The following is a 288,358-nucleotide window of genomic DNA, read 5'->3' as shown; positions in this document are numbered from 1 at the left end:
TCCCCTTTGAGCTGCCCCTCCCCCACACCCAGACTCACCCTCCCATCTTCCCCTGGCTGAGTGTCCTCCCTCTATTCCCCTTCCCTAAGTTCTCCCTGTTCCCTCAAGGACAGTGTGCTTCTTCTAAGAAGCCAGCCGCAGTCCATTCCCCGGCTGGCAGGGATTCCCCCACTCCTCTGAACCCTCTCAGCCTTGTGTTGTACCTCTCCTTCCTGGACCAGGAAACTCTTGGTGGAGAGGACTGGGGTTTGTTTGTGAGTTTCCCATGATACCTCGTCTACTGGTGCGTCCAGAGGAGATGCTCCGTAAATGCTTGCAGAATGGATGGATGGATTGGCGGATAGCTGGATAGATTTCATGATGCTGAATCCAATCCACAAATTACTGTGTGCCAGGTACTCTTCTAGACACTGGGGATGCCACACGGAACAAAAGAGACAAAGGATCCCTGCCTGCATGGAACTTATGCTCTAGTTGGGGGAGACGATGAACAAAATACAATACATGGTACATTACATGGTAATAAGAGCTAAGGAGAAAACAAATCAGGGAAGGAGACAGGACAGGTGAGGGCTATAGCAAGTGTAGATGGGACAGCCATGGAAGACTTTCTGCGAGGGCGAGGTTTGAGCAAAGTCACAAGCGAGAGGAAACATATGGGGGCAGAGCCTCCCAGGCTGAGGGAAGAGCAAGAGCAAAGGCCCGGAGGTGGGAGCACACCTGTTGTGTTTCAGGAACACCAAGGAGGCCATTGTGGCTGGAGCCGGGGGAGTGAACGGGGAGGGGAGAGGGGACAGCTCCACAGAGTCTTTGCCATAGGTTGGGCTCCCCAGGAAGCAGACCCTGAGATGGAGATTGAGTGCAGAAGGTTTGTCAGGGGGTGCTCATGCGATCGATCGATCGATCGCACAGGTGGAAGTGAAGGGAGTGGGAAGGAGAGGGGCAGGCCGGGCCGAGGTGGGCGGTGAGCGCGGCGCCGTCTCAGCGGAGGCCTCAGCGGACCCCGCAGCGAGCTCTCTGGGTGCGCTAACCTTCACGGGTGGCCTGGGTTGGGGTGAGACATCTGGACCTCACACCGCAGTGTTGACCAGGCCTTAGAGGCAGGCTGCTCTGGGAAGGGGGTGTGACCTTAGGTGAGGGGACTTTCTTCAGTGCAGGAGTCCCTGCGGGGGTGAGGGCAGTGCGCTGCGGGCGGCGCCTCTCCCAGCCTCCGCGCAGGATGAGCCCCTTCTTCCCGACGGGAGCTTGGGGGCCACGCCCTGCAGACACAGGGACACCGGAGGGTTTTGAGAAGAGGATGACATTACTGGACCTATGTTTTTAAAGTATCGTTCAGGCTGCTGTGTGGAGAAGAAACTGTAGGAAGCAGGCTCTTCGGGTGAGAGACGGTGGGAGCAGTGGTCGGATTCTGGACAGATTTTGAAAGCAGAGCTGATAGGATTTGCCAACAGATCCCATGTGGGGTTTGAGGGAATTGAAGGAAGCCAGAGCGATTCTGGGGATTTTTGCGTGAGCTACTCAAAGGGCAGAGTTGTGATGACCTGCGGTGACCTGAGATGAGGAAGCGGAGGTATTAGCGGCGCCGGGGGAGGAGGTCAGGTGCTCCGCTCCGCCGTACACGTTAAGTCGGAGACCCCGTTAGCTCTCCAAGCAGGCAATGCCAGTTGTCATGGACACCGAGGTGTGGATTGATCGATTTGGGGGTCGTTAGCACTGGATTCTCCCCTGGTGTGCGTGTGCGCGCGCGTGTGCATGCACGTGTGACAGATAAGGAAGGGCGGTTGGCATAGCCTATGCGTCGCGGTCCCACCCAGCGCTGCCCTTTCCTGGACTGGGCGGGTGCTGAGGGAACATTCTAGGAGCTGCCCACACCCCCTAGAATGCCACAGTGGCCTTCTATTGTGGCCACTGTGACGAGTCCCTGTCCCTGAGCTGGGGGCCTGAGGACTGGGGACTTGATATTGGGGGGCTGGACTAGTTGTCCCTCAGGTCCCTTCTCACTGTGATTCGGGGACTTTGCCGAACGGGGTTCACGCACCTTGCCCTCGCCTGCTTCCTGACAGTTTGTCCTAATCTTGAGACGCGCTCCTGGTGCTTCTCTCATTGTATTCTCAGTCTCCTCAAACTTTTGAAAGATATTAGTTGCGAGCAACCTAAAGAAGAGAGGGGCATTGACAAAATGAATTCTGACAAAGATAATTGCGTGAATCCTTTGTAGCTCAGCCCTGGATATGGCTCCACACTGTCAGCTTTTATTTTATTCAAACCTTGGGGTCGACCGTCTGCTTGCAGGTGAGGGAGCAGGGGGAGATGAGGAGCCTGGGAGAGGGGTCCAGCCGAAGGTAAGACTTTACCTCCTGCTGCGGCAGCCTCCCGGGGATAGGGACACGGGCGGTGTCCCAGGGCCTCCTTGGGTCTGGGGACGGAGGCAGTCTCTGGGAGGGCGGATAGACAGACATGTGAAAGGCTTAGGGGAGCACCGCGCTGGCACTGCCTGCCAGGCTGGGAAATTGCAGCCTTAATGAACATTGAGCTTCTTGATGAGGCAGGCACGGGCTTGTCCCCCTGGGTGAGAAGAGGGAGCCACTGGCAGGAGAGGGGGGCACTGTGACCTTGCAGATTTGCTCTGCAGCCGGCTCTCCTCAGGGTTCTGTGCCATCACAACTGACAGGGGTCTATGAGCCACCACTGCCTTCAAAACATGCCCCTCATGTCCAAATGCTCTCACTCCAAATTTTCTCCGCTGTTGTTTACTGGACTCTTGGAGCGACTGGGGGGATGTTCCCCCAGATGGACCTTGTGGCTGAGCTTCTGCTTGTCCTGCCCCTTTGCCTGGACTCACCCTCCTCAGTGTCCCAGTTTTTACTCAGTGAAATCCAAGTCATTCATCCGCACTGACTCTGGACCTCAGAACCCTTCTCAACACAGGCTCTAAGCAACTACCACCAAACAGTGAGCATTGGCAAGAGAGATGAAATGCATTTACCATCTCTGATCTAGGAAAGGGAGCCAAAGTTTTATCAGCATTAGTGTTTCAATGATATTGGAATTTAGTTAACATGTAACCCATGCTATAGGTATCAGAAGCTGGTCTGGCCCCATTATCACCAAGTTTTTCACAATTGTTTGGTAATTAACGTTTGACCGTTGTGCGTCATGTTCTTAGTTAGGAAAGCTTGGGCCTCGTCCTCAGCTTCTGAACACCATGAAAAAATGCATATGGACAAATATCTGCATTCCTCACACTAGCGGTCTAAACATGTCCTATCAATCACTTCAGTGAGCAAATCAGTCAAACCAGTGAAACTGGCCAAACTGGCCTCATCAAGCAATCTCCACAGAGCCTGCCACCCAAAGCTACCTGAGGCTTCTCCTTACTTCTATTTGGGAGCAGGCCTGCCCCCTGCTCCAGCCACTGTTGCTCAGAATAACATCTCCAAGAGGGTGGGGTGTGTTGGGATGGGGGAAACATTTATTACAACAGCAGGACTGTGAGATTTCTTTCTGGAAAAGTAAGATTAGTTAGCCTGGGCAGTGAAGGTGCATCCATCAATTACTTTTCTCAGCTACAGTGTCCTCTTTTTTTTTTTAATAATAATATTTCTTTAAAAACATTTTATTTATTTATTTTTAGAGAGCAGGGAAGGAAGGGAGAAAGAGAGGGAGAGAAATAGCAATATGTGGTTGCCTCTCGAGCGTCCCCTACTGGGAACCTGGCCTGCAACCCAGGCATGTGTCCTGACTGGGAATCTAACCGGCGACCTTTGGTTCGCAGGCTGGTGCTCAATCCACTGAGCCACACCAGCCAGGGCCACAGTGTTCTCTTTTGTAAAATCAGGAATTGTGCCCAATCACACTCCAGAGCATTCTCAAGACCCAGGTTTGGACTCTACAGCTTTGGAAGAACCCACTAGAGAGGTTAGACATGTTGAAGACCATAAGTGTGATCTAAATGTCTATCTAGTAATCCAACCCAAACTAGTTATCACCTGCTGGGTTCTGGGCACTGGGCAGGTTAGTTAGGTGACCAAGAATCACCTTCTACCCCCAGGGACCTCACATATTAGTAAGGGATGAGCTCAGGGTGCGTACAACTCTAATATAGGCAGGGAGTAAGCCTGCCCAAAAAGAGGTGCAGAGGCTCTCCTGTAGGAGTCTGGGAGAGGGTGTGCATGTGTGCGTGCGTGCGTGTGCACATGCACAGGAATCTGAGAAGGCTTCAAGGAAGTGGTGGCCCTGAGCAGAGCCCTGCTAGGATTTGGAAATGGGAGGAAAAGAACACTTCTCTATCCTTTACCCAGGGCTTGGCACATTGGAGAAACCCAGGAAATGCTTGGTAACCAACCGCTGAGTCCCTGTCTATCGAATTTTCTCCTTTGGGTCCCTCAGGCCATCATATGGTGTTTACAAAAATTAATCCTGGGAGCAGGATGGCAGAGACAAGCTCAATTTATCATGCTGTCAGAGCTCTGTTTCAAGACACTGAAAGCCTGGTTAGAAATCACTTCAAGGCAAGGTACAGAAATCCACTTGGAGCTCCGGTAAAAAGGAGGAGTCGTGAGTGCAGTGAGGACTGTCAGGACACCCAGTTACAAAAAGTACAGGTGGGCCCCATGGAACCAGAAAGGCCGTAGGCCTCTATCTTTCCCACTTGGCCACCCACCCCTCACCCCTGACCACAGAATGCTTGATTTCTTATTGTATGTCTTCAGGGCTTTTGTCTCGTTCTTTTGGCTCTGTAGGCTGGCTTTTCTGCACATTCACCTGTTTGCATATGACCCCTTAATGGTAGCTCCAGTCCTGGCTGGGTGGTTCAGTTGGTTGGAGTGTCATCCAGTAGCAGCAAAAGGTTGCAGGTTTGATCCCTGGTCAGGGTGCGTACAGGAGGCAACTGAGCGACGTTTTTCTCTCACATCAAGGTCTCTCCTTCTCCACTCTCTCCCCCTCTCCTCTCTCCCTTCCTCTTTCTCTAAAATCAATAAAAACATATCCTCAGGTGAAGATTAAAAAAAAAAAGAAAAGTAGCCTCAAGGCTCCATGACCTTCTTACTCCATTCCCTTGGCTATTGGCCAGTGTCTGAATGCCCTGATTCTGAAGTCTCAGGGGAGAGAGTCTGCTGGGTCAGCGTACCTAAGGTCTGCACCCCCGCACTGAGAGCTGGGAGCAGGGGCAGGGTGGGCCTGCACACAGTATCTGCCCCCTTTCCAGCTGTTTTGCCAAGAAAAAGCTGGAGAGGAAACGATGGGCTTCTCCAGCAAGAAGAGTGTCCATCTGCTGGGTGTTGTGTATAGTATGGGCACCTACACCAACCTTTTAAGGTCTTGGACTATGCAGAATAAGGACTCTATTCCTGCCATTATCAGTGTAATTAACATAACATACCACGAATAACTTAACAAGCAAAAGAACAGTTGCTTGAGAAAAAGCAGGTTAAATTAGATGACAGGTGATTGTTAGATACCTTCATAAAGTTCCAAAGGGCTTCTGAATACCATACACCTTTAAAAGGGGTTAAGGTTATAATGCACGAGCCCTGCCCCCACCCCCTCCACCACCAGATACAGGGGTGGGCAAAAGTAGGTTTACAGTTGTGAGTACATGAGACAGAGAATTTATTCATGTATTACTTATTATTATATTATTTTCCATATGAACAACTATAACCCTACTTTTTCCCACCCAGTATTGTATAAAATATATACAAAAAAACAGATGGATAGGTACCCCTGAATTATATAAAATATACAGAGATGCAGATAGGCAGATAACTGTATCTAACATTTTGTATATGTGTACGTGTATGTGTATATGTATGTGTATATATGCAGTTGACCCTTGAACAATGCAGGTGTTAAGGGTACTGACCCTCCTCACAATCAGAAATTCACATCAAACTTTTGATCTCGCAAAAACTTAACACTAATAGCCCACTATTGACCAAAACCTTATTGATTACATAAACATTTGATTATGATACATATTTTCTGTATTATATGTATTATATGCTGGATTCTTACAGTAAAGTAAGCTAGAGACAAAATTTTATTAAAGAAATACATTTACAGTGTTTATTGAAAACCTCTGTAGTTCAAACTCACATTGTTCAAGGATTAACTATGTATATATCTAACATATATGTATGAGTGTGCATGCATGATATAGTATATATATACACACACACAGATAAGTGTACAACTAGTTCTTTATATGCCTGTTATTTTCAGAAGTTGAAATTATGTTTCTTATTTAGAGGAATGTAGAGCAGTGCTGTATAATAGAACTTTCTGCAAATTATAGAAATGTTCTGTGAGTATATCTAATATAGTAACCACAAGCCACATGTAGCTATTGAACACTTCAAGTGTGGGTAGTGCAACAGAGGAACTGAATTTTTAATGTTATTTGATTTTAATGAAATTAAATGTAAATGTAAATAGCCACTTGTGGTTAGGGGCTAGCATATTGGACAGTGCAGTGTAGCATTACTATTAAGCTTATCATCCAAAACACACTTGGGGTTCTCAGGTGGAACAAAATGGGGTAGGATGGCAATAAAAAAGGGATAATAGAGACAAAGGAAGAAGTTTAATTAACGGCAGCTGGACAGAAGTTAGAGATGATGCTATTTATGTATAAGAGGGCATCTGAGGTGACGTAAGCTGAGTTGTGAACAGTAAGAGGCAAGGAGAAGCAGGTACTTGCTATAGTCAATATTTTCACCTGGAGTTAAATATGGAGGGAGGTGATGAAGCTGCAGTGGTGAGACAGTTCCATGTTTTAACCACCAGGGGTCCTCATGGCCTAGCATAGCTTGGTTACTGAGGTGAGAGGTGAGGTAAGTGGTGGGAGAGGGAGGAAGAGACAGAGAAAAGCCAGACCTCCAGTGGGTCAGAGAGAAGAGTGGAGGTAATGGCTCATCACACTGTGCTAAGCCCCGCTCTGAGTACCTTACAAGTAACAATTCCATGAGGTATGAAAGTACTATTTTATCATTCTCATCTTATAGATGGGCAACTAAGGCCCAGAGAAGATAGATAACCTAGCCAAAGTCACAGAGCTGAATTCATGATTAGGAAATAAACTAGACAGTCTGGCTCCAGAGTCTGAGTTACTGCTTACGCTCTACTACTTCCATGGGGAGCCTGCTTCTACATGGTTCCAGATCCCTGCCTAGAACAAGTAAGTATATTGGCACTACACTCAGTTGTCTTCATTCATCTCTTAGAATTAAGCTGTTGGGAAGGTTTACATGAGATATTGTGTTCTTTTTACATTTTTCCCCCCTACAGCCACTTTTCATTCATTTGTGTGTTCATGTATGCAACAAGGAAGCATGAAACACAGTATGTGCTGAGTCTGGGAATACAAAGGGTCCAAGGAGCCTGCCCATAGCGGGACTTAGAGTTCAGCAGGGGAGATATGAACTGCATGGAAATGCCTGCTTTACAGGGTATGAAGGGCTGACTGTTTTGGGATAGGAACAGAAACAGAGGAGAGAGAGGACCCTGGCCAGCTGGGGTGTCCCAAAAGGCTTTTTGGAGGAGCTGAACCTTGAGGACTCGGCAGCATTAGAATATGCCCGGCAGCACATATCTCCATTTTGGGGTTCAGTGCCTTCCTGCCATATGCTAACAAGATTCATTGCCACTAGGAAATTCAGAACTCGAATTGCCCAATGTCTACCCACTTGGTGCTGAGTCCCTCTGTGGTCACAGCCTGGCATGCTGGGGAGAAGCAGGCTGTTCAGGTTCCTCTTCCCCCTCCACACACAAGCCTCCTTCAGACTCGCACAAACAGAGAGAACGTCCCTCCAAGGCCCAAGGCCCAACTTCAGCACCTGCCTTGCCCACGCTCCAGGTGCCTGGAATCCTGGGAAGCTGGCTCCCAGGGCCTGTCCAGCAAGGCTTGGAAGCCCAAGTCCCCACAGACCTGCTAGTTAATGAGTTCTGCAAAAACTAGGTCTGTCTGTAATCGAAATGGGAGTACAAGGCTCGCGAGGTCCCCAAATTAATTCAGTCCTGTTAGAAAAGGAGCAAGGCAGAGTGTCTGCTGCTGCTGGCAGGATCCATGGAGAGGTTCTGTGAGGCATTACTTCCGTTTTGGGACTCGTTGTTTTTCATCACTTCAGCACAATCTGGAAAACATTCTCCAAGTCTGTTATTCCTGTCTCCAGCTGCCACACCGAGGCAGTTGTTAACAATGCCCCTTTGCCCACCCCAGACCCCTCCTCCAGTCTGATGAGCAATGAGAGCATTTAATGGCTGTTCCAGACTAAAAAGTTCTTATTATTTTATTCCCTTCTTACTCTTGCTCAGTTTCCTTTCAGGTGGGGACAGGTGGGTGTAAAATAAATGAAGCTGGAATTACATTGCAAGAAGACATGTCTGGATGTAGTGGGCAAATTGAATGCAGCTGGAAAATTTGTCCAGGTCCTCATGTGCGTGTCCCCTGAGAGCTCTCAGGCCACTACGACTACCACCCTCAGTTCAGCGGTCCTCCCAATAGTAAGGGGATGGGGAATTAGGGTAACTGAAACTTCCCCTCTCAGGGGAGAGGTCTGAGTATCCTGACTTAGCAAAGGAGAAATTCAACTGGGATCTTATCATGGCAGGCTTCAAGAGACACGAGCAATGCCAGTCTCAGGCTACCTGGTCAACATACCTTGGACTCCGTGTATAACAGCACATAGCCTTTGTACCATTCTTCTGGGTATTTTTTCTCTCCTGTCTATATTCAAATGCCATCACCTCTGGGAAGCCTTCCTTGATTACCCTTCCTCTGTGCTTTCCCCAAACTCTGCTTATGTCCTCATTAAATGTGTTATTGGTCTGTGGTACCCTTCTGCATGGCTGGCCTGTTTTCCACTTTCCAAGGATGTGACTTCCTGTACAGAGAAGGCTTTGGCAACACACATGCTTGAGAATGACTTTTCTTTCCTTGCTTGTTTGCTATGTGTTCTCGCACATATTCCTTGCATCTTGGTCCTCAGCAAGTCCACCTGTAACTTTGGGTGAAAAGACCTACTTTACAAGATTGTCACAAGGAGAAAATGAGATCCCACCTCCCCTTTCTCTGCCTCTCAACCCTTGTATCTACTACTGTTAGGACACTGGGGTTCTGGAGCCAGACCAACCTAGATTTGAACTCTGACTCCACTGCTTTCTAGCTGTGTCTTTGGTTTTGTTACAATCTTTCCATGCCTTAGCTTCTCCATCTGTAAAATAATGGCGATAACCCTAGCCTTCATCTCATACACCTCTGGGGAAGATAAAATGGGATAATGTATGTAAAGTGCTTAGCATAGGCCTGGCACAGAATAAACATTCAAAAGTTTAGCTAGTATTATTACTGTTGTTACTAAAATTGTGAGTTGGTTAGGGCAGCAATATCAGCCTAGTATAGAGGCCAGTAAGTGTTGAATATATAAAGAAAAGAAAAACGTTTCATTCTAGAATGGGGGAGCATTGTACAAATGTAACCCTCGATGACATTATCTTTTGCCAATCGGGAATGATTAGGACATTATGCAGGTGATCAGAGAATGTGGGCCTGGGAATGTGCGCATGGGTACCTGCCCCTTCCTGGTTGTCAGCCTCCCTCAGCCTCTCAGCAGTCCTGAGCTCTGCCAGATGCAGGTGTGCTGGAGGTGACAGACACTCACCCACTGGTGGCCAGAAGTTTAACCCAGAAGGAAAGAAAATCCATGGCTGCCACCTCACAGGAACAATTGCTAGTGAGTCAAGGTCGATGGCCAGACAGACTAGAAGAACCGAGGGAAGTGCTGGCATTTTCTGAGGCTGCTAATTTCCAAGCGCCAGCCTGTGATGGAGCCAAAGAAATGTGCTTGTGGAGATCTGGACCTTCCTTCTAAGCTGTGATGAACCAGGGTTGCCCTGAGTCATACTCTGGACTTACTGGCCCAGAGCCATGTCCATATTTCTACCTGTGCCTATGTCTGCATGTCTCATAGCTAGGACTCAATAAGGGCGTATCGTGTGCCAATGTACATGGGCCAGCTTATGCAATATTCAATCTTACCCATGATACAGATACTACAGTTTCCTTAGTATGATATGAGGACAATAAAACGCCCCATGGGCATCGGTCAAGATCAGCCAAGTTATGCTGCAGTAATGAGCACCTCCCAGATCTCATTGACCTAAAGTAGCTTCAATCACATTACAAAGTCTCTTTTGGATCAGCTAAGGGCACAGGTCTGTGCCATTGTCATTGTCACTCTGGTCTTTTGACAGAGGAATAGAGAGAATGGCAAATCACGCACTGACTCCTGGAAGTGGTAGACCATCATAACTGCTCACTTTCATTGGCCAAAGCAAGTCATGTGGCCACATTTAACTCCAAGGAAGTAGACAATTATAACCCAACTACGTGCCTGAAGGGGCAACTGGAAATATTTGGTCAATAACAAGGCTCTAATGTCACCTACTGGTGTACATGAATGAGTTCCTGTGCATTATGCACTTAAAAAAGTGTCTGGCATCCAGTAAGTTCTGCATGGATATTAACTAGGACCACCACTACTATTTTTATTATTTGTTTTAAAGATGAGTAAACAGAACACAGAGAGGCCAAGTAACGCACCCAAGGTGACAAAGGATGGCAGCGGGAATTCTCTAGAAGTTGCACTCCTAACCAGTGCACTATATGACCCTACCCATGGCGCACCAGGCCCTCTCCAAGAGCTGAGGCTGGGTCCAGCTGGACATGATGTGCCCTTCAGGGATACCCAGTCTATCGGGGGAAGGAAAAGGGAGATATTCAGTGAGTGTTGCATCCATGGTCTCACTGATTTCTCACAACAGTCCTGAAACAGGGATTATTATTTCCATGGCTAGGATGGCTAAACCAGAAGTGCAGAGACAGAGCAAAGGCAGATCTTCTGCCTTTTTCAAGGCTCCCGGCACTAAGAGCACCCCATGAATGTGTTGTGCTGAGATGAGTTGAATTCTGCAAGCTGGAGCAGGAAAGGCAGGGGCTCAGGACGGTGGTAACGGTGACTTGTGGGTGCTCGTCCCTCACTGCTCGCACCTGCAGTCTTCCCTTACACAGTGATCAGATGGTGTGCCCCTCGAAGGCAAGCTGGGCCTGTCGCATCTCAGTCTCTGCCAGCAGAGCCGGGTGGGAGTAGACAGGGAAAGTGACCCAAGCTGACCCGAGCTGGGCTGGCTTGAGTTCACCTGAACACCTCGTTTTTGGGCAGACCCCCGGCTTCCGTGGCAAGGTGCCCCTGACTATATTAGGGAGGAGTCAGACCTAAAAAGATTTTAGAGAACACCAGTTTATTCTTTTTCAAAATGTACGGCAGGTAATCAAGAACATTCCTCCTGAGTCCAGTGCTATTTCCTCTCCAGTTCACTGCCCCTCAAGCCAAATCCCAAGCCTGGTTTAATGAATATAGAAAACTCACTTGCCATTAGTTGGACAAAAGCTAATGGACTGGAGTCCTTGAGGACAGTGGGCCTCTTGAGCAAATTAAACACTCCCCTTGCAATCTTGAAGTCTATGTTAAATTGTTTATCAAACCCTTCCTTCCCAGGGAGCAAGCATTAAGGTGAAATTTCCCAAGATCTGACCATTAGGTCAGGAAATCTTATTGAGCCGGAGACAGAAAGAAGGAGGTAATTTCAAAAATAGTTTTGTCTTGAAGAGGAAAAGGCATATTAGTTAGGGTCTGGGGAAGGATCCATAAATATGCTTCACCTCTGGTGTCACTCTTACCTTTGCTCATGGCAGACATTACTAATCAATCATATACTCTTTCCTATTAGCTCAAAACAAAACCTACTTACAAACCAGGGCCGAGGATAAGTGGGTCTCCGTGACTTTGGTAGACAGGAAAGACGTGCTGTGGGGCAGAGGAATGAGAACAGGGTGGGGCCCAGGTTCGGCTGTGACCTCCCTCTTTGAATCTGGTCGCCTCTTTGCTCCACCAGGACCCCTCCCCAGCCTGCCAGCTGAGGCTATGGTGAGGATGGTCAAAGTCACGGCTAGAAAAGCTTGCCAAGGCTGCAGAGCACTGCCATTGCGGTTGGGCTGTCACAGTTTTCCTGGGCACTGCCATTCCACACACTCAGAAATGAGCTCTACAGGGAGTTGAGAGAGTTCTTCAGAGGTTTCCACCTCATAGAGCCATTGATGTTTGGGCCCCGCATGCTTCATAACCACATGGGCCGCGGGGCAAGGGATATGACTTGGGAGGATGTCTTGGGTCTTGGGCTCCCAGAGCAGGGTCAGAGAAACATAATGATGGAGCAAATACAAGAGGATATGGGAACCTTGTTCTGAGTGGCAAGGATTCACTCAATGGTTCATTCATTTATTTTTGCATTCATTCATAAACGTTTTCTACCAGGACTCAACATCGGCTCAGTTCGGAGCTGGCTAACTCCCTTAAATGGCCAGGGGTCTCATGGGTGACGGGGGCCATAGAAGAGGAAATAGCTTTGGAAGCAGGTCCTCCACGGACTAGCTGTGTGTCTTTGGGCAAAAGCCATTTCACCTCTCTAAGTCTCAGTTTCCTCATCTGTGAAGTGGGGGTAATACCACCATCTGAATTCTCATGGGGTATAATTGAGATGTACATGTAAAGATACCTGGCAAATAGTAAGCACTCAAGGAATGTTTACCAACTGCTGGGTATCAGGACCAATAATGCCTCAGCAAATGCTTACAGAAATGGAATTCAGTGCAAATACCCACAAGAGGGGCTTTCAGCGTGCCGGAAGGGTTTTTGTATTTGATCAGGGAAAAAGCAAATATTATTGGCCCTAAAACTATGAGGAGTATGTTAAAGGCTCAGAATGAGGCTGGAAAATTGAATAACTTCACTTGCAGACGTTACATCAATTTCATTCAATTTGTAAGCACTTGTCTCTGTATTCAGCAGGAAAAATGAATTCAGCTCAATCAATCAGCCTGTTCCTGGGTGGGTTGGGGGAAGCCACCCTCTCGCAAAGGCCCAGGAGGCTCAGTGCTGCCTGGAGCAGAGTAACTGGAACTTGGTTGTTTTTGTGGTGAGTTAAGACTAGTACATGCTTAATAAGTGCTTTGCTCTTTTTCTGTACTTGCAAATCGGGTCCCTGGAAAGGAGCAGCTTTGAGGTGTCTCAGTCCCATGTTTGGGTGGGTGGGGCATTTACAGAGGGTCAACGATGGCATCTGATGGCTACTCCTGGAGCCACAGGTCAATGGCTTGGGAGTAACATACAAGCAGAATGGGGGCATGTCCACCCCAAAAAGGCAAAGGGAAGATGGAGTGGGATTCCAGGAAGCAGCCACTGTTTCTCTTCGTCCTTCCTTCTTAACTGTGTCTCACAACGCTTAACCTGAGCATACCCTTGGTCATGGTCAAGTACAGAAACACCATTTCTTTGGACATGGATATCACCATAAAGGAATCTATAACTGGATTTCCAATACTTGCCTTGTCATTCCTGCTCTGGCCCGTAAATAAAGGTTTGAAACCAGCAACTTGAAAGGAAAGGAGATTCTAAACATAGATGCCATTTGACTGGCACCTAAATGACTTTAGGTATCTTCTTTTGAGCTTCTTTCTTCTTCCCCTCCAATTTTTCAAAAGTGCCGGTCTACCTGAAGTTCCACTGGGAACTTTGAGTTCAGCTTTTTCACCGTGAAATGTATATACTTCGGTAAATGCAGTGTTCACGTGCCACAGTTGCTACCAAAGGCAGGAAGGAGTGTCAATGACCTATATTCCCCAGTCCCTGGCCACCGACTGCTGTGGGGTGATGGGTAGGTAAGACCACTTAAATGAGGCCAAGACATATGGCCAGGGCAGGGGAGGTGAGCGCTCTGCTAGACCCAAGGCCCTGCCCCACCTCCTTGATAAAAGGAAAATAGGAAAGGAGGAAGGAGGAGGAGAGTCTCATGAGAGAATCCCTCCCATCTGTAGGCGTTTGTGCTCGCTGAGAAGACGAGTGCTCAGCCCTTCCAGCCTCCTGCCCCACCTCCCCCACAATGGAACAAGCTCTGATTGTGTTAAATGTTGACTATTCTCGTGCCACAGCCCCACAGGGACAGATTCTGGTGAAGATGATAGATAGACCTTGGAGGGGAGAGCAGATGATGTTTGAAAGCACAGCGCAGGGGGAGAACCAGTCTGGGGCTGAGAGAAAAGAACACGTTTGTTTGTTTTTGTTTGTTTCAGCTGGATCTTGTTCAAGGGAAGCAGAGGGGATGTTGCAAAATGCCCTTTTTGGTCGGCTGTAGAAGCGCAGGCCTAAGGTGGCTGCCAGTTAGCGTCCTGTGCCGCAACGCCAAAAGCCCTCGCTCCGGGTCAGCCTTGTGGGACCCCCCGGGAGGCGGAAAAAAGTCAGATGTGCTCTCTGCCCTGAGCACCTCAGCCCGGGAGGAGACCGAGCATGGAAAGACAAGGATGATAATGCAGTGTGTCTCAGGCTGTGATGGCAGGGGCACAAGGGTGATGGAGGGGAGGGGGCGACTGATGTGAGCATGTGCATGTGTCTGCATGAACATGCCTGCATTATATGTGCACATGTATGTGTGACAGGCAGAAGAAGATGGGAAGGATCTGGGAGGAGGGGATTCCTATATGCTTGTGCTTGGAAGGTCTGGGTGGTAAGTATTTCTTCTGGATGGTAGCCAGTGCAAGGGTCTCATGAAGAGGGAAGACAGGAATGAAAACTGGAGAGGAAGCAGGCACCGGTTCTTGGTGGGTCTCGAGTGCCAGGTCTGTCTTCTGAGGGCAATGGGGAGACATGAAACTATTTTAATAGGTGAGCCACCAGGGACATCGGAATTTTGGGGAAATGGCTCCCCAGGATGAGCACAGAGGACAGTCAGAGAACTGTGGGAGAGAGGGCTCCATTCACTCCATCCCCCACCCTTGGGGCCCAGGCTATCTTTGTAAGCAGACAAACACACAAACCAATAGGAGCCCAGGAGGATTTCCAGAGATCAAGGAAGTGCTTCCTACTAGAGAGAGTGGAGTGGGGACCATTTTACCCTTGGAGCATCATTTTCCACTCTGCAGGCTGGGGTGGGGAAGAGTGAGGCCAAGAACCAGAGAAATAGGAAGAAAGGAGGAAGTATAATCATACAGTGGTTGGAGAACAAGCTCTGAAACCAGACAAACCTGGCTTCCAATTCCAACTCCACAGCTGTGTAACATTAAGTATGTTGTTTAACATTTCTACATCAGCCAGGATAAGTCTAGGTTATGCTGCAGCGACAAACAGCTCCAAAAATCAAAGTGGCTTTAAATGACAGAGGTTTATCTCTTGCTCACACTACATGTTCTTAAAGGTTTGCTGGAGGCCCTGCTCATAATAGTAATTCCAGAACCCAGGTGGGTGGAGGCTTCTTTTCATCACTGCTTCTGCAATGACTAAGGTGATATGGAGAGAACATATGGCGACTCACTAATTCTTAAAATGAGCCACCTCTCTTCCACTCTCATTTCATTGGCCAAAGTTTGTCTGGCTGTGCCTATTTTCACAGGGTGTAAGGAACAGTTTACACACACACACACACATACACACACACACACCCGAGCCTCAATTTCCTTCCCTGTTAAATGGGAATAAAACCACCAACCTCAGGTGGGCATTGTGAGTCTACTGAGAGAATGCCTAGGAAGATCTAGGTGTAATACAGTCCAACTGAATAAGAGCTGGGAGTGGGGAAGGCGTGGGTAAAAAGGGGGAATAAAATGTAGCATTTATGGGTTTTGGAGTTTACTAGACAGCATGTTTGATTTGCCCAGAAAAAGCTGCTGTGGTGGAACAGCTGTATCTGGAGCTCTTGCTCTGCTTGTGACCCCAGGAGTCCCTGGTGCTCCCGGAACCCCCGTGTGTGAGAGGCATTGCCATCCTCCCTGAGTCTCAGGGCTGAGCTGGGTGTTCTCCAAGGCAGCCTCAGGCTCCTCTCCAAGACGGCATTTCAAACACCAACCTAGTGCCTTGCTGCTGCCGCAGAGGACCTGAGGAAATGGCATTTCCATGCCAAGAATCAGTTCCCATTCATCACCGTGAAGCGCGATACCTGGGGGGAACCAGTAACTGAGACTGTGTGAGTCTCCAAAGACGGGAATGTGTCTGCGTGAGCTGAGTAATTAGAGCAGTTTTCTGCACACATGCCTAATCTTTATTTAAGACATTTCACTTAGGTACACAGTGAAGTTATTCAAAAATCAGTTAGATTTGAGACGTGTATCATCCAAACATCTCTCCTCTCTATTTTAGAATAGTCAAATAAGCACCCATAACCATAATTGCAAATATTTATTGAGGTTATGTGCTAAGCCACTGTACTCTGCACTTTACTTGATATAACTCGCTTCATTTTCGTAACAACTCTATATTCTTTCTTGTATCTGATCTGAGAAACTCTTAGGATTCCTATTTTGTTTCCATATGAAGGAGATATAAGTAATCTTTAAAGGGAAAGTGGTGAATAAATGGAGAGTATTTGGTCTGTAAGACTGAAGAAATAATGGCAGCTAACAGGTATATAAGGCTAATTATGTGCCAGGTACTGTCCTGATGTCTCTTGTGTACCAGCTCATTAATCCCCTCAATAACCCTGTGAGGTAACTACTATCATCCCCATTGTACAGTTGAGGTAACTGAGGCCTAGAGAGGTTACATAACTCTCTCAACATAACAGTAGCCAATGGGAGGTGGAACCAGTACTGTAACCCAAATATTTAGAGTCTCAACCACAATCCCATACTGCCTCTTGGGATCCAGCAATTGCAATGTCTGAAACTATTGGAGGGACTGTCATGTGGCAGATGATGACAGGAAGGTTAACTAATTTTTAGATCAACAGAACCAGGACTAAGGGTATAAAACACAAAGAGGCAGCTCTCGACTCTACCGGAGAAAGAACTTTCCTCAACTAGTGTTGCTCAAAGATCCAACAGAGTTCCTTGTAGGTAGTAAGCTCCCCATCACCAAAAATCCTTCAGAACAGACGGGATGACTGCTCTCTGAGAGGCATGGCTGGGATTCCTTCCTGAGCTTGGGGTCGACCTAAGTGGCCTCTGTAATCCTTTGGCACAAGGACTTTATGAACATAACAACTGTTGCAACATCTGAATTTGGCAACAAATTTTTAAGCTATATTCTCTCCCTACTTAAAACTGGGAGCAGAGCCCCAGCTGTGGGGCTCAGTCAGTTGGAGTGTTGTGGTCTCATGCACGTAAAGGTTGTGGGTTTGATCCCCAGTCAGGGCACAAACTACCTAGGTTGCAGGTTCCATCCCTGGTCAGGTTGTATACAGGAGGCAACAGGTATACAGGATGTGATATTTCTCTCACATCGATGTTTCTCTCTCTCTTCTCCCTTCCTCTTTCTCTAAAATCAATAAAAATATATCCTTGAGTGGGATTTTAAAAAAATGGCAGCAGGTGACATAGCTGCATGAGTGGCCAATGTGAAGGCCCAGGACAGGTTTCCAGAGCTCAGTGGTATCATTCAATTAAACTCATAGCAAAGCTACTCTGACACATGATAATGATGCAAATAATTATTGATCAATTAACCTAAGTTCTCTTCATTGGCTCTAAGTAATATAATTTTCATTAGTCAAATCCACGTTTTTATGTTTTTCTTTTGTAGCTTTATTTATTTACCTGACTTTTAAAGCAATGCTAATTTGATGGCTTTTCTTGATGCTCTCTTTAGGGTTTCATCCTTCTTTGGTGCAGCCATTAGAGAATGAGAAGTCGGGGGTGAGGTGAGTGGTCACTCTCATTGGGCCAGAAGACCCGAAAAGATCACAGCTCAGGAGTCTGGAGGGAGCAGACAGGTTGGCTGAAGAAACTGCAGTGACCCCACAAAAGGACCCAGCCCTTGGGGCGGAAGCCCAGGGCCTGGGCAAAGAATTTTTCAGAGGCTTTAAAAGAGGGAAAAAGAGGAGGCACAGGATGGACGAGAGGAGGCCCCTGCCTCAATGTCTGGGCTTTTAGTTGGGTCCTCTGGGGCAGGCATCAGTTTCGGGTGGGTGGGGATAGGTTCTGGATGCAAGGACAAGAAATCAGTGGTAATAACGAGGAGAAGGGCCCAGCACAGGGGTCTCAGGAGCTCCTGGTAGCAAGTTCTGGCCAGTGTTCACAGACAAGCCTTCTCCCTCCCCACCTCCTACCCGACAGGAGTGTGGGGCAGGAGGTCGGGCCTCCACTCCCAGCGCTGCCCAGACGCAGCCTGTTGCCTTGACAGCATCCTTTCCTTCTCTGGCTCCGCCCCACAGTGGGGGGGCTGGTCTAGGTATTCCCGAAGGACCTTCCAGTTACAAATCACATTGGGGGCGGCTCTCAAACCTCTTCTTCTCCTTCAAAAAGGCTGTCAGGGAGCTTAAACCAGCTGTGAGTCTCTCCCTCTTCTGCTCTGGAGTTGAGGATTTCTATGAACTGGACTTTTTGATTTACAGTCCCAAGGGCAAAGTGGTGCAGGAGGGAATAATAAGCTCTTTAGACTTGGAAGCTCCTGCAAGAAATGATAGATGTCCCCAAGGGAAGGTACATCTAGGAAGATGTGCCCAACACCACCCCGCCCCCCGCAAGCAGGAATCAGTCTCCCTGTCCCTTGAACTCCCAACACCTGCCCCATAGCATTTTCCATCTGATATTCTGAGCAGCTACTCATGTGTCTGATATCCCCCAACCAGGTCCAAAGGCCCCTGAGGTCAGAGACTGTGTCCCTAGAAGGCTCTCAAGTGAGCTTCGTGGTGTGGCTGCTGGCTGGCTGGAAGATAAGACTTCTCTGATTTTCATCCAAATGCCCCACCCATCTTGCTGGGGAGATGTACTAAAATGTATGCTGCTTAAATGCACAGAAGCATTGCTACTGTGGAGTTTTTATCGATAGACAAAGGGTGATGGTGAGTTGGTAGACGGCGCCCAGTCTTCTTCTGCAGTGCACACCTTGGGACGGTGTTTCTCCGCCTACGGCCCTGACTCATTGACACTACAGAGTGGACCCCTGGGGAGATGGGCCCAGTTCCGGCCTGAAGACCTCCTGACTGCCCACATGTGGCAGAGCATCCAAGAGCCCAGGAGGAACTGACCCACCACATCGTCAGCCTGTCTGGGTCTGCAGGGGCTGCGTAGACCGAGCCCAGGAGGCCCAGGCGCCATCTAACCGGGAAGGATGGCTGACGCATTGGGATCCTCGGCTGTGTGTTGATGCGCACAGCCTTGTAGATGCTTCCTCCAAAAGAGGAAGGCAGGAGAGAGAAGGAAGACAAAAAGAAGAGAATAAAAGCACATTGCTCACTGTGCTTCTCTTTGGCAAACTAAATGCTTATTGAAATTAAGATAAGCTTGACAGAATTTTGCTAGCAGTGTTGGGGCCTATCTGAGAATATCTTGCCTTGAGAGACTTCCATTAGAACTGACTCCACAACTAATAATGTGGTCTCTGTCACTTAACTCAAAAGTCCCTCCTGGACCTGCACAGTGAAGCGTTAAGGAAATAAAATCCTTTTTTTTTTTTTTTTTTTAAACATATACAGCTAAGTTTGATTTGTTGAGAAGATTTCTTCAACTGACAAGTTACAAGCCATGTCTGAGAGGCCCACTGGGAACTTTCAAAATTTGAGCAGCAGTTTCTAATCACTGATGATCATTAGCATTTTAGTGAATAGATTTTTGATAAGAAAAATCTTTGCTCTGTGGGAAGGAAAAAAAAAAAACACCCTGACATTTGATAATGCAAACAGAGTAGCAATTTTAATTGGGTCTTCAGTCCTCCTTGGCATGGTAAACATTGCACAAGATCCAGATGTTTTCCATCTACAGGGTGTGACCTGAAGGCTGTGTCAAGCCATCGGTGCCGGGTACTATACCACTGGTTGGATCTCCAGGATGAACAGTAATAACTGCTATTTACTGAGCACTTACTATGCGCCAGATGCTGTGCCATTTCTTATACATCATCTCAGTTAGTCCTCAAATCAATCTGATGAGATAGCTATTATTATTATTATTCCCATTGTACAGATGAGAAAACTAAAGTCCAGAAAGGTTCACTAACCCAAAGTCACCCAACTTGGTCGTGGTGAAGACACTAACCCAGGTCTGTGTGGTTCCAGAGTCTCCGTGTTTACCTACTGAGCCTACTGCCTCCCACCTCCCAGATGCTATTCAAATGGGGACAGATAAAGTAGACAGGGAGTCACTCTGGCTCTGTCACTGTGTGATGAGTTATGTGCCCTCTCCCAGCCTCAATCTCCCAGTCCGTGGAATGGAGATGTCATCGGTCCTATCTCCTGCACCAGACTTTGGAGGGGCTTGAGGAAGGAGTGGCTGTGCTTAGGAGAATGATTTTTCCTTTGAGGGAACTGGACCCTGACACTTTGTATTTCCTTTCTATTGATCCTAGACTTACCCTTTGGGATTATCCAGAAAAACTCTTATCCCCTTCGATGATATTCAGAAACTGGTAACCAGACCTTGGGTTTTTCTCAATTTTATATTCTCCAGACTAAACACCTCTAAAATAGAAAGGAGGGTAGTCTAAATTAAAATGCTGAACTAGACTATTTTTAAAGAAAACGTGGTGGCTTAGTTGGTTGGAGAATCGTCCCATGCACCAAGAGTTTGCTGGTTCTATTCCCGATTAGAGCACATACCTAGTCTGTGGATTCGATCCTTGGTTGGGGTACATGCAGGAGATAGTAGATCAATGTTTTTCTCTCCCCCAACCCTAAGATAAATAAACATATCTTCTAGGATGAGGATTTAAAAAAAAAAAGATCTTTAGGTCACAAAGGTATTTTTCTGTTTTCTTGTTTTCACTTTTATCTTTAGGGCTATAATCTATCAATCTTGAATTTATTTTTGTGTATAGAGCTGACACAGGGTCAAGGTTCTTTGTCATTTTATATGGATGTCTATTTGTTCCTGCCCCATCTGTCAAAAATATTTTCCTTTCCCCATTTAATGGCTTTGTCATCTTTGTTAAAAATCAAGTGACAGTATATGTCTGGACTTTTCTCTGGGCCTTCTATTTTGCTCCATGGATTTATCTGTCTACCCTTTTACCAAAACCATACTGTTTTGATTTTCATAGTTTTATAGTAAATCTTAAAATCTGGTAAGTTAAGTCTTCTCATTTTGTAATTCATTTTCAAAGTTGTTTCAACTATTATTGTTCCTTTGCCTTCCCAATAAATTTGAAAATCATCTTAATTGAGATAACAACAGATTTTTAGATCAATTTAGGGAAAATGACATTATAATAATATTGAGTCTACCAATCCACAATTTTTTAAATTCAATTTTTAGTTTACCCAATTTATTTCGGTATTTTTCATTCCTTTTGACATTATTTTACCATTTTGGCAAAGAAGTTCACATCTTTTGTTAAATTTACCCTTAAGCGTCTGTTGCTTTTGAATGCTATTATAAATGGTATTTATTTTTAATATTACTTTCTAATTGTTCACTCCTAATGTATAGACTACAAATAATTTTTATATTGATTTTATATACTACAATGTTTTAAATTCATTTATTAGTTGTAATAGTTTTCCTAACATTCCTCAGGATCTCTTATGTCATATCATCTGCAGAGACAATTTTAGTTCTTTTGCAGTTTGTATGCCTTTTATTTATTTTTCTTGTCTTTTAATTTTTTTCCTTTTTTAAAATTGATTCTAGATGGAGGGGAAGGGAAGGAGAAAGAGAGGGAGAGAAACATCGATGCAAGAGTGAAAGATCGATTGGTTGCCTCTTGTACACCCCCAACTGGGACCAAATTTTCAATCCAGGCATGTGCCCTGACTGGGAATTGAACCAGTGACCCCTCAGTTTGCAGAACGATGCCCAACAAACTGAACCACACTTACTGCACTAGGTAGACTTTTTCTCTTTAATGTATCCCAAAAAACTCTTGATTTTGGTAAAAGTCAGGTTTTTGCCTTCATTAAAAAGTACAAATAATCAGTTGCAAAAATCCCTTCTACCCACAGGATTGGTATTTTTCCACACTTAAGAACAAACTCAATAATTTGGCTTTACCTTTTCTTCTTGGCATGGATAAAATTTAACTTGCATGGTAGTTATTAGTGCTCTTTGCCAAAAACTTCTAGTCCTCCCCTCTTTTAGACACAGGGTAGCATTGCACTTCCTTGAGACCCCATGGTTAGGTGGCTGGTTTCAGCCAATAAGTGAGTACTGAAATAATACGTGTCACTTCTGCACCAGGGCACTGAGCTACTATTAATGTTAATGTCTCCAGAACTCTTTTTTACTCTAGTACATTAACCAATAATGTTTGATCTGAAGGCTACCCCATCTGCCTGAATCACTGAGTGCCCTCTGCTGACCTACATATGGCTTGAGGGAGAAATAAAATTTTGTTTTAAGACACTGAAATTTGGGGACTGTTCATTACAGCAGCATTACCTATCCTGACTGATACAACTTGCATGAAGTTTTAAAAGAGAGATGGTTGAACAAAGTGATAGGTGTAAGACAGCGGATTGTTTTCCTCTCTGGGTGAGGAAAAGGACATATATTTGCAGAGAAACCAGCAGTGAGCCAGAGCCCTGAATCTTACGTGGGTCTCATATACGATCAGACTCCCAGTGCCTAGCATGTTATAGAATTTTTTTGTTTTAAGTGCTTGCTTACATCCAGTTAAGCCAGAGTTCTCCTTTTAGCTTGTGCTTTGCAAGTAGAAACACAGCATTTCCCTTCACTGTTTCTCACTACCTTCTGCTTGCCTGCAAATGGGAATGGAAAAACAACTTGTCCTCAAGAATTGTTGGGAGAATTTGTGCTGATTACAAAAACGCTTCGCGAAATGTAAAATCCTAAGTGGAAATTTTCTCCATTGCTCTGCCAATTGTAATAAATAAATATTGTTTTTAAAGCTGGCTCCTGGTTTGCTTTCCCGTGGCCATCCCATCAAATACTCCAATATGCTCGAGGTTATTGTCCACCCTGGATTTGCATATGTGTGCATGGCGCCTGTGTAATGTTGTTTACTGAGGAGTTGAGTAAGTCCATCTTGTAACAATAAAACTTGAGAACAATGTCATACTCCATTGGAGAGGTGATGGGTCAGAACAACTCACTCAAGACAATTGCACTCTGTGCTCCCCAGGCATAGGGGGGTTTGTTTCAGTCATTTCTGCAGCCCTAGTGTGCCTGGATTAGGGAATGTTCTCTGTGGTTCTTAAAAATTTTCAATTCTCAGCCCAGCTTGGATTGAGGCCCTAGGTCCCTGGCTCATGTTTTCAACATGGGTAGAACCACTATACCCGCTAATGGCTAAGTTCATGTTCACTGACCACTCACTGTTGACCACATGCTGGGAACTACAAGGAATGTAAAGATTGCTGACGTGGTTCCTGACCCCAGCGAGCTGCCAGTTAGCACAGGGCGAAGGAAGACATTCATTTATTCATTCATTCCCTTATTCAGTCATTGATTCTACCAATTCTAATTCCACTAATATGGATTGATGTTCCATTTACCATTCTAGCTACAAAACAAAGTCTCAGGTCTCATAGGAACATATGTCCTAATAAGCATACAGGTATTCATCAAATAATTACAGTAACAAAATTTTTGTTACGAACTATGATATACACTGAAAAAAGAGTCTAGAGTTACGTGAGCATAAGAAAACAGAAACTTTTTGTCAGGGTGAAGCAGCTAAGGAAGACTTCTTTGAGCAAGTGAGCTTCAAGTTGACGCTTAAAGGATGAATTAAGAGTTACCCGGTCTGGACATGGGTAGGGTGCACAGTGACAAGTTAGGGAAAAGAAACAATACATTTAATACAAGACAAACTGTATGATGGCCACAAAAGAGGGGCAGGTAACATGCTGGAGGAGGTCCCAGATCAAGTTTCATTATTCCTAGGGGGATGAGACAGGCTGTCTATAAGAGGTGGGGCTTGGGCTGGGCCTAGAAGGACAGGAAAGACTTTCTGGAGGAAAGAGGAGAAACAGTACAAGCAAAGACCCAGCAGGAGGAAGGAGTCGAGGATGAGGAAGCTTGGGCAGGCTAAGAAGAGTCTTGGATGCCAGGCTAAGGAGTCTGGACTCCTCCTGCCAGTGAAGGAGAGTCACTGAAGTTTTGGGACCACGTCAGTGATGTGATCAGAGCACTGGAGTGAGAGAAGTTGCTTCATTCACCCCAGGAGACAGCCTTGTATGTAACCCAAAAGGATCTGAGAGCCTCTGGCAAACCTGAAGCCCAGAGAAGGGTTTCAGTGGTTAGCTCTTCTCTGCCCACAAGGAGACACCCCAAGTTTTGAGAAGACAGTGCAGGAGAGGCAGGAGGGTAAGGGGAACAGGGTCCCGCAGCTGGGATCTTCTTCCCTAGTGGCAAGAGAATGGACATGTGAGCACTCTATCCCAAGTGGTCCAGAGTGGAGGGCTGTGTGTGTACCAGCTGTTGTGTGAAACAGACTGACACAGTAAAGGGCCTTGTATTAGTCTTAGACTTCATTAAGGTGCAGGGAAAAGAATCTGAAGTCAATCTAAAATAAAAATTAAAGAGAATTGATTGAGTCATGGGGCTGGGTATCCCCAGGACATGACTGAATTCAGAGTTTAAACCAAGACATTAGAATTCTCTTTCTCCATCTCTTGGGTTTGCATCCTTCTATATATTGACCTCATTACCTCTCACTGCAGCTGGACTTCCTCTAAGCAGATGGAGAAAAGAGCTGTTGAGAGCTCTAGCCTTACACTGAAGTAGAAAGAAGTATCTATGTCAGTGTATAAATCTCAGGGAAGCACTCTGATTGGTCCTGATGTGTCACATGCTCATCTTTTGGACCAATCACTGTTGCCAGAGGGAAGAGGTGCTACTGTTTGTCAGTCCTGTCCTGAGACTGACTGGCAGCCCCAGGCAAATCACACACAGTGAAGAACAGAGCTCCAAAGGGAGCAAAACTGAGCTAACAAAAACCACCATGGTCCTTTTCTCAGGCTGTCTATTGTAGGCAAATGATCCATGAAGAGTGTTTGTATTCATCCTAGTAACCTGGCGGGGGGCTAGGTCATTTAAGGAGAGAGTAATAATAATGTATAATTTTTAATGAGCTTTTGAAGACAGACATGGTCAATAATTTCCATATGACAAGATTAATTAAAGCTGTGGAGTTCTGCTTTCAGCAGCTGTCTCATTGCTCCTCCAAGGCCTTTCCATGCCAAAGGGTCAGTGGTTATGCTATTTTGGAGGAAGAGCCTTGGAGAGGGGTCAGGTGACCTGGGCTCTGGCTCTGGACCTGTTCTCAGCTCACTCTGTGATCTTAGATAAGTCCCTTCTTCTCCCTGGACCTCAGTTTACCGATCTTTACAATGAGAGGGATGATGTCTGCTAGGCCGAAAGGCTGACTGAGCAGTATCTGGTGACCCGTAGACACGGGATTACACCCAAGCCGGAGGACAGAAGCAGCAATGTCCTTGGCTGGGATGGGGCCGCCGGGAGGCAGCTTGGGAGAAGGAGCTAAGTTCGTTTGTAAATGTGGAGCATGTGTGATGGGGGCGGGGGGCGGGGGGAGCCATCTGGGGACTCTGGGGATAGCAGTGGAGGTGGGAGGCTCAGACCCATGCCTCAGATTCATGCCAGCCCTTGCAGGCCCCCACCTGGGGCCTCTGAGAGAAGCAGTCCACCTCCAGCCAGAGCCACCATTTCTGGGCAGGCATTCTGTTTGGGGCAGGGATTTCGCTGCTTTTCTTCTTGTGGGAGAGCTCTTGGTCACTGGGTTCTTGAGGGGTCCCTGACTCTTTGGGAACCCGGAAATGCCCCTGCAGTTTCTCCTTCTTCATGGCAGCTCCCGGGGCTTGGAAGGCGTGTGGACGTTGGGAAGAAGCAGGAGGGGGAGGCCAGGCAGGTGCACAGGTTGGGGGGGGAGGGGGCCGGCGGGGGGTGGGTGGGGGGGGCAGGGCTTGCACTAACACCATAAGTGAGTGTGTGTTCACTAAACACTAAACATTTCACTAAATAGTTCACTAAACGTTCCTGGTGAACCATTTCTCAGTCAGCAAGGGACCGCACAAGACGGTATTAGCATTCACCTTTGCTTAAACGTGGAGACTAGCTCCTTGGGCCTGACTTGAAAGAAACTTAGGATCAAGGCCATTTTAAAAGGCTTAGGAACTGCTGAGGAGGGAAAAGGGTGGATCAAAAGGCTGTAAAAATGAGTTAAGGTAAAAGAAAAAAAAGACACACGATTAGTATGCCAGCAATATGTGAGATTATATTTGTGAAACAGAAGGGGTAACGTGTACTAAAGAAAAGGAGAGTGTCGTTCCAGGCCTCGCCTCTTTCTTTTAGGCGGTGGGGGCTCGAAGGACAGGGCCCGGCCCGGCCTGGCTCCCCGTCCCTAGACGTGCTGCCCCGCGGGGCCGCGGGAGCGTGGGGGGCGGTAGGGCCGGGGAGGCGGGCCCTCTAGCTGCCGGCGGAGCCCGGGAGCTGAGCCCGCTCGGCGCCAGGCTCGGCCGGCGCCCCGCTCTGGCCTTGGCCGCCTCCTCTGGAAAATGGGGCGAGGCGCCTGCGGGGCCCGCAGCCGGGGGGCCGCGCTGCTGATGGGCGCGAGGCAGGGGACGCGGGAGCCGGCTGGAAGCTGGTAATTAATAAATGAACCGCCCTGGGACGGCTGCCGAGCCGCCGCAGATGACATATCTGTCGCGGGCTCGGCAAACCATTAAATGACCATTTTCTGACAGAACGACTTCTCCCGCTGCCTCTGCCGAGCTGCCTTGACTTTCGGGGGCATATTTTCTCCGCGCGCCCGCGTGGCTCCTGCGCCCCTCCCCCACCGCGGCTCTGCCGCCCTGCCGCGAGGCTGTCCCGGCGTCTCCTCGGTCCCTCCGCGTCTCCCCGCCTCTGCGCGCGAGCGTGTCTGTTTCTGCCCTCGCCGTGTCTCGCCGAGTCTCGCCGTCCCTGTCCGTCTCTGTGCGTCGCTGTCTCTCTCTCCCTCCCCTCCCACCCTGGCATCTCTCCCCTTTGTAGCCACCTCTCTTTTTCCCCGTCTCTGGCCCCCCTCTCGCTTCCCCCGAACCCCCAGTCCCTGGCCCACGCCACCCGCCCCCTCTCTCTGTTTCTCCCGTCCGCGTAAGGTAACTAGCACCCCCCCTTGTCTGGCTCAGTCGCCCCCCTCCCCGCCTCCCCCTCCCCGGCTGCCTGACGGCTCCAGTTCATTTCTGCCTGTTTAATTGGGCCCCGGATGAGTTTGGTCGACAGGGCCATTCATCATGTGGCCGCGGCTGGCGGCGGAGCCCGGGGGAGCGGGGCTGACAGCTCCGCCAGGCTGGGATGCGGCCTGCGTCGGGAAGTTCACATATTTGGGCATTAGTGCAGCTATTAGTTTAACAAGCTTCGTTTATCCTTGTCACTACCACTTCAGCTTCCCATGTAATCATTTGAAATGTAGATTACAGCCAGACAAATGGGACAGCGCGAGACTCGCAGGGTGGAGGCAGTGACACGCGCTCGTTAGGGCCGCCTTCCCAGCCCCATCCCTTCCCAGGAAAGCCTCTGATTAGCTTAATATTCCAATGATTTCGGTGGGAAGCACCAGTCACCTGGGCTGAGCCCCTGGTGCCGGGCGGAGGTGCCCGGGGCGCGCCCAGGTGAGGGTCCAGGCCCTGCCACGGTGGGGCCCCTCTGGTCCAAAGACCACCCAGCCTTGCAAGGAAACACGTGGGTGACCAGGGCCTCAGACCTGCCCCTGAAGCCCTACCAACGGAGTCTTCTCCCAGGAGGAGGCGGCTTCCGGCCCCTGGCTGCTCCCTCCGGCTCTGGCTGCCCTGGGTCACTATCTCCCTGTGTGACCTGAGCAGGGTCAGGCCTTCTCCGGGCCTCATGTCTCCCCCCCCCCCCGCCCCGCGCCCCCGCCCCCCGCGTCCGGAAAGTGGCGGGGCGGCGGGCGGGGGGTGGGGTGCGGTTTCAAATTACATCCTGTGAACTCACTTTTCTCCATTCCCCTGTCAAGGCCCCTCTCACCTTGGTTCCCAGCTTGGAGTCTCTCAGCTTCTAGTCATTTCTACCCTTCACCTGGTAGAATGGGGTCTGGTTTCAAAATGTAAATTTGGCTGTGCCTGTGGCCTGCTCCAAAGGCTCTGGCGGCCCTCAGAATAGAGTTAGGGCGCTGGGGCCAGTTAGGGGAGGGGCGGGAAGGGCAGGGCAGCGGGATCTACCTAAGCTCTCCCTCTGCTTTACCTCTGGCTGCCTGCCCCTCGTTCATGCTCTTCAGCTCCTCGTACCCTTGGCCATTGTCAAATGCCCCGCTGCCTGTCACCTCTGGCGTTTTCTGCCTGCTGTCTACTCAGCCAGGAACGCCACTCTCCCCGTGGCCCTCCTCCAACGCCTTCCCTCAGACATCTTTCTCATCCTTGGGATCCACAGTTTAGATGTTTGTTGCTCCGGGAAATCTTCCCTCCCCAGCCCCCCTGCGCCCTCCTCGGCCCGTGGTCTCCTAGGCGCATCCCAGAGCCCTGAGCCCCCTACAATAGCACTAATAGGCTCAAACGGGTTATTTGTGCTCCCCACTGGACTGTAAACTCCACAAGGGCAGGATCTCCTCAGCACAGAACCTGGGCCCTGGGAGCTTCCCAACCAATGTTTGTTGAGTGAGGAGAAAGGGGGCAAGCAGTGAGGTACCCGACAAGCCTCAGATGGAGAGGCTGCCACACGCCAATGCTCCTCACGTGACGACCGCGTTATGCCAAGGCGCCTTCTCCCTGGCTCCCTTCTCCCTATCCTGCTGACTCACCCTGACCCCCGCCCAATCCCCCCCCCGCCGCCCCCCCCCCCCCCCCGCCACTCCCAACTCACACAGCTCCAGGAGTCAGAGTCTGGTTTTCTGAAACAGAAGTCTCCTCTGAAACAGTCAGGGTCCCAGCAGAAAATGGTTGGCCACTCACCGAGTTCAACTGAGAGGAGTTTAACGATGAGACTGTCTGAGGAGGCGTGAGCAGCACTAGGAAGACCCCCATGGGATGGTGAGGTGTCAGTGGGGAGCCCTTACACCCCTGGGCTGAGGGGCAAAGGGGAGGGAGCGAGGCTGCCAGACTCATTCCTGCCAGGGGAGGAGAAAGAGCAGGAGCCGCGGAGGAGGGACTGCAGGGTGATGGACCCTCTCGAAGGCAGCCCCTGTGGAACTGGAATTGGGGTGCGGCAAGGAGGGGGTGGGGGAGGAACCCTCTAATCTCTCGCTCCCTCCCCCTCCTGTCTCCGGCTCCGGTCTCCAGAGGTGAGGGGTCTGGCTGAGGAGGTCCACAGAGATCAGCCTCCTGGGATCCACAGCAGGGCAGGGGAAAGGGATGGTCTGGTGGGGGGGGGGGGACAAGTGGAGAATACCCCCGCATACCTGCCCCCCACCAACTTTGCCTCAGACTGACCCCCCCCCAAGGGACCGAGGACCACCCCAGCGAACATATCCAAGTGGCTTTCCCCTAGAGAGGGCTCCACAAGGAGCGTGCACAATCGATCAGTTGTCAGTCGCCTTATATTGCACATCATCTTTTCACTGTCACGTCTCCCTGCCCGGCTCAGCTGGGCCCCGGCCCTCCTAAACTCTGTTTCTTTTTCCACCTCTCCCCCTGCTGCGGAGCTTGTCTGCGGTTTTCTTCCTGACACCTTCTGAATAATGACACCAGACCTTGAAGCCAACGAGTCGTGAATCAAAGTGGCTTCTCGATATCATAAAAGAGATGTTCTAAACCCCAAACATAAAGATCGTTTTATCTTTATTAATAGTTTAATGCATCTGAGAAAGCTATTTGACATTTTTTACACCTCCAACTCTTTCCTTCATGCATTGCTGGTCAGATTACACCAGGGTTCAGCCACTTAAATCCACTTAATAACTGACTAAATTCTACACTGAATTTACATTGAGCTACAAGCTGATTCTAGGATACAGATGAATTTTCTAGTGGGGGAAAAAAATCCCTCACCAATGCCCTGACTCCAAAGTTGTAAATCTGCTTTAATAATGAAAAAGAAATTAGTAAAAGTATTGGGATTGATGTCATGTTTAACGGAGCAGCACAGAGTGAAGGAATGTAACTTGATTAATAAGTGGGAGTATTTTCTTCACATATTCCATTAAAGCACCACACCTGCAAACACACTTGTGAAACTAATTGAAAACACATGCAAAGCAGTGGCACTCGTCCGCACTGCCGGCAAGCCCCATGCGCATCAATCAGTGCGCGATATGGGCGGGAAAAGGCTGCTTACTAGTGACCTCTGAATTGGAATAACATCTAATTGGTGAATTGCATCTACTGCAGATACGCATACAACACGACCACCACTTCACAAAAATATAGCCAAACACATATGACCGCATTTAACATATACGTTTACACACACTGCAGCCCAGCATACAACACACACACAGACGCACAACCCCACACAACAGGCACATTTATGCAAAAATTCTCTCAACAATGGACACACATGCATATGTCTGTAAATCGCACACAGATACTCCCAAGCTAGACTTAGTGGAGAAAGGGGAAAACCTGTTTTCCGCTTCTCCCTAACTTCCCAGAAAGAAAAAAAATAATGTAACTGTCAGAAATGTGATAGGACTGTCGAAGACATATGGAAAAAACTCAAACAAACCATGTAAGTTGTACGACATAAATCCCATTTCGATTTGTTCCGCGACAGTGTGTAAACCACACATTTTTCATCAAGATAGAAAATTAAAACCTTCCCCAGGTTTAAAATTGCTGGGGAAGTTGGATGGCAACCCTAGTGTCCTGGCAGCAGAAGCGGCTGCCGGCGGCCCCAGGCCGAAGGGCGCTGCGGGGCCTCCCTTCCTCTGCACCTCAGAGCTGCTGTGACTGTCCGCACACCAGGACTGCGATGAGCCAAACATTCCACGGGCATGTTCCTCAACACGTTTCTTGGTGAAGCATAAGATCAACTTCAGAGGAGCCCTCAGGCAGCCCTGATTGCCACCTACCTGCTGGGGCTGGGTCTTCCACTCCCCCAGGCTGTGGGCAGTGCTTTTGCTCCTAGAAGCTCATCTGAAACACCTCGAGCCTCCTCATAGCCCCGGAGCTCTTCCAGCGCTTTAGTTCTAAGGGGCTAACTTCTTCCTCATGAGGAATTCTGAATAATGCTCAAATATTAATTAAAGTCAGCTCATTCCATTCCCTAGAGAATTAGATAATGTTCCCATATTCCATTCATAGACATGTCTATTTATCCTGATACTTGTTTCTCCCTCCTAAGCCAGTTTGTTTATCATAAGGAAATGTCTTAAGACTTGAAAAGCGCAGTGTTTTTAGTGGGTTTGTTGTGGAACGTCTCCAAAGCCTTTTGAAGACAAAATAATAGCATCCTTTGGTTCGTTCTTATCCAGACATCATTCTTCTTCAAAAAGCCTCCTAGGGCAGGCAGGCAGGCTTCTCTTGGCTGAAGCCTCACTCCTCCTTCTCCATGGCTTGTCCCTCATGGACCCCCAAGCCACCATTTTTAATAGCAACCCCCGACACCTGCTGACAGGCAGTCTACTGCCAGGGGCAGCCTAACACTTCTTTGACTTGAGGGTAATTTCCAATGACAGGTGCCTCATTGTGGCCAGAGCTCTGCAATTTCATCTCCACTTTCTTCCCAGCAGTTGGGTGGATGCCAGTGTTGATATAGATCCAGCTCATTGGTCAAGCAGGATCAAGTGCCTGGGGCTTCCACCTGGGGTTTTTTTTGTTGTTGTTGTTGTTTATTATTATTTATTTATTTATTTTAGAATAAAGATCACCACAAGGAATGCCAGACGCAAAGAGCTCTCAGCATCTTTGATCTCTCCTCTTTAACTCTGAGTCCTCCTGGCCAATGTCTGGTCTCTTATCTTTGACTCGTTTAAGACCACAGACTCACTGAGCTTTTGAGATGGAAGCACTAGGGGGCATAGATTCGACCTGATGTCTCCTTCCCCACTGCACAGATGGAGAGATGGGGCCCCGGGGCAGGGGGGAGATCTGACAGGGGGGTGAGAGGAATCAGGCAGGAAGATGGCATTCTCTCTGGGAGTGGGGGTGGGGGTCTCAGCTGGTACCTCTTTTGAGTTTCTGAAGCAGAAACTCTGGGTCCTTTTCTATCTTCACCTAAATCTGTGCCCCTTCTCCCACCTCCTTTCAACTGAATTCAACAAGCATTTATCCAATAACAATCAGTTGAATAAATAGTGGAACGAGTGTCTACTCTGAAGCGGGCAGCGTGCCACAGGTGATGGAGACATGGCAGTGCGGCGGGGAGTATTGCTCGTGGTCCAATACCCACTCCCTCCTCTCCCCGTAGTAGTAAAATTTGTAGTTGGACACATTGGGCCACTTAACAGATAGGTCACTTCCTCAGTCTCTCCGCAGGTCAGAGTGGCCATGTGCTTCAGTTCTGGATGTAAGCAGAAGTGTTGCGGGCCAGCTTCCTGGAACCTTACTCGAGAGACAGCTGGTTGTCTTTCCTTTGTTTCCTCTGACCTGCTGCCTGAAATCCTCGTGCTGCCGCCTTAGACCTTGAGGCCGAGGCACAGGGCCTCTGGAGGGCCAAGGACAACTCAAAAATCTGGCCCTGGTGGGCCTCCTGCAGCTAAGTTGCCATTTCAGCCCAGGATCACTGACCTCCAGGCTCCATATATGGGAGAAAGGGTAATCTTCTCTCTTGTTTAAGCCATTGTCATTCTGGATTTTTTCCCATCATTTGTAGTTGATCTGTTTTATTATAGGCAGTAAAATAAATACTTGGCAAGCATTTGAAAAAAATTCCTATTCTTTCCAGGTTTGCAAAAAAGAAAAAGAAAAAGAAAGAAAAGAAAAGAAAAAAAGAAAGAAAGACAGACCCATTGGACTTCCTCAAAAGAAATTGTATTAAAAAACTAGGTTCTCTGGCTGAAAATACTTTAAATAAAGAGCTCTCTCTCTCTATATATACACAATCTCTCTATATGCATGTATGCTTATATGATATAAGCGTAAATTATCTTTGGAAGAATAAGGAGAGACAAGTCATGGGAAAGAGAACAGGGAGCGCTGGGCTTGGGATAGGAGTGAGACTCGCTGCCTACTTTATTCTGCTTGAATTTTTTAACCCCATGTATATGTTATCTTTTTTAATGCAAAAATTTTTAAGTGAATGAAACTCTATTTAACACCGTCAAGGCCCCCAGTCCAGTCACTCTTGTATGAGTCTTCCCAATGTTGCCAAATGGGCGCCCAGTTCCGCCTGGGCGTCTGACGAGAGGCCCGCCTCCTTCCCAGACAGCTTAATCTGTCCGTGGAAACGAAGAATAACAACAGGCCCCTCTATGCCGGTCTCTTCTTCTGGGGAAAACTGCCCTCCTCATGGGGCTCTGGTGACTGCCCCTGGCAAGCTGGGACATCCTAACTGCTCTGCAAAGGCGCTGATTACTGGCGTCACACCCCTGGGCTTGCCTGTCCTTCTGGCCGGTCCCCGCAGCACCGCCTAGATGCTGCTTGCTGGCTCGCTTGCTCGTATAGGAAGTCCTCATTTAATATGTCATTGGTAGGTTCTGTCACGTTCAGCAAAATGACTTTCACCATTATTAGGAAAGCAATTTTACCATAAGCAAGAGTTAAGTTCCCATGGCATTTCATCAACATTATAACGAAACAGTGTTATTCAACATGTAACTATTGTCCCGCTGGGCTTGCATCCCTGCCAGCAGTTGGGACACAGCCTGAGGGCAGGGACCATGCTCAGTGCACCTTGGTGCCCCCTGCCCCCAGCATGCCACCCAGACCCTGGCATGGAGCACAGATCAAGCACCACTGACTGGCTGAAGAAAGGAGAAAACAACTGGCAATTAATTTTAAAATACAGAGCCTGACAGCACACAGTTGATTGATGATTTTTATTGTAGTTTTAGTTTTTCCTGGTTTCAAATTCCAGCTGCCTCGAGGAGCGCCAAGGGGAGGCATGGGAGAAGGGCCCTGGGGACCCTGTCTGCAGGCGGTGCACAGCGAGTGCCTCTCTTAGGAGGAGGAAGATCCCCTTGACCTCTCCACCAGGACTCCACTGCCTGCTGCTGGGCCAGGAGCCAAGCCACAGCCAGAGGCAGCGACACCCGGGGACTCCGCTCCAGGCTCACACAGCCTGGCTGCGCCTCCCGGTCCCCCCTGTTTATCAGCCGTATGAGCTGGGGCAAGACATCAGAGCCCCCCAGGCTTAGTTTCCTCATCTGTAAACATGAGAATGATAATAACTGTACTGATCTCACTGGGTTTGTGTAAGGATTAAATGAGATAATGCATTTGAAATCAATTTATTAAGGAGTCACAACTCTATGAGGTATAAACATGACATGATTTAATTTTTCCAAAGCTCCTTCCAGCTTTGCTGTGTAGAACTATCCCCTCCTCCTCTTCTGGTAGGGAAGAAGGACCTTTATTAACCTCTTGGTTATATCTAGAACTGTCTAATAAATTTCCATTACATATTTAACAGTTGTGTGAGAGAAAAACAGAATTCCATTGTGGTAAGACATTGAAGTCATAGGTTATGCGTTACATCGGCTGGCATCGTCTTAACACATTCACCGGCTCACACAGTAAATGAGGAAATTAGTCTGCACCCACATCCTACATGCTTTAGGAACTTCTAGGGCTTTCAGGAGTTGGTCTGCTATGCTCTATAAAGTATGCACCATGTTTTAATTCCACTTTACGGAAAGGTTTTCTTTCCAATTCCTCTTCAGGGGCCTTCCCTATTAAAAAGGCCCACTTATAGAAACTACTACTTAGCATTTTTGGAACTTGTTATCCTATTCAGCAAAGTCTAAGTCAGGAGGCTTTGAACTCGGACAATTACTGCTCTTGATTAACAACAAGAACTGATGAGTTGGCCTTTCCAGTATGCTAAGCAAACTCAGCCAAGCAGAAAATATCACTGAAGGGGAAACAACGGGAAGTGATTTTCTTGGTTACATTACGAGCCGTCGCGATATTTACACATGTTTGTGGATAATGGGGGAACCTCTGCCGCTTGCGTGCCCTCCCAGATGACATGGTTGGGCTGGAAACGCCGTGTTTCCCACTTGACCTGGGCTGGAAATGTCATTCTGTGACTGCAGGCAGCCAGCCTAGCGGAAAAAAACACAGGCGCTGGGTGCAGCATCCCTACTGTGTCCCTCTGGAGCACCTGCTCCTTCAGGGGGCCCCGGGGCCAGCACCCCACCTAGGGACACCTGGGCAGCTTTGGCTACGCATTGTCAGAGGTAAGCGGCAACGCAGAGGGCGCTCAGTGCCTCCCATCCTCGCCAGAACTGGGTATTTTCAAAACATATCTTTATAAAGTTGAGTCATGTTGTTTTAAATCTTAAAAAGAAGTAGTTGAGTTAAAATGAGATCATTAGGGCAGGGCCCAATCCAATAGAACAGTAAGAGGAGACTGGACAAGGACAGAGGGAAGTTCATGTGAAAATGCAGGGAGAAGACAGCCATTTGTAAGCCAAGCAGAGAGGCCTCAGAAGAAACCAATTCTGCAGACACCTTGATCTTGGACATCCAGTTTTTGGAATTGTGAGAAAATCTACTTCTGTTGCTTAAGCTGGGGGGCTTAAAGAAGTGGGGGGCATCATTAATGGCAGCCCTAGCACACACAGGTGGGCTCTCAGGTAAATGCCCCCAGAGCTGGTCTGAAGTGGGACCTGCAAAAGCTCCCATCACAGTCTTCTGGTGAGACAATTCAAGACAACAACTTTAATTTTTTAAAGTTATTTTAAAATTGTGTGTAATACATTTTCTTTCTTTAAAAAAAATATTTTATTTATTTATTTTTAGAGAGAGAGAAAGGGAGGGAGAAAGAAAGGGAGAGAAACATCAATGTGTGGTTGCCACTGGTGCACACCCTCAACTGGAGACCTGGCCTGCGACCCAGGCACGTGCCCTGACTGGAATCGAACCGGCAATCTTTTGGTTCACAGGCCTGCACTCAATCCATTGAGCCACACCAGCCAGGGTTATAATGCATTTTCACTGAAGAAAAATCAGGACATAGAGATCAGCCAAAGAAATAAGATCATCTGGGGAGCGAATGCCTCCAATGGTTTTAACTTACAATGGCTGTGTGTACCTCCTCTTAATTTGCTCCCTGGGATGGCCACTTCCTTCTCCCTGGAGGGTGTGGACCACGTGCCTTTCCCAGAAACAGTCATTGTGGCATGTGTTGTGGCAGCTAGAATAGCCTCCTTACCCCATCCCCAAAGAGCTCGCCAGGAGGTCCAGAAGCCGCTTGATCTGTGGGGCTGGAAATCCATATACTGCCAGCCCCTCTGCAGCCTCCAAGAAGGATCTGCAGCTTCCGCTTGCACCTGCCGCTACCCCTTGCTCCTCAAGCAACCAACCCCATTTTCTAGGGAATGACTTGAGCCCAAGCCTGCCCTCATCTTGGACCCAGAGCCCCGGTTAGCCCTTACCTTTGATCCAGTGACACCCACAGAGCCTCAGAAGGCAGACTTAAGGAGAAGGCTGCAGTGTCTGGTTACGTCAGTAGTAAGCTGTCCATTGTATCCTCCTGACACAATCCTTTCCTCACCTCCGGAGCTTTCTGAACACTGTTCCCTCTGCCTGGAATGTCTTTCTGTCCTACTTTCTCTAAAATCTTCTAATAGAATCCTGACCATCCTTCATGGTCAAAAGCCACCTCTTCCAGGAAGACTTCCTGAATCATTCCTCCTCCAACTGAATGGAATCATCTCTGAGAGCCCACCTGTCTCTGTCTGCCCCACCGTAGGGCTCTGGTTATGGATTGCCTGGAATTAAAATATGTACTTCATCTGCCCCAGATGTAGGCTCCTTGTAGGTTCATTTCTGCATTCTAGCCTTACTTTGGTCTGTTTGGGCCACTGTAACAAAAATACCATAAACTGGGAGGCTTAAACAACGTACATTTATCTCTCACAGCTCTGGAGGCTGAGAAGTCCAAGATCAAGGCACCTGCAAATTCAGTGTCCGGAGAGATCCTGTGTCCTATTTCCTCACCTGGTGGAAGGCATGAGGGAGCTCTCTGGAGCCTCTTTTATCAGGACACTAATCCCACTCATGAGGGCTCCACCCTCGTGACCTAAGCACCTCCCAAGGCTCCACCTGCAAATATCACCGCATTGGGGATTCAGTTTCAATGTATGAATCCTGAAGGGACATAAACATTCTGCCCATAGCAACCATCCTCCTGCCCCTTACACTGAGCCCACCTCAGAGGAAGAGGGTCCAACTAGAGTTTGACCTTTGGATGTAAAATTTTGATTTCCTTACAGCAGGGGAAATATCTTGGCAAAACTCATTGTCATTTCAGAACACTTTCACACAATGCATAACATTTGTTCCTCAAAACACCTTCTAAGTATATGTTACGTGGTTTATACCCATTGTATAGATGAAGGAAACGAGGCTCCTGGAAGTTGATTGCTTGTATCAGCAAACTGGCCAGCAAGAGCCACAGCTGAGGCTCCCAGCCAAGGCTGTTAGGTGACTTTGTCCCTCTGCCTTTTTCACAGCCCTGGTACAGTCCATCCCCTCATGGGTCACCTCTGTACCCATGACCTAGCTTGGGGCCTGGCTCCAGCAAGAGTGTGAGGAAGGATGGGCCTGAAACCGAAGCCTCCCGTGGCAGGCCTCAGGCACCACCCTCCCCCCGCCGTGATGGCCACCGAGGGCAGGGTGCTGCTGGAGGCTGCCTGCATGTGTTCAAGGGTGGCATTTCCACGTCTTCTGGAGGACTCGCCCGTGGACTCCGATCTGCTGTCGCGCGGGAGCCGCACACACCCTGCTTACTGGTGCCCCCCGACCAGAAGAGAGCAGGCATGAGGCCCTTGTCCCGGGAGACCCAGGGACAAGAGCTGTAACATCAGATCAGGGGTGGAGGCACCGGCTCTGTCTCGTCAGTTCCCAAATGCCACCACTTCTCTTTGAAGTATGTGCCTTTAAGCCATGAGCCCTGGGAAGCAAGGGGCTTGGCCAGGGCTCCGCTGTGGCAGTATCTCTCTCTCTCTTTCCCTCAGGAATCACCTTCGTCACCATCCATTGCCAAAATGAATGGAGGCTGTGCAGCCAGCTTTATTAAATATGAATGAGTCGCAGCCCACGGCCCCCACACGGTCACTCGCCTACTCCATCTCTGGCAATTACGGCGTCGCACACACTGTGCCAAGGGGCGCAGCGGTCCCTGCCTGCCCTTGCAGACTGACACCACCCAGCAGGGGCAGGCCTCGGGTCTAGAGTTGCCCTGGCCCTGCTGGAAAGACACCTCTGGGCTCCTGTGCAGCCAAAATGCTCAGCTCTGAAGGCATAGGGACAGGGCACCTCCCACAGAAGGATCGTGGATTGTTGAGCTCTGAGCTCTGGCCAGATAAGGCCTGCAGCGTTGGAGCCCAAAGACAAGGTCTCCAGGCTTCTGAGCTCCGTCTGTGTTTTAGAGGCATGTGGGAGAACCCAGATTTTAAGATCCAGCCTAGATCAGGGCTAAGAGCTTGTGTGTGTGCACACACTATTACTGAGCACAGATTTGATGTGTGTTCACTTAAACCTCACAAGAAGCCCCTAGATTGTAAGCTTCCTGTTAGCAGGGTCCTTGTTAGCCCTGTTCACTGCTGTGCCTCCAGTGATGAGGACAGAGTAGATGTTCAGTCGCTATTTATTGAACAAATGAATGAATGAATGAATGAATGAATGAAGTGGATGTTACTGACCATTTAGAGCTAATGTTAATGTTAATTAACATTACACAATGTTAACAGAACGCAACCAAGGTTCCCCAGCCAGTAAGGGCCAGAGCCAGGGGTCAGATCCAGGGTGGGGGTTCCACCATGGCTCCGTTCGGCCGAGCCGGCTGGCAGCTTGCCTGGGGCTTCTCCAGGGCAAGGCTCTATCTCTCCCTCCCCTGCCCAGGCCACAGTCCGCCATTCTAGTTGTTTGGATTTGTTTTGACCCCAATTTCATCAGGAGAGCCACTAAAATCCCCCACAACTCCATGTGCCTTTGTCAAAGTTGCCAAAGACCATCTATGAGGCGATTAAAGCAAATGTGCTCAAACTCTTATTCTGAACTTAAAAAATTACTTTTATTTTAGGAACCAATAAAATTATGGCAAATATTTACAAATAATTATCTCACATAAAGGTTACATAAAACCAATTCTTCACAAGTTACAGTCACTCATGAAAAGACACACAGATATTGAAACTACCCAATCTTATTGCAAGTTTTTCCAACTAATCTAAAATAAAAGTCTTGCAGTTAACCATTTAACTTAGAATAAAATCACAAATTTCAGGTTTGACCAGAAAAAAAAAGTTAAAAAATTAAACCAAAATCACACCCATTTCCTCCCAAATCCCACCCCCAGCCCCTGCCCTCTTCCCAACAAAAGAAAAATATGTCCAACATCTTTGGCAAATTGGCACTGCTGTAATTACATTCAAATATTATTACGCACAAAAGCAACACACATCACTAAGAACCAATATTTCAGTTATTTTCTACTAGAAAAAAAATACAAAACATACGCATTTTTAAGAAGCATTTTTTTTTCAATCTGTTGGAGAAAGATCATCTCCTACTTTCAAAGGCAATTTAATTGTGGTTTTTTTTGTTGTTGGTTTTTTTTTGTACTTTTTTTTTCTTTTTTTACAAGTAAGCTTGTATGCAGGCATCACAAACTTTGGCGGGTACAGTAGATACATATTTCTTTGATGTCTTCCTGGCAAAGAGTTCCATGGCAATGTAACCTGCATTTCTACAAATACTCAATGTCCAAAGGCCACTAGAGGGTGAAACACCAGGGCAGCATCTTCCAGTAAGAGTCGGGGCAAAACCCTAATCGGATTTCTCCCCTCAGCCCGAACTTGGAGGCCCAGCGGCTGGGGCCAAGAACTGGGGCCCTCAGTGCCCACTACCCCACACTGTGCTGGTGGCCTGGGGGCGGGGGATGGGCCTGCCTCTTCCTGAGCCCCAGGACCAGCTGCTGCCAGGTCTGCTCGCCTTCTCTAACCAAAGGCAGAGGACAGCAGGCAAGAACCGGCAGGAGGAGACTCAGTGCTCTGAGTTTCAAGTACGTCTGAGATGTGGTGGGTGTGCACGCGTGCAGGTACACACGCTCATGTGCACGTATGGAGGGGAAGGCCAGATCTGGAGACTTGGAGCTTTGCAGGGAGTTTCAAATACACTCAGGACTTATTTATTTTATTTTTAGTTTTATAGCAATTAATTGGCTATTGATTGGTTGGAATATTCAACTCTCCATTTCCTTGAGTACAATAAAATAGTTTCATTAAAATGTACTCATGCTTGAAAATAAGGGAGCCATTAAATGGTTTCCTTTCTGTTCCACTCCAAGGGAAATGTGCCGTTTGTAAATCAAAAATCCATCATCCCAAATCACTTGTTCTTAATGGTGCTTTTGGAGACAATGAGGGACATGGTGACAAGTGTGATTTAGGAATCCCCAGTTGCGGGACGGAGTGAGCAGGACTGGGGAGACTGCAGCTTGGCCTCCTCCAGACAGGCCATGGAGTCAGGGAAGGGGCACAAAACTCCCCTGCTGTTCCCTGTGCTTCCCTACCTGGGCCTTGACCAGAGCTGTCCCAAAATGAAGGGCCGACTCCTGCCCTCTCCCTCCTGCCCAAAGGCTAAGCACACGGCCTGAGACCCGCATCGTTGTAGAACACATGGAGAGTCCCTCAGGAAACAGATAAACAGCTGTATTTTCTCCTTGAGCCTCTCAGGAGTCTAAGATGTGAGAAGAAGAATATCGAGACTCACTGAATGGTGGTGATTCTAACCCCCACTTGAGATGGACCCCTTGGGAACACATGGCCTGAAACTCTCAAACCCTGCGGTCCCCTTTGATTCTGGGGGGTGGTCTAGGACCAGGACCCCAATGCTGAGAAGTTACAGTAGATGAAAGGAAGTCTGGTGCCGGCCTGCTCCCAGTAAGCAGACATGTCAGAGAAGCAGAGCCCCCTGGTCAGGGAAGCAGGCAAGGGACTTGCTTCCAGCCCTCTGCCTCACCTCTGGGGACATGGCCACCACTCCGGAGGTGGGAGTTGACAGTGGGGAAGTGCAGATCAACACTGTGTCTCCACCGTGAATATGCAAGAGGGGATCCTGAGGTACGGGGACATAAGGGGACAAGGGGCTGCAGGGGCTGCAGGAGGTGCGGCAGGCCGCTGGCTAGGAGTCATGGCCTGACTGTCCAACTTTCCAATAATGCATTTTGTTACTTTTTAAGAAAAGCATTTGCCTTGGACCTCTCCCAGGCCAAAAGAACTAAAGGAATAAATGCTCCAGGAGCACTGCTGTGCGTGCCTGGAAACCATCAGGGGCAGGTTCCTTGATGGACGACAAGTCCGAGACTGCCAAGCTGGCCTCTTAGTAGGGCCCCCGGGGAGCTGGTCCAGCTCAGAGAGCGGTGGGAGCCACCCACTCCAGCCTGGGCCTGGATTTTCCTCTACCCCGGGGGCAGCTGTGCCTCGGACATGTCAGGAGTGCTTGGTTTGTTTAAGATTTGCTCCTCATGGCTAGGAGCTAAAGTCTAGCTGAAATGTCATCCAGAAGGGGGTGGCTGGTGCCAGGGGCTGCCAAAAGCAAGGCAGTTGCTCTGGGAGGTGACTTTTCATAAAGAGATTTCACCCCTCAGTGCCCCGTGGTCACATCTGGGGCTCTTCTCTGCACATGTGAAAGGCCCCAGCAGCACTGACCTACAATGTCAAAGTCAACAGTCCTCCTGCTCTGTCACCTCTGACATTTGACATCACCTACCTTCAAAGCCCAAACTGTCCACGAGAGCCCAGGATGGGGAAGGAGGAAGACAGGGACCAGGGGCTGGACAATCTGAAGTTCATCAATCTGGGTTCCCATCGCCCCCAAATTTGCAATGAAGGGTAAGGAGGCGAAGAAGAAAGGGGGCTTTGGACAAAGATCTAGGGTGAACAGCTAGTGACCAGTGGCCCATAGGCATATGATTTTTGGTGGACAGAGCATTTTAAAAGCTTTCACACTTGAATGCCATTGGAAGGGGCAAGCAGTCATTGAATCTCGACTCCCACTGCCCATGCTGCCCCGTGTCCTGCCCAAGTTGCAAGCTTACTCCACTTGCCTGGCCTGGGAAGCAGTTAACGCAGGGCCCTTGAGGTTCTGATCTGTTTCCCGGGACTGTGAGCATCCTGATGGCCCCGATGACTCTGCCTGGGGACTCCTGCATATTGTCACAGCCAGGCCTGGAGTCTGACCCACAGCAGAAAGGATAAAGAAAAGTAAGCAGACTTCTAATGACATTGGAGGCCTAGCCCCCTGGGAGCTAGAGCTGGGCCCATGCCCAGGCCCTGTCACGCCTGTGGTGCGGCCTTGGACAAGCTCTTGTCAATCCCTCTGAGCCCCGGGGCATGGTGGGAAAGGAGTCTGGATGAGTCCGCAGGGTTGGTGTGAATCTGGGCAAAGGCTTTTCGAGTTGGTTTTGGTGTCAGTGAGAATCAGGTTGAACTGGCAACACCTCCAACCCCCAGGCTCCTCCATCAGGCCAGCCTCTGGCTCCCTGTCCTTTCTTTGCTCGTTGAGGGTCCACAGGATTTCTAGGGGACTGAGGGAGTCCATACTCTCCCATAACAGGAGCACAATTCTGTTGAGAGAGAATGGGGCCCAGAGATCTAAGAATTCACTTTCCCTCTATTTTGCCCTATGAGCCCCGAAACGCACATTTCTCATCTGTAAAATGAGCACTGTCATGGCCCCAGGGGATGGTCAGAGATCTCAAAGCACCATACGAACGTCAGTTAAGAAAGGGCTAACCCCCACTAAGGCGCCTTGGGAAAGGGGTGCCGGGTTTGATATGTCATCAGAATTTTCCAAGTTGGAGCTAGACTAAGGTACGAAAAATTTTCATAAAATCCACGATGTCCTTTTCAAAAAGTCAGAGCTAGAACATGGGACTAAAGGCCTATGGAGAAACACCCCAGACCTCTTGCCATGATGCTGGTGAAAGCCCTGGCCTTGTGCTTTCCACCTAGAATCCTCTGGCGTCAACGACTCTGTCCTTTGGAACCCTCCTCTCCAAGCTCCCAGGCAGCTCCGCTGGGCAGCGCGGGAACTCCGTGGGTGAGAGCAGTGATGAGTGTAAGAGCATGTGTGTGCATCGTGTGCTCCTGTGCTTCTGCCTGGCAGCCAAGTAATAAGTGGCTGTCTAATAAATACAAATGCAATCTGAGGACCAGCAGAGCCTCAGGGGAGAGAGGAGAGGCGTGGAAGGAGCTCATCACAGAGCTGAGGGGGAACAGGGTGGGGAGAGGGGCACTGGTGGGGCCAGGGGGCTTTGCCGAGGAAGGGCAGCTGTGCCTTAGGCAGCGAGTTCAGGGAAATCTGATCTCCTATTAACAGGCTGAGACCACGGGAGGGACTAGAATCCAAGGAGGCAAGAGGTCAAGAGGTCTGCGCAGCAGACCCCTGACCCCAGCACTTCCTTCAGAAGGGAGGAGGAACAGGTAACATACTTTCTTCTATCTTGCCCGACAGGTGGAGGCTGCAGCTGTTTTATCTGGCAGCTTCCAAGGGGGGGGGGGGGTGCCTGCGCTGAGCTCAGGGGCTCCACCTCCACCCTGGGAGGCTAGGCCCTCCTCCCAGCAGTCCTAACAGCCCTAGCGCGCCCCACCCGGGGCAGCAGACTGAGAGCCATCTCCTACTGCCCTCGCCAGCAACTTCCTTCCCCAGGGATGGGAGGATCACCATGTGCCAGGGGTCAGGAGCCAAGTCCCAGCCCCACCTCTGCCAGTCACTGCCTGGGGACCCTACTTTACTGAGCCTCGATTTCCTCTGTCCCACCACTTTGCAGGGGAACTGGCGAGAAAGCACTTGTGGTGGCCAGAGGAGGTCTGCTCTGCCTCCTTGCATGGTCCCGGGCTTCCTCCTGCTGGGCCTCAGTTTCCCTTAGGGGAGCTGGACTAGCTCTTCCTCAACACTGATTTCCACCCCTCTGGGAGTTCTTGTTTTCCACTCGGTCTGAATATTGGTGGGACTCAGGTGCCTGCCTGTATGTGCTTGCTCAGTGTGAAGGGCCTGTCCCACCTCCCTACGAGAGAGGAAGGAAGGAGAGCGTTGTTTGAGGACCCTGCAAGCGAGGCTCAGAGAGGCGAAGAGTCTTGTATGAGGTCCCACAGCAAGGAGTGCAGCCAGGACAAGACCGCTGAGGGCCAATAACCTCAAGTGCGGATTCTCTCTGTCCCAGCTCTCTGCCAACCTGGTGACATGCAGACATTGGGGACACTATCCCATGACATGCAAAGTCTGCTGTCATTGCTATAATTCAGCCTAGACTTGGACAGAGCCTCCATCTGGCTGTTCTGAGTTGGCAGGGGAGACTATGCAAGGGACTAGGGCCCAGGGCAAAGAGCTTGTGCTTCCTGGCACCTCCATCTCAAAACCGTTCCCAGTCATCTGCCAGTTCCTCACTGCCCGTCTTGCCCCCCCCCCCGGAGGCCTTCCTCTGTACCCCTAACCCTCCCAGCTGCCTTTTTCTGACCACTCCAGCCCACAGTGAGTTCTTCAACTCCCCCTCCAAGTTCCCATGGCCCTTGGCCATGGCCCTGCCCATTATGGCACCTTGGATCAACAGGTAAATACCCACTCTTTGAAGGTAGGCACCTGCCCCGACCCCAGCTCCTTCAATCCCAGCAGCATGCTCGGCGGCACGAGGGCGAGGGAGAGCTGCTCAGGAAGTTGTGGCTGACTGCTGCAGGTGTTTGGGGTCTTCAGTGCAGGCAAAGTCCTTTTTCTTCATCATTGTTTATATGGCAGAACATGACTGGGGTCCTGGAGGGTGAGGGCAGTGTCCATGGTGGGTGTCCAAACTGATCGGAGCCTGGGAATGCCTCGGAAAACACATCCTAGTTCAGGTCGACGGTGCCAGGGGCTGGGGGGTCAGGAGCTGGGGCCTCAGGCCCCACCTTGGACCATGATCCCCTGGGTCCCCTCCAGCCCTAACTGTTAAGGTCCACAATGCAATCGGGACCTGGGGCACCTTACTTTAGAAGAATAGTTGAGGGATCTCCCAGATGGTTCTCCCAGACGGTTCTTTGAGTCGTTCGATATATGGAAAAGAGCTGTTCACACTGCACAGGCCCAGGGAAATGGAGCAGGAAGCCAGGGTATCTCCCCAAAGTGTGTTTCTCCTGGGGAGGGGTCGCAGCGGGGTGGGGGGCTTCGAGCATAACCAGTCTGACGAGACTCCTAGTCCAGACGTTAAAGAAGTAGAGATGGGTAGGAGGCTGGGGCCCCAGGGAGGGTGTCCTCAGTCTCAAGGACAGCTCCATGCCCACCCTGTGGGGGCACCCAAGGCAGAGGGGATGCTCTGCGCACAGGTCCAAGACATCCTGTGACGCACTGGGAACGCCGAATGCATAACAGCGGGCAGTCTGCTCAGGTGGACCCTTGGGCCCACATAAAAAGCGAGAAGGTATTTACACAGGTGCTGTTGAAATGACAAAAGCAAGCTCTCCTTCCCAGGCCTGGGGCAGGAAGACGGGCAGATGGTCAGACAGCTAGGGGGCTGGCAGGCTGGGCGGGGCTGCAGTAATGTGCGGAACAGTCTGTTGATTTGTGGAGATCTCATCTGATTTGTTGGGAGAAGCTCATCGATTGACTGTTAGAAATGGACAAGTGTCTAGAAGTCCGGTACCCATACCATAGAACCCCAAAGTCTTGGCAGGAAAAGAGGGGGCAGAGTTTCGGGACAGTGGGGGTTTGCTGGAGGATGGTCTCGCTGGGCCCCTCTGTCTGTCTTTGGAGGGGGCCGGGAGGTTCTCATCCTCAGTGATATGTGTCATAAGTGCTTGGCATGTGCCTGGCTCCGAGGGTCAGTGACGGTCGTAGGCAGTGGCGGCTGCCGGCGGGGCAGCTCCTCGGGCAGCAGCGCTGTAATAGTATGGGGAGCCTGGAAGAGAGAGAAGAGGGCGTGGAGGTTGGAGAGTGACCTTGTGTCTGCAGCCCCATGCCTGAGGCCGATGTTCAGAAGAAGGAAGGGGATCGAAGCTCTGAGAAAAGAACTCTGGGGAACGCAAGATAATCCTGTCAGGTCAGGCTTCCTGGAGGGAGCAAGTCAGGCTGGGCTTGGAGGACAAGAGAATTTGGACATGGGGAGACTGCCTGCCTCCTGTGATCTCAGGCAGGGCCAGGGTGAAGGCCCTGTACCCTCCCACCGTCTCTGTGGGTGGCGTTATTTGACTACGTGCTTTGGGTGAGGCTCCAGGAGCCCAGCTCTGTGTGCACACTGCTCCCCGGGGATGAAAGAGCACGAGGGGCTCTGGAGACCAGCAGATTCTTAGAACCACCGAGGTTAGAGAGTGAGGTCATCTCTTCCTTCTACAGATAGGGGAACTGAGGCTCAACAAACCGAAGTCATGCGCCCAAAGCCACAGGGCCTCTCGGTGCCAGAGCCTGGCCCGGAGTTCAGGCTGCCCGCGCCTGGCTCAGTTCATGGCCTGTGCCCCCTCTGCTGGACTGTTTATCAAAGTGGACAGCAGCTGGGAACCTGGGAGCCCCCCTAGACCACACGTCTGCTGGGGTGGGAATAGTAAGCTTCTTAATTTCCCAGGGGAGGTGACATGAATTGATTCTGAAATCTCACCCAAATCCAAACCAATCCTGGCAATTCTCCCAGATATCACAACTGGGCACCAGCGCCTGGAGGTTGCCAGTCAGGTCCTATCGCTCTTGCCTGAGGGACCCTGAGCACGTAGCTTCACTCCCCTGAGCCTCAGTGGCCTCATCTGTAAAAGGAGGTCACAGTAGTGCTGTTAGAGGGCACTATGAAATAAGGACATGAAAGCGCTTTTAGAAGGGCTCTATATCCATTAACTCTTTGAATTTCCACAATTCTATCAGGTAGAAACTAGTATTGTCCCCATTTAGCAGCAGAGGAAACTGAGGCACAGAGAGTAAGTAGCTTGCGCAGGGGTTATATAGCGGGTGACACTTTAGCACCTGCCACCACCACTCCAAACCCAGCCCTGATGAGCAGGGACACTACTCCCTCCCCCACCCCCGACAAAGGCAGGTGGTTCAGGCAGCAGTGACTGTGGAGGAGCGGGCAGTGCCTTGCTGTGCTCTTCCCAAAGGCATGGGCACCAATCCCATGCCTAGGTGTTCCCAGAGAGGGAGTATTTTGCTGCTTCCTCTGTCACCTCCCTGGCCAGAGCCCTGACTCAGGGACACCCATCGGCCTCCTCTGCTCTCTCATCATCTCTCTTCTGTGCAACGGGGACAGTGTTAGGACATGCGGGCCATCCCTACAGTCCTGGGCACCACCCAGGGGCGGGGGCCGCCCCCCACGAATGGGCCTTGGGGACAGGAAATGGAAGTAAGCCTGCTCAGAAGACCCTGACTCGCCCTCTGCGCCGCCCGCCCCCGGCCTCTCGCCTCCGCTCTGACTCACTCCGCTCTCACTCTTGGAGCCTAATCTCTCAGCCAGGCTGCCCGGAGCCCAGCATGAGGTTCGACGGCAAAATAAAAAACGCTTGCATTTACTGTGAGAAATGAAAACATCACTTCACAAAGCACTCTGTCTTCCTGGTGCCCATTAGACCTTCATCTAGAATAAACTTGTCCTTTCTTCTGTCATTTTTCCTCTCTAATTCACATTATCATCAATTTACTTCTTGACACAGTCATTCCAGGCTCCCACTCACTCTCTAATCCCTTTACATCGGCCACGGGCACTCCCATTCTAATCCTAATTGACCGCTGCTGCCCTTATTTCCACCTCCTGCCCTGCCTCCCTCGCCACCCCCCACCCGCTGGCCTAGCCTGCCTGGGGGCCCCCATGATGCTGGGTCACACTGCCCGGACTGGACATGCAGCTCCTGAGGAGAAGGCTCCGCAGAGAGGGAAGTCCTCCTGAGAAGTGAGCGTGCAACTTCATTAGGTGGCATTGCCCATCCTTACTTTGGTGGTGTTTCTGTGAAGGAGGCTTTGGCCAGGCCAGCCGAGGGGCGGGCTGTGTGCGTGAGGGCATGAGCACCTGGGAGTGTGTATGCGGAGGGTCTCACCTGTTTCCACAGCTCCCACTGATCTAGCAGGAGCACCAAGGAGCCTCAGAGCATCCATACCATGGCACCCTCCCTGGACAGCGGGAATCAGTCTACTTCCCCTGATAAAGCCCTGAAGATACTCCACGGGAAAGGCAGGCTGGTAGATGTGAACAGCCTGGGACTTATTTGCAAGACTATGGCAGAGGGAGCCTGGCACCTCACTCATCTTCAGGAAAGTGAGCCTCCAGAGCCATCGTGTTCAGCTCCTCCTTAAATAAAGCTGCCAGAGGTAATTATCCTTATTGCATACCTGAGGCCCAGCCTGGCTGATGACCTGGCCGCGATTTCCCAGGTTATAGACTTGGGCAGGGCAGCGGCCATTTCTCACATTTGCAACTGCTCAGCGTTGTTTGAACCTTTTCTGTTTTCCTGTAGTATGAGGCTCACCTCTTTGAGCTCCAGGTCAGGACTCACTCTCCCAGCTTCCCTTGTCGCTAGGGTACAGATGTGTCACCTGGGCTTTGCCAGTATGACCTCGATTGGAAAGGGAGCAACTTGAGGAAAAGGACTGAGAGACCCCATCTGCTGGGAGTGGGTGGAGAGGCATCTCAAGCGCCCCGGCAACTGTGTGGAGCGGGCAGCTTGGGGGTGCCAACCGGCAACAGCAGGTGTGTTTACACTAGAACAGCCCTGGTGGGGTGGCTAGGCGGGTCCCACGCCTGTCTCTTTGGTCCTCCCAGAGATTTTGAGGGCCCCCAATATCCCTTAATAGAGATGTTTTCTGCTTAAACCAGCCAAAGTGGATTGTGGTGTTTGCACCTGAAAGCCTGACAGATAAATACAATAACCTGGCTTCCAAAAAACAGACCAGAGCTGTTCTCATCATGTACATGGTTTGAGCATTTAGAATTCTCAAGGCTCCTTCCTGTGGAGGGATGAGGCCTCTCTTCCTGGCTGTAGCACTGTTCTGACTGAATTGGTCAGGGACAGAAAGAGTCCCATGTCACACACCGGTTACGAATATAGGCTTGGGAGTCAAGGTGACCTGAGTTTGGGCCCCCATTCTGCTGTCTGCATGCTGTGTGACCTCAGGTAAGTTAATTAACCTTTCTGAGTCTCACTTTCTTCTTCTGTATAATAGAGATAATAGCATATGCCTCATAGGGCTGTTGAAAGGATGAAGCGAGATAAGCCGCAGGAAGTGTCCTGCCCAGTGCCAGCACAACGAGCAAGTGCTCCTTTAGAGGAACAGAATTTTGATTCTTCTTCCTCTCCAGGTTGGCCCTCTTCAAGGCTCTGGGCACCTCCCAGGACAGACACACTTGCCCAAGGCTCCCTCACCCCCAGCCTGTGAGCTCCCTGGGACAGAGTCCACCTCTTCTACACCAGGCACGAGGCCCACGCGTAGCAACAGGATGTGAACTAGATTTCACTCCGGCTTGAGCAGCAAAGACCTCAGATGCCGACCTCTCCTCACCATCCCTTTGGGCTCCTTGCTGCCCACACAATCAGGTCAAGCCTCTCGGTCTCAGGGTACCCCACCCATGGCCCCACAGACCACCTACCTTCTACTCCATCCCTTTGCCGCACCTTCCTGACTCGCTCCTTTGCCACTCCTCTGCCTCTGGGACCCCCAGGCAAGTGAGCCTATGGGACACCTCATGAGGATTAGAAAAAGGTGCCCACTGGGCAGCTGTGGCCTTGCACCAGGACTTGGGGCTTTGTGTCATGTATGGGCTTGATTTCAGCTCTTGCTTGTCCCCGTGGGCAGGACATAGCCATATATAAATGTCCTAGGTCAACATGACCTTTTTGGGGTCACATCCCTATCACCAGGAGCCTCTCCCACAGTCTGGCGCAGGCCTCCTTCGCGCCACATCCCCTGCGGGTCTTAGAGCAGCTCTGGGAGCAGGACTCTGACTGAGGCTGCTTTGCAGGGAGGAGTTCCCAAGCTCAGGTCACCAGACCTGTCCCTGCACCCTCACCCCTGCTGGAAGACACTGGTTCAGGGAAATCATGGCCAGCCTTTGCCTCCTGAGACTGATGGCTGGGCCACCGCAAAGCTCAGGGTCTCTTGGCGAAGTAAGTTTAAGATAAAGCATTAAGTAAGTGATTCAATACTTAGAAGGAATTTTTACCAAAACCAAAAAGGAAGTCTGAGAGATCAGTCCATAAATTCAGCCTCTCTAGGAAGCCACCACTAGTAAGAGCCTAGTTGTCTATAAAACTGGAAATCTCTAGGCACAGGGACCTGGAGCACTAACTGGCGTTGTTCCTTATTTCACCAGCAATGGTGCAAAATACACCAAAATGCTTTGGGCAGCCCAAGGCCCAAGTGCATGGAAGGTGGTAGGCAGCAAATGATGGTGTGCATGTCATGTGTCTGTCCTAAGCAGCCCTGTTAAGCTGGACAGACAAACCTGGATGGTCTCAGAGGCACGTCCGTGTCTGGCCTTTTTTCCAAAAGGATCAGTGCTCTGCCTGCAGGGTGATCGGCTGGCCCTGCCCCGAGATGGTGAGTGACGTTTATGATCCCTGGGCTCCTGCTTCATGCTCCAGAACCTTCAGCTCCAGCTGGCACACTGGCTTTATGTAAGTTCATTTCAATGAAACAGAAGACCCTTTGAGGATCGAGCAGCCCAGCTTGGGCTCTGGGATGGCCAAGGTATCTCGATGATGTTCACAGAGCGGGCTGGCCCCAGCCACGGACAATCTGCCAGGCTGAGGACTGGGCAGAGGTTAGCCACCGGCTGAGCGTGGAATGGCATGCCTTGGAAGGTCTTCAGCCACAAGGTAACCAGTTTCCAATGGAGCTGGCTATGGTGATGGCCACAGCAGACATCACTAATCAATCTCTGGGCTTCAGAGTCCTCATCAAGATAGGTACCCATTAACGCTGCCTTTTTTGTCTTTGTTCCCATTTTGTGCCATTTTCCTTTATCCATCAAAACATCTGGGGAAGGCATCAGGGCCTAAGTAGGCCTGGAGTGGTATTTACTGTCCTAAGGCCCGACCATGAATCCCACATTGCATGTTTCTGGGTAAGCTACCCACCCCACCTCAGTGACCAGGCCTCAGGATGTTGAGGGATCTCGGCCCACCTAGAGGACCCAGTGGGGCAGCTGATGGCCCAAGGGCCTCACAGAGCCCCTCCGCCAGTACTCACCGAGCAGCCCTGGGTTGGGGAACCTCCAGGAGTCGTTGTAGGAGGGATACTGAGGGTGGCTGTAGGGGCTCCCGGAAAACTCACTCCCTGCATGTGGTCGGTGGGAGAGAAACAGAACCAAATGTCAGAACAAGTTCGGAAAATGCCAATGGCACTCATCTCGTACACAAATTGCAGGTATTTTCGTAACCAACAAAGGCAGGTCCAGTCCACGCCCTTTCGAAGAGGGCAGCTGTCGTTGGCATTGTCTAGATTGCCCCCTATAACTTTTTCCTATTAGCGGAAGTGACTATGAGCCTCTCACATAGGCACAATGAAACTACCACGTGCCAGGCGTTCGTTCCCTGGGGTTATCGGCTCATTTTGCAGGTGAGGAGACTGGTGCACAGGTCCTCTCACAGAATGGCCTCAATACACCAACCCAAGTCCAAATCCCCAGGCTGGCCCTCAGCCCTGCATGAGGCCACTCCAGGACACCCACGTCCTACGTGTTTCCTGAGTGGCTCCAGACTGAGAAAGCAAAGGTAACCTCAACTCTGGTCCAGCCTTCTGTGCTGAGAATCCAGAGGTGGCTGCCCACCGAGGCCTCAGCCAATGGGGAAGATGGGGCATAAAGTCAGGCCCTCTGCCAGGAGGAAGCAGATGGCACTTTGCTGAGATGACGAGACAAACCGAAAGTCTAGGGGAGCACAGAAGAAGGAGTAGGTGGGGGCTCCGGGCACTGGGGGAAGGACAGCTGCCAGTGGCTCAGGCAGGAACGGCAGCTGTGCCGGGGTGGGGACAGCATGGGGTGTGTGAGGAGGCGTGGTGGGGACTGGGCTCCCTCTTGCCCAGCCGCTCATGGCACCGTGAGGCTTGTGCTTGGTGCTTCCCCGGCCTCTCGCGCCCAGCCCGGGGAGAACCTCTATACCACCAGCCAGTCACAAGGAGAGGAGTTCAAAATTCCTTCCCTTACAGCCTTGCTGTCTGTCTCCTCCCTGTGGCTGGCGGCTCCCGGAGGGCAGGGTTTGGGCCTGGCTCACTGCAGAGTGCCCCAGTGCCTGGCCCAGGCTGTGTCGGAAGCTGGCTGCTGAGTGGCTTTGGAAGCCACTGGTTGCAGAACATGTGGGCCCCTCCCTGGCAGGGGCAACAGGGGTTATGCTACCCATGGGGCCACCCTCAACCCAAACAAGCTCCCACGGATTTTTCCTAAGGATGCCAAATGCTTAAAGGGCAGGAGCCCCCAGAAGGGACGAGCCAGATGCTGGAATAGGAGCACTGGTCTTGCTGTGCCAGCCTAGGCCCAAATGGAGGGCCTGTGGGACTTAGCCAGATGTGGCCGGAACAATAAAGCAGACCTGAGGGGCCAGCTGCTCCTGCCCCCTGGACCCAGCCGGCCTCCGCTCTCCCTCCCTGCTGGCACAGGAGGAGCGTGCACGCGCACGTGCACTCCTCCCGAGACCTCTCTGGGGGCCACTCCCAGCCTGACAGGCTGAGCCTTCCAATTCTCTGTTTTTTATGCCTCAGTGGTCAGGGTGTCAGGCTCCGGCGTACAGAGGGAGAGCATGGTGACAGGGCTGGGCTGCAGCAGCCCAGCCCCGGCGTGTCCATCAGAGCCACGGCACCTCCTCCTCCTCGTTAGGGGCTGGGTAGGGGGGCAGAGAGACAGAGCAGCCTGGAGACGGGGGACAGCCGCCCTCTCATCCAGGCTCCTGGCGCCCGTGACGCCACCCCATCAGAGGCACTTCCTGACAGCGCTGCACCTGGGCCCAGGGCATCGGGCTGCGTTGGCTGAGGCCGTCTCTCCACCTTCATCTGACAGCACTGTGCCTGTCTGCCAGGCCAGGCTCCAAGGCCACCTCTTTGAGGAAGCCTCCCTGATCTCCAGCCCCTGAAAGTGCATCTTGGGTCCATTTAGCTAAAGTTAATTAGTTAATCATGTCTGTGCTGTCCATCCCACATTCCCACCTTGTCCCCAAATTAGCAAAGAGCCATAATTGGCTCCCACTCCTATGGAAGATGTACTCAAGTGAGTGTTGTCCTCCACCCTCCACCCCTTCCCACCTGGTGGGCTTCTGGAGTGCTACGCAGACACCTCTTCCTCGGAGAAGTCCCCTGCTGCCCTCCCCAGGTGCACTCAGTCTCCCTCAGCGTCCCACAGCGTCCCACAGTGTCCCACAGCGCTGGCTGCGCCCTGACTGCACAGGAGCCTCCTAGGAGCCGGAGCGTCTGCCCTGCAGGTCAGTGTCTGACCCCTCTGTGCACCTGTGTGCTGCCCGCCCCCGGTGCACAGCGGACAGGTGGCACTTGGTAAAGCACCGACCGCCTGCCTGCCTCCGCCTCTAGCACGGCGCTCTAGCACAGATGCCCCTGGCACTCTCCCTCACCGCCCTCCCGGCTTTGCTCCCACACCGCCCTCGCTGTGAGGCTCTCCAGACCATCACATTTAAGATGGAATCTCCTTCCCCCACCGCTCTTTCCTGATTTGTTTTTCTCCATAGAACTGGTCACAATCTAACATATCTTGTTTACTGTCCTTAAATAGATTTCAGTGCCTGCCAGATGCCAGGCCCCGTGCTAGATGGGCATTGGGATAGAGACATTAACTCAACAGACAGAACTCCCTGCCTCCATGGACCTTACATCCTGGTGGAGGAGGCAGAATTAACAAGAGAAGCACAAGGCCCACCCTGGGCCTCTGTCTCCCACTTGTAAAAGGGCAGAGGAGACCAAATGGTGTCTACAGCCCTTCTTGTCTGCTGAGCCTGACACTCGCCTCCCAGGGGTCTTGCCGGGAGGGAGGTCCCCTCCTTGGGGCTCGGTGGGCTCCACCTCATGCTGACTTCGGTTGGGTCTGGAGCCTCCATTTCCCTGGCTGAATTCACCACCAGTGTGACACCCAAGGAACATTCACTGGCTTTCCTCAAAGCCTACAAAAGCAGCTTAGAAAAGTGAGTCTTGTCCAGCCAAGAAAAGGCCCTGGGAAAGCCCTGGGAATACTTTCAGCGTAGAGGGGAGGAATATGTGAGCCAAGATTGATAGGATTTGATAGGAAGAGGGAGGCAAGGCATCCCAGGCACAAGCAAAGGTCTGGGGGTGGACAGCCAGAGCACAAGCTCTGCTTGGCCGCTTCTTCATGAGGCCCCGGCACAGGCAAGCCACGGAGCGGACTGCGGCGGGACAGGGAGGGCAACCCTACGGTCAGGTCAGGGGGTCAGCCCGGGGGCTGCTGCCGCAGTGCAAGTGAAAGGGAGCCTGAGTCTACGTAGCTACAGTATCCAAAGACACAAAATGTGTTCCTCAAGTACAGCAATGATATTCTCAGGGCAAAAAATGGAAGCCCGCGCTTCTGGCTCTTTGTCGGGGCCCCTAGCGGTGCGGCCAGCCGATGCAGGGCAAAGGTCACACAAGAAACACCTTCTCTACGACTGCCCAGCACAAAGAACACCATGGTCCCTTTACCTCTTTCCACTAAGTCACCTGTGTTGGGCACTATAACCCCCCTTCCCCCACCTCCTATACATTTAGTAAAGCCTGCTACACGCTCAAATGCCCGCCTTGCACAACTGAGTTGGTGTTTTCTCCCCCCATGGAAATCGAGGAGAGTGGCTAAGTGCCATGTTTGGGTGGTCAGCGGGGCTGAGATGCAAGAATGTGGTCCAACAGCAGCGCAGATCAGAGCCCAAGAATTCAGTGACGTCTGGCAGCCTGAGACAGCGATGAGCAAGCGAAAGTGAGCCTCCCCTGGCAAATCCTAGAGATCTTGGGGAGGACATGGCACTCTTCCACGAGGTGGGGTATGGGGGTTTGAGCCAAGCTTGTCTTGATGTCGAGGTGCCAGAAGCCAGCCGGCCGGCCGGTGCTGGTATCCTTCGCCCAGAAAGGAGTGGTGGGGCCAGAGCGGGCAGCTGCACACGTAAAAGCAGGGAGGTGGGACCAGACAGAGGGTACACGATGGCACTCCGGACACTCGGGACTGACTCCCCCCCTTCAGCTGCCATCACCAGGACCAAGAAGAGAGGGCCGGTCCCCTCCCAGGCCCATGGCCCACAGGTGCGCCCTACGCCCAACTCCTGCCCAGAGCTGCCCACCCCGAAGGAGACGACAGAAAATGGCTCCAGACTGAGAACACCCCCGATGGCCGGCTTCTCCTGGCATCCTGACACCAAGACCAGCTCGGCTCAAACCCTCATTCTCCACCTCACAGAAGGGCCCCATGTCCTCCCCAAGATTTCTGCAACGTTTCTAGGGGAGGCTCACTTTCCAACTTACAGCCTGGGTGGCCTTGGGCACTTGAATTTACCTTTTGAGCCACAGTTTGCTCACCTGTAAGAAGGAGGGAAGGAACGTCCCTACTTCTTAAGCTGGTGGAAAAGATCAAATAACTTCATAGTTACAGAAGATCTGTGCACAGCCTTGTGTGGTGAGGCTTTGGTGTCTCCTCTTCATGGGTGGTAGGCGAAATCAGCCCAGCCACTCCCCCCAAACCCTCTGACCACAGCCCCAGATCCTCCCTGCCAGGACCCTGGGGAGGGTGAAGGGGGAGCTGAGGGACGGAGAGAACTACAGAGCTGCAGCAATGTCAGAGCAGGAAGGGGGCTGACGAGTCATCATACTCTGGTTTGACAGACGGAGAACCTGAGACTCAGAAAAGAGAAGGGATTTGGCGGAGGCCAGGCACTCTGAGGGCCCCGAGGTCAGGAAGGCAGCACCGAAGGGCTGTTTGTGAACTGTCTCTACTTGGTCTCTTGGAAGAAAAAAGAAAAAGAAGGGGAGAATAGAAGGAGCTAAAGAACACGCTCCACGGGTGTGGCACCCCATCTCACACACCCCATGGAAGGTGACAGAGCTGAAACTGCTGGGCCCACGGGACTTGGCTTCTCACTGGGCATCCAATGACCTGCAAGCACTCCCCTCATTCCCACGCAACCCCAAGCAACATGCTCCTTCCTGGAACTGACGGGAAGCAAAGTTGGCCCACCACCCTCCACACACAAAGTTGGCCCACCACCCTCCACACGCAATGTAAGTTACCTTACATTGAACCTCACCAGTGTCTGCTGTTACTCATAGTCCCAGGTTATTAGGACAGGGACAAATGTGAGAGATAATTTCCCTCAACCTCCCTTGCCCCCAGGCCACATAGCCAGGCAGGGACAGAGCAGGGCCATAATGCTCCAGCCCCGTTCCTGGGCCCTGGGGCTTTCACCAACCCAAGGAACGCTTCCTTGGACGGAGCCAGCGGGGTGGGGGCGGGGGAGGAAGTCCTCCCCTCCCGCCCCTTCCACATCTAGGCGGTTGGAGAATTTTCAAATACACAGCAAAGTTGAAAGAATTTGACAGTGAATACCTGCATAGCCACTACCTAATTCTACCACCAACATTTTCTTATACTTGCTTATCATATATCTCTCCATCTCTCCAGCTTTTCTTTCATCTCATTTTTATGCATTTAAAAGTAAATTGCGAACATCAGTACATATCCCCCCTATTTTAGCATGCATATCATTAAGTAAAATTCATTATTTGTTTGCACGTTTTTTGTTTGGGTGTAAAGTGTACACATAAGGAAATATGCACATTTTAAATGTACTCTTGCTGTGTTTTGACAAATATGCACACTTGTGTAACCCAACCCTCTACCAAGATATCAAACATTATCATCACCCCAGAGAAAGTCCTCCCATGCTGAGAAGGAGGACTTTGATCTCCTGAGAACCCAGTTGTCTGGGGATCTGATAGAGTTACCCCTGCGGACGTTGAGCTCTAAGCTCAGCACTGATGACCCAAGCCTTGCCCGTGGAAAGAGGCAAATCAAAAAACCTTCCAAAGCCACTTGAAAGAATAAAGCCAAGGAACGTGTGTTCCTTCCTCGAAGACACAGAAAGAAAGCAGAGGCTTAAGAAATTTAGGATACATCGTGGCTTTCCCCCAAACAGTACTATCTTTCAAACATAGAAAGGCTAGTTGTAAAACCAACGAGTTAACTAGAAAGGACTGATTAAAATGCCAGTTTATGGAGGGAGGCACAAAAAAAAACCAACAATGCACTTAATGTAGTTGTCCTGGAGAACCCAGGGCAGGAACATCACCAGAATCAGAGACGTTTTCCGTTTCCCCTTCACTAAAAGCTGAGAGATGGCAAGAAAGTCGAAGTTTCCTAAAATTCTCAAAAGTGACAGGTAAACAGGCTCAGCGTAGCTCTTAATTAACCCAAAACGACACCTGCCAGATGATGGGGATTTGCAGAGCACGCTGGGGGCCGACCCCATCTGCAGATGGTGGGCTCCCACCTCTGCTCGAGACCTTGGCCGGCTGTAATTAACATACGGAAAGACTTTCAAAGTGACTTCGCAGCCAAGTTCTATTTCCAAAGGATTGAAACTGGGCGTTGAGACAAACTCTGCAGAGGAGGAGGAAGAACGATTGTGAAAAGGGCCATAGATTTCTCCAGCTACTCCCCATGGTTTTGTAAAAACAGAAAAACGTATGTTGTCCTGTGACTCCGGGTCGGTGGGTGGTCGGTGCGCTGGCGTCTGCGGCTGCAGTGACCACAGCGCCCCGCGCAGGCAGGCAGCCTTTCAAGTATGTACCTTACATGGAGGGTCTAGCACAAAAAATGTCCCTTTTTTATTGCAAAACCGCTTATTACAAATCATAAGCACGTGATTCTGTAACATAACAATATCACACTCAAGCACACCATATGACGTTTTAGGTGAAACGTTCAAATTGCTGTCCATTTCGTGCGAGACATTCATGTACCCTACCAACCACACTCAGACAGGCCTTACTTCTGCCAGACTCTGTGTGTTATATAAAATAGTGAACATATTATATTACTACATTATGTATTATAGTACATGCATGCATATACACATAATGTGTACATATACATGTGTATAAATAATTGTATCACACATACACATATATACTCATGTATATAGGGTGGGCAAAAGTAGGCTTACAGTTGTCTGTGAAACATAGAACTTATGTTGAGTTCTTATTTATTAATTAATGTATTCTTTTCCATACAAACAACTGTTGCTTTTGCCCCACTCTGTGTATGGATATGTACACACACACACATACTGGATTCTGGGGCTCTGCCAAAGCTCTCTGAGTACTCTTGATCAAGTCCCTTCTCTCACCAAGCCTCAGTTTCCCCATCTGTAAAAGCTGTGTACATGGGAGAGATGTAAGTAACGGGCCTCAAAGGGTTTCAGCTCTAAGAGGCTCCCCTGTCTGTCTCCACTGTACCCAACCTGGCCCAGCCCCCTTGGAGGCCAAGGCTTCTGAGCCTCCCTCTCTCCAGAGCAAGGCCTTCCCGGGATCCCAGCAGGGAGAGGGGAGCCGCAGTAAACTCAGCAAAGGTCAGCTCTGTCAGCCCGGGCTGCCCGCACGCAGAACATCGATCCATTCGTGGGAAAAACCTCTTCTCTCACCAGCTGAGGCCGGGCAGGAAGGCCTTCAGAAAAACAGAGAGAAGAGAAAAACCGAGAGAGAGAGAGACAGAGAGAGAGAGACAGAGAGACAGAGAGAATGCAGAATGCATCTCATTTCTGTTTCGCTCAAAGAGCCCTTGACTTCGCCGTTGGATGGCGGTGCGGGGTGGGCCACAGCAGGACGGGGCTGGAGACCAGGGCTGAGCTCCAGCTCTGCCACTGACCAGCCACAAGGCGGATGAGTGGCATTGCTGGGCCTCAGTTTGGTCCTCTGGAGAGAGGAGGCTGTGGTGCCTTCAGCCTCTTTCTGTTGTCTACACCACAAAGACCTGAAATCAAGGACCCTTTGGGGACTCCAGGGAAACAACGCCACTGTCATACCACAGCATCCCTGCCATCACCGGGCTTGAGGACTGAACCTGTAAGTAACGCCCAGAAGCCCCGCGTTGGTGGTCAGGGCCTTGCAGGGTCTGTTTCCCGAGGTGTTCCCCAGCCATACCGCCCACTGCCCCCTGTCCTAAAGCCATGCTCCAGGCCACTGCCATTCCTCTCACGCTGTTCCCTTCCTGTGAAATGCCACCTTCCTCCCCTTCCTTGTGTCTAATCCCTCGACTTGTCAAGACCCAGCTCCAGTACTGCCTCCTCTAGGAAGCATTTCTGGGTTGATTGTCCCAGCTGAGAGAGAGCGTTCTCCTACTTTCCCCGGAGCCCTGGGTCCATCCCTGCCCAGACTCAGGGTGCCTGTGGCCATATCTCCCTTCCCTTCAGGGTGAGTCTGCGGCTCCTCCTTGAGGGCAGGAACCAGGACTGATCCTGAGAGAATGACAGATCCCCGCGGGCCTGTGACCCCCGCACAGGGCCCCCACCGCACAAACGCTGGCCGCGCGCTGCTTGCGCGGACAGATGTTCCTAGAGCCGGCCCCTTTCATCGTCACACAGAAACGGGTGCTACCAAGTGTTAGTGAAGCGCTGGTCCTTGACCTTTGAAAGAAGCATGAGAGAGACAGAGAAAGGCAGCAACACACACAGAAATGGGCAGAGGACTATGTTCGCTGCAGGGCCAGGGTGCAGGCCCTATGGGCAGAAAGGGACCCCGAATGGGTGCTCTCCTGAGGGACCAGGACCCGCACCGGGCCTCACTGGGACTCCCTGCCACATAATGACAGCACCAAGGTTAGCTCACTACAAAAGGGCAGAGAGGTGGCTTGTTTTTGTTTTTTAAAAAAGCAAAACCCACTGATAGGTACAGTTCAAAGAGAGTAGGACCAGACTGCATTGTGTGGGGCTACAGCTGGGCTGAAAAATGGGGGAGGTTTTCCCATAGGGCTCATCAAGTCATCGGTAGATGCTTGGTCTGGAAACCTAGAGACTTTGAGTGACTAGAGTGTTGCCAGATGCCACCATCCCGCCATCTAAGCTGCCAGGCAGGAGGTTCCAAGGGTTCCGTTGGAACAACACCACATTGTATTCCTGAGAACATCCAACTCACACATGTGTGATGGGTGTCTAATAAACTCAGGAGAGTTTTGGTCAGTCCATTCAATTCAGCATTCACAGTGGCCCTACCCCATTCAGAGCTTTGTGCTAGGCACCCCTGGGAACTCCCTGCATCTGAGGGGGTGCTTAGACCCAGAGCTAGACATCTGGGTACCAGCAAAGGGCAAGGTGGATTTATGAGCAGAGCTGAAGTTATCATCTGTTCTGGCTGCGATATCCAGGAAGGCGTCTTGTAGGAAGCGGCTGTGACCTGGGCCTTGAAGGACACTGAAGCTACATCATTTAAGGGGTTACCGAAATCTGTCACTCTGCACCTATCACCAGTCCTGGCTGCATTCTGAAAAATCAAAATGCAGTACCCCAGCCCCATGGAAAGGAGCCTGGGGTGAGGCCAGTCTCCAGCTCCCCAAAAACAGAAGGCAGTTCAGCAGGACACAATGCTTCCTAGAGCAGAACAAGCCACAGAGGCCCGACTCCTCTCCCTTTGAACCCCCGGACAAGACAGCTGTGAGCGAAGGACCTTGGCTAATAAACCCAGAAACGCTTAGACAGCTCCGAGCCATGTCATCATTTTTATAAATAACTGTAAAAAGGTGGCACTAATGTTCTGCACCGGGACGGAGAGCAGCAGCGACTGGCACTCCGCGTTGCTGGCTGAGGCAGTGGGAAGCCTGTGGGCTTGGAGTCGGCCGGTCCCTGTCAAAGCTTCTCGGCCATTTTGCTGCGTGGCCTCAGAGACATCACTTTGCCTCTCTGAACCCGAGCTCCTCGTTTGCAGTGTGGCATGACGGCACCCACAGGACTAAATCACATCGACATACTCCAAGTCTTCTGTGAATCAAAAAGTATGCGGGGTTATTTGATGTTTTCCTTTGTCCTTGGTACGTTGGGACTGTCCAAAAATAAGGTGCGTGGGGGCTTGTTTTCTAATGAAAATTATATTCCCAGATTTTGCCCTCATATTTCAACAAATGCCCCAAATTCTTGGTTGTAGGGGAAGTCTTGCCCGAGGAGCCACGACCCCCGACCTCATCCGTCTCCACCGCTGTGGTCTTGAGCACGTCGCTTCCGTGTTCACACAGCCTGGGTTCCGGCTGGGTAGGAGGAAGGCAAGACTGGTTTCCAGTCTTTTTGCCACCAGGAATACTTTTTCTCCCTGACTCCTGCCCAAAGGACCCTTTGCTTGCTTAGATGAGATCAACCCAATGCCCTTGTAAAGCGTTCTATGAGGGCTTTTTAGGAGCAAATCGGCAATTTCTGCCAGGCTGCGTCTTAAAGCTGAAACACGTCCCCAGCTCCCGTTACCAGCTCAGCTCCCAGACTCAAAAGATGGCCCCAGCCCCCTCCAGCTCTGAGGCCCTCCGACCTCCCGGCATACTCCCAGGGCCTCCAGGGACTCCTCTCAGCCCGACGTCAGCCCGAAGCTGAGCTACTTTTCTGTGGCCTAGACCTTGGCCTGTCCCTCAGAGCAGCCAGGGGTCCTCCTCTGAAGAAATCGCCTCCCCCTGGCTGGGCCTGGCTCGGCAAGCAGGCCAGAGCATCCCCACCACTGACTAATGAGAGGGAGGTGATGGTGTCATACCTTGCTGGGAAGTCACAGTGCTAGTCCCGACCTGTGCCGCCTGCCATCAAATTTTAATGCTGCTGCTGACATATTTATGGAATGCCTGACCAAGTGTTTGCGAGAAGACCAGACAAGATTTACCTCCACAATTACTACAACGATGCGCGGGCTCCGCTGTGCACCGGGAGCTCAGCAGCACAGAGGCCCCGAGCCCCAGTGCGCCCCGAAGAACGCACTCCATTCCACACACCTTTCCTGCCCCCCACCCTACACCCCCTCCCCTCCAGCGCCCAGGGCTTGGGGGAGGCAGAGATGAATCAGACACGGTCCCTGCCCACCAAGAGCCCGCAGTCTGCGGGAGGGGACAACACACACATAAATTACTCGGATCCTGGGTGGCTGGAGACCAGTGCACGGATACAGGTATGAGAGGCAGGCTGGGCAGAGGCGGGGATGGGGGAGTTATTTCTCTATCAAAGTCAGGGTGAAGAACGAAGCCAAAGACGGGGCTCTGCAGGGCCATCAGCTGCTTCAGCTCTGCTGGCCACTCCTCTGCCTGGAAGGGCTCCTAGCGCTCGCCACCCTCCCCTCTGCTAACCTCAGGGGCTCAGCAGCTCCTTCTCCTTCAGGGCCTGCAGCCCATGCCGTCCTTCGGGTGCCCTCTCCCCAGGCTGCCTTGGAAAGGATGTAGTCTCCCAGCTGCTCACCTTTCCTCACCATGTCAACAAACCCCTTTCTCTTTAAGTTGTATTGTTCTCCCACAGTGGAGGGCTCCAGAGAGGAGGGCTCAGGCCTGTGGTTCTTCAGACCAGGCTGTGCCTCAGACTAGTGAAGTCAGACTCTCTGGCTGGGGTCAGGGGGCAGTTTGTCCAAACTTTCGAGGTGCTTCCCCACGCAGTGAGTTTGAGGGCCGGCGGCAGCACTGAGGAGCTTGTTAGAAAGGCAGCATCCTGGGCCTCGCTCTAGGTTGGCCAAAGTTCTGAGAGACAATCCGTGGGTCGTTTGTGTACAGTCAAGTTGGAGATGCACTGATCCACGTTAAGGAGTTTCCCCGTGTTCTCAGAGGCACACTGAGGTCTAGACCCCAGGTCCTCTGAAAAGGAGGCCCTAAAAAGGCCAACCTGTAAGAAGGCTGACTGCCAAGAGGGGCTAGCTGGTGTGGGTGGACTCCAAGCAGGCCGCTGGCCGGCCGCCGCCATTACTCAGCTGCCTTGATAAGACACACGCTCTGCGGAGGGAGCTGATTCAGGATCACCCCTCAGGCTGGCTCTCACCACCGCCGCAGCTGGACCAGGAGGCAGGAGCCCCGAAGAAGTCCTGTCTGTACCACAAAGTCACTGGAGCAAGGCCCTTCCCCAATCCAGGCCTCAGTTTCCCCGAGATCAGTGAGTAAGTCAGCCCCAAAGTTGGCCGTGCTGATGGAGGTCGCTCTTTTCTTAAACTGACACTTTCATTCATGTTTCTGGGACCAGCCCACAGGACTGACTGTGAGGTGACTCTGTAGGGAGGGACCTGGGAGGAGACGAGGGGAGGTATCTTTGGAGGTCAAGGAAGGAAGAGTGAAGAGGTCTCCTAAGGGTGCAAATTTAGAGCTAGGTGGGACAGCCCCACCGGGGTGCTGGGGAGACCTGGGGTGTGCCTGCTTCTGTGCAAGGCACGCAAGGCCAATGTCTCACCCGCCTATTCATTGCCCAGATACTGCCTGAGGGCCAGACATTGTTCTAGACACTGCGGATAGAGTTTGAACAAAACAGACAAAAGTTCCTGACCTAATAGAGTTTATATTTTAATGGCACAGACAACGAACACAAATTAAAAATAAAGCATACAGGATGTCTTAGGGAGAAAACCATAAAGCAGTAAAATTTTAGATAGAGTGACTAAGGATGGTTTCACTGAAAAGGTGACTTCTGAATACAGAGCTGAAGGGAGTGAGTCAGCCCTGTGAATATCTGTAAGAAGAGCCCTCTAACCCGAGGGAACGGCAAGCGCAAAGGCCCTGAGGCAGGAGTGCGGGTGGTGTGTTGGAGGGGCATTGAGGACGTCTGTGTAGCTGGAGAGAAGGGAGGGGTGGGAGGCAGAAGACGAGGTCAAGGAGAGAAGTAGGAAGGGGGAGGTCATGTAAGGACTTTGGCCTCTACTCTGAGTGAGCAAAAGAGGGACATGATCTGACTCAGAGTGTAAGAGGCTCACTCTGGCTGCTGTGTTGAGAATGTGGGGGCAAGGGTGGGAGCAGAAAGACCCGTAAGGAAGCTACTGCAAATATTTATTGAAAGACTGATCTACCCACAGAGTGGGCACCTCTGGCCACTGGAGCCTATTGCCCTCGAGGCTGGGAAGGGCCAGGCTGCGTGGCCATGCGAGCAGACGGTCTGCTGACCAAAGCCAAGGACGCTCATGGAGTGAGGTCAGATGTGAGCTGCTGTGTGGAAGGGAAAGTGCCGTGGATTCTAGCCCGGCTCTGCGTGACCTTGGGACATCCCCTTCTCCTCACTGAACCTATAACAAAAGCGAAAACCACGGGTATCTACTAGGTTGTGGTGAGGATTCCATGAGAGTATGGAGATACCAACTGTTCCGAAACTGAGAAGGGGCCTAGCAACAGGCGGCCCTGTCCTGCCCTGCCCTGCCCCACACCAGGAACACAGGAGGGCGACGCATCCCAACTCTCCACTAGGGGGAGCCTGGGCAATTCCTCCTCGAGCAGAAATGCAGTTTGCAGGCACCAATCTGGTCTCATCCAGGGAACTTCAGCAGTCCCCTGCTCGGCCCTCTGGGGTGGGAATGAATGCGTCCCTGCGCTGTCCTCACAGCGCCCGCCTGGATCCTGTCATTGGCAGGGCTTATTCTCTCCAAGAGACGCTCCAAACAGCCCAGCAGCAGCTACTGAGAGGTTGGTACATGGAGACCTAAGGTTCCATCAGGCTTATGTCATGGGTCCCAACTAAACAAAACAAAGAGTATAAGGAAAGGAAAAGCCACAAGGAAATGACGAGTTACCCTGGCTCAAGGCGTTTGGTCTGAGGTAGGCAGGCTGAATGGCTTTTAGTTCATTCCTGCACGTGTGTGTGTTTATTTGCTGTCTTGGTCCACGTGCTATTCAGTGTGGCTTCTCAAACCTTCCCTGAGCGCCTGCTCTGTGCCAGGCTCCGTGCTGGGCCGTGGGTGGTGCTGTGATGCAGCAGAAATTCCAGCGCATGCACCCTCTCTCCTCCCCAGGCAGCCAGGGGCCAGCTGGGGTTCTGAATTTCTCAGGGTCTCTCTCACCTCTCCATTTATCTGAAAGCTAAAAGGCCCAGAAAAGGGGGACAGAGCAGCCATGTATGGGTGAGTAGGTTGTTCCCTGCACAAGAACCACCAGCTGATGGGGCATGTGGGGACTGAGATGCAGCCTGCTCTCCACTCACCAGCCCCCGAAGCCTGGCATGGGGCCACATCCCCTTCAGGAGGAGGAAGGAGTGGGGTCCTAGGAAACAACCTGGGGGACATTTTGAGTTCAACTCTTTGGCTTTACCTCTTTCTCCTGAAGTAGCTTCTTCACTGTACTGTCACACATGAGGAGGGGCACATAGGGATGGATACAGTGGGTCCCCAGAGGCAGTCATACCTGGGCTCTCTTCTTTCAACTCACATTTATGTCGTACTGAGGATGTGCTAAGCACTGGATGAGGCACAGGTTGCCTGCAAGGTGGCATCCTCATGCCTGTCACGGTCACGGAAGATGCATGATCTGGCTCTCAGGGTCCTGCATTATCTGTTGTTAAAAGGGCTCTGGAGCAAGCAAGCTTGGACTCCGTCGTGGTCCTGCTGCTTGGACAAGTTACTCTGTGAACTGAGGCTTCGGCCTCCTCCTCTCTGAAATGGCGTAACATCCACACTGGCTGGGCGGGGTTGTTGTGAAGAGTATGCAGCTTGGGAAATGGAAGGCACTTAGCACAGGGCCCAATGTATAGGAGTTCTCACTAGATGCCAGCTACTGCTACCGAGCAGCCTCTTCCTCCTCCTTTCCCTGGACAAGTCTGGCAGGACAACCTGAAGATGCTGCCACCATAAAAATTCAGTGACTGAGGTCCAGAGCGGGGAAGGTGACTTCCCCCGTAGGCCAGTAAACCTGGAGGCAGGACTGAGACCCAAAGGTGCTGAGCCCCAGTCCAAGCTGTCCTGCCTACACCACACACCTTCCCCGCTCCCCTTCCCCACCCCCGCCACTCTCCATTCCCACTGGAGGAATTCCATGCATAGATTTGGACAGCGATGTTCCCGGTTTGGGGGAAGAAGAGCAGGGATATGTTAGGGTCAGCCTTGGAATACAAAGAAGGGAGAGCAAGGCAGGACTTGAACTTGTTCTTCTTGGATGTGCAGGTGGAAGAAGGTGCCCCAGAGTTCCCATGGGGACCCTCTCAGAACCCATCAGCCATAAGGGTCCCTGTGTCCCACCTGGGCCCTGAGTCAGAGGCCACCCTTCCGCCCTCACTCTGCCCCTTGCCCCAGCCCAGCCAAGACTGGTAGACCTGAGCCCCGGCCAGCCTCCCCCACCAGCCCACCCGCCTGCCTGCCTCCTCAGTCTGGCCAGCATGGTGGCAGGCCCTGCCTGCTCCCCAGGGAGGCTGCCGCCAGGCCTGATGGCGCTGACGGAGGGAGGGCGGCCGCCAAGCTGTCAGTCTGGAGGTGCCCCTCCGAGCCCCTCCTGGCTGGAGCGAGGAGGGTGGGCCGGCGCTGGAGCTGGGCTGTCAGGGCCTTCACAGAGACAAGGCCAGAGAGGCGCTGCCTGACAGCTCGCCCACCGAATTAGGACCATTTGCATGCTAATTTCCAGCGCTCTAACGGGCTGGCAGGCTGGCTGGGGTGTGGAGAGTGTACAGAGAGAGGCACAGTGGCCTCCCCGCCCGCGATGGAACAATGCTTGACTGATCTAGCTGCGTTAACGAGCAAATTATGGTAATTTTGTTATTACAAATGCATAGAAATTTCCAAAGCAGGCAGCCATTCAGGGCAGCCTCCCTGCTCCTCCCCGCTCCTAAATACTGAGCCCCCTGTTTGTACACATGGGCTTGGCACCCGTTTCAGGGATGGAGATTCGCAGGGGCCAGGCTTCCCTCGGAGCCCTCGCTGGGAGACCCAGGGTGAGCTGGCCGTGGGCCAGGGCATCCCTTCCCAGCAGCGGTTGAGCCCTCAGTTCCTGCATCCCGCAAACCTCACCCTCTGTTGTCCCCCAGGAGTCCCTGTCTGGTCCCTGGGCCCAGCAATCCCACAAAACCACCATATTCAAGCTGGCTTCTTTCCATTCTGAGCAGGTAACGTGGGTGATTGTCCTCATAGATAAGCCTGGGTCTGGAGAAATTCAGTATTTCTGTGTCTACTCTGAACTGGTCAGCACTCAGGAGAAGCTCAGGGGTTGTCTGAAGAATGAATGAATCAATCAATGAATGAATGGTGAGTGAAGGAAGGAGGAAGGGAGGAAGGAAAGAGAGATGGGAATAGGGGAGGGAGGGGGAAAGCACTAGAGAGGGAGAGTGGGAAGGAAGCAAGGAAGGAAAGAGAAAAGGGAGACCAGAACTTATCCCACAAATGAGGACAATTAAGAGAGACCCCACTGGTCAGCTCACTGGTGGTGTAATTAATCCAAGACCTAAATAGAGGAGTCTATGTGCCACCTGGCAGCCCCTCCTGGAATGTGAAATTGTCCACTGTCAAAATCACAATTCATCCCCACTTTTCTAGTGATCTGCTTTTTGATTAAAAGTATGTTTTTGGAAGTGTGCTCTGGAAAGCACCCAGACAGGAACTATTTCCAAGAATGGGAGCTCCCTGCTCCCCACAGCGAAGCGTGGGTAGCTCCAGGCACAGGGCCATCCCAGAGCCCAGGCTCCACGGGGGGAGCATGATCAAAATGAGTCAGCGCGTGGGTGGGGCCAGCAGGTGACACCTGGGCCTCTCCGTGTGACCCATAGGCAGGCTTCCTATTTTATGAGAGGGATTTCAGGTTCAAGATGATGTCGTTGAAAGGTCAAGGAGCTGCCTCAAATCCATTCTGGAAGCCAATGGGGAATAAACCAGCAGTTGCGGAGAAGAACAACACCAGGGAAAGTCTGCTCCCGGTGCCGGGGAAGCCTGAGCCAGCCAGGCTCACAGACAGGCGTGGGAAGCAGAGCCCTAAATGCCAGCTGAGATTTTATATCCTCAGCCAGGTCGTGGCCAGATTTTTCTATTTGTCTAATTTTCTAATTAGGTCACAACTTCCAGAGGGAAACTGGACCCAGGAAAAGAAAACAAGCATTTCTCTCTGTCTAGCTGCCTGACTCCGGGACAGAAGCAGAGAGCAGAGGCACGGGGGCCTTGGTGTGGCCTGCAGGTCCCAGGCGGAACCTCTGATGGACCCTGGGGATAGACGGCATCAGCATCCCAGGAGATGCTTTTGCAGCTGGCCAGGTGCCAGGGCCTGGGGGAAGGATGTGGGCTCTGGAAGAACATGACAAAGTTGGGGTAGGTGGGGTATGAGGCCTGCTTTGAGTTGATCTAGAAGCCAGGTCACCCAGGGGCCACTCCAAGGGCTCTAGGCCTACATGCGGTCAGGAGAAAAAATTCTTCCTTTCCATTGCTTCAGTGGAAAACTAAAGCGTGTGTGCATGTGGCCGGCAAGGGGAGAGGTGGATGGTGTGGGTATTTCCCACTAGCCCAGTGGGGACAACAGGGCAGGCTGCTACCACAGCAAGAGGGCAGCCTGGCTCTCGCCCTGACATGCCGTGAGACCTTGAACAAGCCCCCTCCTGGACCTCATCGGCGCACTCCCAGGCTGAGTTCTAATCTATGGTGGCATCCAGCCCTGCCCATCCATGGCGGAAGGAGGAGTGGCTGCAGAATGTCCAAGGGCCATTTCCAGTCCCCTGTGAGGTGTGCGTTAGAACAGACCCCTCCACGCACCACACAGATGCACCCCCGCCTCTAGGCCTTCAATGCTTCTCCTTCAGGCAGATTCCCCCAAAGCCAAGGGCAGGGCTCTCAGCCTGGACCTCCGCCGAGTCATTGCCTATACCCTACATTCCCCCAACAAGGTCCTGGGTGCTAGTGTGCGGCATACAAGGGGTCTCCAGCTTCCAATTACCTTGCAGCCATTTTCCTAAGTGTCTCTGGCTCCTTCCGGGGGAGTTCTCTTTCCAGGAATTTCCCACTCAAAGTGTTCTCAAAAACTTTGCACGTTCACAGAGCCCTAATGGAAAGAAAGTTCCAGGGGCTGCGGGGATTTGCTTCTATTCAGGCCTCCTGTGGATAGACCCGGTGCCTCCTCTGACCTTTCTGACCTTCGCTGCTGTCTCACAGAGAAAGCAGTTTCTAGATTTTAATACAGCGTCTCTGAGAGTCAAACTCCAAACTGTCAAAGTCCTTCCCTTGTCATCTGGACTCGACCACCCACTAGCTGTGTGACCTTCAGCAACTCACTCTTCCTAAGCCTCAGTTTTCATCTCTGTGAAATGGGGCTAATAGCCACGCCCTCCTAACGCTACGGCGGGCATCCTCTGAGATCCTCGCGAGCGAGAGGCTGGCACATTGTAAAGATCCGTCCAGATGGCGGATCCCATCCTTCGCATTGTTGTGAACAAGACCTCGAAATGGCCACAACTGTCATGCATCCTGCTCTGGGAGGACAATGCCCAAGGCATTTGTGACCTGGGATTGCTCTTTAGACAAAAGGACATGATAACACAATTGTCATTTCAAAATTTCCTTTCGTCCCTCTTTTATCTCTCTGACTCCTTTCCATTCCTTCCTTCTTTTTTTTCTCTCTTTCTTCCACCCTGGATCTAAGTCTTCCCGATTCGGGTCCTTTATTTGTGCCATTGCACATAGACTCCTTATAAAGAAAATTCATTTGTTCAGGGTCACCGCGTGGTTTTTCATTAAAAACAAATTACCCGCATTCAGGGAGGACATCTGGGCTTCGCGGGTCCCATTAATGACTATATTTTCAGCCTCCCCGGCCCGGTTGGGCTCCCCTTGCCTGTCACCCTGCGTTCCCGGCCCCCGGGAGGACAATGAGAGTGACAGTCAAGTGAAAGGGGAAACATGAGGGATGAGGGCGAGAGGCGAGTCCCCCGAGAGGGGAAGGAGGGAAAAGTGAAAAAAATAAATAACTCAAGCAGAGGGTAACAAGGGCCATTGTCTCAGCATCTTCCAGAGAGGAGCCAGAGCAAATATTGGAAGAGCGAGTGGGGGTGTGGAAGTCGAGCCGAAGCTCTGTTTATTGCACAGTTGGACTCTAAGCCCCTGACTCTGCGCTGGATGAGACAGGGAGGGGCATGTCCACGTTCAGATAAATTCCACCTATGTGCATTGAGCGCCTGCTGTTTGCAGGGACTGGGCGAGTGGAGGGTTCCACCGGGAGGACCCAGGAGATGGGAGCACTTGGTCACTGCGGCTCTGACAGAGGCTGGTGGTGGGCAGCGCCCTGCACTATGCTCAAGGGAGAGATGAGGCCCCTGCGGCGGCAGGCGTCCTGTGGGAGAGATCATTTGATCGGGGCCTAATAGGATGGGTCACACATGGACAGGTGAGGAAGGGGAGCAGAAGGAATATACTAGAATCTGAGGTGTGGTTCCCTGGTGTCCCAGCTGGGAAGGATTTCTCCTGGGCCTTAAAAGGTCTCCGGGTCAGGAGGGCCATGCACAGCCCTGAGGGAGCCCCAGGGAACACAAGACCTTTCCCTGGCCCGGAGCCCATTCCCTCTCACTCTCATGGGCACCAGGAGCTGGGTGAACTTGAGACATGAGTTCCAGCTGCCAGGCCCTGCCGCACCCCTGATTGGCTGTGCCCCCTGGTAAGGCACGGCACCTCTCTGAACTCAGCCAGCAGGCCTCTGAGACGGGGGAAAACACTCAGCCTCACAAGGTGCTTCCAAATTGCAACTGGAGATAAGAGGTGCGGCTCCCTGGACAGACTATAAAGTACCGGGCAGGTCGGGGGAGGCTTATGGGCAGAGGCTATTTGGCTTCACTGGAAAGCCTTCTCCTGATCCCGAAGGCTCCGGGCATGGCCAGAAGTTCTCTGGAGAGAAATGTCCCGGGTGAGTGGCCCCCAGGCTCAGCCGCGGCGGTCGGCCCAGCTGAGGGCTGACAGCTGATGGGGTCCTGGAGACGGGGGCTGCAGATTCCAGTGAGGAAAAACCCAGATGACCCAGCAGATTCAATCTGGTTTTTGGAAGGGCTCCAGGGTGTGCAGAAGCAAGGCAGGTCTCAGAACCTTTATGTTCACTGCCTCTGCCCTGGAGGATATGCCCTGCTGGAATCCTTCCTCTTCTCCCTCCTCCCTCCACCCCCCACTGCTAACATGTGCTGCTCCCCGAATGACAAGCCAAGCCCAAGGCTTGTCTCCTCCAAGATTCCTCCCCCGACCAGGGCAGCACTGTGGTGACTTGGGATGCTATTGCTATGCCCCTAATTTGTCCCATTCTTTAGTGTGGACAGTGTTTCTTAATTTCAGTAAAACTCTGCAAAAGCAGCTTCAGGTATGCCCCTTCCCTGCCCCAGCTCTCCTATAGAGAAATTCTAGAGCCTTCTATGCCTGACACCCCCAGTCTAGGCTGGACGCCCCACCCTGTACTCCCAGGGTCCCTGAGCTTACCTGTTACCACTTCCATCCCCCAGGCCCTTACTGACTTGCCACCTGCACTGCAGACTGAGAACTTTTCATAGGCAAGGGCCACGGCTATCGCCCTGGCATCCCAAAGCTTATGCCTGGCACATGCAGGTGGTTCATAAATGGAGGCAAGGAAGGGTTGGAGGGAGAAAGGAGGAAAGAAAAGAAGAAATGATGGCCAGATGGAGTATAAATGGATAGTTATTGCACCCTCATCAGCTCAAATAACCTCCTCTAGGAAGTCTTCCCTGATTCCCCCCACCCCACCCACAGCCCCAGACGACTCAGCGGCCCCCTCCCATGCATTTCTTCAGCACGTACCTAGATTTTAGCTCTGCACATAGCATGCAAAGATGATTTTGTGTTTCCCCAACTAGACTGTGAGCTCCCTGAGGGCAGGGGCTGTGCTTGCAACACCACACCTAGCTCAGATATAGCACCCAGTGTCTCTCAGGAAATGTTTAAGGATTGAGTGAATAAACAAACAAATGGTCACCGGCCATTCCATCCTGTGCCTGGCATTCCCTGGGGTAAATGCCATGTTCCTGTTGTGGCAGAGTGGCTGGAGGCCACTAGAGGGCAGCAAAGAGCCAGAAACAATCAACAAGTGGGAGAGCTCTGCTCTAAGAAAGGTGCTGGAGAGCTTTGAAAATGCCCCAGGCCACAGGGCCACCTGGAGCCTAGGCCAGGGAGAAGTAAGAGCTAAGAACAGAGACCTTGAATCCCCTGAGCAAACACTCCCCCAGCCAATGCTTGGGCCAGGAAAACAGTTGAGGAGCACTGGTCCTTTCTCCCACCTGATGCTCCTGTCCCTCCCACCTCACTGGCTTCGGGGGGCCCCTCCCAAGCCTGCCCATGGGGAAGGGATTTATACAGGACTGAAAAATATGCCCCTTTGACTCCCATTCACTGGTCCTGACCACGCCTATGGAACTGCACAGAGAATGTTTCACCCCTCGTCCACTGGCGAAAGCAGGCCCAGAGAGTAGAAACGGCCTATCTGATCACACAGTGGGTTCCTGGCTGAGTGTGGCCACAATCCAGGCTTTCGCCTGCCTCCGCCTGGTACTGAGTCCCCCAGCCCCCAAGTCTGCTTGCCCAGCATTGGGAGGGACTTAAGGCAGACTAAAGACACCCACATCTCCTCCCCTCCAGAATTCAGCACCCTTCCTGCCTCGGCACGGCTGGCACCTCAGCAACTGCACAGCCATCATTTCAAATGATCTTCAAAAGCAGAAGGCAAGGCAGGCTCCGAGCGGCCCTGAGCCTGTGCGTAGTCACGTCGCTTAGCAGTGGTGAAACCACATTCCTCCCACGGTATCCCTCACTTCCCTCACTGTGGGCCAGCCCCGGCCCCCGTGCTCTTGACCTGCTTTACCACGTGTTTGCAGAGGGCCTCACTTGGGTGTCTGCTTGGCCTCCAAAAGTTGACAAGTTCAAAGCTGAACCGTGCTGGCCACCAGCCTCTTCAGTCAGCCCTCCTTCCGGCCAACCCATTTACCCAGACTCGGCCGGCAGGCCACACCCCCACCCATGTGAACCCGTCCAGCCACTGGGCTGGGCCCCTGCCCTCCTCTTCAGATGGCCAAGGATACACATGTCACCGCCTAGCTCACCGTCCCCCTTCACCAAGACATGTTTTCCAATTGGACCAAGCCCAGGTGCCTCTCAGCTTTCTCCAGGCCTGCTGCATTCAGCGTCTGCCCCCACTCCTGCCTGGAAACACCCTTGATTGTGGCTGGATTCTTCTCTCATTGGTGCTCCCATTGATCCATGGGGTATGAACTCTGCTGGGAGCTCTTGATTTAGCGCCCACTCAGCCAGGCCAGCTTTAGGCTGCCAGCCAGGCTTCCCCTCTCACCACCACGCCCGGCTCAGACCTCTGCCTAAACCGTCATTATCAGCAGCAGCATTGCAGTGAACACTTCTGTGGGACTCAATATGTGCCAAGCAAAGTTCTAAGGCTTTTTATATATACCATATTTTGCCATGTATAATGTGCACCATTTTGCCTAAAGTTTTGAGGGGAAAATAAGGATGTGCATTATACACGGGCAGTACTAATATGTTGGTGCGCATTATATACGGCAAAATACGGTATTGCATCATTTCACTCTCATTCTTATTACCATTATCCCCATTTTAGAGATGAGGAAGAAACTAGGGCAGAGAGAAGGTATATAACCTGCCTCGAGCCACACAGCTAGTGAGAGGCAGGTCGGTGATTCAAAACGAGGCAGTCTGACCGCAGAGGCCATGCTCCTCATCACCCAGCCTCCCTGTTCCACGATGCAGCTGCCCAGCACCCGTGGCTGCACTGCCTAAGCACTGGGCTGAGCCCTCACTGCAGCCCAGCCTGAAGCCCCCCTTCTTATTTTAACTAATATTTCCTGAGCGCTACTCTGGGCCAGGCACTCAGCCAGGAACTGGGGCACAGCGTGAACAGAACAGACATAGCCTTGTGACGGTGCAACTCTCGTGTATGGCACAGCCCTGAGGGGAAGGCCGACAAGGAAGGAGTAAAGCTCTGAGTAAATGCTTTCCATGTGCTTAGAATCACGAGTAAAAAGAACAGGATGCTTTAAGAGAGCTGTGGTGGGGGTCCTGGCCTAGATGGTGTGGTAGGCAGAATAAGAGACCCCCACCAAGCAGGTCCGTATCCTAATCCTGGAACCTGTGAGCAATGTAGGTTATCTGGCAAAGGGGAATTAAGGTTGCTAATTAGCTGACCTGAAGATAAGGAGATTATCCTGGATTATCTAAGTGGGTCCAATAACATCCCAAGGATTCATATAAGTGGAAGAGGAAGGCAGGAGAGAGAACCAACGAGATGGCATCATGATAAGGACTCAGCCCACGGCTGCCAGCTGTGAAGATGACGGGGAGGGAATTGGGCCCTGAGGCAAGGAATGCGGCCGCGGCGGCATCTACACGCTGGAGCAGCCAAGGAAACGCTTCTCCGCCGGAGCCTCCAGGGGGAACACAGGCCTGCCCACACCTGGACGTGAGCCCTGTGAGACCCATTTTGGACTCTGATCTCCAGAACTGTAAGATGGTAAATTTCTCTTGTTTTAAGTTACTTGTTTGTGGTAATGCATCATAGCAGCAATAGGAAACGTACATTTTGGGTCAAAGGGAAAGCCCCTCTGAGGAGGCGAAACCCACAGGGATGAGAGAGGTAGGGCTGGCGGGGCCGTCAGTGGGAGCCCTTGAAGCTGAGGAAATCACAGGTGTCTCTCATTCCTCCTGCCAGAGTCCAGCGCTGGGGAGGTGGGGAGGGGGCAGGGAAGGGGGCCGTGTCTGCTGGTCTCTTGCTGCTGTTCCAGGCCTCCTCAGCCTCCTACTTCGTCAAGAAAATAAAAGCCATCAGCTAAATGAGCGATTTAATTGAAAGGCAGCTAGAAATGATGTAAATACATGGCAAGGAGAGTGCCCAGGACTGAGGAACCCACCACACTCCTTCTAGGGCTTCCTATCAAACAGCATCATCTGTCACAGCCCTGGGAGGCAAACAGGACATGGTCAAGGTTTCCTGTCACTCTGCCCTAAAGCCCCCAAAGAGGAGTCAAGTAAGAGGCGTGTGGGGCCTGGGGGTACACGGGGGCCGGCTTTCCTTGTCTGGTTCTTCTTAAAGATGGTTTACCTTGCTCCTGGGACTCACTAAAGATAAAGGGCACTGAACGCCCCTTCCTCTTCCCCCAGCTCGGAATGCTTAAGAGTATCAAATGCCATGCCAATATATATTAGGTCATACAAATATCTTCAGGCGAGAACCAACTAGTCAAAGATTCTAGACACTATGGAATCTTTGGTGCAAACGTTTTGGCATTGGCTGGGATTTGAAAAAGATGAAATCTGAAAACTGTCTCCATTCTGAGCTGATAGGTTATGGCCGTGTTTGCTTTATTTAATGTAACTGATCAGCAAAGGGCTGCATGGGGTCCACAGAGCTGTAGACACGGAATCCGCAAGCACTGGAGAGGACCGAAGAGCCCAGTTTGCAGATGTGAGGATGCCCTCAAGCCAGAAAGGGCAGGCAACACCCTAATGGCAGAATCAGGATTCAAATAAACAAGAATCCAAGCCAACAGACTGGCATTTAATACGGGAAAATGTAATGTCCATTTTTTTCAGGCCCAGAAGTTTGGCTGCCCAAAGTATACCCTGTAGACAAGCTCCCTCCATTGTCCTAAAAGGAAACCATTGTAAATGGAAGCCGTGGCAGCCGAATGTCCCAAAAACCTAGCCTGGGAAAAGCAATTCAGAAGATTGCCAGTTTCTCTCTGGATCCCCTGGAGGCGGGGAGAGGGGGCCATTCTGTCCAGCGAAACAACCCATCACCCTGAAGCAGCCTCAGGGACAAGGGTATGATAAACCGGTCCCCCAATGCCTTGCTCTCAGCTCGTTTCTCCGAACTGTACCAACCTGCCCCTAGCGGTCTATGAAACGGAATCACCTTCAGCACCATTACAATCAACTAAAGGCTTCCCAGATCCAGCCCAAGAGGTTATGAATCAGAAATCTGAACATATACAAAGTCGAAATCCTCCGGCAGGTTGTGTTATATCCACATCCGAATCCCTGGGACCTGTGTGAATTCTATGGCCAATAAAGGCAGGGGGCAGGGGTTTCTTTATAGAAGTGATTAAGTTAAAGATCTGCAAATGGAAGGATCGTCCTCGTTTATCTGCATGGACCCTAAATTCAGTTGTGTGTATCCTTATAAGAGGCAGGGGGAGATCTGACACCCACAGAGGAGGGGAGCAGTAAAGATGGAGCAGAGGGAGATTGGAAGATTGCAGTGATGCAGCCAGAGCCCGGGAACGCCGGGGGCCACAGGAAGGTAGATGAGGCAAGCAGCGGATCTACCCAAGGCCTCCAGACCTTGCCAACACCTCGATTTTGGCCCAGTGATGCTGATGGCAGATTTCTGGGCTCCAGGACTAAGAGGGAATATATGTCTATTGCTTTAAGGCACTGAGTTTGTGGTAATTTTTTATAGCATCCACAGAAAACTAATTCATGGGTTCATGTTAATTTTCCCCGACTCCCTCCCTTAGCAGACATCCGTTAAAGGACCAGCTATGTGCTAGGGTCCTTAAAGAGTGCAGAAGACAAGTGAGGCAGAGGGCCTGGCCCTCAATGACATCACCTCCCAGGAGCATAGCTAAGTGGGCCACGAACACACTGGGCCACGTGGCATAACAAAGCCAGTGTAAAGCTTTATCCCCAGAGGAGGGCCGCACCAGAAGGCTTCATGAAGCAGGTGATAGGTGTGTTCAGCCCTGAAGGGCTGGATCCTAGCAGGCTAGGACGGGAAGTGGTCTAAGTTGAGGGCACAGAACCAAGAGGGCCCCTGACCGGGAAGAGTGAGTTGTTCTGGGAACCAGGGAGTGATCAGGGTCGGGGACAGGCTGGGACAGGGGGCCAGAAGGGCAAGTTGAGGCCAGACCACGGCGGAATCTGAATGGCAGGCCGAGGGCCTGCTCTGCTGAAAGGGGGGCCACCTCTGCTGTGGGCCAACCCTGGGGCAGCTCCAGCAACGCCCGTGCGCACGAGCCAGCACAGTCGCGTGAAGCCATCCAAGAAGCAGATTTGGAAATCATGTTGGAAACTGATTTGGACATTGAGGAACTGGAACTAAAGAGTGTGCCCACCAAGTGTGGACTCCCAACCCTGCCAGAGAGCCTGGCATTGAGTGAGTGCTGGGTGTATGAGAAGAGAAAAGAGGAGGAGGAGAAAGGGAGGGGAGAGACATGCACAGAAGGAGCACACTGTGTACCTCCCTCTATTTTGGGGACAGAGTCTCAGGGGAACCACGCCACTGTGGTGCTCCCTGCCCAGCCGCTGCCAGTAGGTTTGGTTAGGCTCGGCCTATGACCCCTGCTGCATTATAAACGGGCAAGGAGCTGCCATCAGTTCCTACCGGGGGCTCTGCCAGGCCCAGGGTTTCCCCGGACTCGGCCTCTTTGGGGTTTGCAGTGGGGACGCAGCAGGGCCAGCGGGGTGGCCTCAGCTTCACCTGCCAAACTACTGCCGCCCTCTTCTCTGGCATCACCAAGAAGCTTGCGCCAATAAACCCAGAGCACACACAGCAGCCCAGAACAGAGCAGGGAGCGCTGAGCTGGAGGGCAAAGACCCAGACTTGGAAAATTCCTGAACTGCTCTGAGTCTCAGCTTCTCCTTTTGGAAAGCAGGGACTATGCTCCAGACCAGCCCACCTCCCAGGGTTGTAACGTCAGAGGGCTCCTAGGAAAGCACTTTGCAATCTTTAAAATGCTACATGGATTTGAAGGGCCACTAATGGGCATGGCTCGCGATCCACCTCCTGAGGCTGCCCTAATTTGCTAATGGTCGGGAAATGAGGGGAGGTGGGGGCGGGAAGGGGGGTGTCCCCCCACCTGTTTGCCTTCTGCCTGATCTTTCCCTCTGCTCTGCATGGACCCACCCTTGCAGCAGAAAAGGCAAAGGCTTTGCAGGTGTGACCTTGGCAGGCATCTTTGGCATTGGCAAGGCCCAGGGCAAGAGTACACACGGAGGCCGCTTCCCATATGTCTCATATTTAAAAGCCATAAATCAAGCTAACAAACCGTTAAATGAAACATGCTCTGTCCTCCTACCTTGTTAAACACATCTTCGTAATAACCTGGAAAGCCAGGAGTGAATTTAGAATTCGGGGACTCCTTGGCATCTGCACCAGGACCTGGCTACACGGGGGGAACCCACGTGAGCTATGACCTGCTCTGCCCCCCTTCCCATCCCCCGCTCCACTCATCATCCTGCGAGGCCTCACGCACAGGTGTGGACACCCAGCCCTCACATCCAAGCTCTGTCCACACCCCCACAAAGAGCCAGTCCTTGGCCCCAGGGTGCACACGCCTGTGACATGGGTCCGAGAAGAGACCGGAAGCAGCTTGGGGTTATCTGGACAGCACCCCCCAGGGTGGGCTAGAAGGGCGGGCTCAGGTACCAGGTGGACGGATCCCTGTGGGGGCCAGAGTGGGTCTAAGGGTGACTCATGCTGGATCAGGGTTCCTATTTGCTGGGTGACTTAGACATGTCCCAACCCCTTTCTGGGTTCAGTTTCCTCCCTAAGAAAGCTGGTTGAATGATCACCCCACCTACTTCTCAGAGCTGTTGTGAGGCTCCAAAGAGAAACCCACCGGGTGAGGAGGGAGGAAATAACCAGCCTGGCTTTCTCACGCGCCCTGAGAGAGTCATCAGCCTGTGCTGGGAGAGGAGCGGCCGCCAGCCCCCAGCCCCCAGCCCCCAGCCCTGAATACGAGCTGTGGCCCCTGCAGACGACTCCAAACAAGGGGCGACACGAACCCTTCAGAGAAGTGTAACAACACTTCAACCTGATTTTCCACTGATTGTTTTTTAAAATATTTTTCTAAAAAATGATGCTTAGGGTATCCCTGCTGTGCTCATGCCCTTAGTACACAGCCGGTATCATGTGATGTGTTGTCCATGGGAGGACACGTGGCGACCTCCTTTCCAAATGTCTTGAAAGGAACTGACACATCGCTGGCCTGAGGGGATTAGGTTTCAATGGCCACAGGGTGTTCAGTTTAGAATCAAGTGACAAACCCACCAGACAACATGCTGTCTGTCCTGAGCACATGGTCTTCAATTCCAAGGAGTAAGGCCAGGCAGAGCACCTCAGGGGCGCTTCCTTGTGTTCATGTCACACAGCTTGGGTGGGAAAGGGAGGGTGGGAGGAGAGAGGATGGGGGAGGGCCCCCACTCCCCACAGGCTGGGCGACCTTCCACCAGGTCGTGCACCCCTCTGTGTTCAGACTTCCCGTGTGGCCAACGAGGGGATGTTTGAGTGACAGCCAATAGCCCCCCTGCTCTGATGTTTTCCCTGGTGCTGCCACCGGCTGGTCCCAGCCCCACTGCAGGCCAGCTGTAGAGGAGGCCGAGAGTGCAGACCTCTGCCTGATTTATTCAGGTCCACTTCTCAGAAGGAGAGAGGTCACCAGGGCGGTTTGGGGGGGATGCCCCCCGCCGAAACCCCATCCGCTGCGCTGCAGAGACGCCAACAATGCAAACTCACCAGGCACCATCCCTGTCAGCGTCGGTGCTGAGTAGCTGCCCTGTCCGGCGGGGGGCACGTGCGGAGGGTACCCAGGAAGGGTTGTGCTCGCCAAGTCTCGGCCTGAGGAATCAAAGCAACAAATCACAGGATGAGCATCTCCACAGCCAGTAGCCCATGTCCACAGCTCCCCGGATATCTGCACATTTGTCACGTCTGGACGCTGAACACCAACATGCCCCCAGCTCCTCATTCACATGGACACACACACACACACACACACACACACGCACGCACACTCCTCCAGCCACCCTGGCCCCACTCAGCGGGAGCCAGGGATGGCTCTGCTATGTCCCTGGGAAGCTGGAGCTGCAACCAGCTCAGCTGCTCTCTCCTCCCCAAGCAGCACCAGGACTTCTGTGCAGCCACACCTTCGCTTCTGCTGCGCCCGCTGCGTGAAGCCCTCGCCTCCAGGGGCACGCACCCAACGCCGCCTGCCTCCAAAAACATCTCAGACGCCTCCCTCCGCCTCAAACCCCTACAGCTCTGGTCCTCAATGAATCCTTCCTTTGGCCTTTCTGATACCAGACACTGTTCTGGGCACTGGGGCCTGGAGGTTGAGGCCTCAGCCTTTTCAGGCAGAGATCCTGGCGAGTGCGTGTCCCCCTCTTTGCGGGCTACGAGCTCTTGAGGAGCAGGGGTGGCTCCTCATTCGTAAACCACACAGCCTGCCTCCACCACATGGATGGTGCCTAGTAGGGCCTTGGGGAATAAATGCGTAGGCAAATGGCTCCTCCAAGCACTGAAGGAGCAGGGCTCTGGGGGAGATGCCTCTCAGGTACGTCTGCCTCTTAGGGAAAGAGTGGGGCTGCAGCCCTTTCCCACACTGCCCGTCACATGCATGTAACAAGGGGCTCATGGGTAAGACCTCTTCCCAAGGGAGAGCGCACCGTGCCACGGTTACCTGTGGGCCCCTGAAGATGAGACCCCACCCCGCTGGGTGGAACGGACAGTTGCTTCTGAAAGAAGGGGATGCCACTGGGAAGTGGGCAGGAAGTAAGGTGGCCTTGGGACGAGGGAGGGAGGGCAGAACCTCGGCCTTTTCTGGGTGTGGTCACTGAGGACTAAGGAGGTCAGAAGAGGTCCAGGCGTGTGGGGGAGCAGCCCCTGACGGCGCAGAGCCAGGCCGGGTCCCAGGAGCCTCTGCGAAGGCCCGGTGGAGCAGTGCAGGTAGTACACAGGCCCATGACTCTGAGCTCAGCCCCACTAGTAGGCGGCTCAGCAGGAAGGACCACTTCTAACCAACACACCCCCAAAAACTATGAGCCAGTGCATGGCATGAGACGTGAATGCTTCCCAGACAGAGGACGGCCCTCCCAGGGCCAGGCATTTGGACTGTCCGGCCAGCACCCAGAGGCTGCCTCGCTCCACACGGTTCTGCTTACTTTCCAGAACCTTATCAAACACCAGGAAGCTGCCAGACAGGAGGCTCCCTCCTTCCCTCTGCTCACTACCTTCCTAGTTTTGGGCTGGGCATTCTCGCTTGTGACAAGAATGGCTGGTGTCTCTTCACATGAGGCATTGTGACAGGGAAGCAAATGCCCTCAAGGGTCCTCAATTCCTCCCATATGATCTGCATATGACTTCCCATGAGAGCCGAGATTGAACAGATAATTGGAGTTGGCAGAACTGACCACACTTACAAGTGATTTAAGGGGATTCCCCCAGCTCCCAGCAGTCTTACGCTTCCCCCGCTCCTCCTCTTCCAGTTCTGCCCCCACACCCTCAGAAGCAGCTCCTCTCTCCAGAGTTAAACTCCAGGATCAAGTCTTTGTACCCCAAGTCAGAATGGCATAGGCCTACAGATATTTGTTGAGTAAATGAAAGAATTCGTCCTGCTAGCGAAGCAGGAATTTTCTGGAGTCCGTAATAGTCCTCTGTGTTCATGGTTAAGAGCCAGCGCAGCGTCAGACTGGTTAGTGCATGTCACAGTGCCAGGGCCAGGCTATGAGGTATGGAGAGAGGACAGCCGTGGCTGGGGCCGTTCCGGTGGGCGGGCACCCCCACCCACCCGGGCGGCAGCTCCCACCCGGGTCCCGCCCTCCGGTCACACCCTAATGATGACAGTGACAAACAAAAAACGCTAACCTAGGAAGGAACTCCTTTTTTTGTGACAACAGGGATGGAACTAGAGAATATTATGCTAAGTGAAATAAGCCAGTCAGTGAAATAGGATCTCATCTGTAAGTGGAATCTATTCAACAAAATAAACTAATGAACAAAATAAACGACAGGCATGGAAACATGGAGCAGACTGAAAGTGACCAGAGGGAATGGGGAAGGAGGACAATGGTGGAAAGAAGGGGAAGGGACTAGACAAAGAACATGTATGAGTGACCCACGGACACGGACAACAGTGTGGGACTTGACTGGGGCAGGGCGTGGGATGGGCGGAGGGGTGCAAAGGGGGAAAAATTGAGACAACTGTAATAGAATAAACATGATTTAAAAATAAAAATAAAATAAAAAACGCTAACCTAGAAATTACAAAACACCATGCTCTCTTCTTATTATTTTAAATTATTAACCCATCTAACCCTCAACCACTCTATGAGGTAAGGTGCTGATACTATCTCCAATTTACAGGATAATGAGACATAGAAAGGTTTAGTAATTTGTCCAAGGTTGCACAGTAAGGGCCAGGATTCAAACCTAAGCAATACAATGTCAAAGTCCCCATGTGTAGCCACTCCATTCCATTGCCTTGCACATATACCCGGCTGTGCTTCTGACCCAAAGTCCAGAGGCCCCCTGTGTCTCACCTGGGACACCCAGGCTGAGCCCTGTCTTCAGGCCAGACTGCCACCACTGCTTACTGGCTCCAACATGCAGAATGAAATTCAACTACACAGCTTTTGTGGATATATGCGTTGGGATGAGAGCCAGGAGCACACTGAGGGGAAGCCATGGCTGCGTCCTGGAAGATGAAGGGTGTTACCCTGCTGAGAGGCGGCCTGGGCCTGGCTCAGGGGAGCTCACGCGGCCAAGCCCCACAAGATCCACATCCCGCCTGGCTGCCTGAGGTGGACAAGAGAGTCCTGAGAGGGGAAGGGACATGCCTAGAGACTCTCAGCTGACTGGAGGCAAAGCTGGTACTGTAGTCCAGCTCTCCAGCCCCTAGGGCTGGGTTCTTTCTTCGCTGGGGGGCTGAACCCCAATAGTTTCTGTCACTGCTACACATGCTTTAAAACCTTGATGCTGAAAGGGTTCAGTGCCTCACCGAAGCCTCACTCAACTCAAGAAGCCAGCTAAAAAAAAATCAGTAAAAGGGACCTGGAGAAAGGAGAGAAAAAGAATGGAGAAAGAAAAAGCAGAAAATAACAAACTAGTAAACAGAAAAGCAGGCACAACAATAAGTAAACCAGGAATTGTTATTTTAAAAGACCAATAAGATAGACAAACCTAGGGAAAAACTCAAAAAAGACGCAAATATCAAGATAAGGAATTAGGAAAAGATATAACCAGAGATAGGGAAGAAATGATGTTAAAAAAAATAAGAAAATGGATGGCCTCTCTATTCTAATAAATGTGGAAATCTCAACAAAAGTAGAATTTTCTAGAAAAATATGAATTAGCAAAATTAACTCAAGAAGGGATAGAAATTATGAACAGCCCAATAACCTTAGAAGAAGCATAGTCATTTCTTAAGTTGTTTTTAAAAATAAGATGCCTTATCTATTTAGCTTCTTAAACAAGCTCTTTGTTTTTGTTTTGGGCAAGTTCTTTTTAACCTTCAAGGAACACAAATTTCTGTTACTAAACTGTTTCAGGATATATAAAAACTAAAATAACCTTTTCTGTTTATTTTATCAAGCTAGCATAATTCTGCTATAAAAACTTTAAAAATTTCCATCAAAATGAAAATTAAAGGCTAGTCTCACAATTTATTAATATACATGAAAAAAATCAATCTCACTGATCAAGCAATATTAGAAAAATAATACCATACCATGACCAAATAAGGCTTATTTGGGGTATGCAAGGATGATCAATATCAAAGCATTGGTTGGGAAATCATGTTAATGTATCAAAAAAGGAAAATCAAATGATTATATCAAAGCTATGGAAAGGGCATTGGCTAAAACTCAATACTAATTCCTTACAATACCTCTTAGCAAATATGAATTGGAGTATACACTTGTGATCTGATGTTGATCTTAAGTCTAGAGTCAACATCATACCTAACTGGTAAAATACTTGAAACATTCTTATTAAAGTCAAGAACATGTCAAGGAAAACTATTATTACTGAAAATTGTTCTGAAAGTTTTAGCAAGTATGAAAAGACAAGCTAGAGACATAAACATTGGGGGAGAGGGGACTCCAAAATTATCATCAGTTGGCTATATCTTGGATCTGAAAAATCACAAGCAAATCAGCTCATTTATGAGAACCAATAAAAAAGTTTGGTGAGACAGCCAGTTAATGGATGGCTAGAATCAACACCTTTCTAGATTCAGTAGCTCCCCACTGCCTATTCAGTTAAGTACGGATTTTTCAGTTTGGCTTCCAAGGCCCTCCTCCACCTGTCCTCCGCCTGTAACCTTTCCAGCCTCGTCAACCCCAGCTTCCCCAGCCATTCCCCAGACTGCCCTGGGCTTCTTTCTTGTCCCCACACCCTCGCTCATGCCATTCCCTTCCTAACTGCTCTTCTTTCATTCCCATCAGTTAAGCCTTTCACCCAAGCTCCAAATGTCACCCTCAAGAGCCAGCTCCTCTGTCAAGTCTTTCAAGGCCCGTTAAATATTTGCCTCTTCTGAGGGTCCCCCTGCTTCCTCACGCCATCCCTTCCAATGCAAAGGCAGCATCATGCCAGGGAACGGACAAGATGGAGGTGATGATGTTAGTAATGAGAGCACCTACTTGTGCCAGGCACTCTTACTCTTTTCCATACTTTAACTCATTTTATCATCCTAACAACTCTATGAGGTTTGAACAATGATCACATCCACTTTTTAAAAAGGGAACTGAGGGAAGACGAAGTTAAGTAACTTGCCTAAGATAACATGGCCAGTAGGAAGGAAAGCAGGGATTTGACTCCAGGTGGGGTGGGGCTCCAACAGGACCTTCTTGGGCGGGGTAAGAGGGGTGTGGGTGGGAGAAAACAAGTAAATCAGGAGGGCTGAGAACTAGGAGGTTCTGTTATCCAGGTTAGCAACTGGAAGCAGTGACCTGATTAAAGAAAGAGAAGGTATGGTCGCAGATGGGCTGTCATAGCCAGAACAGAGGGTGGGTGTCAATGCCTGTTTGGGAATAAACTCTTCAATATTTGTGTGCTCCACAGGGGCCAGGCTGCATGGAACCTGGTGCACAGCAAGTGCTGATGACTATTCATTGGAGAGCCAGAATGAGAAGGCCATCCAGGGCCTTTTAACTGACCTGAGTCCCAGTTTTGCTACTAAACTGCTGTGGGACTCTGAGCAAGCCATTTACTCTGAGCATCAGTCTTTGCCAATTTTTAAAAAGAGCTCTTAGCTCAATGATATCCAAGAGCCGGTGCTGGTCTGTGTGTACATATACCCAAAGGATAACTTAGCTGTGAGTAGATTTTTCTCTCTTAAAGTTCAACAGCACCTGCAGCTCTGGAACCTCCACAGTCATTCCTGTAATGTGAGCTGCTGCCTGGAGGGCTCATAAGTCCCCCTGGACAATGGGTGTGCTCCCAGCTTCCAGCATTGGCGGGGCTTGGTGTCCGCTCCAGCGGGGATTCCATCCCCAGTTCGGCCGCTCTGTGCGCACTGAGGAGCTGACGAATGGCCACTTACATCCTACAAACAACTCTGCCTCTGGGCTCCCTGTCACCAGGGAGCTCCTTGTATTGTCCATGGCTCCAATTTCATCCAGCAAATGTCCTTAGATCCAGAGCTTATGGCCTGAGGCTGCATGCACCTTCCTTGGACTGGCCACAAAATCAGATCTGAGTTACCACTTCTGGTGTGGTGGGCAAAGGAGGGAGAGGCTGGGAGCATCGGTGTCACCTCCACCTACCTGAACCTCTCCCAACTCTGCATCAGGCATGACGGTGGGTTGTTCATAAACACTATTCCATTAAATCCTCACAGCTTATAAAATTCCCAATAAACTTCATGAGACCCTGTGGGGAAGTCACAGGGAGGCTGACCACAGCTCAAAGTGGAAAAGGAAGGCAGCAGAGCACAGCACTGTGCCCGGGCTCGAATCCTTGCTTCACCGCTTACTGGTTGTGTGTCCTTGAGAGAGTTCCTTAATCATTCTGAGCCTCAGTTTCTTCATCTGTAAAATGGGGATAATAATAGCCAACACTTCTCTGGAACAAACAACAGCTAACACTTATAAGAGAAAAAACGATGATCCATTTATTCCTGCAATAACCCTATTAGAGAGCTACTATTATGCCCATTTTACTGATGGGAGACTAGGGCACGAAAAGTTTAAGTGACTTACTCACAGTCTCATAGCTAGTAAGTAAGAAAGCCAGGCAAGTCTGCACTCTGAACCCCTATGCTGTGGCCCCTTGGCGGCAACAACAACAGCTTGTCACTTTCATGGGGCACTGAGGAGGAGGGGTCAGTGAGAAGAAGCATGTAAACCCCAGTGAGCACTGATGGAAGATTAAATTGGCGGCTGCAGCCCTGAACCCTATCCTTATGCCCATCGTCTTGAAAAAGAAGTGGTAATCTGACACCAAGAATATAGGAAAAATATAATATTAAACTTTTTAAGTCAAATAAATTAAAAATAATAATTAAAAAAATAAGTAAAGCCCTGGCTCGTGTGGCTCAGTGGATTAAGTGCCAGCCTGTGAACCAAAGGGTGGCCAGTTCGATTCCCAGTCAGGGCACATGCCTGGGTTGCGGGCCGGGTCCCAAGTGGGGGGCTCTGGAGAGGCAACCACACATTGATGTTTTGCTTCCTCTCTTTCTCCCTCCCTTCCCCCTCTCTAAAAATAAATAAATAAAATCCTTTAAAAAAAAGAAAATATTCTTAAAAAATAAGAAACAAAAAAATTTTAATTTTATGAAAAACTAAAAAGGAACCCTTTGCAGTTCCTCCTACTGGGGGCAGTGTGCTTCTCCACCCCTGCAGCTGGAGCTCAGCCACGTGCCTTGCTTTGGCCAGTGGAATGTGAGCAGATATTCGGCGAACAGATACTCGGCAATCAGAAACTTGTGTAGGCTTGTGCAGCTGGGGGTGCCCTCTGTACCTCCGCCATCACCATGAGGGCAGGCCCAGGCCAGCCCTGCCACAAGGAGAAAGACAGACATGTGGGGCAGAGGCGGACCCAACCTACAACTGGAATCAAGTACAGCCCAGATCAGCCAACCTCCAACCAACCCCCAGGAGCATAAGCAAGAAGAGCTGATTATTGTTTTAAGCCCTGAGCTTTGGGGTGGTTTGCTAAGTATCAGTGTTGTGGCAATAGCTGATTGAAACAAAACTTCAGAAATGTTACCTGTTCTTGTTTTCATCATGCTGTCTGGGACTTTCTAAGGACACCTATCCTAATATGAGCAGAGACTGGACACCAGCTGGTGGGAAAACCCAGAGTGAATTCAAGCCTCAAATTTGCTTTGATGGCCTTTAAGGACTCTCCCGGCACTGAGCTGGGGATTCTATGACCTTGGAGTGTATGAGCACCTTCCCCTTCTCGGTCCCTTCTCTAACATGTTTCTGGCATGTCACCAAGGCTGGGGGTGTTTAACAATCAGTCAGTACGAGGCCCCTGCACTGGCTGGCACACAGTAGGTACTCAGAAATATCTATAAAGATGAAATTAAACAAGATTGGGCATGTTCAGGGTGTTATGGCCATAGACTGCCAAGAGGAAATTAATCAGACATTAGTTCTACCATCTGAAATGAACTTTGGTTCCCATCTCACCAATGTCTCAGAAAGCTTTTTTATCATGAACTTCAAGAAATTAAGTAGGCCTGATTTATCTGTTTTTTGCTTAGATGCAACTTTTTCTTTTTCAAACAGCTCATTTCTAGGTAGGTTCTCTCTATGTGCACTAATGGGGGGAAATGTGAATCCAATTAACTTCAAATTTAGCTCATAATGAACTTATCTCATTTTGCTACCAGCTCGCTTCTCATCGTGTGGCAGTAATTAACCACTGGGGGTTGTCACTCCTAGACACATGACATGGAGATCCTCCCAGCCCCTCTCTTCAAACCCTTACAGAATTCATTACCCTGACAGTGTGAAAACCCTTCACTTTGAATACCACAGGGCACCAACCGAACTCCCCCTGTATCTACCTGACTGTGCGTGTGAGCAAGGGGAGGAAGAAAGGAAGCCACTGAGAAGCCGGGAGTTATCATGAACAAGATGGGAGGTGGGGGCAGGATACTGGCGGTGGCCCGATGGCCGGAGAGGGTCTGCCGGCCTGGACAGCCCTGGGCTGGAGGTTCTGCCCAGAGAAGGACCAACTCCACACGCAAGGCCCAGACTCTGAGGGAATATGGTGGAGCTGGCTGGGAGAGGCGAAGTTTTTCACAAAAGAGCAATCATATCCACTGGGGACTTTGAATACCCAGGAAGCCTGCACATCCCTGGAAGGGGCATCAGTAAGTTGCTGTGTGACCTTAGGTAAGTTCCACCTCTCTCCAGGCCTTGGTTTTCCCACCTGATTGCTCAAGCACTGGGAATAGACAGCCTCTCAGAGTTTTTTCTGCTCCAACATTCCCGAAGTCAGAGGCCTCATCTTGTGTTGGTGGAACTGGGGGCTGGTGCTGGCTGCTACAGAGATGGGTACGGCGGTGCCTGCTCGCCTTGCCTCAGCACTAATGCCCGCAGCATCAGACCCGCGGGAGCCCCCGGATGAAACCCTAGTGAAAGGAGGGTAAGCATCGGCCTTATTTTCCTTTCTGGGGGGAAAGGAGCTCATAGAACCAGACGGGGGCTACCGACCCGCACCCTATTGCCTGGCCCTCTCACCACATGTCCGACTGGGAGACCAGGCTCCTGGCCCAGGAGAACAGCCCCCACTCAGCGCGGCTAGTTTGCAAAAGAAGCTAGAACTCTGGTTTCATTTCATTTGGGAATCTCCTGTCTGTGAATGTTGACACTAATCCAGTTTTTGAAGAATACACGGAGGGCCAAGAAAAACTTGTACAAAGACCATGTTTAGCTCTCCAACTGCCAATTTTCAGCCTTTATCCATCCCTCTAAGCCCTCAAGTCCTGTCATCTTTCTTGTTTTTGTGGGTGACAGCCCAAGCCTCCCAGCCATGCCATCTTCAAAGGTACCTCCTCCCTCATGTCCAGTCAGTCCCCAAGCCCCTTGTGACTTTCCACCGCACACCGAGTGCTCTCTTTTCCGTAGCCCCGATCTGCCCAGCTCAGACTGCTCCGCCCTTTCCCCTGCTTCCCTGTAACCTCCTGCCAGGCCGCCGGCCCCACCCTCTGTTCTGAGCTGCTGGTCAAGGCCGCTCTCCGAGCGCCCAGTCACAGAACAACTCTCCTCACCCGAAGGGAGATCTGGAACCATGAAGGAACTCAGTGAGGGCTCAAAGCCAAAGCTCTCATTCTTTCTCAGTGCAACCCTTTCCCCTGACCTGCAGGCACTTCTAGAACATTTTCCCAGAAAACCCATCCTTAGAGTCACAGAACCATGAGTAATTTTTTGAGTATAAAAAAATTTATTAAAACTTTTAAAAACAGGTCATAAAGGTGAGAAGCATAGCCTTTCCATGTAGAAGGCATTACTTAATAGGCACACTGAAGAATCCTACCTGTAAGAGAATATACCTGTGTTTGATGATTCTTTACTATTAAATTAGAGACCAGACATGGGGAAGTTACAAGTTAACATGTAGATTTCTATCAGGTAGAAAAGATAACCCTAAAAGTTTGGGTACATTGCTCTGTAGGACATTAACCAATTTTGTACCTAACTCAGCAATTTTATTCAACATTTTTTAAATGCCTTTCTTGATGGACAATATAAACCCCTGGTTTCTGAAAAGCTCTTCAACCCCTTTCATCTTTTTATAGGCTCCCTCATTGATTTATGAGTTGAATAAAACCTTCACAGGTGTTCCTTTTATATTTGTACATGGGTTATGTTCGTAACTTTTAAAAAACTATACTTTGACGCTTATTATAGAAAAAAAAAGTCAACTGTGCCTGAGTGACATGAGCTGAAGATTTTCAATCAACACCAAAGCAAATGACAGTAACCTGTCACCTGAAGGGAAGGGGAAAGAAACATCCGACACCAGTGATGCAGAGGTGGGGACTGATTGTGCTACACAAACGCTGGTGTATATGTTCAGGTTGTGTACGCATAGCGTATACCACCAAGCTCCTTCCTTCCAGCTGGCGTTCGAAACGTGTGACAATTTGAACAGGGGCTGCTCTGAGGTCTCCCTTTGTTCGGACCTGCCATGAGTAAAGAGTGCGCTGAGCCAGGCGGTGCACAGGGAGTATTACCCCTACTAGGGAAAGGCTGGCAGGGAAGTAACAGCCCCATTTGCCTGCACACAATGGACGTGCTAATTGCCGATGAGCTGCCTCCTGTCATTATAGCAGACCTGGCCGGCTCCTAATGACAGGTTTATTAGCTATTAGTTTAGGTGGTGTTATTTACTTAGATATAATGACCCTAAATTTCTTTTCTCAAAATTACTTAATCCCCACTTTTAAATAATTCTGACTGGCCTCCCTTTAATTATACTGGTTTGAGATCTAATCTGGATTTGTAGAGAAGGGAAGACAACTCTGACAACTCATTAATCAGGGCACTGATTACTTTGTAGACTCCACACTCCCAGTTCCTTCATTTGAACCAACCTCGTCTGCTTTCCTGGAATCACTAAGAACATCCAGACTCCAATCCTGTGTTTCAGTTTCTTGAGGGTGGAGGAATTTCATTTGCCTGGCACTTAAAGAGCAGACACTTGGGCTCAGTCAATATTTTCATGCACAGTTACAACATGATCTGCCTCAAACTAGCAACTGTTGGTCCAGCGTATCAAACTGACAAAGGCAGGGATTTAATGAGCAAGGCTGCAGAGAGCTCTGCCACACTCCTGGCTCTGGGCCTCCCTGTCAGGGCAGGCCCTGCCCCAGAGACAGAGGGAAGCTAGTGTTTACAGCAGGGGAATGCAGAGGACAGCAGTGGGCGAGCTCATGTCTTCATTCATTCACGCATGCACGCATGCGTTATCTGATACCTGCTAAATTCTAAGCACCTTCCTGAGTGCTCCGGAGGACCTGGGGATGATAATAATAATAGCAATAACAACAATAATAATAATGTCCACAACAGTAACAATTAGCATTTGTACAGCTCTTACCATGTGCCAAGCACCATTCTAAGTATTGTACACGTATTATCTCATTTAAGTATCATAGCCACCCTGGGAGATATAAATCTTTATAATCCTCAATTTGCAGATAAGGTACCCAGCTAGGAAGAGGTAGAGCTGGATGCAGACTGAGGCCATCTGATGCCAGAGTTGTCCCATTGCCACCTACCTCCCTGCACTACTCTGCTTCAATAGGTGAATTGCCAAATACAGAACCACCCCTCTCCTTTGACCAGCAATTCTGCTTCCAAGATTTTACCTATGGAAATATACAGAAAACTACATGAAGATGTACATTTTCTGGGAAGGAAGGGAGAGAGGGAAGGAGGGAGAGAGGGAGAAAGGGAGAGAGGGAAGAAGAGGATCAAAGTTATCTACCATAATGGCTGGATTAAATAAATTACGACACTTCCCTATGATGGAATATTACACAGTTTTGAAAAACAGAGAGGTCAATTTAAACATGTGGATTGTGGAAAGAGCACCAAGATACATTACTGAGTGAATAAAACAAAGTACAGAAGAGTACTATGTACAATACGATTCCATTTGTGCAAATAAAAAACAGACAAAATCTATATACTGAGAGACATAAAAATAAAAATGTTACTGAAAGGATACACAAAACATGGTTAACTTTGGGGTGAGGCACGAAGAATGGGAGGGCTGAGGTTGAGGGAAGGAGATTTACTTTTCATTTTATATTTTTCTGTATGATTTGAATATTTAACTACATGGATGTATTACTTTTTACTTGAAATTAACTTTTTGATTTAAAATTAACTTTATCTTAAGAACCAGACACTGTCTGTGCCCCCAGGGGGCTCACTCACAGTCTCAAAGGGAAAGTGATAATGAATACAAGATGCTCGCAGTGCGTGGCTCCTCCCTGCCCGCTGCTCCCACCTTTGCAGCTCCCGGGCCACAGCCGTCACAGCGCCGACTTCTTGTTTTCAAGGACAGCATCGTGATGCCAGAAGCACGTTGACCAAGTCACCCATTCACGGCTCACGGTGCCACTAGGCCTCCTCCAAGCCAGCACCCAGCCCTGACAGGGGCAGTAAGTACAGTGATGCCCCACCAATCCAGAACGGGCCATCAGGCCACCTCAGCCCCAACGCCCTGGCTGTGGATGGCCAAAAGGTGGGCACGAAGTCTGTCCCTCGAGCCCCTCTGGGCATCAGTTTGGGCGGGTCCAATCATCATTTGCACACAGTTCCAGTGAGCTCCGGGCTTGGTCTTCCAGCCCCCAATAGGTTGGAAACAGCAAGACAAGAAGGAGGAAAGAGACTTCCAGAGCCAGGCAAATTGACATTAGGACAAGTGATAGGTGACAGGTGAGCAGTTAGGATGGAGGCAGGAAAACAATATAATCAGGCCCCAAACATCCAAACCTCAGCAGTCTGTGGGTGGAAGAGCACGCCACTCACATACAGACCTCTGTATCTGGCCAGGTTCAGGAACACGAGAGATGACCCCAGGTGCTGTCACTGGAGGAGGGTGAACTTACGCCACTCCAGCACAATGATGTGTATCTTTTATGCGGGAAACCAGTGTTTTGGAAGTTGGCTTGGGACCTGTGTAATCATGAGTAGCAGACGGAAAACAGCTCAACTATCCATCTCAGTCCAGGATGTGCCCTTAGGAGCCCTCGTATGGTGCATGTCGATGGCAAAGGTCGCCGGGAGACCAGGCTGCTGATGGAGACCCACCAGGCCTCCACTCCTGGCCTCGGAGCGCCTCCGCCCAAGCTGGCTGGAGGATGTACAAAATGCCTCCTTGCCCATGGCATTTCAGAATCATGGAGTCCCATGGCCGGGCTGCAGTGTGGAGGTGAGCCAGTCCTCCCCCCTTCAACTCAGGACCAACAGTATTTCATCACACTTGCCCACCTTCAGGTTGCTAACACGGAACATACTCCCCAAACCTGCCGGTTGGGAAAGTCCTTCTTCCCGAGAATGGGAGTCTGCATAAACCACATGATCACTAAGTGGGAACTGGAAGGAATACAAGAACACACAAAGAGCATCAAGTTCCCCTGAAGCGGCCTTCCAGTTGGGGAACACTATATCTTTGTAAAAGAGGGCAGTGTGGAAAGACAGAGACAAGGACTGCAGGCTGGCAGCCTCCACCCAGACGCTGGCTCCACACCTGCAGGCTGTGTGATCTTGAGCAAGTGGCTTAGCCTCTCTGTGTCTCCATTTTCTCATCTATAAGTAAAGATAATCCTACCTGCCTTATACAATTGTTGCATGGATTCAATCAACAGATGCCTGTAAAGCTCCTAGCCCAGGGCTGGGCACAGAGAGGACACTCAGTAATGCCCCCCCCCCCCACCATGTGCCCACAGTATCACTGAATGTGCGTACAATGAATAAGTGAGAGTAGCTTTCTCTGTTGAGCAATTTCTATTTGCCAGGTGCTGTTCTAGGTGCTTTATGAACATTATCTCATTTAATCATCAAAACACTCCTAGGAGGTAGAAATTGTTATTGTTGCTGTAGTTGTTGTTGGAGCCCCGGTGGCGGTTACTGCAAGGCTGAGCCAGCCTAATGGTTACAAGCAAAGGCTCTGGGAGCAGACTCCCTGGATTCTAACCGCGGCTACATCACAATTGTTTTGTAACCTTCGGCAAGATTGTGCCTCAGTATATCATATCTATACATGATAACATCACCTTCTTAGACTATTTAAAAGGATTAAAGAGTTAAGACACGGAAAGCACTTGGAGAGGCTCCTGGCCCTTGCAAGAGCTCCCAAATGTTACCATGCCATTATCACCTCCAATACTCAGAGGAGGCCACTGAGGCTGCGAGAGGTTAAATAGCTTGGCCAAGTTTGCACACGCAGGAAATGGGGTGGCGTCGGGGGAGGATAGGTGCTCAGGCCGTTCCACACGTAGGATGGGTTTGAAATGAAGCATTCTAGGAGGGACCTTCTGGACCTTTTAAACTGAAGGGTAAGGTCAGGGCCGGGGGGCCAGGCGTGAAGGCCCACTGAGGCCCCGCCAGCCCTGGCCTTGGGGTCAGAAAGCTTTCCACCTCCTTACTGTGCCTTCAGGCAGGTCCCCTCCCCTCTGTGTGTACCAGCGTCTCAACCCCAGGCCTCTCACATGGGGGGCAATCAAACACTGCTGGAGACATGAGGAAAGCATAGTCCCCAGTTCTCTGCCCTACCACTTCTGTCTGGCTGACAGTCCATGTATTTAAGAAATAGTCAGCAGGTAAATGTCTAAGCCAGAAAAGCCTCAGACAGGCTTCTGTTGTCTTGTCAAAGGATGGAGGCATGCCGCAATTCCCAAAAGCGTGGCTCAGCCGATCCACTTTTGGTCCAGAGGGCAACCAGACCCAGAGAGCCAGACCCAGAACTGAGGAAGCCTCACCACTCCTCTGTTTGTTTTCCCCAACCACACATTGAGGTCACAGCTGGTTACTACCGAGGGGGCCCACATGACAGGCAGGCTGGGCAGGTGCGCTGTTTGCCAGGGAAAACCAAGCCCACCTGCAGAGGTGCCTCCCAGGGTGCACGGCAAATTAACGTGCTGCAGACAACATGCATCAGATTGCGCTGCTGGCTGGCGCTGCAGGCTGCCCACTTGCCAGCCCATGCCTCCCTGCCCCTCCCCTCCCAGGGAGGCTGAGTCAGGTGCAAGAGCTTCTGAGAGGCTCAGGGTAGCTCGGGCTCTTGCTTGTAAACCATTGCTAGTTCTGGCAGAACCCCCTGCCCTGACTCCCTCGTGGGCCATCGGGAGCCCCAAATGAGAAAACAGAATTGAGAGTGCTTCATGCAACCCGGGGTGGGGTTTCTACTGAGCAGGGGGCATCCTGTGGGGACAAGTGCCCAAGTCAGTCAGGCCTGGGCTCAGCTTGCCAGTTATTCACCGTCTCAATGACCACAGCTGGGGAAACTGAGGCTAAGAGAGAAGACATGTCCTGACCAAGATCGCACAATTAGCAAAGAGCAGACCTAAGACTCAACGCCAGCAGTCGGACTGCAGGCTTCCTGGAGCAGGCGGCCCCGGAACTGGATCTCAGTATGGAGGGTTCCTTCAGGGGGACCGGGAGCAGGGCTTGGGCAGGGTCGGGGCAGGGCTGGCAGGACAAGCGGGTCCCATCACACCAGCGGAAGAGCCGCGAGAGGCAGCGCGCTTGGGCCTTGGCCTAAGCTTCCTCAGGCACAGGTGGAGGCGGGGGCAAGGCAGGTGGGCACCTGGGGTGTAAGGTGTGAGGACCGGGGTTCCAGACGTGGGAATTGAAAGCCAGGCTGAGTACAATACACATATGTTCTGTGAGCAGCCTTCATAGTGGCTTGAAAACCACTTCAGAATCGGGGAGCACCAGAGACCAAAGGATGCTAAAAGTCATCCAGTGCAGGGGGCTTCTGGCTGTGTTCCCCTGGACCTCCTGGGGGACCCTGGAGGCTCTGAAACTGGTGACCCCAAAACCGCTGAACCTCAATTCTGACTGTTTGACATTAAAGATTTCCCAGGAAGGTTTTATGTGAATAAAAACTTTCTTGACAAAAGAACGTTTAAAAATTTAACAATTGTTGGAAAATCTCTAATTGCCCATACTGCTGGCGAGTGGAGAAGCCCCTCCAAGGGCCAGGCCTTGCCCAGAGAGGGCGCATAACCGGGCCTGGGCCCTAGAACCGCCACGGCCCCCAGTCCGCCTATCCTCCCCTTGATTTTTAAAATTCCTTTCTGCCTCTTCCTTCTCTCTTCACAGAATACCTCTCAAGTTCAAGAAACTGATTCCCAATATTCTTTTTCTTCCAGTAGTCAAGGGCACGCATGTCCCTGATGCAGCAAAAAGAGCGCTTTTCTCTGTGAGCTGATCTAGGGGTGCAGGCGTGCTCCTGGGCTCCGCACGCCTGGCTGGGGTCAGCCGTGGTCCTGGAGTCGAGAGAGGGCTGAGCCCTCGTGGGGGAGCAGGTGCTCAGAGTGGCCTGGGGCCAGGCAGGGTCAGGCACTGACAGAACCAGCTGGGCGCCTGCTGGGCCCAGAGACAGTTCTAAATGTGAGTGTGTGTGAGAGACGGAGAGCGTGATTTTTTTTTTTTTTTTTTTTTTTTTTTTTGGTTACATCTTTGTATTTATTGACCCTGCTCATCCAGGAAGGTAGGGGGATCACACACGGGAATCAGATTTCACAGAATTTGCTACTGGCTTCTGCCCTCCATGCTACCAACAAATGACTGTATCTCACTAAGCCTTACTTTCCAAATCTGCAAAATGGGAATACTCCCCTTGCACTGCCTTCCAGGGTTCCTGGGCTTTGGAAAGGGCAGAAGAAGAGAAGGAGGAAATGAGAAGGGGAAGGCAGAAAAAGGCAGAGCCTTTTGGTAAAAAGATGGAAACATTCAAATGTGCATCAGCATGAGTTTTAAAGTCCAGCAGGCCAGTGCTTGTCACCCCAGCCAACGGTGTGCTATTTCCGTGACCTCAACAACTTACCACGTGATTTCTGCCCTCAGTTTCCTTGTCTACAAAATGGGAACAATAACACCCCCTTCACAGGGCTGTTTGAGGTCTGAAGCAGGCGCCCCCTCTCCCCCGGAGATAAAGCCACATGGAGCCTAGACTCACAGCCACCACACAGTACAGGCCTCTGCTCTCCCCCCAGGTCCGGGCCCCTGGTCCCTGGCGTTCCCCTCCTTTCACCTTCTGCTCCAGCCATCCGGGCCAAAACGGGCCTACTGGGCAGGAGGACTCATAGAATTAAAACACGCAATCAAACAGCTTCTTGACGGGAAATGCTTTGGAAATTTTCGGCTCCATTTACTTCTCAATCTAATTTTGTCCTCGGATGCACATTATGCGCGAGATGGGATCTCATGTGGTTTGCCCAGCACTCAGCGCACCAGCAGGAGGCATCCGGCGTCTCGACTGCTGCTCTTGTCTCTCCCCGCCCTTCAGAGGCATAATGAGGCACCCAGCAGGCTCCAGGGCTCCCTGGACAAGAAGGCCCAGCCTGAACACCCCGGCACCCAACCACACAGCTTCTCCCACCAACGCCCCTGGAGTGGAGGTTGGGGGTGCCACCAAGTCACAGCCCCTCTATATCCACGGCCAACTCTGGCCACAGTTCAGACTCTCGCCACCACCCACCTCGAGCTGTCTCCCTGCCTGGCCCCAACCTCCTCCGGTACGCCTGTCCCTCTACAGAAGGACCCTGTACTCCTCAGCTCCCTCCCTGAATGGCTCTCCGCAGCTTCTGGATCAAGTCCAAACTTCTTGCTACCCTCCATTCCTACTGGAGTAGTGCCAGCTCCAGACTCTCACCCCTCTGGCCCTAACCTTGCCTCCAAGCCTTAGCAAATATTGCTGCCATGCCCTGACAGCACACAGCAAACTCCATCCATGTCACCCCCTTGGAAAAGCTTCCCAGACGCCCCACCCTGCCCTTCCCACACACAGCTATATGGTCCCTCCTCAGTGCTCGCAGAGCCCCTGGGCCCAGCTCCACGGCACAGCATCTGTTGGCTGTGGTAGAAGACACCAGATTGAAACTTTCCACAGCAGGGACCACGTCCCATTGGTCTGTTTCCCTGTGGTGCCAGCTCAATGCTTGGCATAGAGCAGAGGGCAGACTTATGTTTACTGCTTCATTCATTCCTTTGCTCAAAAAACCTTTCCAAAGCCACTTTTCTGGGCCCTATGGCCGGTGTTCAGGATTGCATGCCCTTAAGAGCAAGAGGCTTGCCTTGGGTGGTATGGCTTAGTTGGTTGGGGATCATCCCACAAACTGAAAAGTCACAGGTTTGATTCCCAGTCTGGGCACATGCCTGGGTTCAGGTTCGGTCCCCAGTTAGGGCATGTGCAATAGGCAACCAATCGATATTTCTATTTCACATAGATGATTCTCTCCTTCTCTTTCTCCCTCCCTTCCCCTCTCACTAGAATCAATTTTTTTTAAAAAAATTCTTTTATAGAAAAAAGAATGGGAGGCTTTCTTTTTGAGCCCAACAGGTGATACTTCCTATCCTCCCCACTGGAGAAAAGCAACCAGCCAAAGCTCAGCGGCTACCCAAGTTCTAGCAAAGGGAAAAAGCTCAGCAGCACCCCCAGCACCCCAAGGTCGGCCCAGGCCACTGGATCCTTGCTTCTTCCCCCAGGCCAGGCACTCACTAAGTCACTCAAATCCTGAAAACACAGCCCAACCCCACAGGCTTCCAGTCCAGCTGCCTCTCTTCACTGAGGCTTTCCTGGAATTGAGTGCAATCATTTCCCCCTTTGTTTCCATGGTTTCTGGCCTATGTGCATACGGCCTTGGGCTTGAACTTAAGGACGCTTCAAATCCAACGGAAGGGGTTGACTACAGTTAACAAGTGACTCAAAGAACAAGGTCCTCTTAACTGCCAAAGCCAACCGATGCTTCAGCCCTTGTTATCTTGGATCTCATTGCTCATTCCCCCATTCTTCAAATATTTTTGGCCACACTACACAATTGAACACCTTTCTTTTGTTTTGGGAAATTTCCACCTTAAGAGTTCAGGTTCTTGAAGGCAGAAGTCAGACGCTTGAGCTCCCAGCCTCTTTTGCAGTTAGGACACAGGCCCCTACTGGCTCCACCGAGAAGACATGCACACGCGAACCGTTAATTCAGAAAGCAGTGACGCAAAGAAGTGGGTGTCAGTGGAGTCCATCTGCCAAGGCAGAGGTTCTAGCCATGGCATCTGCTGTCCAATGGCAGCAGCAGGAGCGGACAGCTCCGTGTCCACAGGCCTGTGTGCGGCGTCTCCACAGGCGCAGGCCCGCAGTGCGCCGCAGTGGCCAAGGTGTGCTTCCCGGCTGTGAGGTCTCCAAGTCTGGCTCTGTGGTCCTCTTGAGTATCCGAATATACTTTAGAAAATCCCTTTTCTACTTAAACAGCCAGAGAGAATTCTGTTGTTCTCAACTGAGAGCTGTGACTACTTCAGGCTCCTAGCTGGTGGTGTGCTTTGTCTTCTGTCAGTCACCTTTCAGACTTCCTCACGTTTTCCTCCCTCCACCGCCCTTGTTCCCCAGAGTCCCTTCCTAGATCTCTGCTTCTCTCGACCCTTTTCGTCTCTACATGTTCACTGCGTGGCCCATCTCCTCCATGTCCATGACTTCCCTGTCCCCAGCCCCGACCCCTCCCCCACTGCCCTCTGGACGTTTCCACCTGGGCATCCTTTGGGCACCGTAAAGTCCAAGTATCCAAATCAGCTCCTCCTCCTGCTGCCTTTGTCTCGGCTAGTGGTCCACCCAGTGCCCCAAACTCCAACCAGGGGAGCCATCCGCAACTAGGGGAGACTTCCGCATCTCACCTAAACCTGATATTTGACTATTGCCAATTCTATCCCTCAAAATTTTCCCTCTACCCTCATTTCCGCTGCCTGGATCCAGGTCTTCTTTCTTTCTCTCCTGGACTTTTACAGCCACTTTCAATATGTTAGATCTTCTTACTGAGTCTCACCCTCATTACGTCCACCCTTTGTCAAGATCCCAGAGACATTCTTTGAAGGCGCCATTCCCTACTCAAAGTCCTCTGAGGCTCCCCAGCATCCGGAGGTTATGGTCCTAGGTCCTTGAGCCTCCATGATCTGACCCCCTCCCTCATCTCCTGTGCACACTGCCCCACTCCCGGAGTTGCTTGCATTTCCTCGTTCAGCCTGTGCTGTGGTTGCCTTTATCCTGTTGTTCGCTGGCCTGGTATGTCCTTTCTCACTTGTCTTCCCAGCCTGGCTAATCCTTACTTGTTCCAATGAGCACAGCATCACCTCCCACAGGAAGCTTTCCTCAGCCACCTCTCCCACACAACCTCAGGGGGGCCAGAGGTGGCCCTCCTCTTGCTTCTGTGACATCTACCACATGCTTCTCTCATTGTAGTTCCACCTTCTAAAAACATTTATCAAGCACTCTTGATGGGCCAGATAGCTTGCTAAGAATTTTCATGCATTATCTCAATTAATCCTTGTAACAACTCTATGAGGACAGTGTTATCCTCATACCTGGGGAAGAAAATTGAGGGTCAGAAAAATGAAGTGACCCTCCCAAGATCAGCAGCTGGACAGTGACGAGTCCAGGAGGGGAACCCAGGGCTGTCTGATCGCACACCCACAGTTCCTAACAGCGAGACTCTTGCTTCACCAGGGAAGTCATCCTCGGCATGTCCCCAGTTGTGTCATGACCTTGGTCAAGTCACTTCGCCAAGTTTCCTCCTCTGTAAAAGGGGGGATCAAGCCTCTCCCTGCCACCTACCTCAACAAAAATGGAAGGAAGCTCTGATAAAAGATATAAAATCATTTGGGTAACTGTAAAGGGTGGTGCACATGCAAGAAGATATTAGCATACTTTTAGGATTTGGTTTCACCAAACACTTTCCTTGCTCACTTAGAATCAAAGGACTGCCATCTGCTCCTTCCTTGAGCGTGGGGAGGGCTCCCACGTTCCTCCCTGGCCCAGGTTGCCCCTGGGATTTTTAAAGTCGCCATCCAGCTGTTCCATCTCCCTTCCCTAAACACAATTGTGACAGTCAAGGCAAGAAAGGAGAGAGGGGGAAATATCCATAAAGGCTTGGCAAAGCAGCGGCCAGCGGAATTCTCCAGCCCCTGACCACCAGTTAGTGACGTCAGGATTTATAACTGTATTAAATGGTGTGACAGGCAGCCTTGATATATCAGTTCCCCCTTCTTCCCAAATCACAGACAATAAAAGCTTTGTCAGTGAAAGTCATTCATCATCATAAAGACCTGAGACATCCCAGTCATCAATTTCACTCACATCCTTAATACACTGGAGAGAGTGCAGGAGTTGAGCACCTCGGAAAGGGGGAGGAAAAAAACACGAAGGAAGATTGAACAGGAATAATTACAAAGGTCAAAGAAGGGATTCCTCTGGGGGGGGGCGGTGCCACGGGCAGGGCCGGCCCCTGCCAGAGGTGCGCTCAGCCCGCAGAGAAACCCGGCAGCTGCCGGCTCTGCTCCCGGCAGCAGACAGGCTGGAGCAGACCCAGCGGGCAGCCCTGGGAAATGGGCTGCAGGACCAGAGGACGCGGTGTCGAGAGGACGGACAGCCCTGCCCTGGGCCCTGTGGCCCCATACTGGGTTCTAGAAGTTTTTTACTTCATCAGCCTCATTAGCACAGAAGAGATTTAAAGATAATAAGAAAAATACAGGTATCTTTTTGGACTCTACCCCTATATTGGCCAAGATGGCTGTATGTGCCAGCTGTGGTCTTCTTTCGGGCAACTCTTTGAGCAACTATCCAGACAGACACTGCTGGTCGTGAAATCTACCGTAAGACTGACAGGCCAACTGGGAAGGAGTCATTGTCCAGAGCCATTAAGCACACCCTCTGCCGCCCCTGCCCCTCCCCTGGGCCCTCTGGACACCTCCCTAAATCCAGCCACCTTGACCATAATGGAAGACAGGGATCCAAGCGAGGAGGAGATACACCCCAAGGCTCCATCTGATTAGGCGAGCCCTGCGTCCCAGTCTGCTCCCACGAGAGGGCCAGGGCCGCGCCCACTCCAGCATCCTCTCCAGCAGCCGGTGTGGGTCTCTGCAGCCTGCCCAAGGGCCTGGGCAGGGGCTCCCACCCTTCACCACCTGGACTGTTGCTTGGCATCTTTTTTTCCCTCTCAGGTGGGCAGGCCAATAAAGGATGAGATAGCAGGAAGCTGACTGGGTGTGGTGTGAAGAGCTTGGACTTTAACTGCCTTGTTCCTGCAGAGAACCAGGATTTAAATGGCATGACCCTTCCACCTGTGCCTGACCGGAGAAAGAGTAAGAAAGTTTATTTAACAAAGTGACGATTATTTTTCTTTTGCTTTCTTTCCTGAAAACTAGACAACAAAAGAGGCTTCGGTGGGGAGTTGCTGGAAGTGCTGGGGCCCCCGAGTTTGACAGAGGGTGACCTGGGGAAGGGGGTGGGCCCCGGGGGCTGAGAGCTCTGGGGCTGCCGGGGGGCTGCCAGGTGGCCTGTTCCAGGCAGGAACATGCAAGAAGGTACAACGTATTAAGTTTCCCAAGAAAGAAAGCACAATGATACCTATTGTTGCCTGCCCTTCCACTTCACAAGCCTTCGCTGAGGGCCTGTAGGGTGCTGAGGTCCAGTTAGGCTAGGCAGGTCTGCCTGGGTACATATGGGGTGTCAACTGTCAGAGAGTGAGTCAACCCAATGTCCTTCAACCAGGTACCACCCAAGATTAAGACAAGTCACATCAGGCAGAACCCCCAGCGTGTGGCCTTGATGCGCCTATCAGCTTTGTTTGTGATCTGTTCTCCATATCACGCTCTGCCCAACTCGAACCTCCTCTGGTCAGATTGCCTGCCTGCCACCAAGAGACCAGGTGAACGGCAGGCAGTTTGAAAACCTGTCTACACCAATTAGAAGCTATATGACCCTGAGCAAGTTTCTGTGCTCCTCTGTGCCTCAGTCACTGTATCTATAAAATGGGGATAATAAGACCAACTCCTTCATAGGGGTGTTATGCAGATTAGACAAGCTAACATATGCAAAGTGCTTAGAACAATCTCTGACGCCTAGTGAATGGAGGCAAGTGTTAGCTATCACTCCTGCTAATGACTCTGGGCTTACTGGGTCCTGTTCAGGATTGAGGTCAGCTCTAGGGGGAGAGCCCTTACCTTAGGCCCCACCCTAGATGCCAGCCCTCCATGTAGGTGGCTTGCCACCCTGTCCTTGAGTTGGGCATGTGACACCCTCCTGGACCTGGTTTAACAGAAGCTTACAAAAGGAACTAGTGGGTCTGGAAAGACAAACACTTCTCTGCATGGACAAGTCCAGACAGCAGCGGGTGCCCCTAAGGATTCATGCTGAAACCAGCCTTATCAAACATTCACAGAAGATCTAGGGATAGAAGCGGAAGTTCTACAGCCACTCAGGTAATGAAGATGAAGGCCAATAGAGACAAACTAGAGAGAGGGTTTTCCCCAGGCTGTGAACATTGCAGGGTAGGGGGTGAGGGAGGTAGCAGACCATGCATTGAGAGAGAAAAATAATAATTGTGATAGTATCTTGCATTCAAATGTCATCATGCTCATCAAAGCCGCATATGTGAGTGTGTGAATCATGCCAATAACCTTGACAATAACCTAGGGCAGTGACTTTCAACCTTTTTCATCTCATGGCACACATAAACTAATTACTAAAATTCTGCAGCACACCCAAAAATATATTTTTTGCCGATCTGACAAAAAAAATAGGTATAGTTTTGATTCATTCACACCAATAGCTATTGTTGTGTTCACTGTTGTCATTTTTTATCTGACAATCTAAGGGAAAAGAGGTCAGTGCATGTGACTAAATAGTCAGGGACTACATGTTTTAAAAATTCTTGTGGCACACCAGTTGAAAATCACTGACCTGGAAGGACAGGATTCGGGGAAATTAGTAACAACCAATCATAGTGGACAGCTCGTTTGTTCATCCATCCCTCCACCCAACAAACACTTCCTGAGTCCCTACTATGTTCCAAGCCCCTTGCTGGACTGTGCTGGGGAAGGCAGAGATCAGAACCTCATGGTCTAAAGAGAAAGCTAAGTTGGGCACAAAGAATTATAAATCAAGATACAATGAGATAACAGACAGGCTGATCCCAGGCCCAGATAAGGGGAACATCACCCTGAATATGAGGTCACTGGGCAAGACTTCCTAGAAGAGGTGGCACCTGGGGACTGCTCCCTGGACACATGTCCTAAAGGCACATGGCAAAGACTGATGCTTGCTGGTTCCTCAGTCCCTCAGCAGGTGTTGGAGAGCCTTTTACAGGCAAAGTCCTGCACCAGCTCACATTTGTCTTCCTGCTGGGAACACAGGACCTAAGTACCTAACACCATTAAGGTGGCACAGGCTCTGTGAACTCACAAGAAAGGGCACAGCTCCTTCCAGTTTCCAGCTCATGTGTACTTCACTACACTCCTGCAAGGAGAGACTCAGCCGGTACTATAACTCCCATTGGGCAGATGGGAAAACTGAGGCTCAGAGAGGGGAAGGCTCCGTTCCCAACGTCACCAGGGAGTTAGGGCAGAGCTGGGAGGAAGATCTGTGCTTCTGACACCAAGTCAGCCCAACGCTCTTCCTTTCACAGCAGACTGCTGCCACCTCTGGGCAAATGACAGAAGTCTTCTAAGCAGAGGAACCGGCAGAAACAAAGGCTTAGAGCCAAGACCCAACATGGCTGAGTTGGGAGGAGGTAAAAGGACAGGCCTGGATCAGCTTCCACAGACAGACTCCAGTCGCTGTCAGTCGGCTGTGCTGCAGGTGAACATGAGAGCTCTGCTTGGATGCCTCTGATGGCATGGAGCTTATTACCGACAAAAGCAATACAGTACAGGGGTTAGGAGAAAACCAGCTCTGCTACTCTCTGTTGTGTGAACTCGGGCAGTCTCTTTAAGTGTTAGTTGGGACAAAAATAGTATCTATGTTTCATAAAGGATTAAATGAACCAAAGCACATAACAAATGCTCAATAAACATTAGCTATCCTTGTTATTGTCTCCTGAGGCAGCCTATTCCACTTTCCAGGAGCTCAAACTATTAAAAAGTTCTTCTTTGTGCTCAACTAAAGCTTGCCTCCCTGTGGCTTCCCCTGATGCTCCCTCCTTCCCCACAGCCCCGAGCACTGGGCAGGCGGCAGCCAGGCCCCAGGTCAGCTGTCTTTAAGCCAGAGGCCCTGGGCCTGTGGATGACAAGGGCTCCTGCCCTCTCTCTCTCCTGGACCCCGTCCTCTCCTGTCTGCAGCCCCGAGTGTCAAATACCAAGCGGGATTCACCTCTTAGCCCCAAGGATATGGATTCTGTGGTCCATATTCCTCAAGGAAAGTTCATGACAGTTCATCCAGAACACTGGAGAAGGTGGGGGTTCTGCTGGGTGTCCATAAAACAAGCAATAAACATTTAAAAATTAAACAACAGTATGAAGAGTAAAAACCTATGTTTTTATGCATAGAAAAGGTTCTGGAAGGGCATAACATCAAACCATCAACTCTGACAACATCAGCAGGATGGGTTAAGAATGGGGTGAGGAGGTGCAGTCACAGGTTGCTATACTTACTTCCCAACCATTTGAATTTACATTTTACAATGAGCTTACATTACTTTGTGATTAAAAAGGAACTATAAAAGGGAAGTTGCAGGAGACTAATCCAAGCTTCAGAGCAGAGAAGCCAAGAGAGTGTGGCTCCCCCAGAGCAGCTCAGACACATCTTCCTCCCAAAATGTTCCCCAGACCCCACAGTCTAAGAAAAGCAATACTATGATTTTTATCTTTCTTTTTTTTTTTTTTTTGCTTGTTTTATTTTGTTTTGCTTTGCACATTTATCCACCTTTGCCTTCCCTATCAGACTATGGGTATGTTGAGGTCAGGACCCCACAGCTCTCAAGATCCGGCCTCGGCTATGGTCTGACATAAAGGAGGAGTTGGGTTTTGATGGAGAGATGAATGAATGAATGAATGAACAAACGCATGAATAATGAATGGCGGCAGCTCTGCTAACTGCCAGGCACTACAGTTTCGTGCATTTTCTCTTCCTGATAATGGCAAGGCAGTAGAGATCTCTGACCAGGAGAACAAGCAATTTCCAAATAATGAAATCGCTATTTTAGGAAGATGGATCACAGCAGGGCAGGCTGGGATGCTGGAGGCCCAGAAACCTGCTCGCAGGCTATTTGGAAAGGTCGGCTTCAGAGCTGCCCGCAAGTGTAAAAATCTATGAGTGTATTACCAGGATGGCCATCCAGCTTTGTTTATTTTTATCCTACAAAATACAAGGTCAGAAACAACCAAAGTACCTTCTGCTGAAATTATTTTTTTTAATTGACACTGCACTTTACACAAATATTAATTCATTTATTCAACAATAGTTTTAGGAACACTGTGCTAACCTGGAAGCAAACCATAATTTCCTTTGATGTGCATTTTAATTACAGAGGTGCTTGAATTTCATTGTGGCTTTCAAATGATCGGCTCTCCAGCTTCTCTGGACCTCTGAGTATCCTTCCAACCACTAAGGTTCCAAAACTCTAAGTTTCTGTAGAATCTATAACTGTGAGTCTATTTAATGATCCAAAGCCAAATACTTTAAACCCCAGTCAGATTCATCTTGACTCTTTCTGGGATACAAATAGCTTTTCATGTCTGGGAAAGTTTCCATCTTGGATGTTAAAGTTTTCCCTCTGGGCCGTGGTGCCCTGAAGCAGGCCACGACATTGTGTTTGGCCATCGCTGCAGAGGGATGAAATGGTGCATTTTTCAGGAGAAGCTGGCACTCAGTGCTCCAGGCCCTCTTGCTGGATAGCCACTGAACCTTGTGGGGGCGGAGGCCGTTCTGCTGGACAAGAGCAGAAATAAGAGGACACAGGAAGGACAGGGCTGGAGCAGGGTCAAAAACTCAAAAGCTCACAGGGGCCAGCAGGCAAAGTAAGAGCAACAAGTTGGCCAGGTGGAATCTGGGGCAAACAGGAGAGCACAGCAAGTCTAGAGAGAGCGACCACTGCTCAGCTCCATGTGAGTGTGGCCTCACGGGCATGTAGACCCAAGGTGGACAAGTCTTCTGCTTTTCCAAGAGAAGTTAGATTATTTGAATCTTTATGTTAAATTTCCTGATTTGTAAGGCACTTTTAAACAACTTTTAATAGTGACATATTGGCAAGGTTCAAAGAATTAAAAATGAAAATGATATTCAGTAAAAAGTCCTCTTCCCACAGTCCGTTCCCATGGTTAGCCTTCCGGAGTTCCTTTACGTGCGTGTACACAAATACAGATAGGCACCCCCACTGTGCCTCTCTTCTTTCCACAGAAGCTAGTATCTCTGCACACCATCCCGGCTTTTGTATGAATAATGTGTCTCAAAGGTCCTTCCCTATGAGGGCATAAAGAGCTTCCTATTCTTCCCTACAACTGTACAGGGCTCGGGTGTATGGATGAGCTGTTCTTCATTTAACCAGTCCCCTATGGACAGATATTTGGGTTGTTCGTCTCCAATCTTTAAAATGTTAGGACTACTTTTTTGTGTTTAAAAAACACTAATCAGACAAACCAACCTTTGGGTTGGATCATGGGGACACCAGATGCCAGCGGATGGACGTGTTGGGCAGGGCCCAGGTCTGAGTTCATAGGGTGAGTGCTGGCCTGGACTTTGCCAACACCTCAGCCTCTGGCTTGCCAGCAGGAAAGGAAATCATGTCAATGGAGAGCAGCTTCAGGTTAGTCCTGTTTAAATCTTCCTTGCCCTTGAGGTAGTGAAATCCCCATCACCAATGGGACCAATCCCTGATGCAGAACAGATCCCAGGGCTGGGTGAAGGCGGGGCTCCCTAATCTCCGAAGGTAGTTTCCACTGACTTTGAGAGTCCCCCAGGCCTGACTGTGGGCTGCACTCACCTGGCAGCGGAGAGAGAACAAAGAAATGGTCCCACCCTCTTGTCATCTCATCTATTTATATGCTTAAAAGGCATTTTCTGAGGCTGTGTTTTCATTTGGAAATGCCTTTCCCCCAAATCTTCAGAGGCTTCTCATGGTTGGGGTCATAAATCAAATGCCACCTCTCTAGAGAGGTCCTGCTTCACTCCCCGCCCCCCTGTCCACTCACCGCTGCCCCTCAACCCGAGTCTCTCTCTACTTTCTCCCCCAGTTTGTTATAAAATTACATTGCCCCATTTTTTCTGTTTGCTTTGAACTGTCTGGCTCTCCCCAGCAGGGAAGTCCAGTGAGGGCAGAGATGGTCCACCATGACCACCATTGTGCTCCCAGCGGGGCACAGCGTGACAGCCGGCTAAACAGTCACTGCTGACACTCTGCTTCCTTTTCAACGCGCGCGATAACACGGACACCCAGCACCTTCCATGGGATTCCTAGGAGAGCTCCCTGACTGACCGTGGTTTATGCTGATGGTAGCTGTTATTGTCACTTCCCCTGCACCTTTTGGCTGCCTGGATACATAAGGCATTTATTGTCTTTTTGCTTTTATTATTCATTATGATTTCATTCCTGGGGAAGAGTTATTTAGCTGGATCTGATTGAGCCTCCAATAGGGTCATGAGAAACAGGTCAGGGGAACTGTTTCCCAGGGAGAGATGAACACAGAGCTGTTCAGGGCAGCCTGGCTCCTGGCCAGACTTTTGGTACGGGAGCTCAGGAACATACTATTAACTACCATTACTGAGGGTTTTATGTGCCAGGCCCTGTGCTCAGACCCTGCGTGGACCACACGTGTAATCTTCAAAGAAAGACTGGGAGGAAGTTGGACTGTGGGCCCCACGTGGCAAATGGGGAATGTGGGCATGGAGGCTAGTAAGTTGCCCTGGGCCACCCAGCTAGAATTTGGTGAAGCTGGGCTTCCAGGGACAGCCTGGATTTCCTGTTGACTTTCTCAATTATATGCTAGAAAAAATGCCTTCTGGACATTTAAACTGGAATTTCTTAGTCCATCTGGTCAACAACAGCAGCCAGGGCCAGAGTGAGCCCCAGGTCCAGCTCTAACTCACTGGATATGGCCTTGAGATCACCTCCCCTCTCTGGACCTGGGCTTCTCCAGCTGTGAAGTGAGCGGTTGGACCTCGTGACCCTCCATCCTACCTGCCTCCTTCTCCTGCAGCTTCCCCCACGCACTCATTTGTCCCTTTGGTGTCTCTCAAACTCTCTTCCCCTACTATCTCATTCTATCCCCAAAATGGTCAAACGAGTCAACTGAGGTAGACATTACCGTGCCCATTTCACAGAAAAACTGAGGCTCAGAGAGAACAATCTATTTGCCAAAGGATAGGACAGTTCGGGTGGCAGAGAACAGACTTAAACCAATCCCTCCAACTCCTGGTCTAGAGCCTTTTCCTCCAGCCCTCAGCTGCAGCTGAGACAAAGAAGGCAGAGGAGGACGGACTTTCTTGTACACCCAAGTTTGGGGCCTGAGGTTCCAAACATCGAACCTCAGAGATACAGCAAATCAGATCTGGTGGCCTTAGAGACTTGGCAGTCATTCTGTTTGTCTTTGTGGGTGTTCACTTGCTGCCCATGTAAGGTCTCTGTTGCTTAGAGGGGACAGTGCCCAGGGGGAGCCTCAGACCCCCAGGGCCTGGGTCACCCACCAGGCCAGTGTTTCCCAAACTTTTTAACCAGAAGAAGTCTCTGCCCACCATTCAAATCTGCTGCTGCAGAGAGATGGTCCTCAGGGGAAGGGGCCTCAAGGACGCAGGCTGTCCCATTCCTTTGTTCCCTCAGGCAAAGGGTCGGGTGGGCACAGCTTGGCGCCCTACCCGCTGCCTCGCTAGGAGCTGGGCTCAGTAGCAGCCTGTGGCCCAAGGACACACCTTCAGATAATTAGTCCCAATCAGGATGGGCCCAAACTGCTGACGATGCAGGAACCGGTTGGCCATGTCACAGGTTTGCAAACGGTGAGCAGTTTCTGAACCGTGGCCCTGGCTGGTAGAGCAGGGGTTTAACTTAATATTTAATATGGCATATAAATGACGGAGAGAAATTGACTTCTTCTCTAATGAGATCTTCTCTAGGCAGCTCAGAGCGTGAGGGCTGGGATGGCGCAGCATCGAGGCTGCCTGCCCACCCCCTCCCCAGGCCCCAGGCGGCACGCCCGGGCTAGAGCCTGAGTTGGGCTCACAGTCCAGCTGTGGGAGAAGGTAAGGCCTGGGGCTGGGAGACTCAGGCTCCACCGTGATGAGTTCAGTTCAGCGGTGTGTCAGCACATGCGCTAACACAGGAGGAATTCGACTAAAGGCCATGTGGCAAGAGGGAGGCCCACCCTACCCTAACAGCTCTCGGGGGCTTTCCTTGAAGGCATTCAAACATTTTGCAGTGGGGTCAGCAACCGCCCCCTAGAAGGTGTTTTGAAAATTTGCGAGAGCTTTTACATGATTACAGGCATTACTGGTTTACAGAGGAACACTCCCACGCAACAGTTTTCCTTCATTCTGCACTATTGTCATGTCTTGCCAAACATTCATGTAGGTGAAAAATCTGTTTGTAATTATTTAAATCCAGAACTGAACTTCATTTACATATAAATATGAACTTGTAATTTCCGTGGTCTTACTATACACTGAATTTCCTAGGAGTGCAACTACCATATAAGCCGGCCAAAGTGTGTACCTTGTTTCACCTGGACCTATGCCGAGGGCGGCTCACCTACTGGCAAAGTCACATTCGCAGTCTGAGTCAGGATGAGTCCCTATGTCCACCCTCCTGCGTAAGTCTGTGTGCAGGGCTGTTGCATTCACAGTGATTCTGGGCACGGGGCAAGCCCCATGCCGCATTGTTAGCTCTCGCAGTTAGACACACAGTTATTTACTTTTCAAAGTACGTATCATTGAACTGTAAACAATTTCATTTTCTCTTTCATCTCATAGTAAGGCATTATTTTGATTTTATTTGAAATCAGATGTGAAGATAGGCTATATTTTTTATGAAGTTAATTTCAGGAGAGTAAAGAGACACTGTTAATATTTCCTAACCCAGGGGATGCTGGGTGGGACTGGGCAGAGAAGCCCAATTTGAGCTCAGCACCAAAATGCCCCATGTAGCGGGGAAGGGGCTGGGGATCTTCTCCCACTGAATCCTCACATACAAGCATCTGATCTGCACGTCTGTGTCTGTCCCTCTGCGTGTATGTCCTTTATAGTTTTTCACAACAATGGGATCATACTTAACATTATTCTATAAACTTTATTCACTTAAAAATACATCTTGGACATTTATTCATGTCAGCACAGATAGCTCTATTGAGTTCTTTTTAATGGTTGCATAGTACTTTGTACTTTGTTGTGTGAAGGAGCCAAGATTTATTTAATCAGCTCTTATTGATAGACACTGTGTTGTTTACCGTTATGATTAATTCTGTAATAATTTTACAGATGTAGGTATCACTGTGCATCTGTGCAAATAAATCTGTGAACCAAAGTCCTAAACATGCATATCAAAGTTCTAGGTTAGAAGGGTTAGAAGATAAGTATGTGAATTTAAAATTTTGATAGATACTGCCAAATTTTTCTCAAAAAAAGATTGCACTGATTTATACATCTATGGCAGTGTATGAAAATACCTGTCTCTACCCTCTCTAACCCTGGGCCTCAAGAAACATTTCAATTTTTTATAAGCTAATAGGTTTTTTTAAGTGCCTCATGATTGTCTTAATTTGTAGCTTTAAAATTACGGGTCAGGTACATATCTTTTCATATGTTATTGGACATCCACATTTTTCAATGAATTTCATATTTATATTCTTTACCTTTTTTTCCCAACAAATTATTTTCCTTACTCATTTCTAAGAGCTCTTTAGATATTAAGGAAGTTAGTTTTTTGTTAACTGTGTTCTCCTTTTTTCCCTCCAATTCTGTTCTTTGTATCTTTTTCCTAAATTCAAAACATTTCCATTTAAACAGTCATTTATATAACTTTTATTGTTTTTTGTATTTGGAACAGATTTTAAAAGGCCTTCCCCACTCTAAGATTATAAAAATTTTCCTCATTTGTTTTTTCGAGTTTTATTATGATTTTATTTTTTTTGCATTTAAAGTTTGATCAACCTGGAATTTGTTTTGATATAAAAAATGAGGTATGGATCCAAAAGGTCCAATTGTCCCAATGCCATTAACTGAATGACTTATTTTTTTCTCTGCTGATTTGAAAGGCTGCATTTATAAATGCCCACATGGTGGGGTGGGTGGAGGGGGGGAAGGGGGTAAAAACTGAGACAACTGTAATAGAATAAACATGATTTATAAATTTAAAAATACATACATACATACATAAAAATAAATGCCCACATATATTTGAATCGATTTCTGGACTCTCTATGCTTTTCTGTTTGTCTATTTACTTCAATTTCAGTAACAAGTAGTTTTAATTATTGTTACCTTATCATAATGTTTTTAAATATGCTGTTTTATTCATTTCTGTATTTCAGAATTTTTCTAGCTATCTCTGAGTGTTTATTTGTCCAGTATTCAGTACCATTTTGACAAGTTCCAAAAAATATCTGTTATTTTGATGAGATTGCTTTGAATTAATCTATTACTTAGGGAGAACATCTTTATAATATGGAGTCTTCCTATCCAAGAACAAACTATATCTCTCCATTTATTCTTTAACTTCCCTTAGTGGAGTTTTTACAGTTAAATTTATCCCTCAGCATTCTATTTTTCTTTTGGTGCTAGTACAACTGTCTAGCTAGCTATTATTTATTTATGTGAAAACTAATGATTACTTATAATGTATTTTAAGTGTATTATAATATATTTAAGTGTATTATATAGTTATATAAATTTATAATTAGAATACTTCTAAGTTTCTAAATTAAGCATAATTCTGAATTTGGTCTGTAATATTTATATTCTTTTTATGCTCTATAATGTAACTTTTAAGTGGATAAGTCAAAATACAAATAAGTCTTTGGTCAAAGGCTCCTTGAAAACCCAGCCCACACCCACCTGCCACTTGGGCCTGCTGAAGCCTCCTGCAGGCCGTGGATGCTAAACCCCCCAGCTGGCTTTTAGCACTGACTCTAGATGAATGTGTTCAACTCAAATTCCTTTTTAGGCAGCCTTGTAAGATAATGAGAGAGCAGCTGGGTGGGGGCCTGTCTTGAGAGGCTGCTGCCAGTAAACCCCCTGCCTACCACGATCGTGTGGGAATACGGCTCAGTGAGGCCAGACCTTCTGATTTTTCAAGGGAAGCCAGAAATTCAGATTTAAAATTTTTAAACATTGCCTCAGAATTCTAAAAAGTCCTATGTGGGCCCAACTAACCATATCTGTGGGCTAGATTATCCTTTGTCCAGCTGGCTGCCGGTTTACCACTCCAGTAGGCCAGAGTCTCAGAAGTGTGGCCACAGTCTCAACGTTTCCTGGCTTCTTTTCCATCTAAGTAAGCTTGTGCACAGATGGTAGAATACAGTCTTCTTGTGCTCTGGCTAAAGCCAAGCTTCCCATGAACCCTAACCCTTCTGCAGAGCAGTCCCCTTGGGGATCTTGCTTGATCCTCAAAGGGCTCTGAGAGAGCAGGACCATTTCACAGATGGAGAAATCGAGGCTCAGAGGTGCATCCAAAGCCAGACAGCAAGGAAGTGACAGCTCTGGGATTGGCCTCCAGATTATTTGTGTGGCAGAGTGGCTGGCTGTATAGGCCCTGGAATCCATCTCTAACTTCAGTGCTTACTAGCTGTGATTTCCGGCACGCTCTGTGAGTGCCCCAAAACCTTAGTTTCTTTGTTTAGGAAATGGAACTGAACATAACAGCACCCACGTCCCAGGTACCCCTGGGGGTAGCACGAGTCCCCCCAGCAGAGCACCTGGTGCTCAGTGACTACTCGATAAAGTGACAGCTGCTATTATAATCAACTAGCTTTCTTTCCACTCTACCTCCCCATCCCCTTATTATGTGTAGTCCCTTGGAAAAAAATAAGTACCAGGATCTAAGGACTGAGGGCCAGCTCCAATTTTTTCCCTCAGCCTTTATATAGAGCAAGTCACTGCCCCTTCCTGAGACTTGGTTTCTGCATACATAAAATGGGGAGACCATCAGAGGTCTTGTCACAGACCCTTGTGACGCCAAGGGAGAGGACCTCATGGGATATTGTTCTGACTGAAGCCCCCCATGCCCCCATCGTTTTCCCCTTGGAGACACCTGCCCACCTGTATGCTCAGCTGCATGTCAGGCAGACAGGGAACTAAGTCTCTCTTGCCACTTGACTGATTCCCACATGGTGCCCAAATCTGTAAACAGGGTCCCAGCTGCTTCTGCCTGGGCCCCATGCGCGCCAGTGCTAGCAAACCTATCGGCCCCGGCCTCAGAGCTGGGCCGTCCCTGCTTTGTGACCTTGTCTCTTCCTGCCCCTCCTCTAATGTTCTAACTTGAGTCGGCTCAGCCCCCAGCTTCCCTGGTAAAACCAAAGTCTACCTGCATTTCCAAGACCCCTGTCTCTGTCACTAATCACTGAGTTCTGCCTACCAGCCTACAAGGACATCCTGCTACCTCAGGCTGGACCCAAAGGCTCTGGTCCAAGTGCCACCATGAGTCCCCACTGCCTGTCTGTACAATATCCGAGACTGCCTCCTGCCTGCCAGGTTGGACAGCCTCCCAGAGCTGAGTCTGTCCCAGTGCTGCTGGAGCAGGGAGGGGGATCTGCCTGGGTCCTTCCCGTCCAGCCCCTTCTGCAGCAGCAATCCCAGCAGTGACCAGCCACCATGAGAGGTCTCTGAGAAATAACAGTGACATGTACTGGGGGCTTGCTGTAAGCTAGACAAATGCCTAAGCCCTTTACATGCATTAATGCATTAAGCCTTACAACACTGTGGGGTAGGTGCTGTTTCCATTCCCACTTTAGAGATAAAGAACCACAGCCCATAACTCTTACATAACTTACACAAGATTATACAGCTAGTCAATGTCAACTTCAAACCCAGCAATGGACCTCCAGGGGCCAAACTCTTTATCTTTACGCGGACATTAAAGAGACTGGCCCTGGGCCTCGCCGAAAGGCAGCTGCTTTGCATACACCGAGCACCTTCCAGCCCTTCTTGACTCGACCTCTGCCTGGAAATATGAAATACCAACAACAACCTGCCAGGAGGCCCAGGCATCCTTGAGGCTGGAGCCGACCAGGGCTGCCCGTCTCATGAGGAGGATAAATCCCAGACCTTTGACACTCGGGTCCACACACGGAGGATCCTGAAATCACTGGGCGCCCCCGACACGAGACTTTCCTGCTACCCCTCCCAGCCCACAGTCCGCGCGGCATTTGCTCTCCTCCAGCTTCATCAGAGCCGTGTCTTCTTCTACAGCCATGTCTCATCGCAGCCACAGCCCCTGACCCCAGCAGTCTCCTGCTTGACCTGTGCCAGAACCTTACAACCTCATTAAAACAAAAATGACCAGTCAAGTCCAAAAGCACCAGGAAGCCACTCTTCCCTGCACGCAGGCATTCTCAGTCTCTCCCCTTCTCTCTCTCTTTCTCTTTCTCTCCCTGCCACTCATCCTCCACTCCCCAGGTGCCCTCACCTGTCACAATGGGGTAGGTCTGCGGCCCAGGCACGCTGCTTCCGATATCAGCAGGGGTGGGGCTGGTCAGGTTGGCCTTCATGTCGTCCAGCCCTCCAGCCAGGGAGGCCATGGCGGAATACTCAGGGGTCTGAAAGGGAAAACAAAACAGAGACATCTGAGCATTGAGACTCCAAAGCACCCCAACCAAATGCCACTGCCACGTTCTGGGCTCAGCCACCTAGCTGAGCTGCCATGCCAGGGCCAAGGCCTCCAAGGGGCTCATGAACACCCAGGTGCTGAGAGGTGCTGACAGAACAAGACAGTACACAGAACTGACGATCCTACCCCGATAAAGAGGCGGGCAGAATTCAGTGCAGCTTCACAAGTACTCACACCCAGCATCTCTGGGGCCTGCAGGGTCCCCTCGCCCAGCCCCAGCTGCCAGAGACAACCATCATCTTCAGTGGCGGGGGGAGACATCAGCAACCAAAACCGAGGCAGAAATAAGAGCCTTGTTGCCAAGAGTTTGAGAAGAAAGGTTTCTGATTCTGTGCTCTTCGACCAACAGACCCAGAGTCACAGAAACAAGGTCAACAGAAATTTGAGACATCATCCAATCCAAACCCTCATTTCCCAGATGAGTAAATTGAGGCCCAAGGAGATGAGGGCTTTGCCTAAAGCTAACAGGGCCATGTCCCAGGGCAAGGGGTGGTTCACCATAACCTCTCACACCAAAATTAATACATCACGCTAGCTGACAGTCTGGCAAGTGTCTGGGAATTCTGGAAGCATGTAAATACCTGTAGGCTAAAAAATAGGAGGCGCATACATCTGATTTACCAAGTCCACACCAACCGTGTGCATTTGGCCCATGAGTCACGCTCCTTCCTTTAAGCCATTTCATGAAAACAGAGCTTGCCATGAGTCATTTTCTTGGCATCGAAGCCACTGTAAGAATGGTCCCCAGAGAAGGCTGCAAAGATGCCACCTGGGTCTTCCCATTCAAGGACAAACTAAATTGTAAGCATGTGTGACAGGTCTCTTCCTCCTACCCAACCAACCCTCAGGCCTGTTTTCAGGTAAAGCAAATATTTGCAAACACCTAAGCCAAAGAATTTAGTTGTGCAAGCCAAGCTCTGGGGTGGGGAGTTCCCTCCAGGACCCTGGCATCATCGTTGGAAGACACACCCTTGTTTGTGCAGGATTATGTCCTTGGCAGACAGGGACGAGGGAAGCAAGCAGTTTTCTGAAAGGAGTTGTAAGCACCCTGGGCAGGATGATGAGGACTGAGGCACAGGGAGGGAAACCGGAGGAGCCACTAGGCTAGTGGCAGGCAGAGGGGCCTGGCTCAGGCACATCCCTGGCGCTCTTCTCTGCAAATGAATTAGACAGTGCTCCCTGGGCTGCCCAAATGCCAACCAGGAAGGAAAGTGGCTGTGAGTCCAGGAGGTGCCGCAGGCACAGCCCCTGAGATGGAGTCTCACCGAGGACAGCTTGTCCAGAGCTCCCAGCATTCTTCACTCATCTCCAGCCCAGGCTGGTTCCGAAACGCAGGGAAGAGCACAGGCCTGAAGCCAGCCTAGGTGCTTCCAAGGGAGAAGGACAAGATAGGGACGCATGTACCTCCCCGACATCAAGAATCACTATAAAGCTGCAGTAATTAAGACAGCAGTGGATTGGCACAGGGACAGATAAATAGACCAATGAAACAGAAGCGAGTCCAGAAACTAATCTGTGCATATACGGAACCCTGATATATGAGAGAGGTGATGTACAAATCAGCAAAGGATGGCTCTAATAAACAGTGCAGGGTAACCCATTATCCATTCAGAAACAAGGGGAAAGAATTGGATCTTAACTTTATACCAGACACAAAAATCAATTCCAGATGGATTAGAGACCTAAATGGGAACAGCAAAAGCATCTAATGTGGTCAGCTCTAGGCCCGGCCAAATCTGGGGACAAGTTTGCCATTCATGAAAAGGAAACAAGTGGCCCTGGGATACTCACACAGGGTTCTCAGTCACTGTGAGGACAATAGTGGGTTCTGATCATCCTGCCACCCTGCTCCAATGCCCCCTCCACCAGGAAGTCCTTCCTGACTGCTATTTCCCCAAGAGGTGGGAGTCATGCCTTCTCACTGTTGACTCCAACAAGTGGTGCCAGGACATAATCTTTACAACCATGTCAAAAGCTCACATTTATCCATCACTTACTCTGTGTCAGGAGCTTTACCTGTACTGTCCCACTCAACCCGTATGATCACTTCATGCAGTAGGTTCTATGTTATCCCCATTTTACAAATTTAGAAACTGAGACTTCTCTTTTAGAGGGGAAGTGGCTTGCCTAAAGTCACACATCTATAGGTGCCAGAGCCAGGATTCAAACCCAGGTCTATCTGACTCTAAAGTCTTGACAATCGCCCTAATTATTTTCATACCACAGAGGTCCTGGCCCTTTAACAGATATGAAATCAATTTGCTAGTACGAACTTTTTTAAAAATGAAATTAGAATGGACTAGAACAGAATATATCCAAGTGTCTCACACATAGAAAGAGCAAGTTCTGTTTATGGATCTCTGTTTCACATATAGGTGGACATATATGTACGAGATGGAGATGAAAATATTTCTTGCAATAGGTTACAACCAGCAAAGTCTTCATTCCATGCAACAGGGACCTATTGGGGAAAAGTTTCTGTCTAGACTTCATCCCACATACATAGAACGGGACTTGGTCATGGTGTTGGCCTCCCAATTTACTAAGATGGAACTTGGAAGTCAAGCTCACTGGAAGCAGCTCTTTCAGTTCATTGCCATATGCAAAGGCGGGGAGATCAAAATGCCTATGATAATGCTCTCTTCCTACATGGCATCTCCTGGAGTTTCTGGGATTCTGGGACCCCTCCCCACTGTGTTCCCAAGTGCCCGAGGCCTCATGGAGGCCTGAACATAGTGGCTAGTTCAGCATTTATTGAGCCTCCCTTGTGCACAAGATGGCATGTGAAGACCAGACATGCTCTTTGACCTTCACCTGCAAACCTCAAGGGAAAAGACACATGGTCCCAGAAGCTCCATCCAAGAGGGATAAGAACACAAAGCCATTAGTTTACATGAGGTGGGAAGTGGTTGGGAAAGGTTTCTTGGGGCAGTCTGTATTTAACACAGGTCTGAGCAATCCCTGACCCGTAAAGCTGGGAAGAACTGAAAGGAGGGCTCAGAGGTAAGAGGACAGGAATGATTCAGAAACAGGGCATATGCTAATAGTTGGAGGAAGTGAAAACAGAGGAGGTAAAGATAGAGAAAGGTCACTAAGTTGGGATTCGATTGTGAAGGGCTTGTACAATGAACATGTGGATGAACAAATGAATGGGCGACCCTTTGGAGGGCCAGGCAGCATCTCAGCCAAGAGTCAGCATCCCTGAATCCCTCCCCACCTCACTACCAAGGCCTCTTCTCCCTAGACTCCAGTCTGGACAGCTGAGTCTGCAAGAGAAAGCTGCTATTTCCACCCCCCTGCACAAAAGCAGAGCCATCTGGGTTTAAGAAAACTACAAGAGGGTGGCCAATAGAGACCTCCTGCCTTTTAATTTCTTTAATGTCCGCATAGAAGGGCCTTTTTGCTATTTGATTTTGTTTTTGTCAACAAATTCACTATCAAGGTTTGTCTAGTCACTTCAACAGTTCAGTTTGGATCATCTTTTCAAGACGCAAAATGTTCAACTTGCATTATACAGGCAGTGGAAGGTCCTAAAATCCAGTCGTCCAACCCCCATGGGCTGCCAGAAGGTAAAGTGAACTTCCCTAAAGAGCCAGGACTCAGGGGGCAGCAGGACTTGGAGACCAGCCCTCGCTGCCCTTTTCCATCTGTGGCTCCCATCATGGTCACCTCACAGGGCTGGTCTGAGTCCAGTCTCTTTTTTGGCGGGATCCCTCAGCCCTCACTCTGCTCCTGCAAGAGTCAGGGGATGTTGACCTTTAGTTTCAGCACACGATTGTTCCCTAAGTCCTCATCCCTCTCCCTCTGAACTGCCTGTGATTTTCAAAGGTAACCGCATCCTCCTCAGTCTCCTGGGCTCCCTGGAACTCCAGGCACTCTCCTACCTCTGCCTGGACAGCACATCTCACTCATTCATTGAGTGAACTCCTACCTCGTCCACAAGACCCCCTCAAATGCCACTTCGTCCATGAAACCATTCCTGCTTCCCCGACTCCTACAAAGAAGTCATAACTTCCTTGTCTATGCTTCCCTGGTTGACTGCCTTTTGCAGAGACCTCCATTAGCCCATCATGCATAACATTCGTCTATCTCCCTCTCAGCTGCCTTGAAAGTATGGAACATGAAACATCCCTAGAGCCCCCTAAGTGCTTGTTTAATGAATGAAAGTATAGTCTATTAGCATGACATTAGCCACAACGTTAAAAAATTAACTAGGGAATACTTCCACAACAGCTCCAAGTGATACACTAAACTTCTGCCTCTACTTCTCATCAAGTCAGGTGACCAGAAAACAATGTCCCTTGTAGAGCATTAGTTAAAGCCCCAGGAGAAGTGCCTTCACTGGTCTGTGATGGAATATCAGGCATTCAACACTGCTTAGCAGCAATGAGAGAAAACAGCCATAGAAAGAACTTCTTTTTTTAACCCCTGGAGACATAGCCATTAGAATATTCAAATTCCATGTCCATCCCTCCTAAATTCATTACTGGGAAAAACTTTTTTCTCCTGATGGATGGTTAATTTGTCTCTGCTTGAACAACAGGGACATTGAAAATCACTACATATCCCTCTTTTCTTTGGCTGCCAGGAAGCTCAGTCAAATTCGGTGCTCAATTGCTACAACTACGTCATTGCTGGCACCTGGTGTAATGATCTTCCCTTTCCCTCTACATAATTTCTTAATTTTTTTTAGCTTTAACTAGCTTAGATACCTGTAATTGTTTATTTTGCAGGACATCTCAAGTCCTTTGTGAGAGTGGAGGCTGGGAGATATAGAAAGAATGACAGGAAAAGAAAGAAGATGAAAGATGAGAAGAAAGAAGGCATTACTGGTGCCTCTCTTTCTGGTTATAGAAAGCCACGGGCTGAACAGAGACCCTAGGGATGCACATGGCACACGTGTGTGTTGATGCGCCCATGAACTTGTGAACAAAGCCTCTTCTCCCCACCCCTGGCCACTGACAGTCACAGGAAATAGCTGTGCTCCACGTTCCTACTTCTCTGAGCTTTTGGAGTTCTTTCTTAGGATGTCATTTTGGGCTCCTGCCTCCTTCCCATCAGGGTCCCCTATTGCTGTCCTTGACTGTGACCCAGGAACAGAAACTGAGGTCAGCAATTCACAGACGGTCCCCTCCAAGGCAACCAGTTGGGATGAAACTTCTTTGCCGACTGCCGCAGACTCTGGTGAGACCTCAAGGTTAAGAACAGCATGCCCTCCTCAGAGACACCACACTCCAGATGTCTGAGCTAGAGGGGTACTCAGGGTCATGTTTCCCAACCAGGAAAAACTGAGGTGCAGTGGGGAATGGACTTCCTTAGCTCATTTTTATCTGTTGCATTTAGATCCTCGGACCCCATGGTAGAAAGAACAGACAACCAGGAGCGATAACACCGGGTTCCTGTCTCAGTTCTAACTCTTTGTCACCTGTGCAACCTTAGGCAAGCCAGCTGAGCTCTCTGCTTTTCCTCATTAATGAAATGAGATTTCAGTGTAACCCCTTGCTGTCTGCTGCCAGGGTGACTGTGAGGATCTGAAGGAGAAAGAGAAGGGTAGCACTTTGGAAACAAAGCAACATTAACGGTTAAGGAATCCTAGAAGGGACTCAAGGAGGCACGTGCCCCAGGAAAGTGTATGCTGGGTGTCATTTGGGTCCCTAGGAGATTACCTGGAAAAGGACTGCCTGGGGCTGCACCAAGTATTGTCTCATCAGCACGGGGCACCACTGCCATAGCATGGAGGAGAAAAGAAACACAGACACGTGAGAAGAAGGGCAGCAGGAAGGAGGGCAGCGCAGGGGGACAAGGCTGCAGGTGGGCCACGAGGCTTCCCCATCACCTACTGAGTCCCTTCGGGCTCTCTGCTGGGCCTCAGGTGGCCCTTGGGAGCTTGGCCAGAGCCAGGTCAACCACTCCCAGCCTGAAGGACCAGACACCTGCCAACCTGCACATCTACCCAGAGGAGGATGAAAGCTAGAGTATGAGAGGCATGTCCCCGGAGCCTGGCCTGATGACCTGAGATTGAGGAGGCAGACGGGGCTGGATGCCTGGGGCAGTCAGGGTGCGACAAGGCTCTGTGGGCAGGTCTTCCCCTTCGCTGACCTCTGCTTCCCCATCTGTCTGAGGACTTACTCTTGACCTCTCCGTCTCCTGCCACCCCTGATGCTCTCTGCCTCCATAACTGGCCACATGACAAAGTAGAGATTCCCTCTGGAACAGATGAGTACCAAGGCAAGAAAAGAGAGCTGGAGGAGGTCCTATAGGTTAGAGAAGACTTAGAGATGCATCAATCTATCACAGCGTGGACCCTGATTCCAGCAAACAAAGTGTAAAATTTACAACTGTAAAAAAAATTATGGTGTAAGGAAAACATTTGGAAATATAAACATTGATTGGGTATTTGATGACATTATAGAATTTGCTAACTTGTGAGGTGTAGTAACGGTATAATAGTTATGACTTTTAAGGCTTCCTCTTTCAAAGAGTCATTCTGAAATATTTACAAATGAAGTGATATGATATCTGGAGTTGGCTTCACAATGAAGTGGGGTTAACAAAATGTGGTATATCTATGCAATGGAATACTGGTCAACAATAAAAAGGAACAAGGTACTGATACAAGTTACATCATGGGTGAACCTCAAAAGCATGCTAAGTGAACGAAGCCAGATATGAACGGAATGTCCAAGACTGGTAAATCTACAGACAGACAGAAAGCAGAGCAGGGGTTGGCTGGAGCTGGGTCGGAGCAGGGGGCAAGCATAAATCCACACAAGGGATCTTTGTGGAGGAATAGAACTGCTCCAAAACTAGACTATGGTGCTGGTGTTGGTGTAAGTTGCTAGAAATCACTGACTTGTGTGCGTCACATGAGAGAATTTTATGGTATAAAAATTATACTTCCATAAGTTGTTAAAAACAAAGCAGAATGTGGGCAGTGTAGGAGTGTCAATGAAACAAGACCAGGGTGAGTCAATAATCGTTGGATCTGGGTAAAGGTGCACAGAGGGCGATTAGACTATTCCATCTACTTTTGAAATTCTCCATAATTGAAGTTAAAAAACCCAAACAGCATGCACTTGACTCATGGCACTACTTGCCGGCATCTATCCGCTGTCCAACAAGTACCTGTGGAATAATGAGAGGACCCAAGAGGCCAAGGGCAGCCAGGCATTTGCTCTTTTCAAGGCCATTATCCCTCCATCTTCAGGGACTCCACCGTTCCAAACACAGGAAGCATAAGTTCTCTCATCTGCCTAGCACTTCCCAGCCCGCAAAGCCCTTGCAGGGCCATTAGGTCCTTGGGAATCCTGGGTAAAGGCAGATGCAGAGACAGAGCTTGGAGAGGGGAGCCTAGGCGGGCCAGCTCCAAGCTCGGTGCCAGACGGTTGCCCCAGAAGTGAATCTGGAGAAGTGTTCACTACCAACCCGGAGGGTAAAGCTCACTTAGGGTGGGAGGGCAGCACGTCCTCTCTGTGAAGCTCCCTGGCCCCAGACTGAATTCTACTCCTCCAGCTAGGGAGAGAGCTCTGGATCGGAAGCAAGAAGGAAGAAGGTTCCATGCTTTTCAAACCTCTGTACACAAAACCTGCACCTGCAAAGCCTAGGTTAAGGAATAGCTCTGGCTCAATTACAATGGATTATACTGACTGGCAGGGAGCCTGGAGAGCCGGGCAGATGCCACCCCTCTCTAGGCCTCAGTGATACCATCTGTCAAGTGAGGGAGAGGGACCAGAACTGGCAGGGCCCTTCTGGTTCTGAGGCCTCACTGGGGAATGTGCCCCACACAGGTGGGGACCTCACTGTGTGGAATGGATTTCCGCCTTATATGGCCGAGGCTGGGCTTAGACTGCACTCTGTGGATTGGTGAAGATGCTGCCCATGTTACCCAGGCCCCTGAATCCAGGCTCCTGCAGCCACCAGCGGAGGAGTGTGGCTGAACAAGCCCACTGGCCCTGGGGTCAGGAGGGTAGGGTTCGACTCTGACATGGCCGAGTTCATGCTCCGTGGAACTAGGCCAGACATCTCACATTTCGAGCTCTCATTTGTAGCAAGAGGCTATATGACCTACCTCACCAAGGTGTGAGAAGGCACAGAGGGGCTGACAGGAATGTCAATGCCCACTTTTTGAGTTCTTGGGGCCAGACATTTAAAAAAGCACTTTTAAAGTGCTGAAAAGGGCAATAGGAGGGATCCTGTGGTGATGGAGCTGTTCTGTATCTTGAGTCTATCAACGCCAATATCCCAGTGTGAACTTGTACTATAACTTTGCAAGATGTCATCACTGGGGAAAATTGGTAAGAGTGTATAGGATCCCTCTGTATTACTTCTTACAACTGCATGTGAATCTACAATTATCTCAAAGTTGAAAGTTTAATTTTTAAAAAGAACAAAAAACAAGGTTTTAGCATTCTATCCCCATGAAACCTAATAAAGATTAATTAAACTTGAATAAAATGTTCGCTGAATGGAGAAAATATGTATGATGCTGGCAAAAGTACTCCATAATCTACAAAGTGCCACCGTTAGTTCTAACGGGGCAGCGAGGGGTGCGGGTGCGGCCTGCTAAAGATTCTGGATGGCCCCCCACTTCCAGGAAGCCTTCCCTGATTTCCTCTACCCTGTGTTCCTGGAACACCAAAGTGGCCGTATCTCTACCACTGCACTTCGTACTCTACATTGTATACTTAATTGTTTAGGGCCCTCATCCCCCAACTTGAGTGGAAACTTCATGAGGATGGGGTTGTGCCTCCCTCATCTTTGCTCAGCACTGAACACATGTGACATAAATGCCTGTTGATCCAAATGAACTGGGACAGGTATGATGGCCTGGCTCTGGCAACAGCACCAGAGGTGTTTCCCAGGGTCACTGAGAGGATAAGCGATCTCAAGGTGCTTTTATTCATCGGAAAGTACCATAAGCATGAAAGATATACCCCTCATTCATTGAGCTCTCCAGACCTGCTCATGTCTGGGTCAAATGGTCTACAGTGGAATCGAGGGGCTTCCAAGAAGAGATTTGCAAAGTTTACAGCCCGTCAGACACCCCTCCAGCAGGGCCCCAAACACACTCGCAGGTGGTGTGGAAGGGCAGGGGAGGCCCCAGAGAGGAGACTGAAATCAGACATTGCAGTTTCTGTGTAGGAGAAAATTTTCCAGCGATGACTAAACAGGAGCCCAAGCCCTACCCCACTCTACCCTCTATCACTAAGAAAATCTTAGTGAGCCCAAGTCTCAGAGTCCAAAGGAGCTCAGAGGTTACGGAGGCCGATCTTTATATAATGCTTGAAGCCCACCAGTGATGGGGAACTCATTACTTCCTGAGGCAGCCTCTCGCGGCTGCACAGCTCTGGCTTTGAGAAAGTGCTAAATCTGCTTCTTTAGGCCTCTCCATGCTAGTCTCAGGTGTGCTCTCCGGGATCCAGTTCTAACAAATGTCCTCCCGAGCCACAGATGTCGGTGCCGTCCCCACCTGAATCCAGTGCAAGGGTCTCAGTCCTCTATTCCTGCTTCCATACTCCCTAGCTGGGGCCTAAACCGCTTACTTCTCCTTTCCTTGTGGCCTCATCACCTGGCTGACTCATGCCATTCTCACAGTTAATGCAAAGCTCACTACAAATTCATTAGAAATGGAAAGTGATTTTGCATATGACTTTTTTTAAGCATTCATTTTCTCCCAACCCTAACCAATGTGCCCTTTGCAAACCAGAATGTTCTGTGCTCCTAAACTGTCCCTGCCTCCCCACCGCCTCTGAGTAACATCGGCCTGAGCCATACAGGCCCCAGTCCAAACCACAAGCTATTTTCCCACTTTAACTCAGATCTACCCTACTTCAAACGCTGCCTTCTTCTTGAGCCCCACCACACACACACATCATTCCCCATGTGCCAAGTTTCCTCCACTCGAAGCCTTTGCTCATGCTGCTTTCCCAACCTCACTCCAGTCTAAATCCTTGTCCTCTACGGCCCAGTTCGAATATCTTCTCTTCCTGGATGCTTTCCTAAGTGTCTTTGGTTGAAATAAATCATTTCCTTTTCTAAATTCCTATGACATTTCCCCCACACTCTGTTCAATGTTCAGGATATTTGTCCCATGCTACTTTATTCCAGTCGTTTGGCACCGTGTATGCTCTCCCCCTGAGCTGGGGAAGCTCCTATGGGCAGCATCCCTGCCTTGCTTGAAACCAGTTCCCACCAGCCGGCCTGGGCAGGACCTATGGGACTGAGGCTGGGCCAGGGAGAGAGACAAGGAGCGAAGGACTCCAGGGCCACCCTGAGCCTTCAGAAATCTGCAAGCAGAGCTGGAAGGGAGGAAGGCCCTGGGCTCAAAGCATGCTGGCTCTTGTATTTGTCTTCCCAAATACAGGAGAAGAAACATCAAGGCTTGGAGCACAAAGCTCCTCTTCTGGTTGACAAGAGCTGGGATCCACATGGCTCCTGAATGATAAGAAGATGCAATGAGGGGAAGTCATTGCGGGGAGAGGGAGGAGGGCTCCCTATCTGGGAGCTGAGGGTCTTCCCAGGCTGTGCCTGCTCCTGTGATGAGCAGCTGCAGATTCTGATGTGGAGAAGGGGAGGGGGAGTTTCAAAACAAAGCTCTATCTTGGGGAGCGAAATTCCACAGTCTTCTTCCAGGCAGTCCACGGTGTAGCCCGGCCGTCCCATCTTGCTACAGGGCTAGGAAGGGAGAAGCACAGGAAGGCCCCTTACCACTAAAGGAATGCAGGCCTCTTGGCTGCCATGGGGCCTGAATGGGGACGTACAAAGGGAGGACCTTCCCACCCTAACCTGGTAGAGGAGTGCAAGAGGCATCCAAAGATGCTCATGGTTCACTTTCTTTTGAACAGACTCCCCAGCTGTGGGAAGACAGAAAGGTTATCCTGGGGCCGTACATGTAAAGACCTTTGTTCTGTAAGAACAGTGGGGTGGGGGCAGAGAGTTGGGTCTGGCTGACCACACCACCCAGTCTGCTGCTGCTGAGTGGTGGCACACAGGTATTCTTTCTGTCTCTTTGTCTGTCTGTCTGTCTCTCTCTCTCTATCTCCCCTCAGATCAAAGGCCACCTCTCTGCCCCTTCTGCTCCCCATCAGAAAGAACATGCTAACAGGCAATGTTCTGCAAAGGCAAGCAGGCAGTCTTGAGAGGGAGTACCCACTTTGTCACCAAGGTTTGCTGGGACCAAACAGAAACTGTGCAAGAGAAGTATCAGAAAAAGAAGTCTGAGAAGGTCAGGCTTTCTATGGCTAATTTGGACTCCTTGGTTTGCAATTCAGAGGACTCTACCTGCTCTCACCTCAATGTTCACATACAAAATAAGAGTCAAAATCCTTTGCACTTCCTGGATGTTTACTCCTCACCAGCTACTGTTCTAGGTTAAAAACACATTATTTAATCCTTACAACAATTCTATGAGGTAAGTATTACGATTCCCCTTTTACAGATGATGAAAATAAGGCACAAGGGGCCAAATCACCCCCAGCAGTGCAACTTCAAGTCCAAGGTCTTGAACACCATTCTACATCAGTTCTCCGCCACTGTCATTATGCACCCGGTGTGAATGAGAACACTGAGTGCAGAGCGGCTGAGTAAGCCGTGGAGAGGGATGTTAGACTCGGGTATTGTCTGATCCCAAAGTCTACATTCTTCACTGACTCTCGAGCGCCTCATGTCGAGCCGCTGCAGGCCAGGCGCGCCTTCGCACGCCTCCTGATCTCTTCAGACACCTGCCTGCTCTGACCCATGACAAGGCCACCCCTCTGTTCTGAGTGCCCTTTCCCTTCCTTGTCTACCCAGCCCTGGCTCAGGAACAACTTTCCTGTAGAAAATGTTTACAGATGGGGTTGGTCGTAGATGTCAACTTTATCCTTTATTCTCCCCACTTCAACTCTGAGGAAGACCTATATGACAAACTCAGAGGACAGCCGTGCTCAGATTTTTGTCAACATTAGCAATTAATCTTAACATTTCTGGAAAATAACAGAAAAATAAATGAAAACATGTGACATCATTATGGGAAATTCAGGCATCGACTGTATGCTTGGTTCAGGCACTGTGTTCTTTACTGAAGGTAACATCCTAGCTATTTGAAAAATCAGAAATTAAAGAAAAGAGACCCTACACTTGGGTTTTAGCTATTAGTTGTAAACCCAAATTTTAGCTAATGTAAATAATAGGGAAAAAAACTAGCACAGTAACAACGTTTCTGTTTAACCACCTTTTTATCAAAGTTGACTTAAGAGCCCTTGCTTTTAATTACTGAAAATACATTTGCACTTTGCAGTTATATGTCAATTTCATGAATCTTGAATTTTGTACCTGGAAACAATGCATAAATAATATCATTTTTGTGCTAATACCTGTAATTTACTTAAACAACCAAGCCATTGGCCTTGAGATTGGACATATAAACAAGCACACTTGTGACAGTTTGGTTCGAGTTTGATTTTTAACAATTCCTTTTTCTCTCTCATACACACACACACACACACACACACACACACGCACGTTAAATTTAGTCTCCTAGTTTTATTTCCTTCACCTCCCTCCGACAAATCAAACCTCAGATAATATAAACCTGCTGGCTAGAAAGAGACTTCACACAAATAAACAAAAGCTTTCAAGCCAAAGGCAGAGAAGTTCACATCTCCCATCCAGCCTTCTCCACCGCCTCTGCCTGCTCCAACAAAACAGCCTCTTTCTAACCAACTGTCCAGGGAAACCCCAAAATATCTCATTTTCATTTCCAGGAGAGAAAGAGATTTGATCCCCAAATAAAAGAAAAGTTCAGTAATAATAGTAAGCTGGAAAAACCCAAGCAGACTTCTCCTTGCCACCCGTGTCAAGCTCACAAAGAGAAAAAATCGTACCATCCGACATGGTTGGGAGAGTTTAATCCACAGCAGTGCTAATTAATATCTCCGGCTTTCCAGAAGCCAGTGCCACATCCAGCTGCAAGGGCAACAAGGCTGTTCTCCCTTCAATTTTATGGGAAGAACATTTTCATTACAAAGCCTCCTCTCTCGGCCAGATTAGCCTGGAGAAGGAAGTGGATGATCCATATATCAGAACTCCTTCTCTCCCCATTAATTTTATTATTTATATCCCATTTTTAAAGTTTATGGATGCAACTCCCTGTGCACCTAGCCAGAGTCCTTCTGACAAGCCGTGGTACCTTCCCACGTCCCCTCCTCAGGGGCAGTTTTTGCATCGGTCCCCAGAATGTGTCAACTTTTTGAAATTTGCCTTGGAGAGAGGGCCGACTCAAGCGGTGTTTTCTGCCTCCCCAACACACACACACAACATTTTTTTTTTAAACAAATGTTGAAGGTTCTAAACTTACTCATTTGTGAAATAAGTGTGGACCCCCTATTTAGCATGAGCTCTGGGTGATCTCTAAAGACTCCTAAATCCTGGGGGATCCCCTAAAGCTCCCACCCAAATCAAGTACCCCCAGCTGTTCCAGTGTAGTCGACCCATTTCATACCCAAACTGCCAGACTAAGGGCGGGCCTGGTGGGGCCACGTTTCTCACCATTCTTTTCTGAATCCCTACGTGCTCAAGGCTGTCTCTTTCCAGCCTCCTAAAGGGACCCCAAATCCAATCTAAACCTCTCGAATTTACCTGTTTGCCTTTTATACATATAAATAGCTGCATTTCCATTCTCTCTTTGTTTCTCATTTTCATTTGGTTCTAATATCTGCATGTAAATGTCGGAAAATAGCATCTGTAATTGGAGATTATGAAGTATGGCCAGCTCCTGACAGGCCGCTAAGGAAGATGGATTATCCTCATTTTTCTGTAAATTTTGTCAATTTTGGAATTCATAAGCTATCAACACTGATCAAAATGGGACTTCACAGCTGTGTCAAAAAAAAAAAAAGAGAGAGCAAAAGAGAGCGAGCTCGGGAGCGAGAGTGAGAGCACAGGCTGGCGGCTGCGCACAGGGACCCGCGGCGGGCGGCCGTGGTGCTGGGCGCGGCAGAGTGGATGCCCAGTGTCACCAGCGGCCACCCCTCTCCCCAGCGCCCGCCCCTCCAGGCTGGCAGCTCCCTCAGCAGGGGCCGCCCTGGGACTGGGCTGCCTGGTCCCCTGACTAAATCAAATAGCTGAATCACACCACCGGACGGCCGGAAATCTCCAAGGCACCCACTCCAACGCGAGACTTAATATATTGCCGGTGCTGCCTTCCTTATTTATCCAGAGGAGTCTGCAGGCTCCCTCGGCGCGGGCCTCCAAGATGTCCTACTCCTTCCAGACCCTCACGGCGCACTGAGGCAATTGTGTTGGTCTCTCTCTCTCAATTTTCCCATTACTGGGAGTAAGTACTGTTGGGACTCTGTAATAGCCCAACTGCAGCCCATATCAATAACAGATGAGGTTTAATCGTCCAACACAAAAATTATTTAGGCGCAGTAAGGACATTCAATGTCATTTGCATAATGGCATTTCTATCGCACGCACCTAACCCGTCTTGCATAAACAAGGCCTTGGGACCATAAATAATAATAAATCATGACGTCTGCACGCCTCTCGCGGTAATAGGAACTACTCTTTGTGGAAATTATTTCAGCAGGAAATGGGCACTGTAATTTTAAAGACATGTGGCACGGTGAGGCGTGGTAAATCACGCAGACGGAGGTTCCCCGGGGGCAGCCCAGGGGCCAGCCCTGAGCCCGCGGCGCCGTTCCCAGGCCGCTGTGGGAGGAGGGCAGGGCCCGAGCGGGGAGACGCGGGACCTCTAGAACAGAGACCAGAATGTGCCCCTGGCCCAGCAAACAATAAGAGGGCAGGACCGTCAGAGCCCAGCGGAGGGACAGTCAGAACCGGACCCTGAGAAGGACCCAAGCCTCGGGTCAGAAACCGTCTTTGCTCCAGGAGAATGGAAGCTCCCTAAGGACAGCCATTTTCCATTTTTGTCTGCTCTGTACCCTGCTATCCTAGAGCGGGGCAATGAGAGGAGAGGACCCCGGGCCCAAGCAGTGAGAAGAGCCTGGAAAAAAAAAAAAGGGTTAAGGTGAGAAAGACAGACCCAGGGAGAATTAAGGCAAGAACAGAAGTGCTGGTACCGCTGATCTGTGAGTGACAGAGTGAAAATGCCCCGTACACTCTAAACCGGATTTCTCAGGAAACAGACGCAACTGGGTTCGAATCCCAGCTCCACCCGTCACAGACCAACCACCTCACCCAACTCCCTCATCTATGGAACAAGTCTAATAATAGTACTTAGTTCACAGAGTTGTTTTGAGGGCTAAATAAGATAATATACGACTAGTGCCTGATCAAGCTTTGCCATCAATATTGATACAACTGTTGTTATCCTTTAGGAAGCAACAGAAGTGAGTTCAGGTACAATTCTGCCTCTAGCTGTGTGATTTGGGACAAGTTACTCCACCCTTCTGGGCCTCAGCTTCCTTTCATCTGTCCAAGAAGAGCATTAATAAGATGCTCCCCTCCCACCCGGAGCTGCCTGGAAGCTGCTATGACTCAAATGATGTCATGCTGTGAAGCTCATTGTTAGTATAAAGTGCTGTCTGCATGGGAGGGACATGAACATCCTCAGGAGCCTGAGCAAAAAAAGAAGGGGAGAGCTTTCCAACACCTGCCGGATGTCATGTCCAGCTCCCCCCACCCCACATGGCTGCACCCTGAAAAATCTGTGCTCCCCAGAAATGGTCTGGCAGGATATATGCCAAAGCAGCCACAGCATTGCCCCGGGGAGGGAAAAGAAAGGACTGACACTGGCATTGTTAGTTTAAACCATCTCTGTAATGTGTTAATTTTACTAAAGTACTACTTGTGTCATCAAGATTTCTAAAGTTGCTGAAGTTTCATACCTCCGTGCCTTAGCACATGCCATTCCCTCTACTGGAAAACACAAAGCTGGGAAAATGCCGATGGGTCGGCAATAAAGAGCCTATAAGCATTTCTCTCCCAGAGGAACTAAGAGAAACAGCGATCACTGCTCCATCGAGGCTGTGCTGTGCTGGGAATGACGTCAACCACAGGCCCGCACAACCTCGTGGGAGGCCGTGGCGCCTGCAATGCCACCTGCAATGCCGCCTTACCTCACCCTCACCCAAATGTGAAAACTTGGCTCAAAAGCCAAATAAAGTCTGCAGTTTAGCTATTAGTATTGTACCAATGTCGATTTCTCAGTTTTGACAAATGAGCAGTTGTTACATAAGATGTTAACAGAGGAAACTGGGTGAGAGGCTTGTGAGAACTCTAGGCATTATCTTTACAACTTTTCTGCAATTTAAAATTATTTCCAAACAAAAAGTTTATACGGAAAAAATAAGAAGCTAGAGCTCACTCATATAAGAGAAAAGCAAATTAAACCCACCACACATCATTTTTCATCTATCTGATCTGCAACGAGTCAAGGGATTCATAATACATTGTGTGGGCAGTCTGGGGAACTAGGTCTTCCCACTTCCCGGGAGGAAGCTCTGTGGAGAGCAGGAGCCTGGCTTTCAAAATGCACAAGGCATATGGGCGCACCAAACCAGCCACTCCATTTCTGAGACTGTGTCCTGCAGGTATAATCCCATGTGTGCACAAACAAACATGGACAAGGATTCTCACTGCAGCCTTTTTTGAGGAAGAAAAAGATTGGAAGCAACTAATAGGAGACGTGGGCTCCTATTATTATACCCCATATAATGGAATGCTAGGTAGCTGTTGAAAAGAATGATATGGAACAATCACCAAGAAATATCTATTTTAGGAAAAGAGCAAAAATGGAACAATGCATACAGTATGCTACCATATGTGTTCAAAAGAGGGATATACATATATGGACATATATATGTGTGTATATATATACACACACCCCTATATACACACATACCTCATCCTCACCAAAGTATTGTATGTAAATCTCTAAGGAATACAGAAGAAACTGGTAATGGTGGTTGCCTCCCAGGAGGGGAACTGGGTGGCTGAGAGAAAGGAGTAAGGAGGAGACTTAGTTTTCCCTGTATACATTTGGTATTATGTAAAATTTCTACCATTTGCATTTGCTACCTATTAAAATTTTTTAATAAAAAAATAAAAGTGTTGCTCAGGTAAGCGGCAATGAGCATGTACTGCCTGCGCTTGAACAGGGCCAGAGCTATGCCCACGGGCCCCTCAGGACCCTGTCTGTTCTGAGGGCTGCCGTGCGCACCTCTGCATCACCCAGCACGTCTGGCACGCGTCTCCCAGGCAGTGGGCTCAGCGGCTGGCGGCTGGGTGTGTGGATGCGTGTATTCACCTGTCTAGGACTCTAGCCCACCCATCGGCTCAGGAGAAGGACTGAGACCCTCCTACACCAGAACCACAGGGCCAGGCAGCATCTGAGCTGGAAAGGATTTGGGGTATCTCCATTCACCAATTTTCGGATGGAAACTTGAGGCCTGGGGAGGGGAAAAGACTGACTCAAAGGGACGCCACAGGAAAACAGGTGGGTCCAAATCAGAGCTCAGGTCTCAGGAAAAGTGACATTTGCAGTTGAAAGGAGGGAAGGAACATACTTCATTTCCCTGGCTCTCAATTGCTTTCTGGCTTCACGCTCCCCAGGCACCCTCACTTCCACCTCATACAGCGCTGCAAAGCAAGCACTCATCACCACCATTTTGCAGAGGAAGAAACTGAGGCTTAGCAGGGCCGAGTAACCTGCCCAAAACCACGCAGCTGGTAGCCACAGAGTTAGGGCTGAGCCCAGGCAGTCTGGGTACAGAGCCCACACTCTCAAACACCATGCTCTCCACACCCTCCAAGCCAAGAAAGGGACAATGAACTTGCTACAGGAGAGACCGCATCTGGCCCTCCCCGCTGCAAGCTGGAGAAGAGACACCTGGTGTGTCACCTCACGGCATCCATGAGATGCAGACTGCCCGTTATTCAAAGGTCAGACCAGGCAGGGTTCCCCCAGGCCCTCCCCAAAGAGCAGGCCAAGAAATCATGACCATCCTTCAGACCCAGGGATATGGCCCCAGGTTGTTCCTCCTTGTGTTCCTCATGCAAGCTCAGTCATCATGCCCAAGTGCAACTCAGTAACAGTAACTCTAAGGGGATTATATAGGGGGTTACCCAATTAAATGACTTTATTTGGGAATAATTTTAGGATACATAGAAGATTTACAGGTTATAGTTCTCTAAGCAATCCTCCCTAACAGTTGCTTCTCTGAGCCAAACTAGTAACAGTGGGAAGCATTTTGATGCCTAATAAGTGGCAGGAGGGACACTACTCCGTGCCCTCAGTTAAATGCAGACCCAGCCGGAGCGGCACTGACACCCACTGAGGGCATCTGACAGGGACGGAGCCTGAAGCCTTTCACAGAGGAGTGGAGCAACTCCCCGCCAGCAGGGACAGCACCTCCTTAGGGAATTGTTTCGGATCCACGCCAACACACAGATCTCTGGATGACGGAGACCTGGAGTTCTCCTCCACTTAGCGCTGGTGTACTCACACTCCCAGCTCTGTCGTTAAAAAAGAAAAGAAATAAAACTCCCTTTGGACAACTAGCTTTGATCAATGCTACTTCTAGTACCTTCCAACATGAAATCTGTTAAGATAAGCAAATTGAGTAGCTGGTTAAAATGGTTTTTGCTATTTATTAATCTGCTCAAACCTGAAATGGGTCCTAAAACTAGGAATTATTTTTAGATTTTTAAATGTTTAGAATACTTGGCCCATGGCCATTCTTTCTGGCAAATTGGATCAGCTGGTCCAGTTGTTCGGGCTACACCTAGAATGAGATAGAGGAGCCAGTCTTCAAATCCCAGCACTAACACTCACCGGCCTCAGGACCTTGGGAAAGTTGCTTAGTCACTTTGTTCCTCGGTTTTCCTCATCTGTAAAATTAAGATACTAAAAGTCCCCACCTCGTAGGGCTGTGAAAGGGATAAATGAGTTAATCCACTCAGAGTACTCAGACCAGTACTTAGCACAATGCAAGCGCTCTATTATTATAAAACAGCATCGTCATGAACTGGAGAGTATCTAACTTCAAGTTCTCTATGCCCGGATGCAACACACACATCATTCCCAAAAAGAAGCAAATTTTTTAAAAAAGTGTGCCGGACACTTGCGCTGCTCTATCAGAAGGCTCACAGAGGCACCCCGCCCAGCCTCACCCGCCACCCCGAGCTCTGGGATCTCTGCAATGCTGGGGAGCGCTGCTCTGAGCGTTCCTGTGTCTCCCAGTGCACAGGCGGCCGGCTTGAGTTTTTAAATCAGGTAACTGTTACTGGGAACCAATTCAAGATCTAGAGAAATCCAAGCAGTTGACCTTAGTTCATAGAGCTTGGAAAACAAACTTCCCCAGAACCAGCCAGAACCAGCCAGAACCTGGGCCCACATTCACCAGGTTCAAACAGCTAGAGATTATGACCCCAAATCTGCCATATTATGGGATCTAGTGGCCAATGTCTAGGTACAGGAAAAATAAGATTTTCCTGTAGCTGAGCTTCTCCAGGGCAATGAGGGTTCATCTTTCAAGGTTGTATGTGAACATTTCTGAGTTGTTCTACCCACCCTCACCCCAGCACAGATGTAGGCCTCTGACTCCGGGCTCTGAAAGAGACAGCCAGGTGCTGGTGAGAGGTTGCAGGTTCACCTGGGCCCTTTGTGGTTCAAGTCCATCGTAGGATATTAGGATACAAAGGTGAGCACTGAGGTGTCTCCAGGGGACACTTGAGGCAACTTATGTATTGACAGGCAGGTGCCCAACAGAATTTGAAAGCCCGAAACCCACTTTCTGCTCCTTAGCTCCTAACTTCCCAAACCACAAGGAATAAATGAGTCAACCATGACCAGGACCAAAACAAGAGGGATAGTTGGGATTTTCCAAATTTGGAAAATTTGTTCTATCAGTTCTAAAGAGGATCCGAAGCCCAGAGAAAGGTCAGTAGCAAGAGAATCTACAAGTACAGCGCAGCCTCTAGGGCTCAGATAGCATAGGATGTCTCGAGATTTATTCCATATACTATAATTTGACACCCAAATTCTGTTCATAAATGAATTTGTTGAGAAAAATCTGTATAAAGTACTACACCTGTTCCTAAAAGTGTCCCCCAAGGAAGCAACCCTCCCCTCCCCAGCAGCTCCAGACACAGTCCTCACACTCCAGCAGCCAAAAGTGATGAGCACAGAGATTTAAAAGACAGAAAATGTCACACTGTGTAACCAAACCCACTGCACGTGTCTGGCCAGGCAAACATAATGTAAAAAAAATTTAAGCCTTGTTGAGTTTCAAATATGATCCTCCTAGTTTCCTCATCTTTTAAAAAAAAATTTGTATGGAATTTTTTCCATTACCATTTAGCCCCCTTATGCCTTTCCTCATCTTTTAAATGAGGAAAATAAACACCAACCTGGAAGCGCTTGTTATGAGGATTAAATGAATAATACAAATAAAATATTTAACTGTATGCACTGTGTAGCTATTATATTATGATATGTATGTTATATTACATTGCATTATATGGTATTGCGTGCGTGTGTGTGTGTGTGTATTTTTAAACAGACTTTCCGGAGTCATCAACCCCCACACTCTGGCCACCTGAAACTAACACCCCCTTCCCCAGATGATACATGCAACAGGTTTCCGAGCTTTAGCTCTCCCTCTTCTCCTACCAGCACCCTCTTATCCATCCTCCTCTCTATCCACTTCCTGTGCAGCCCCCGACACTCTAAGCTCTGTGGGGGCACAAGCCTGGTCTGCATCATTCAGGCATTCTCTGGGGGTGTAAATGATAAATGCATCTATCGAGTGTTCCCATGGGCCAAGAGCCTACACACATGAACCTCCCCTTCTGTCCGAGTTACACCAACTCGGAGAGGGCCATGCTAGCATCCCCATCTTCCTCTTGTGGATGGGGAGACTGAGGCCCAGTGAGGCTTGGTGACTCGATCAGATCACAAAGCCAATAGGCGCAGGCACCAGGTTTCAGGCAGGACCTGGAAACGTCAGAGCCCTTGCTCTGACCCACCTCGCCGTATGGCCAACGTGAGTGACCGGTGTACTGCCGCCTGAGTCCCCAGACAGGATGAGCATGAGGCAGGCATCCCTGAGAGCACAGTTACAGGCACTGGTAGTCTCAGCCCTTCCTCCCTGGAGGAATATTCACAAGCTCAGAAGTATAACAGCCTATGTTTGAATACCCACTTCTTCCTGCAAGACAAAATCTAGGAGACCAGAGAACTCCTGTTTTCTGTTGCACCAACACAGAAATATTAACTTGCTTCTTTGTAGGGGAAATTCTTATAATACAATCCAGAATTAATAATTTATTACAAAGATTTCTTAGCTCCTCAGGCACAAGTACTAAAAGTGGTACAAATTGTTGTTTTGATTACTTTAATGGGATTTCCCCGCTCCAAGCCTGAGCTCATCTGCCTGTGTACTCTGTAGCCAAGCAAATGGTAAAAACAGAGAAATCCTGGCCAGGACAAAGTCCCCAGCAACTCCACAGCTCAAATGGTCCACCAGTGCAGGTCAGACGCCTCTGGGCCATTTCTCCTCCCTCCCTCCCGACTACACCAGCCTGCCTCTCCGCTCCTCTGGAATTCCCGTCCTGTCCAACCATCCTGTCCGCTTTCCCACCATGGCCTCTTCTCTCTGCTCTGTGGAACCTCTGCTGCGGCAAAAATGCTCCCTGGTGCTAATGATCATAATAACAAGAGAAGTAACATTTATTAATTGCCTGTTATAGGCTGGACCCCCGGCTAAGCCTTTTTTATGTTTACCTCATTCAATCTGTACCACCAAAGTGACTCAATTGTCATTATCCCATTTCACGTAAGAGAAAACTGAGGCGAAAGCGGTGGGGAAACCAAATAGGTTTCAAATAATACTTTGCACACAAAGGAAGCTAATGTTTTTTAGAGAAGTGACAGTAACTACCATGCTCAAACCCAGGAACACACGAAATCACACAGGCTCTGAGGTAAGTCTGCAATCACTTTGTAAAATAATCTCCCAAGAAGCTCAGAAATAACCTAACAGGTATCAAAGTCACAAGCCGCTGCTTTGGAAGCCTGTGCTCTCAACCACGATGCTGTACTGCCTCCAGGAGTCCCTTCCTCATTGGTCCCTGACGACCACCTTAGTGGGAAGCGCGCCTTCTTCTCCGCCCTGTGACTTTCTGGGATGGACAGAAGAGTCTGCATACTCTCTGTCCCCAGCAACAATTCCAGGCACTGCTCCCCCATACCATTCTGCCACGTCTCCTCCTCAGTACCCCACAAGTCTTCCCAAGCCAGTTCTTTTGTACTCTTAGTAACTGCTATGTCCCTCCTGACAGACGCCCCCTTCTGGGGACCTCCCACTGTTACCGTCACCTGTCCTGGACCTCACTGAGCACACCTCTTTGACTCCATTGGTCTTGATCTCCATTCCTCAGTCCCAGCCCCATGGATGGCCACACGTAAGACTTTATTCTGTCATTTAGAAGTGGTCCACCTCTAAGACCTCAAGCCCCCACACTTGTTCTGAACATAGCCCTTCATCACCTTCCTTTCACACCCTCATCCTGATGAGTCAGCTCTTGCCAGGAATCCCTACCAGTTACAAGAGGTGGATAAAGTCATCTGCCCTGAAAAAATAACATCACCAATTCCATTATCCCAACCCTAGAATTGTCTGTATCCTCCAAAAGTATTAGATAGGACAAAGGTCTCAGGGTCTTGGCCATTCTTACTAAATGCTCTTCTTGCTAAATGTTAAAATGTAGCACAGTATTTTGCAGACGAGCTGTAAAGAGGATGAGCTTGACAGCAATCCAAGCCAGATAAGCTTCGCCACCTGAAATCAATGTGTCATTGACCAAACAGTGTATATGAGCAATGCCTAAGGCTCCCTTTGGGGAGGCAGAGCTTTGGATATGAATCCCCTGTCTCCTTTACTTGCTGCAAGTAAGTAAAACTACCTTGCAACAACCATGTCTCCTGCCCCTTCTGCCCCTCCCAGCCACTTGTGACATTGCTGTCACTCATTTCACTTACCCATATGTCATAATCACCCCATACACTGTTACTATTATAACTTTAAACAGTTACCTTTTAGATCAGTTAAGAAAAAGAAAAATCAAAGAATTTATTTACCTTCAGTTATTCTCTCTCTGATTCCTCTCCTTTCTTTTTGTAGACCTGAGTTACTGACATATTATTTTTCTTTTCCCTAAAGAACTATATTCTTAAACAATTCTTGCAAGGTAGTCTGCTGGTCATGAATTCAATCCATTTTTGTTTGACTGAGAAAGTCTTTATTTCTCCTTCACGTTTATAGGATAATTTCTCAAAATACAGATTTCTATTTAGGTTGGTGGCTTTTTCTTGAGTGCTTTAAGTATTTCACTTCACTCTCTTCTTTTTTTTTGTCAGAAACCATGAAATCCACTGCAATTCTTATTCTTCTTCCTCCATAAGTTGTTTTACCCGCCCCCCGCCTGGATTTTTTAAAGATTTCTCTATCTTTGGTTTTCTGATTTTTATAATAGCATAGGTGTAGATTTCAAAATATCTTGATGTTCTCTGAGTTCCTGCATTTGTGGTTTGGTATCTGTCATTAATTCTGGAAAGGTCTCAGCTACTTCAAATCTTTTTCTTCATTCTGTCTTCTCCTTCCAGTAGTCCACTTATGAATATGTTATTCCTTTTAAAATTATTCCACCATTCTTGAATATTCTGTCCTAGTGGTTTTGGGTTTTGTGGGGTTTTTTCATTCTTTTTTTCTTTTTACATTTCAGTTTAGGAAGTTTCTATTGACATATCTTCAAGCTCACTGATTCTTCTATGTCTAATCTGCTGATGGATCCCTCAAAGGCACTTGATTTGTTTCTATGCTTTTTATTTCTAGCACTTCCTTTTGGTTTTTCTTTGAGTCTCCATATCTCTGCTGACCATTACCCATCTTTTCTTTTATGTCATCTACTTTTTTTCCCCTTTTAGAACTCTATACCAATCACAATTATTTTAAATTCCCTGTCTAAAAATTCTAAAATGTGTGTCATAGCTGGGTCTGGTTCTAATGTTTACATTCTCTTTCGACTGCTTTTTCTTGTCTAACTTTTGTTGAAAGCTGGATGTGATGTACTGGATAGCAGACACTAAGGTAAATAGGTCTTTATTAGGAAGTTTTACGTTCATCTGACAGATCTCAGCTGTTAACGCCCAGTATTCTCCTGTCTCTCCAGATTTTGCAGTAGCTGTTTGTCCTGCAGCTTCACTTCCCTAAAGCGTCAAAACAAGTTGTTGATTTTTAGCTTGTTCAGCTTTTCAGCTTTATTTCCTGTTGTGAATGTGTGGGTGACAACTTCCAACCTCTTCATATGTCAGAACTGAAACTCAAAGTCTCTCAGATTCTTCTTCTTGAAATACGTTATTTAGCTGTTCAACACAAGTATGTAAGTAGTAAACTCCCTTCTTGTCTGAAAATTTCTTTATTTCACTTAACTATTAAATGATCATTTATCTGTCCTGGCTGATGTGGCTCAGTGGATTGAGCACCAGCCTGCAAACCGAGAGGTCATCGATTCCCAGTTCCCAGTTGGAGCTCATGCCTGGGTTGCGGGCCGGTCCCTGGTTAGGGACACATGTGAGAGGCAACTGCTTTGCTCTGGCACAACGATGTTTATCTCCCTCTCTGTCTCCTTCTCTTCCTGTCTCTCTAAAAGAAAATAAATAAAATCTTTTTTTTTTTTAAGTATTTATCTGGGTATAGGTTAATTGTTATCTCTTAACATTTAAAGATATTTTCTATTGTCTTCAGTAGATGCTTTAAAAAGTACCTGTCGATTTAAAAGTTTTACTTTCTCTCTGATTGCTTTTATAATTTTCTCTTTGTCTTTGATGTTCAGTTTCACTAGTTTTGCCTAGACATGCATTTATTTTTATGTAACTTGCTTGGGATTCAGAATGCTTGTTCAACATAATAATACACATCTTGCAACAATTGTGTTCTACAAATTCCTTAGCCATTATTTTTCAAATATTGTTTCACCTCTATTTTTCTATTTATTTTTCCAGAGCTACTATTAGATGTATGTTGGACCTTCACATGAAATTTTGTTTTATCTCTTACCCTCTCTTTCATATTTCTGAACTCTAGATTTCTGTGCTACATTCCTGGCAATCTCCTCAGTTCTGTCTCTCAAATCACTCATTTTCTCTCCAGCTGTGTCTTACCTGGTATTTTAAAAAAACCAATTGAATTTTTAATTTTGATGACAAAAATTTTTATTTCTAGAAATTTAATTTGGTTTTTCTAATCTGGCTACCCTTTTTCATGTTTTATTCTTTTGTAATGTTTCTGGTCCTTTTTTTATCTCGTTAGTCATTTGATAGTCTCTTTCTGATTCTTATTTAGGTTCTTAAAATACTAATTTTCTTGGTATATCTCCTGACTTGCCCTCATTTCCTTGTGTGGTTTGCAATTTTTTAATTGTGAGTTCATCTTCAGTAGTTATCATTTACTCTATAGGCATGTTGTTCATACTGAACTGTGGAAGGGTCCAGATGAAAGTTTTTCATGTGCTTCTGGTAGGCATCCGAAGAATTTCACTGATATGAGCCCAGTTTTTATATTTATTTCTCTTCTTGGGGTTCTTGTGAATGATATACAGGAAGGTACCCTGCCTGCGTATTGCACAAGCTTGAGATTTCAGCTTCCCATGGGAAACATTTGTTCCACTCTGAGTCCAACGCAGAATCAATCTTCCTTACTGCTTTCCTCAGCCTGCAGGTGAAATTTGCATAGCACTCATTCCATGCAAAGTTTAGTCTTTCCAGATTTCAAGTTTTTTTCCAGGAGCTCATGTTCCATCTCCCATATTACATAAGTCCAAGGCCATATCTTTTGTCTCAACACCAGCATCAAATCCCAGCCCCTGTACACAAGGAACTATATCCAGGACCAGGACCCTGGGCTATTAGAACAATAATTCATCCACTTAAACTTCTAACTCTGAGCTCCTTCTTAATTTCTAGATCCTCAGAATTTCCCTCTCATTATTTAAACCTCAGATATATGTCAAAAATAACTAATTGTTACATTTGATCCAGTATTTCTATTGTTTGAGATGGGAGGGGAGTCTGCAATAGTCCAGACCTTGTTATCAAAACCAGAAATCTATGTTCTTTCTTTGTGGGGGGGTAACATACAATAGAATAAAAGTTTGGGTGTTTTAAGAGCTTTGTGACTAGCCAAATTTTTAAAGCTAAACTTCCAGTGCACTCTCAGAACAAACAAGCTGCAGACCTGAAATTACCTGTTCTTTTGTCTCTTTTGTCTTTTGTTTATTGCAAATATTGGTTAGCATTGTGTAGGGGGAAATATCTCTACTCAAAACTCAAATTTCACACAATACCTTTGGCTGTATCTATTGCTCTTACTTTATGCCACATGGCACAGCACAGGTGGTCACTGTCACTGACATGACATATCTGTAGAAATTTCTTGGATGAATGAATGAATTAATGAATGAAAGAACATCCCGGCAAGGCACAGGCAGCTCTTTGACAATTTGCTTGTAATCTTTAAATCCTACATACACAGAATTTATCTGTCATCTAAAAGAGTGGAACAGACAGGAGGAAAAACTGTAAACAAGTCAAAATAAAAACAAGAGATGGAGTTCCAATTTGTTTTCTCTTACTGAACGTTTGAGCTGGAATGGATCTCAAGGATGACCCAATCTAGTCCCCTACCCCAAAGGCAGAAACTGTGACCCAGGAAAAGGTGACTATCCCAAGAGCCATAACGAAAGCCCAGGGGTCCATCCCATGCTTGTACACTGTGACAACTTGCTCAGTATTCCCTCAAATATGCCCCTGTCTTGCAAGTCTGGCACAGCGATTTTTTTTCTTGGGTAGACACTCTTCTGTATGATCCACAGGAAGACAAAAACACTCAGAATACTCAGTTGTTCAGAAAATATTTTAAGAGCTCTTTAGGAAGAAATAGGTATCTCCAGATGAGGTTCTAGTCAGCAGAGCAAGTGGAGAAGGCCAAGGCTCCTTGGGTCACTTTGAGATGAGGTCCGTAGAAGGGTAAGGCAGAGTATGGCTGAGAGACACCCAGTACCTCTAGAGATCTAGGGAGCAAGAATTCCAGCACAATCCTTGTCATTATCTCATTCCAAAGGCAAGATGACATCCAAGTTAAATGGTGCGTAAGCATCTCAGTTCAGAAAGAGGAGGTTTATATCCTCTCCCTCTTCACGCTGGGAAGAACTGGAAAAGAAATTCCTACCCTTCTCCCTGCTACTTAACCACCCTCTTGTAGCTCCTTCCATGGGAGAAGTCACTCATCTCACTGGTCAGAGCCCAGGACATTCACTAGGCCGTGTTCACCCTGGACAGCATCACTGCGCCTTGGGGTCAGAAGTCTTCCTCTGGTTTATCAGGCTTCCAGGTGGCAACTAGGTCAGACCCTGCCTGCTTCCCAGGGAAGGCCCCGTCATGACCTCTCTCAGTTCCATTTTCTTCATCTGTAAGTGGGTGGGTGAGCCATCTGCTTCCGTAATCTCTAAATTATGTGACTCTTCCCGCCTTCAATACCCACCAAGTTCCTGCACACCAAGCCCTCATCAGAGAAGTCAAATGTAAACCACTAAATTCTCCTTCTCATCAAGAGTTGAGCTGATGGTGACATACATTCCTACAGATAGAAGCTTCTCCAACTGCGATGCGGGGACATTTTCCTACAGGTACCTTGGGTGACAGGAAGTCACAAAGCCCCCAGGTAGAAGCACACCTTCCCGGAGCATCAAATTGGAAAGTCTAGGACTGGCTACCCAGAGTGAATGGGGTTTTTCTTAGTTTAAGCTGGGCTATTGGAAAGGCTGAGCTGTGCGGTCACAGCAACCCTGCCCCTGCAGAAATGCACTGACTAGCATGTGATCATTGCATTAACCCCCAGGACAGAGCCCCGTAAAACCTGCTGCAACGTCTCTATGGGTGAGTTGAAGACTGTGCCCACTGCCACTGCAGGGGCTCCCATCGGAACCCCATATGATAATTTCCTTTCTACGTAAGTGTCAGAAAAAAACATGTCTTCCTTTGGGAAACTGGCCTATTTTCTCCTGGTGGACGATGAGAAGCACACAACTTACTGTGTTTTACATTTTGCTTTGACCACCAGGAAGCTTGGAATCAAATGTGAGCGCCACTCAGTAACCCTAGGAGACTGGCTAGAAAGATGGACGTCCTGGGGGTAGGTGGGAAGAGGTAGGGGAGCAGAGGGGAGAGGAGAGACACAGTGAGTTCATCATAAGGCCACAATTCCTAGCCAGTGCCAAAAACTGGAGAGATGGCCTGCCCCACACAGGGCAGGCCACCATTTCCAGAGGTACAGTGACATCCAGGGGACAGCGACATGGTCTGCACCTTGGCAAAAGCCTCCTCCCCTACCCTCCAACTCTCCTCACAGCAGCCAGAATAATCTAATCTGTATTGGATTGAATCTTGATAATCTCTGGTTTAAAATCTTGCAGACGTTTCTCCTTGCTCAGATGAGGAGCAAGAAGAGGCAAGAAGAGCTCTTAGAACACAGCCAGGCACGTGGTGAGCAATGGAGACACAGTCGCTACGACAATAACTACGGTGATAATGAGAACCTGATGCCTTCGTGAGCTCTGACAAGAGGCAAGTTAGTGCAGGCTGAAGGGGGTCAGTGAAGGCCTCCAAGGGCAGCCAGGTCTCTTGCTGGGCCTGGACAGAGTAGATTTAAAGACAGATTGAAAGAATGTTCCTTGCAGGGAAATCCTGAGCAGGAGGTTGGAGTGAGAGCAACAACATTGAGAAAGTAATAACTGCAGTACCTGCCACCCTGCCTGCTCAGAGCCAACCCTGGTGTTCCCTTGCTCGTGCACATGCACACACACACATGCACACACACGTACATGCCAGCTCACGGTCTGTGGCCCCCTCAGACAGAGAAGGAGCCCAGCACACATCGGGAGCGAGGGGTCAGGCCCGGCCACAGTTACAGCATCTCATAAGCAGGCAGAGGGGCATGGGGGCAGGGAAGGGTCATGATGGGGACAAAAGGCTGAGGCTGGATTTTGCGCGATGGGAAACCATGAGGGGCTCTTATATGGGGATGGGCCTCTGGAACAGAGGTCCAACGGTAGCAGCAGGGACAGGCAGGAGGCAGGAGGCCGCAGTGAAGGTTGCTTCCAGGTGAGCAGAGCAGTCTAGGCCACAGAGTTAGGGTTCTTTGGGGCACACTGTTCGTAAAGCAAAGCCAAACCTCCTCACGTGCACATTCCAGCCCTCTGGGGCTCAGGTCCCCTCCTGCCTCTCCGGCCCCAGGCCCCTGGCTTCCTTTCACTCACCCTGCCTTCCGACCACCTAGGCCAGCTTGCAGTTCCCTGCCGCCCCTGCATTTCTGTGTAACTTTGCCCAGGCTGTTCCTTCTGCCGAGGATGCCCCCTCCAGACAACTCTACAATCTCCACAGCACTGGATTCTGCCCTCCTCTCAAGGCACAGCATTAATGACACCGCCTCCAGGAAGCCTTCCCCCCCTCTCAGCCTGCACACCTGTCTCTTCACCCCGTCCTCCGCTGGTGGGCACTGACCCGCTCTACACAGGAACCTGAGCTTCCTGAAGAGGGAAAGCATGTCTGGTACCTCATCTTTTTTCCCACAGTCCCAGACCTTTTTCTGACTCAGATCGGTAGGTGTTCAAGGCCATTCCCGATGACCAAACCCATCATGTTCAAAAACACAAACCAGCCCCTTCCCAGGAGTAGGATGCCCACAGGAGTGCGCAGTGCTCAGCCCCACACATACCAGCCTGGAGAAAAGCCACCACTCAGAGGGCAAGGCAGCATACGAGAGCAGGAGGCATTTCTGGTGGCTTTCTCTGTTAGACAAGGGACAGGCCTTCTCCCGATTTAACCCCCCGTGACCTTTGAACTTCCTGGGAGGTCAGCAGCATGTCCCCCTTCCCCAGCTGTCTTTCTGTCTCTGGCCCAATGGGAGGGAGGGCCCTGGGCCCGTTCCATTTTGTGCCCGTATTGATCTGTTGGCAGCAATGGGCTGGATAATTAGCCAGGAATTAGGGTTTCTATTACAGCCAGGAGGCTGCTCCAGCTGATTTATCACCTGAATAATTTACTGTGATTGAAAGGAAATTAAAATGAACTCCATTTGACAACTGTGAGCTTTTATGGGCTTTAGTGAAGGCTCAAAAGCCAGATTAATAGCTTGGTGTTGGTTAATAGTCTGCCGAGAGTAAATACGGCAGGCTGCGCTCGGTGGCAGCCTTCCTGCCGAGGCCGAAGGAGGGACCAGCTCCCACCAGGAGTACAGCGCCCACGACAGCGTCAGCTCGAGTTTTACTGAAATAGATTTCCCTGCTTGAAATAGAAACACGCATGTGTGTGCGCACACACGCCACCAGCAATTGTTATTTTTTTCGTTTCTACTCCAAGGTGATTTTTACTCACTCCACATGTAGAGAAAACAGAATTGCTTTTTCTATAGTCATTTTGAAAAGGAAGTGTTTCATTGCCCCAGGAGTATGTCTACATTAACCCCTTCCACCCAGGACTAAGGGTTTACTAAGTTTCCCTATAAAAGTAGGAAGTCTGGGCCCATCCACCCAGGGTAGATCTTGGCAGGAAAAGCAGCAAGGTGAGGGCGGGCCCTGGGCTCGCGGAAGTGGCTGGCAGGACCCCAACCTGGCCCTGAAGAAGGCTCTTCCCATGGGTGTTTATGTGGGTAACTGAGGACGGTTTGAGCACCCACGCTTACGGCAAGTCTCTGAGTCCTAGAATGACAGAAGGACTCTGGCAACAACAGGCCAGTTCTGTAAACCAGCCGGTCAGAAAGCTGGCTACTAGAATCTCTTGGGGACGTGAAGGCCCACGTAACCATCTTGTACAAGATGAAGATAGAAGATCCTGAGGTCAAGTTCTAGCTCTGTGGCCTCGACAAATCCCAGAAGCCCCCTGAGCCTGACATAGGGTGAGCAGTCTGAAAAGAAATGTTCCCATCTGTAAAATGGGGCTCACAAGTCTCGCCCAGTCTGCTTAGCAGTCATTTACACTGAAGTCCAGTGAGAGTACAGATGTGAAAGGTATTTGAAAATTGTACAGTATCATGGGTAAGTGGGAAAGATCACTGTTGTCATCGCTATTGCTGTTGTTGTCATTGTTATCAAAATCACAATTACTACTGCCTCATAAATGGAAACTGAGTCCCAGGAAAAAAGCAAATTGCCTAACAGGGCAGAGCCAGGACTCAAGTCAAACTCCCCCAACTCCAAGGCCAGCAAATGCTCTTTCTTCCCCATCAGGCTGCTCAATGAAACTGACAGCAAGGACCCCACCTAGGCCACTAGCCCTTGAAGTCACGGATCTGCTCACAATGGAAGAGGCACCAGCCTCCGTGGCCAGAGCTCCAGGCCCCTTCCTGGCGCCACCGTCACGTCCGCTCTGGGGCTCACAAGACAAGGCGAAAGCAAGCATGACGGGGCTCAAGGAACCTGTACCCTTGACGTGCCTGCCTTCCTGGCCTGCAGCCCCTCGTTTGGACCATCATTTGTCCAAAGTGATTGGGAATCGGGAGCGAGGGTATGTCATTCATAGTCCAGTGCCTGTGTGTGTGTGCCCAGAGGCCCCGCGGCCTCACCTTCCATCTCTCCTCATTACAGAACATTACGAGGAGGTGAAGCAAATTAACCAGAAAGCCCTGAGTCAGTCATTATCCCACCGCAAGGTTTGCCTGCAGGCCCCGCCTCAGCCACACAGTGAGAGACAGGCCCGCGGCCGTGTCCGCATCATCCTGAAGGGCACCGCACAGCGAGACTGCTCGAAACAGAGCCCTCATCGAGTCTGTGATTCAGGTCTCCATTCCATCAGGCCCCATCTCTACATGAGCCTATCAACCTGCCCCCCCACATTATCTCCGCCATAACATACCCCAGATGGAGCAGTGTCTCCATTCATCAGGGCTACAGAACCTTCCCCCTTGCCTTGCAGAATCTGAATCTATATCATACTGCCCCTGGGAGCTGGTGCCTGATTCATCTCTCCCTCCCCTGGGTGCCGGACAGCCAGTGTGCAAAAAACATGTTGGATAAATAAGCAAGTGAGTGTCTGAGCAAGTGAGTGAATGGATACACGGAGGGGCTTCTCCCAATTATGAAGCCTTGTAGTCTCTGCCCAGTCTTTCCAGGCATTCTAAGCTACATGAACTATGATTCGGATTCTGTAGATTCTGAGGGTCATGGGAAACACCGAGGGAACCACAGTCACTGATACTGAATGTCTGCACCAAGTAAATAAGGGCTTACTATAGAAATGCTGGATGCTTTGTGCCCGGGACCTTGCTCTTCACCCCTCACTTACTGGGTGACCCTCACACAAACCCTGTCCCCTCTCTGGGCCTCTTAAAGATGGAGGGTGGAGGCTTGCCTCTGTAGTCCCCACAAGTGCTGAAATCATATGATCTTGTCAATGGTTGGAAGATAAATTTTCTCCCAGATTCTGGAGGGAAGCTGACCTCATCTAAGGAAGTTTTCCTGACTAAATTCCTTTTCTTTCTGCTCCTGTGTCAGGTGAAATGTGGCTTTGACCATCTCTCAGAAGAGCTCTGAGCAGTAGAAAAGGCTGTTTGTGATACAAACAGACTCTTTTCCGTAAAACCCAGCAGCCTGTGCGTGCGGGGTCGGGTCTGTCCAGCCGATAGAGCTAGTCATTCCCGGGGGAGACTGCACTCCACCTGCAGGAGAAGGACCGAATCCTGACCACAGCCTACACGACCAGACCCATCTCCCCAACATCACCCCCACCCTTCTTGGCAGCCGTCCCCTGAAGCATGGCCACTAACTCTCTCTTCTTCCCTCCTGCCACTCTCCCTCCCACCTCAGGGCCTTTGCACTTGCTCTTCCCTCCGCCAGGCACATTCACCCACACCCGTGTCCCTTCTCCAGATTCAGCCCAACCCCTTCGGGCTCAGCAGAAATGCATTTCCCCTTCAAGCGGGCTCAGGCTCTGCTTTATGTTTTTGGAGAACCTCAGACAGGCGCTTCTCAGCACCTAGCACATCTGTAATCCACTACCCTTCGGGTTATTCTTATTTCTAGTGATTCTTCCACACATCTGTAGGCTCCCTGAGGGCAAGTTCAAGACTGTCTTGTTCACAAATGTACCTCTAGTATCTACCTTGTGTTGTGCACATAGTAGACACTCATCAATGCTGGTTAAATGAATACACAACTTGCTGCATGGCCTTAGGCAAGTCTCTTTACCTTTCTGGGCTTTGGTTTCCCCATCTGAAAACAAAGTGGATCAATGGTCTGTGAGAGTCCTCATAGGAAATGCTGAGAGGTGGCCAGACTGTCACAGGATGGTGGCCCCAAAGCATTGCACACTTTTCACCACCCAAGGTCCTCTCAGGCAACTCTTCTCTCCACAAGAGTTTGTGTATGCAGCATACACGGTTCTGAATTGCTCTTTCAGAACACGTCAGAAGCATCATCTAATTAGCATGCCAAAGAAGCTCAGCATGACCAGCCCTCCCCCCCAGCACCAGAGAGCAAAGTTCTGGGCAAGTCATTGCTCATAGGTCTCTCTGACCTATGGGAGCTCTCGGCAGGCAGAACCCATGTCTGAGCCGCTCGTGCCGGCAAGGAAGCCAGCCTGGGGTCTGGCACAGACTGAGCATCAGGAACTAGCGTCCTGAATTGAATCTGGACCTTACCCAGGCCCTGAAAGCCTCTCACTGGGCAGACCCTTTCTGGTTCCCACTCTGTGACCATAGGCAGTGACCGCTTCTCTCTCCAGGGAGGTGCAGGGGCTGCTCAGCAAGCGGCCCTCCTCCTACTTTCTTCCCTTTCTTGCCAATGACTCGGCTGGGTATTTGTCCAGTGAGACATTTATTCATTTCCAAACCCTTGGATTCAGTCTCTAAAAGCGGGACCAGGCGGCCTGACAAGAGGGCTGAAAGCAGTACCACCCTAGCATGGCTTATGGCCGTAGGCTGCTTACATATTCCCACCTTCCCCCTGACAGGATAATGACCCAAGGCCATCTCGAGTGGCCCAGAAGATCATTACACCCCTGTGCAAGAAGCCCTGGGAAAGGCTACCGTTCGGCATAGCAGAGCAGCCAGATAAGTCACATCCCCTTCTGGCTGGCAGAAGAGACAGAAGTCTCCAGAACCCCAAACAAGTCCTCCTGACCTCGTGGGATTCTGTGACCAGCCACATTTGTCCAAGAACAAGGAGAAGCCACCTCTGAGTAGAACTTGGCGCTCTCACCCACACCCAGCCACTGGCCGGGAGGACCGGGAGGACCAGCCAGGCTGCATTTGGGTAGAGGTGTGGCAGGCAGTGAGTCATGGAACGTACCTGTTCGGGCTTGATGGGCTCCGTGGTGGTGAAGATGTCCGAGTAGTGCTGCCTCTCAAACACGCGGTCCAGCACCTCCAGCTGCTGCTGTGTGAACAGGTCTCCCCGCATCTGCTTCCGGAGGAAATCTCTGCCCGGCAGCGAGTGACCATTTGGCACCGGAGACTCCTGAATACCTTTGATGAGCGTGAGAGAGGAAGGATGAGTGCGGCTTACCCAAGATGCTGAAGAAAGACACGTCAGACCCTGAGATTAGGGAGAGGGCCTGAGAGACCCACGAGCCCAGAAACAGACGTGTGGGTCCTGGCCAAAGTCACCCTGCTGGTTGGTGCAGAGCCAGCCTCCCATAGCCACATACCAGGCACTGTGCGCAGCCCTTTCCACGTGCACCACCTCATCTAATCCTCACAATGACCCCCCTGAAGATGATATTATTTTCCCATTTTTCAGATGAGAAAATTGAGGTCTAGAGATCAAGTGATTTGCCTGAGGACTGAAGCTAAGTTTGACTCAGAGGCTTAATCAGCAGTGGCCCCTGTCTCTCTTGCACTGACAATCCCCTTGTAGGGACAGTTTTGTCCCAGAGTTCATGCCCTTACCCAGGACATTTGCCGCCATATCATGTGACCAGTCAATAAAGTGCTGTTACAAAGGCTGTAGGGAAACAAGACACTCTCATACCATTCTGATGAAAGCCTATTGGTCACACACCTACAACAGACAATTTGACAAAATCTATGAAGATCACAAGTGCACATTCCCTCTGACAGAGCAACTGCACCTCTGGGAATTTATTTTATAGTTGGGCTTACACATATGGGAAGTGATACATGTTCAGGTTCCAGAAGCAAAAGACTGGAAACTACCCAAGAGTTTATGTTTCAGGGGCTGGATAAATAAGCTATGGTACGCCCACACCGTGGAGTACTGTGTGGCTGCAAAGAGGAAAGAGGATGTCCTCTGTGAATTGATATGGAAAGAACTTCAAGAGACATTATTATATGAAAAATAAATGAGCCAGGTAAAGCACAGAAGGTATAATTATAAGCTTTTGTGTAAAAAGAAAGAAAATAATGTATTTTATATAATGCACTATATGTTTATATAAAATATATTAATATAATATACCTATTAACACAATATATTGCAATTATATAATTATATAACACATACTTATGTGTATATATTACATGTATATATTATATAATGCACATACATATTAAAATGTATTTTATATAAAATGCATACACACACACACACACACACACAAGAACTCTGGAAGGAAGTGTGAGAAATATTAGATAATTCAGGCAGGTAGGAACCAAGTGGAGATAGGCAAAGGGGAGGGAGACTTTTCATAGCATGCTTGTTTTGTTTTGTTTTGTTGCAGAACTTTAAATGTATTGCCTATTCAAAAATGTACATTACCAAGAAAGTACAGGATTAAATTCTCTATGTGTTCTTTATTGTTAGCTCTTCACACTGTAATAGTCTCTGGTGATGATGCTTACATGTCAATGAAAATGTTATAAAATAAAAAAAGTGAATAGGATGGAATATCTTTTGTAAGTCCGGGGCGTGAACTATTCGAAATGAAAGGAAACAAGGAGGCCAAAAGTTTCCAGGTGGAAATAACCACAAGGGCGGTCATTCCCCAGGGCTCTCTAGGACCAAGTTGCTTGCAGAGCCGACTAGAGACACTGCTGGAAGCCAGGCCCAGAGACACAGCCTCTGCCTTGCCACTGGGAAGAAAGCGCAAGGGGAACCAGCACGCGTCAGATCCCTCACTAACAGGTGCCCATCACACAGGGCCCCGCCCACGCCCGCGCCCACACCCTGCTGACCTGGACTCCATTCACCATGTGAAACCCCACCCATATGAGGACGGAGGCCAAACCGAGGAGCCTGAAGCAGTGGGACATTGTGTCACTGAGATGCTGCCAAAAGTTGGTACTTCCCCAACTGTGCTATCTGGGGGCAAGTGTAATGCAGGGTCTGACATTTTGGGGTTCACATGAGTGTTGGCTGATGAAAGTCCCTGGGGTGGCTGACAGCTCAGAGCACTCCAGCATTTTCTACAAGAAGAGCCTTCAGAGGTGGCTCATGAGCACGCTGAGAAAATGGATCCCAGATGCATTCTGACCGCAGAGGATACCAGAGCCTTGGTCCCCGCCCTGCGCACAGGACATCATCCTCATCAACACCATGATGCCCCTTCTTCCATAATGGCTCATCCCATGCATCCCAAGACTAGCAGGCTGTGGGAGCTCACAGCCCAGCCCAGTATGTGTCTGCCCAGCATGCTCTTTCATTAGTTGGCATCCACCAAATAACCCTGTTATCAAAGGTCTCTCTCTCTCTCTCTCTCTCTCTCTCTCTCTCTCTCACACACACACACACACACACACACACACGGGAAGAAGGCTCAGCTTGCTCCTCCCCAGCTATTACCCTGGCCAGTCATCCTGGCCTCAGCCACGCCTGCCAAATGACCTTGGCCTTGGTCCAACAGTGTTCCCACCAAGTTTCTCTATGCCAGAGAGACCACATCCGCTCTCAGAGAACTTCCCTCTGTCCACCAGCTTCACTTACACTCCCCACTCTCTATCCTGCTAGCCAGGCCTAAAACTCCTGATGAAGGCTCCTTCCTTTTGGCTAGCTCCCGACCAGTCCCACCAAGGCCTCCGCTGCCCACCTCTTCTCTCCCCCTGCAGCTCCCCCGTCAGACATGCCCCAACTCTGCCCTTCCAGGAGGCCCCTCCCCACCCACCAGGCCATCCCGCAGACGTCTTCAGGCTCAATCCCTCTCCCACAGTGTTCACAGGCTGGGCTCTTTGCATAGCTCAGAGCTTAGGAAAGGCAGAGCTTTGCTTCCACAAAGGAAGCTCAGAAAGGGTGTCTCAGCTGTGTACAAGGTCACTTGGTTACTGAGTATGGCCCAACACAGAGTCAAGACTCAGGGCATAGGCGAACTCAAGTGCATGCACTGGAGGTCCTGGGGGTCCTGGAGGTCCATCCCCCCAAAGGACACTGCACATACTCCAAGCAGAGGCCACCTCGCTGGGACCTGCACTGGGTCGTCCAGGGAGACTTGCTATACCCTGCTCTGGCTCTCTGAAAGTCACCCCCGGACTCCACGGCTCGAGGGGTGTCTAGGCTGTCTTGCTAACCCAGACACTCCAAGCGGAGGGCTGTGCGTGGGAAGGGCCACCTCTCCAGGCACTCACCCTGACCGTGATGGCTCTTGCTGCTCCGCTCCGGCCAGCACCTCTACCTGCTTTCTCTTCTCGGAAGGTGGATGAAACCTACCCTGTCATGTGCTCTGATGCCTAAGGTCTGTCATTTCCTTAAGAAGACTTTGGACACTCCTAAACATATAGTCATTTATTCATTTAACAAATATTGATAACATTTCTTCTGTACCAGGAACTATGAAAAACGAAAACAGAGGATACAGTGCCGACCAAGGCGCCTCATTCCAGTCTCCGAAAGGCAGCCCACTTTAGTCAAGTGCTCACACAGGCCTGTGACTGCAAGCTGTGATTACTGCTAAGTAGAAAAGGTATCTAGAAATATTTACATTCGACTGTTTATAATTGGGGAAGAGTCAGGGAAGTCTTCCAAGGGGAACTCATGCTTGAACTGAAAGCGGAGGAAGGGTCGGCTGGGCACAGGGGGTTGGGGTGGAGAAAGTGCGCCAGGCAGGGAGACCCCTGTACAAAGGCCCAGAGAGGAAAGGAGATAAAAGGAACAGAGGGAGTGAGAGGAAAAGACCCCAGGAGGTTCTGGAGAGGCAGGCAGGGGCCTGGCCAGGCAGCCACGGAGGTCCCAGAGGGGATCCGAGGCCTTGCTGGGGTAACAGTGGGAGGCCACGAGAGAGGGCTAGGTACACAATCGGCCCTCGTACTATTGGTCCCCGGGCCTGAACTGCTAGTTCCTTTAGATAAGGCCATGTTTTCTAATCCCTGCTCCCAAGTCTCCTCTTTCGGAAAGGGTAAGAGCTGGCCACACAAATTTTGCCTTTGTGGGCATTTGAAGGTGACACATGGAGTCAGCCTGTCAGGTGCCGGTATCCTCCACGCCTGCATGAAAGGTATAGCGTCCCTCCCTGACGCACACAGTGTTGCCAGGACAGACACAGCCTGCAAGCATGCATGTGGCCTCCTCCAGGATGCCTCTCTTCATGTCCCAGCTGCTTTTCTCTCTAACCACTTTCTCCTGGGACCCTTCACTTTCACTCTGCATTATTAGCCACCATGGGGGAGGAGGGGCCACAGTTAATTCATCTCTGTCACCTCCACAGGGAGTATTTCTGGACTAAATGAACAAATTAGTAATACCTGTGACAACCACCTTCACTCCGCAGATCTGGTCTGCAAATGTAAGTATTGCTCTGTCCGACTTCATTCATTTATTCCTTCTTTCCTCAACCAATCTTAGTAAGCAGGCTCTGTGTAAACACCAGGCATACAGTGATGTGCAAAAGCTGGCCCTGCCCTCTGGTCGCCAGGGAGTTATGTCCAGTAGAAGAGGCAAATGTTCATTGGAAAATAATCAGACCAGTAAATGTAGATGTGTCAACCAATAAAGGCTCATGGTTCTCGGGCCAGGGACATAGCTGACCTGCTTCTGGGTGTCACACACAGTAGGTACACAAACAAGTAGATTATATGCTCATAGAAGACTACAGAAATGAAAACCAGAAAATCATCCACAGCATGAAGGCAGATCTGAACCTCCAGGCCTCCAAATGGAAGCTTCCATAGTTTTTCTCATCTGTGCTACAAAGATGCTGTCTGACCTCACTGGGGAATGTAGTCTCAGAGACAGGCTACAGAAACTCTTGGACCCCTTTTATTCCAGGGAGAAAAATCTGAACTCGCAATGTGAATGGTATGCTTAAATATATGGACAGACATGGGCAAAAGTACAAAGGTATACAGGGGCATGGTATCTTTAAATCTCTTTTTTTCTACTCCAAATCAAATAATATGTAATAGACCCAGTGCTGGGCTTAGTCAACCATGGCTGTCAGAATTAACATTCTGGAAGCTAGCTTCAGGGGAGCAAGGGGCAGGAAGCCCCGTCTCAGGGAGCAAAGAAATGCTGGCTTTAAATTTCAGGTTAAACCAATGTTATTCACAACCTGGCTTTGAAGCTAAAAGCTTTACACAATCAGGTCTGGTCACGCAAAGGGGGAGGAAGCAAAATAGCCTCAGATTCCCATCTGTCAGGAGAAAGCTGTCTCTTGTGTGTCTTAAAAGATCATAAACCCATTGCGTTTTCTTCAGAGCACAGCAGAATCAGGGGTTTTGCATTTTTCTTGGAGGGTTCTGGTTTGTTTCTTTAAAAATCATCATGTACTTTATGTCCGCAGATGCTCACTGGGAAGAAAATAATACAAACAGGAATCTCCATAATCCCTTCTGGCATCATGGTCTTCAGGTTGCAACCCCTGCCAGACGTGCAGGAGCCCCAGGAAAGAAGGTTGCAGCCACTGGGTAGGTCCCTACCTCTCTTGGAGTTCCATTTCTCTGCAAAGCCCAACCAAAGCCTGAACCCTTACAGAGCCTCCTTCACCCTCATAAGTGCTCCTCAGCATGGCAGGGCAGTGGCAGGGCCCAGAGGGAAAAGGGTTGGGAGCCAGGAGACCTGGGTTCTAGCCCCAGCTCTGCCCTTACTTGCTGTGTGAGCCCAAGCAAGTTCCTCTCCCTCTCTGGGCCTCAGGGGCCCTATCAATAAACTTAGGAGGCTGAACTGGTTATTACTCTTTTCTCCAAAATCTGCCTAGATGTTTATCTAACAAATAGTATCAAATAGGCATTAACTCGTTTTCCCATTTTGGTTGGTTGTGCAGTCTTTTTAGGGGACCCCCCTCCCAATATTTATCCCATCCTTACATGACAGCTCAAGCCTACCTTTGCTTATACTCGGTTTAGGAGTGGACATGTGAAGACAGTGAGGTTGTTGGGGGGCTTCTGAGGGGAAGTCAGAGACGGGAAGAAATCTCTTTTTTCTTCACTGGCACACCTTTACCATTAATTTTTTTTGAAATTGTGAAAATAACTCCCAGAACCCACCATTATTGCTTTTATGTACTACAACGTCCCCAATGCCCTTCCCCCAGGCTCCAAGTTCCCTTCTAGATCTCGCCTGCAGGATTCCATGGTAGCTGCCATCCCACCTATTTGCTGCTTCGTCCCCCAGGACTCTGGCACCCTCAATGCCCCCAGACCTGCCTCCCCCATTGAAAACAAGAAGAAAGAGCCAGGTCTTGGCAGGCCATCTGCCACAGCAGTCTAGAACTAGTGTGGTTGGAAAAATTGAACTGGTGTGACCTGGGACATTTCCAGCTTGAGCCAAGGGAGCCAGGGAGCTTGGGGTTGATCTTGAATTCAGGTGGCAGTAGTGGCTTAAAAGCAGTCTATAAAGAAGAGACCAACCAAGTTCAGACCAGTATAATTAGCAACTTTAAGAAGTTGTTTCAGTTGGTGCCCTGGCTGGTGTGGCTCAGTGAATTGAGTGCTGGCCTGCAAACCAACAGGGTTGCCGGTTTGATTCCCAATCAGGGCACATGCCTGGGTTGCGGGCCAGGGCTGGGTCCCCAGTGGGGTGCGTGCAAGAGGCAACCACACATTGATGTTTCTCTCCCTCTCTTTCTCCTTCCTTTCCCCTCTCTCTAAAAATAAATAAATAAAATTTTTAAAAAAAGAACACACACACACACACACAAATTGTTTCTGTTGGAACGGAAGCTTGTTAAGGGCAATAGCAGCTCTAGAATTTCTCCATAGGTGGGACTAGGCATGACTATTGGTTATAAAGGAAAGCGATGGAGTATTGTTCTGGAGCTATTTTAGCAAAATTCCTTGCATACAACTAAGAGGGTATCCTGTGTCTCTAGCAAAGAATGGAGGGGTACTGCCACAGATGACGGGGACACAGGCTTCTCCAAGTGCCCTTGACTTCGCCCTGGATGGAGCACTGCTCAGGGCCAGGCACTGAACCAACTTATTTTTGCATCATTAAATTTCACTGGTCCTCAGAATAACTGTGAGATATGTGTTATCCCATTTCACAGATAAGAACACTGAGGCTCAGAGAGGTGAGTAATGGAGCCACAGCTGGGACTCGTACCTAGGTCCCTTGCCTGAAGATCCTGTGCTCTCTCCACTTCCCTTTACTTTCAGGGTAGCCACTAAGTCCAAAGCCCTGTGCTTCCTCAACTGTAAATGAGGAACAGTGGTATGTGGGACAATCCCTGGAGCTTTTGTAAGGATTAAATGAGATAATCCCTGGGAGGTGCCTAGCAAGCTACCGGGCACGAAGGCAGTGAACAATGTTAGCTGTGATCATCATTGTTTTCACCAGAAAAGTCCTTCCAGCACTTCCCCGGGACACCGCCCAAGCCTTCAGGGCCTCCATGATCTGCCCTTCCAATCAGCGGCTCCCTTCTGGTCACCCCACAGCACCGCCCCAGCAGGCTGCTCTTCACTCCTCAATTGTCCCTTCCTATCACTCGCCGATACCACCATTTATTCCGTTGCCTCTGCTGGCTCCCCCTTCACCTCCACCCATCTAAGCTCAGCCTAAACTCCACCTCCTCTCTGAAGCCTGCCTCCAAGTCGAGGCGGAATGAACTGTCTCCTCTGTTCCTCAGCCAGCTACACAGGCCACCGTGATGACCTGCATCATACTCCTCACAACCCATCCTGTGAGACTGGTCCTCTCAGAATCCCCATTCTATAGCTGAGGAAATGGGTAGAGATAAGTAACTTGTCCAAGGTCACAGCAAATGCATGGCAGAGCATTTGCACATCTCTTAACATGTTGTAGAGTAAAGCTGAATGCTGTAATAGCACACTAGGGAAGCCTGGGGACCCCAAACTCAGACACACGCAGGTTCAAATGCTTGCTCAGTCTCTTACAAGCTTATGGTATTTGAGAAACTTCCTTAACCTCTCTAAGCCTTCATTTTTTCATCTAGAAAATGGAACAATAATGATATCTGCAATTGAAGAAAGAATTGAATGAAGATAATGGAAAATGCTTAGTATATTGCAACTGGCACATAGTATAAGTGCTCAATAAATGTGAGTTGTTTCTAGCAGTTTTATTTTCTTCCTTACCTACTAAGAGTATGAGCTCTCTGAGGACATAGCCCGGGCCTGTCTCCCCTCAAGCACAGGAGATGCTAATCAAGGTTTGTTGATTGAATGAGTGATCTTGAGGGGGTCACAGGCCTGAATGGTTTAGGGGAACTCAGCCGTAGAATGGTCTCTGGCATCATCAGAGAACTCAGAAAGTCTGGGGAGTAACCTCCATTTTATCAGTGATCCCAGGGGAGCAAACAACTAAGGGTTTATGTTCTACCGACTTTTAAGAAAGATTTGAGGCAGTTTATAAAATTTAAAGAAGAGAATGAGAAACTACCAAGACTCAGTTGAGCTCTAAGCTTCCTGGCAACACATGCAAAAAAGGAAAACACAGCAAATCATATATTGCTCAGAGTCCAACAACAACAAAATGCCATTACCCCTTTTACTCAACATCATGCACAGAGCTTCTGTTCTCTGCATGGTCTTGTTTGGATGCTTAGGGTAACCGAGAGGTGACTAACAGGCAGAGGGGGCCTGAAGGAGCGACCATCTGAGCCAGGCCTGAGAAAAGGGGAGGGAACAAGGTGCTGAGATAAGGGGATAGGATACCAGGCACAGAGAAAAAGAGCCAGTCGGCAAAATTCCCAGAGCCTCTACTATGAGCCAGGCCCTGTGCTGGGGACCAGGGTGGCTGGGCTAGAAATGTCCTGTGGCAGCCCCGAATCAAAGTCGATGTCCCGGGTGATTTTATAAATCCCATCCTAAACTGGACCGCAGACTGAGAAAAATCGAAGTGGCATGGAGGAAAATTCCATTGGAACTACCATTATTCAGCCATTAGTTTCACTCAATCTTTCTTCTTGGAGAAGGAAAATGCGCAATTGTAAAATTGCCAAGTATGTTCAGGTTCAACCAGAGTGAATCCGATTGTGTCATGTGTTAGTTACCCAATGAGTCGTGGGCTGTCAGGGAGAGAAAGACCCCAGGGGACCTATGATTGCACACTCAGGGATGGCAAAGGGATTTGCCTGGGGCCGGGAGCAGGTCTGAGGTGAGGTGGGTCTAGGAAAACACCAGGCCCCCGAATCCTGTTCCAGGCCTTCTGGATCCATTCATTCCTGAGCAACATGCATCAAACTCCTACTGGGTGTCTGGCCCTGCGCTTGGCACCTGAGCTACAGAGGGGCTTCAGTTCCAGCCCCCGCCCTCAAGTGGAGAACACAGACAAGTGGGTAATTCCAGCATAGTAAAGCAAGTTCTGGGAGCATGAGAGGTAGAGGCAGCCCCCAGAGCCAAACGGTAGTAGCCAACCCTATTCTGTGCTTCCTCTGTGCCAGACACTATTCCAAGCACCTTATCTATCTAATCCTCACAGCAACACAATGATGTCCAGTCTGTTACTGCCTCCTCCCATTCTGCAGATGAAGAAACTTAGGCACAGAGAGGTTAAGTGACTTGCCCGAGGTCACATAGCTAAGAGATGAAGGAGCTGGAATCCAAACCCAAACAGTCTGGCTCCAGAGTCTGTTCTTAACCCTATGCTAAACTACTCACTAAATCCAGACTTGGGGCAGGGTGATCTTGAAAGGTCCCCTGGAAAAGGTGAAGCCCTAGTCTTAAGAAAGAGTAGAAAGGAGTTAGCTAAAGAAGGGGAGAGAAGAGGAAGTGTATTTCAACCAGAGGGAATAGCATATGCAAAGGCCTAGAAGCACAAGAAAGCATGGTGCAGAAGAAAGGGTTATAATTCAGTAGAAGTAGAATTCAACAATTGGGGTATGGGAGGGTAGCAACATGCGCGAGGATCTCTCCTCTCTGTCGAGCTGCCCAGCACCACTATCCGCTATCCAGAGCCTAATATACACTCTGATGTACAAACAGTGCAAGTGCATTATCGAAGCTCTCACAGTGTTGGTATGAAGAGATAGAATTTTTTTATGCTTAAAGGAATCGAGATGACCTCAAAGAATAGGCAGAAAGGAAGCAATACCTTGTGCATTGCCACAGGACAAGTCTGTTCTCTCTAATATATACTGTCCAAGTTCATTACCTTGTACAGTAGTACCTAATTACTCCACCTTCCAGAGAGATATGCACACTAATTAGGAAGGATGTTAACCACCATGGTGAAAATATTCCAAAGCAAATGAAATATTACTAGGAGCAAAAGGGTGATTTGTTTCTGTGAATTGTGCTTTTAAATGAGATCGAAGAATGCTAAAGGCTTCATTTTAATTATACCTGGAAGGACTGTGCATGTATGCATCCCTTTTTCAGCTTTCACATACACAGCAGTCCGTCTCCCACCCCCTACTATGCAGAGATAAATAAATAAATAAATAAATGGGTTTAAAAATCATATTTACTCTGATATCTTTGCATTATCCTCATTTGAGGTTTTTAAATTACTCTTTATTTTTTTCCAAGGACAATATAACTAAAAAAAAAAAGGTTCATACTTCGAAGTGTATCTATCTGATCATTGCACAAATGTTTTCAGGAGAAATCACTATATTTCTCCAAGATGGGTATGGGTTTTGTCATAGATCAAAGTGAGTGGGAGGAAAAAAAGATAAATCATCAGAGATCCAAAAATACTTTTCATTTGGAGAAGATATCAGGCCATTTCAAGGGGGCTGATGGAGTCCCTGTTCTGTCTCCATTACCCTAGGCAGGCAGCCCCAGCCAGGAGCCAGCCACCAAGATTATATTCCCCATAAGATGGTCCCCAATATATATATATATATATGATCTTCAACCTCTATTGATTGACCAATTTCACAAGCAAAGACTGGTGAAATGAAGCTGAAATGAACATCATGCTTTAACTCATTGAACCTATCAGGCCTGAGTTAATCTCACTGTCCACTGTCTCTGATAGAATTCAATTGATCAATCATGTTTCGGTGATAGTACCATTTCACTGGCTTATTGCTTCTTCATTTCAGAGCTTGACCTGTTAGATATACTTGGACTGGCTCGACTCCTCTTGGATACACAGAGATCAGCCTCTGTCTGCCAACGTGTGTCATCTCCTGTCCCAGCTGAAAAGAACTGGAGAGGCTTTTGTGTATATCTGTGGTGTGTTTTTCACCAAACACACACATGTCAATGGTGGATTTATGATGGCGTGGAATGAAGCCAGCACAAATTAATAGGGGCTCTTCATTCTGTATAGAGGCACCATCATTCCCTTTTACACAGCTCAGCTGACTTGTTTGGGCTCTGTACTCAGTAGGAGCATATTGTTGTCTTACACTGGCAAGCATACGTGCCTCAACAGGGTAAGGTGTATGTGCAAATGGTAACAGCCAGAACAATAATAATCGCCACTCCCACCACTCCTCAAGAACATATTCACGCTGACCTTTTACATTCCTTAGCTGATCTGATTTTCAAGCAATCTCAGGACATGGGCAAGCAATAATCACTTCCATCTAACAGATGAGACAATGGGCTCAGAGAGGGGAAGTGACTTCCCCAAGGCCATACTGCAGAATTATCAGGCCAAGTGAGACTGGGAGCCCTGGTGTCTCGGCTTCTGAGTGTCCCTTACTTCGTTGAGGCCGACCTCCAGGCAGTTTTGGGATTTTAGAGCCATTCTGGGCACGCCATTCTGTCTCTGACTCCTGGATGAAGAAAACATTCTCAAAATTCAATTCAGAGAATTTCAGAGCTTCTCATGGATTCTAAGACTGCATGCAGGTTCTTGTTCAGCTTAAAAACTGAGGCCCAGAGAACAGTAAACAGTTGTCTAAAGTCAACAAGGCACTCAGCAAGCCAACTGGGACTCAAACTTGTATCCCAGGCCCAGGACTTTTTGCACTTTCTCTCAACACCACCCCTAATTTATGCCAGGCCATTGAGCTACTATCAACAGAGAGAACTTCATTCTCTACTGTCAACATGGGCCAATGTGCTGTTATGGTTCCTTTGTGGCATTTAATTTAATTTTCCCAACTGCAAGCCAAGAAGATGCACTTTGGGAAATCAGGGGATGGGCTCCACCCGGCTGTCTGCCTGGGGGAGGTGGCTCTTGGAGCCACAGGGCTGAGCCCAGCATGTAGGTCTCTGGAGAAAGCCAGGGCATTGACAGTTTGCAAATAAGCCTTGCATCTGCTCAGAGCTGCCTGTCTGCAAACACACTAATGGACTTTCCTCTGCCCGCGGGGACCTGGGGAGAAGCAATAAATAAAGCAGGCGCCTCTGGGGGGAGCCATCGCTGAGACCAGAGACGGATGAGGTTAGGGGTTTGTTGAGGGTCGGGGGAAGGGCTTTTGGGCCTCCAACTACAGCATGCTGCCTCTCTTCCCCACAAAATGACAGCCCACCTTCCAGGGACCTCAATCACCATATCCCAGATCCCCTGGTTGGGTCCTTGTCTGGTCATAATGATGCATTTGTAATTCACTCCCGGCGTGGAAAGGGTGTGGGGTGGAGAGGCTCAAGTGGTCTTATCTGGCCACAGTGAATAGACCCCACTGGAGGGAGATGAGACAGAGGCCCCTGGGCCAGATGGAGGCCCTCGCCCAGAAGAGAGCTGATGATGGGAATGGCTACCCGGGTTCAGGAGATAACAAGGGGGGAAAGGCTGCTGCAGTTAGTGACTCACTAGCAGGGGGAGACAGAACTTGCTGCTGAAGGTCTCTGTTAGACATTGTGGGCTGCCAGCCACTGGCGCCCCACACAGCGGATCAGGGCTTGCAAGGGATCAGGGCTTGCAAGGCTCTGCTGCCTCTGGGTCCCCGCCCTGCAGCCCCACCTTCCTGACCTCTCTCCTACTTCTGCTGCTGCAGTCACACTGGCCTCCCCGCTGTCCCTCAACCATGCCAAGGACACCCCTGCCTCCGGCCTTTGCATGTGCTGTTCCTTCTGTCTGGAACATTCCTCCCCACATACCCGTTTGGCTCACTCATCCCTCCCTCATCTCTCTCTGCTCACATGTCATCTCATCGTTATGACTACCCTTCCTAAACCCTACTTCTGTGCCTGCTTCATTCTCGACCTCCTTATCTAGCTTTGTTATCCTCCAGAGCATTTAACATGCTGTTATTTTCCTTATTTATTATCTCTTCCCTCATTAGAATGTCATCCGTGACAGTAAGTTTTTGTCTTTCTTGTTCATTGCTGTGTCCCCAGCATCAGAACAATGCCTGGCACATAGCGGGCACACAATAAATACTTGTGGTACGAATGGTTGAAAGTGGACATTTCATTCAAAGTGGAAAAAAAAAAAAAAAAAAAGGTACAAAGGAGACAGCCACTCCTTGGGAAAGTGTGGTCACTCCCTCCCCGGAGGGATTGGATGCTCCCTTTCTACGCCTGGGGTTTTGGAGATGAAACTTCCTAAGGAAAGATAAAGGGGGCCACCAGGCCTTGCCCACCACTGAGCCTACAGTGTCTAATATTGAGTGAGGAGCCAGTAAATGAATGAATAACTCCCCAGGGGAGAGGCCATCTCTTGGAAGAATTTAAATGACAAAGATGGTAACACACAGAGTGCCAGCTCTGGCCCTGCTTTTTGCCAGCTGTGGGATCTTACTCAGCTCAGCTCATCTGTGCAATGGGATCAATAAATCCTGCCAAACCTACAGCCCTTGGTCAGAGCAAGCAAGCCAGGGGACCCCAAATGAGACAGCACTGTCTGCAGAGCAGGCGTCTTGTGTCAGCCCATGAGGACAAGGAGTAAGGGCAGGGGAAGGGAAACCATTTGCTTAATTAAAAAGAAGACGTATACGGAGAGGGGCACCTGGCTACCTCCCTCGGTTCAAGCATTCATTCATCTTTTGCTGGTGCTCTGGCCCCAAGCCCAGCCCTGTAAGAGAACCTGGTCTCAGCCCTCAAGGATGCCTGTTCTCTGTCAGAGAGACGCGGCCGGGAGATGGAGTTATGATTCAAGCATGAGAAAGCACCCTAATGGACGCCCAAAGAGCAGGCATTAGGGGCCCAGAGACAGAGAGAACCTATCTGATGTTGGGGGTAAAAAGAGAGGGGTCAGGGAAGGCTTCCTGGAGGGAGGAGGTGGTATTTGAGCCAGGATTTGGACTTGGGTGTATTAGGAAGGAGGCAGAGGGTATCCTAGGCAGGAAGTAAGATGTGGGTGGGCTATACTCACTGACCGAGGCCCTTGGCAGCTTGGTACCCATGGACTAGGGTCAGAGAGCTTTCATAGCCTCACATACACATCAGACCATGCTTCTCTGCCTGCCTAGCACCAGGTCTTACACACAGTAGGTACACAGTAGATGCAGTCTTTGCTTTTTAACCAAGTCACAGAACTTTCCAAAGGAAGGGACCCCAAAGAGAAACTCAGTTGTTCCCATGGGTCTCAACAAGAACGATCAGATCAGAGGAGATTTTAGAAATCTGTAAGCTCTTGTGATTGGGGAAGGGTCATGGCCTTTTGTGGGCGGAGTCAGGGGTGCTACTCAGCCCCATCCCGGGAGCACAGTGAAGGACCCCCCTACATCCCTCACATCCTTGGCATCCCCATCATACATTCAGGTTGGTGAAAACCCCCTTTATAAATATTTGAGCCATGAAACTAACTCTGTTTTACCTATACACATAGACTCAGTGTTTTAATTTACAGAGTTTTCCAAGAATACAACCATCACATAAATTGAGGGAATATTACGTTTGCTTTGGTTGGAATTTTATCAAGACATGTTCACAATTTTAGAAAATCAGTTTGCTGATGGCAATACCACCAGAGGTTTTTGTATTGCCAAAAAACACAGCTGTCCACATTTGTAGCTGCTGCATTCATGGTAATTCTACACATAGTGCAAGCAACTGACTATTTTATTATGTCTTCTGGTGTAGTCATGCCTGAGCATTTACATAATGAAATACATCATTTTATTATGATTTTACTTTTCTTTCCTCTTTTTGTTACAATTGGGGCATTGTATTGACTTTTTAAATTATGTATGTGGGTAGGTTATATTTTCTCTAAATTTCACTTTAGGGTAGCAAATGAGGCACTACAAAGGGTTTGTTTTAAAGCAAAGACATTATGTCGACAGAATTAAAATCACTGTGTTTCCTTTCCAAAGCCCCTTCAGTTTTGCCAGTTGAGCCTATCCCATGTGTGAGACTATCTTTCTAATCTGTCTTCCTGAAAAAGGGATATCGCCCTGAAGAGAGGTTCTGCAGATCCATTTTGAGAGACAGGAAGGTGGGTGCCAAAAATGACTCTAAAATAAATGTACTTCTTCAAGCCATGAATAGTGAGACCTTGTTCCTACAAGACAGCACCTGGATTCCCCCTACCCTCTGCAGAATCCTATTTCCCAAAGACAATAATCCAGCTAGGACTAAACTGGAAGGGGCCCAGATTCTGCAGAAGCTTCTTTTTCATGCCTTTTCGCAGCCATCTGTATCAAAGTAAAGAGCAAAATGTCGGGGGTGGGGAGAAAAGACACCTTGAAAAATCAGTGCTCCTGCTGTCCTGCAAACATGCAGCATGCGCTCTGGAGCTCGGAGAGCAAGAAGGGTGAGGCTAAGGCTCGGGTGAGGTAGAAGAGCAGGGGAGGAGGCGGGAGGGGTCTCTGCACAGACATACCTCACTTTACTGCACTTCACTTTTATTGTGCTTCATAGATATTGCTTTTTTTTTTTTTTTAACGAATTGAAGATAAGACCTCCTACCAGCAAAAAGATTATGACTCACCGAAGGCTCAAATGATAGTTAGCATTTTTAGCAATAAAATATGTTTAATTAAGTTATACCCAGTGTTTTTTAGATATAATGATATTGCACACTTTCAGACTACAGTATAGGGTAAACATAACTTGTATATGCACTAGGAAACCCCAAAATTCATGCGATTCGCTTTATTGCAATATTTACTTTGCGGTGGGTCTGGAACCAAAGTTGCAGTATATCTGACTTCTGCCTGTGGTTAAGTGCACAGGCTCCGAAACTAGATTGCTTGACTTTAAATCCCAACCCTGCAACTTACTAGCTGTGTGACCCTGGACTGGTTATTTAACCTCTCATTTTTTTCTACCTGCAAAAGGGAAATAGTGGTAATACCTACACTTCTTAAGGCTGCTGTGAGCACAGTGCCTTTCACATAGTGAGAACTTCAGTTGCACTGCAGCCTCATAAAGCTGAAAACAAGAGCATCCTGCCCCATCACTGGTCACACTACAGAACCAGGGAGCACTGGGCTGAGAGCAGAGCCCGGGCTCTGGCTCCATCTCCCCTGTGGACCACTCACACTCAACTGGCCAGCAGAGAACATCAATTCCAATTGCAATTCCCCCATTTTACAGATGGAGATACTGAGGCCCGGAGAGGGGAAGAAAATGGACAGAGCTCACACAGCAAACTAGTGTTTGATTCCCAGCCTAGACGCCTCCCACAAGCATCACGCTGCTTCTTAAACTCTAAGCATCAGTTTATACATCTGTGAATGAAGGTGATTGTCAAGGGGTGGCACCAGAGATCACTGAATGCAATGACAACAGGAAAAGCCCTCAGCAAGCCCTTATGAAGTCTTCACCAACTCAAGAAATGTTGGCCATTAATCAGCACACAGTAGGTGCATGACACATATTTATTGCATGCATTGCATTATCATCTCTCAATGGTGGGTAAATTTCCCAAGGGCAGGGCCTGCTACATCAGAGTACCTGACATGGTTTGTTCTGTTCGTTGAGCGAATGAATGACAGCAAGCCTGAAAACAGAACTGGAAAAGAAAAATAAAAGGAAAAGGAACTCTGGTGTCTGTAACACAACGGAAAGCAAGAGATTGCAAAGAAAGAAAGAAGTCCCTTAAGGAGTGGAAAGAAGTCCACTCCCTTATCCATTCCTTCCATATCTGTGCCCTTTGTCAGGCCCCAAGCTGGGCACAGCCGGAATCACTGGGATGAAGCAGAGGAGCCCCCAGCCCCTGCAACCAACAGTCTGATGGAGGCTCAGAGGCAGTCTCATGGCTGAGCACATTCTCTGTGGGAACAGGGAGGGCTTCCTGTGGGAGGAACCATGCCAAAAAAGTATGAGGACCCAGACAGGGGATAGAGATGCAAGGAAGGTCATCTCTCCAGAGCAGAGGGCACAGAGATAATGCCCAAACATAGGAGAGGGTCTGAAATGCAACCCTGGATTTGTCAAGCCATGGCACACCAAGCAGGATGCCTTTGTGCCTTTTTCGACTTATTCCCTGTTGCAAGAGACAAAAATTGACGCTTCAGGGTATCCTTCAGCAAGGCCAGGCGCCTCCCACCCCAATTCCCGCTACGCCTGGACACCCGGGAGGATTAGCTAGTCCAAGAAGCAAGCAAGGAGTTTATGAATCCCTTGCCAATTCTGCACTGTGGTCCAAGGGGAGAGTGGCGTGCATCAAGCCGCCCCAGCACCTCGGTCCAAGGCGGCCTGGCCGCTAGCCTCTCCCTCCAGTGCTCGGGGACGCACAACGTCCCCCGTGTTCCTATCCGTCGGTGGGCCGGCTCCCCGCCGCCCGCGCCCCTCGCCTCGGCGCGCATCATCTGCTCCGCTGCCCAGCTCCCGGCTGCCGCCGCCGCGCTCCCCGGGGCCCGCAAAGCTGGCATCCGTTGTTACCATAACAAACTCAATTGTTCTCAGCAGGGCCCCGGCAAATAAAGTCATTCATTACGGGGCTCTCCCGGCTGCCGTGGGCTGCGCGGCAATCAGCGGGCCGCGGGCTGCCCCCTCACGGGCCGAGACACGCGCCCGCGCCATTACCTGCCGGCGCCGCGGCCGCCACGCTGTGCCCCGCGGCCCAGCCGCGCGGAGCCGGCGGGGGGAGCGCCGGCCTACGATTAGTTTTATCTCGGAACGTCAATTGACTTATACTGATTGGCTTCCTGCCGCCAAATGTCAATTAAATTGCAAATGCTTGGCGGAGGCCGGGCGGGAGGGCCGCCTCCCTCCCGAGGGCGCCGCGCTCTTCCTTCTTTTTGCTCCCTGTTCTGATGCGGTCCAATTTATTTCTCCTTCCATATCACGCACGAAAACCCTGATGCCCTCCTGGAAGGCTTTTGCCCTCGCTTCCGGGCCAAGGGGGCGCCAGGACAGCAGAGCCGAAGAGGAGGGTCTGGCCTCTTGTAGGGGCTTATCAGCAAGACGGCACCGCGGAAACCTTGGAAATTCCTCAAAGATCTTGGCAACGAGTCCCGGTGCGACCTTGAGCGAATCCCTCTCCTCTCAGCTCAGGCCTGGCTTTCTTTACCGGTCCAGGGACTTGAAGGAGGTGGCAGCTGAGGCTCTGTGTCTGGGCGTGGAAGGAACAAGGTCTGGCGGAATCACTAACATTCACCTGGCCCTGACGCAGTCCCCAGTCATTTAGGGGCACGGTTTATCTGCTCAACAACCCTCTGAAGCAGGTATTACTATCCTCCCTTTACAGGCAAGAGAACTGAAGCACAGGTTAGGAAAGTTGCCCGAGATCCCCCAGCCAAGAAGTAGCCCGTTGGATTTCAGGCTGGGTAGCCAGACTTCAGAAGCTTGTGGTTTAATTATTGTGCCCTGTAGTTACAGGCAGAGGTAGTGTGAAGAAATAAGGAAGAGAAAGGGACAACCTAGTCCTGAGCATCTGCCACTGCCAAGAACTGTGCCAGGCGTTTTACATTCATTATGAAATCCTCACAGCAACTGTATGACCTAAGGATTATAGTCCCCATTTTACAGATGGGAAAACTGACCCTTGGAGAAGTTAAGAAATCTGTCCAAGGTCAGAGAGCAGGCACATGAAATTAACTACAAGGATACCTTCACACCTCGATAGAGCTTTACAGTTTACAAAGCACTTTCCCACACATTACTCCTCACTGAATTTGCACAAGACTTTGAGGAAGACTCTCTGCTCTCTCTTTTGCTGCTAAGAAAACCGAGGCCCGGTATGTGTTGCCCAAGATCACCAGCGTGGGACTGCAAAGTCATCACTCTAACCCAGGATCCTGTGACTCCAAGTCCAGTGCTCCAAACTCTATTTCAAAGAGGCTTGAGACAAGGATGACTCGGGCATAGGCTCTGCTCTTGCCTGGCTCCTGCCCCCCTCATTCTGTGAGAAGGGACATTCTGTGAGCTAAGAAGGGACACAAGTCGTAACTGGAGTCAGGCTGGAAAATGCTTAGGGTCGTGGGAAGCGCAGGAAAAGGGGCTCCTGGAAAAGAAGACATTTGCTGGAAGGACTGACTGTACATCAGACCCCCAAAGAGATTTTGTTGCTTTTCCTCCATTGTCTCCCATAAACCTCTCCCTTTGCTGCTTCTGTCTCCTTAAGGCCATGTCTTGGGAGAGAGGTATGCAGGTTCTTAACTGATAAAATGTACTAGCATTTAAAAGATACAAACCTGACTGATCCTTCTTTTCAGAAAAGAGATGTTAGCGGAACAAAAGTACCATTCAAAAGTGCTGGATGGCATTTGTGTCTCAGACAGAAAGGAGATGAAGAGAGAGAAGATGGAGGAGGAGGGAGGGGGAACAGCAGGGAGCAGGGAGGAGGGAGGATCTGGAGCTGGAAGGGTTGTATGGGCTCATTGCATCCAAATCAAGGACCCAGAGGGCAGGGGCCTAACTGAGATCACACACAAGATAGGGGCCGAACTGGGACACGGGGCCCCATCACCCCAGGACCAGCTCTCCTGCCTCTGCAAGCTGCCCTCATCTACAGCTTAAATTATCAGCTTCTGAGACATGGAGCTAAAATTCTACCAGTCTTAATTCCGGTGGGTATGTCCTTTTTGTTCTGATCGTAGCCTGAATAATCCTATCATTAGACATAGCAGTGTAAATAAAATTACCATTAAAAAATAGAGAACGAGAAAACAAACAAAAAAACCTTGGAATTTAGAAAATTATTAACAAGGTCATCTTGAGGAATCTGGATTCAGGGTAAAACCTGCTCTGATGATAGAAATAATAGTAGCTGGTATTTTAAAACTTGCCATGTGCCAGTCCTAATCAAAATATTATAGGTAACGTTTTATAACTACCAGGAAGAGCAGGAATTATTTTCCCCTTTTGACAGGTGAGGGAACTGAAGCTTAAAGTAGATAAGGCCATTGTCAAAACTCGCACAACTAGTAACTGGGAGGGCAGGGCTCGAACTCCAGTCCACTGCCCTGCCTTGGTTTAAAGTCCACATGTGATCACCCAACTCTACTTGAACCTGACCAACTTGAAGGTCTGACAGAAAAGTGTACATAGCGGTGTCGGAGAAAGGCACAGAAATGGGGTACCTGAGTAAGAAAGTGGGGTCTGAGCCAAAGTCCCTCTCAGCTCAGCCTGGCAAGGCGATGAGGACCAGGCAGAACTGGGGGACGGGGGGGGGAGTGGAACTGAAGCCCTATATTGGAGAGAGGTGAGGCTATTCCCACTGGTGTCATCCTGTTGTGACTGCAAGAGGCAGACCAAGGTGGCAGGGAAAGCTACTCTGGAACCAGCCACCTGGAGGCCAGCCTCAACACTGCCTCTGTGGAGCTGTGTAACCTGGGGCAATTTCCTTGATCTCTATAAAATGGAATTTACAAGGGTATTTACCTGGTACAGTGGTGGTATTAAATGTATTAATAATTTAAAAAATATATATTAAACACTCAATAAGTGCTAGCCATTATAGATGCAGTTCTGTTTGTGGCCATGAGCTATATGCACCTGGAACATATGTTCAAGTAAGGCAGGCAGAACAAGGGCCGCAGGCCCCAGCATGCATGTCTGTGCATGTGTGTGCATATGTGCATTTAGACCATGGCAGAGCTCCCTCTAGAATAGTTATCATGAGATCCTTTCTATGGGGCCAGAGTCGGCAGGAGAATGGAGACTTTGAGGTCAGGCAGGAGTGGGAGGATGTTTGATGTGCAAGGCTCTGGGTTCGACTCAGCAGTCTGCGCCTACCAGATGGGCCCCAGGCTTCTATAACTTTCAGTCCTATTCAGTACACAGTTGCTACCATGAACCGGGCCCTGTGCTAGGCCCTAGATAAGAATGGTGACCACTATATTGTTCCGGCCCCCATGGGTCTCACAGTCTCACTGAGAAGACAGATAAGTGACAAATGGGAATTTCTGTCAACAGGCGGGTCCTGTGTGCTGCAGACAGAGCTAGAAGAGCTAATAGTAGAGAATCAGGGAAGGCTTCCCCTGGGAAGTGACATTTAAGCTGGATCCTGCGGTTTGGCCATGTCAGCTGGGTAAAAATGGTGGGCAGGCGAGGACAGTTTTTCAGGCAGTGGGGATGGCACCAGAATAACAGGCACCTTGAGCACATATCATGCATCAGGGGTCATCTTGGGCACTTTACATGCATTACCTCATTCAGGACACATAACAACCCAATCACAGGCACAATTGGTGCCCTTGTTTTACATGTGGGGAAACTGAGGCTCAGAGAAGTCAAATAACTTGCCCAAAGTCACACAAGCAGGCACTGGTGGAGTTAGCACCAGAACCCCGGTTGCCTCGCCCTACAACCTGTGCAAGTAACCTTTAGGCTATGAGCAGGAAAGAACGAGAGGTTATCAAGGCATGGGAAGAGGTTTGGTGTGCCTGCAGTGAGCATGAAAGGCGGGGGGTGGAGTGGGATGTGGCTTATGAGATGGGCAGGGTCTGAGCACGGAAGGCCTTGCAGCCTTGTGAAAAAGTTTGGCTGGCTTCTCAGAACAACAGGCAGATTTGAACGGTGAAAACCCTTCAGGCAAGTCACGGTTCAGAACTGTATTTCAGAGGTGCCACTGAGGCTGCTATGTAGAAGGTGGGCTATTTGGAGAAGTCAGGGACATAGCAGGTGGGGACCATTAGGAGGCCACGGCAATAGTCCAAACCAGTAGAGGACATGAGTCGACCAAGGCAGTAGCAGTGGAGACGGAGAAAAATGAACAGGTTCAAAAGATATTTAGGGTAGAGATGCAGTGACGTTGAGCAAACGCCTGCCACAAAGGCTTTTGTTGTGGCCACAGGCAGAGGCACAAACTTTCTGAACTGTGATGATGGCAGAATGCCTGCCCCTGGCTAGCTTAAACTCCAGGGAAAATAACAAATAGCAACCCCTCCCTCTCCTACAGCACCAGAAAAGATTTCAAAGCATTTCCCAACCTGCTGTTTTATACAAAAGTCTGTGAGGGAGATGTTAACTATCATCCCAACAGGTGGGAAGTGAGCTGCCCAAGGTCACAGCTGAAAGAGGATGAACCTGAAACAAACTCCAACTCCAGGGCTCTTTCTGCCATACCATGGAATGTCAGAACCCAAAGACCCTTAAAATCATCTGTTCAAATCTCCACATTTTACATGAGGAAAACAAGGCAGAGAGGAGTGACTTGCCCAAGGTCATACAGCAAGTAAAAGCTTAGAATAGGAACCAAGAACTGGACTTCCAGCGTGGTTTGTATCAGGACATCTGCACCTGATATCCTGCGAGGGGTGAGGAATGACCGTGTTGATCCCCAACGGCGATGGTCCCACCTCCCTGTGCCCTGACTAAATATTGGCAAATAAGTCAGACTCTGGCAAATGGTCTGCCTACCTGGGCCCCGCTGCCCCCCACCAAGTTACCAGCATACCACAAATGGCCAGTACACACTGCCCTGTTACCCCCTCTTGTCCTTAATCCTGGATGGCAACTAAGCTGTCTTGGGTCAATGGTGCCACCTGGTGGCTGGTGCTGGTAAGTGTCTGACCCCTTTGTCATAATCCTCCTTTCTAGTCTCTCTAGCCACACCTTCCTCTGTCTCCTCTCCTAGCCCAGGTCATCTCACTACAAGCAACCTCCTTCTCACACAAGTCTTCTCTAGCGCCTTTTATCCTCCCTCTCTCAATGCCTATCAAATTACCTTAAAACATTCTCTTTTTCTCCCTCACCTCCACTGTAATCCACTAGACCCAGGAAGGACTAATGCAAATGATAACGTTGTACCAGTGAAAATAAAAACTGGACATTTCAAAGTGAAAATACACACATACACACATGTATGCACACACACGAGTGACTAACCACCGGCATTCCAGAAAAACCTGGAGGTTCCTATGCAATCAGAACAAAGATCTCCCTTTCTCAACTGCTTTGCAAACCTGCTTTTCCTCAAATGCCAGGAGCCAAGATAAATACCAAACCCACTTTTTTATTTCATTTTATTGTTTCATTCCTAATCAATATCATTTGCTTCTTTTCCCCCACCAAAACTACACTCTAGGTGGGGGTCTCAGGAGTCATGCAGAGCTAAACTGAGAAGGAGAGGCGTGTTGGGGTCCCAAACGCCCACTCCCCAGCTCTTACGGAGCTCTAGATGGCTGCTGTTGTCACCCAAAGGAAGCCCGCTGGAGGGAGATCAGACCTCAAACCCTGCAGACATTGCAGTGGAACTGAAATGTAGCTGTGCCTCTCTTGTGGAAGCTCCATCTTGGGGGAGGATCAGGAAGCACTACATCCCCTACTCTGCTAGAAGACAAGCCCAGCAGGTCTTGTCACTCCCTCCCCAGCTCAAAGACCTGCCATGGCTCTCACTGCCTTCAGGAGCTAAGAACAGGGAAACTGGGCACCTTTCTGAAAACTAAAACCACTTCACCGCTCTTCCTATCTGTGTGAGTAATGATCTCAGAGTTTGCAGCAGCTTGAAGCAGAGATTCTCTAAGTCTCGTCCAGGGATCCTTGGGGGGGCCCCAAGGCTCTTTTAAGGGGTCTGGAGGTCAAACTATTTTCATAATTACACCAAGATGTTACTGGACTTCTTCCCTCTCACTCTTTTACGAGTATACAGTGGAGTTTTCCAGAGGCTCTAGGATGCATGACACCACAACAGATCAGGTACAGAAGACATGAGGATCCAACTGTCTTCTTTTAAGTCAGACACTAAAAAGATTTGCAAAATCATGAAGCAATGCCACTCTAACTAAATTTTTTTAATTTAGAAAATAGAGTTCTCTCTTCAAAAATACTATTTATGTCTTATTTATACTGTTATTTTTAATGAATTACTAATAATAAATTAATATTCAAATTTTTGTTCATTTTATTTTTTTTTTAAAGACAATGGAAGGAACCTAAGTTGAGAGGCATTTTCTTTTTTCTTTTTTTTTTTTTAAGATTTTATTTATACTTTTAGAGAGATAGAAAGGGGGGAAGAAAAAGAGGGTGAGAAACATCAATGTGTGAGAGCTATATTGATCAGTTGGCTCTCACACACCCCCTCCTGGGGACCTGGCCCGCAACCCCAGTATGTACCCTGACTGGGAATTGAACCATCGACCTTTCAGTTCACAGGCCAGCACTCAATCCACTGAGCCACACCAGCCAGGGCATAAATTTTCATTCATTTTAATTAAGCCATATGTACTAAAAAGCTCCTTGCAGTCCTTTATCACTTTTAATAGTTTAAAGGACTCTCAAAATAAAACGTTTGAGAACCCCTGGCCTAGAATAATGCCAAAGGACTTGAGATGGGGCCAGGAGAAGCTTAGAATCTTGGTACCAAAAAAAGCCTTAGGAGTTTATTAATCTTATATGGTAGATGAGAAAACTGAGGCCCAGAAAGAGGAAGGGGTTTCCCTAAGGTCACCAGCAAGGCAGCCACAGAGTCAAACAGGAACCCATAGCCCCCGGCTCCCTCCTCCCAAGCTCCTCCCCTGGCCTCACAAGTCTCCAGGAACCTGGAACACTGCAAAGTCCCCGAACCGCACACTCTGAGGCTGAGGATCAAACCATATTCCAAAGCCAGAGAGAAAGGACCACGGGACCTTCTGCCTCACAAGGCAGCAGGGCATAAGGGGTGCAAAGAAAAGCACTGCATTCCACTTTGAGTCCCAGACTGCCCTGGCAGGGGCCTGCTCACAGTAGATGAGACTCTATGCCTGCAGCGGACCCCACACCTCTTGTTCTCAGCGACCCCAGAGCTGACTCTTTGAACTGAGATCCTCACACTGTGCCACCTGCCCTTCACATCCCCTGGGGCTCACCGAACACCAGTGTGCATTCCCATGGGAAAAGGAGCTGGTGGGGGGAGGGGAGAAGGAGCCCCGGGCAAAGCAGGTGGGCAAACAGGTGGGGCTGGGGTGGAGGGGGTGTTCAGTGGTGATGGCTCTCTCACGCAGACTCTACTCAGTGAATCAAAGTGAAACTCAGGGACCCAGGGGGGCGAGAGGAACTGAAACCTGGCCCACCACACAGGGGACAGGCCCTGGGCACTAGGGAAAGGCCCAAGGAACCCCTCAGATTCACCACCTGGCCTCAAGCCCTCTGCTTTACCAAGGGAGCCTCTGAAATCTGGCTGCCTGGGGCTCAGCTGGGAGGCCAGTGTCTGCAAGGCTGGAAGAAGCGGCCAACCAGGCCCGGCGGGGTGGAGGCGGGGGTGGGGGGGGGTGAAAACCTGACTTCATCCTCTCTGCTGCTAACTAGGCCCCGCCCACCCCAGGCACGCCCACACCCATTGGGCCCCGACCACCCTGCCTGTAGGGTGCGGACTGAGTGGCTTCAAACTCACTGTTCTTCTGGGCAGCAAAAAGGTGTGGCACCTCGGCCCTGTCCTACTGCCTCCCTCACCCCACCCACTTCTGGCTTGAGAGCCTGACTCCCTTCCCCGCACACACCAGCACACATGGCTCCATCGGGTCAGGGCCCTGCCTCCCTTAGGCTTCCAGCTTCTGCAGATTGGACTCAACCAAACGTGTTCTCCAGAGTCCACACTAATACTCCAAACACTCAAAGGCGTGCGTATAGAGAAAAATAGAGCACCAAGGCTGTGAGCAAGCTGAGCGGGGAGCCGTTTGGAGACCGCAGCCCCAGCAGCCCCAGCAGCCCCAGACAACTGTTGCCGTGTAAGGAAGCCCACCAAGTGTTGCCAGATCTGATGTTTTCATTTCCCCAAGAAAAGCCAGACATCTATATATGAAAACTTCTGATTGTTAAATGTGGGTAACTAACTCAAAGTCACTTTAAATACAGGGCAAGCCAAATAGAGCATGACTGCTGGGCTGGCAACTGCCACGTGGGTTCTAAGTGATGCCTTCCCCACACGTACCTTGGTCCAGGTCTCTGTACCTGCATGGCCAGCCTGAGGGTACATCCAGGGGACACCTTATGGAGGACAAAGGGGTAAGGGAGAGCTGCCCTGGTGAAACCCCAGGTGAGACCAAGACAAAGTGGTGGCCACTTTCTTCCCTCTCTGCAGAGCATGTCTGGTCGCCAAAGCTCCGTGTTGGCCCCTGGTGAATCCGAGGGCCTTGGTCGGCTATGAAGGACCCCGGGCCCAGCACTGACTATCTCGCCAGGGATTGGGCTGGCTCTGGAAACCAGGCAAGGTCAACAGGCAAGCCTTAAGGACAGCATTCCAGGTAGAAGGCCCTGCATGGATAATGGCCCAGAGATAGGACAGCTCAGAGACTTCACAGGGACAGGAAGCACTGAAGGGATGAGCAGGAGGAATGGGAGGCCAAGGAGGGAGTGTCAGGGCTCACTGTCAAGAGTTGAGGTTACCCCTACGGGCTTAGTGGGTCGGCTGCCTCCCCACCAGCGTCTGGTCAGGGTCAGCGTCAGGCTAAGGGTCCCTGGTAGCTTTCAACAGGGGACAGATGGGCCTACAAGAAGGGAAGAAATGAGGGGAGGGAAAAAAATGAGATTTGTCATATCAAATGGCAGCAGGATACCAAGGATGTTCTGAGTCCATTCTCTCCTAGTTTTTCTGGGTTTTTTACTGTGTGACCTGGTCGGACCCTTTCTCTTTTCCAAGCCTGTTTTCCCGTCTGAATAATGACTGGGTAACATGTCCTAGATGTTCTCCAAGGCCTTCCAGCTCTCAGAGGGGAGACTGGAGGTCCAAGCTGGCACCCCCAGCTCCCAGATGCCCAGCCCTCCCAGGCCCAGGTGCCCTGCCTCCTGCCCTCAGTCCTGGGGGCCTCCACCACCTTGTGAACGCAGGGCCACTCTTCATGGGAAACTGAGGCTTGACCCTTTTATCCTTCCGTCAGGAGGGCTGGGAAACCAGGAAAGCGAGTGGCCCTCCGTTCTGTGGCTGACACCTGGGGGCACTGTTGTTCAGTCCCCATGCCCACAGCAGTAGACTGTTACAAACAGGAAGTAGGGGGTGGGGCAGATCAACTAATTTCAGCTGCCAAATAGAACTGTGGCTGGAGCCTGCTTGCCCTCAGCCTGTGACTGGCCTCAGGGACTCACAGCCTCAGGCATCACAGCCTCAAGCCCCGGGCTCCCTCAGTGGCCATTTATTAAGTGCCTACTACCTACCACCAGGCCCTGGGGCTAAATCCATGGGTGTGACTTTATTTTATCCTTACAGTAACCTATAAAACATGCAACCCCTCTGTTTTTCAGAAGACAAAAGAGAGGCTCAGAGAGATTAAGTAACCCGCCAAAGGTTCCATCACAGAAAGTCCTCCAACCAGTCTGTCCCTGGCTGTGAGTCTGTGTCCCTGTCTCAGTACCTCACCACTTTATTTTGGGCTCAAATAAATCAGAGGTCTGTCGAATCTTGGTGCCACGAGGGATGCTTACAACTCCTGACTCAGACTCGGGGAGCAGGAGGAAAAAAAGTAGGTAGAACCACTTCCAGACGGAAAGCACAAGCTGCCCAGATTGTAACAGCCCCCAGAAGGCATGGGGTCCAAACCCGAATGCCTTCCATGGTTCTTCGGCCCCTCCTTTGCGCAACCCCTGCTCACACCTCCAGTGACGGGGAGCTTTTCCACACACCCAGTCCCCTTCTAGGAAATATGAAAAGTGTCTCTGCACTTTTGCTCCAGCCTCTGACTTCAGTCCCGAGCCCAGGAGCAGCAGACAGGGTCTGAATGTCCAGCAAAGGGAGAGGGTCCTAAGAAAGGAAGACCAGGGCCTACCCGCAATCAGGAGGGCCCTGGGCCCTGCCTGGTCTGTGAGCTTCCGAAACTCTTCCCTCCCCTGGATCCCACAGAGGTCTGCAGGGCAGGGCTGAGGTTGGGCTCCCAGCCTGGAAGAGGGGAGTTGGTAAGAGAGAGCAAGAGTGATACAGGAAGAAAGCAAATGAACGAGTGTATGTGAGAGAGGAGAGAATGCTAGACAAGGAGACAGAAGCGGACACAGAGGAAGTCTCAATAAACAGGGCATAAACAGACCGGTAACACTGGATGAGGTGCACCCCTAGACAGAAGACATGAGAAGAGACAGAGAGAAGACAGACTCCTCCAGAAAGAAGGATGAAGAGTCATGAGAGGAGCCCCTGCTAAATGCCCCCAAACTTCCCCATGGGAGTCTTGCTGGACTCGGCATCTCTTGTAGAGGACAGACCACTTCTGGGTTTTGGCTGCCCTTCCTGCACCTCCTCAGGCAGAGGGCAGTCCAGAGCCCAAAAGGCCGGGAATTCCACCTGCAATGTGCCCTCCACTGCCTAAAAAGAAGCTTCTGGCCCCCAGAGTCCACACTGGCGCTGGAATGGGCGGCTTTCTGAGCTAGTGAAAGGGATTCGCACTCGGCTGACCTCGGTGTGTTCAGGGCCTTTCAAACTCTGGGGGGATGAGGGGAGGGGGAGGTCGAGGGGACCTGAATGGGGGCGGAAGGGGGCCCCACCAGAGATCAAAGGCCCAGGAAGGAACAGAGGGTCTGGGGCTGCCCTTTCACCCATGGCCGCTATTCACAGCCCTGCCTGCTCTGCCAAGTCCAACTGCGCCACCACCTCCTCTGAGCCTTCCAGGGAGGGAGGCACTGCCTCGGGCTCTGTCCCCCTAGCCCAGCTGGATTCCTGAGGCCAACCCCCACCACCTTCTCCATGAAAGCTCTCAGGTCAGCCCAACTAAGAAATAAGAGGCTGCAAGCCACAGCTGGGCAGCACCCTAACCTGGCTCTCAGTGCCACCCACAAGCTTCCTGAGTAGCTCTGCGCTCTGGCCCTGTGCCAAGGGGCTGGGCTGGGACTAGAAACACCCCTATGTGATATGGCCGCTGGCCAGACAAGTCTATGTGAATGGCAGACTCAGAGTCAGGTTGAGGGGGGAGAAACAAGGAGGCAGAACCACTTCCAGACACAGGGAAGTTATTGAGACACTCCCCAGACTGTAACAGCCCTCAGAAGTCACGGAGTCCGAACCGGAATGCATTCTTGGCTCTTCTGCCCCTCCTTTGTCCAGCCCCTGCTCACATCTCCAAAGATGAGGAGCTCACTACTTTTCCAAAATAACACTTCTATCCTTGGTATAGGGTGGCTATTGCCTGAAAGCTGTTCCTTGCACGGAGCCATACTCTGCCTCCCTGTAGCTTCCTTTAACTTGCCCCAGTTGCCCTCGGGGTCCCCAGGGACCTAATCTGTTGCCTCTTCCACAGAACAGTTCATCTGAGACTTGGACACAGTGGCCACATCCCCAAGGCTTGTCTTGGAGGCAAACGTCCTGGGGGGAATCCTAGGATCTCTAGACTGAAAGAGCACTCGGCAATCCCGTGGTCTAACAGTGTTCTCATTTTTTTGTTTTTGCTACAGAACTCTTTACTCAGAGTTTTCTGTGGAAGCCCCAAATATCAAACAGAAGCACTCCCAGTTAAGACTCGCTACGCATACACCCTCCTCACTAATTGTGAACCCTCTACAGACATGTGGCTTATCCATCACACCAAGGAGCATTTATTGAGCACCTCCTATGTGCCATAACACTTGTATTCAAGCCATGTTATCCAATACAGTATCCACTAGCCACATGTGTCTATTGAGCACTTAAAATGTGGTTAGTGCAATTGAGTAATTAAATTTCTAATTTAACCATAGAATCACTGGAAAATATTTCTCTCTCAATAAAGTGCCACTTCCTCTAAGAAGCATTTCCAGATCTTTTTGATCACAGTCAGCCCCTCCTGCCTTGCGCTCCCCTCTGATGCCACCCTCCCCTCACATATCACCTTACACACTGCCCACTGAAGGGACCTGGGGCTTGCCAGTCAAGCACACCAACCTGTGAGCTCTAGAGGGCAGGCCCTCTATTAGTGGACTCTATAATCACCCACCCCTGCCCTGAAGCCTGGGCAGAAGAATGGCACCAGGAAATGCCCACAGGACAAAACCCAAATCCAAGTTAGAGATGCCTTTGAGTCAGAGCTGAACCAGTGACTCTGCTTTGCCCAGCCCCAGTCACCCCATCTGAGAAATGAGGGTGAGAACACTCAGTAGTCTTCCTCTTGCCCTCTAATGCCTCTTTTACCCCATCACCCTTCCCCCAGTCTGCTGAGGTCTCCTGAGAAAAATGGTGCCATAGTCTGCTGTCCCAATGGGCCAGCCTTCCAGGGCACCCGGAAATTCCCCTGTGTTTCCCCAGTGGCTGGTTCTTACTTGCTCACTGCACTCTGACCATGCCCTTCTGCTGGCAACTCTAGGTAGCGTTCCTTCCAGACAGCCTCTTGATGTAAGCAAGGGTGCTTCTGCCCCACCCCTCTACTCCACCAGAAACACTCTCTGTTACGCAGGGCAGGGAGGCGGTGCTCTGGTTGCTGCTTGGGTTTCCCATTTTTCCCAATCCTTAAGCTTCTGAGACCATCAATCATTCTCCCTTAGCCCCCAGACCACAGACTGGATCACCTCCCAAGTCTTCCTGGGGATCAGGGCTCAGTTACGAATTTCAAAACTGGGAGGATCTCAAAGATCATCCAATCCGGCACCTGAGTCCTAATACTGTTGTACAGCAACCCAGCAAGTAGCCACCTAGGCCTAGGCTCTACTTACATAGCTCTAGTGACAGGGTACTCACTATCTCTCTAGACCTGCCCTAGACCATTCTCATATTTACAAAGTCCTTTTTTATATTATACTGAGTGGAAATCTCTTCTGCATCTGCCCCACACTGGCCTCGGAGGCCACACAGCAGTCTCATTGCTCTTGCCCCCACGCCAACCCTCCAAATATCTGAAGGAAGCAATCCAGTTCTGCTCATTCTCCTCTTTGTCCCAAAATATCATTCAAGCTTTGAGGCATTTTCCAGATCCCCCTTCATCCAGGCTACACCCATCTGGACACATCCTAATTTGTCATTGTCCCTATTAAAGGTCAATACCCCAAACGGGCCACAGTCCTCAGGAATGATCCGACCGGCACAGAGCAGTCTACACTAACCACAAGCTGACCATTCAACATCTTTTCAAGCAGCTTGAGAGGCTGCTTGAAAACAGCGACCACTGGTCAGAGACTGAAAGTCAGTACAGCCCTCCACAAACACCATAAAGCAATCCCCCTCAAGACCTGTCTATTTGGCAGTAAACGTCAAACTAGATTTTTTTTTTTCTTTCTCTAAAAACCTCTGCCTGGCTCCCTCAGCCTCCAAGGGAGCTGTACCCTCTGGCCACTCCATTGTGATCAAACGCAGCCAAGCCCCAGCTTGGGCACTTCTGCTTCCAGTCCAGGGGACAAAAGGAGAAAAGGTGACACCACCAGCCCCATAAACCTGCAGAGATGGTAGGCCCACTGCCTCCTGCACAGCCACTCGCTGAGTTAAAGACCCCTGCCATTGGCTCTGAGTGTCAGGAACAGGGCAAAGAGGTGAGGCAGGTTCCCAAAGCTGTGCCTCATCCCCATGCACCCCACAGCTCCCAACGGAGGCCACGGGCCCAGCTTCTTCAACACCCGGGACACACAGACCACAGGCCAATCCACTGCCGGGCGGACTCAATTTTCTAGTTACAGATCTTAAGTACTCAGGCCTGTGCTCACCAGAACATACATCCCTTACAGGGAGCTGAGAATGGGAATTGTGCCGAGGAACAGAATAATTGAATCAAGATTTCTGTCACGCTGCTCTCAGGCCCTCGACCAAGGCCTTTTTTTTTTTTTTTTTTTTTTTCTTTCCTGACTAAGGTTTTACAGACTCCCAGGAGGTCACTTTTCCTCTCAAACTCATTAATGTCAGAGGCACTGGCAGCCCATCCAGGGGAAAGGAGCACCGGGTTAAGGTGGGCCAGTGTCCAGGATGGGGCAGCCAGCTCTAGAAGCCCCAGCTGGAACCACTGAGGGGTTGAGAAACACCAACAAGAAGATTGTCATCTTTGTAATCCCCAGAAGGCCCCTGCATGCCTTTCTTCCAGGCCCCAGGGCAGAGATGAGATGATTATTAACTTCCTCAGCCCCCACCATCACCCCCTCTGGAGACCTTTTCCTGAGAGAGATGTGCACAGCCCGCCCCCTGACCCCCCCACCGCAGGGGTGCCCCGCTCAATGCAGGACACCCAGCCCGTCCCTCTCCTCCAGGGCTCCTTCACAAAGGGGACACCGGTGTTGAGCTCATACGCTCCACACCCTGCATTGTGTCTGTATGCACATGGTCTTCTTACAGGCCCTAAAGCTCAGGCCAAATACACCTTTCTCCACTCAAGGGGTAAAGATGGGGGAGGCCAGAGAAGAGTCCACAGCCCCAGCCAGCTCCGTGTCTGCTCCTCCCCATGTCTCCTTGTCCAGGGAAGGGAATGGGCCTGGGTGGGGGACCTTCGGTGCTCTGCAGGTAAGGGGGTGCTCAGCGAGCATCTCTGCTTCCACCCCTGAGTGAGCGCCCTGAAGCAGGTCCCGTCAGGTCCGTCCCAGACCGGACTGTGCCCACATCTCTTACCTTCATCTCTCTTACGCTTGTTGGTGTCAGCGCTGGGAGAGGTGATGCCCAGGATGCCGCTGATGGAGTACGAAGAGCCAGCGGAGTCCGTGCTCACCGAGGACACCTGCGTCACGGAGCCCGTGGACACTGCGCAGAGGGAAAGGGGCTGTCAGGGCCCGGCAGGAGGCTGGGGGGATGCGCCCCCATACAGAGGGAGCGGAAGCAGAGGGCCAGCACAAAGGCATTCGCTCTGCACTGGGCTGGGTGTGACGACTGAGCAAGGGAGTAGAAGTGCAGGGACGGGAAAGAGAGTATGTGCCGAAGCCATTTGTCCTATAGCAGTGGCCACACCTGGGTGACTAAGGCAGGCGGCCTTTGGGCCACTTGCCCAGGTTCTGTGCTGCTGGGGAAGGTGACGGGGGAAGGTAGGCAGTGAGGAGGGCTGACAGTGCAGAAAGGAGCAAGGGACAGTGTAAGAAGGGCACTAGCTCAAATCCCAGTCTGTCCAAGGATACAGGGAGCAGGGAGACGGGAAAGAGGGGAGCTGGGGCTCACCGCCAGCCAGTGCTAAAAAAGACCCAGGCTTTCTCATTAGGCAGGATCACTCCCTGCTTACATACCCGCCCATCCATGCAGACACAAGTACCTGCACACTCACACACAGAGCCAACAAAGCTCCAAATGGCAGGCTATCCCTTCTTTTTAAAGTTCCTCACTGTCTTTTCTCCTTCCGGTTTACCTGGATTTCAATATTAATTACATAATATTGATATAGTATTATAAATAATATATAATGATATAGATACATATAATAACGATAACTAACATTAACTAACATAACTAACATAAGAAGCCCTTGAGAACTTACTCTGTGCCAGGCATTGAGGCATTTTCTCATTTAATTCTGAGAATAATCTTAGAGGCTAGCTCATTTATTATCTCATTGAAAAGGTAAAGGAACCAAGGCTCAGAGAAAGGAAGTGACTTGCCCAAGGTCACACATCTAATAAGAGGCAGAGCAGTGACTGGAACCCAGAAAGTAGTCTTAACCCCTAAAGTAATCTGCTGTTCGCTAATTAATAATGAAAATCAATAATATGCTTCATATAATACAGTGCTTTTCATTTGATACTTGCAACAACCTAAAGTGCTATTATTTATCCCTATTTAGCAAGTGAAGAAACTGAGGCTTCACAAATGTGAAGTGATTTGCTCCAAGTCACCTAGCCAACATGCAGTAGCACCATGACTCAGCCGTGCATCTACTGACTGAAAGTCTAGATCTCTCCCACCCAGAAATGTAGGCAGAAGTCAGCAACTTGTTGAGACTGAAGCCAGATCTCTGAGTTCTTGAGGATAAGAATGGAGGAGGGGAGGTTTTATGCAAGTTTTGCATTAACTCCTGGCCCCAGAGTCCAAGAGAGAGGCCAGCCAGTCAGTCACCAGGGTCCTCTCAAGCTGTACAGCTGAATTTCCATTTCTGGGCTGTGGGAATTCTTTCTTGGTTCATTAAAACCTACAAACCAATCTCAGACACATTTCCTTGGGCTATAACTAGCTGGAGGCAGGTGGAGCTGCCTTTGACTGGACCGGGTAGGAAATTACTAGAAATGGTGGCGATTGTGTGAGAAGCTGTTTGTTGCTTTCCTTGGAGCACATCCAGCTCTCACTCCTGCAGACCTAGAGGGAACAGCGCCTTTCTTCTCTGATTTTGATTTTAGATCTTCTTTAGGAGACACAGAAGTAGAAATCGTTAACTTCTCTTTTCTTTCCCCAGAATAAGCTACTCAGAATAGATTTATGCAAATCTCACAACCTTTTCTGTATTAAGGTGCAAAGAACAGAGGAAGAAGGAAGACCACAAGTCATTTGGTACTTTAAACAACAACTACATATAACCAAGGCTCACCATGTTGCTAACAGAGCCGATGAGATTAGTTCCAATATTTTGTGATTACACTAGACTCAAAAGACCCAGGTTCCGATTCTTGCACCACCACTTACTGGCAATGTGACCTTGGGCTGGTTATTTATTCTCTCTAAGCCTCCCTTTCCTCACTCCTCATTAAGTTTATAAACTATAAGGGGCTGTACACATATAAGATACAGTTTCTACAAAAATTTTGGACACAATACAAAGCATTCTGCTAACCTACAAGTACTATAGAATTATTCCTCTAACACAATTGAAAGAATATTATCAGTTACTCTTAGTTTGACATTCATTGCTGTGACCCGAAATAATTAAAAAGCCACACAAGTGAAATCTCAGCCACAAACATTTCCCCAAGAGCTTTTTTCAGTTTTCTTGGTCCCAGCTCAACAAAGCTGGTGGCTCCCTCCCTTTGGACACAACACCCTGAACTTTCTTCTTGAGTTGCATCTCAGTGCTCTGCAAACTTCTCTTTGTCACATTTCCCCGTTAGACTGAGAAGCCCCTGAGAATGGGGATTCTGTCCTGCCTCCTAATTAAAAAAGCAGTCTCCAGTGCCAAGGTCTGCATAGCAGGCGCTTATGCTTATGCTTTTTGAATTGATTAGTAAATGAAGAATGACTTTATGGCAGGGAGGAACTCTGTCTTACCTCCATCCAAAGAGGCAACCATGGAGGATCAGAGACCTCAAAGAGCACCTGCTTTGTGCAACTCAGTCCACAAATGGGGAAACTAAGACTCCAAAAAGTGAAGGGACTTACACAGTTTGCTGGGTGAGTTCACGACAGAGCTGGAACTCTAAGCCAGGCCTCTGCCTGTCCCCCATGACCACAGGGAGTTCAAATTTTCAGTTAAAGAAGGACAAAGGTGTGGAAGCAGTACAGAATCTGAGGTATGATTAAGCATAATTGGCAGGGACTGTGGCAACCCGAACTGTCAGAGGCTTGCTGAATGGTTGCCCACTTTCTAACAGTAGAATAACCTTCCCCCAGCTAACCAGAGGGGTCTCCTTTATCCCAAGTGGGGAAATAGTATGCATTAATTAGACGCATGTCTTTGCAGAGGAGGGAAGGCCAAAGGAAACTTCTGAACTCTTGAGTATAGTTGACCTGAGAACAGCATGAGCTTGAACAGTGCATGTCCACTTAAACATGGATTTTTTTCAATAGATATACAGACAGCCCGCCGCATCCCCTGGTTTTACATCTACAGATTCCACCAACTAACCACAGCTGGGAGCCTGTGGATGCATAGGACCTACTATATGCATTGTTCTGTGCCATTTTATATAAGGGGCTTGAGCATCGCAGATTTTGGTATCTGTAGGGGTCCCGGAACCAACCCACTGTGGATGTTGAAGGACAGTGAAGTTTGGGGGCAGTCAAAAGTTATACTCAGATTTTTTACCGTGGAAGGGGGGTGGGGAGGTAGTATGCCTCCCCTAACCCCCATGTTGTTCAAAGGTCAACTAGTAGGAAATATGACTCCCATTCTTACGAGTCATGGTCACTGTTAGACTTCACCCATGAGTGTCAGAAACTTCACTGACAGCCTTCGAAAGTTTACAGAGTTCCTGAGATCAAAGCGAGAGAGAGGTAAAGTTTGAGAAGTTTTGCCACATTTTCACTCAAGACTGCAAGTGCACAAAGAATTGTAGAAGGGCTCGTTGATAGAAGAAAAAACACATTCAAAACTACTTACTGACTAATGATGCAGAAAATGTTATGAATAAGTACCCCTTTCTTGATTTATTACTTTAATTATCTGACATTCTATAGACCCCCATTAGTGGATTTTTTTTTTTTTGGCTTAGATTTCAATTTTCTGTCTCATGCTGAAAGCTATTTATCATAATAATCAGTAAAATTCAAAACCTTTTAGCAGTATTTATAAAATTCATTTACCGGGTTCAGCCCTTGGAGAATGACAAAGAAGGCGCATTAGTACGTGTGCCGAAGTGTTTTATGCAGAATTATCTGTCCATAAGAATGATTAAAAGTTCTTTAGAATATTTGGAGCCCATTTGATTTTTAAATTTTTTTAAAGTTCTTACCAATGCTGTGACTGGAAGCTGGGACTGGCTGGTTGGGTGGCTGCTGTACTTTTGTCCGGATGATCCTGTGGGCAGTGGGAAAAAATTAATAGCTATTTACCATAACAGAAAAGATATCTCAACTAGCTATACACGGACAACCAGAAAACCCATATCAAGCTGGGTCATAGCTCAAGCTGGGGCAGAGGGGAGGGGAGATTATAAACCCAGGTTAGAAGTTAGGGGTTTGGAAGAATAATGGACTAGTCCCAACTCAGCCCCCACCTCCCTGGGTGTCTTTGGGTAACTTGTACCATTCTCTGGGCCTCAAGTGCCTCTTGTATAGAAAAGGACAGTGTGCTAATGTTATGAAGGCATCCCTTTCTGGAAACAGCTCTAGCTCCATAAATTCACTGAGAGACATTAGGGAGTTCCTTCCCTTCCCTGGACCTCAGCCCCCTGTCTGCAGAATGAAGGGACTGGCCAAGGTGACCTCTCTGTCTCATGGAAGCCTTCAAGCTCTTGTTTCTCTACTTTAGAGAGCCACAGAAGTAACATCCCCACCCATCAAAAGAGGATGTGAGTTGCTCTGAAACTAGAAAGGGTTAAAGTGCTGGCAAGAGAAGCTTGGCTTGGTTTGGCTTCGCTAAGTCCGCAAAAACCTGGTGGAAAAGCTTCTTCATGGAGCTGGGAGCCAGGGGTATACTGCCTTTTCTTTCCAGGAACTTTGATTTAGTTCTAATAGGAACCTGATTATGACCCTGGGCAAGTCGGTTCCATCATGGGCCTCAATGCAGTGAAGGAGCTAGAATACAGCACTCTGCTTACTTGAAGTAATTGAATCCTTCTCTCTCTCTCTCTCTCTCTCTCTCTCTCACGCACACACACGCACACACACACACAAACTGCTATGGGAAAGTCCAGTGTAGAAAAGGGATAATAGCGGTTCGGTCTTTCCTTTGCCACCTGGCAACTCTGATATCCTTATGCAGAACCTTGGGCTCTGGGAAGCTTACTTTGCAAATTTCCAGCTGGGACAACACATGGGGCCTCCATGAGACCCCAAGCTCTTTGTGTCAACCAGGGCCAAGCTAAAAAGTTCCTTTGGGGTCCGCAAGGAAGTTCCATGTGGGAGAAAACATGGATGGTAATAAAATGTTCAGCTTCTTTGGGAAAAGTTCTATTTGAGTCTCCAAGTACTCTCTTTTAAAAGAACATTAATTAGAGTTTTTCTTAATCATAAAAGTACTTTGCGCTCACTGTAGACCATTCGGACAACTTTAAAGAAGACAGCTAAAACCACATTTTGGTGTACAGTTGACCCTTAAACAACATGGGTTTTTGTTCAAGTGGAAATGTATATGTCCACTTACACAAAAATTTTTTCAATAACTATATGGTCAACCCTCAGTATCTCCACTTGGCATCCACAGATTCAACCAACTGCCAATCAAAAACGGTATTTTCATTCTGAGGTTGGGAATCTGCAGACTATTGCATTGTTCTATCCCATCTTATATGAGGGAATTGGGCACTCAGGATTTTGGTATCCACAGAGGTCCTAGAACCAATCTTTTGTTGACACCGAGGGACAACTATAGTTAAGTTTCTAGAGAATTAAAAGTTATATACAGATTTTCGACTGCTCAGGGGTCAGCACCCATAATTCCTGCATTGTTCAGAGGCCATCTATATTTCCTATACGCAAGCACTCCTGTGCGTATTTGGAAATATCCATTTTTTCATAAGAGAATCAAGATTAAATCATGTATGCAGTTTTGTGTCCTTCTCTTTTCAGTCAACATTATAGGAAAAAACTTTTTCACATTCCAGACCATTATTTCCGGAGGTTCGTTTCAAGCTGCACTGGGTCCCCATCTTGAGCAAATGGAAAGGAAAGACAGAAGTGGGAGGTGCCTCCACTTAACCTCCCCGAGCTGTTGCCACCGTCTGTGGTCTCACAGCCCAGCACTGGGCACCAAGGGTGCTCGGCATCCTCGGCTGGGAGCCTGGACTGAACGTTTCTGTTCACGCTGCAGCCCAACCACAAGCCCTCTGGAGCGCAGGCCACGTGAGCCTCCATAGCCTTCAGCCCTTTTTTAACAAGTCAGCATGAGTATTGCCTCAAATATATTCAGAGTGTTTGTTTTGTTTTCTTCAATATTTAAACCACTTATTTTCACTAAGCAAACATGCAACATATTGACAAAAACCTGGAAGGGAAGTAGTCTTTTTGATCCGCTGGAATTAAGCTAGCATCTGATCTAATCTTTACATTTTGTCTATGTCATCTTCTGTGTGTGTGTGTGTGTGTGTGTGTGTGTGTGTTTAAAGAGATATTGCTATGTGAACATATGACTATACCAGATGGAAATAGAGTTTATCTATATACAAATATATGGTAAAATACATCATAACCATTTCACATTGAAATCTAGCATAAAGTTTGAACTCTAAAGCATTGGCTAGCCATTAAATTTGTACATATGCAAGGAAAAGAAAATTATGATTTTCTTATTTTTTTAAATATGTATAAATCATTCATGAAATATTATCCATTGTTATAAACCATTGAGAGGCAGCTACAACATAATGATTAAGTATACAGGTTCCAGAACCAGACTGGAGTTTGAATCCTAGTCTTGCCATTTGCCAGGTGCATGACTCTGGATAAATAACTTAATCCTTCTATACCTCAGTTTCTTCATCTGTAAAATGGAACCAAGATTCATTCCTACCTCAAAAGGTTATTATGAGGATTAAGTTAATAATTAAGTACTTAGTGCTGAGGCTTTTGCATAGTTAAGTGCTCAATAAATGTTAGCTTGTATTATTAGTAGATCTTCATAAAGATTAATGACCAGCTTCAACCTTAAAAGGTTCATATTTCCAAAAATGATTTAAAAACACATGGGATCCCAATGGGAGCTGGGGAGGAAGATAAAGCAGCCATCCCCATAGCTGAGCAAGGTTGAAACAGGGCTCTCCTCTACGGGCAAGACCCGAATTGTAGGAAACCCTCCAAAAGTGTCCCCAGGGGTAGAAGTTGTGCCCATCTGCTTGCAGCAGCTGCCAAGAAAAGGACAAAGAGCATCGTCTCCACTGAGAAGAAATAACAGGGGCAACAACAAGACTAATTGAATCATAGCAATTCTAAAAAAATAAAAAATAAAAAAATAACAAGCAACATTCAGTCTTGTCACAATAAGAGCCACCCTCAGGACCTTTTCTAAACAAGAGACAGTGAGGGCTAATTGGCAGCTCATACTGACAGGTACAGCCTTCACTTTGCTGAGCGTGAGCATGATCCTGGGTGCCACGTGAATATCCTGCAATACAGGATCCAACAGAGGAGAGGGCTCAGCAATCAACTAGTCCTGAGGAGTGAGAAAGCCAGGATCCAGAGTGCGCAAGTGACTTGCCCAGAATTACACAGCTAGTCAGTTCCCATGCCTGAACACTTTCTGTTTTTGTTTTTGTTTTTGTTTTTAGTCACATTCAAAGGAAGTGTTGCCTCTGCTAAATACTTGCTGTATGAAGCATAAAACCTATTTGGAGTCAAAATCCATTTAGAATCTGAGAATTAAAAGCCCGAGGAACTTTAGATATTACAGGTATTTGTAAGGATACCATTTCAACGTCACCCCTACTCTTCTGAAATGCTAGGCCTTCTCATCACCGCCAACCCCTCACCCCCTCCCCGCCCACATACACACACAAAACTACATTGAAAGAAAAAGTCATGACTCCTTAAAAAAGGGCACAGGGAGAGAGAAATAAAATACTCATGTCTACTGCACTGATCAAACTGCCATTGGCACAGTAAAAATATTTGGCCATTAGTTGTGCTAAGAAACCAAAAGCCAGGGTCCACTGGCCAGGTTGGGAGAGGGCCCACAGGTGACATGCAGGCCTGTGACTGACGTGGACAGGAAGAGGGAGGGAGTGGGTGAACAGTCTCGGAAGCTTGCTGCGCAAGTTAAGATTAAGAGCAGGCTTTACAAACTGTTATCCTCAGGCCACATCTCCGACTGGACAATTTTTGTTTGGTCTGTACAATATATTTATTTTTATTTGAATTAGTTGCCAATGTTTCTAAGTTAGGAGCTTTTACACAAATACATGGATTTCTAGCTTCTTTTGAAAAAAACAGAACCCCTGGCAATGCTGGCCCCACATTCTCACATGGCAACAACCAGTTGGTGTTAACGGAGCTGCCCCTCTAAACTGGGAACGCCATCCAAGGTTCCCCACCACGTGGCCCCTGACTCAGAACCACGGGACTGGAATAGAAGATGGAAGAGTCCATTTCTCCCAACATCTGGGCCACCTCTGGGACAGTCAGCTCCCCTGGACACTCAGGCTGAATTCTAAGACGCCATCAAGCAGCTTGTGAAGCAGCTCAGCATGCATTTGTCCTTAAGGAGCAACATCAACATGATCGTTTGTGTTCTGGGAAATCTCCCATAAGCTTAGCAGAGCTGGTTCAGTGCTGTTTAACCCCATGCCAGTCATGGTTCCCCAGGCTGGTTCCCCAGAAGACAGAGGGAAAGCACACACTTCTAGGGGTGGACAGTGAAAATGACCCTGTGGCCACCAGAAGAGCTCAAAATCCAGCCACCACTCCCTCCCTAGCTGTCTGAAGTGTGGGAATAGTGAGAAGCTGCCTCCAACGGAGGCAGGGGTTGAGAGAGGGAGGACTCTTTTACACAAAGACATTTGCAAGACAGTTATTTAGAAGTTGTATCCGTTTGAGTGCAGTGGGAGCTTTGCCTTCCTAGAGAGAGTAAAACCATGCTGGCACGGCTCAGGCTTTCTTGGCGGAGGGAGGACAGAGCGCAGCAATAGGAGATTGTCCCACACTTAATTTGCATTGCAGGGTCAATTGTAAAAAACACCAGAGAACTCTCGCTGACGAATGTGGTGAGGAGCAGAGAGTGCTCTTGGAGAGGAGCCCCCATTGAGGAGCACAAGGGAAGGGGCCACGAATAGCAGAAGAAGCCTGCACACAGGCAGCAAAACATGCAGGCTGCCAGGCTCAGAGAGGAAGGAGGAATGGCTTTGTACCCCTCGCCTCTCTCTCATAGATCCTCAGTTCTGTCACTGGCAGAGTCCAACAGAGCAGTGGTGGAAAGAGACAAACCCTCCTCTTACCATCGGGGGCCCAGGCCCAGTTCCCTTCTCTATGTCAAAATCACTGTTCTTCTGCATTCCCCTTTTGGGCCTCAGTTTTTATGCCTGTCACAGGATCGATTTAGGTTTTGAGAGCTGTAGAAGACCACACATGTGAAAGCACCTTAGAGGCACAACGAGCTGGGTCACCAGTTTGGATTAGGACACTCAGGCGGCCCCTGAGACTAGCTGAGGTGCCAGCACCCAGCAGCCAGAGCCCCGCCCCCACCCCAGCGCAACACAGCTCTAGGCACAAATCATCAGCTGAACCATGATTTCTGTAAACACCCAATCAAGTACCCCCTTCCTAGCGTCTGCCACATCTGTATCATCGTTCTCTACTTTGTGTGTTTCCTTCAAATAACTTACTTCTTCACTTTAATAGGTAATATTCATTCTTTACTATAAATGGCGCAGGGGAGTTCATGAAGTTCACACTCACTGGTTTGGTGTGCTAGTTATGTATTTCTAAAATACATTCAAACCAATTCATCACAAAACGGTTTTCCTCCTCGTGTTACAGAGGATAGAAGCTGGAGCCCTGCAACTAAGTTATGCTTGTCCTGCAAGGCATTTTTTGCATGGAAATTAGTTACCACTGTTTAAAAATAGAGAGATTTCATATATACAAGCATACGTATGCACACGTACACGCAAGTCCTAGTTTCTAGCTTCCCTTTAAGAATGGAAAAAGGTTGGCAAACACTGGGCTCACGTTTCTGGCAGCGCTCAGCTGGAGCTGAGAAGCAACAGCCCCTCCGTAGGCCTCGTCCTGTCTAGTTTGCCGCAGACCCAATGTTTCCCTATCATTTCATGCCCGTCCTGCTTCGCTTGTTACATTATCTGTCTGGCCTACATAGGCGTTAGAGTTTAGGACCCCCACAAGCAACCTAGAGTTATTTTTCGATCCACCAATTTCACTTCTACCCTACACTGGGAAATCTTTGGGCCCCCAAAGCCTGATCACGGGTTTAGCAGGGTTCATCTGCACAGCAGGCTGACTGCTCCTTCACTGCTCTGGGCAGTATGTGCCTCATTTCACGTTAGGGCTTTTGGAAACCCAGAAAAAAACATCATGTTGCTTTGTGTCATGGAAATCCTGCAACAAGCCAAAAGCAGGGGACTCACAAAGCACCTTGAAGCCCCTCATAATCCAGAAAAAGAACAGGAGTTGTTCTTCCTGAGCCCACCACGATAGCTGTCATATTGTACATAACTCAGGCTGCCCAGACTTCTACGTACACGCCAGAATCCCAGTCTGAACAAGGAGCCCCTCTAGAACAAAGACTAAGAAACTGTGTTTCTGATTCCCCTCTCTCTTCTCAGTACCTTGTATGATGTCAGGGCCAAGGTTTACTGAGAAAAGAAAAATAGGGTAATGGTTTATGAAATACCAGGGCTCAAAACATTAGTACACATTCACACAGCGGTTCTGTGACTTGAGTCACTACAGGAGGAATAGTGGTCAGATCAGAGAGAATCTCAGAGACATTCTAGTAAGATCGCTCTTTCTCGTGGGTGTGAAGGGTTCCCTGGTCCACACAGGTTCAGCATTGACAAGGGTAGGGCATAACCTTGAAGAAACAGGAACTGCTCGAGTTTTCAGTCTGCTGCTTCCTTTCTTTTTTTCTTTTTCTTTTTTTTTTTTTTTTTTTTTGTGTGTGTGTGGAGTTTATAGAACAGTCATTTCTGTTTATCTCACAACTTCATCCCTGACTCTGTGGGTTTAAGTAGAGTTCAGACTGTACCACCTACAGTGGAAAACTTTCTTTCAGGAATTTATTTTTAAAGCTCTGAGAGCTCTGCTAGGTATAGCCTGGATCCGACTGGAGAGGAGAAGGAGCCACTGTGGCTCCCAGGAAGATCCAGAGCACAGCACTCACGGTGTTTCTCTGCTTCTTACTGTTGGTGGGTAAGATTTGGGGCACCTGGGGAGAGAGCAACTCTCTAACTCCACAGCATCTTAGCACCCAGAATATTACTCTTGGAGATCACAGACCCACATTGGAACCACCAGGGCCCTGGGCTCAAAGAGAGGAAGGGCCCTGTCAAGCTCACACTTTGAGTTTGGGGCAGACTGAGACAAGGAATTAAATCTCCCAACTCCAAGTCAAGGCTCTGTTCCCTATACTCAATGGCTCAACCTCTGCCCGAACCAGATGCAGGGATTTTCTTCCTGGGAAATTCTGAAACGAGCCAAGGCTAAGACTTTCAGCCTGGGCTTACAAGGATGAGTGAGACATTTGAAGGCTTAATCAGGACAATTCACTGTTAAGTGCTTCATACACAGAGCAGGGTAGTAAAGAGAATGATAGAAATCACTCTAGACTCAGAAGAATCTCAGAGAGCCAGAGGGTTGGCATGGCCTTCTCTTCTTGAGGCTAGAACTCCTGCCCACTTTGGAGAGGAAAGGGCACTCGAGAGACCCACCTGGCCCCACGAGCATCTCTCTGGTCTAAGGGCCCCTAAGGGGCCTCGGCGAGAGGAAAGACCAGATCTTCAGAAAAGGTACACGCAGAGCTCCCAGAATGCCCCACTCCACCCAGCTCCCTAGCCCCCCACAGGCAGCAGCCTCTCACCTGTTGATGGAACTGACGCTGGGCACCGTGTCATTGTCACACACTCGTTCTGACAGCAGTCGGTCCCTGATCTCCCAGGCAAACATAGTGGGATTTTGGCGTTTATATTCAGCTATTTTTTCCACCACTTTGGGGGTGGCAACCTTTGGTTTGGATCCTCCAATTACCCCAGGCTTGATGCTCCCCGTCTCATAATACCTAAGACCAAGGAGAAAGGAGCTTAGCCATGAGGAACAGCAAAATTTCGGCAACAAAAAAACAGGCTACTCTGTCCAGAAAAGGTTCAGATCTGTGCTGTCCAATGAAGTAGTCACTAGCCATACGTGGCTTCTGAACATCTGCAATGTGGTTCATTGGTACATGCTGTAAACTTAATACATACCAGATTTTCAAAGTACAAAAAATGTAAACTATCTTATTAATAATTTTTATATTAGTTTTATTTTGAAATGATTTTTTTAATACACTGGGTTAAATAAAATATATAATTAAAGTTAGTTGTATCTGGTTTTTTTCTTTTTTAAATGTGTTATTAGAAAATTTTTAATTTCATATGTGACATTATATTTCTATTGGACAGTGTTGCTCAGGATACTATGCATTCATTTATTCCTTTATATTTATCTACCATTTTATGGTTTACGGAACACTTTCAAGTCAATTTTCCCATTTGATCCCTACAACAGTTCTAAAGCACATGAATGTTTTGAATAAGTGAATAAATAAGTGAATGGGTCCCTATCTATAGTATAAAACAGAGATCCAGAGAGGTTAAATGGATTGCTCATGGTCACAAAAAACCCATTGGCCAAACCAGTACTGTGGCCCAGCCTCCTGAGCTACAATTTCCCCAGAGAGTGGCTTGTGCCTTTAATCTACCACCTTTCCCATCCCCCTAGGAGATTCGTCTGTCTTCTGTAAAACTGTCCCCTAAAATGCAACTTATTTTTTCAAAAGAAAAAAAAAACCCACAATAACCCTGGTGTAAAATGCAAGGGAGTGTTGGATTTCAGAATTAACTGGAAATATAGGTCAAAACCCAAGCAATCAAAAAAACACCATCCACAAGTCACGGCAGCTCTTTCAGGCACCTCCCCTGAGGTAAATCGCTGTTTCTAAGGGCATTTCCATGCTATCAGCTCTTCCTCGTTAACGCAAATAGGATGTCAGGGCTTTACAGTAAAACCGAGACCAGGGAGAAGAGTGCCATGAAAGATCATTTCAGGGTGACAAAATGACTTGATTCCTTTCCTGAATCTGAGCCTTCACTGGATGTCTCTCTCAACATTCACAGAGGAATTCTTGACTTCCTCGTGCAAAGGAGATTATCCTACAGTTGAAATTTCTTTTTAACCAGAAAGGCATTTTAGAAATGATGGGTAATTTTCAAACCTCACAGGAGTGTATAATTGGAAAAGGGAAGAGATGATCTTTTCATGGGATGGGTAGGAAAGGTTACTCAGAACAACGAGTGCTTATATTTAAAGCGATGTTGAAATTCTCAGCCTGGGTAAGTCTGGTTAGGGCCGAGTTAGTGAGTACTCTAGAAACAGATGAGATAGTTTGGGAGTGGTGATATGGAATTGGAAATTCTATTTTTCATTGACAAGAGTGAGTCACGTACAAATTTGGACCATAAGACAAAACTCAACCTATCCTCCTTTTTTCTGTAATTGCTGGAAAAGCGTTATTGATCATAAAAAGCGTTTTAGAAATACTTAAGAAAATACTCTTTTTTTTTTTTGCCAGACATCTAGAAAAGTACCAAAATCAAGGCACACAGCAATCTCTATTGCCTCCAATTATCCCTTCAATTTTACAATAGAAAGTCATTTGTTAATATCAGCACAACAAGCTCTAATTTAGGCACCGTGCTCTAAGGTTTACAGAACTCTTGCTTGAATTATCTCGATCCTCACACCAATCCTGCGAGGCCAGGAGGGTCTTACAGAAAGGAAAACCAATGATCAGAAGACTAAGTGACTTGTGCAACCCCTTTCTGGAAGTTAGGGACAGCCTCAGCTTTTAAACCTAACTCTGAATCTGGAGTTCTTCCTACTAGAGCAAACTGCTGCTTTGGTTGTAAAATTTTAAATAATAATAATTCATAGTAATAATAATCCCTTGCAACTGTAGAAAGCTTTACTGTTTACCAGGAATTTTAACATGCATTTTTTTCTTTCATTCACTCACTCAATAGTCACCGAGTGCCCACGAGGACACGCACTGTGGTGCAGGAAGGGTCAGAGACAGACAACCTTGTGCTGGGCACTCAGCATATGTTAGTTGCATGGAACTGCAATATTCAGGCAGCAACTCTGAAAAGGTGGCAGGATGAAGCTCCCCCCACCTTCAGCACCTGTCCTGCTTGTATGGCTGGGTGGCAGTGCTCGGGCTCTCCACCCATCCCACCTGAGCAGTGCCAACATAGGAGGCTATGCTCTTGACGCGAGAAGGCTCTGTCTTCCTTTTGACTGACACATAGGCCAGACACTTAGAAGGCAACCCTAACACTCCACGAAACCCCACCTGGCAACTGTGTCAAGTGAGGATTCAGACTAAATAACCTCCCTTACTTCTCAGCAAAACAGTCACGCGTCCCTTTGGCTTACACACAGCAGTCAAACAGCAGCCGTCAACACACAGTGCAGTTCAGTGCAAAGGGCATTAGTTTGGGAGCAAAGGGGTGTAGATGCTAATCAGTGGCTTTCATACTAACTCGCTGTGCGCCCTTGGCCAACTCACTTAGCCTCTCTGGGCCTCAGCTGTCCCATTTGTATAATAAGAGGAAGATGTTGGCCCTGCCTCCCTTGCAGCGCTGTTGTGAAGATAGAAATGCAGAATGATTAAGAAAAACTTTGTAGAACATAAAGAGCACGTGTTGCGGATTAAAATCCTTTGGGTGTTTATTACTATGTAACATACCACCAAATTCCAAATGGCCTGAACCTCCCAGACAGGCTCTAGAAAAAGAAGATAACAGCTGGGCTTTCTGGGTGGATTTAAATGGGGCTTACATGCCACCAGGCTGTGCCTCTCAAGTCCCTCTGGGACCTTGAACTTTGTGAACTGAAGGCCCACACTCCTGGTACACCGCCGCCTTCTAGAGATGATGGGGGTCTCACCAGCCCCAGGCACTCTGCCTGCCTTGCCATACAGCCGCTGAAAACGATGGCCACCACACACCATACACTCTCTACAATCTGTCACCCTGTGTGCGCCCATCAAATTCTTCAGTGACCAAAAAAAAAAAAAAAAAAATTCAGTGGATGGAACAGCCCCAGTTCAGAAATTCCCAGTCACACTGTTTTAGGGCTGAACTTGTTTCTTAAAAGGCAGTTCTAATTAGAGTGACATTTTGTCCACTGTGGTTCTTAGTTATGAAAATAATGAGCTATGAAATTCCAATTTATTGTTGACAACTTAAACGGCCAGGCACCGGAGCGGCGCGTAACTTCCGAGTGCCACTCTACCTAGTGACAAATCTATTCTGGGTCGTGGGAGGCTGCCGGCTGGGCCTGGGAGGATCCCTGTCCCCTTCAGTCTCCAGGGGCAATCTGGAGGGCTCACAGGCACTAGACTATGAGGACCAGGCATCTAGACATCTCCTCTGAGAAGGGCTCAGCACCTTGCCCTGAGAAGATTTCAAATAGCAAGCAAAATGTCGGCTCAGCAAAGATGTCTCAACAAAAACAAAGGAATGGCCTTCTTTTTCTCTCTCTCTCCCTCCATACAATGAAGAGGTTTCCCAAGGAGATATCTAAGATCCATCTGGCGCTCAGAGTCTGATACTGAGATAGTCTAAAATATTTTCCTTCTTTCGTTTTTTTCTTCATTTTCTTCCTATTTTTTTCTTCATTTCTCTATTTCTCTTTTTTAAGTCAATCTTTCTCTTTTCTCTATCTCCTTTCCCCTCTTTTCTTCTACTCTCGCTCTGATTCTCCATCCAAGAAAACCACCGTCTAACAAGAATACCACACCGATGTCGTGCCTTCCTCCTTGAACTCTGCCTGGGGCTCGTTTGTTGCCAAGTACTAACCAGGAGTGGAGCCCATGGCGTCCACGGCTTGCGGTGACCCAAGATAGGCAGGGGAACGAGGAATGACGCAGGGATCAAGATCCCTAAAGGGGCTGCCAGACCTCTGGCCCTGAAACTTCTTCCTTGGCCTCCAGCAAGGCTTCGCAAGGTTAAAAACTGTCGTTCCCTTCCATCTGAGAGAATTTCTTAAATTCCAGCAGATGGAAGGGAAAGAGCAAGCAGAATGTCACAATGTCACTGACAAACTTCAAAATATTTATTTCCTATTCAGGCATCTGTTCTCAAACCATAATGCAAGCTACAGGACAAAGGTTGTTCTCTGACCCGAGGAGAGAAATCCTGAGGGAGCATCGAACAGCTAAAATCCGAGACTGCTCCTGGCTGCTGGGGCAGACCTCTAACAACTTCACATGCCTGGAAATAAACCTGTGGCTTTGGTTTTGGGATATGGTGAGATGCGCATTGTCTGAGGGTCCTTAAGTCCTCTTCCCCACCCGGGAACTGACTGGCTGGCTGGACCTGGGTCAGCCACTATGCCGCTGTAGGCTTGTTTCCTCATCTCAAAACTGCTTTCCTCACCCGATTCAATGGGAATGCTAAAGGCTGTACAGCCCTCTGGGAGAATCAGCATTGTTAGCATTTTGCTTGCAGCAAATTGCTGGGTCAAGTGGCAACTTTCAAATGTCAAACTTGAGAGTTAGTGTTTGTTTGGATTTTTCCCCCTCTAATTTAATGTATACTTACGATGCCTGTCACAAGAAGGAAACAAAACATAGAAGGAAAATCCTGTAGCCCAACATAAGGATGATGATAACTCAAAACTGGAAATGACAGCCGACTTTATAAAATGGAATGTGCTTTTTGGAACCACTAAAATGAAGCACTGAACTCTGGTAATTTTGGTGATTTTTAACTTGTGGATTTCCTACCCAGCCCTGCTCAAGCCCTGGTCTCACCTAAGATGTGCAGGGGAAATTCCCAAGAACCTCTTACTCTTGGGTTCTTTGGAATAATTAACCAGGCTTTCAGAAAACATATCACCCCTCCTGCCTGAGTCCTCGTTCCACATGTCGCTGGGGTTTCCCAGGACTACTGTGAGTGGAATAGCCTCGAAAGGGCTTTGCAAACTCTAAAGTGCTGTGCATGTGGGTGTAAGTGATTCTCACTGTGACACAGGCACACTGGACAGCTGCTGGGTCATGTTTTAGGCTGTTATTTGAAAAATCAAGGGAAGCCTGGAGCTCCTGCCTTTACCTGCCAAGGATTTTGCTGACACAACCATGGCTGACCCGAAGCTGCCTGGAGATGTCGCAGGGCCTGACACCTTGATGAGCAAGTTCCACTATCCTTTGGCGGACTACATCCGGGAGTGGCCGTCCGTTCACAAAAACCCCCCCAAGCTGATTCACTCCTCCATGTCCTGAAATAGATCAGAAACAGAAAGCAAGGGAAAGGGTAGTTAGAACCAGTCACATAGAAGGTGAAATGCCGTAGCGACCACCCAGAGCCCCTCAGGCAGAAATGGCTGCAGACTGGATGTCTCAAGCCTGGGGTCTGACCATGCAGACTACATAAACACTTTAAATTGCTTTGTAAAATTAACCTTAACCTTTGTCAATCTTCAGCCAGTCAGTTGGGCTACTGAGGGCAATCATCTCCATACTATTTTTCCTTTAGTTACTAGCATTTTCCTTGTAATTCTTTTTTTAACAATGGAATATGTGAAGACCTCAGTCTATACTAGCAACACAACTTACTACATCCATGATGCTGAGGTCTAAGGAAAGCCTTGGGAGAAAATACATTTTAAAATACAGCAAATTTAAAGAGATTTTTAAAAATGAAACGCTTCTATTTAAAAAATGTCTTCAAAAGCAACAGGGACTACCCCATTAAACCTAGATATCAGGAGAAAAAAACGTTTTTTAGATCAGCAACCTGATTAAGGGCTACGTAGTTTTTAAAATTTTTAAATAGTATCTGCGTGGTACTGAGACAAAACCCAACCGCTGTCTTGACAAAAACACTTTCTTTAAGAAGGTGAGTCACATATCACAATAAAGCTGAAAAAAAAATAAACAAACAGAAAAGATGAGGCTGACGTGCAGATTTCACCGCTGCTCCCTCTAAGAGCACACAAAAGAAATGGAGCAGAAGATCACATGCCACTTTATTGCACTAGGATTTGCTATAGAGTTTTCCTAAAATTTTTCAAGTGTTTTGCAATTGACAAGCAGCTCTAAGTTTGTGCAGGGGAAATAAGAAGCTGAACAAGGCTTTTGAGTCCCAGGTTTTACAAAGGCTCTGTGACAAATTTTTTAAGTAAAAACAGTCTGGGAAAGAATCTCCTCTGCCCAATAAGCTTACTTCTCTTACATGTAGATCCATCTGGAGGGAAACAGTAAACACAGGGGGTAGCAACATTATTGACTTTGTAGCTATGAATCAGCCACTGACAACACTGAAGACTGTCAAAAGCCAAAAGCCAAGTTCAAGCATTTACCAGTGCTGTTGGCAGCTCAGAGGCTGGGAGGGGGGTGATAATCTACACTGGGACTTGCCTGGGACTAGACTGTACCATGGAAGCCAGGGCATCTCAGAGGTCACACACACACACACACACACACACACACACACACACACACATCTCTCTCTCTCTCTCTCTCATCTCTCTCTCTAACTCTAAAACATAAAATCGCCACCTCATCTCAGTTCTCCACCCCTTCCCCAGCTCTCAACTACTATCCAGGTTCATGCACATCTGACATGGAGGAGGGAAAGGTCCCCATCACATAACTTATATCCTAAAAACTGCCAAACCAATTCATAAAGTTTCCTAGGAGAGTCCAAATTGAACGTATCCCCAAATTTCCAACATCAGGCTCATTTCAAGGAAAAAACACAATGTTATAGATAACAACAGTACTTCTCGTTCTAAGCTGAATTTCTCTCTGATTTTCAAAATGAGCATTAATTGGTTTTGATTGTTCTAAAATTCTTCACGCATAAGAAAAGGAAAACCATCCCAAACAAGATTTTGCAATTAGAAACATGATTGCATAGTTCACCTAAAACTGAAGGGCTGCAGCCACCCTTGGTCACAGGCCTTAAGAAGGCTTTGTTCTGGGGTTGAGAGCACCTAATAAAAAAAAAGCCTGTATTGATCTTTCAAGAGCAGGCTGGATTTAAGAAGAAAGTAAATTCAAAATTGGTACAAGCTCATCTGAAAGGACAAAAAGGAAGCTAAAAGCACCCAGCATACTTCTTGAGATAACCTGTTAGTCCAGGCATTGTAGCCCATCTGCAAGGGCCTGTTCCCTGTATCACTGGCAATTTAAACTTTCTGCCCAAAACACAATGCCAACCTTCAGAGGACTCAAATTTCAAGAGCAGTCCTCTAGGACATATGTGAGCTTCGGGGACCATTTGTATCATGGACATTCTAGGTGACAGCAAGCCATCCTATATTTTTGCCCACAAAGACTAGGCTACCAATACTCTTCCAGGGTCTGAGGCACATGTCCATAGCTGACAGAAGACCCAGAGTGACCAGGCACCCCCTGGAAAGGCCCCCAAACCCACTTGGCGCTCTTTGCCTCAGTCACAGTCTTATCCAATAAAGCATTTTGAAGCTGGTAGGGAGGTGATTTACAACTGTGATCTGAGAGGGCAATGTCTGCCACTTACCCTGAGACTAAAAAGAAGTAAAACTAGATGGCTGAGAGAGGAGAGGCAGAATGGGAGAAGAAAAAAAGGAAAGTGAGGTGTAAGGGTAAGCATGCAAAGAGTGGGACAAAATGAGACAAACAGCAAAAAAAGAGAGACAAGACTGGAAGGGAAGCCTCAAGTTAGAAAGGCAGAGGAGGGAAAAAAGGAATGGATTAGCCAGAACAGGTGAAGAACAGAAAGGTGAGTGTGGGGCGCAGAGGAAGGCCAGGAGACCAGAAGAGAAAATGGAGGAAGCCCAGTATGGGCGAAGCTGGAGGTCAGGGGACTGGTGGAGGGGACCTTTGTTTTCTGGAGCCTCAGGCCGAGCCCTGCAGGTCCTCAGAGAACGTAAGTCCAGCCTCCACTTCCTGTGGATTCCAGCTGGGTAACGGGTTTATCCCGTGGGGGTGCTGCGGGGAGAGACATACTCAGCTACACTTTTCAGGGCCAACTAGAATTTACAGAGAGACTGACACAAAGATAGATGGAAACAAATTAAGGCAAAGACCAGGAAACAGACACACAGATAGGAGGGAAACAGCCCTGCCCCCACAGGACTGACAGAAAAGGGTTTGGGTGGGGGTGGTGGCAGAGGGAGAAAGGCTGAATTGCAGATGCCCCTGGGGCCTTTGTGGCTCTGGTCTGGGAGGGCCAGCCTCCACAGATGCTCCTCAAGCCCTGATAAGAACATGCTGCCCACATGGCTGGCCAGAGGGTCTTAGAGAGAGGGTCTCTGCTCAGTCGCAGTTTGAATTCCAGGGCTTTCAGGGTCATTGAAATTTCTCCTAGTGATACCCAAGAGGATGAATGAAGAGACACACAGACATGCCAAAAGGGACACAGGGAAGAGTAGAGAGGAAATTTCGTTAATGCATTCTCTAAATGCCAGGCAGATTCTGACACACATTGACAGTCAGGCTATAGATACAGATATAGTTAAATCAGGCCCAGCACCTTGCACGTGTGTATACCCACCCAGGCAGTCCACTCTCCTCTTTCTGGAACCTAACTCCCTCTCCCTCTTCCTCTGTGAATCCTTGAAGACCCAAGAACCAGCTCCAGGTTTGCTCACGTGAACTTCCTGTCAATCCTTTTGTCTCTCTGACCTCAGTATCATACTCCATAAAATGGGTGTAACTAAAGGTTTAGACAAACCTCAGGTAGGAAACTGGTTATAAAAGTGCTTTATACATGGTAGCCATACTTGAGGGAGGGAAACATCTGGAGAGGGAGGCAGGAGACATTGTGCTGAACAAAGTGATGAGTCTGGAATAGGGGGTGGGAGCAGGGAAACTCAGAAGCCCATTTCCTGGCAGTGCCTGGCCCTGCCCCGTCCCCCACAGAAAGCTGCCCTGTTCCAATGGGGGAAGGGGAGTAAGAGCATGAAACTCACTTGGCCAAAAAGGGTGATGAGGAGGTGAGACTTGGTTTGAGCCCCTACTACTCCAGAGACCTCTAACGATCTACTGAGCACCCTACTCCCCACCTCCAATCACCAAGAAACCGAGGCCCCATAGTGGGCCTACACTGTGCAAGCAAATAGCGTTGGACGTCAGAACCAAGGGCACTTTCAGAGAAGCCAGCTCGGGAAGCTACGCTGGCTGGGGCCCAACCCCCACCGTGCTGCCCAGAGGCTGCAAACAGGAGAAGGGAGTACTTCTCGAGGAGGGGGCAGATGAAGGCCAGGACAAGAAGGGACAGAGACACGGTCATTAGCGGTTGGCTAACAGCACCTGTAAGTAGCTGCCTCCTCCATCCTCATGCACAGCTGAGAGACCACCGGGTCTGACGCTGTCTCCCCAGGGCTTTGCAAGACCTCTGGGGCGCCCCTCTGCGCAAAAGGAAGCAGTGAGGGTCTGTTGATTCCTCCCCCACGGCGAGAAGAGAAGCGCTGGGGCCAGCCCGCCCCATTCTGTCCCCGAATAGCTCCTTGGCTGAGCTATGAGCTTGCCTACCTCTCAGAGTATTGACCCCAACTCGTTTGTGTTCTGGCTCACTCTGCGAGATCAGAGCCTCCCTCGAGCTTGGCTCAAGTGTGCGCAGGAGCCGGCTGTGGGGGCGCTGGGGTCACCACAGACTGGAAACCTTTTTGGCACAGGCCCCAAACGATGAGGAATCGTTCGGGCTGGGACCGGAGCAAGCGGCTTCTCTGTACAAACCTCCGCACGGCTTGAGTGGATTACCTCCGACTCAGGAAATTGACACAAAGAGAAACTGACCTGCGGGCAGTCAGCCCCAGCCGCCTAGATCAGCATTTCTCTTCCTACCAGGCCACTCGGCCCTCCGGGTAAAAAAGGACAAATTAGCCCAGGGAAGCTCGCCTTCTCTCCAGCCGGGTCTCCGCTGCCTTTGTTAAATAGGGGACCCACGGCTGGTAAGCAGGATTCTGGGCTGTCTGAGAAGCTGGCTTGGGGGCGGCTCCCGCCCAGGGAGCAACCCTAAGACCCAAGACTGGTGGGGATCCAAGCTGGGCACCCGGCTGGGTGCCGCCAAAGCCTGGCGCCTTGTTCCGGCCCAGCTCTGCAGCGCGCAGAGGGGAAACGCGATTCGTTCCACTTGGTATTTCCTTGAAATCTCCGAATCTAATCCGGCGCTAACTCACCGTGAGAGGAACGCGCATCTCACAGGAGGCTGTGCTAAAGAGGGAACTGGCAGATCCGGGCGGGTCAGGCCGCGGGTCCCTGCCCGCGTCGCTCGCGCCCAAAATGACCCTTCCCGTCTCCTACACACGCGGCGTCTTTCAGAAGGCGGGGACGCCTGTATGGTGACTAATTGGCTTCGTCTTCTTGATTTTTTTTAGGGTATAAGCCATCATAAGGCAAGCATCCTGCAGGGAAGGACTTGAAGGTGTCTTTAAGGGTATGTGTACGAACTGGCGGCTTCTACGCAGAAGCTCAGCTCAGGGACCTCTACTTGGTTGATTTTTCAAATCCCACTCCTCAACTCCAGACGCTTCGGGAGCTCTGGACACGGTGTCTCACTTATCTTTCAACCTCCTCCTTCACACACAGAAGCACAAAGGCACTGGCTGGGGACCCACTTTCCCTCCAAGCCCTTGTCTTGATTAGCCCCACTGCTGAAAAAGGCGCTATCGGGGTTTGGGTGTGGGGCGCTGAGCCTCAGACTGACCTTTCACTACAACTTCGTGCCCTCCAACTAGTCCAGTCGGAGCCCTCTCCAGGTCCCAGTCTGGCTTCTCCCGGCACGCTGAGATGTCGCTGCCAGAGCCCCCGAAAGGCTGCAGGAAAGGCTGCAGCTTGCTGCCTACGTTACGCGTTGGTGGAGGCGGGATTCCCGATGCCAGGTACTCCGAGCCCAAGCGACCAGGCACTTTGTTCCACATCCCTGCCTGGGAGCCCTGCACTTTGCAAACTTGACTGCACAGCTGCAGAAGTCCTGAGTCCTACCGGCCTTAATACCTGCCCCGCAGTCCGGCACCCCCAACCCCGTCCCGGCCGGAGAGTGAGAGAAGCGAGCTCGCCGCCTACTTACTATGCATGGATGCAAACGGGTCGTGCTTACAGTGTATTTCCATCGGGGCGCTCCAGACTGCAGGCCGGCCCACGCCGCCGCCTCCCGGCGCCAAGGGGCAGCCCAGCGCGGCTAAGGAGCCGCGCTGCCAGGCCGGGCACCGTGCGAGCTGGGCTCAGAAAACACTGCTGGAGCCTCGGGGCTTCTCTCAGAGCCGCCCTGCCGGAGATCGCCGAGATCTGCGCCTACAGGCGGGAAACCGCGCTAGTGCAGTCCGGCTGGATGCCGGGCGCCCAACTCCTGGTGGCTTCTCTCCCGGGCTGGCTCAGGCGGCGGCTCCGGACACGACTCGGAGTAGCTTCTGCCAAGGCGCCTGTAGCCTCGGGGGCATAGCTCAGGGGCCCGCCTCCGGGACGGCTAGGCGCCCCTGACCTCCGGTAGGAGCGGCTTTGAGGAGGCCTGCCGGACACCCGGCCCTTGGCTTTACTCAGGGGGTGGCGAGGCCCGCGTGCTGCCAGGCTGGTTCCGCGGCCTCGCTGCCTCTTGGAGTCTCTCCTCGACTTCTCGGTCTCCACCGGATCCTTTTCCTCTCCGCTTCTCTGAGTCTCTGGGACTCGGACTTTTGTTGCTTCAGCCTCTTTCTAGCCGGCTCTCCGACGTCTCGGACGAAGTTGCAAAGAACTTCCTCTCTGGCGGTGCTGGGGCCCAGGCGACTTCGCAGACGTTCCCGCCACGGACGTTGGGGCTGAGACTCCGGAGTCCCCGGGAGCTTGTAGCCTTCATACCCTGGGACCCGCTCGCTGCCTTCAAAGTTCCCGCGGCTCCCGCTGCTCCCCCATCGCTGGGGCCAGGAAAAGGGACAACAGCGACAGTGTCCTACACGCCTGAGTATCTGCCTCACGCCCACCAACTCTTGGAGCCCCGCCGCCCTCTCTCGGAGGTCTGGTTCTACTGTCTTTCAGTTGCCTCTTCCGGGACGGCCGCCGTGCTTGCCCCAGGCATGGAGGGAGGGACAGAAGAGAGAAAAAGGTCCCCTCCACCAAGGCCGCCGGGACTACTGGTGCTGAAATGGAGCCGCTGTCGGCTTTGCCGGCGCTTCCGCCGCCGGCGCTAGCCCTCCGCCTGCTCGGCGCGCACAGTGCGCCACCGCGCCACCCCGGAGCCGCTTTCAGGACCCGCTGCGTGTGGACAGCGCCGCCCGGGGCTCAGCCTCCCTCCGGGCGGGGGCGGGGGCGGGGCGGGGGCTAACATGCCAATCACGTTTCATCGAGCCAATCAGAGCGGTGGCTGCCAGCCCTGGACCGAAACACCAACCCATTGGCTGAACAACCAGCGGGCTCCGCCTAATTAGCGGATACCTGGGCAATGGGAGAGAATAGGAGGCGGGGCCCTGACGGCGGCGCCACGTTCATTGACAAACCCGCGGCGCGAAGGCCTAGTGAAGCAAGGGTGGACGGAGGGGGGAGGGGATCCACCTAGTGCCCGGAGCGTCCCGCGGCACATCCCCAGGGAGCCTGGCCTATCCGCTGCGGCGATGAGACCCTGGGATGTCCTGAAGGACTGGCGACAGCCAATGCAAAGGTGGGGAGTGAAGGTGGAAGACACAGTCTCCAGAAAACACACACACAACGAATGTTGGAGAAAGACAAGAAGAGCAATAGAGACCCAGCTTTCAATCTTGCTAAGGACTCGTAGTGTGTGCACATCTGCCCCCTTCTCAGTTTCTTCATCTGTAAAATGGGCAGAGTTGGCTTATTTAGTCTTTAATGAAGGCTCCTTCCAGTGTAAATATTTCATAATTGTATCAAACCCCTGCTAAGCTGCGGTCTCTTCGTCCACCCCTCTCCCTCTTTTTACCCCACGGTCCCCAATTCTGAGATAACCGAGAGGCAGAGACTTTGAGGTGAAAGAAATCTCACATGCTTTTAAGGTTGGTAGCCAGGGTGCTCCTGAGGGAAGGAGGCTATCTGAGGCTTTGGATCAGATCGCCCGACCACTGAGCCCTGAATACGTCTTTCCGGCCTCAGACCAAGAGCTGCCAGACACTTCGGGGGCTAGCGAAATGCGGAGCTCGAGGTTTCTCTCCAGAGGGGCAATTCCGCATCGGGTGCAAGTCCTCTTGTGAACTGAATGAACCCAGTCCTGACCAGTGCTAATGAAGGTCCCTGAAATGGGTCAGCGTGTTCTATCTGCAAGGGCCGTACCAAACCATGTCAGACGTGCTACCATGCTGTGGCTATTAGCTGTTGAGAAAACCTGACCTTCCCTCTCCTGGGGAAGTTCTTGTTGCTTTTAAGATAAAATGGGTGGAATTTGTAACAAAACCCTCCTGGTCCAGAAGGGCAGGCCTTTGACCAACGAGTCTCAGTTTCTCAGTGGTGTGTGAGAACCTGGGACCAAAATCTAAGGAACTAGACTTTCAAAAAAAAAAAAAAAAAAAAAAAAAAAAAAGCATGTGACAACCAGTCTATTCCCACGAGGCAATAGTTCTGTGAGCACTTATGTCTGCCAGGGTCCTAGCAGAGACGATGAAGACTCTCGTTCTCAAGGGAGAGGCTTCAAGTCCCACTATTTTCAATTCATAAGCCATGACCCTCTAATATTAAAAATAAACCCACCAGAACAAGGACTCTGAGATGCCCTCTGTAGAACTCGGCCACTAGGGAGGACAGAGCACATGCTGACCTGGGAAGGCTCCCAGGTCATTCTCTGCTTCAGTCCTCCCTCTCTCTACCTTTGCCTCATTTCTCACACCCCTACACTGGGTCGGTCCCCTGGCCCACTTTCTTTCTGTTCCTGGCCCAGACCCAGCTGCCCCTGAACGAGTAGTTAAGTTTCCGGCGCTGACCCGTCCCCACCCCCTCCAGGGCACAGCTGCGGAAAACGGCCTCAGGCGAGCCTCTGGGGCCCCAGAGATGGGGTAGCGGCGTGATCTCTTCTTTGTCTGGAACCGTGCCTGTCCGAAACGCCCCCCCACCCCCGGCCCCGCCTTGTAGCAGTAAGATCGCAACAGGGAAGAGAGACCAGGATGAGTTAGGGTTTCCGCTTTCGCTCCACCGGTGGCGCGCGGTGGATCGAAAGGGACTAGATTTCAACCAGGCGGCTCTGCATTCCCATCTGAGGGGGGAGGGCGCGGGCTGGGGTCTTCTGGAGATACGCAGCAAGTGACAGATCCACCTCCAGCCTCGCTCATTGAGTTCGGGCTTGGAATCTCATATTGTAAGGTTTTTGAGCTACAAGGGCCCTGAGGCTATGCTTTCCCCATTTTACAGATGTGCCAAGTGAGGCTGAGTCGGAATGAAACTTGTCCAAGGTCACATAGCAAGTCCAGGCTAGAGTAAAGGCCGTGGGCCGGGGACCTCTTTCTCAGAAGGGTCTCTCCAGAGTCGCTCTCGGGATGACAAGGCGTCTGGGGATGGGAGTGCGGGTACCATACCAAAAAAAAAAAAAAAAAAAAAAAAAAAAACCCTGGCAAACGGTGTTCCATCCCATACTTGTGAGGCTTGGACAGAGTCCCCGGAGCGCTGCCGGGGTAGGATGGGAGTGCGGGTACCATACCAAAAAAAAAAAAAAAAAAAAAAAAAAAAAGAACCCTGGCAAACGGTGTTCCATCCCATACTTGTGAGGCTTGGACAGAGTCCCCGGAGCGCTGCCGGGGTAGGATGGAACTGCAGATGCTAACGGAACAAAAATAGTTCAGATTCCCATTTCACACAGGTGTTCTGCTTCAGGACCGTGTCTTAGGCGAGAGCATCCCTCTCCGCACTGTGCGCTGCGCAGGTCGGAGGGAGCCTCCCTCTGGCTCGGGGGTAATTCACCGCCTTGGAATGGGCGGGCATCCGGGAACTTCTAACGCCAGACCTGGCATCCTGGCCACCATGCCCAACCTTACAGGCCACTGAACGGCGGCCCAGAGAGGTTGCGAAACCGTTCTCAGATAACACAGGATTTCATGCCCAAGCCAGGCTTCCGCGCCTCAGTCCGGCCTCCGAAAACTCAGGAGCCCAGGAGTCTGGATACAGGAGAGGGACAAGTAGGGAGTTGGTCTCAACGCTGAAGGTGTTAGGGCCTTGCTCTGCACAATTGTCTCGTGGTTTCGTTCCCTCGGCAGGAGGACTTGGGCCCAGCTCTGTGCTAAGTGCTGGAGGCAGAAGGCCAGGGAACGAAACCTTCCAGGAAGAAACCCAATTTATGTAAATCGAATTGCCTTTGAAAGTTTTGCTATTGAAAGAAAGCCCATTGGGAATAATTGGAGAAGCCGACACACCTTCAGAGAAACGTCCACCTGGGTCCTCAGCTAGAAAACTTGGCTTCACTCAAACACACTCTCTCCCTCCTCCCCTCTCTCTCTCCCACTGCCAGCCCCTCCAGCGCCCGGCGGCGTCGGGAGATTGGGGCCGCTATAGCGCTCGATGGGCCTGAGATTGACTCACGCAGCCCTAGTCCTACCCGTTTCCCTGCTCTTGCTTCCGGCAAAGCGACGCCCACGGGACTCGAATTGGTTGCTCACTTGGGGAAAGTGAGAGATGATGCGGTCATCGCTGTCCTAACTTGGTGTGTCCTCTCTAACCCTCGTTTTAAAAACATCGAAGAGGGAGAGCAACGGACCCAAGGTTACACAGGTAGTGAGGTTAGAGCTGAGTCCAGCTTCTGTGTCAGGAGTCTGCTCTGCCTGGCACAGATCTGTCTGTAGGAATTGTTGAAGTGAGTGAAAAAAGGGGGAGAATTTAACCAGATTTTTCAAGAACAATGCCAAGTGTCTTCATCAGGGTTTGTTTTCATTATTAGCACAACTCAGAGGGCAAGGTCTCTGGGGCTATCTTCCTCTCTGTCTAAAGAATTTAGGCAGGGGGGTCCTTCTCCTAGGACTCAGCTTCCCCACCTGTCTAATAGGGAAAAGAACTCCTGAGATGAGGACTCCCAAGGTTCTGAGAGAGAAAGATCGATGGGTAGAGAATATTGTCATCATTCTGCCAGGCTCATTCTAGAGCTGAGGATCTGGATGCCATTGCCTGGTCAGACAGTGTTCAGCCCATCTTGGTCTCCCTGGCCTCGGGGAACCTTAACTCACACAGCAGCTTGTTTGCCCAATTGTAGTTTTTCTCCAAGGGGATCCATGAGGGTGGGGTTCTATCTCCTCTCCCAGCAGGAATGAGAGAGGTCTAAGGGCAGAGAAGGGCCCACAAGTCCCTGCCCCTCTCTGGACCTCAGTTTTTCCTTTTTGGTAGCACAAGGGAAAAACTAGACCCCCCCCCCCAAAAAAAAATCCTAAATGCCTCCCTCCTCAGAACTGACTTCATCCAATCTTGGGCTTAGAGCTATAAGGGTGTATAGACTCCTTCCCAATTGTACAGATGGGGAAACTGAGGTCAAGAGACAGAATGGAATACAGTTCTGAAGAAAGGAATGGGAGGTCAAGAGGCCCATAAAAATCCTCAAAGTTAGAAGAGGGAAGAAGACCTGGATGCCCCCAGCTATCCAGCTTCTCAGCTCTCCTCTTCCCCAGCTGGGGCCCAGGCTAGGTCAGACAGGCGGAAGTGCAGTGTTGCCAGAGATGCTCAGTTACCTAAGCAGGCAGACCTTACCCTAACTCGTCTTGAAGAGGGGGCGTGGCTCTTCAGATTTTAAAACTCTGACCAGCCTAGGCACCCCTCCCAACCCCACCCAGGTCCATCTCGCTGAAGACTGAAATGCTTTATTGATTAAACGATTATTCAGGCGATTGAACTAATCAAAGAGCCCATCGACCACCATGAATTACATTCTTCGTAGACAGCTTGTCGGCAAAGGCAGCAGGGACCAGCCACACAGACTCTCCCCCTAATGTTTACCAGCCTCTAACCCATTCCCAACACACACACAACCCCCTAGTCCCAGCACAGGCACCTCTGGGAGTTCCACAGACTAAGGGACCCACCCGAGAAGTGAGGAGGGAGATTGGGCAGAGGGTGTTTCCAGGTTACCTTCCCTGCATGCTCAACCTGGGGAATCCTCTTCAATTCTGCCTCTTTGATTTCTGCCCTAACTTCTCTTCAGTCACAATTTTGGAAACACATCTCAGACCTGGGGATTGTCCTGGGTTTGGAATATAAGTTCATCCCTTCTCTTTCTGCTTTCTGACCTACATTTGGGGCTGGGGTACAGATGGGGGGTGGTGCTCAGGGATCCACAGGAATGGGGAAAGGGGAGCTCTTGCCAGGGCCAGGAGTGTGTTTGATTGTGGGTTAGCACACTTGGCCTAATGAGTAGAAAAGGCTCCTGTGCTCAGCTTTTCCCTCAGAGGCTTCCTGCTGCCTGCTCTCAGATACAAACACACCCTGCTACTCACTGCCTGGGCCTGCGGGAGGCACACCTGGTCCTCTACTAGAAAGGCCTGTGTGCATGCAGGCACCAGAACTCAATGCCCAGGAGAGGCACACATGTCCACCCCGCTTGTGCTTTCCTCCATTGGAGGGCACCCACAAGATGAAACCCGAACGCACAATACACACACACACAACAGAGTCAGAGGCTTGTCTAGGTGAAAGCAAAGGCAGGCTAGGGGTCCCTAGAAATGTCTCAGCTAGCCTATAGGCTACCTGCTCTCACCTGCTAAGGTTGTGCCTGCCACTGGAGACCCTTTTATATAAGCTGTAGGTCCAACAGTGCCCACAGAGAGAAGTAATGCACACTACACATTGAGGGTCTGCAAACTGAATTCACGCACACCCTGAATTTGCCCCTCCATTCCTGGATTTCCCAGTAGAGTGGGACCTGAGCCTGACTGTTCACAGGCTCAGCACAACAGACACCCACAGGCCCGGCACAACAGACCCACAGGCCCTAGACCAATCTCTGTGCCTAAAAGCCTGCACTTTTGTGTATACTGGCATGTACACAGTAAACAGCTATTGACATGTACACATTTTTCTCACTTCCAAAATTATTTGGGATATGGCAGGCAAACACAGGTCCTTTAAGAAGTAGATATACACTTATACACTCATCCAAATTATATCTATGGCACACATTTTGATTACAAAACAACAGTACCCAGGAACACCAACTCATAAACAGATATGACACATCCATGAATATAAAGACACACAGGCACATAAACTCTTGGACACACACTCAGACATTTGAAAATACAGGACACACATACTCATTATCACTCATGCACATTCTGAATCCCTATGTAAACTCGCAGACCCAAACTTTCAGACTCCCAGCTAGACAACTACATAAACATTCAGAAATAGAGAAGAAAAAAAAAACAAACAAACAAACAGGCAAACTCTCAAACACTTGGGCTGATGCAGAGGTCCGTGAATAGAATGGTGAAAAAAACACACAAACGCGCCACAAACAGACAGGCAATCAATCCCGGCGAAAATGAAGTTCGCTCCCTCCCCCAGGGCCGACGCGCTTGTGGACCAGCACCCGGTTGGGTCCAGGTTGGGTCCAAGCTGCGTCCCGTAGTTAGCGCGCCTAGACACGGTATCGAGGTCCTACCTGTCCTGCCGGTCCGAGGAGTTGGGTAATTTTTCTCTAAATCCATTTTGATTTTTCAGAACTTGATGGAATGGACAGGGGGGAAAAAGTTTCCACTTTTTTTGTGCTTCTTTTTTTTTTTTTTTTCTGGTGTCAGGGGCCGCTCACAGGTCGAAATAATTCAAGCCTTCCGCTCCCCCGCCGAGCTGGGGTAGCTGATCACTGAGCTGAAACTAAACGTTTTAGGTGGAAAAAAAGCGTCCGAAGGCACCGTGAAATGATTAAGGAACTAAAGAGCTTCTCGCCATGTGAGATCATGTCCTGTTCTCGCCAACATCACAAGATGTCCCCTGACACACCGCGCCCCCAGCGTGCGGCCCCGCACTGCCGGCCCAGAGCTGGGCAAGGGTGTCCGCGCTGTGCAACTGGGCCTGTTCAGCTCGCCAGACGGGGCGGGCCAGGCCGGGCCGGGCCGGGCCGGGCCGGGCCAGGCCGTAGCAATGCTGGAAGCCGGGAGCGTAGCAGTGTCGCAGCCGCACCGCCCTGGACTTTTATAGGGGGCTGGGGGGGAGGGAAGGAAGGCTTCAGGCAGCCGGAGCTAGCCCGCGCACTTACGGGAAGGGGCCGACCAAAGGCTAGCCTGGAGCCCTGACTTCGCGGCAGCACCTTCAGCAAACCCCTGCGCCCTGATGTCGCAGCCCTCTTCTCGGTGTGCCCGGCCTGTGACCCCTCTAGATGTAAACTCCGCCGTGTAGGCGGGTACAGGACAGGTTTTTTGTTTTTAAAGAAATAAACCAGTCTGCCAAGCAGGTGCTTCTGAAGGGGGTGCAAGGCAAGATGTTGCCAGACATCCCGTTTCCTTAGATTCACCCCTAGGGCGGCGCCCGTCCCCAGAGCTCCCGGCTACCCCACCCCCACCCCAGTTTGCAGCTCTAGTACTATTGCTGGGTCCCTAACTCGGGCAGTGCCAGAATCCCGAAGACCCCAGGTCCCACTCAGCCCCCTGGTCGCCGTTCTCCCTACACCCCGTCTCATTCTGGCCCAGTGCACGGGGGTTAAGCTGTGAAATGCTGGAGATAAAAGCCGGGCCTCTGCTTTGGAGCACCCGAGCTGAGCAGAACCATCTCAGAAGGTCCTGGAGATTGGCGGTAGTCCCGGACACCTTACCCCGACCCATAAATGGAATCCCTTTGCCCTCAAGTCCCGAGACGTTGCGGCGTCCCCGAGCCCCTGGACTTGATTCCTGAGGGGAAATCATCCTGAGAAAGACAGGGCAGAGGAGTGGCATGTCCAACCCGCTCTCTTCGGCCCAGTCTCAAGATTTCCCTCCCCTTACCCCTCCCCAGTCCCGAGTCCAGCTGCTCGGCTTGGCCACTGGAAGCCGGTGGGGCCCCGCTGCGGGGTGGTCGAAGGGGCACGGTTCACCGGGGCGGGGGAGCGCTCCACAGGAGGACTCTTGGCCCGCCGGACAATGGCAGTTTCGGAAAGTGAATCGTCCTCAGCGAGGGTGTTGTTTGTTTTTTGGAGGGGGTGGTCACGAGGCTGGGCCTCAACCTAAGGGGAAGCGCCCAGAGCTCGCGAAAAGGGGTGGGGGCCGCGGTGGAAACGGACATCGCTTATCCATTGAGCGGATTTTGCCACAATCGGAAACCTGGCTGTGGATTCCCGGGCGGCCCCCCCACCAAGTAGTCTGCGCGGTCCCCCTTGCGCCGCCTCCTTCCAGCAACCTGCGGGTCGGGGATCCCTGCCCGGCGATTTGATTTTTGGCCAATTCGGAGCGCTCGACTCTTCCCCTCTGCAGCCAGGCCCCAGCCCCTGCTTCCCGCCCTCCGGCTTAGCCCGCGCGGGGAGGCTGCGCCAAAGAGAGGCCTGTCCGCACCTTGAGATCAAAAGCTCTCCCGGAATTGACATTTCACCCCGGACGGGAGGCGGGAGTCGTTTGGGTTTTGTTTTGTTTTTCTATTTAGAGGGTTTGTTTGGTTTTGTTTTCTGTGAGGTTTTCTTTTTTCATTATCTAAGAGAGAGTCTTTTGTTTCGGTGTTTTGCGTGTTGGTTTGGGTTTTGGTTGTTTTTTTTTTCGTGGATTTCATTTTAGCGGGTTTTGCTCTGTGAGACTTGATCTTTTGTGTGGGTTTTGTTGTCCCTCTTGTGTGTTTCGGTTTTGTGTGTGTTTTATACTTTGTCCTTGTAGGTTGTCTTTTTGTGTGTCGTTTGAAATCTGTTCCTTCTGCATGGTGCTTTGATGTGTTTTGATTTTATATTAATGTGTGCCATTTATGTGTTTTGTGTTAGGTGAATTTTGTGTTTGTATGTATTTTGTTTTCTTCGATTTTGATTTTGTTTTTATAAGCTGTGCGTTTGGATGGGGATTTTGGTTTACGTTTTTGAGTACTGGCTTTAATTTTTGTGTCTGCCGAGTGCGTTGGGTCTTTGGGCGGCTTTTGGATTAAGGAGGGGACGCCGGCCACTACTTTGTTCCTGTCTGCACGCAGGCAGGGCAAAGAATTAGGCCAAGCATCACGAATGGTGGGCTCTCCGGTTGCCGAAATACTTGACCCCGCACCGCTGTGTCCTGCGCTGCACATTCCAGACCAAGGCAAAATAATTGTGCGTTCGCGATGGGGCACCCGCCCCTAGTGCTAACCCTGCGCGAGTCCTGTGGCTTCAGTGCCCAGGTCCGAATTCACAGAGCCCGCCCCGCCCCTCGGGAGGTACTCAGGCCCTGCCGCCGTCCTGTGGCCCACCCTGTCCGCTGTGGGTCCATCTCGTCTTGTGCCTGGCCAGTGAGCTTCCGACCTCCCCGACTTCCGCAGCGTTAGACCGAGGGCCGGCTCCCCGCCGCGGAGCAGGTGGCAAGCCTCTTCGGAGAACGCGGAATTGATGCTGCGGCCCTAGAGATACTGGGCGAGGGGTTACGGATGAGTGTAGTCTAGGAGGAGATCGGCGTCGAGACCTCCGAACACCCCCCCCCCCCCGCCCCATCTCACTTGTCCGCAGCCCTAGAATCCTAGAAACCCAACTCTGCTCAGCTTTCGGTTTTGTAGAGCCTGCTCTGGTTTACAGCCATAAACAGATAAATCCATACTCGAACATACGCATGCACAGCTAGGGGAGAGAAAGAGAGAGAGAGAGAGAGAGAGAGAGAGTCGGCGCCTTGGTAGCAACGGCCTGCAGGGAGGATCCAGCGCTGGCACCACCTCAAGGTGAAGCCAAACTGTAGTGTCCGGAAATGTTCCGAGGACAGAAAAGGCATTCTTTCTGTCCACATTGCTGGAACTTCAACCGTGTTATAGGTGAATTTGTTAAATGCTGCACCAGGGAGAAAAGGAGAGGCAAATTTAGAGGCAGAAAGACATGCAAACTAAACCGGCAAGGGAATGAAAGGAGAATCTATAGGGGTGGGGGGCGGACAGGGAGAGACAACTGTGGGGAAAGGTCGGCTGGAGGCCCAGGAAAGGGACTGGTGAGGAAGCTCCTCTGGCCCCCGCGCGCTGTGGCGTTTTCGAGAGGGAGAAAGCAGAAACCGAGAACAGAGAGACGGGGGTGGGGCGGGGGGGCGGGAAAGAGTCGCAGAAGGGGTTGGCCTAGGCATGGCGCGAGCTTCCTTCCAGCTAGGACACTGCAATCTAGGGAGGGGGAGGCCGACGTCGCGAAGCGAGAAGCCTAGGTCAGGCTATTCTCGGCCAGGAGACACCTGAGGACTCCAGGGCTTTTGGAGCCGGGAACAGGACCCAGTTCCGGCTGGGCTCCCCCACCTTCCCATCTCTAAACGCCCAGCCCGGAATCCAGCAAGGGCTGAGCCACCGCGGTCCGCTTCTGGGCCTCCCTCAGTGCGAGCCCTGGGAGAAGCCGTGGTAAACGACTCTGGCCTCAGGGCTCTGGGTTGAGACTGGGTAGAAGCTGTTGTCCAGGCAGGAGGCCGGGAGGAAGCCCCGCCCTAAATCTGGGAACCTACTTCTGGGAGCGGCTGAGGCCGCAGCTGGACTCGCAGGATTCGGGGTCCGGGTAGTGACTGCGCACGTGGCACCGAACCTTGGGCAGTCGGCACCCCTAAAACCCAGCCCCGCCCCGCTTCGTTTGCCAGGGCTGGACGGTGTCAAGATTGAGGGTGGAGGACAAGTCGCGACGAGTAGATCCATCTCAGTACAGGCTCGGGGCTTGCTTAGGGGTACGCCCAGGAGCCTCTCCCCGAGCGCACAGCGCAAAAAGTGCGCAGCGCAAGCCAGTTGCCGCCTCAGGTTTTAAAGTGGCGCCCGCGGCGGAAAGGGCCTGAGAAGTAGTTTGGGTCAAAGCACCCATTTCTGCAGCCAATGAGGTCCTCTGCGCGTAAAGGACCTCGAGCGAGGGCTGCTGGCTCGCTGGGGCACCATGTGCTAGCGGATCGCTACCCAGAAATACTCTAGTACCAATGGAAAATACGATGGGGCTGTATTTGGGGAATCTGTGCTCATGCTGGGCTATTGCTATTGTTGTTTTACTTTACTGCTTCCCTTGCTTTAATTAAAAGTGATATTGAGAGAAGCCTCAAAGAACGCGGAGTTGGGTCGTTTGGATGGGTTCATTTCAACTCAAATCCAGTAATTCAATTCAGTTCCACGACTGGTTTCCAGCGCACAGGTACACATGGCAGACGTCAAGTGTATGCTGTATACATATGCGCAGAGACGATTTGAAGGCAACTCTTGAAGAATTTTGAGATAAAATTCACTCTCTTGGAGTTACATTCAAAATATATGAATATAGAATACAGGTAGTCGGTTATATTTAAAATTTGCCAACACGTCCCAGCAATCCACTATTACCTAAGAATCCAAAACGAAGCCTTGAAAAGATTTACTGGCACTCTCAATTGTTTAACATTGAAAACAAGTGTAAATCAGTTTATTTCTTCTTATATTTCCTTTTAAAGTTAACAATGCCATAATTTGTAAGTAATAAAACCATATGTTGCAAAAGAAAGTTTATATTTATACAATGAACTGTTAGCTATCTCCACCCTTTTTCTTCTGTGTAGTGTGGGCTTTAAATATTCATGTGCCAGCCCAGACTTGCATTTATTTTTTGTGTTTTAAACTAATAACATTTTAATGTGATATAATTTGATTCCATGAAGTAGGGGAGCAAAAAGGAGCCTACTTTCAAGCGATTTTCAGTGAGTGCTCAGGTTAAACAGTTCTTTAAGTTTTTTGACACAAATCAGAATGTTAAACGGAAGTGAAGCCCGCCTGTGAGTAGGCCCTTTAATGTTCTCACTTACTACATTCTCTATTTTTCTGTAATAACTTCAGAGCTATAGCAGAGGATCACAGCAGGATTGGGGTGCTTTCCCTGAACCCTGTAGTGTGACCTTGCAGATACCTCAGTCTGCTGGCAAGTTGTGGACTGATTTTTATGGCTTTTTTTTTTTTCTTTTGAGGGGAAGTTTGATAGGGTATCGAGGGGACTGTGGGATGTAGAGCCTGATTTGAAAACATGCCTAAAATAAAATTGTACTCTAAAATGCTTTCAGATTTACTGTTGATTAGGTACCTAATTTTAGCAACCTGATGGGCTATTTGCTGGTAACTTTCTCCAGGGTTCAGCCCAGAGGGAGGTGGAAAAGTGGAGCTGGGCAGGGTTCCAAGAGGCCTTTAAGGTGAGCCCTGCAACCAGCCCCATTGTCTAAGGATCACAAGAGACACCTCCCAACATGCCTAACTCCTCCTTCACTTTGGACTGGAGGTGGGGGCCAGGCCTTCAGACATTAAATGTCTGATAGACTCTAGCCAATAGACTAAAAAAATTCTCTAAAAGAAGAAAAATTAAAGATGGCCCCAAGCTGATATGAGAAACTTCTGAATCTAGAATGAGAAAGTCATTTCCCTTCTAAATGATGAAAATATTTCTAATGGAAAGTCATGACACTATAGTCTCTTTATAAATGTGCACCTTCCTATCGCACAAGGAAACTAAAAATCTGCTATTATACAACTATCCAAAATGGGCCATTGGAAAGATTGGAGGTCTAAAACAAAATATTTATACTGAAAGAACCATACTAAATTATTTATACTAAAATGTTGCTAAAAATCTCAATAAAGGCAATTTTTAGGACAACTGTTTGTAATTTTCTGGAGAGATATTTATAAATTCTCCCATAAAAAAGAATTAAGGAATATTTCTTCAGGCTTTGTATTATATATAACATGTAGAAGGTTCTGTGCATAGGCAGTTTGAGAGCTCTCAGATGGGCTTCTTGTTAGGCACAAATTCTTACAAATAAGGTATGAGATGAAAATAGTTTGGTGAATTGAAAGGGAGCAATTTTTTCCTACTTTGGTACAGCAATTCGTGTCTCATTTTTCATGCAATTTGCATGTAAACTCGTGTACTCCATGAAGTGACAAAAGAGAATTAGGCTGGGATGAAAACCTGCCGGTGTCTGCATGTGGTGCCTCAAAGCGCTCCTTGGGATACACGTTCCGGGTGGTGGTGGGGAGTTAGCTGCCTCCAAACCAGGCCTGACCTTTTGTCTTTTGACCTCTGATGCATGAAATTAGGTAGCAAAAGAAAATGTGAAGAAAAGGATACAAAAACATGGAAAAACAGCCCTCCTCGACAATAGTCATTGTATCAGATCATAGCGGAGCTGCCCTGCACAGCCCAAAGTGCTTGTTTATAAGGCTTCGGGTCTTCCTGGCCACTGACAGTCCTGGTCTCCTTTGTGGTTGATCTACATTTGTTGGGGGAGGGATTAAGCACTCTTTTTAATTAAGCTCAGAGCTGGGTTTTGTCCTGGTTTCTTTTACCAAAACCTGGTTTCTGAGCGCTTGGTTTGGTTCCTCCATTTCCTTTGAGGCCCTCCGTGCAGGCCAGGTGCTTGGGTTTGGGCAGCCCAGGGAGCTTTGGAGACTCTAAAGTCCTTCTGGCCACCCAGGCAGAAGCTGTTTCCCAGCTGGCATGGGGGAGGAGGAGAGGTGTGCTTCCTGGTCGAGAAGGGCCACATACCCCTTGTGGATAGCCCTCCACTCTTTCTCCAGGCACAGTGGGAGAATGTGATGCCTGAGGTACTAAGGACCCCTGCCCCCTTGGCCTCATGGGCCAGCCCGGTCTCCTTCACTGTCATGAGTGCCAGAGAAGGGGGCAAGAACACTTGCAGAGGAGCCCTTAGGGAGTCTCAACACAGTGGTCATTTGATCCTCACTGGGAAGGGGTGCACAGCCTTGTGTCAAGTGCAAGGGTATAATGTCACTTGATCCAGGCCCTGTCCAGAGGAGACAGACCTCGACTTAGCTCCTAAGAGTGTTAGGATGGGTATAAACAAAAGGGGCTGAGGGAAAACCAAGCAGGGTTGTCAAGCCAGACTCTGGAAAAAGGAAGGTCAGAGAAGACCTTTCTGGGGGGAGTGACCTAAATGAGTGTTGAAAGGGGAGTACAACTTTGCTAGATAAGTAGGATGTGGAGAGCATGATAAATATTACCATTTTGCAGATGAGGCTACTAGATATCAACATATAAGCAAAATGATATGAAAAGAGCTGACCGAGAACATAGGGGTTGGGAAGAAAAGGAAATGCTTCTGAGGGAAGGAATTTAAAGCGGTTTGCGGGGCAAAGGAAGGAAGATGGATAGGGTGGGCAAGCCCCTTAAGATTGCCAGAGCAGGAGCTACAGATGTTCTCCCCTTACCGGATGGAGCCGGGACCAGGACAAAGGAAGAGAGGTAAGGAAAAGGCTCTGGGACCAAAGGAGAGAAACACCCAGAAGCTATTGATGTTCTACCTTCAGCTTTGAGAAGTTTGCAAAGATCATCATAAACCTCAGTCTAGGAAATTAAACAAAACAAAACAAAAAACTCAGCCTGGAATGTTCCCCATGACATTACTTAATCCTCCCAGGCTGTAGGAGACCCAACCAGAGCTAGAGCTGTTTTGGCCACACAGCCCTGAGCACTCTCTTTCCTACTTGCCTGTGCATTGGCGTGACAAAGCGTGTATAGTCCTCACCATTCCTCCTAGACTGTGGGTTCCAATGGGCAGGGTTCCACCTGGGGCCCAGGCTCTTCCAGCAGTAAGTCATTCTTTTCCCTTGGAACAGTAGCTTCTAAACTTCAGGGTGAGAAGAATCACATGCAGATCCCTGGACTCCAAATCCAGAGAGCTTGATATAGTGGTATAGGAAAGAGCTTGGAATCTGAATGTTTAATAATGTCTCCAGGTTACTCAGATGCACAAGGTATCTGACCATCCACTGAGAAACACTGGTTTAAAACTCTTCAAGGTAAGGACTAAACCCCTATGATCCATTAACTCCTGCCTCCCTTACCAGGTTTACGTCTGTCCAAATATTGAGAAATTGCAGTTTATCAGGGGGAGAGCACCCATATTCCAAAAGTACTAGTGACTCTATTTGCAAACAACTCTCAATGAGCCTCCAAAGGACCAAAGAACCACCTGTCCTCTGCTCCCATTTTTAATTCAATGCCATTCAACAAAGAGTTCAGTGCTTAGTACTAAAGGGAGATGAGACTCTCCTGCCCTTGGGTTGCTTGAAGACAGAGGAATAAATCTATGCTATAAGGAAAAATCTGACCAGGCTTTTAATTAAATACAGTTAGAAAAATGAAGGCAGAATCCTTTTCTGTGAGGGGGAATTTATGAAGAGTTCTTGAAGGAGGTAATCTCAGACCTAAGCCTGGAAGAATGAGTTGGAAAAGATGGGCAGAAGGGTGATAGAGGCCAACAGTTCAAGAGGAGCAATGGCTTAAAGACAGAAAATGCTTGGCCTATTTAGGAACTGGCAGAGCAGGAGGATGGCCAGTGTTCTCTAGTGATGAAGCTGAGTCCAGCTGAGGAAATGGAGTCCCCAACGAGGTATAGTAAGAATTGCATTAGAGCAATCTCACAGTTTGAACCACTTAACCACCATTTCCAGGTGGTACCCATGGGAACATCTGAACTTCCTTTTGAGTTTTGCAAGACCCTCTTTCCTGCTGAGCCCCCCTGGCCTAGGAGAGGTCACTGTTGCCTGCTTTTGGGGCTTTTGTGTCTGCTTTATGTCTAGGGTCACTCTGCGTGAGCACATCAAGTTCCCTCTGAGTCCCACACTTCTACTAATGTCTTTGTCACACTATCGTAGCAATGCTTGTCTTTCTCTCCTCTCATGAGAGCAGGGAGAGTGTCTGATCCCCCACTGCAACCCCAGTACAACATAGGACTTGCACATGAAAGACGTTCACTTGAGTGTCTGATGAAAGGAAACATGTGGTGAAGGGAACGCTGAAGTTCATGACTCATGCTTTGTGCTTTACCAAGTCCTAGCACTTTACCCCCCTGCCTCTCAGTGTGCTAACCTGCATAATGAGATTAATTGCCACCCACTCAACCTACCTCTCAGGGCTCTTGTAAAGACCAAATCATATAATGGCCTGGCACTTGCTTCATGGAATATGGTTACCATGGGCTTAGATTTCCCAATGAGGTTTTAAGAAAATCTTTTTTCAGTTGACTCTATATATTTCTCCTTTGGTAGAAGAGCCAATGGCACATTTGACAGGAGCTATGAGTGAAGGTCTAAGAAGAGGCTGACGGTATTCATGTGTTGAAAAATCATGTGGTATCCTTTGCCAACACTGCAAGAGAGAAAGCAAAGAACAAAAAATTCAACTCAAGCACATCTGAGAGCCATAGGTTAACAGCTGTCATGATACTGCTGCTAAATTTCTGAAAAGACAGTGTGGGTCTAGAATTGCTGGGGGAAAAAACACAGTTGGCCAGAGCTGAAAGAAGATGAAAACCTCAGGTCCTAGAGGGCAAATGAAAAGACATAAATGCAGTCAACAGTGCATTAATGAGGTGAACTCTACTATACACATGCATATTTTATACATTGTAGAAAGAATGTCACTGTGGGAAAGAAGGCTCAGAAAGATGAATCATAAGTTATGTGTTCTGTCTGATTCTCTACCTACCCCTAACCCCAGGAGGCTTCCAGTGGGCATTTTCTTCAGAGAGAAATTAGAGTAGGCCAGAGCCTTAAGATGGTACAAAAAGCAGTTTATCAATCATTGTATTGCTAAAGTAATAATAAATCAGTAAATAGTTCATTAATAGCACAGCAACTTGGGACAGTGAGACTCATTAAATTGTATAAGCTGTATCTAGGCTGGTTTTTCTACAGCATCCCTTTGAATAGTTACTCAGCCTGAGCTTGATTACCTCCAGGGACAGTGAGCTTACTAGTCCCTCTTGGAATTGGTATTATGGAGTGGCTGCCAGGAAGTTCTTTCCCTCATTGAGCATACATTGACTTCCATGTAACTTCTATCCACCGGTTCTAGCTCTGCCATTTTAGGCTCATTGTCCTCAGGATAGAACAAACCAGGTGGCACAGTGAAGGTTCCTGTGAAGATATCTGCTCAGGCAGTGTGAGGTGGGTTCCAACATCTTCCCTATGTCGTTGAACACATAATCCCAGCTGGAGGAAGGGATCTTGGAATGTCACCTGGGGGAAGCACATTCAAGCATAAAACAGGAACAGGATTATGGGGCTGAGATTCCAATCTGCAGAAAGTTTCTGGATCCCCATTCCCGTGGTTGTATCACCACAGGCTACAGATTCCCATATAAACCTATCTTTTAAAGGACATTGTTACAACCACCATTGTGAAACCATTGTCCTTAAAATAGTGCTGGAAAGTCATTGAATCCAGTTCTTTACCTGGTTTGACAGATAGAGACACTGAGGCCCAGAGAAGGAATTAGAATTGCCAAAGATTCCACAGCAAGTTAGAGAGGCAAGGCTAATTGGAATAACTGACATTTCTTGCGTGATTGTTATTTACTAGGCACTATGTTTTATATGCGTTATCACCATGAGCTGAGTGAATCCTCACCACTGAGGTTCTATGGCAGAGCTGGAATTTGAAAGTCAGTTCTGACTTCACAATCAAATTTTTAAAAAATGTTGACTTATTAATTTTAGAGAGAGAGAGGAAGAGAGAAAAACATCAATTTGTCATTCCACTTATTTATGCATTCATTGGTTGATTCTTGAATGTGCCCTGACCGGGAGATCGAACCCACAACCTCGGCATGCCAGGACAATGCTCTAAATAACTGAGCTGCCTGGCCAGGGCTTGAATTTACTGCTTCCCTAAAACCCAGTCCTCCTCTCCCCCAGACGCTCACTCTCACCCAGATTCTCTCCCTGTGTGTCCACTATTATGCCACACTGACTCCTAGAGAAAGAAGATCCACTAGATGCAGTTCTGGAGGACTTGCACTTTCCGGTCTTCATACATATTATTTCAGGAGATCCTGACAACAGACTTAGGGGGCAGCCTGGGCAGAAATTAGTATGCTCATTCCTCAAAACAGGACCAGTTGGGGTCCCTTCGATTTGCCTGGAGCTCTTCCACCACTGTCTATGGATCTGAGTGAAGGTCCTGCAGGTTGAGAAATGTATAATGTAGGGATGGGGCCCATGCCCCACCGATAGAGAAGGACATATGGAACTTGGCTGAAAAAATGTTTAACCCAAAGGAAAAAAAAGTGCGTATTTTATTTCTTTATATGTTTTAAACAGAATAATGAGATAATCCTGGATATTAAAAAATCAACTTTGGTGTTTACACTTTAATTTATTCTCAGAAGGGTAGGAGGGTCTGAAGGAAATGCAGTATGTGGGTCTTATTTTATGATTTGCTCTGGTAAGCCACAGTTAATCCTTTTCTTTAGTGAAAGGATTTACAAAGGATACAACAAAATATACCTGTCATTTTCATTGTATTTTCGCCATATTTTCACTTTTATTTATTTTGCAATGTCATAATAATAAAGGAAATTAAAAGGAAAAAATTGTCCATGATCTTACCGTCTTAACAAATGAAAAATTCAGTGTTCCTCTTCTGTCCTTATGTCCAGCAAAATTTGCATAGGTAATTTATTAGTGTAGTTACAGCTCTGTATTCAGCTTTCTCACTTAACAGTTTATCATTATAATTCCACTCGGTCTTTACAATTGTCATTTTAAAATAAATGTTTTAATATTATCTTAATGGTTGCTTAATACTCTTTTAAGTAGATATGGCATTCCCCAGTATACTGCATATTTAGAAGGACTCAATTTATAACAGATAATCCCAAAGTACAGTTTCTATACCTCTCACTTTTTCTTTTTTCTTTTCTTTTCTTTTTTGTTATTTCCTAAAATCCTCAGATCTAGCTCTGAATTCTTTTATGGCTCTTGATATACATGGACAAGTCACTTTGTAAAAAGCTTTTATAAATTTATTGTGCCTCTAATAACAGATGAGTATGATAATTTCATACCACTCTCTTGCCCCATCCTAGGGCCTTCTACTGTTAAATAAAAGATAACTTGATAAGCAACATTTTTACTTGGTTTGACAAACCTGCCATCTGCTTTCTACCCTCTTATCTCTGTTGCCATCATGAATTGAATGCTTTTACCAAGAATTTGAGGAAAGCAGCAAAGCAATTGTTATACCCACTTTATAGTTGAGCAGGTTGAATCTCAACTCAGGGCTTTGCCCAAGGACACATAAGTGATTAAGTGGAAGTGCTGAGACCTGGCAGCGTCAGCAGCTGCAGTGAATCCAAGATGATTACATTGATTTCTTGTAACCTTCTGAAATATGTATTTGTTTGTTTGTTTATTATGTGTTTGTTTGTTTTCAATCCCTGAGGTTTTTGAAGAAGCTAGGAAAATACGTCACACAGATTTGTAACTCCTTTCAACAAGCATCACAGACCTCCTTGCCTCCAACGATTACTCAAAGAAGGGCCTCATTGCGGAGATCTATAATATATGCTTGCCAGAGCTCCAGAGCTGAAAGGAACTTCAGAGATTATCTCATACAACTGGCTTACTTTAGAGAGGACAAAACTGAGGTTCAGAGTAGAAAAGACTTGACCAGGTTCATTCATGAAGTTGGCAGCAGAAAAAATATCTCCCTTTTCCCCCTCCCTCTCTGGTGTAAAATGTTGCCTGCAGCACATTAGTTGGTAACTTGTGTTTTGTGAGATAGTAATGTGTGAATATTTTTATAAAGGATTTCAGGGTCAAAACCTTTGGGAAACACTGGATACCTTGCGTTTCTTTTGGAGCTCCCTGGTAAAAATAAGTCTGGTAACACTGAGTTAAAATAAAACAGGTTTATTTATTAAAGGACTTACCAAAGTCTGTAACACACCAAATGACATTTATTTTTTGTGTTTTTAAATTTTGAACAAATATCTCCTTCTTGCCAGATTTTATTTTTAAATTTAATGTTTTCTTTCTTCCTTTTTCTTTTTTTGACTTGGTAACACACATGTATGACTCAAATTCAAAAAATACAAAAAGAACCCAAACCTGAGGAAAAGCCTCTTTCTGCCTCCGTCCCTCAGCCACAGGTCCCTTTCCTGGTAATCTGGGAATCCATGTTACCAGTATACTTCCAGAGGAAGTCCACAGGTGTGCACTTAACGATATATCTTGGTGATCATTCTGCATTGGTGCATAAAGAGCTCTTTCATTCTTTGTATTTTTTTTTTTTTTTGTCGCATTGCATTTTGATCGGTATTTGAATCTCCAGTTGAAAAATATGAGGTCTGTCCAGAGAAAGTCCAACCATTGTTAATGTAACGAGAATGATTTGAGTGACATTAATGTAAACTGGCAGCCAAGGAGAGTGAACTGAAATGCACATGCATGAACAATGACTACTTCACTGTACTTGTCAGTGGGGGTAGTAGATGCAGTAGATCATACTTGATCTACTTGATCTACTGATCTACTTGATCTACTTGATCTACTGATCTACTTGATGATACTTGAGTAAGCATGTGTACTGTGTTGTTGTCACATTAAAAAAGACTACGTGAGTAGAGCAATGAATCTGCATCAAATTTTGCGTTAAGCTTGAACATTCCTCAGTGGAAACTATTTGGATGATTCAGAAGGCTGCAGCAATGGGCAACTGGTGACTGGCAGCTTCAGCATGACAACATGTCTGCTCCTGCATCATGTCTTGTGCAGTTTTTTGGTGAAACACCAAATCACTCAGGTGACTCAACCCCCCTACAGCCCAGATTTAGTGCTCTGCAACTTCTGGCTTTCCCAAAACTAAAATCACCTTTGAAAGGGAAGAGATTTCAGACCATCGATGAGATTCAGGAAAATAAGGTGGGGCAGCTGATAGTGATTGGGAGAACTGTGTGAGGTCCCAAGGTGCTTACTTGGAAGGGACTGAGGCGTCATTGTCCTGTGTACAATGTTTCTTGTATCTTCTTTAATGAATTCTCTATATTTCATAGCAAATGGATGGATACTTTCTGGACATGCCTCATATTCTCCATCTTCAGGGATCACACAGTCCCTTGGAAAAATGAGGTGTGTTTATGATGGCCACTAAATAAAGCTAGAAAGTGCTCAAGGAAGAGCATATAAAATGTGGTGGTCATGTATCAGTAGAAGAGAGAGAAGGTCACTCTCAGCTGGCTACGGTTGGGGTAGGAGCTGGTCCCTGAGAAGGAGTCTACAGCAGGTGAGTCTCAGCTAAGGGATAGTGACAAGCAGTTATTTATCACATGGCCTTTGTTTTAAAACCAAAAAAAGGCCAGCATGTCTGTATCTGGTCAATCCCAACATTTAGATGCTGATCACAAAAGCTTGATTTTTATTAGCGATATTTGTTGCCCATATAATGGAACTGATCTTAAAGTGGAAGTCAGACGTGTATATCGGATATCATTTGGAGTAATGAGTGTATTTACCTAATCTTTCCAACACCAACCTTACGACTCATTTCCAAAAGCATGCATACTAATTAATTTGTTTTCCATATAGTAATAAGATTAACAACCTCACATTTACACGGGGTACTGAGTCATGTTCAAATAAAACAAGTTCTAATGAGAAAAATTGGATGTGGCAGCAAATTACGTCCCACTTGGCAATCCAGGTTTATGTGTGTTTGTCTGTCTCTGCTACATGTATTTTTGTCAGGAGCTGACTGTAAACAAGATGATTCCTTTCATGTTGGGTTAGTCTGGGTAAATTTGTTTAATGAACAACAAAGTCATTGTAAACATTGCACAAATCTGAATGCCTTGCAGAGTAGCTAGGAATCTTTTAAGCTGCTTCAAAAAATAAAATGTGTTAACCACAGAAACAATATTGGGGAAAAATTATTAATATATCAAGGCTTTTAGATATGCAGGTTGGCTCTGATCTCTTCTGCAATTGAGTTTATGGTAAAAATACAGATTCTGGTACCCCAGGCCCCAGAGATTGGAACTCAAGTAGGACTGGGATTTAGTAGAACAGCTTGGCCATTTATATATATTTAAAGCCCCCCAACTGATTCTGGTGGGATGTTCATAAGGCTAGATAACTCTGTCTTGTTGACAGAGTAAGAAACACACGTGTAGGATTAAGCAAAGAATTTAGTCACTTTGCCTAAACATCGAGTCGGTCAGTTTTCTAATTCCATGAACGGGATCATAGTGGATGTATTCTCTGTGTCTTGCATCTTTCACCCAACATTATACTCTATTTCCTGACTGGAGTGGAGATTACCAGTGTTCACTTTTAATTACTCATTAAACTAAACACAGATGCTTTATGCATTTTTCAGCATGTGCACTATATTTCACAATAAAAGGGAAAGAAAAAACACCTGAGGGAGTCCAAGGCAGTTACTGTTCAATTTTGTCCTCAAGAAACATTCTAGAATGGGTGCTCTCTTCTAGTCTTAAGAAAAGTGACCTGGGATCCTGCAAGAATTTTTAGAAAAGGTAAAGCCCTTGGGGAAATTACCTCAGAATTCCCCAGTTACCTGCCTTTTTCCCCACCCTTTAGTGAGCATTCACTCAAGTGCAGCACTGCCCTTACTTCCTACATCACGCACAACTCCTTGTGCCTTCCCCTAGCAAGTTCCCTAATGTGTTTGAACTTTGGTTTCTTCATATGCAAAATGATGGTGTTGGCTGCAGCATGGGAGCGGGTCACATAAATAAGGTATTGGACCCAACTTGCCGTACCTCTGATTCGGTCTGAATCTACATAGGTCACGAAGTAACAGTGTGGAAAATGGGAGTTACAGGTTTTGTGTTTATAAACCCCAGAAAGAGTGAGGGGAAATCATTTTCCATTAGGAGACCCAGTTCAGCAACACATCAGTATTACCTGCCTGGGCTGCCTTACGTGTGCTCTGTGGGGAGTCAGGGTTTAATGAAGTAGGATAAACCACACATGCATAGTAGTTAGCCTCAGCACAGGCAGGATTAACTTTACACTCCATTTGCAAGAGCAAAGCTCCTCTCCACGACTTTGTTATAAAGGGATTTAGAATCACAGAATGATAGAGCTGGAAGAGAGCCCCTAAGACATCATCATAATCCTTCCCTGTCATTTTACAGAGGGTCAAACTGAAGTCCAGAGGGCGGAAGGGACATGCCCAAGGTCACCTACGGAATTAGCAGCAGATGTCAGGTCAGAACCCACGTCTCCTGGTTCTGAGCCTGTGTCCTCTCCATTTTGTCATGGATTAGTTTATGGTTGCCTTGGAACAAAGGGGAGGTAATGTGTTTTTCTTGATGGCTTTGCTCTACACCCCTTTGTACACACATACCCTATATTGAGGTTTCATAGGTGTATGAGCAGGCCAGCTCATGCTGGGGAAGAGGAATCTGTGTTGCACCGGTTGCATTCGAAACATGAGATCTTGGGTCACATTCTAAGAGCTGTACCCAAATGCAGGGGCTAAAATTAAGTAGCCCTCATAATGAGGGCCACCACCACAAGCAGCAGCAGCAGCTAACATTTATATAGCACTTGCTACGTGTCAGGCTCTGTTCTAAGCACTTTCTATGTTTTAATTCATTGTATCTTCACAACAACCTTACAGGGTTTGTACTAACCTGTTCATATGGAATTAGCCACACTTTACAAAGGAGGAAACTGAAGCACATGGGTTAAGTAACATGCTCAGAATCACAGGTTGTAAATTGCCCAGCTGGGATTCGAAGCTTGCACTCTAGCTCCAGAGCCTCAGCTCTCCTAATCTTGTTTCATCTACCTTACTTCCTAGGCTGCCTTTCTTCTGGATGCTACTCTCTAATATACATATAACCCTACCCTTCTTTTGTGCATTGCCTTTGCTCACACTCTTTCCTTTTCCCAGAAGGTCCTTTCCTATTTGTACCTGTTAAAGATTTTCAAGGCCCAGTTCAAATGTTCCTCCTCCAAGAGGCTTTCATACCTAGAATTCATCTTAGGATTTTTTTAAAAGATGCATTTATTTATTTTTAGAGAGAGTGGAAGGGAAAGGGAAAGTGAGGGACAGAAACATCAATGTGTGAGAGAAACATTGGTCCCCTCTCACACACCCTCAACCAGGGGACCTGGCCTGCAACCCACACTTGTGCCATGACAGGGAATCGAACCAGCAACAATTTGTTTTGCAAGACGACGCCCAACCCACTGAGCCACACCAGTCAGGTATAATTCTTAACTTTTCAAGGAAGGTGCTGAATGTTTTCAAGAGAAACAGATGCTCTTCCAGACCTACTTTCTACCCTGCTCCCCTCTGCTTAGTTCCCAGGCCATCTTACTTCCTATATGGTGCCAATGGGAAGCACCAGATAGAAAGCAGAGGATGGGAAAAGAGAGAAGTCAGAATATTTATTCCCTTGGTGCTGTGAAAAGAACCTAGCTGACGATGCAGGATTAAAATGATGAAAAGTAAAATGCTGCCTAAAACTCTTCTGTGGCTCTCTGATCCTTTGGAGTAAGGTGCAGACTCCTTAGCATGATGTTTAAAGCCCTTTGTGATATGATCCCTGTTCAGCTTTCAGTTGCATCTTTCCCCACAGGCCTCCCTGCCCACCATAACAAAGGCTTTGCATTTACTCAGCTGAGCCAAGCTTCCTCATATCAGTGTAGCTTTGTACTTGCTCTTCCCTTTGTCCAAACTGCCCTTCCCTCTCTATTCCTTCCATAAAAATTCTGCTCAGTGCCACTTCCCCTAGGAAGGCTTCTCTCAGTCATGACTTCTCCAACCCTACTAGACTGTGAGCTCCTCTAGAGGAAGAACCACTTCTTACTTGTCTTTGAATCCCCACTGTCTAGCAGAGGAACTGCCATACAGAAGACACAGAGTAACGCTTTTTGAATGAATAAATGGCCATATGAAATAATTAATCAATAATTAAAAGTATGCATGAAGAAAGAAAGGAAGGAAGAAAAGAAGGAAAGAAGGGAGAGAGGGAGGAAGGAAGAAAGGAAGGAAGGAAGAAGCCAAGGGAAGAGAGGGAATTTATTTGTTATACACAAGTGATGGAAGAAGTATGGAAGCCTTCCTTAGAATAGTGAAGCAACTCAGATATTACCAACAATGAGGGGCCAATGCTATTCCTAAATTGGAGGGGTTCAGAGAGATGGTAGTGTTGCTATGGTCATCCAGGGGAAGTTAGAACCATGATGGATCTGTCCAGGGTAACTTGAAGCCGAGCACGGAAGAATTGCAGCTACAGTACAGGAATCTGGCACCCCTTCCCTTTCTAGAGAGGGGGAGAAATACCTTGGCCTCTCCTTTCCCTCACCCTCCAGCCTCCTGCCAGTGCCTCCCACTGGGCAGACCCACCAAAACTCCGCCGACATGGGAGCCTGAGACTGAGGGCCTGTGGGGGTCAGCACCCTGTCCCTGCAACCCAGGAAAGGGCAGGGGAAAGACAGGGAATGGATGTAAGGGCAAACAGGCCAGGAGGCAGCATGCCACCACGTGTCCTTGCAGAAACCACAAGGAATGAAGAAGTAGCAGTTCCCTAAGGGAAGTTGGAACTGTTTCTAGAAGGGGGAAAGAATGCTGGACAGTATTTGCCAACTGTCCAAGTATGAAATGGTTGCTTCATGAGGCAGAGAGATGTCCATCACTGAAGGTGTTCAAATAGAGATTGGATGCTCATCTGTCAGGGATCCTATTAAGGAAGGTACTGCTGAAAACATGGAAAGATGGATGGGGCTGACTCTAAATACCTCCTGGTTCTCCTTGTGTATTTTCTACAAGGTTATGATTTTTACACATGTCGCTCTTCCCGTAAACATAAGCCACTCATTTCTGTGATTAACACAGAATAACAAACTTGTAAACTGCAAGCAGATTTGATTTGGAACATGCTAAGGAATCTGGCACCATCAAGTGGGTCGTTGATTGTGTTTCCATATTGCAGCTGGTCCTTCTTGTTTCATGTTTGCTCCTGTGCCTGAAGGAGAGTTGCCAAAAATGGTCAGAGATGTAAAAGTTTCCTTTTACCTTTTGGCAGAATCAGTAAGCTAGATCATTCAAGTTTTGCCTTCCCTCTTTGAAACTCCCAAAAGAAAAGAAATCAGATCTTGGCATAGAAAGAAAATGAGACAAAGAATGTATCGTCATACTAGTGAATGGTTTTCAGACTGACATCTGTACATTAAGAATATGTAAATATACCAATTTCATGCTCTGACAACTTATTCTGCATCAAGGGTGGGGTAATGCCTTGGGAATGCCAAATGTCAAAGCATTACATAATGTCAACTATTCATGTGCTCCTTTGATGAGATATCACTGGGAATTGGAATTCCTTAAGGGAGAGATGTCTTAAAAAGAGGGAGGGGAGAGCAGAAGCATAAGGAAAGGGAATAAAGGAAGGAAAAAGAGACAAAGGAAGAGAGAAGCTGTCAAATAAGAATAAAAAAATGATTGTGCAAAGAAAAGTTTTATACACACACACATACACATACACATACACATACAAAACAGTACATACAATCCCAAATCTAAGCTACCATATGTAGTGGTTACTTATGTCTGTTTTGGTTTTCCAGTTAGAATATCCATGTTTGATTTCTTTTCTTTCATATGTGTAACAGTGTCATTTTTTGCCTGAACTTTTGTAACATTGGCAGAAATCTAAATGTAAAAATTCATCCATGATCTTATTGTTTCAACACATCAAAGCTGCTTTTCCTGTTTCACTCTAGTTTTTGTCCAAATGCATAATTTCACACAGTGGCACTCCTAATATTGTAAGTAAAAACTCACATGCTTTCTAAAATGCTGTCATAGGAATTTTTCCCTTATTATCATATGGACTTCACAATGACCAGCTTAATTACTTAAGAATATTCCAAAATATATTTATACTCAAATTAACTTATCCATTCTTGTGTTATTGGACTTTTAGGGTTCCTTCTCATTTTTCACAGTTGTAGATAATGCTAAATACACATCTCCATATATTCAATATATTCAACAGACCTTCTTTATATGACAGGTACAGTATAAGACAATAGAAATTATCTGGAAGAATTCTCCTTTAAGGTCTAGAGAGGGAGACAGACAAATGAACACACGATTACCATTCAGAGCTCTAGCATCCTGCTCCTCAAAGTGTGGTTCCCGTGGTTCACTGACCAGCAGCATCAGCTTCACTTGAGAGCATTTTATAGGAATGCAGAATTCCTGTCCCCATCTTAGACCTGCTGAATCAGAATATGAATTTTAAGAAGATCCTCAGGTAACTCAGGAATTGGAAGTTTAAGAAACTGCCGATTCGAGTCCTCTCCTGTGTTCCTTGTCAGGTCTCTCGTTTGATCATTTCTAGTCTTTCCTTTCCAAACTTTTCTCTACTTTCCCACAGCAACAAACATGCTCAGGTCTCTCTTATCTTAAAAAAAAAAACAACAACCCACTAACCCCTCCTCCCCAAACTCTGGTGTTGCTCCCTTTCTAGTACAGCCCTCAAAAGACTTGCACATGTTTGTCCATAACCTCATCTCCTACTTCCTCTTCAGTCAGAGCACACTGGCTTCTGCTTCTCCCACTTCACTTAGTCTGCATTGAAAGTGGCTTCTGGGACTCTTGGCTGCTGCATCCAGTGGATGCTCCAGTTTTCACCTGGTATTGTTATCTGACACCACGATCAATCCTGTCTCCCAGAGTCTCTTCTGGAAGTCACCATTCCCTCCTTGTTTTCTCCTACTTCTCCTCCCATGTTTTTCCAGTATCTAATCTCTCTCCCATCTTCATCCTTTGCTGCTAGCTCCTTGGCCCACCTCTTCACCTTGGGCTCCAACTCCCAGGGTTCTGTCCTTGATTTTCTTCTCATTCTACACATTGTCCTTGAATAAGCTCATTTCCATCCAAGGTTTCTATTGTCATTTCTCAGCTGAAGATTCCCAAATATACAACATGTTTATATGCAGAGTTCTCTCTTTTGAGCACCTTTCCTCTACATTTAACTGCCTATCAGACTTTACCACTGGATGTCCAGAGACACCTCAAATTCAGTAAGCCTAAAAGTGGTTCTTCTAAAAAAAAAATCTGCTCTTTGTCTGGTCTCTTTGTCTCAATAAACAGTTTCAGCAGCCACCTAGAGACTCTTCCCCTTCCCCACACTCAACCAGTCACTATGTATGGTTAATTCTACCTCTTCCACATTTCTCGGGTCCATCCCCATTGCCATTTTCCTGGTTCAGTTCTTGTCACCTTTCCCAGGGATGACTGCAACAATTGCTTGGCTGGTCTCCAGCTCTGCGACCACCCTCTTTCCTTCATCCTTTTGCAAACTAAAATGATGCTATTATTTGTACTATGAAAATATGATCTTGTCCTACCCCTGCTAAACCTTTCCAATGATGTCCATACCTATTCAATCAAAGCCTCGGGGAAGTGGGGTAAAAACGCAGTTTTGGGGGTTTTTTTTGAAATTCTATTCTCCCTTTGTTGCCAATTATTGGCCAGCAAAATATTATATCCTTGGCCATGCAGAATCAGTAGAATCTTTGCTTCCTCTTGCAAAGTCCCTGAGATGGCTCAGTGTCATCTCAGTGGAAGGCCACTGAAAATAAGGGATTTTTGAAAAACTAGCATATTGACTCTGTCTGTCCAGGTAGTAACCAGAAGATCCTACTACTTCCCGTTTGTCTGAGTGCATCCCTCCAGCCATCTCTGAGTGGAAACCTCATCTAGTGGTGTGCTATAAATGCTGGATAGCTGGCACTCAGGGAGGTGGGGAGTGGGGAAGTCCTGATTTAAAGCAGCTGCTGATTTTCATGGTATAAATATTCCCACCATCGCTGATTTCAAGTTACCAATGTGATGTCATTCATTGACTACGTTGTTGGGAAGAGGTGAGAAGTAGCATGCCATTAGCTAGCATTTTCACCATACAGATAGAAAGATATAAATATAGAGAAAAAGAATAGTATAATAATTAGGAATAAGTGAAATCTGAGTATTTATTATCATTTAAATATATAATTTATTTAATTATAAGTTTGTATAATTAAATTTTGAACAATGACTGTGTTTAACAATAGGCTTGCAAAATTCCTGGAAACTTGAAAACTGGCTCTCATGAGCGAGTATGAGCTGGCTCCATTTCACCATGATGTGTTTGTTACCCCTTCACCGGCTGGCCTCTTTCCTCTAGTCCTGCCCGCTCCACTAGAGAGACTGGTTAAAGCACACTGCCTAAAACCTTGCATGGGCCTTGATTGTCCTTGGGATAAACCCACATTTCCTACCTAGCATGCTCAGCATGCTCCTCTCCCATTCTGGTTTCACCTCAGAGGACACTAAGTCCTCTTCAGGAGACTTCTCATTTTCTCAGTTACATAGGAACACCAAAGTGCTACTGCTTTGTCCCCATGAACTCCAAAAACACTTCTATCTTAGAAGCTGGGAGTGCCTTATTCCACATTTATTTGCAGAATCTATTTCTTTTTATTAGATTATAAACACCCAGGATAGGGCTGGGGCAGAGTGGGAGATCAAGCAGGTATCTGTTAAATAAATGAAGGAATGAGGGCCAAAGTATCTCTAAAGCTGAGGTCCCAAAAGCCTGGTTGCAAAAACAGTGTGGTGAAGGCCAGGAAGCTGGATCAGCCCTATCCTTGATTAATCAAAGAAGCTGCCTCTTCCTACAGCGTTAGAGGATCCCAATATGGGAAGGGAATTGAAAGATTCAGATGTTCTCAAGAAGGCAGTGTTCCCAATTCTGATGCATTCTACAATAACAATGAACTTGAAGACACTATGCTAAAAGAGAACATTATACTAAGCCCTTCACAAAAAGACAAATACTATAAAAGACAAATACCCCTTATATTAGGTACCTAGAGTCTCAAATTCATAGAGGCAGAAATAGAATGGTGGTTGCCAGGGGTTGAGAGGAGGAAAAAATGGAGAATTACTGTTTAATGGATACAGAGTTTTGGTTTGGGAAGATGAAAATTCTGAAAATGGGTGATGGTAGTGGTCGCACAACCATGTTAATGTATTGTATTTAATGTCACTGAACTATATACTTATAAATAGTCAAAATGGTTCATTTTTATGTTATGTATATTTTCCCATGATTAAAAATAAAAAGGAGAGTCAGCCCTGATCGGTGTGGCTCAGTTGATCGGACATCATCCCACAAAGCGAAAGGTCACTGGTTCAATCCCCAGGCAGGGTACATGCCTGGGTTGCAGGCTCAGTCCTGGTCGGGGGTGTGTAGGAGAGGCAAACAACCAATGTTTCTCTCTTGCATTGCTGTTTCTCTCCCTCTCTTTCTCCCTCCTTTCCCCTCTGTCTAAAATATATATAAATAAAATCTTCAAAAAAAGTGGAGGGAGAGTCAGTTCCTAGATCTGATGGGGGTCAGAGAAAGTGATGGGGTGAAAACAGAACAGTGATAAATCTTGTCACATGACTGATCTCTTTTCCTTTCTTCCTTCCTGTCTCCAACACTGGCTGTGGGAAGTTCTTGTTTTGGGGGCTAATGCATGTGTGTGGGGGATTCAGAGGTGAATAAAATAGAATACCTGCCTTGGAGGAGTCCCTTCTGCAGATAACTGGAGACAGAAATGTATGGGGGCCAACTGTACAGGTGGGATGATGAGGGAGACCATACAGCGTGACCCTAAATCTTCCCACTCTCCTCTTTCCCCCTCTTACTCCAGTCACATTCTTCTGAGCCTCCCTGAGAGGAAGCCCCACACTCTTCCTGCAACCAAGATTACATAAGAGGATTTAATAGCATTAGGAGAAACATCTGGCTCTAATTATGGAGCTTTAAATAGGGCCTTTATATTTGACGCTTGGAATTAAGGCTAGTGAATCCTCCAGATGTTTTCAAAATAAACCAAACTATCTCACAGTCAATGGGACAGTAATTGCAATGAGCCCAGAGAGACATTTGGCATAAGAAGTCTGAGGAAACAGTTTACACAGGCCCATGCTACTATTTGCAAAATATCTATTAGCACTGAATGCAGATGGTAAAGAATCTTAGAAGTTGGGAGCCCAAAGGGACCTGCCTTTGCAATTATGAAGTCTAGATTCTCATTTTATAAATGAGGAAATTGTGGTGCACAAAGGTAAAGTGGCTTGGAAGTTCACATAGTAAAGTTATGCCACACCTAGGACTATAAACCTGTGCTTTGATTTCCAGTTAAGGGTTATTTTCTGCTCACCTATTGCTTTCCTTGAATAAAATGTTCTAAAGTTTTTTAAAATATGTGAGATTTTTCTCTTCCAGGACTGCAATTAATTAGTGAACTAGATGTAAGTCCTTCAAAATTATGAATATATGTTTTTACAGGTTGATTTGTGTCCCCCATCGAGATATGTTGAAGTACTAACCTCCAGTATCTCCAAATGTGACCTTATCTGGACATAGGGTCATTGCAGATATTAGTTAAGATATGGTCATACTGACACTGGCCAAGTAGCTCAGCTGGCTGGAGCGTTGTCTTGATGCACCAAGGTTGCAAGTTCAATCCCCAGTCAGGTCACATACAAAAATCAACCAATGAACGCATGGATGTGTGGAACTCAACTCAATGTTTCTCTATCTTCCTCTCTCTCTAAAATCAAAAAATAAAATTTTAAAAAGATGTTGTTGTACTGGAGTAGGGTGGGCCCCTACTCCAATGTAGTACAGCTAGTGGCCTTATAAGAGCAGAAGAGAGACTCATGGGGAGAATATTGCCATGTGGCAACAGAGGCTGAGATTAAAGTGATATTTCTACTGGCTGTGGAATGCCAAGGATTGCTAAGACCCTCAGAAGCCAGGGAGAGGCACCAAAGGATTCTGTCCTAGAGCTGTCAGAGAGAGCATGGCCCTGCTGAATCTTGATCTCACGCTTTTAGCTTCCAGAACTGTGAGAAAATAAATTCCTGTTTTAAGCCATTGGTTTTTGGTAATTTGTTGCAGCAGCTGCTGGAAACTAATACATATATGTTGCCAGCATATATGTTTCCTTGGACCAAGAAGGGTATTGTTGAATCCATTAAGGCCTTTGTGATGGAGGCAGTTATGAATCAAGAATTGGGCTAGGCTCAGCTCCTTGAAAGCCCCAAAATTCAAGTATTGAGCATGCTGTTGTCAGATGCTAACTCAGTATATTGGCAATAGATGATGAACAGAATCAGGAGTAAGGGTAAAAAGAATATTTTTGTTTCTACTTAAAGAAGCTGCAGTCCCAAATCTTAAATTCAATAATTCTGATTGGGATCCAGAGTCTCGTGGTTTGGGTAAGTCTCATCTCTCATATGTGTATATCTGACATAGAAAGCAGCAAGCTCTTTTCCTTGCTCTCACCAAATTCCTCCTATCCCTATACCCAATCAAGGACTTATGTACATTGAAAAGCCAGAAAAGACTGCAAAGTGAATGCTGGACTGTTGCAGGCTGAGTCCAGTCCAGAGAGATATACCCATTTAATGAGTAGTGGATCAATGAATTAGATCCAGAAGGAAAGAGATGGTGCATTCTAAATAAGTAATTGAGGAAAGTTCAATAAAGGGATCATATGCAAAGGGGTAGGGCAGGACTTAGGGAAACCGATAAGGATGGCACTGTGCTCTAGAGTTAGCAATTATAGGGAACATCACCAACCCTACACCTAAAGGGGCAAGGAAAGGGAGAAGTGGCTGTGTGGGGAAGACAGCCACCTGACAGAACTGTGGTCTTTTAAGAGGAAAGTAGCCAACTTACAGAGACCCAGCTAGCAGACTGGAACCTGTCCTCACTTCTCTTCTGCCTCCTAAATCCTCCACATGCCTCCTATTGTTCAAACACAAAGTCCAGAAAACAAGGAAGCAATTGAGGAAGTCTGTGGAGACCAGCCCCCCAGGGCATTAGAGCGAGGTGGAGAAGACTGAATCTGGAGATGTAGAGAAGATACACAATCTAGGGTTCAAACCCAAGATTTCTGATATCTTAACGTGAACTGTAAGGCTCCAGAGAACAAAAATACTAGTAATGGTGATTTTTGTACTCCATATAAAGACTTAAAATGTCAAGTTAATTTAAAAATAGGTATTGACTTTTCAAAGTTACAATGATATTTCAAAGTTGCAACATGAATACACACTTGTAACAAGGTATAACAGTTCAAAAATGTATTAGGTTAAAAAATTAAAGTCCAACTTTTCACTATCCTTTCTCTCCTCTTCAACCTACTTTGTGAGTGAACTACCTTTCCAGATATTTTCTATCACTATACCATATGTATATATGAGATCCAGGAATTAGCAGGATTGGTTCCTTCTGCAAATTGTAAGAGATAATCTATTGCATGTCTATCATCTAGTTTCTGGTGGTTTGTTGGCAATGATTAGTGGAGAAGCATCACCCCAATCTCTGCCTTTATCTTTAAAAGAGTTTTCTCAGTGTGCGTGTCTCTGTGCCCAAATTTTCCCTTTTGATAAGGATACCAGTCATATTGGATGAGGTGTCCTTAAGAACTTCATCTTACCAAGTACATCTTCAACTACCCTATTTCCAAATAAGGTCACATTCTGAGGTACTAGAGGTTAGGAATTCAACATGTGAATTTTTGGAGGACACAATTTACTCCATAATACTAGACAAAGACTTTAAATAAACTGCCTTAAATACAGCCAAAGAGATAAAGGAAACCATCACAAAGAACTAAAAGCAACCAGGAGAAAAATGCATGTACAATAAATAAAAAGATAAAAACTACAAAATGAACCAAATGTAAATTCTGGGACTGAAAAATACAAAAGCTGGGGGGGGGGGAGGGGAAACTCACTAGAGGAGCTCAACAGCAGATTTCATTAGGTAGAAGGAACAATCAGTGAACTTGAAGATAAAGTCAATTGAAATTATCCAGTCTGAGGAGTGGAAATTAAAAAGATTAAAAAAATTGAAGAGAGCTAGGGGACCTATGGGACACAAGCAAACATATCAAAGCACACATTCAGGACTCACAGAAGGAGAAGAGAGAAAGGGTCAGGAAGAATATTTGAAAGAATAATAGATGAAAACTTCCAAAATCTGAAGAAATATGTAGACATGCATATCCAAGAAGCATAACAAATTACAAGCAAAATAAATTCAAAGAGATCTATACTGAGACAGATTATAATTAGACTGTTGAAAGCCAAAGACAAGGAGAAAATCTTGAAATCAGCAAAAGAGGAGAAATTTGTCACAAACAAAATATCCTCAGTATAGTTCTCAGACAATTTCTCATCATAAATCACAGAGGTCAAAAGGCAATGGGATAATATATTTTTTTTTTTTTTAAAGAAAACTTGCCTAACTTTTAAAAAATATTTTATTTATTTATTTTTAGACAGAGGGGAAGGGAGGGAGAAAAATAGGGGGAGAAACATCAATGTGCAGTTGCTTCTCGCATGCCCCCACACTGGGGACCTGGCCCACAACCCAGGCATGTGCCCTGACTAGGAATCGAACCAGCAACCCTTTGGTTTGCAGGTCAGCACTCAATCCACTGAGCCATACAAGCCTGGCAAAGGGATACTATATTTCAAGTGCTGAAAGAAAAACAACCCTGTTACCTAAGAATTGTATAACTGGCAAAGCAATGCTTCAAAAATGAAGAAATTAAGATACTCCCAGATAAACAAAGCTAATGGAGTTTGTCTCTAGCAGAACTGCCCTTCAAGAAAGGCTGAAAAAAATCCTTCAGGTTGTAATGAAAGGATACTAGATGGTAACTCAAACCATATAAAAAAATAAAGATCTCTGGCAAAGATAACTACAAAAGTAAATATAAAGCTACTATTACTCTATTTCTTTTTTGTAAATCCTCTTTTGGTTCTTTTATGATTTAAAAGACTGACACATAAGACAATAATTATAAATTTATGTATAAAGATGTAATTTGTGACAACAACATAAACGGGGAGCAGCGGGATTCTGCTGAATGGCAGCAGAGTTAAGGTATGCTATTGAAGCTAAGTTGGTATCAATTTAAACTAGATTCCTATAAACTTAGCATGTCATCCATCATACCCACAGAAATCAATAAGAAAATAACTAAAAGACACAGAAAAGAAAAACAAGGAATCAAAATGGTACACTAGAATAACTCAAAAAACAAAGAAGACAGTGGAGGAATTGAGGAACAAAAAAGATATCAGGCATATAGAAAACAAATACCAAAATGGCACACATAATTCCTGCATTATCAATGATCAGTTTAAATATAAATGGATTAAATGCACCAATTAAGAGAAGAGATTGGCAGAATGGATAAAAAATAATCCAATTATATGCTGTTTACAAGAGACCCATTTTTTGCCCAAAAATATAAATGCAGGGATTGGGTCTGATATACTCATCATTTTCTATGCCTGACATGTAGTAGGCACTCATTAAGTATTTGAATGAATAAAACAATGATGGTTACTATCAATCTTTAAAAATCTGTCAATCTGATTTATAAAAGAATTGTATTGCTTCAATTTCCATTTATCTTACTATTAGGAAGATTGATCATCTCATGTTATTCAACTGTTTTTAGTTCTCTGTCTATAACTTTCTGTTCAAACACTTCTCTCTTTTTCTGCAGTGGCACTTGTTTTTCTAATTGACTATGAGAACCCTTTATATATTATGGGTGATAACTTTTGGGGCATGTAAGTGAAATAATCTCTCCCCCTCTGTGGTTTGTCCTTTAATTTTGTTTATGATATCTTTCTCTTTAAAGTACAATGTTAAATTTTTCCTAAGTTATTTATAATTTGACTTATTAGGAATTTATTTTTTTAATGGTATGACATAGGTTTTAACTGCCTGTTTGCAGTTCTTTCAGCACCATAAATCAGACATTTCATCTTTTCTTTCGATTCGAAATGCTATTTTTATTTTGCACCAAAATGCCTGAGTTCGTTGTTTCTCACTTTTTGATGTTTTTTCCTGTTGCAGTGCCACATGAGATCCCTTTTAGTCCTGATAGTCTGCGGTTACCCTGCTGGTCAATTGGTGGCCTGCTGTTACTTTCTTATTTTCATAGACAACATGCCATTTACTTTCTGCCACCCAGTGCAGCTCCTAGCAATTCCTGCCCATTGCTTTCCTGGTCTAATTTCACAAAATTCTATCCTGTCCTAATTTGGTCAAGGTTTGCCCAGATGGCCTGTGAAGATAGGAAACAGGAGCCTTTGATAATGCTACCTAAACAGAACCAGAGTGTGTGTCTTCTAAGCAGATTGAAGCTTTCTTTGGATAATATTCAGTCAGATAAACAGACTCCCTCTCTTGCCAAGAAACCAAGGCAGACAATTAAAGCTCTTACTGCTCCTGCACAGCCAAGCACAGGCACAGAAGAGAGAAAGTAGAAAGTAAGTTCTGAGAGCAACAACAGCACAGCAGAGGCGGGCTGGGGGTGGGGGGGGAGCCATTCTTGAGAAACATTGAACATTCTTAAGAAAATGTGCAGTAGTTCAAGACTTTAATATACCTGTCTAGTAGCAAAGCAAGAACAGGGATTGCTAGGGCCATGGAAAAATAGTTGTTGAAGACTGTACAGGAAGTGTGAAGTTTAAGTATGGCAGGTAGGAAAACAGAATCTTCTGCAATTACTAGCTCTGATACAAAAAATACATCACACAGATGCAGACTGGTATCAGTTATAGAAGAATATCAGATTTAGAATAGAGGCAGAGGAAGAATATATTGACTCTGTCAGAGTAGAGACAGACCTTTGAAGCCCCACTTTGTTAATGGTTTCACCAATTTAGTAAAAAAAAAAAAAGGATATTAACAACTAAAACACAAAGCATAACATCTATAATTCACTGTGTATAATTGTGTTTAAGTTGATGCTGTAAACTGTATAGAAAACTCACTTGGTAGGGTTTAAAAATTGATTATTTTCAATTTTTATTTGTTTTCAGTTTTCAGTCCTCAGAAAATAATTCATGCAAATGCTGTTACAAAGGCATGTCTGGACTGAAAATTACATGACTCTGGAGTCTGAGACAGGTAGGTGAAGAAAGTTGCTCCCTTCATAGAATGAGACCTGAATAAGTTCTATCCCTGTTTACGTACACGTGTCCCTTCATGGGTTAAGAATCTGTGGGATCCAGGGTTCATGGACATTTAAAATAAAGACATGCCTTCTGGAGCGTGCATATTATGTCAACACATTACTGATGACATGCTTTGAGGTTTCCTGTATGGAATCTAATGATTCTTAAATACATTAGAATCTCAATAGTTTTGCTAGTCAATGTTCATTATATAGTCACTTAGATGGAAGCTTTGAGGAATACAATTCCAACTAAGAATGATGACAAATGAGAACAGAGTACTTAAATACTGACTCCTTATCTCTTGGATTTTATTGTAATTAGAATATTATACAATTTAATTTACAGGACATATATTTTAAATTTCATAATTTTATAAGGAAAAGCTGTCTCTAAAAAAATTAAAAGCCATCTATGTGAATGGCCAAGTTTTCAAGAATGATTTCATAGCCTGGATGAAAATTGCGTGCTCTCTCCATCACCTTGCAATTTGAAGAACCACAGAATCATGAATAATAAAAAAGGATGTTAAACTTTTCAAGAAATCCAGATGGGTACCAATGTCATTGAGAATTCCTGAGAATAACCTTGATTGCTGCTTCAGACTAGGAGCCTGAATTGAACAGCACATATCAGTTGCAATGTATGGGCTTTAAGTGACAACCATTTCTATAATTACATTTTTAAATTGTACAGATGTTAAGTCCGTATTTGTGGCAAATGAAAAACATCCAAACTTTAAAGGGTAGCATTTGGTCATTTCACTTGCCAGCCCCCATTTCTGCCTCAATCTTTAAGACTTTGGTGCCACAGCAGGAATGATGGATGGTGAACTGGAAGCCAGTGTTAACACTAACTTTTGCCGGGACTTGGCAAGTACCTTCTTTATTTGGGGCCTTAGATTTTTTTCCTCTCTGAAAAATGAAGGAGTTGTGCCAGATGCCTCTTCAGTCATTATTCTATAGTCAATGATAAAGAGAAACTACCAGTGAAATCATTGGGCAGCCAGAACGCAAGTTTTTTTTCTTGTAGGGTTTGAGGCTGGATATAAAGAAGCCTTTAAATCTTCCTTTGCAGTACCAGGTAGCAGGGACATGTGTCCATTTTGTGAATTGGGTTGCTCATCATTTCTCCTCATCTCCCTTTCTCCCCACACCATGCTATGTTCTTGACACTCAGAGCCACTGGTTGTTGTCATTTTCCTTTGCTTCTCTTGTTCTTTGGCCAGAAGATTCTTTTGCTCTTTCTGTCTGGAAAACTCATACTCATTTAAAAAAATTTTTCCTTTGAATTTTATATTTTAACATAATTTCAGATTTAGAGAAAATTGCAAAATTGGTATAAAGAATTCTCATATGCCTTGATCCAGATTCCCCAAATGTTCACTTTTTAACCGCATTTATGTTATCTTCTTCCTCTCCTTCTCCTTTCCTCCAACACATTTTTTCCCCCCTGAGCCCACTGAGAATAAGTTTCAAATGATGTCCTTTCACTCCAAGTACTTTGGTGTGTATAGCCTTAAAAAAGCACACTCTCTTACATAACTGTAATATAAAAATCAGGAAAGTGACATCAATACAGCACTAGATTTATTTGTATTTTGCCAATTGTCCCAATAATATCCTTTATGACAAAAGAAAACCCCAGGTTATGCATAGCATGGATTACGTATCATGTCTCTTTTACTGTTGTCCTTTAGCAGGGAAAAATTCCCCAGTCTTCCTTTGTGTTTTATGACACTGACATTTTTGAAGCAATAGGGTTTTTCAATTGTGTTTGTCTGATAGTTACCCCAGGTTATGAGCTTTTGGTAGAAATATCACATCAGCGATGCAGTATTCTTCTCAATGAATTACATCTCACTTTTTGTTTAAGTGAAAGTCCTTTTTCATCCCCCTCCAATTCCACTCCCTCCTCAGAGGTTATCGATTGGTATCCAGCCAGTATTTCCTCTATGCATTTATATCTGAACACATATGTATATGGACACACACGTATCCTTTAGAATTATAACAAAAATGAGTACATAATATGTTATTGCTCTACAATTTTTCACTTAACTGTTATATCTTGGAATTTGTTCTCCACTAATACATACAGATTCATGTCATTCTTTTAAAAGCAGTTTTTAAAAATAGTATAGATGTATCCGTATTTATTTTATTCCCAATTAATATTTATGATGTTTCCATTTGTCTATCACAAACTAAATTTGTATATACACATAGAACATAGGTCATTTACAATTTTGATAGACACTACCAAAAAGCTCCCCTAAAAGGCTTTTCCAATTTGTATTCCTTTGATCACCATGTATGAGATCATTTGCATTTTTCTGTGTATTTGCGACATTGAACACCTCTTTATCATAGTTGACAGCCTTTTGGGTTTCTTCTGTGAATTGCCTGTTGGTGTTCTTTGCTGTTAGAATGCCAGCTTGTTAGTTTTTTTCTTTCTGACTACTTATTTGGCCTCCTCCTCGACAGAAGGGAGTTTTTCCACTTCCCCTTCGCAGCCAGCTGCTCCCTCCTCTGCTTTCCCACAACACTGTTCATATGGCATGCAGGCCTTCATTGGACAGACATTTCATACTGAATCCACTCATTCCACAGTGTCCTCTGTGAATTCATGATGGGTTGACCTTGAGCTAGGTGATGGGTGTAGAGGTAGGAACAGGTCGTCATAGTTCCCACCCTCCAAGAGGCACTCGGACCAAGGACGGAACCCGCAACCTAGGTATGTGCCCTGACTGGGAATTGAACCTGCAACCTTTTGGTGTATAGAACAATGCTCCAACTAACTGAGCCAATCAGCCAGGGTTCAAGGAGTTTAGTTTTGATAGGCAGCTTTGGGCTTGGAAAAGAACATGGGTTTTGGATTCAGACAATATTTGGGTTTAAATATGTGTGATTTAGAAGAACTCACATGACCTCGTCAAATAGCAACTTCTGTACTAGTGGAATGGGTTAATATCTCCCTTACAGAGTTATTTTGAGGTCGGGAAAGAGACAATATATCTCAAGTGACTAGCAAGAACCTGTCACATAGCTATCCCTCAGTGAACCAATAGTAATTGAAAAGCAACTCTTAAGAGGTGAAAATGATTACTTAGTTCTGAGGTTCTAGGTACTACTAATAAATTGGAATAAAAGAAAGGAGGTAGCTCCTCTCTCTGTAGTGGAAGGGTAAGGAATGAGCACTGCTGTGTGCCACTTGCCTAGACCCTGCTACAGGACACCCTCCATCTTGTCTGCCCTCTGTAGTAAGGCAAGCCACTTTGTCCTGGCCTTCACCCCAATTCACCGTTGACGTAGTACTACCACTGCCCTGGGGAAAGCAGGTGCTTCCTTCCTCAAATAAATGGGCTCATTAGAACATTCTCTGTAAGGCAGGACTCAAGACAGCTGTGCATGCTGCCACCCATGATCTCAAGAAGTGCGGACCGGAGACAGCATGAGGTGGAAAGAGAAATACTGTGTGTGTGGCAACCTCAAAGGGAGAGACTTGACCTAGATTGCAGACACAGTTCTGCCTCTGCTCGGACTCTGCCTCTGCTCGGTGACTTATGGCACATCTTCCCTTCTGGGCCTCAGTTTCCCTGGTCACTGCAATAGGAGACTGGATCTTAGGATTTCTAAAAGCCATTTAAATGAGAATTCACCATGCAAAGGCAGGGCGTGCATGTATGTACCTTGGAAATCTCTTTACCTTTGGGACTCTTACAGCTCTTTATGCCCACCTTAATGTCATGAAGCACTACACTGCGTTAGTTTTGGGGGTTAGGACATGGTTTCCACACTGAACTCACATTTGGTTCTTGGTTTCCTACAGCCTACATGGAGTTAGAGTGCCTTCATTCTTTTAATACTTTTGTTGAGTCCTCACTGTCTGCCAAGCACTGTATTAGCTGTGGAAGATGCAAAGATTAAAAATGCCAAAGTTTCTGCCATCAGGGAGTCCACAATCTAGCTGGGAGACAACTGTAACATAAACACTATATAATTGCCTTAATGGAGGTTTGCCCAAAGGGTAGGAGAGCCTAGGGGAAGAAATGCCTGTTCTGTTGGAAAGTTTCCCTTGAAGACCCAGGGCTTAGGTAGTAAGGTAAGTAGTGTGAATAGTGTATGTTAGATGGCCAGGGAGAAGGACTTCACAGGGAGCGGGAATGCTTTCTGCAAAGGTACAGATGTGGGAGAGCATAGTGTGTTCTGGAAACTCCCATGATTTAGCATGGTGGGGAACAGGAAGGCAGCTTCAGCTCATGAATTGCCCTTTATGCCATCCAAAGGCTTTATGAAATAATCTAAAGGGGGACGACTGAAGTAGTCCGAACATGGGAATGTAGTAAACCTTGGTTGAATGCATGAGTAAGTGGGAGGATTGGGCACAATAATTTGGAGCATTTTCTAACCTGTGGCCTTGGACAACTTAACTTCTCTGTTCTATTTCTTTTTCAAGAAATAGGAATTAAAAAAAAATCAACCTGACACTTGGTAAAAGCTCAAAAAAGTATCTTATTTATGTAACATTTGTTCTACACAATATACACTACTTAAGCAGTCATCTGCGACCCATTTTTTAGTTGTTTCTGCCTCTGCAAAATGTGTCTTTCAGTTTTACCTTTTCATTGTACCTGTCCTTCTTCCTAGCACTTACCATAATTTTAATTAAAATTTCTAATTATTTTTCTGGCCAAACTCTTAGACTTATAACCAAATTATCTGTATATTGTGTTCCCAGCTAGACTCTTAGGTCTATGAGATCAGAGACTTTAAAAATTTGCCGCTATATCCACAGTTGCTAGCACTGTCTGCCTCTTAACAGATGTTCAATACATGGCCAAAAGAACCAATGTCGAACTTGTCTTTCCTGACTGTTGTCAGGGGCCAGGGGGTTGATAAAGTACTTCATTATTCGTGAAGTTGTACAGATGGGTTTACAGATGCGTTTACTATTACTAAGTATTAAAATAAAGTGTGAGAAGAGGAACCGAAGCTAGAGTCTACCAATACAATCATGTAGCCTCTGAAAGCTTCCAAAGAACCAGTATTCACTTCATTCTTTAGCCAATAGTACAGCTCTTCAAGGTTCACTAAGAGTTACACTTGTGGCCTTGTAAGAAAAACAGAGCCGGAAGCACCCCAGTGTGAACTAAGTAAGTTCAACTTCAAACTAGAGGCGAAAGGTACCTGCCTAAGGTCACCTAGCGCACAGGAGAAATTAAATGCAAGGCGCCCTAGATGAGGCTTCTCGCTTGCTGGATGTCTCTGAGTCTGCCAGGTAAGCCGCCCGCCGCTTGGGCCCTTGACCATAGCCAGCCTCGGTTGAGATCCCATGCCAGAAGATACAGGTTGACCCGTGAGATCGAGAGAGGAGGAGGCGGAGCCCGTTCTGAAACCCGCTCCGCAGCATCACGGGAGGTGTAGTTTTTCTCGCGCGCACATAAGGATGCAAGCTCCTGCCAGATTTTGCCAGGTAAGTACCATCACTTCCGCGCAAGTCTTTCAAACAAAGTGTCCGCTATTATAGATGCAGACTACGTATCTTTGAAAGAAGCAGTGAAGGGAAAAGGGGAAAAGCAAGGAAAGCAAACCAAACGATTATTAGCGGGGAAAGAAAGGGTTAATAGGTGTTACGCATGCGTACAGAGAGCCCGCAGGGTGGGCGGGGACGGAAGACCACTCCCGGGAGCTGTGTTTTCCCCGGAAGTGCCTTCCCTCCTCCCGGGTCTGCGCGGACGCGTTTTCCTTACCTCATTTGTTCTCGCCCCTCCCCGTCCCTCTACGCGTTTTGGTTCCTGGTTGGTGCTTCCCGGTCGCAGCCGCGGCAGTGAGTATGTGTGTGACGGACCCCGAGCCGCCCGTGACTCGGGACCCCTGCCCGCCCTCCGCCTCGCCCGCCGGGCTGTGGAACTAGTGTGTGTTCCCTCGCCGGCCTCGGCGTTCCCCGTCTGTCCCCCACTCGTAGAGGGCGCGCGGTTCGTGGCCCCTCAGTGCGATTCTGCCCCACGCGGCTCAGCTGACCAGCTGGGATGTCCGTCTTTCCTTGCCGGGCCAAAGGCTGAGGTCGTTCGAAAAGGGCTGGGCGCCCGTGGCCTCGGTGGGGGTGGCCGTTTTGCCTGTTTTACCTCCACTACTCCCAAGATTCCCGTCTTTGGGAAAGCCGGTCAGTCAGTTGAACGCGGAGGTGCCGCCGCACCTTGATGGGGCCTGGCCAGTGAGAATCTAAGTCTTGGGCCAACTTTAGCATCTGTTGTTAGAAGCAGTACCTGCAGGGCCAGAAAAATTTTCGGAGATGTACCCCTTATGTAAAACGGGGAGATGTGGATTGTTCGCTAAGATTCCCTTTATCCCTCACATCTCGTGAGCTTGCAGTGAACTTCAACTTTAAGGAAGAGCTGCTGGTGCAGTTGGAAAACTGGCTGGGACTCAGCATGCATGAGGTGTAGCTGCGGCGGCTCTACCGCAGATTAGCTGGTGACTCTAGAAATCTCATCTTTGGACCCAATTTGCTCTTATTTCAGGGGACAGGGTTGAATTAGATCGTTCAGGCTCAAAGAATAAGTAAGTTTCCCAGGCCCCAGAGAAATAAGTTTCTCTGTTTAGAAAAGGAGAGCCTTCAATTTAGTAACTCAAGTCCCTTCCAAAACCCGACTTTCTGTTTTGAATACTTAGGCCATCACATCCAAAGAGTTTTATGTGGGCTGACTGTGTGTCTACTTCCGACACCGTTATGCTTTTGGCACATTCATTATTGCAGTTTTCTAGAGGGTCTTGAGGGTACGCAACGAACCGAGGAAGAAATGGAAGTGAGCATTGTTGTTAAGGTAGTTACAAGGGTAGTACTGCATTGCAAAAGGAAAAAGAGATGAAGGAAAGGTGAAGGAAGTGCTTTGTGACAGGATTAGTTATATCATGAGGACTTTATGTATCCCAAGAACAGCTGGGCTTGTCTGAATAAAGTTAGCATAATTTTTTCCATCAATATCTTGTATTCTCCCTCTTTTTGTGACTCGTTTCACACATTTGGATCCTCTACTCCAGTCAGATTTGTTTCAAGTGAAAGTGACATCTGAAGAATGGAGAGATACCTTAACACTAGAGTCAACTTAGTAGTTTTTAAAATCTGTCACTGTCAGGAGAGCTTACTGAAAATAAGTCAGATTTTGAAGTTGAAGATAAACTCTATTAAGTCACTTTCCAATGAAACCTGGGTTTAAAAATCAAGTTGCAGATTTAAATCTTAGGATAGATACCTCTGCTACCAAGAAGAAATATGTAGGCTAAAAGTTCTTTGAAAGGAAATAAGAGCAGAATGATCAGCTGGTAGATTGTTAGAACAGAACTATTAGTTTTAAAGATTGTGTAGTAAAATTCAAAAACTTATTTAAGTCTTCAATTGTTTAGTTTAAAAATTCAGTGAGTGAATACTTCTCCCACTTTTGTTATTTTTTATATTTGCTCCCTCTTTTGAATGTTCAGTCTTTGCAGTTATTCTCTTTGACTGTTTTATGTTTGTTAAGCCATTTTAATTGCTTAGGTGGGTTTCATTCCCAAACTAATATTTTGGTTCCTTAACATAACCTAAATCTTTTTTGGTCATGGAATTGCAATACTCTTTTTAGCACCAACTTGAGAGGCCTCCTGGGTGGTAAACTGACAAACTCATATCTATGCTTTGCCCTCCAATTAAAATGCTTCTTTCATGGTTTTTATACTCCACTGGGAAGTAAAGTGGATATTCATGAAGTAAATTTAGGTGTTAGAACCAATTCAAATATAGCGCTGAAGGAAGTTTTTTGGTTTTTTTTTTAAGTCTTGGCGGTTATTAAAAAAAGTCTTAGTGAACACTGTTGTGTCCGAAATGTGAATTGGTCCTAGTTATGTTCTTAACTAGCTACAAAACCTTGGGTAGGGCTCTTTATCTCTTTGGACCTCAGTTTCCTTATATGGAAATTGAGGATCTTGTGTGAGATAATCTGAAAGGCCTCTACCAGATTTAAAATTTTGTGATTCTTATAGGGACCTTATATTATCTAGTTAAGTATGCTTGGCATCAAAAAGCTGAGAAAGCCTTCTGAATCAAGACATATTTCATATTAATCTTTTGAGTATTCACTTTTTAAAAAAAAAAGTAAATGCATTTGAATGTAATTAAAGTAGTAACACAAACCAGAATAGCCTCAGGCAAACCTTAACCCCGGCATATATAAACTATGTGATTAGAAGAGCAAGTTATGCTGAACACAATTTTCAAGTGCAGAAGATACAAAATCCTCTTAAAGGCCATAGGGGCTAAATTGTTAAATTCATTTTTCTACATTTCAGGGAAAGAGATAAACCCTTAGACCCAAGGAAGTCAGTTTTTATTATATTTATGTAGTTTATTTTTGGCGTACATTCACAGGTGTGCCTATGGCTCTATTCTTAATCCCTTTCCTTTGGGATGACTCCAAGAGTAGTACACATTTGCAACTCTGTAATTTAGCTCTTTAATTTTTTCTGTGCTGCACCAGAATTATGTTTTATCTTAAGTCCACACTGGATCCTCAGGATGGATCCAGTGAGGATTTTGAAGGAAACATAATTCCTTTGACTTCTCTTAGAATTAATTTACCTATTAAATAAAAAGGAAAGGATTCATCTTTTATTTGAATTCCTCTGAGCTAACATTTCAATATAAACTGATAAATGCTATGAGCATTATTATTCAGACAGCTACATTCAACTAATACGACAACAGGATAGCAACCTGAAGGACAGTGCAAGGAGGAAACAGGTAAAAATGTACCTTTTGAAAAAAAAAAAGAGATTAAAAGTTTCTCTTCCCCCTCATCTTTATTGACATATAATTGACAAATAACATTGTGTAAGTTTAAGTTGTACAACATGATTTGATATACAAATATATGATTATCATATTAAGATTAGTTAAGACAGTATTAACTCACATGTTTCCTTTTATTTTTTTTCAGTAATAACATTTAGGATCTACTTTCTTAGCAGATTTCAAGTATATAGTACAGTATTAATTCAGAATTTAATCATCTTTTTCTTAAAATCTAGCTGTATTGAGGTATAATTGACATACAACCTTGTGTAAGTTTAAGATATACAACAAAAGTTGCTTTCTTTATTTCTGTAAAAAATATCCATTAATTGCAGTAATACCATTATTGGCTCTTATTTATTTGATTCTTGGAGTCAGCTGGTTTTGCCCCCAAACCTACCATCAAAACACCCTGCCATTTTGGACAGAGACTTGGTAAACTGAGAAAATGTGTAGTCTTTCTAAATTACATCTGTATAGCTAAAAGGGGAGTAAAAATAATAAATTGTTACTGTTATTGTTGTATAGGCTGTCCCTGTTTTTGAACAAATGAATTGTTTTTGCAGTATTCCATCAGTACCTAATTGAAACATCTACTGTATAGATTTTTGGTTGATGATATGAGAATAGTTATGGAATAGCTAGAGACGACAGCAAAATCTGTCCCATCGTAATTTCCATATTTTAGGCACATATTAGATTTATCAGGGCTGAAGAACAAATGCCTGATGATTTATTCATTTATTGATTCTTTATTAATTCAACAGACATTTATAGACCTGCTTAATAGGAGTTACTCCTCTGGGATCCATTGTTTAACCAAATGCATATAGTTCTTGTCTTCCTCCTGTATGTGATCTGTGCTTTTGGGAGATTTACTTTAAACTAGTAATTAGAAATATGGTGAGTGTTTTGAAAGAGCTATGGAAACCTACAAAAGGGGACATTTAATTTAGTCTGGTGGGTCAAGGAAAGCTTCCCTGAGAAAGTGATGTTTAAGCCTAGTTGAAGGATGATAGGATTTAATATGCACAGTTGGAAAATAAGGGGGGGACCCCCAAACCCCCCAGAATTATCTTCTTGTAGTACAAGCTTCCCCCGCCGGGTGAGTGTTCAGTGTACCAGCTGGCATTGTTGTGAGAGGCCGCGTTTGGCTTCAGTGAAATTCTTTTGAAGACTTTCACCATCTTTGCCCATTTCATGATGGGTGATTTATCAGTGCACCTGCCCGTACTGTACTGAGTGTTCAGCAGTTTTTGACCAAAAAACCAGCATGACCCTGAGCACCATGCTCTCTATTCACCAGATCTCGCACTCACTGACTTTTTATTGTTTCCCTGGATGAAAAAAGTCCTCAAAGGGGGGAAACAAAAAACAGCAGGAGCACTAAAAGACATCAGAATCAGTGAGTTCAAAAACTGTTTTGAGCAGTGAAAAAAAGCATCTTGATAGGTGTCTTGTATCAAATAGAGAGTAGTTTGAAGGTGACTGAAGTTTAAACATATCACAAATACACAATTTTTTATAAATTCCATTTTTTTGGGGGGTCCTCTTGTGTAAAGTTCTCCCAAAGCTAAGAGTTTTGCCTCAATTTAGGTCCTTAGTAAGTTTATATTTTATACATATCTTTTATAGCTTTCACAGAAGTAAACCAGGTTTATCAGCTATTTTAATTTATTTTTGGTCAAGGATTAGAAAACCATGATACTAATTTTTTACTTTTACGAGAATAAAAGTCTACACAAAAATAGTAGGTATAATTATTACCCATTGGAGATTTTAGTCATAGTTGAAGTAATATTCCTGTATGAGAATGTGTACCTGGAAAGGTGAGATCCAGAACCAAAGAGAAGATGAAGAATGAATGGAATAGTAAGAATTAGCTAAAATATATTTGTAATGTTTAACATTTTGGTGAAAAAGTATTTGTTGTCTGAAGCAGTGCATCACAACTTGTTTTTCCTTTCTAACATATGCAAAATACGACATTTCCTTTAAAAACTATAACTCATTTGTTGGTAGTAATTTTCATTTGGGAGAGGTGGCATTATTAGAGTAGGTCATAATTGGATTTAGAAATCCTTGGAAAAAAAGGTGCTATAAGAGAAAAAGTTATTTTTGAGAAAAGTGATGGCTTTTGTATAAAAGTTCACACTAAACAGGCATGATATGAGCTTTTAAAATACATTCTTTGTATGACTTCTCTTTTACAGCAGCATCACAGTTACCGACCTTCCATGATGTTTGGTGGTTATGAGAGTATAGAAGCATATGAAGATGACCTTTATCGTGAAGAGTCATCCAGTGAACTGAGTGTTGATAGTGAAGTGGAATTTCAGCTCTACAGCCAAGTTCATTATGCCCAGGATCTTAACAATGTCATCACGGAGGAAGAACATGAAGAAAAGAACTCTGGGGATTCTGAATCATCTAGTAGTAAGCCAAATCAGAAGAACTTAATTATCCTTTCAGATAGTGAGGTCATCCAGCTATCTGATGGGTCAGAGGTCATCACTTTGTCTGATGAAGATAGTATTTATAGATGTAGAAGAAAGAATTTTAGAGTCCAAGCGAAAGAAAAGACCCGAGGTTCTCCTGCTTCTCTTCATTCTAATGAGTTGGATGATAAGAAATACAAGAGGGATATTGAGAAACCTCAACCTGAAGAGAGATCGGGTATGATCCGAGAAGTTATGATTATAGAGGTCAGTTCAAGTGAAGAGGAAGAGAGCACCATTTCAGAAAGTGACAACGTGGAAAGCTGGATGCTCCTGGGATGTGAAGTTGATGATAAAGATGATGATATCCTTCTCAATCTTGTGGGATGTGATAACTCTGTTAATGAAGGTTAGTATCATATTGGCCATTTTGAAAAATAGTATCATCTTTAGAAGACTGCTTTTCTAGACAAAAGGGGTCTGCTCCATTTAATTCCTCACTTTTGGTCTTGTTTTTTGCCTTGTTTCTCATGAGACTCTCTTACTAATGGCTCTCTAATGGTGATCTGTCTGAACATCAGAAAGAGTATGTCAGAATATCAAAGACACTCTGCTTCTGCTGTAAGCAATTTCATAGCTGCTTCTTCCTGTTTGGCTAGAGCCATTTCTGGACCTGAAATATTATTTCCCCTCTCTCTCTGCTTGATACCACAGGTGAGTACTTCATCCACTTCTGACATTGGTCCTGTGCTCTTATTCAGCCAACTCTGTTGGGACTGTTTCTTCCTAAGTGACTTGGCTTACCCCGGAGGTAGCCAGGTAGCAAGCATAGGGAATGACTGGTACACAGAGGATATGGAATTAATATTAAGATTTTAGGAACTACATTGTAAGGTAGGAAACAGAAAAGCTGTATGTCTATAGTTGACTGTAGGAGACAGTGCAAATTCTGAGAGCTCTATCATTGAGGATTGAAATTTTGGTGTTAGTTTTGTCTCCTCTGTCACATGTCATCTAGATCTGATGCTTAAAGTCCCTTTCATTTCTCACATTTAATGTCTAATACCTGGTCTCTTGCAGTAGTTTCCTAAATGATTTTTTGAAATATATCTTCCCTACACAGTATTGTTAGACTGGTGATCCTGAAATTCATGGTACTTTACTGTTGCTCCAGAACCTTTCATGGTGCTCATTTGTCCTCAGATGAAATGATGATATTGAATGTATATCATGCTTTGGAGCTCCAGAGATTAATGAACCTTTTAAATAAGGAGCCAGATAGGAAATATTTTAGGTTTCCGGGCATTAGGATCTCCTAACTACTTAACTTTGCCCTTATTGTGGGCCTAATGCCTAATAAATGGATAGTTATTTCAACAAAATCTTATTTGTAAAAACATGTGGCTGCCTCAGGTTCTAGTAAGCCAACCCTGAGAATTTGACAGCGAAAGGAAAAAAAGAAATAGAATAGTGCATAGAAAAGAAATAGAATAGAACAGAGCAAAATCAAGTAAAGTTTTGTCAGAATAGGGTAGATCTGATAATGTTTTTAGGTAGAAGGAAAAAACTTTTGGTAGATTAGGGTGAGGGGCCAAGAAAGAGATGGAGTCAGGTGTGGGTGTTTGAATTAGTCTTAAAAGGGAAGAAACATACCATTAATTGCTACATTATCAACTATTGGTAGACTAGAGAAGAACTGCATTGTTTTGGGGGGATATTTGTATTTATTTTTATTGAGGTGAAATTAACATGACATAAAATTAACCATTTTAAGGTGTTCAATTTAGTGGCACTTAGTTCATTTGAAATGTTATAGAATCATTACCTCTGTGTATTTCCAAATCATTTTCACTACATCCAAAGTAAACTCTAAAACATTTTCATCACATCCAAAGGAAACCCTGCCTGCATCGAAGTCATTTTCATTCTTTTCTCCTCTAGACCCTGGCAATCACTAATCTGTTTTCTGTCTCTGTGGATTTACCTGTTCAGGATATTTTATGTCAATAGAATCATGCAATATGTGTGACCTTTCGTGTCTGGTGTTCACTTAGCATAATATTTTGGAGATTTATGCATGTTGAAGTTTATATCAGTATTTCATTCCTTTTTAAGGCTGAATAATACTCCATTCTGTGAATATACCACATTTTGTTTATCTATTCAATTTGTTGATGAACATATAGGTTATTTTTATTTTTTTGGCTATTGTGAATAGTGCTGCTGTGAATATTCATATTTAGGTATTTATTTGAATATTTGTTTTGGGTATTCTTTTGGTTATATACCTAGGAATGGAATTATTGGTATTTCTGTGTTTTACTTTGTGAGGAATTGCCAAACTATTTTTCACAGTGGCTACACCATTATGCATAGCTACCAGTAATGTACGAGGATTCCACTTAACTGCGTTGTTTTTTATGATAATCTGTGTTGCACGTTTCTGTGTGATCTGTACATATCTATTTGGTAGGCTCTTTGTTATTTCCTAGTCTTTTCTCCTAGTATTCTGTTTTTTATAGCTGTTGCTTATGTTGGCCTATGTTTTTCTAGAATAACTTTTTTTTTGCATAAATTTTCCTTCTATGTTTTCATTTATTTATAGATTTTAAAGAAACTTATAGGTATGTATTCCTTTAAGGTTTAGTGTGTGTGTATTAGAAAATTATGTTTGATATAAGACCTAAGTAATTCCAAGTAATTCTTGATTTTAGACATTAGATGTATGCTCCTGTTATCCATACTGAAATTTATCCCTACTCTTTGCTATTTGTGTTTTGTTTTTTCGATCCCCCTCTTTTTTTTTTTTTTTTTGGTTCCAGCTAAATTAAAACAAATTCTGCAATTCTGCAAATTAACTTGCTTGACCATGTATAAACTTTACAGATATTTAAATATATATCCCTATTTTATTTCCTTGATCTGCTAATTCCATAATCCTATTTCTTTCCAATTAATAAGCAGTATATTCAGTACTGATGCCTGTTTGAGTATGTTGTTATCTCTAATCATTACCTCATTCATAAATAGATCTAGGTATATTTCCCTAATATAAAATAGAAATAGGTCCGGTTCAGTTTATACAATAGCCTTTAGAGAAAAATTTTTTTTCATGTCAGTGGAAGTTTGTGGAAATTCTGGCATATTTTTGAAATGATTGTTAAACAGCAACAATAGCTATTTTTGTACAGCTCTCCCTCCCCTTAATCCCACCCTCCCCCCGAACTATGGCATTTTAAAGATATTAATAAGATTTAAGAGAAGGCATTATAAACTCCCTGAGGGCATATCTTTTCCATACGCAGAAGCCGCTTTATTATATTTAGAGTATTTTCTTGGCATTATATATTCCTTTGTTTTTCTTTAATTGCTAAATGAACAAACATTTATTGAGCATCTACTCTATGTAGAATACGTAGAGAGGATTTAAAGTGGTAAAAAAATTGTTTTAGCCTTAAGTGGCTTGTGTTTCACTGAAGAGACAAAATATAATAAGAAGCTAAGTAATTTATGGAAGTCACTTCTTAACCATGGGCATTAAGTCTCTACAAAAAATAGGATTAGTGAATTTGAGGTAGTACATTTGAGAATGTGTGAAGGACTGTGTAAATACATACATATTTCCCATTTATTATTGTTAAATTTGTAGTAATGAGTGCAACACTACCCTTGCTTTGTGGAAAATTTAGGCTCTTCACTAATACTTCAGTTTCAGTGAGATGTTTACATTTGTTTTATTTTAATACACAATTAGAGATAATACACAATCAGGCAGATAATACAAAATTAAGAGTCATTATTTTTCCCTTTCTGTTCTTCCTCCAGTGTTCAGTACTTTTCTGATTTTCTGATTCGAATTTGTTGAATAGTTTCCTGAGATTCCATTGAGGCCTTGGGAATGTAACATTTATGTAATGTGTTCAGCCTAGCCTTCCTCAGTATATAGTTTTATGATGAGGGCTTTGTTTATAATAAATTCATGCCAAAACATAAGCCTGCAGTGCCTGTTAAATCTGGCTCTCAGCTTTCTCTGTTGAGGGATGTAAGAGTTTATTTCTAAGGTCTAGCTAGGCTTCATTTCCTTCTCTTTCTTTACTCTTTCCTAACAATGCCTGCTCTATCATTTGTTTTCTTTTTAAAATTCTTACTTTTTATTTTCTTTCTTTTATTATCCCCAGTAGGATTGACTTGCATATATTTTCTGGTGGAAGATAGGATGCACCAGGGAAAAATCATCATATTTTTATTTGTGAGGGTGATAGCAAGTTTGAGAAGGATAATTGTATAAGATAGCTAAAGATGGGGAGAGACAATAAATGCTGAAGAATTACAGAGGAATAATCAGCAACTTACTTTCCTGCATAGGGAAGTATTGTTTTTAGTTCTAGAAGTGGTTGCTAACTCTTTTTAATTTTGGAAATTTTGAAGTTTACAAAAATAGAATGTTTTAATGGACTCTGTCCCATAAACCACCTTCAGCAAATTATCAACTTATGACCAATCTTTCTGTCTGTAACTCCATGCCCTTGTATTATTTGGAAGCAAATCACAGACATTTCATTCATTCATATATGTATATACATACACATAGACATTTTAATGTGTTTCTGAAAGGTAAAGATTCTTCCTGAGAAGCACAATCATATCATTATCACACCTAAACAAATCACCAATAATTCTTTTTATCATTAAATAAGAAATCAATGTTCAGATTTCCCCATTTGGTTCTTAAATTTTTTTCTTAGATTTTATTTGAATTAAATTTGTTTATTGTAATTGGTTGATAACTTTTGTCCTTTATAGGTTCCTCTTCTATCTGTTTCTGTGTTTTTGTTTTCTTTCTTATAATTTAATTGTACTAACTGGGTTGTCCTCTAGAATTTCACGTAGTCTGAATTTTGTGGTATTTTTTAACATACTCCACTGTCCCCTCTATTTCCTGTGTATTGGTAGTTAGATCCAGAAGTTTGAATATATTCAGGTTTCTCTTCAGGTGATTAAGTTATCAATTAGCTACATAGATAGGTTCACTTTTTCATTTTGCTCTTGATATGTTTATTTTTCATTATTACCTTTTGAACATTTATTTCATTTTACATGTATATAAAATGTTTATGTTTCCAAATTCAAATGAACAAGACAAGGTAAAATATATTAGGGAAAATCTACCTGCTACCCATTCTTCACCTTGTTCCTGCCCTTCCCTTAAGGGTTAAGACAAAATTGACAATTTGCCCTTACATTTAAAAAAAATAAAAGCAAATATGTATATATCTTTTGCAGTCTCTCTCCGCATTCTTAAACATAGCATACTGTCCACACATTGCTCTGCCATATTTTTTTCTGTTAACAGTATATATCCTCAAGATCAGTCCATAGTACTATGTGAAGATATTTCTCATTTCTAGGACTATGGACAGATTTGTGTCTTCTACACTAATCTGAGCTGGATATATTAGGCATGTAACAAATACTTTTTGAAGTGAATGAATAGTAATTTAAAATAGTTGATGATTCATATACTTATTTTAATTTTAAAATGTATTTTAAGCAAATGTGTCATAGTCTAATTCTACTTCAGAAGACTGCTTTAATACTTATTCCTGGTCTTAATGTTTCCTTCTCATTTAATAATTTTCAAAGACTTAGATTTAGCAAAAAATTAAATAGGCTCAGATTATTAAAAAGAAAATACCTTTTGAAAAATGAAGAATATAGCATTTTTAAGAGTTGGAGAAGCCATACTAGTTCCTAGTATGTAACTGTTACGGTGCAGAATTTGACATTAATGTAGTATGTACAATTTGGCACATTTCCCCTTCAGTTTGTCAGCACAAGGTAGGTCCTTAGCAAATCTTAGGTGAATTTAGTTGAAGTTCTTTCTACCTTTGTATATAGAGTAGTGCTCTTTACATAGTACGTGTAGTTGAAGTGAACGCATGGCTTTTAAAATTGAAGTTATACTTTTAACCATTTAGGGAAGTAAGTCTTTTAACTGTTTTCATGTCACATCTCTTTCTGCCCTAAAAAATATGCACTTAAGACTTTTGGGTACAGTTTCTGAGGATGAAGAACTCATTTAGAGGCAGTTGCTGTATCCCTGGCATTTATTAGGCATTCAACCAAGACCTGATAACTAATTAAAATTTGAGTAGAGTGGGTTACCTATTTGAATTTCAGTTTTTAAAAATATGTCATTTTATTTGATCTGGATCTTTACGTATCCCTTTTATTTTGTTTCGTTTTAACCTGGATCAGTTTCTACCTTGTTTGGCTGATCCCTACTTCAGGTCTCAGTTTAAAGTGTACTTCTGAGTGAGGTAACAGACATACACACTCAATTAGTGCTAGTTATTATTTCACAGCTCCATAGTTGCCTAGCTGTGACTTTGGGTAATTTAATTTCTTTATTGGTAAAACAATAAACTTAATTTTGTTAAGGTTATAAAGCTAAAATTAGACAGTAGACTAAAGTAATGTAATAGGGAAATAGTTTGACAAAACTTTTTTAACTACAAAATGGGTGGTAAGCATAGGCATATAAATTCCACTTTTTTTTTGAATTATAAGTTCTCAGGTTTTTTTTGTGAATTCAAGTTGCTTTTGAACATGTTTCTGGTATGGCATTTTCCATGACTAAATTTTATTTGATTTGGTGTCATTTTATTATGTACTAATTAAAACTAAATCTGAAGTTTTAAAGTCATTTCAACACTTACTTACTGGATGCTTCCAGTGTACAAGACACTATACCATTAAGATGCTGGGATTCAAGAATTGCTGTATATATATAATTACTACCTTTAGAAACTTTAAAATGCATAACTATATGGAAATTTCACTGTAATACCAGAGTTAAATATATTTCTACAAACATAAGAGATACCCTGGCATAGTACATAATCATTCCCAGATGAACCTAATTTAAAAAAAAAGATTACTGTGCATAGGCAAAGTATAAGACTGAATTGAAAAGTAGACCTTTGAGCTGAGCCTTAAAGGATTTAGCCCTGGCCGGGTGGTCCAGTTGGTTGGAACGTTGCCCCATACACCAAAAGGTTGCAGGTCCCATTCTCATTCAGGGCACATACCTAGGTTGTGGGTTCGATCCCTGGTCAGCAACCAATTGATCTTTCTTTCTTTCTTTTTTTCTTTCTTTCTTTCTTTCTTTCTTTCTTTCTTTCTTTCTTTCTTTCTTTCTTTCTTTCTTTCTTTCTTTCTCTCTCTCTCTCTCTCTCTCTCTCTCTCTCTCTCTCTCTCTCACATCAATATCCTCAGGTGAGGATTAAAAAAAAATGGATAGGACTTAAAGTTCAGGATAAGTGCAAAGAGGAAGAATAGAGGCTGAAAACCCTAATAGAAGCTTAAGACTGTGTGGTACCATTACTGTTTAATTAATGATTTAACATGTGGTTAATATGATTAAACATTTTAATAGTATGTTTTCTTAGATGCCGCGTCAGCCTAAATGTAAATGAGAAAGCATTTATGTTTTGTGTATGTTCAGAATGCTGACCAGGATTTCTTGGTCATTATTTTGTTCCAATGTTTCCTACCTGTTTCTTGCTTATGTATCTTCTTTTTCTTTTACTTAAAAAAAAATTGGATATTTTATGTAACTTTGTGGTAGATAGAAAAATTCTCTCAAGGACCAGGTGCTGTAAGGTAGCCAAAGGAGAGCTTTTTAGAGTGTCTATTTTATGCAGGGCTGTTCCAAGTAGAACATGTCTTAAACTATAACTTTGCTTGTGTTCTTCCTTATCTTCTTTTACATATCAATTTTAATTAAATTTTGTTTTTAATACTCCTCAAATCTTTAATAGTATTCCCTTTCTCTTTTTGCTTTCATCCACTAAGTAGTCAGCTTAATGTCAATAAACAGAGTTTTTTTTTTGAGAGATTTAATGACCTAATAGGTCATAAGAGTGGGTTGCTGTTTGACATTCTCATTGATGTATAGTTTAATTTCTGCCTTATAATTGAAAAATAGCCATATTGTAGAGTTCCAGTGACCAAGAGCATCAAGGAGCTCCCTCCCTGATGTTTTCAGCTTTTGTAAGCCTGTACTACACAATTCCTAAAGCTGCTTTTGAACTGTGTCTCTAGTTGTAGCATGTCACCTTACACTTAACTATTGTAAGGGCATCTTTTTATTTAATTTCTAATTAGCATAATGACTTGAACTGTTTTATTCACTGTTCCATGGTGAAGTCATGGAGAGAGAAGAAATAAAAATGTTCAATTTCAACTTTACTTGTGAATGAAGTTTGAAAGCCTTTTATGGCCATTGTTCAGCTGACTGAAAATCTCATTAGAAATCCCAGAAATGCTAAGGCAGCTTTGGGTTGGATTTTAATAACATTTTGGAAAGTTGATATTGTATGCTGTTAATTTTTGTGATTTCAATATTGATCAGCAAGTTAGGTATGTGTTCTTGCATAGTCAGTTTGTGACTCTTAGTCTAAATTCATTTACAGTAGCTGTTCAACAGTGATAAGTACCTATGGAGAGGATTAAATTTTACTTTTTTTTTTAATAGACATTTCTTTTAAAAACTGATTTGGTTTTCAGGTAAGATACACTAAATTTGTTGAAAACTGCTTAATAAAAAAATACCGTAGTGCATATTTATTGAACTAATGACTTAGTTTAGTTGCCATTACAGATTATTTACTCATCTACAGATATACTTTTGTTTTTGAATGGAGAAGCATAAAATTAGGTGGGCAACATTTTTCATTTTTACTTACTTGTCATAGGAACTTGAATACTGATGTCTGGGTAAAGAGTTTTTAAATGTAATTTTCTTATAACTTTGCTATAAAAGTAATGATTGCATTTTGTGATCACTTGTTTAAAAAGATAAGCATATTTCATAGACAGTATATTTTTATGGTCAGAAGGTAAATTTGATGGGAACTACGTATGATTAGACTATAAAACATTTTTTACAAGAAATACAGAATAGATACTATTTACCCTTTTTGTCCTTGTAATAGTAATAGTTGTTCAGATAGTTCATGTCTTTAAGTAGGAGGCCCTTACTAAATTTTTTAAAACCTTAAAAACTAAGGTTTTTAAGACCTTGCTAAATTTTTATTTAATTTTCAAGTGATTTACTGATCTTTTGCTAACACTCCCCTGGTTGTTAACACTTAAGGAAAACTATTGACTTAACGGAAGTTATCCCACCAAAAGTTTTACTCTCAATCATTGTTTATCTTTTTTTTGTTATAAATTAAAGTTATTGATTGTGATGGTTAAGTTTTTGGCATTTTGAGTTATTTGCCAGGTTGTTGTTGATTCTGCTTATAATACATAAATATTTTAATTGAGCATCCACCATGTGTACAGTCATTTTTTTAATTACATAGATAATACTGTACTTAAGAATATCAAAAGGAATAGATTGGATTTGTTTTTTAGTTTCTGAATCTTGATCTGATAGCATAAACTATCAGATATAATTCAGGGGATGAAAATTATTTTCGTAATCCAGATTTGGATTCAAATGTAAGTGAAATGTAATACTAATTATTATTTTAAAAGTGGATCTTGTCTGCTAAATTACAGTTTTTATTTCTGTGATGTTTTTACCTTAGAATTTCAGCTTTTGTCCTAGCTTTGAAAATTGTTAGTGGTGGACTTGAGAGCATTTGCTCTTACTTTTGCAAATTCATTTTAAGAGAAGACCGCACAATTCTGTAATGGGAAAATAATTTGTACCCTCCTCCCCTGCTTTTGCCCAAATATATAGTTAATTTATAATTACCTCAATATGAAAGTTTGGCTGTTTAGAGCTACTTATTGAGAGAAAGTGTTTTTATTGGTAGTTCCTTTGAAGTGTGTAGGTCACATTTGATTTTGCTTTGTAACTGAATAGAGCCTCTAACAGCATTTTTCAGGAAGGGAAAGCCCTAATTTCTAGAAAACTTTTCAATACTCTTTCCATATTTGTAGTTTATGAGAAATTTTAAAGATGTAGAGAAGAGACTGCTTATAGCTGATAAATGAGATTACTAAGTAATTGAAAAATTATGCTTTGATAAGTCAGGTGAGAGGAATTCAGGACATAGAGGAAAGTGGCAAACATTTAACTAAAGAAAGTAGGTTTTATTTAAAGAAAAGGTGTGCAATTACATTAATTCTGTAAGTTACTCTTTATATTGCTCTATTCTTTTTTTTTTTTTTTAAGTGTGGAATGGTCTGATTTAAACAAAAGTGAACTTTTGTCAGTGGTTTTACTTAGAAATAGTATTACAATATATCCACTTTTAGGGAAGATTTTTAATTGCTAGTAAAATTTCATTGTTGTTCTATGTATTTGAAAATGACCTCACTCCCCTATAATTAGTATTTTGCTTTTCATTCAGTACCCTGTATCTAGTTCAGCTATTTCGGTTTGTTTTAAAAATACTAGAAATTTTGTGGGAGGATAAAAGTAACTTAAATATTGCTGAAAATATGTTCTTACTTTAGTATGATTGATTTTATGTGTATGAAATATTTTTCTTAAAAGGTTCATAATATTCAAAATTTTTTAGATAGGTGAGTTACTGGTAAAATTATCAGGTCCTAAGTTGTAGAATATTTATATTGGTTTTTAACAGCATGACTGTTTTGGTCGTTGTGTAAGTCCCTTTATTCTTCTATTTGAGATGCTCTAGTTTGGGAAATTTCCTTTATCAGATTTAACAGATGAAATGTAATGGTTGTATCATTGATCATCTAATTTTTAAGATGTTTTGGTTAATTTAACTTCAGTGTGTAGTTCTTTATGGGATAGTCAAAGAGGAGCTGTGTGATTGTGCCTCCACTTAGGTTAACATCAGGAGTGAAGGGTCTGATCTCTGACTTTTCTTTCTTTTAAAATTTTCAATTACTTTAACATTATTTAAGGATGGAAAGAGATAGACTTATGAAGCAAGTTTCTGATTTGCTGATTCTCAGTATAAAGCAATGGGAATCCTTTCTCTTCCTTTAGATATGTCACATACATATGTATATTTTGATTTAAGGGGGAAAATCTAATCTTTATGATATTGAGTGGATAATTATTATTTTTTTAAAATTAATAAAACTAATAAAGTTTGTTTGGAAATCTCAAAAGATCTTTAGTGGTATACCTGCAACCTCAGCAGTCCCTTTTTATCTATACAGATTTCCCTGCCTATTGTGGCTGTTTGCTCTAATTTAAATTTCCCATGGCTTTGGGTTGCAGACTTGGTTTTCTGCAAGAGTGCCCATGCTTACATGGTCATATATTCTGGGTGACTTTTCCACTTTTTCTTTTTTGTTATTTTGTTGATTGCTAAAGGGAAAGAGGATTTTTTAAAAAAACTTGTTTCTTTGTTTTGATCTTTCTTCCTTAGCCCATCTATTTGTGTGTTTTGTTTTGTTTTGCAGATTGGGAAGAATTATTGTGTGGATTTAGATCCATGGGGACTAGCAGGGAAGAACTAAACTAATTTTGTTCTTGGTTTTGTTTTCTTAATAACAGTAGCAATTTAATTTTTGAGCCGTTGAGAAGCTCAAAAGATGTGTTAGCTTTATGCATGAAATTGATAGAAAATTATTAATCCCCAAATTTTCTATTCATGATTGCTCTACTGTTGGAATAAAATTTTATGTTATAGTTGAATTAAGTAAATAGCAGAAATACTAATTAGCAGTAAGTAGTACTGTTATAAGTTTTTAATTTAAATATTACTGTATATTCAAAAGATATTCGTAGGAAATCAGTTGTAATCTGATATGTGATATCTCTTACATTCAGTTTTTCTTGTCATGGTGCGTATATATTCAGATAGACATGAATATACATTTGATTTGAAATGGTACATTTTAAATCTGACCAGATCTTAAAAATTTGCCTGTTCCTACAAAATATGCATATTTTTCAAATGTGAAGAATTTTGTTTTATAAAACAACTTCATGCTTCTAAATGTTGTCATTGGAGACATGGTATGGCAATTTAAATATTGAGTAATTTGTTACTGTTGTCAGGGAAAAGTAGAGAGTCCTCTGATCCTTACATCTCCTTAAAATATTTTTTTCATTAATATCTAAGGACTTTAAAATATCAAATTATTGTGATTAAAGCTACTTCTATCTTACATTTGTTTTGTGAGGATGCCATCATATTAATAGCATTAAGTGAATTTTGTATTAATATAAAATAATAAAATCTTTTTAGCATTTAAAAAATTGTAATAATTTCCAACTATACCATGAAAAATGATGTTGCGATATACTGTTAACAGGCTAAGTAAGAGAACTTCATAATGTTGATAAATAGGATGAAAAAGAATCAATTTTGATATGCATAATTTTAGGGTTTTTTGTTTGTTCAAATGATTATACACCATGGCAGTGAATTATCTAAAATTATCTTTCTGGATGTCTGTTAAGTACATTGGGAATTGGAGTAAGGGCAAGCCTTTTTTTATGCCTGCTAATTGTAGGCTTTTTCTTGTAGATTTTAGTGCTCCTAGACTATGAAATTGATTTATAGAATATGTTATTACCAAGAAACAAATGGCATTATTGAATTTTTGTTTTCTTTAACTATTACTTTTTAGTTATTATGTATTTCACATTTTGATTTCTATCTAATGATGTCTCAGGAAGCAATTTCTCTTAAAACCAGTATGTTTCAAACTAAGAAGAAAATGTATCCTAAGTCTAATTAGCTATTGTATTATCCATGGCAGTTAAAATAATCTTAAGAATTTTTACTTTTCTTCATTGTTATAGATATTTCATAAGTATGTAAAATTATTCTCCCTAATTCTGATTAGTATTTTTAAAGATATTTTGTGTACATTTGATAATTCATATGTAATTATTGAGAAACACTAACCTAAAAAACATTTTTAGTATTCCCATCAAATGAGTGTGTAATGTGTGACATGAAAACTGATTTAACTGTAACAGTATACAGCTTTAAAAATAACAAAATTTGTCTGTTAGCCCATTTCATTAAAAGTTTGTGTAAAATATTACTAGTTCTTAAAGCTTATGGCACAGATTTGTTGTGTGTGGCTATAGTAGGAGAGCACTGTAGAGCCGTTTATTTATTAAGGAAATTATTAAAGAGCCGTTGCATTTTATTAAGGAAAGGACAAACTTTCCTGAGGTGTTCATGAAGTGTTTCATGAAAACACTTCATAATTGTCAGACTATTTTTTTTAAGGTCATGATTGCTTGATTCCTTTTCCAGTCTTTATTTGAAACTCTAGTTTTGTAGGATTTCCTTTTTAGCGCTCCCTCCCTTTTGGCAGTGGGTGGAAGATTCTCTTAAAACTGAATGGCTAAACACATACAGTAACTACTAAAGTGTTATGGAAATACTTTTATTCTTGATATTTTTTAGATCAGAAAATTCCTTGAAGGTAAGCTGATGAGGGTAAAATTCATTGTGTGGTGGGGAAACCTTTTGGAGTTTTCCATTTTAAAAAGTAGGCTCTGCATTAAAGCTTGAAACGGTTTGTGAAATATTTTACAATTCTCTTACTGCTTGGTAAGTTTGAGGTGTTTTTATGTTTCACTGTTCTAGTTGATTCTATTTCTTGAAAAATATTAAACTGTGTATGAGAGAAGATGGGGGTGAGAACATACCAAGTACTTGGGGGAAAGAAAAGCTCATTCCCCAAATGTTGCCACTTGACAGGTAGAGATTTATATGCCATTATAGATTTTCAAAAAGAGTGCTTGAACTCTCTTTTTTCTGAGTTCACTTAAACTTTGACATATTTCACAAAGTTTGGTTGTGGTGAGTTTTAAAATTTTGACTCTGGCCTTCATCCTAAAATAATTTAAACCTTTACAAAATTAAAGCAAACAATCTCTGATGGTAATTGCTGATACTCAGTTCAGTTACTGTGTTCAGTTAAGTAATAGTTCTTTGACTATGGTATTTTTCCATCTTATTAATAAGATAAGCTAAAATTACAAAAAGTCCATAAGAATGCAAAAATCAAATTATGTAAAATTTTTATATTTTGCTGTAGACACAAAGTATGTTTTGGTATATTATAATTTTACTTCTTAGCGTTAGAAGGACATCTGTTGGCTTCCAGTATATAGAAAATTTAGAACTTTTAATTTTAGATATTGTTGAGAATTAACTGGAGTCATACGTTTTTTAAAATGCAAAAACTTGAAGCAAATGCGTAATATATGCTAGTGTTGGTTTATTTAGATTTTCAGCAATTAAACTTTGTGAAATAGGAATAAGACTCGGGGCTTTATTTTATTTAAGAAAACAATTTAAAAATACTAATAATAGAACTAGAAAAATCTTGTCAAGTGTAGTAAATCCATTTCCATAATTATTTTAAATCATTAGGAAGGTATGAGACGCTAACATCATCTTTGTTGGAAGTCATAAACTGTTTTGAAAAGGATGAAAGGGGAAAAGTAACCTGATTTCAGGTAGATTTATATCATTTTGGCATTGTTCGTTGTTGATAGGTTCATGTCACAAAAGCTTGCAAAACTTCACAGAAATATTAGATATGTTTTAATTCAGTAGTCTTGCTGAAAACTTTCATGATACATCTAGAAAAATTTATATATGGAATTTTTCTATTTTAAAATTCAGTGATTTTAGGTGACAAATAGATGATAAATTATCTTGGTGCTTTGTCTCAATTTCAGTCTGTCTTGTTAATTTAGACATTTTCTTATTATCTTTTTAAATTTACTTACAGTAATATGTTATTGCTGGGATACAGTCTTGCTGTTCCAATTACATTTCATCCGTCTGTGACATTTTATCAGCCACCTATCATTTAGTTTATTGTTCTTTTTGTATTGTTGTTGTTAGGTACAGACTCCAAGTTTATAGTAAGAGGTAGTGTATATTACAGTACATGTAACCATTTCTAATTTGACTTGTTACTGTAAAGAAGGCTAACAAGTGTATATGACTAGCCCACCCCTTCTGGAGCAGTTGAGAACAGGCCTCAGAAGACTCAAAGGAATTCTTTTAACTCCTAGCAGGGCCACGGGGTCAATGTCAGATTTAGTCATGCTGTTATTTTAGCCCAGTGGTCCAGAGAGATGACTGAAAAGTGAGTCTTTTATTTCTTTTTTTGTGTGGTTATTAACAGGATTAAATGTAAGCCATTGTGTACTTAGTACCAATTAGTTTCTCATCTGAGAGGTTCATTATGATTTTTTGTCAGCCTTCGTCTTGTAATATTTGTTTCATTGTTTGATTAGTTAAGGGGCTGAATGGATTAAAGAAAAGTTTTATAGCATTGCTTTTAAATTCATTGAGAATTTTAATACATAGTCAACTTTTCAGATATGTAGACCTTGATTGAAAAATGGACCACATTGAAAATTGGCATGGAAGATGGTGGAGTTAAGTAAATTATTTAAAAATTTCCTTTTATGTGTATTTTCTTCAGTCTTAAAAAGACTGTCTTTATCATATCACATGATACTTTTATATTTGTAGAAGTCTGCTTCATGTTCTTATGTATACTTTTAAAAATTATGTTCAGTTTGCTGTGAATATGTAATTATTGTCTGGGAGGTATGCAGACCAAAAAGGTCCAAAATTAAAAAAAACTCTTTCCAATTTCTAGATGAGAAACACAGATTGTGCTATTAAAAACAGAACATAACAGTTCTAGAATAAAGATGATTATCAAGTATAAAAAAAGCCTTAATTTAAAGGGAAGCAGCCTGAAAGGTGATTCTTTATGCTATTGTAAATAAGTAAAAATGCTTATTATTGGTGGGGGTTTTTGGTTTTTTTCTTTGACCCTTGATTTAAAAAAATTCTTACTAAAGTGTTTCATTCACTAACATTTCTCAATTAAAACATTGAGATATTTCAGTGCATTTTTGGACAAAAATTGTTCTCGTAAATTGGATCAGGGATGCTGCTTCCAATTAAAAGCAGGGAATATAACCCAGAATTAAAATAGAAGAATTATTTTGTTAGTAGATAATCGTCTGGGACAGTAGGTATTATGTCCTGTTGTTGGAGTATATAACACACATTTTCACATGTAGTCCCCTTGAAATGAAAATGCCTGTAGGCTTATTCAGGATTAACATTAAGTTCCTTTTGGTACATTAAAAAAGGAAAATATTAATTTAAGCAAGTACAATTACTATTTTAACTCATTCTTTTAGAAGAGTTGCTTGATTTGTCTCACATTGTTTGACGAACCGTATGTAAATACTATACCCTGTACTAAGTCTTTTGCTTATTGCCATAGTTTTTAAAGTACCTAGGTTCCTTTATTATGGAGTTGGTTATTTAAGATTTTATAATCCAAATAATTACAAAGCATATAAAGTCTGACATACAGGTTTGGTTGTGTTTGTTTTTTAACTAGTTTCAGGCGTAGTGAATTTATAGTCTTTGCTTTTTAGTATTTATGTATCTAATTTCTGAGAAACACATAGATGTATGTTGTTTGTCTTACTTTTCTCTTTAATTCTAATTTGGAAAGAATTTAGATCCTCTAAGTGATAAACCTTATTTCTGACATTACTACATTACCAAATTACACCTGTTTTGTTTTGTTTAGCAGTCGGTTTCTCTTTCTCTCCCCACCTCTGTTTTTAAAACAAAATGTGTAGTAGCTGTATTAAGTTGCTGGAAGATTTTTAATTAACAGGATGTAAATTAATAGTAACTTCCTCTTGTGATTTGTTATCAAATAGGAAAGTAGTTTTTTTGAGAGAGAAATTCAGTTTTTGCTACTCAACATTTCCATAACATCTTTGGGAAGTTAGAGGGAAGTCTTTAGTATGATGGCCTATCCTAAAGTTGAATCAGCTTTAGGTGTCCAGTAGAGTTGGTCCAGAAATTAACATTCAGATAACTGTAGGAAATGTAAAGTTGAAGGACAGGCTATTCTAAAGATAATTCATTAGGACTTCTGTTTCTTTAGCATCTTAAATAGTGACTACTATAAGCAATTGAATCATATATTACCAATTTAGTAAATAATCACACCCTTAATAACATTCAGCCACATTCCTTATTGCTACCGAAACATCTTCAAACTATGCTGCTTTACAAACAGTACAGTGGAAATTTGGGAACTTAGAGTAATACTATTCTCATTATGACTACTACAGAATATTCTTTTTTTGATAAAGGTCTAGGAATAATTGACTTTGCAATGTAATTGAAAAATGTTGCGTCCCATAAAACTTTTATTTTATACTTCTTTTTTGTCTAACCAGGTGAGGCCTAACAAGTATGCAAGACAACAAAAACGAACCCTTTAAAAAAATGTCTACTATTGTTAAATGTAGAGATATAGGTGTGTTACCTTATATATTCCATAAAATTAAAATACAAAGTTAGAAGGAAAAGAAAAACCTCAAATATCTAAGTCCCAAGAACATAAATGGAAGTTGAGTGAAGACTAGAACAAAGATTTAGTTTTTGAGTCTTAAATTTTATGTCCAAAGCTTTATCCTTTTGGGCTTTTACATTTCCTACCATGAGAACGACTTTCTTTTGTAAAAGGCATGACAATAATGGTAGGATTAAAAGCTATAACTCAAATAGTGCTTTTTATTAACATCTAAGGAACCATCTATATTTGAGTATATAGTAACTTAGAATTGACTTTCTTATGGCTTTGTAACGCAGAACAAACCTTTGTGGCTTTTGGAAAAAAAGTATTTTTAAAATAATTAATAATAAAAATTATTAAAAATAATTTTTAATAATTTTTAAATATTTACTGTATTTGATGATTAATACTTCATTTTGCCTGGAAGGTGTTATAGATGCTAACTACAAAGTAATCATTTATATACCATGATTTCATTGGTTCAGCCAGGCCTGTTAACCACTTAAAAACATGTAGGTTTTAAAATCACTACTGTTTTAATTAGCTAATTTTTAATACGTTATAACATATCAGTATTAGATTGTAAAGGAGTTTTTGCCTCTATAGAAATGTTTTATGAAAGCACTGATGGTGGTAATGTTTCTATCTGTATCTTTTGCTTACTTTTAATTGGTATCTTAAATTATTGGTAATGTTTTGTTATATTAAGTAAGAAAAAAAAAAAGACTGGACTTGCCGCTGTTGTTTTTTTGACCTTATAAGGCATATTGTAGAAATTGAGTTGAAAAGTCTGTAAACTTTTGATTATCTATGATACTGGTTTGGAACACAGACTTAAATAATCTGAGACAGTAAATCATAGCCAAGGAAATACATTCTCTGTCCATTCACTCAGCCAATAAATATTCAGGGCCTATTATGATTCACTGTGTGCAGCGTGCTGCTCTGTACAGAGATGAAACAGGCATAGACCCTGACCTCAAAGATCCTATAGTTTAAGAGAAAGACAGAGATCAGTGGTATAAGAAAGCTGTTGAGGTACAAAGAGGAAAGATTGCTTTCATAGATGTGTGTGATTTCTATTTTGAATAGAACACTGCTTCTTAAACTGGTTTCCTCAGACTCTTAGGGTCCATTTTGAGGGGATGGTCTTTGAGTTCTATAAGAACTGTTAAAATTTGTATTTTTATTTCGATGTTTACAAAAGGTATTGTACCAGAAATAAAGACAACACTTCATAGTGGTAATTCACAATTGAAAGACATTTGTTATAGAATGAGACCTGTTTCTTAAGACATTGTTTCTTAGTTTGGGATTCATATAGTTATTTGATATTCAAGAAAACTTGTCTTTTTTAAAAGGGTTCATATATTTCTTAAGATTGAAAAACAAAGGCTTAGGTTAATATTTTGTATTCTGTGGACCTTATTCAAATTGATGGCAGGCAGTAGGTGGTCCAGAAGGGAATCTATTTTGGGATTTAAATTTTTGGGGTGAGACAAGGCAATTCAGAAAGGTAGCTGAGAAAGTTCACTGTAAATCCCAAAATTCTGTGGGTTTTTGGTAAGTCATTACGATTTAGGATTTAAATTGGTGACAGTGCTGATGTATGAGCACAGCTTATGTGATTTTAAACAGTAATGAACTGTGAATTTATTAAATGGAGGATAAAATTCCTAAATATATTCTGAACATAAACTAGACCTGTTAAAATGGCTCTGTTATAAACCTTATACTCTAGTTCTGAATAGTATACGATAGTCAAAGCCTTTATGTAATTAATTATAACAATAAATGAACGGTTTAATTTTATTGAAGTTAATTAAACCTAGATTATTTTGTAGAGCATAGTCTAGAATTTTGTTTCGTAAATTAGGGGGAAACTCATAAGGGATAAACAATTACTTTAATTTACAGTTTATAGTCTAAAGAAATTTCGGTTTCACAATTGGTAAATTGAATATGGTAAATTTAAAAATACCTGTACCAAATATCTCAAAATTGGAAAAATTTGGGAAAAACCACTGAAGAATTTTTCCCATTGTTTTCTTCCTTCTTTCCCTCTTAAAATTTTTTAGGGATAAAAATAACTGCCCTCCCCTATTCCACCAAACAAACAAAACTGACTAAAATAAGAATTACATGAACACTTTCAGTTTCTTACATTTTTCTGAGATTTCTCCAGGATTTTAGAATGGGGAATTCCCAGGAAGACTGTTTTGATAATGGAGAGAAAGCTAGGGTGACCTTATTTGCTCACATTATCTATAGAATAATTTTGGTTCATACGTAGATTCTTACTTTCTTATAGTGTTTTGCATGTAATATATGCTACTTTGAGGATATTTTATTACCGTTTGAGGTTCTTAATAGTTAATGTGTCAGATTGCTTTATAATAAAATATATTTAAGTTGTTTTGACAGATACTTTAAATAGCAAATGGGAAACACATGAATTTAACATTGCCATATTCTCTTGTTTTTGCCTTTCTCATTTTTTTTTAAACCTGGAGTGATTGTAAGCATTTCTCATAATTTCCTGTGCACAGAAATTCCCTGAAACATTAAGGAGCTGCTAAAAGACAAGCTCTGAAAGAAGTCCCAAAGATACATCACTGCTTGACTGCAAACATTTTTAAGAAGTCACTGATTATAATGAACACAGCCTTTAATGGCAGTTTTTCCTCTCCTTTTCAGGAGAATGTGACAGAGTGTCATTAAGGTTTTAGAAATGAATGCTCCTGAGGAAAGGAGGATCACTAGGACTACAATGATGCCCAGTATGTGGCCGTGGGATTCTCAGTTGGGTTCTTTTTAGGTTTTTAATCAGGTTGGAGAAGGGGGATGTAGAGAAAGGGAATGGGTATAGACAGGAGCTTTGGGACACCTGTATACCAGAGCATTTTACTTTCTCATTGATCTCTTTTAATGTTGAATTTGTAGGGTTTAATGTAGAAAGGTAAACCAGATTCTAAATATTTTGAGGACCAATAACCATAATCACCCCGTAACTGTTTACATTTAGAAGCACATAATTCTTTTTTGCATTTAACTTAAACTGTTTGGATATATTAAATCTGAAATTTCATTTAAATTGTAATTCCACTTCTGCTCTAAGGATATTGTTTTAACCCATTGTTCTTTTGTATGATGACAGTAATTGCCCTTGATGTATGCTGCAGGTCAGTCAGACTTTTATCACAAAAGAGGCAAAGAATAAATGTGTGCGAGAAAGAGCTATGTCTCAGTACAAGAACAGAAAAGCATAGCTTTGCATCAGGATTGGAATAACATGTAGAAGGCATTGCATCATATGTATATACAGATCTTTTTAGTGTTTAGGGATGAAAGGAAGAGTTACTTTTTAAGTGTCAGCCATGATTTCCCCCTTTAGATTTCTTAAGAACAAACATTATAAACCTTATATTTAATATATAATATTTAATATCTATGGTTTGATGATTTTTTTTAGTATTACAGTATATATACAGGGCTGGAGAAGTTATTTTTTCTGTTTAATAAGCCTTAAAAGTGTTTCTAAGCAGGTTTTTTTTTTCTTTTTGTGCGAATCATTGTAGCATTGGAATTTATAAAGACATGATTATTCACTTTTTTTCCAGCTGAAGTCATAAATTTCTAGAATCCCTCAAGTGTGTTTCTCAGTAAGAGTAAATATTTTTTCTACCTAAAATGATCCTTATGTCCTTAATTTTACTTGACATTTTTTTGACATTAAAGCTGATACTAGAAAAGGTAGCTTTTATTTTTCCATCTTAGCTACTTAGGTTTTATGAGAAATTGTAAAATAATCCCCATATGTTAAATTTTTTTAAAATTCTTTTTTTTTTTTTTTTTTTTTTTTTGACTCTAGGGTGATGTTGGGGCTTTTTTGAGTTCCGAATATAAATTTAACTCCTGTGGATTATTTCTAGACAGGCATATGTTAGCAATTCTCTATTTTGGCAATGTTTATCCCCACACAAAATAATAACCCCTATGAGCCCCATCCCTTTTTCCTCCTTGATTCCAGAGAGAGAGGAAAGGAGGGAGAGAAACATCAATGAGAGGGAAACACTAATTGGTTGCCTCCTGCATGTGCTGTAACCATGGATCGAACCTGCAACCCAGGCATGTGCCCTGACTGGGAATTTAACCCGTTGACCATTCAGGTTGTGGGAATGATGTCCAACCAACTGAGCCACACTGACCAGGGCCTCTCTTTTTTAAAATAGCGAATAGAGACCAGCAGTATTCCAATTTCTTCTGAAAACCTAGGCTTAAGTTAGAGCATGCTAACAGTGATAGTAGTATATACTAGGAAATATTTGAGAATTCCTTTCCTTTGAGAGTGTTAAAGATTTCCAAGTATCTACCTCAGTGTAAATAACCTACCTTGACTTATGTAGGAAGTCCTACTATGTGGAAAGTAGTGAGATCTGAACTTCCTCCTTTCTTGGTCCTGTTTGCCTTGACTTTTTTTTTTTTTAAATTTCTTATTTTAGAACAATTTTAGGTTTACAGAAAAATGGCAAAGATAGGACAGAGAATTCTCATACGTCCAACACCTAATATCCCCTTATTAGTACCATCTTACATTAAAATGATACATTTGTCAAAATTAATTAACTGATATTGATTACTTGTTATTAACTGAAGTCTTTATTCGTATTTCTTTATTTTTGCCTAATATTCTTTTCTCCTGTTTCTGGACCCCATCTAGGATAGCACATTACATTTAGTTGTCATGTCTCTTTAGGCTCCTCTTGGCTGTGACAGTTTCTCAGACTTTCCTTGTTTTTGATGATCTTGTCAGCTTTGGGAAGTACTGGTAAGGTATTTTGTAGAATGTCACACAATTGGGGTTTGTCTGTTTTCCTCATGGTTAGGCTGGGATTATGGCTTTTTGGGAGGAAGACCACAGAGATAAAGTGCCATTCTCATCACATCAAGTGTAAATGCTGTCACCATGACTTGTCATTGATGATGATAGCCATGATCACCTGGCCAAGGTAGTTTTTATTTGGTTTCTCTACTGTAAAGGTACTCCCCCCTGCCCACTTTTCCAGACTGTACTTTTTGGAAGTCACTATGTATATAGTCCACACTTAAGTAGCAGGAAGTTAATGTTCTACATCCTTGATGATGGGTATATACATAAATTATTTGGATTTCTTCTGCTTGAGGGATTTATCTCTTCCTCATTCATTTATATCAGTATGTACTCATGGATATTTTTATACTTTGGATTATGATTCCTTACTACTATATTTTGTTTAAATTGTTTCAGCTTGGCCTTTGAGAGCTCTTTTAGTTGGCTCCTTTATCTTTTTTTACCTGATCTCATTATTTATTTAGTTGGTTAATTATTTAATTATTTTTAAGCACTGCCTTACTTTCTGGCACTATGTAAGATGCCACAGGTTCATCTTGTATATTTCTTTTAGCACACCTAGAATCAGCTATTTCTCAAAGGAGCCCTCATTCCTTTTGTTGGAGGAGGACATTAGAAACCAGTATATGAGCATTCAGTGTTTGTACTTTTAATGTAAGTTAAAATGGACTGAGTCAGATCAGACATATTTGAATAATCTACTCCTTGATAATATTGCCTGAAATTCAGTGGCTGATTCATTCTGTAGCCATGTCCCCAATGGTTCATAAGACACATTTGATTTATTTAGAAGTTAATCTAGATATTTCTATTGCTGATACCAGTGTAAAACTCTGTCTATTTGGTTGGTTTGTCTTAGTTCTTTTCCAAAGGTCTTATATTTTGGAAAGATACATATTTTTATATTTTGGTCCCAAGGAAACTTATTCCCTAAATTTATTGGGGTTTTTTTGTATCTTTAAAACTCATTAATGTTTTTATAAACCCTTTTGTAATTCAGGTATCACTTCTGAGAACTTGAGATGTATGTTTTTCGCCTTTGAGTGTTCTTGGACTCTGGATGGTTTTTAATAGGGCAGGTTACCAAACCTTTGGCATGATTCCTTCTTCAATTATTGCAAGGGTTTTTTCTTTTGTTTTTTGTTTTTTTTAAAGATTTTATTTATTTATTTTTAGAGGGGGGAAGGGAGGGAGAAAGAGAGGGAGAGAAACATCAGTGCGTGGTTACCTCATGCATGCCCCCTACTGTGAATCTGGCCTGCAGCCCAGGCATGTGCCCTGACTGGGAATTGAACTGGCGACCCTTTAGTTTGCAGGCCAGCACTCAATCCACTGAGTCACACCAGCCAGGGCTTTTTGCAAGGTTTTTAAGCAGTCATAGTATATTCAATATGCATTGTGTAGTAGGATTATATGGAACATGTTAATGGACTTTATTGAACTTACTTTTTAAGAGAAACTGTCACAAAAAGGAAAGTTATTAGTAGCTAAGCTTTTTTAGGGCAGGGTGATGGTATGAAAATAAGTCCTGTGTGTTAACTAGGTAGAAAATATTGCTGACTTGTCATAAGAACCTTTGGAGATCTTGATCACTTTTGAGAGTGGCAGGAAGGGGCAGGCATGTCTGTTTTCTTTACTTTTTAATACTAGCCTTTTTCTTTCCCACCCCTCCCTCTTGCTGTTTTTTCCTATTTTGTGGCTACATAGGATTTCTCTCTCCCTCTTCCCATCCCTATCCAATCACAATGGCAGCCCATTTTGGTAGGCAGCCAGTGTGTAGTGGTTAAGAGTGCAGGTTTTGAAATTGAGATCCAGGTTTGATTTTGCCACTTACTACTACCCATCTAATTTGGGGCGTTATTTCTTGCATTTTCTAAGTCTCCTTTTTCCTCATCTGTAATGAAGATTGCAGAGCCTACCCTTTTGGGTTTGTTGTGATGATTAAATGCAATAATCTACGTGGAACACATACAGCAGTCCTTGGAACATTGTAAGAACTAAATAAATGTTAGTAACTGGATCGACCATATCACTAATCCACTTTGAGAGAAAAACACTTTGAAATGTTAGGGTGCCATGTAGGCAAGGATATAGGTATAAATATTTATGGTATAAATAGATATAGAACTGTATGTCTTTAATTGCATGGTATAGAACAACCTAATCTCAGTTGATGTTTTTAAAAGTTAAAATGAAGATCATAATATTTTGTAAAATAATCTTAATGAGTTTTGACTTATATTTAACCTCTTCAGATTTAATTATAGAGAATTTAGAATTAAAAAATAATGTAATGTCTGAATGGCTCTTGGGAACAAATGAAATTTATGTAATTTTAAGACATCAGGTGGTATTCAATATTCTGAGGATCCACCTTTGTTAGGGTTCTAACTATACTGAATATAGGAAGATGTATAAAAATGGCAATTAAGGTGATATTTATGTAGTTCACTTAGCAATAACTAAGTCAATCAAACTGATTTTATTACTCTGCAGTAGCAATGCTTTTATAGTTTTATTAGTTTTAATAGTAGTTTTACTATTAATAATAGTTTTACTATTGAATGTATTCTAGTAAATAGTTTTTAATTTAAAATATTTTTTCCATACAAATACATATAAATTCAAGTTTAGTGATTAGATATCTCATGTAATCAATTAAGAACTTTTAATTCTTGTAAACCAGTCATTGGTGTTCTGAGAAGCTGGATATTAGAGAGCTTTAATTTTAAGAAGTCCTTGGTCTCATAGTGCAGCCTGGTAAATTTCACCAAATTTCATAGTTCTAACTGCCTAAAATATACTGTCTTTGTTCTCTTTTTTAAGTTCTGAATAATCTTATCAACTGGTAATGGTTAAAGATGTGAATATAAGGAATATTCCATTTTGGCACTGCCTGTAATGTAGTATAGGTGCACCACGAGCTCATATTTATTGATGGCTTTCTTTGTCAGTAAACACTAATGGTGTTTGCAAAGGTGAATAAGACTAATTTCTGACCAGTCAAGAATATGACCATCTGGTCTACCCTCCATCTATAGCAGAGTGACTTCAACTTTGCTAAGTTCAAACTCTCTTTATTGGCAGTTGAAAATGGGAGTTTTTCCTAGCTGTTGTTTTATTTTTGTGGGATACATGCTAATATTAAATATCTTAGGTAACAAAACACCAGGTCTGGTCGGCTTTATCTTTAGATCTCTTGATGGGTTTCTTTGCTTCAAGCCATGACTGACTTACCTTTCCTGTTATCTTTCTCCCTTCTTTCCATAGTAAAGCTACATTTACTTGAATTAAACTTCCTTTGTCTTTTGGTTTAAGCCATTTAAATTGATTTTCTCCAAATTCATACTTTAACATTAGATACCTCATTTCTTTTTTTAATGGCTATTGTGGTTCAATATATTTTGGCTGTAAAATGGCTATTTTAGGTTTTCTTGATCTTCTCTCCTGACCTACATGTTAGTTCCCAAAGGAAGAGATTACATTTTATCCTTCCTTATAAACCCCAAGGCCTAGTATGTGGCAGGTCTTCAATAAATGTTGAATGCATTCTCTAAATAAAGTGAAACAATTTTTGAAATTCTTTTTCATAGAATGAGTAATCCAAGTGACCATAAAAAGTTTAAAAATATCTTGTATAAACATTTTTGGCTTTTGCTTAATCTGTTAAATTCTATATAAAAAAGATCATTGTTAAAAAGATGGGCACAGCTACAATAAGCCATGTTCTGTTACTTTGGTAACTGAAAGTTTATGAACTTTTCAGTTGATTAGTGGGAATGTTTAGATAGATATGCGTTAATTGTCACCTTTATTCTGTGCGGTTGTTAAAATGGTAATACTGTCACTTTCTTCAGCCTCCAGATTGGTTGATATTTATTTACACATGCCACCAATATTTCTTTCTTTAAAAAAATTTTTTTATTTATTTTTAGAGAGACAGGAAGGGAAGGAGAGAAACATTAATGTGTGAGAGATACATCCACTGGTTGCCTCTCGCACATCCCAGCCGCGGACCTGGCCCGCAACCCAGGCATGAGTCCTGACCAGGAACTGAACTGGCGACCTTTTGGTTCGCGGGTGGGTGCTCAATCCACTGAGCCACACCAGCCAAGGCTCACCAATATTCTTTCATTAAAGCATTTATTTGTTCATTCATTTGTTCATTTAGATTTAACAGCTTTATTGTGGCAAGGCATTGTGACAAGTAAATGAATTTCCTGGCCCAAGAAATTTGTAATCTAGTGCAGTGTCTCTCAAGATGTGGGGTATGGGCCCTTGTGGTTCCTGCAAGGCCAGAACTCTTTTTGTCATCCTAAGATACTCATATTTTCCTTTTTAATTGTATTGGTATTTGCTCTTTTAGTGCAGAAGCAGTGGTAGGTAAAATTGCTGATACCTTAGCATGAATCAGTGCTATAGCACAAACTGTACTAGTAGTCATGGTATTCCTCTCCACTACAAACTTGGTTTAAAAAAAAAGCTAGTTTTGCTTAATATTGATGAAGCAGTAAAAATTGTTTATTAAATCTCTACCCTTGTAACCACTTTCCCAGTATTCTGTATGACAAAATGGGAAATACACATAAAGCACTTGTGTTATTTTCTGAAGTATGATTGTTATCTCAAGGAAAAGCATTTTTTCAGTTTTGCAGTTTTGTGAGCTGAAGTAGCCCCTTTTGCATGGACCATTTTTACTTCAAAGAACAACTGACAAGCTGCAGCTATGAGAATGAGGTATTTTGCCGACATTTTCTTAAAAATGAACCAAGTAAACATGTCACATCTGGAAAATAACTGCCAACATTTATTTCCAATGATAAAGTTTGAGCTTTCAAGCAAAAATTAGAATTTTGAAAAACTTATGTCTGTCATGGTGAGTTTGACAAAGCTTCCTGATTCTCAGAGACTTTTTGATGCGATCAGTTGTCATATTAACAAATGTGATTGTTTTTTGGATTATTGTATAATGAAATATATATGAGCATTGGGAAGCTTTTATAAATCAATGAAGCAGTATTTTCCATATGACCAATGAATGCATGATGTTACAAAATTGTACATGGGTTAAAAGATCCTTTCAAGGTGTAAGATGGACCAATAGATTTTAATGTTAACGGACTACTTGAAAGTTCATTGCTATAGTTTCATATTCTGTATTGCAACTAAGTTTTGTTTGAGTATCAAAGAGGGACATTGGTAATTATCTGAATAGGCTATTAAAATACTCTCCTTTCAGCTATGTATCTATCAAACCTGATTTTCTTCACAATATTTCAACCAAAACAGCATATCACAACAGATTGAATGTAGAAGCAGATAGGAGAATCAACTACATTTTAATAGGCCAAATATTAAATAGTTTTGCAAAACACTGCCACGCTTACTACTATTTTGGGGGAAATATAGTTATTTTTTATAAATATGTTATTTATATTAACATGAATTTATTGTCATGCTAAATTAATATTTGTTTTAAAAATTACTCAGATTTAGTTTCTTATGCTGTAAGTACTGATTAAAAAACCCATATTAAAGAAGGCTTTTGGAGTACTCAGTAATTTTTAAGGGTACAAAAGGGCACATACTCAAATATAGGATGTTTGAATACAATGATAATTTGAATATGATGATAACTAAGAATGATATAAAGTTTTTTGTGTTGAGAGAAGGAAGGAAGGTTCTCTCCTACTTAGAACCAAGAAGACTTAATAAAGGAAGTACGGATTAATCTGGAGATAGGGGCAGGATGAAAGAAGAGGAGGATATTTAAGGTAGCATCAAATAAACACTGTTCTTATAAAAATTATGTAGAGCCCTAACTGGTGTGGCTCAGTTGGTTGGAGCTGTTCTGCACAGTTGGCAAGTCGCTGTTTAAGTTCTCAATTGGGACACATACTGGTTTGCGGGTTTGGTCCTGGTTGGGATGCGTAGAAGAGGCAACCAATCACTGTTTCTCACATAGACATTTCTCTCCCTCTCTTTCTCCTTTCCCCTCTCTCTAAAACTAAGTAAGTGGAATCTTAAAAACATTATGTAGATAAAGGTATACCTATATAAGTTAGGCATATATACAATGTTGTTACAGCATTTGTCTTCGTCACTGACTTGGTGACTGAGGGACTGAGGGTTGACCATTTTCAGAGAATCAGACTTCTTTGTAATTTTTTTTTCATTGCCCATCATTTATCCATGCAAATGAGGCTTGGGAAATCATTGACTAAATGCAAAAAGCTAATATTTCTGTTTGTATCTGTAGTTGCAAATAGTTAACATGAACATTGTTTTTATTGGCTCTATGTTATATAAAATCTCATGTTGGAGTTTTTCCAAAATAAGTTTCTTGTGTTTGTCTATCCCTGTGTGCATTTATGGGCTTCTGTCTTCTTTCTTTTTCCTTTTTCATTCTGGTTGTATTTCTTTCTATTTGAATTTTGTATCGGCCTTGCTTATTGTGCCTATAGTTGATTCTCTGATTCTCTCCTTTAAAAAAAAAATTTTTTTTTAATGTCGTTCAAGTGCAGTTTTCTCCATTTTTCCCCCATCACTCCAGTCACCCCACCCATCCCCACCTCCCACCCTCAATCCTACCCCCTTTTGGCTTTGTCCATGTGTCCTTTATATATGTTCCTTGGTGACTCTTCCCCCTTCTCCCTTCTGTTAGCCCTTCCCCCTTGTCCTCTGGCTAGTATCAGTTTGTTCTTTATTTCAATGCCTCTGGTTATATTTTGCTTGCTTGTTTGTTTTGTCGATTAGATTCCACTTATAGGTGAAGTCATATAATATTTGTCTTTCACCACCTGGCTTATTTCACTTAGCATAATGCTCTCCAGATCCATCCATGCTATCATGAAGGATAGGAGCCTCTTCTTTCTTTCTGCTGCATAGTATTCCAACATAGTACATTCACACAATGTACCATAGCGTAAGTGTACCATAGTTTTTTATCCACTCATTTCCTGATGGGCAGTTAGGTTGCTTCCAGCACTTGGCTATTATAAATTGTGCTGCTATGAACATTGGGGTGCATCTGATTCTCTCCTTTTCTTATTTTTGTTTTTTTTTGTCCTTTCATATAGAACTAGACTAGTCAACTTACTTATTATAAATATATTAGATGGGCTGTTTTCCCCTTTTTCTTAACATAAAAACTGTAACAATGTATTTTTACATCTATTTTAATAAGTATTCCCAGAGGAAAAAAATGACACTTTTCATTTATTTTCAACAAACCTTGATTTATGTGTATTGCATGTATGTACATGCCCCCCCCCCCCTTTTCCATTAGGGCTAGAAGCTTGAAATTTTTCTCAGAACTAAAGTGCTCATTTAGGGAGTCCACTCAGGTTCCTTAATGTTTTATTGGGTTGGCCAAAAAGTCCGTTTGGTTTTTCCTGTAAAATAAAAGACACGTTTTTCATTTTCACTAATAACTTTATTGATGTGGATATTTTGAGTAAGTCATCTATCTCCCACTATTGGATTCTAGTGGGTAGAGGTCGGGGTACTGCTAAACTTCTTCCAGTGCATAAGACAGCTCCGCAGCAAAGAATTAGTTGGCCAAAACGTCAATAGTACCAAGAAACTTTGCAAACCACTTTTGAACCATTTGATCAGTCACAGCACCTCCATACACTGCACAAATCTTCTTTTGTTTTTCAGGTGCATTTTTACCTTTCTTGAAATAATAACGCATAATACGCCAAAAATGTATGTCTTCTTCCATCTTCAATATTAAAATGACTGTACAAAAATTCACCAATTGATAAGTTTTTTTAAAAAATGCATGCTGGTATGACAGCTGTCACAATACAATCTAACAAAATTGTTTTGAATGAAGTTAAAGAGAACTAAGCACTACTAGAGCCTTTGTATGGAAAAAACTAAATGAACTTTTTGGCTAATCCAGTATACACTTAGCAGATCTCTTTTGAGGGTTGTCTTACTAGAAGTTGAGTGTGATGTTTGGATTCATTAAGAAAATATAGACATTGCTTTTTTGATTTTAGTAGAAACCCCTTTTCGTCTGGTGCTATTAGGATCTGTAGTCTATCTGATTAAATTGGAGAAGCATGAAAAGAGATGTATATGAACATTAAACATTTTAATGTAAATCATGTTTTAAGTTTTATGTGCATATACTCTTTTGCCAATATTTTGGTAGAAGATCAGGACTCTTTTTTTATCACTTATCATTCTGCAGATTGAAGTATTTCATCATCTTTCTTTAATAAGGCAGTGTTATGGAACAATATGAATTGTAGAATCCTTCCCCCTATTCCTGGTGTTAGTCTTACATAGTTGACTTGCCTACACCTAATTTGGCAACAGCTTTTATCAACTCAACTTAAGCCACAGCTCTATCTTTTCAGATCACTTCAATGGTTTACTTAATACTTAATGATATCAAATATCACAATAGGAAGTACAACCGGCAAAATTAGCTTTGGAATATATATAATATATATTTCAACTGATTAAAGCAGAAGTGAGTGGTTGAACTTGAGAGTGGCCTACTACTCATGAGCATTTAGTATTCTATAACATCACCACATTTTACAAAACAAATTGAAAGCCTTGGTCATTTTAGTTAGAGAGTTAAATAAAGATTTGTTAAAATTTTGAATACAAACGATGTTCCTGGACAGAAAATTAAAATGCTGAAAGGGGTGAATAAATAAGTGGTATCTTTTCCCCTTTTCTATTTTCCTTAGGGCTGCTAAAATCCCAAGGAAATTTTTTGGTTTTAAGCACTTAGACCCACATTGAACAAGAACATGTAGGCAGGGCAAATTTGATGAGTGAGACAAAAGGGAAGAAACAAAACCAAAAATGATTTTGATTATGGGAGGCGGTGGTCAAGGAAAAAAGGATGTAGGAGAGGTGTGTAAGGACTATCTGGAGGGAATATGGGGGAGAATCAGTGTTTATATGACTTTCCTCCCTTGAGACCTTTTATCACAAATTTTATATTGATGAACATAATAAGTGCATATATTTACCTAATGTGGAAACAATTGTTTCTCTTTCTGGAGTGGATTGACTAACATGTTTAGTACAAACATAAATAAATTATAAAATTACAGTGGTAGCCATCTTATTTTATACTTCCCTTTAAAATCTGTTGTTAAAAGAATGATTTTGTACAAAATGTCTGAAAGATCAAGCAATATGGAGCAACTAACGGTTGTTTACAATTTGATTTGCAAATAGCAACAAAATTTATTAGTTTGCTGAATAGAATTGAGCCTATTTTTCTTTCTGTAGCATATTAATTGTATTATAGTATGCCACAGCCATTTTCAGTACAATCCTCCTAGACTTAGAACAGCAGCCAATTCTAGGAATTAAGAGAATTAAGTTACTTTGCCTGGTGGCATAAAACATACCCAAGGTATTAAATCATTGGCTTGTCTGTTTGGGACACAATCAGAAATAAAGTTTAGAGATAAAGTTGATTTGCATACTGTTCATATTTATTCATACTTTACCAGGTATATTTTTCTGTTCTTTCTGATTCATATAATCCTTTTTGAAACAGATTTTCAATTGCAGTTATGTCCAGAGGTATAGAATTTTAATAAAGTTTTAGGATAGAGACTAAATTCAGGATTCAACTTGATGCTATTGGCTATGAAAATACACTGTTTAAGCAAAAATTAAAAACATTGTGTTACCTTAACAGATGACTATGGAGTATAAAATTTTTTGAAGAATTTATTAATCTGTTGTGTCAAGTAATACAAGAAACCAGTTTGGAAGGAGGACAAATGATTATTTGAACTTCAGTATTTAAAAAATGATTTTTTTGTACTCAAAATAATAAAAACCGAGATAAGGTGATAATATGAGAACCTTTTGATTGTGTTTGAGTGGAATTTGGTCATCCATTATTGATGACATTAGTATTGTATTACTATAGTTTTATGAGATTTTTAGAAAAATTGTTTTAACTTTTCATTCATAAGCTCCAAAGGTCTTACAGAAATTTTTGCCTCTCTGTTCCTATCATTGCTATGAAGCTGCAAGAGTGTGGGACAACGTCTTTGGCTCTGTAGAATCTCTCATCTAAAATATGCCAAGAATTAGGGTAAGAGAATTGCTCTAAAATACATAGAAATACACTGGAGAACTAACAGTCCTTAGGGTCTCTGGCAAGTACGAAAAGGAGTAAAGATAAAGAATGCAATGATTAACTAGCAGCAACTTATTTATAAGCATGGAACAGGCTTGATACGAATCTTCAAAAAATAAATATATTTCTTCCAAATCAGTAGAATTTGAAGAGATTCCTTTGAGCATTAAATTAGCACCTTTTGTGGTATACCTTTAGAGTACCACTGTGTTATACTTGTTGTGACCCTTGCTTGAAAGATCTCATTGCAGCCTTTGAGAATAATGCTTAAAGACTGCAACTGGAAGGACCTAAAAGATTATATAGGCCAGAATTTTCCAAATTTGGTGTTATGGTAGGATTCGACAATATGTCCTCAGGCTCTGCTCCAGACCTATTGAATTAGAATCTGTGTGGGTGAGAACTAGGATTCTGTATTTTAATACGTCCTCCTGTGGTAGGCTGGTGGAGATTGATTGGAAATCACTGCTTCAAGGCCATTGCTCTCATTTTCTAGATGAAAAATCTCAGGCCCAAAGGAGAAAAATGACACATCAATCTATATTCAGTTTGGCCCTCTTCTCTGTATGGCAGCCACAATTACCCAGTACTTTGAGGTCAAATCATCATAGCTATAGAACTTAGTTTGTGGACCATTCTCATACGTGTTAAGACTAGCATTTCTGCATGTGACTCTTGAAGACATTTTTATGGCACCCACTGTTTCTTGAGCTATAGCAGACAGACATTGAATCCTTTGCAGGAGAATGATCCAAGAATCTCCTCCGTCGCATTAATATCCTGTGAGTGAGCACAGTTAGATACTTTGGGGAGTTGTAGAGATATCTTCAGAAACTAGCTCTGAATGACAACTTGTGAATTGTGAGTGAAGTATCTTATAGATGACTGTTAGCAAGTGGTACTTTTGTTTTAAAAAAAGAAAAACTTTGTTAAGGCAAAATGGACATTTAAAATATACAATTTGATAAATTTTTATACTAGTATACACAAAGAAAGACATCAACATAATATAGTGAACATATCCAAAAGCTTCAGGAGTTTCCTCATACCATTTTGTAATCCTTATCTCTTGCCTCTCAGTACCCTTCCTTCTTCATCCCCAAGGAGCAACTGCCTTCTGTCTTGGTAGGTTAGTTTTGCATTTTCTAAAATTAGTCAATTTTATTGATCTTCTCAAAGGACCTGCTTTTTTTCTGGGGGGTGTTCTTTGATTATTTTTAAATTTTTATTTATGTATTTTTGGAGAGAGGGGAAGGAAGGGAGAAAGAGGGGGAGAAACCTCGATGTGTGAGAGAAACATCATTGGTTGCCTCTCACACACCCCCAGCAGGGGACTTGGCTCTCAACCTAGGCATGTGCCTTGACTGGGAAGTGAGCCAGCAGTGTTTCCGTCCATTTGTAAGGCCGAATCCACTGAACCATACCGGCCAAGGCTGATTTTTTTCCTAATTTGTTTTTGTTTTTAGTTGTGATCTGTATTATTTTCTTTTTTCTATTATAATGGACATTATTTGCTTTTATTGATCTAATTTCCTAAGGTGGAATTTAAGGTTGTTCATTTGAAACTATTCTTTTAATGCTATTAATTAGTTTCCCCTGAGTACTGTTTTAGCAGCATCCTGTCAGTTTTGGTAAGTTGTGTCTTCATTTGCTCTCTCTGTTCAAAATATATTCTAATTTACTTTGTGATTTCTTCTTTGACCCATGGGTTATTTAGAAGTGTGTTAGTTGATTTCCATACATTTTGGGGCTTTTCAGAGAGCTCTCTGTTATTGATTTCTAATTTAATGCATGTGTTCAAATAATAGAGCTTGTATGGCTTGAGTCCTTTTAAGTTTATTGAAACTTGTTTTATAGCCCAGAATATAGTCTCTCTTGGTAAATGTTCTAAAAAAAAATTGTCATTTATGTTGAATTTGGAAACATTTTAGCCATTATTCAATTTTTTGGTCTCTCACCTCTCTTTGGATACTCCAATTACATATGTTAAATTACTTGAAATTGTCCCACAGCTTACTGATGCTGTTTTTATGACTTTTTTTTTCTTTCTATGTTTTTAGATAGTTCTCCTTGCTGTCTCTTCAGGTTCAGTGGACTTTTCCTCTGCAACATCTAATCTGCCATTAATTCTACCCAGTGTATTTGTAATCAGAAATGTTACAGCTTTCATC

At 46.4% G+C, this 288,358-nt stretch overlaps 2 protein-coding genes across 4 annotated transcripts in view; one reads left to right on the top strand and one right to left on the bottom strand.

The window, feature by feature from the left end:
• Window positions 1–45,848: 45,848 nt before the first annotated feature.
• Window positions 45,849–204,626, bottom strand: PAX5 (paired box 5). Its single transcript, XM_054584974.1, has 10 exons — window positions 204,413–204,626; window positions 198,830–198,995; window positions 193,537–193,734; window positions 185,807–185,871; window positions 181,839–181,967; window positions 149,223–149,398; window positions 114,678–114,807; window positions 79,361–79,462; window positions 51,187–51,273; window positions 45,849–45,925 (listed from the first exon to the last, which is right to left on the bottom strand). The coding sequence occupies exons 1-10, from the start codon at window positions 204,624–204,626 to the stop codon at window positions 45,849–45,851; spliced, it is 1,344 nt and encodes a 447-aa protein (XP_054440949.1).
• A 43,644-nt stretch (window positions 204,627–248,270) lies between these two features.
• Window positions 248,271–288,358, top strand: part of ZCCHC7 (zinc finger CCHC-type containing 7) — a 206,889-nt gene continuing 166,801 nt past the window's right edge. Inside the window, exons 1-2 of one of the 3 annotated variants that reach the window (XM_054584646.1) lie at window positions 248,271–248,387; window positions 253,597–254,230. In XM_054584646.1, coding sequence (XP_054440621.1) covers window positions 253,621–254,230 — 610 coding nt within the window. In that variant the 5' untranslated portion in view covers window positions 248,271–248,387; window positions 253,597–253,620. Of the gene's footprint in view, window positions 248,388–251,250; window positions 251,333–253,596; window positions 254,231–288,358 lie in introns of those variants that run through there. The other 2 variants (XM_054584645.1, XM_054584647.1) reach the window with 2 other exon arrangements.

The sequence above is a fragment of the Pteronotus mesoamericanus genome, unplaced genomic scaffold, assembly GCF_021234165.1.
Source record: "Pteronotus mesoamericanus isolate MK-2021 breed Mesoamerican mustached bat unplaced genomic scaffold, CSHL_Meso_final contig_78, whole genome shotgun sequence".
In the NCBI taxonomy this organism is placed as follows: Eukaryota; Metazoa; Chordata; class Mammalia; order Chiroptera; family Mormoopidae; genus Pteronotus; species Pteronotus mesoamericanus.
This window is presented reverse-complemented; position numbering and strand designations above follow the sequence as displayed.

What these genes read in the sequence shown, in the direction of transcription:
- PAX5 (XM_054584974.1), bottom strand. Translation starts at nt 204,626, where the DNA reads ATGTGGAACAAAGTGCCTGGTCGCTTGGGCTCGGAGTACCTGGCATCG. An exon ending in GTCAGCAAAATCCTTGGCAG is followed by an intron (nt 193,735 to 198,829) that starts GTAAAGGCAGGA and finishes CCTTGGTCTTAG; the next exon opens with GTATTATGAGACGGGGAGCA. An exon ending in AGCGTCAGTTCCATCAACAG is followed by an intron (nt 185,872 to 193,536) that starts GTGAGAGGCTGC and finishes CACTGCCCACAG; the next exon opens with GATCATCCGGACAAAAGTAC.